The 224,744-nt window shown below is 38.6% G+C and overlaps 4 protein-coding genes across 7 annotated transcripts; 3 read left to right on the top strand and 1 right to left on the bottom strand.

The window, feature by feature from the left end:
- Positions 1-4,327: 4,327 nt before the first annotated feature.
- NOP14 (NOP14 nucleolar protein) lies at positions 4,328-29,010 on the bottom strand. Its single transcript, XM_075091985.1, has 18 exons — positions 28,500-29,010; positions 26,253-26,387; positions 25,268-25,409; positions 24,564-24,709; positions 23,996-24,133; positions 22,246-22,368; positions 20,910-21,041; positions 19,270-19,573; positions 17,826-17,956; positions 17,509-17,594; positions 15,740-15,875; positions 13,727-13,828; positions 12,780-12,933; positions 8,397-8,556; positions 7,421-7,568; positions 6,360-6,478; positions 4,990-5,145; positions 4,328-4,634 (listed from the first exon to the last, which is right to left on the bottom strand). The coding sequence occupies exons 1-18, from the start codon at positions 28,695-28,697 to the stop codon at positions 4,535-4,537; spliced, it is 2,610 nt and encodes an 869-aa protein (XP_074948086.1). The 5' UTR covers positions 28,698-29,010; the 3' UTR covers positions 4,328-4,534.
- Positions 29,011-29,264: 254 nt separating this feature from the next.
- Positions 29,265-71,876, top strand: GRK4 (G protein-coupled receptor kinase 4). Of its 2 annotated transcripts, none has more exons than XR_012660419.1 (16): positions 29,265-29,506; positions 39,655-39,741; positions 40,399-40,511; positions 45,555-45,632; positions 46,803-46,903; positions 48,261-48,353; positions 49,716-49,779; positions 50,498-50,638; positions 53,376-53,566; positions 58,997-59,034; positions 61,573-61,662; positions 62,204-62,412; positions 63,245-63,390; positions 64,014-64,151; positions 67,818-67,940; positions 69,483-70,409. XR_012660419.1 is itself a non-coding variant. In XM_075091984.1 (16 exons), the coding sequence occupies exons 1-16, from the start codon at positions 29,455-29,457 to the stop codon at positions 69,534-69,536; spliced, it is 1,710 nt and encodes a 569-aa protein (XP_074948085.1). In that variant the 5' UTR covers positions 29,265-29,454; the 3' UTR covers positions 69,537-71,876. The 2 variants fall into 2 exon arrangements, 1 of the variants encoding a protein (XP_074948085.1); XM_075091984.1 differs by having other exon boundaries at positions 63,245-63,382; positions 69,483-71,876.
- Positions 71,877-76,906: 5,030 nt separating this feature from the next.
- On the top strand, positions 76,907-161,413 carry HTT (huntingtin). Of its 2 annotated transcripts, XM_075091982.1 has the most exons (67): positions 76,907-77,102; positions 83,465-83,548; positions 83,986-84,106; positions 87,776-87,835; positions 89,894-89,973; positions 90,434-90,572; positions 90,822-90,963; positions 92,463-92,641; positions 93,083-93,287; positions 94,141-94,188; positions 97,440-97,520; positions 97,932-98,296; positions 100,119-100,242; positions 100,528-100,646; positions 101,592-101,703; positions 103,052-103,192; positions 103,878-104,036; positions 104,130-104,227; positions 105,769-105,908; positions 106,761-106,824; positions 107,237-107,337; positions 108,249-108,395; positions 109,302-109,422; positions 109,640-109,716; positions 113,514-113,665; positions 114,083-114,285; positions 115,111-115,237; positions 115,880-116,007; positions 116,719-116,829; positions 117,409-117,486; positions 118,139-118,362; positions 118,950-119,028; positions 119,163-119,324; positions 120,279-120,334; positions 121,143-121,291; positions 121,947-122,083; positions 124,161-124,277; positions 126,081-126,203; positions 126,726-126,964; positions 127,662-127,804; positions 131,196-131,403; positions 132,774-132,915; positions 134,132-134,311; positions 135,801-135,977; positions 136,235-136,311; positions 137,164-137,302; positions 138,963-139,085; positions 139,954-140,167; positions 140,364-140,509; positions 140,984-141,161; positions 141,448-141,543; positions 142,412-142,599; positions 143,828-143,954; positions 145,649-145,749; positions 148,031-148,185; positions 148,566-148,705; positions 148,874-148,956; positions 150,533-150,663; positions 150,843-150,972; positions 151,759-151,914; positions 154,563-154,753; positions 155,319-155,433; positions 155,662-155,875; positions 156,021-156,126; positions 157,497-157,659; positions 158,359-158,519; positions 159,485-161,413. In XM_075091982.1, the coding sequence occupies exons 1-67, from the start codon at positions 77,002-77,004 to the stop codon at positions 159,696-159,698; spliced, it is 9,291 nt and encodes a 3,096-aa protein (XP_074948083.1). In that variant the 5' UTR covers positions 76,907-77,001; the 3' UTR covers positions 159,699-161,413. The 2 variants fall into 2 exon arrangements, with proteins under 2 accessions (XP_074948083.1, XP_074948084.1); XM_075091983.1 differs by lacking the exon at positions 94,141-94,188.
- A 17,550-nt stretch (positions 161,414-178,963) lies between these two features.
- MSANTD1 (Myb/SANT DNA binding domain containing 1) lies at positions 178,964-223,152 on the top strand. Of its 2 annotated transcripts, XM_075092469.1 has the most exons (5): positions 178,964-178,993; positions 188,524-188,616; positions 202,624-202,888; positions 212,440-212,724; positions 222,243-223,152. In XM_075092469.1, exons 1-5 carry the CDS (start codon positions 178,978-178,980, stop codon positions 222,481-222,483), a joined length of 900 nt encoding a protein of 299 aa, XP_074948570.1. In that variant the 5' UTR covers positions 178,964-178,977; the 3' UTR covers positions 222,484-223,152. The 2 variants fall into 2 exon arrangements, with proteins under 2 accessions (XP_074948570.1, XP_074948571.1); XM_075092470.1 differs by lacking the exons at positions 178,964-178,993; positions 188,524-188,616 and adding an exon at positions 202,467-202,505.
- The last annotated feature ends 1,592 nt before the right edge of the window (positions 223,153-224,744 follow it).

Raw genomic sequence — 224,744 nt, 5'->3', positions numbered from 1 at the left:
GCGCGGCGGGAAGCCGCCGCTGCACGGGACTGAGGGAGCGGCGAGGCAGGCCCGGCCGCTCAGAGGGACTTGAAACGCGGGCTGAGGGAAGTGCCTTGTGAAGAGAGCCTTGGTCCTCCTAAATATCCAGTTAAACTGTTCATCTCTTACCTCAAACGGCAGCCGTTCCTCCTTGGCTTCTTAAAGACTTTTCATTAAAAAAAAAAAAAAACCCACCACCTCCCCAAAAAAAACCAAACACAACAAAAACCCAGACTTGTTCCAAGAAGAGAGGAACCTTCTTTAGTTGCTACATAGCCACATTACAGCAGCAGTTAGCTGTGGTTCTGATACCAGGAAATTTTCATTTATCTGATGAACAGAAAAATGTAGTTGTAAAAGATGTAACTGTTCCTAAAACAAACTGCCCCCTTAAAACAGCAAGTTTTTTAGCACAAAGACCATGAAGAAATTTTGTATTGATAGCACCGTGTACTATTGTTCTCTTGTCCACCCACATCTGATACCCAAGCTGCCTAATTAAAACCTGAGTATATGGTTACAAGTGGACTAAGCACATATATCTTCATAAATATATAAGGATTTGCTACCCAATTGTTTAAAACAAATTAATACCGGTGTTGGCAAGACTTCTTGTTCCCTTCAAGGTAATACAATCCCATCTGTGGGTGCATTTATGGTTATTAACACTTGGATGAAGGAAGACCTTCCACGCACCCATGACATCTGCCATGGATTCCCCAACCGATTAGATTTGGAGGAGCTTATCTGAGCATAGCATCAGGATTAATGTGCCAGTTAAGTCAAATAGTGAGCTATGACTCCCTGAACATTTATGTACTCACAGTTTGGTGTGAGAAAAGGAGTTTGGTAGGTATGGTACATACTCTGAAAACCAAACGGTTACGCAAGGATCTCTGCTGACTTAGAGGCAAACTTCTGCTTTCAGGTGCTCCAGAGTAAACATAAATAATCAGTCTGGAAAATACATGTAGATTTATTCTTCTGGCTCCGAATCATTGTATATAACTGACCAAGCACCATCTGAATTCAGATGCATTTAAAAACAAAACAAAACAAAACAAAATCAATCTCTTCCTGTTGTTAAACCTACCAGCCTAAAGCTTCTGCAGATCACTGAGCCCGGTTGTGGTACTGCAGTCAACCATGTTGTACAATGCTGCACGTAAACACCTCGTGCTGCTTACAGAACTAGATAGGTCATTGCCCACACCATCCCAGTGGAAGGCCAGTCCAAAAGCTTGTAGCTCTGACAGACAAAAACTTAAATTTGTGTTTTATAGTACATTTCTTAATGATGATTTTTTTCTCGTATCAGTCTTGGGTTTTTTTTTTTCAAGTAACGCCTCTTCCACTCTGGCTTTTACTTCCCTGCTCTATTGCTAAAGAGCAATAGTATTAACCCAAACATTAACATTTTAAAGGATTTAATGCCATACAGGGTCTTCAATCTAGTATTTTATACTAGCCAGTGTTCAGACTGCATGAAAAATTTTAGTTATCCACTCCAGACCTAATTTATTGAACATCACCCCTCACACACACCACCCCAAAATATCAAACTGCATACCAGCTGTCAACTGACAAAGACTGAAACTAATGAGGAAGTGTTTCATGCTGTCATAAATAATTTATGCAATTCCTATCTCAGTTTTATTCTCACCCTCTTTACAGTATTCAGGGCAGCTATTCTCTGGGATAGCTGATATTGACAGATAAATTACCTTGACGAGTCAGCTGAACTAAAGGAAAAATAGTAATTTTCCTTTTTTGTGTCTCATGACTTGATTGTAGTTACAGAATACTTTCTTTTTTGGCTAATTAGTAACAGATTTATATCTAATAACAGATGTATCAAAAGGCCTGTTATGACAGTTCCTCATTTAAAAGCAACAGAGACAAGAGAATAATTGGTGAATGTGACTGTGTTCAAAAAACTCTATGAGAAACAGTTTGCTGACTCTCAAGCTTGTCCAAGCCCTTCATAGTCCAAATGCCCAGACCTTCCTACCACCTTGCAGGGTATCAGAGCACCACCACAATGGCAGAACTATGGGACTGTATTGATTATTAAGCTGAGACAAGACTAGGTATTCCTGCTTTTCTAGTCATGTAAAATACTACATGTTAAGCATCACCATTAGTCCCAGGTTCATAATATTAAATCTGATTTTAAATATTGACAATACAATTTGTAAAAATGAACGCAGCAATTTTCATTTGGAATGATTTCAAGACACAACTACATTCAACCTGGCATTCCAAACAGTCATGCAAGTTTATCAGCTAAGGTTTCCCTGTCCTTTATGGTTTTTCATCGGCATTGCAAGATATCTCTTTCTTGGCCCAAAACCCGTCCTTTCCCACAAACGCTATCATCCCATCTTATGTGTGTGTCTCCCTTATTTCCTTCTTACCTCCCTTACTGAGGAATAACAAGCTGCAAGTGGTACCAAAACTCACTGCTCCAGAATCAAAAGTAGAGCCTCTCTGTGATTCTAATACCCTGCTGGGTAAATCCTCTGGAGCTACTTGCTGTTGGAAAAATGAAGTCACGTAAGTAAACAGTAATACTTTTTTTGACAGTTTATTTGTGCAAAGGAGAAGTATACTGGGACTAAAACCCCAAACTGAAAGTGCTGATTTACAGCATGAAATAGGAAGTTAGCCCCTTCCTCACTGCTTCAGTCTTAAGTTCTTGGCTTGAACTATATAAAAAGTTCTGGTTTTAAAGATAATTACTTTTTTAAAAAAAAAAAAGGAAGAAAGTAATCCATACTGTGCCAAATGGAAATAAAACAGGAGGTATACTCATCTTCTGAGATCCCTTTGAAGCTTCAGAAGATGTCTTTACTGATTTTGGAAAGGTTAACTGAAAACATATTTGTTTTCAGAAGCATGAATGGATTTCAAACACAGAAATCTTACTAATTTTTATGTGACGTGAGTATCACCCCCATGTGTATTTAGTATCCAGCCTATTTTAACACTTAATACAACCGGTTTTGCAAGCCAAAAAAGCTGATGATTATCACACAGTACGCATTGCTACAGTCGCACTGAGATTCAGTAAAAGTCCTTTTCTTCAAATAAAGTGCTTTTCTCTTTTAAGAAACATACATAGAAAAACCTTTAACAAGACTTACCTTACAAAGAAAGGCTTTACACTTAAACTCTAATGACAAAACTGTTTTAACTCATCCCCTCCTAGTTTTAGTCTTGCTTCCATTACAAGTCCCATTTGAAAAAAAAACCAAAAACCACCAAACCAACCAACCATCCATCCAAAAAAACATTCTAAGCCAGTCTGAAACAACCAGGCCTAACTGTTAGATCAGATTTACTGCCAGTGTTTAAGTCTCTCTCTATGAACAGGTGGTAAGCATTACCATGTCAGGGTTACCTATTGGCCAAAAACCAATAGATCAGATATAGTAACAATGACTGGAAACGGGAGAGGTTTTGTTTGTTTTTATAAAGAACCATAGCCATTACTTCATTCTTTGTAGGATCTTCTTTATAGTTTGTTCTTTAGACTGAAATTGGAACATTATCGTGAAAAGGGATTTCATTTTCCTGAGAGTTTTCCAAGAAAAAATTACAATTTTCCTCAGTGCATAACAACTGTCACTGAACCTACCAAAAAGGTAGGTCACAGTGAATACCTGAATAGGTCAGACTAGCACCTTTAAATAACTGCAATGCTTTATATCTCATTGCAATGTTTCTTCACAAATACAGCATATATATAAAAAAAAAGTGTTAGAAGAATTTATTAGTTCTATTTGAAGAGCAGATGTTTTCCAGAGTCATGGTGAGCAGTTATCAGTAATTAGACATATATGATAAAATAAGAGGAACAGAGTTAAGGATTTCACTGTCCACTTAAATCAGACAGTTATGTCAGTTATGATACTAAGGAATTCTCGTTAACCAGCCTAGATTAAGAATTTCAGAGCTGTGCTCAATTCAAACCTTACTGAAGAGATGAATGGATGTACAGCCTTAACAAAGAACTTTACCTGAAAGCCGATTCCATTACTCCCCTGAATTCATGCATTACAATGTCCCAATGCTACAGACTAATAAAAATGTTACTGCTTAAATTACAAATATACTATCACTTTAAGATCTGCCTGCAATTCTTCACTATTATAAAAAGATGAAAAATGGTCTCTGCTGTACATTTTTTTGTGTGGTTGTAGTTCAGGTTAGACTAAAACCTGGTCACACACACCTCAGAATTCCAATTATTCATCCAAATATTCTCTATTATTAAAATAAACAGAAGAATACCACATACCAGTACCATAAAAATGTTATTTTTATTTTCCTTTTATGAAAACCCGTGGATTTTTCCAATAAACAGGTTCACTTTTCCAGACAGATCTGATGATGTTGTCTCCTCAAAATTAATGCATCCAAAGAATGCAATTAAAATCTGTTCAAAAGCCATAGGATTGGGGTATTTTACATGGCAGTAAAAACAGTTTCCTGCTGTACATAGTCCCAATTAAATCTTCCCTTTTTTCCTTTTCAGTGCTTTCCATTCACCTTCCTGTGTAGCAAGGCTACCAAGAAGCTCTTTCACTTTTCTTTTTCTGGCTGAATCTCTGTAAAACAAACAATCAACATATAAAATATTTCAGAACAATATTAGGGAAAATAAGTAAGTATATTTAGACAACGATTATTAATTTATAAAAAGCCTCCCAACTCTTAAATTTCACCAACACACACTCTTTATAAACACATTCTTCATATTCTTGAAGTACAGAAATGAAACTGGAATGTTGAAAGCACTTTAAATTATCTCTGTTGAAAATGTTTGGCTTTCCTCAAGTTTTCTAATTTTATTTATTTAAGTTTAGTAGGGTTGAACACTATCATCAGTCTTGGCATGCAGCAAGGAAATGAACACATAGCAGAACAACCCCCAAACTGGTGCCAAAACAAAGGCTACATTACCTCTCCATGATTTCTGAAAGTTGCATTCTAGCCAGAAACTGGTTATCTTTCCGAATCTCACGAATGGCTCCTTTAAGTTCACGTTTATGCTTCTGAATCAATTGCTTTCTTTCTTGCTCCTTCTTGCTGCCTCCCTGCTTTCTTCCGAACTCTAAACTGAAATGAGAATGCACAGTGAGCACCAAACACCTCAACAAAAACAATTTTTTCATACTTATAAAGAGTTTATGTATGAATACTCAGTGTTTTAATTCCTGCATATTACATGATTAAATTGCAAAATAAAGACCTGCCCAACGACCATACCAGGAAAACTCTCACCAGACCTTCTAACTGCACGTCATCATCATGCAAACAACACACAGAAAGCATTTACACTTCAACCCCCGGTATGTAGCCTGTATTCTGAACAGACTGAAAAAGCTAGGGTAGAAGAGTGAAAGACATCTGGAGAAAGAAGAACTCTCCCAATGTCTTTTAAATTTTTGCAGACCTTCTCTGCAGGTGAATTCTACAGAAAGACTGATCAGTTACTTGGGCATAAATGTGTACGGCAGAGGAAAGCTGTCCTCTTCAATTACTAGAACAAATAAGGCAGATCATTTATGCCCCTGTAGATAACCAACATGGCTAAATAAGTCAGCAGCCAATATAGGGCAGAATTGTTGACTCAGCATACTGTTCTATTATCTACAAAACCAAACTAGTGTTATTAAAATCTAATTCCAAAACAGAATACAAAAACACACATGGTCATTGCAAGCTCTGTAAAAACGGGGAAAAAACCCCATGTTTTTTGTCATTGCTACTGTTGGAAGGTAAGAAGCTGCATGGTTGGGGAAAAGAGAGGAATGGGGCATGTAAGTATGCTTAAAGGTATGCTTAATCTGACTGATTATTTGTTATGGTCTGCGATGCAGAGTACAGGACTAGTCTGCCTTACCTTTTTCACTGGCGAAGCATCCCTCAGTACTTTCACAATCCATCCTTACCTTCATACAGTTCATATACATATGAACTACTCACTTGTAGTTGTTCAGAATTGAGTGCTTGACAGCGTTCAGTAAAGCCCCTGACTAGATAATAACAACCACCTCTCTTTATCTTGAAATTTATTAATTTAAAATTGATTATATGGATAAGAGTTGATTTCCAGTGCTACTTTTCCCGCAAGATAATCTTTGCTCTGTTTCTTAGAATTCTGCCCTCCTTTTTCTTTCCCTGCCTACCACCCAAGCAGCTGGTCCCTTGCAATTTTTGCACAAAAACAGTTATCTGTTTTATGCCCTGTTTTCCAGTTCCTTCTGGCTTGCTGAAAATCTTAATGTTTAAACTCACTTTTCCTTTGCATCAAGTGTTGCTTTACTTACACTTTCACAATTTTAGGTGTATACTGTTTCAATGGCACTGGCTTCTTCTTCTCACATATCAGTGGGGTATAGTGTTTTGCTTTGTTCTCTAGCTCTTTCAGAGCACTGTGATACCATTCCTGAAAATGCAAATCAAGTTAAAATTTTGAAAGCGTATCAAAGACACTATAATTCACAAACTATCGTAAATTGAATCAACAATAATGTTCTCCCCATATGTTCTTTTTCTGGGTAAAATCACTGCTATTCGTTAGGACATTGCTAACACTGAAATGCTGTAAAGCCTTCCAGGCTGGAACATTTTTAAACACCTTTGGAAGTCTATTAAGATGGCATCATAGACAATAAGACAGGTCTGCAGCAGTTTCACCTAACAGAGGAAGAAGCAAGGGTAAAGCCAGTTTAACTCAGACTCTGCTTTTCAGGGTAGTTTTAAGAATGATTTTTCATTTTGATGGCAGAAAAATATAGGCCATTCTGCACCGTTTACATTATAAAATCTTGTTCTCTAAGGATATTTCATGATGCCTCTTTGAGGAGAGGACAATTCTGCTACATTCAAAAGAGACGGATTAAAAATTTGAACCTCATTGCTAGAAAAGTAAATAACTGCCCTGTTTTAAGTAAGGTAGCTCACCAGGCATATTTATGTTAGTTTTACTTAATTTTAACTACTACCTCAGGAGTTTGGTACATGTGTTTGGTTGTACCAAGGTCTTACAGATTAATCACAAAAGTATGTGAGCAACTGGATGACTGAACTACTATTCTTGCAAATTAAGTCATGGAACATTACATTATTACAAGTTAAGTGCTGCTCTCTTCAATTAGAGGGGCAAGACAAGACAAGAAAATACCTTTTCTAAACATTCTGCATTTTGCTTTGGTTTTTCCACAGAAACATCACATGATTTTTGAAAAGCACAAAAGGCAAATGCCTGACCCTTGAAAAAAATCTCACTGATTCTTATACTTGGTTGTTTGTTTACACACAGGTGAAGATCACAGAATTTATTAATAAAACAATCATATAAGTAATTTCATTCTTGAGGAACACATACCTGCATTTGTTCAGGATATTCATTCACTGGCACATGTTGTGTAAGAAGTACTCTGACAGGATGCATTATTTCATGGAACGATGGTAAAGACTCATACAACGCTGCACATTTTTTAATAAGGTCAAAACACAGGGCTAGACAGGATAACCTGTTAATGCACAAAAGAATAACAATTTCACTTGCAAAAACTGCAGCCAATTTTCAAATAAAATGAATCAAATTAATTACATTTGGGAGCATTAGCAGTGTCTATTATTAAGTCCGCTTGACAGAACTAGTTACAAGGCTGTTTCTAGTTGTTAATTGATTAAAAATTTCACTCTCCTGCTACAAATACCCAAGGAATACATTAGCAAAAAAATCTTTATATCAGTGCACAGAGCACATGCTGGTATTGTGTCTTTGCCACTTCTGTAGAGCAAGATGTTTTTATACTGGTTTTAAAAGTGTTCTGGTACTCGTTCTGAAATTCTAGAACTTTTTTGAAACAGAACTAGTTATTTTGGTTTTGGGTTTCCTTCTGAACCTCCTAACAAAATGCTTACTCATCCCTGAAATAAGTTATACCATTAACACATGCACAAGGTGAAAAATGAGGCTGAACATGGCTGATGACTGTGTTTATTTGTGGTCTTTCCTAAGTGCAGTGGTTTATTATTTAAGTGACACCTAACATAATGTTTGTATGTAAATACCATTGTTTGCTTCTAAAGAGCTTGCCAGTTCAAAGTAGTGAGCATCTCCGTCTCTACATCACCCTCATCAGTTCACTGCTGTGCTTAAAAGGAATGGAAGGGCTGAGCACTCCAACAAGTGCTCTACATAACCCCCTGGCAAAAGATTAGAAATTTTATGTGCTCCATAGTAGCACCATAAAAATAACAAGAACAACTCATTACTCCTGAAGAGCACCATCACTGAGATTACCCAAAAGATGGCCTGTTTGGGATTTCTTCTCTTCACATTCTCTACGTACCTGATATGATTAATTTCTGTTCTGCTGGTTTCCTGTAACCTAGTCACAATACTCAATGGCAGATTTTGCTTCTGCCAACTTTCCAGATCCTTCTTATCACACACCAAAAGCAGTTCTAAATTTTTCCCCACTGGTGTAAATGGATGCACTATGGTATAGCCTAAAAAAAAAAGAACAATAATCATTAAACAAGATCAACTCTAGGCATTCTTTCTGAAGGAAGAAAAATGAAGAACTCTTTTTGTGTGTTCAAATCACGCTGCCTTAAAAAATGCTTCATCAGTTATTACTTTTTTCTAAAATAATGGAAAACACTGGAGCATGGGTACATTCATGGGTAAGTGCTCTAGCCATGCTGCCCAATTCACAGAATCCAAAGGCAGGGACTGGGAGAATGAAGTACTGTCCGCCACAGGAAAAGATCAGGTTTGAGACCATCTAAAGAACCTGAAGGTGCACAAGTCCATGGGAACTGATGGGATGCATCTGAGGGTCCTGAGGGAACTGGCAGATGAAGTTGCTAAGCTACTCTTCACATTTGAAAAGTCGTGGCAGACTGGTGAAGTTCCCAGTGACTAGAAGAGGAGAAAAAAATAACCCTGATTTTTAATAATGGGAAAAAGGAAGACCCAGGGAGCTACAGGCCAGTTAGTCTCACCTCTGTGCCTGTCAAGATCATGGAGCAGATCCTCCTGGAAACTATGCTAAGGCACATGGAAAATAAGGAGGTGATTGGTGACAGCCAACATAGCTTCATTAAGGGCAAACCAAGCTGGGTGGTGTCATTGATACTGTAGAGGGAAAGGATGCTGTCCAGAGGGACCTTGACAGGCTAGAGAAGTGGCGCTGTGCAAACCTCAGGAAATTCAACACAGCCAAGTGTAAGGTGCTGCACCTGGGTCAGGGCAATCCCAAACATGGATGCAGGCTGGGCGATGAGTGGCTTGAGAGCAGCTCTGTGGAGAAGGACTTGGGGGTATTGGTGGATGAAAAACTGAATATGAGCTAGCAGTGTGCACTCACAGCCCAGAAAGCCAACTGCATCCTGGGCTGACCTGAAGCATAGCCAGCAGGTCAAGGGAGATGATTCTGTCCCTCTGCTCTGCTCTCATGAGACCCCACCTGGAGCTATAGGGCCCCTAGCATAAGAAACACACGGACATGCTCAAGCAGGTCCAGAGGAGGGCCACGAAGCTGATCAGGAGGCTGGAACAATTGCCCTGTGAGGATAGTCTGAGAGGGCTGGGATTGTTTAGCTTGGAGAAGGCTCCAGGGGCACCTTATAGCAGCCTTCCAGTACTTAAAGGGTGCCTACAGGAAAGATGCAGAAGGGCTCTAGATCGGAGTGTAGTGATAGGATGAGCGGTAATGGGTTTAAACTGAAAGAGGGCAGATTTAGAGTAGGTATTAGGAAGAAATTATTTACTGGGAGGGTGGCAAAGCACTGGAACAGGTTGCCCAGAAAAGCTGTGGATGCCCCATCCCTGGTAATGTTCAAGGCCAGGCTGGATGGGGCTTTGAGCAACCTGGTCCAGTGGAAGGTGTCCCTGCCCATGGCAGGGGGGTTGGAACTAGATGATCTTGAAGGTCCCTTCCAGCCCAAACTATTCTAGGATTCTATGTATGGGAAGAGAGAAGACATGTAGGTATGTGTGTCTGCCCTGTGGGGAACATGATGCACAGTTAAACTGCCAATGAGGATGGAGTATTGGACATGCTTAGGAGGAAAGGACAGGCATAGGACTTTCCCATGGAGTAAAAAGTAGGCGGCTTTGGCCAGAAAATGGTCAAGCAGCACAGTGAGCTGCAGCAGGGACAGCCCACAGTCGCAGTAGAATACTGAGCCTCTCCTGTGATCTCTCAGCAGGGACCCTCAGATACATGCTGTAAAGTCCTCTCCCACGCCAGCTAAGCAGTTTTAAAACAAGAATAGCATGGAACACGGAATACAGACTGGGGCAGGGCATACAGAAAATGCTTAAGAATCACTGTGCTTCTGATCAGGAGCTGATCTGTGAAATGTTACTTATAGAGCAACATGGAAGAAGAATCTGAGGAATTTCATGGTTAAGGGAGAAAATTATTTGCAAGCCTCTGTGCTGGACTTTCCCCCCCCCCTTCTTTGTTTTCCTTAAGTCCTGCAAGCTTGCAATGGAACTTATTTCAAAACTTTTTCAAACTCTAAGTTAAGAGTATTTAGATGCTCTAGAACCTGTACATGGCTTTTTACAGACAGGCCAGATGACAGTATGTTTAAATAAAATTCAAAAGTTTGAGTTGTGAGAGATTATGACACACAGACACATGCAAGATCAGAACTAAGAGACAACTGCTTTACTTGTGAGAGGATAGCAGATCTCATTAACAATTCCATTAGCTAAGGCTATCAACAATGACAATTCCTTTCCACTCCCTCCACCTTCAGCTTTTCTCCTTTTTTAAGGTAATAAATGGCTTTCAAATCTAAAGCAGACTGTATTTCAGTCTTTTATGAAGTTGTATTCCATATAATTTCTTCATGTGAGAAATTATGGGGCAAACTCATAAAATTAAAACAAAATGAGTTCTATTTACTGATTCTATTTACTGTCAAAATTGAACCCCAAGAACTTTTTGGTGTGACAGTATACCAACATTCCAGAGAACTGGATGTGTGCTCATTGTACAACATTCTGTGTTGACAGCCTAACCATCACATTTATCAGCAATAATTCCACCATGAATATTTAAAACCATGATTGGATACTTTGGTAACTTCAAAACGTCAATACTGACTGAAAAATTCTCAAAGACAACACTGTGCCTCTAACATATCTTTGAGCTTTTCCTAACTGCTAACAGAAACCAACACCGTGCAAATTTAACTAGTGCAAAATCATTACCAGAAATAAAGGAAATTTAAAAAAAATGGTTAACACTTGATCATCAATTACCACTAAATATTTTTAAATAGTTTCTTATCTGATTTTGTAGAACCCTATATTTTAACTGTATCAAAACCCTTTGTAGATCAAACATTCCCAAGAGATTACATAAAGGAGAAAATACTTTAAGTGCTATGTAACCCACCCACCCTGTAACCTCTTCCCACCTCCTTCTAAGAGTACAGCTGTCTGTGTTCTGAGAATCCAGGGCTTAGCTCTGATGCAGCCCAGCTGTGTAACCTTGGCCCGCACTTCAGAGGAAACTGCTAAGCTGTGAGAAGCATCTGGGAGAAAGTCTGTAGGGTACAGCCATACAAGATAATAAAGGTGAAACTGCAGTGCTAAGCTTGTTGAGATCATTGGTAGCTCAAGAATTCAAAAGAACAAGAATGCCAGCACAGAAAGGCATAATAATCCTAAAGGGTGTGAGGGGAAAGAGGAACTGCTCAGTACTACTGAAGATGTACTGGAATACTGCAGCAACAGAAGCTGAACCTTCCTCACCAGACTGATGACTACCTAGAGAAGAGATTCTTCAGGTGCCTTATCGAGAGTGATGAGCATATTAATTCATAGCCTGTAGTTCGTTAAATCCCAGACATCTTTTGAGTTTGCCAACAAATAATTGAACTTTTCGCTTGAGAATATCCTGCCTGCAGAGTCTCTTCACAAATGCTAAGTGATACTCAGAGTGACCCAGACAGAGATACTAACACACGAATTAGTTACTATGCTGACAAAACTCCTTGTAAGTGCATTATTGGCACTAACCTTGTCAATCAAAAAGCCATAGATCTACTATAACTTTAAAGCTAGAAATTAATCCAAAAGAAGAAGTCAAAGAAAGAGGAAGACTGGCAAATAAAAATGATCAAATTGAAAAGATAGTTTTATTCTGTTGTCTGCGCAAGTTGCTAAGTTTACACAGTTATGTTCAGGCACAGCCTAATCCCTGCGGCTGGGCATAGCTGCTCTCCGTTACACTATAACAAATCCATGTCAAATAAACAAAAAGGAAAAATACCAACTTTGTGATAGATTTCTCTCATTTATCTCAGTGACTGGCTATCAGCTAAAGAGGGAGGTCACCTGCAGCATTAGCTGCTGCCTCACTGTAAAGATACAGGGTACTCATAGGGAATCCATTAGGGACTCTGAATTTCAGAGCGCAGTCCAATCACACAGTCTATTTAGAACAACAATATCAGAAAAATACTGCACTGTGGGCAACATGACTTCATTTCCTTTAATAACTTCAGTTCTTTCCTGCCTGCCAACAACACCAGAGGATCTAGGTCAAAAAAGATGCCCAAGAATCAAGGTTGTATATGGCTAACCTAGCAGATGACTTTGGTCTTTTGTTCAAAACAATAAATTCAGTGAGAAATGTTTTTATTGAAATTTAAAAGATAAACCCTAATACTAAAATTTATTACTCCTTTACTCTAAACAAACTCACCCTGGGCCTGTTTTTTGGGTAGAGATAGGTGGAGTACTCCAAGAAGAAAATTGATGAGTTCTGGTACAAATCTTCTGGAGAGAGATACATATTCCAGGAACAAACAGCATGTAAATAATCCTTTAATTACATCTTGCAATGTTGTGATGCGACACTAAAATTAAAAAAAAAAGGCATGAAATATTTGTAATTAGAAGTCTATACATCACAAATATAGGATCTCCCAAAAAGCAGAAAGATTCAATAAGTTGTACACATTTACATCTGTAAAATTACACCCTGTGGACTGACATGAAAGACATACTGGCTTTCCCTTGCCCTCACTAAAAGAGTATATGCAGAATTGAGTAAGATATCTGTCAGAACTGGTTTAGCCACTAGAAGGTGCTAAACCACAAACAGTAAGTTCTCCAGAAACGAACCAAGAAGTATTAAACTCAGAGCAACTTGGATATCTGACAGCAATAGACCAATTAGCTGAAGACTTTTGAAACATATAAACAGGATAGAAAAATAAGGACGTATTTTAAATGCACTGCAATGCACTGCATTAGGTACATTTTCAAGGAAAACAAATACTGCTAATTTTAAAGTAAATATCTTTCTTAAGTAGGAACAAATGCAGTATATAGAAGAGAAATCAATAATGAATTATTTCAGACTGTATTTAGTCTGTTCTATTAGTCCTACGTAATTTGCCATGTAAGGAATTCTTGTGTGACAGCTTGAAAAAATGAGTAGATATGGTTTGTGAGTTGGACTGTACTCTGCAAGGGTTTTTTCCTCTTCACTTTTTCTTCAAATTTCTATCTGTGACTATACCAAACACAAAGCTGCCTTTTCACTACATTTCCAATGTATACATTAATGCTAACACACATACTTGAAATCCTAGGAAGAAATAAAGAAATGAAGCTATATGCTGAGATACAACATCATAGACATACCTTTGTAAGTAGCTGACTCATGTATATAAAAGCAGGTGTTACAACTGTATGCCAGTAGTCCGAAGTTGGAAACAGCAGAGATGTGATTTTCAAATAAATAAGCTGATAGCACATAAAACAGGGTAAGGCAAAATATTTTAAGACATTATTCCCAGGATCTTGACTTTACACATATTTAACTGATAAATGAGTAACTGCCATTAGTAGTCTAGAAATACTACAATATACATCATTTTGAGAAATCTGATATGATACATGACCTGTTCATGGAGACAAATGTTAAAGCAACATGAGAAAATGGAATATCCATTTTAGGTCTAACATTGCATTAATTCAATGAGGCAGCTGAAAGAACCACCAAGAAGGAACTACGCCTCCCAGCCCCATTTACTCCATAAGAAACTCTGACCCCCTTCAGCCCACAACAATCACATATTCTCACACCACAAATGAGCAGGTGGCCACACAGGACCTGTGACACCTTTCAACAGGTCCTCAACACAGACCATGAGGTGACCAGGATCCTCAGGCACTAGCACACATCAAGTAATGGTTGCAGCCAAAACAACCAAACATTGATTAGGTATACTTTTACTGCAGGGGACTTAGAGAGCTACAGGTGACCCTGTCAAGACCATAAGGATGTTAAACATCAGTTGCGAGGTAATTCGGAAAATTATCTAAGTGGATATTTACATAGTAAGCTAGACACAAGTAAAGTTTTATTGTTTCAGCTCTGTTTCTCTCTATGAAGTTTCTGTTGTAAACCAATATTCTCCTGACTGTTTTGGTTACTAAATACTAAGTCCCAGTTTCAGGTTAATTTAAGTTTGGGCACATAAGGTCTACTAACACAAATGGTCTAAGGAATGTTCATTCAAACAAGTGCTTTGAGAATAGGACAGTGATATAATTCCACTCTAAAAAGATAATGATGGCTTGAAACCTGAAAAAGTCCACTGAAGGGAATGGAAGTCAGAAGTGTGATTGGTGTCATAAGGGTGACAGTGACAAGATAAAAATAGAAGTTAAAAAGCTCTCTACAGAACATTTCCTGCAAAATCCAAAACATCCTGAATAAAGACTCTTCAAAAGAACTCAATATAAATATTTTCCAAGCTCTAAGATCCAAATCTTCTAAGCAAATCCTTCAGTCTATTTTCTTTCAATAGCCTAATTATTCCATTAGGGAGCACCGCTTCATGAAGCTGGGAGACAGAAACAAGTAGTTCCCTTCGGACATCTGACTTCTGGTTTGATTTTGAATCTTTTTACTACAATAAAGAAATACTCATTTTCCATACACTCCATTCTTGACTTCCCTAACAGCCATTTACCTAGACACTGAAAAAGGAGCTGTTCACATTTGGCATGGCCACTGAAATTTTGAAATATTACTAATATAAGAAGGAAAGGTCAATTCTTTCCGAGTCATCAATTTAGCAATTATCATATATAAAGTACTAAGAAATGTTGCAATTTTATACCCATAATAATATTTCATTGTTATTTTTGTTAACCTAGGAGATAGTGCACTTCTATGGAGCACTTTTTTTAAACATTTGCACTTAAAGCAATTAGGGAAATCAGGGCATAACTGACAATATCACTTCTTCCTAGAAGTACCCATGTTAAGTTTCATCAGGAAAATGAAGAATGTTCTGCTATGAAAACTGGAGTGGCAATTCTAAGATCTTTTCCCCTTATTAATATTACAGAGTCACGCTTCTATTCTGAAGAACGTGTGTAGAAGAGGTGGTTTGTTTGTGTGGGGTTGGTTGGTTGTTTCTGAGGATTTTTTTTGTTTTTGTTGCTGTCACAGGGTTTTTTTTTGTTACGACTTATCTCCAGAGAGCCAATTTAAAATACTGAGAAACCTAAGAAGTCACAGATGCTAATAATTCATTACATACTTTGAAATATGCAATGAGATTTAATGTAATCTCACATTTACTGGCATTTCTGCACTAATGCAAAGAACAAGAGATTTTCCTAGCAGTATGCATTCATTACCATGTCTAAACCTGGAAATGTTGCACGGCCTTTGACTTCAATTACTTCTTCCATATCATGTGCAGCGTCTCGAAGGATAAACTTGATACTGTCACTGGCTGCCTCAGGAAACATCTGGCAAAGATTGTACAATGGCCTATTAACAAGAAATGTTAGTCATGATCAAGTTACACCATTGATGCTAATAAAATATTGATTTTTAAGCACCTGTAGGAAGACTTCTTGTGTTCCATCTACATTATAACAATAACAAGTACCCTGAAACAAATTGTTCTTTCTTAGAAATAACCACCCAGTATATAGATTATTATTGCAATACTTTTAATTCACAGAGATGTGTATTTTTCGTGGGGCCTTGTGAGACAATCTTTGATTTGGTGGTTTCTAAGTCTTAAATAAAAAATAATTTAAAACTTTAAAATACACTCCCAAATTGTTTGCTATGGTTAAAACATATCCTCCTGGGTCTCCTAACTCTGCATTTTACTGCAGGGGTGTGCTGGCACGTACTAGGCAGCCCACTACTTTAAATACTCCTAGGCAATGTTAAACAACATGTGAGGCAGCAATGTGGTTAGCAAAATTATTACTTAAAAAACAAGAAAAAATACCCACAAAGTTAAGTCAGCTCCTGGCCTATGGTTAGTGCCTACAGGGAGTTGCAGTCAGGAGTCTGCATCTGTTTGGTAAGAGTTTTGCCAGTATTTTCAGTTAAAAATGTCTGTAATTATACCAATAAATCCCAGTTCTAGAAAACAAGCAAAATGTGTTTACACTTTTTTACAAAGCCCCAGCATGTGCAACAGTATCAACAGGCCAGTGCTCTTGCTGGTAAATGCAAGAGCAATGAATGCTAAAGCTGCACATAACAGATTTTTTAAACACTTCTTTACTTTAGCATGAAATAGAAAGCATATGCTGAAAACTACATAAAAATAACTCACTGAAAGAAAGCTGTCTAGCCTGCAAAGTCGAGATAGGAATCACACACTCATTTTAGTTGGAAGGGACCTTTGGAGATCACCTGATGCAACCCCCTGCTCAAAGCATGCCTAACTTCAAACCTGGATCAGGTCGCTCATGGCTTTGTTGAGTTTTGTCTATCTTCAAGGGTGGAGATCCCACATCCTCTCTGGGAAACTTCTTTTAATGTTCAGCACCTTTGCTGTGAAGATTTTTCTTCCTTATATCTAACTGGAATTTCCCTGTTGCTGCCTTTGTTGTATACCTGAGACAAATTTGGCTCTCTTGCCACTATAACTGCCTGTTAAGTATTTGAAGACAACAATGCCAAACTGACAACTTCCTGCAAAGTGCTCCTTTGGAATTTATGTATCAGCTTATTACAACACTCTTTAATTTTCGTCTAGCTCCCTGAGTGAATTCATAGGATGGACACCCATGGAAAAAACAAAGATTGCAAAGGGAACTGTACGATGTCATTGCAAAACTTAAAATCCTTTATCAGCAGTCTAAATAACTGCATATACAGAAGTCTGCATGCATACATGGTATTATTTGTCCATTACCCATGAAAAGCATTTTGCAGATTCAAAATTACATTCTGAAGTTTTTAAACTGTCTTGGTACAATTAATAGTTCAAGCAATACATGAAGAAAAGTTAAAACGCTATATAGCTGGAGAGTTACCAGTTGCCTACAATGCCTACAGAACTATTTGAAACAAGCACCATGCTAAGTGCTCTACCCTAGGCAGCTTTTCTCTTTAAACCATAAAGGAGCAAAAGTCCATAAGATTTATTACTTACAGGACCAGTTTGTCAATTGTTCTGAGTGCTGGTAAATCCAGAGTTGCTAACTCCCCAATATACTCCAAAAGGAAGCCAAACAATTTCTGCAAGAAGCATAATATGTTAAAATTATTAGCTTTTTTTTATACTGTACATAGGCAGCACAAAAGAACAGTGATATGAAAGTTAAAAATGAAGAGTGCTATGTTGATTATACTGCTATTCACAAACAGAAGCATGTGTGTTTTATACTGCTTCCTGAATACTTACTAAAACTTACTCTGGAATTCAAAGTTAATTTTAAACCTGAAAACAAAACAACAAAACCCCCATACTTCCAACTTTGCTTTGTTTCCCACTGCAAGGCTTGGATGATTGCATTTCTGAATTCTCTCCAGTATAGTAAGCTGTTGTTCTATTGTTCTTCCAGCCAATAAAGACTTAAATGTCTCATAGGACTCAGGAACTAGAAAGTAAAAACAAAAATTGACCAGACAAAAATCTCAAACTTAACATATTTAATTCAAGTGAACATGTAACAAATTTCCTATTTGAAAATGTTATTATTCAGAAAAAAGATACCATGCAGCTTTTAAACAGTTACCTTTTAAACACTAACAGCCTATCAGCATATATGTAACATTATATATATGAACATAAGTCAGAAAATAATGTACATGTTTTTCAATGATTAACATTCAAATCATCATGTATCTGCTGCCTAAGCTGAGCACAACTATGTTGGCACACACAAGAAGCAGAATTAAACTTAAGCACACATTCAACCATAAATTTACCACAATGCAATTAGCTGTACGTTAATTCACACCTAACTAGCTTTTGTATGAAGGATATTCAGAAAAGTAAGAATCTTGCCACTAATGGAAAACAAAAAAACCAAAACCAACACAACCCAAACCTGGCATATATGTAGTCTTTTGCATAAGTTGACATGCTAGAAAACATCCTAACTGGTTAAGTTTTTTAGTTATTTTATTGTGATTGCTTTCTGGTTAAAGCAAAAGCTGAATGCAATTTAAAAGGCTGTGTGTAATATAAGTTATCTTCTTCTGATGGAAAAAATGCAAGCACTTAAAGAAATTGTTTGAAAGGTTGTTCAATCTTGCAACAGGTACTTTTGTTAGAGAAATCCCTCCTAGGACAATGTTAGAGGCATTATGTATTTAATATTAATGACTGTTTTGTGTACTACTTGAAATGTGCCTCCTCCTTCTTCCTAGGCACATGCCCAAAAGAAGTCAAACTCCTGAGTGCCTCTATTTAACAGTACTGCTATGCTACATTGCAGGGATTAAACCTTAGAATCCTGCCTCTCCAGGCATCTTCTCTGACAAAAATGTCAGTCCAAACAGTAGAGAAAGTAACCTTTTCTCATTTAAGTATAGATAATAGAATAGTATTCTGTCTTCCCTTATACAAAACATTAACACTTTGGATTGGACTTGTTGGTGGCCTTTGGAAAGGAATACAGATCTTTTCATTTTCCTCCCCAGTATTTATCTTTCCATTCCAAGGATGCTAAGAGGAGCAGAAACAGCTCTGGGGTGAAACAGCTCTGGTTCCCGCTGCTCATAGCATGATTAGGGCTGATCACTAAGAACATCAGTTACTGGCTACTCTTGGAATAGTAGAAGACCACTATGAAGTAAAACTTCATGGATGAACAGGAATATGCAAGATCCTACAGGGTGCAGAAAGAGACTGGTTATATAAACTCCCTGAAGACAGCAGGTATCTCTAGATCAGTCCTTTGCTTACCAGCAAATGTATAGGGAAGCTCTGATTTGGCAGCTTCCATTTTTGGATCTAGTTCCTCCACATTCTGTGATTTATTTTCATTTGTCTTGTGTTTCTTCTGTTCTTTATTCCCTGCAGCTTCTTCTTCACTCTCAAGGTCGGATTCAAGATCAGAGTCGCTATCTGCAGCAACATCATCCTCATCTTCATTAGCAGATTCTTCCTCACTTTCTTCTTCATTCTCATTATCTTCCTTCCCACCTTCCTCTTCTTCCTCGTCTTTTTCCTCCTCCTCCTCTTCATTTTCAATATTAAGTTTTCCATCCTGTAGGTAGAGGAAAATAAGCCAGTTAAAACACTGATAAAGTGACAGCACCTCACCAGAATCACCATGCAAAGCTATCATTAAATACACATAAACAGGATCTGAGCCTTACTACCCTGACCAAGTAATGAACACCAGCAGTGCCGGCCAAGAAGGGATTTTAAAGAGAAAACATGCATACAGATATAAGAACAGTAGGGAATTTCCAAGGGGCTGTAAGCAACTGGAAGAATAGGAGGTAGTATATGAGGACTAAAGAATCAACATACAACTGGCAGATAATATTAAAAAAAAAAAGTCAACATCACTTACAGAAGTATTCTTGGTTAAAAAGAAGAAATATTCTTTCTATGTACTAAAATAGTGTATCAGATAAATATTTGTTCCCATCCTGATTTTATTAATCAGCATTTTAAATTCACATTCACAATTTGTATTCTCCCATTTGAGGACAACAACAACTCCCTTGCTACTTATATGTAACAGGATGAGAGGATCAGCATGCACACGTGTACCACAGTCAGGGTGACTCACTGCATCAGCTTTAAGATTATATTGCTCTGACACCTTAAATCAAAGCTACTTCATAGGGGACGGGTTTTTTCAGAAACCCACTCATCCTCAGGCTGAAATTTGGTGGAAGCTGTATCAAATACAGCAGAAATTAAAAAAAAAAAAAAAAAAAAAGACCAGAAGGGCTAAAGCCCTCTCTTCAGCCAGTAGGCTAACAGCATCGAAGGCTACTATAATAGCAGTATAGCCAGTAGATTGAGGGAGACAACTATTCCCCTCTACTCAACACTTGTAAGACTACATAGAATACAGCGTCCAGTTTTGGGCCTTCAAATACAATAAAGACATCAACAAACTGCAGCCAATTCAGCAGAAAGCCACCAAGATTGTCGAGGGGCTGGGGCACTTGCCCTATGAGGAGAGGCAGACCTGGGCTTGTTTAGCCTGGACCACATAACCACCTGCCAGTACCTACAAGGGAGATCACCGAGAAGGCAGAGCAACACCCTTCATCACAGTCCACAGCAGGAGAATGAGAAGCAACAGGCCTAAGTTGAAACAAGAGACATTCAGACTGGATATAAAGGGACACTTTTTCACAGTAAGGACAGTCAGTAGAACAGGATGCCTAGAAAGATGTGCAGCCTCCATTCTTGGGGATTTTCCAAGAACAGCCTGGATAAAGCCCTGAGCAACTGGTGATTTCATAGCTGACCCTGCTTTGAGCAGGATGTTGGACTAGAGGTCTCCACAGAGGTCACTTCTGTGTGATTTTCCCATCTTCTTTTCAGAACTCTGAAAATTCTGAAATTTTAAACCTTACCTTGTAAGACAATAAACGTCTGTCATCTTTATCCAGGATAAAGCCATCAGCTAAATCATCAGCTGACACATGGCTGGGTTTTTTCTTATTCGCCTGTTCATCTATTCCACGCATTCGACGCAGTCGATCTGCCTGTGTTTCAGAAGAAATACCACACACAGATGTGAGCCATCTAGGTCAATCAGGTAACTACACCAGAATAGAAGATCCCTCAAATACTACATTTAAGGAAACCAAATGAAATAAAAAAGTTAACTGGGATTACTGAACAAGTTGATGAAATGAAAAAACAGCAACTGAGAAATTACGGGCAAAAGCTGATGATACCTTATTTTTTGTGGGTAGTGCAATCTGGTTAAGAGCACATATTCAATTGGATTAGCTTATTTGGAAGGCTTTAAAACTGAGTTTATCAGTATCATTATGTTCTCTCATTTTAAAACTTATCTGTTTTGCTTATGAGACAATGCATCACTACTAGAAGATGTAAGCTGCTAAAGCGTTTTATGATTCTGCAGTGTTTATCTGTGTTTCCCATAAGTGTAACAAGTTTCTAGTAAACACAATCATCTCCTATGATGTTTAAGATATACTAAATTTGTAAACAGACACAACGGGCAATATCTGAACCAATCATTTACAAAAGGATTTCCACCTGGGCAACCAGATAGACTGTGCATCAAACAAAATGACAAGAACAGAAACGAAAAAAATCCTTTCTGTCTGCTATCAGCTACTAAACTGTTCTGGGGTAACCTGAAAGTACTGAATCCCTGTGGTCCTAAATGTATCCCTAGTATACCAAAAGAAAGAAAGGAGAGAAACATTTACCAAATAATTATTCCTTCCATAAGACTCAGAGCTCCATGTAATAGAAAGAACATGCAACATTTCCCAAGAGAATCCTATTCCTCTGCAAAGCTATATGCATGCTACTTCTGGAAGACTCTTGCAACACCAGAAGAAAACAATAAATGACTTGCCAGTGTATTAATTCAACTGCTGTGCAACATGACACTCTCCCTTACTGACTTAAAAGCACCTCTCCACTCTGAATAATTTAAAAAATTTAAAGGCAAATCAAAGCGATATTACATTTTTCTTGAAGAAAGATCAACTTATTTCGTAAACCTCAGTAGTCACGTACTAAGCCTATGTTGTGTTTTTTTTGTAATATCAGAATAGAAACAAAACACAAACAGAAGATTTCCTGAATTCACCCTCTGACGAATCGCAGTTTAGTATAGCCACTTTCAATCTAAGGTCAAGCAATGAATGTAAGTGGTCACTCCCAAAAGACAGGCCACAAAACAATCTAAAACCATAAATGGTATACCTCCAGCTTCTGGAGTCGCGCCTGCTCCTCTTTTGCCAATTCTTCTTCTGTCTTCATCCTTTCTGAAGGTTTTGCTTTCATCTCGAATCCAAGTTCTCGAACAATCATATCATATTCATCAGGCTAAAGAAATATTTATATAATTGTTTATTATCTTAAGTTTTATTATTCTGCTTTGCAGCCACCCCTCTGTCAGACTAACAGCTAAGAAATAAGACTGTTAAGATATACAGAAAAGACCATTTCCAAAGAAAGCTGCAAGAACATTCAACTCAGTATTAAGGCAAGGAATGGAATGAACACTTGAATAGAAATTCTCCGGGAATTCTACCCCTGCCTTTAAGTTACTCACAACTGAAAAAACTTATAAATAGTATCTTAAATAAAACCTGGTTTACTTATTAATTGAAAAACTGTAAAATATTGTTTATTAATAAAATACTATTTTCTCAAAAAGCAGATAGAATTAATAAATTTATAGTTTACATTTCACTATACTGTCATACACAAGCAAAGTCTTTGTTATCTTAGTTACATAGATGTCTATCTTAAAGAAAACAAAAAGGGATGCTGATATTCAGTGAGTTTAAGCAGCATACTTGGGAAAACAGTCACTAGCAGAGATTAAACTGGACTTGGGAATAGTCTTCTTGATACCTGCTTAAGTCACTAAACCATACAGCTTCTCTGAAATTCAGTTCTAGGAATTTTTCTTCTTACACATAACTAGATAATTTTCTCCAATGCAACAATAATGTTATAGAGCATTACTAATTCACACTTTGCATCCTTGATAATTCTTAAATTTGATCCACACACATGAAGCAAGGGAATCTAGTCTTCCTTTTCAGCAAAACATGATGACAAAATTTTTGTTTAAGATACCACATTGACAACATACTAGAGTATTCAGCGTATTATGAAACATCCTAAAACCAAAAATCAATACATCAAAAAACAAACTTTTGATCCAGTATCTTCTCTTTGTTATTTGAGATCAGTTTTAACATAAAATCATAGAAACATAGAATAGTTTGGGTTGGAAGGGACCTTTAGAGGTCACCTAGTCCAACCCCCAACTAATGAATGATCAGTTCATTTGTTCAGCCTTTCACAAACTGAATTCTACTGCCAAGGAATAAATGGAAATTCACAATGCCATGCCATATAATACAATATCTCTACAAGAAAAAAAATAGTGTGACACATTACAATACCTATTCTTAGATTTAAAAGTTTATTTCCCTTACTATAAAATACAAACGATAGAAAAATCTTTGAGGCCATAAGACATCTATTCAGAGGGTAAATATTTTAATCCCATTTTTGTAGAGACAGTACCCAATTTACAACAAGGAAATGTTTGTTGTCAAATAAAAGTTGTTTCATCCAAGGAACACTGCAAAGCCATTCAAACTAAGTCAATGTTCTCAACCATTTTAGTTCTTCAAGAAAATATATGTTGTAAAAATAAGCTGTAGTCAGTGTTGTTCAACCCGCAACCTCTCTCAGATTTAATAACTAATGAAAAGCAATAAGTAATTAAATCGGGTAAGTCATATAAGCCCCTATATTCCTCTAGCTAACCAAACTGTACTAAAACTGTAGCATTCCTTCAATGTAAATAACAGGCAACATTTTATTTTACAAAAAAGTGATGAGTATACGTGGCCTTATACTTTATCCACTACGAGTCAAAACCACAAGTTATTAGAACAAAACAAAATAGTCAGTCTAGCCAAAACGTTACCTTGGGTTTTTCTACTTCTTTGTCCTTTTTCTCTGACTTTGGGGTTTTGTGGGCAATAAGGGTTTGGATTTCCTTCCAGTCATTGTCAAGCTTTTCTGTGAGTTCTAATGCACTTTCTCTCCAAGTTTGCCTCTCTTGCTAGAAAAAAAAAAAAGACGAAAAACAAATACAGCACTTATTTTCAGATGAACATGACACAGCATTTACAGCGTAAAACAAGAATGCTGTCTTTAGCAAACAAATAATTTTAAATATTTAACATTTTAAAAGTCTAAACATTCTTTGTGGAAGAAGCAGGATAGAGTTACACTGAAGGGCACAAGGGTTGCATACAAAAAACAAGTTGGGGGTCAACAGAAGGGGAGACTTGGGGATAAAAAAGAGTGGCAGATATCCAATACATATCCTAAAATGCCTACAAAATCAGATGGACTTTATTCAAGGAGCTTGGACTCTTTTCCTAGACAGCTATCTTTGTTTTCTATGCCACTACTATTTTATTCTGCAAATATGGAAATTGTGACAGCTTTTAATCACGCTCATTTATATTTCAAGGCTAAAAACTCACCTTTTCTTGTTTAGATTTGGCTATCATCTCTTCTATCAGTTCCTTCCTAGATTTAGGTTTTATCTCCTCTTCATCTTGCTGCCCACTCGACACTTTTTTACGAAGGAGGCCTCCACCCCCTCCGAAGTGAGCAGCAGTTAATTCAGCTAGAAAAGAACAAAAGTAGATTGTGAACCCTTTTCAAATGCATACATGAGTGCTGCTGCTGCTGGGATAGTATCTCCCTATTCTTTGAGAGTGGGAGCAATTAGAAGTATTGAATCAATGGTGTACTATTCCCATCGCTAAGGGAATGGCCATACCAGAAGAGATTGATGCTAGACACATAATTTGCACTGTCAAACATTATGTACGAGGTAGGAACATGTTTTTTTCAATATTTTAACTAGTATTTAGGTGCAGAGGTGCAAGAAAGCAACCAGAAAAGTCATACTTCAGATTCTGTCCAAAGGGCTTGAAATACAGGTACCTATGTATGCTAAAAAGCCCGCAGATTAAAGAACCACCACAGGTAGCTAGTTCCAACTTCACACCTCCTAAAATCCAGAGAGCTGTTCTGTGTGTGGTTAAGAAGTAATCAAATCTGGCTTAAAGAACACAACCAATTACATAATATTCTTTCTCATTGAAAGATAGTATGGAACAGATGATGTACAGGTACCAACAATAAAACCAGCAGTGGGATACTAGCTGACATGTCTTACCTGACAGTGTTCCTCTTTCTTCCGTGTCACTGTCACTATCAACAATATCATTTAGTTTTTCAATTTCTGCCAAAGATTGGCCATAATGAGTCAATTCCTCATCTTCATTAAGATTATAGATACTCTTCTTTCCATAATTTTGCTAAGAATAGTAAAACAAACCAATTAAATAACAAAAGATTTTTAGTTCCCAGGCAACAAATTAATAAAGCCTCTATTTTTAATGCTAGTTGGTGAGATTCTGGAACAGAACACTGGAATAAGAGTACTACCAGACCAATACTTTCATTCAAACACATTAAACCTTAAGCAAGAGGGTATGGTGCCTCGTAGAAACGGAGTAACCCAGACAACCTAAGGAAGCTTAAGTTTTATCTGTGTATCAGTAACATCAATTCTTAACTACTACATTTTGGGCCTAATGAAACAGACTATAACCTACACAAATTATCAGCAGAATATGATATTACACTACTCAATTCTGGAGACTGAGTATGATGATGCAGAAAAAACAGAACTCCACATACAGTTCACGTTACAGAATGACAGTGAGTGACAGAGTTCTAGTCAGCAAATGAAAGAGCTGCTGTTCAACAGCTGTACTGGAACCTCAAAGTGTACTTGATGGTGGCTGCCTTTTCCTAATTTAATTCCCAAATCTTAGTAGTCAAAGAAAACCAATCAATCAATGAATCTGCTTAGAAATGGCTTTCTTGCACATCAGTGCTCAAAAGTGCTCAAAGAAATTTCTGCTTCAAAAAGCTGTCTTGCGAAACCAGAGTTTTCATGAAAAATTTTGAATTCCCACCAAAAAATTGCTTTTAATCATGAAAGTTCCAAACATATAATATCAAAAAGAAAACATTACCCTGCAAAACCCTCTGCTAAGGGGGACACTTGCAACCTAAAAAGTCAAGTCTTTCTTGTGGTTTTGGTGGGGGTTTTTTGTTTGGTTTTGGTTTTGGTTTTAATTTGTATACTTTACCTGTCTTTCCAAAGTGAATCGTCTGATCATCTTTTCCTCTGGACTTATTTTGGTGTTATATTCACCAAAACGTTTATCTTTAAACACATTTGTCTTTTCCCTTTCTTTATATTCTTTCAGTAATGTCTGGGTACGCTAAAAGGAAGAAAAAAAAAGGAGATCAAATTAAAAAACAAAAAGAGTAACTACTTCCAAAGCCAAGGCAAAAAAGGCTCCCTTGTGTCCTGGCAACGTAATCTAATTTCTCACAATGCAAGGAAAGAGAAGGAAAAATAAACGTGTAAAGAGATGAGAAGCTCATACGATATACTCAGAGTCATTAAGTTCTCTTACAAGGTGCCCATATGAATATAAAATATGGGACATTGTAGCTCAAGATTATTTTATCACATATAAAAACTCTTCATTGCCACTGAAGCATTCTGATTCGTCCGAAGCTTAGTATACAAGAAAAACACATTAAAGAAAGCAAAAAAAGCCCCAGTATCAGCTGAACCTCTTTTGGTCTTGTCATCTAAGACATAAAAAAAACCCCAAGTGCGTATCTACATTTAGCTCTTTACTGCTGAGCACAGGGAGGTTATGCATCTAAGCAGTAAAAGGAAGTTTAGCAGACTGTATGAGCTAGTATGTGCTATACTTATGGTACAGGTGAAGAGGCAGGTTTACTTTTCAATGCCAGTGATCTAATTAATGACAAGCACTTGATTTTCCTTACTATTAAATAAAACCCAAAGACCTTAAAATGTGTTATTAAACATTCATAAAGTTTCCTAAAATCTGGACAAATAGTAATGGATTTATAATTTCATACTGAAGATATAGTTTCTAAAGGAAGAAAACATTGGCCATGTTTAGACTGGAAAAAAAATTTCCGTGTTTATTTAAGACACCTTAACTGACTCTTACGGAAAGGTACTGTTGCTATTCACATTAGCATGACCTCACAAACCTCGGTACTGAAGGAAAAGACTGCATTTCCCACAATAGGCCTCTGCAACCTCACTGAGCATTCACAACTTTCAGATGCTGCTTAATTGACACCAGAACTCAGGTTTCATCTACTACTGCGCCAGTTCTACCTTGTATTTATTTCTTGCATGGACTATATAAATTATCATACAGCTTAAACACTGTTTAGGAACTTCAATACCTCTTAGTACCTTGGATATGGAAAAGCACTTTTGATTATTAATTATTCGACATCCTCTCTCACCGATAAAAAATTATTTAATGCATCACCTCTCACAACGCATGCAAAATTATAAAATATACATTTCATTTTTCTGCACTATTTTTAAAAATAACTTATCTTTTCATTAAGTGCTTTAAATCTTGTTTGACAACAAATTGCATGTAACATGTCAGAGAGAATCTCAGGGGCAAACTTCCCAATTATGCTTTTTTCGGCTTTACAGAATCTACAGAGGTTTTAACTTCTTCCCTGGTTTGTTTGAGGGGAGAGATCATAAAAAATTCCAGTGCTTCATTCAAGAATAGGGTAGGTTGCTTGAATCCCAGATGCATAGTGTGACACAACGTCCTCGCTTATGCACTATGGATTTTGGTCAGGTAGCTAGCTATGTCAATAGAGAAAGAAAAACAGGCAATTTTAAAATGGCATAAGGGTCAAAGATAGAAGATTTACTATTTAAGTTGTATGGTCATTCTTACGAAAGCAATAAGGACAGATCATTATTTTGCATCCCAACATACTTCTACAACGCAGCTATTTAACCAGAGTGCAAAAAGTCATCTGTATGTTTTCCAAATCCATGGTAGATTCCTTGTAGCTACACATTTCTCACTGCATTCGGACCTTAGTGCCCTCTCAAGCTTTCACTATTACAGTAATGTCCCACTGTTATCAAGAAGCTAAGCATCCTGCAGCAACCAAAACTGACCAACGTAATGTACACTGACAACCACCTGCACTCTGGTCCAGGATTTGCTTGCCGACAACATGTGCCGCTGTATTCCAGACCTGGGTAATTTGAAAAGAGAATCATTCCCACATATGCAAAAAAAGAGACTTGCACTACCGAACCCTGTGGATTGCATTGGAGGGAGACGCTTTCAGCAGGCTCTCCATCACCATCCCAGCAATGTGAGGTGACCAGCCACTCCTCCTGCGCACAACAGAGGCAGTCTCTTCTCTCGCCCAGGGCGGCTCCAGGCTTACCACTGCTCCACCACAGCTACATCTAGAGAGGCCATCCTTCCTCCCAACTTTTGGTGTCCTCTTACCTTCTTGATGGCCTTGGACCGTGAGACACCGGGCAGCCCCACATCATTCTTGGTCTTCCTCCCCAAGATGTTAAACTTCTGCCTGTTGACCTTCACCTCAAAGGGGTTGCTCTTGACCATGGCCATAGCTGACTTCACGGGGCCCTTAGCTGCGGCGGGCGCCGAGACCTTTCGCTTCCACTTCGCTACCTTCCCCATTTTGGGTTTGGCTGCGCGGCTGGCTGCGGGGAAAGAGAGGCTCAGCACTCACTCAGGGCGCGGGGGGGCACGGCTTGAGGTGCAAATAGGCCGAACAAAATGGCTCCTGGGAGGATGGCGGGGGGTACCCCTCGGGCCTGACCGCTACCCTCCGGCGCTCCCCCAGGATTCGCGGCAGCGGCGGGGGACGCGGGAGCAGCAGGAGACAGAGCAGAGCGGTAACGGCGCTCCCTCACACCGGGGCGCTCCGGGGTTACCACGCGCGTACCGGCAACCTCCCACCTCTCGCGAGAGTGTCGCCCAACTATCGCGCGATGTACAACTCCCCTCCCGCTCTGGGACGAGGCCGGGAGGGGTTTAGCGCACTACATATCCCAGCATGCAGGGCGCGGCGGGTGCGGGGGAACGCCTTCGCGGTGGCGCGGGGTCTGCTGGGAGTTGTGGTGCCGAGGCACACGACTGGGATGGGGGCTGTGGCCCGGGAGCGCGGAGGCGGAGCTGGGCGAGGCGGGCGGAGGAGCCATGGTCGGGGCGGGCGGTTGCTGCCCGCTCCTTGCCTCCGCCCTCGGGGAGGGGGAGGCCGGTGCCGGGGCGAGCAGCGGGTGATGGGGAAGAGGCGAGCGCGGCGCTGAGGTCCTGCGGGGCCGGATGAGCGGAGGCTTGGCGCCGCGGCAGTGGCGGGGCTGGAGGAGGGGGCGCAGGAGGCAGTAGGGGCGGCCTCCACTCCGGCTGCCCTGAGGGGAAGGAGCCCCCGACCATGGAAATCGAGAACATCGTGGCCAACACGGTGCTGCTGAAAGCCCGGGAGGGTGAGAACTGCGGGGGGAGGCGAGGAGAAGCGGGAGGGCGAGGCGGGGCGGGCTGGGGACGTGCCGGGGGGGAGGAAGAGGGTCTGAGGTGAGGGGAAAAGGGGCCAGCGAGGAGCGGGGAGAGGAAGTGATGGAGGAGGAGGAGGAGGAGGAGAGGGGGGGGAGGGAGGGGGGGAGGGAGGAGAGGCGGCCGGGCAGGGGGTCCGGCGGCGGGAGCTCTGCCCGCCGCGGCGGGACCGGCGGCGGGTCCCGGGCCATGCCCGGAGGCACCTGCCCCGCTCCCCCCGCCGCCTCAGTTTGCAGTCGCTGGCTCCTGGCTCGCTTCTGAAAAAACCACCCCTCTCCTCCTTCCCCCTTCGGGCTCCTGACTCAAACGGTGTTTTTACCGGATGTTTTAAGAAGATCGTTCATCTGTAGTTCTCAGTTTATTTATAAATAAATATGCATATGGATATAAAGGACCAACTGACATAAATCTTCTCTGAAAGAACCTTGCAATCTATCTTGCTGAAATTCCTGCCTGTGAAAAACATAGCTGGTGAATGCTGCCTATACTTTGCGGTCGAATGTTTTGCATTAACCTAATGCTAAACCGTGCTCTTTTCCATTAGATTAGTACTTGCAGTTTGATTTCCCAGAACATCTTGACTTGAAGATTCCTCCTCCAGCTAACAAACATTTTGGATAGATAATGAAATTTAGTTTAGCACGTGGTTGCTGTTTAAAAAGAAGTCCTGAAATAAGGTTTTCCTACTGCTTTTTTCATGTGTATAACTGTCCATTAAGTGGCCACTTGAAAGCCTCCCCAGATTACCACTGTACTCAGTGCAGAGTATGTTTTTCAACTATGAAATGTGCATATTCTTTTTGGATTGGATCCTACTTTTCTTAATTGTTTTGAGGAGTCCCATTAGTTTAGCTGGAGCTGTTTAAAGTGAGTAAGAACAACAGAATCTGCCCCTGTATGTTTTGCAAGTTCCTCCAACTCTAAATGGGTTTGGCACTTACGCCATATGTGTATCCAGTTAAATTTGCCTTAAGCAGCAAGAGAGGAAAATCAGCTTTTTGTCTTTGAAGTGGGGTTTAAAAACCAGAAGAGTGATCACAATTTTGGGCCATTTCCCAACCTTAGCTGAAAAGACCACCTCAAACTAGAGGACATGTTTTGGCTGGTTTCACTGACGGTAACATGTCTGTGGTGGTGCTGCCTGAATTTGGAGTTTGCATTGAAGCGATCTGAGAAACGAAGGGAAAGTGGAATCTGGCTCAAAACTTTACTGTGCCCAAACCCTCACCACAGAGATTGGAGTGGTAATCTGGAAAGGCTTTTAAGTGGCTGCTTAATGTCAGGTTGCCTCTTTAGTTAAGGTTTCACTATGTTTAAAATAAATTATAGTGGTAGAACTGACCAAACAAGATATTTTAATGAACTAAATGAAAGTCTGACAGCAGCTATGTGAAGAAGATCAGTTCTACCTGGTGTGAAACTTATAACAGTAATGGTAATAAGCTGTTACTCTTTTGTACCTTCAGTTGGCCTGGATTCTTTTGTGTAAGCATGCATAAAAATATGATTTCTGGCTTTGAAACTCCAAAACTCCATTGATCAATAGGTAGAAAATCTTTTACTCTTTCAGGTGCAAGTTCCTTGCATGGGGTACTTTTTACATCACATTTTCCAAAATGCCCCTTAAAATGAAAGTACTTTCCGTCTATTGCATGGTCTGGCTGATCTAGGGATGTCTGATTTACTCCATCTGTCAGGACCATTCCATAAAATCCCATCCCAATTCTATTCTTATGTGCCTAGTAGGCTCCAATGGAATGGAATTTGCAAAGTTGTTATGTGAGGTAGATATTTTACTGCAATGCATCCTTTGCTAAAAGGCCTTCACAACTGGGACAGAAGAGCAGACTTTCAATTGACCTTTTTATTCCCACATTCCTATTATCTCACTGCATAGTGTATGGAGAGGTGGGATAGCATGGAAAAGTGCAAAATTACAGTTTCCCATGGAAGAAGGCAAAATCCTAAGCTGGTATGAAATACTTAAGCTTAACTTATTTTTATGTATATGCTTGAGCCACATCAGTAATGCTTTTTCCAATTCCTCAGCCTTTTAAAGATTGGATAAGGGAAGGTGTTCACCTGAATAAATATTTCAGTTGTAAAGGCAAAGAGGTAAACTACTGTGCTCTTATTTTATAGTTTTTGGTGGCATGGTGAAAGAAATCAGCGTAGGCTTAATTATGGCTTGCATGGGTCAGTCTCAGTCTAACTTGAGACTCCATGATGAAGGAGAGAGTAGAAAATGATTGTACTCTTGAGAGCATCTGATGAAGTCTTTTAACCCTATAGATATATCTTCATTTTGCAAATATAGAAACTGAATTAAAGATGTTGTGTACTTGTCCTCATCTGGTGAAAGGGTATGGCAGAGGCTTAATGAGAATTCAGAAATGCCTGGTAAATAACACCAAGTCTGAACATATCACACCTGAGCACATAAACCAGATCTAACAGTCAAAATTATGATTCCAGATTTGTACTCATCATTTTGGTCTAATTTTAGGTACTCTAATCTTCTGGATGTGAACATCATTGGGCTTTTACATTTGTAGGTGTGCAGAATTAGCACACCTTGAATAGCTATGTGTGTGTCTATAAGATCTGATTTAATACGTAGAAAGTAAATTTGATCTATTTAATTAGAGGGCCAGGAACTAACTAGTGTGCTTAGTCAAAATGCGTCTTTTTTTTTTTTTAGTGCTACTTTCTTCTCCTACAGAATAATACCGAAGTGGTATTGCTGTCTATTTCTAGACTCACCACCTTCTACCTTGTCACTAATAATCTTACTGTTAACTTATTTCATTAGAGGCAAGAATCTTCTAATTCAATTTGTGTGATGATAACATTGGTTTATAACAGTTTACTAGTCCTATTTTTTCAGGTCAGGTCAAACCCCAGCTTCCCCCCAGCCTTAAAACTTTAAATTTTGTGTTATGATGCTATTCTCCAAGAGGATTTTTCAAACCTTTTTATAAAACAGGTTATTTTAATAGAAGCCTCTCTCTTTCCAGTAAAGATTTGTAATATATCTGTAACAACTACAGCAGTTCTTTATGTAAAGAAGGAAAGCTATGAGGATTCCGTATCTGCTTTTAATGTGACTTTGTAAATAATCAAATGCCAGTTATTTGCACATGTGGGTGTTAGTGATGGCTCATACTGTGTGACTCTTATATGTACCTACTGCTAGAAAATATTGTGATAACATGAAGTACCCTATAATACTTTATGGATGAAGGATTAAGAAGTCAGGAGCTATACTGGGAGTTTTTTATTTCCTTGCCCACTTTTCCAGTTGACCTGCTTGTGCTGAGAGCCAACCTGACCATGGAGGGATTTGCCTCCTGGTAAAAACTGTAGTGCAAAGCACTCTGGGACTCCCTGTCCCAGTTTCCTGGGATAAGTGGCCGCCTGTGCCAATCCAGCTCTTTCCTTTTGTGCATACATTACTTTTTGAGGGAAATGTGTATGTGAGAAAGAAAAACGGAAAACTTCCTCTTAAGGTGAACGCTATGGTGGAACAAACACAAGTGACTCAGTAGAAAAACAAGAGATTATAGAGCAAACTCAAATTTGATCTTATGAGCACTGTAGTGCAGCACCTGAGATAGATAAACAGGTGACTGTTAAGTGATAGTGATGTATGAACTGGCAGACAGACGGTGCAAAAGCTTGCAATTTCATTATCTCCGTACTCAGATTTTCACATACAGGGATTTTTATATTTAAAAGAATAATGTACAACAATATGACTTCTAATTTTGTGTAAGAGCACAGGAATTAACACATTCATTTTTCCCTAGGAGAAATATCTTTGAAATTAGTATCTCTTGAAAGACATTGAAGAATTTATCCCATAAATGGGGACAAATAATAAATATAAACTGGTTGTTGTGAAAAAAAAATCTGAAAGTTCACAAAAATGCATTTCTATTTTATATTTTGTTTTTACTTATATTTGTATCTTCTGTTTTCTTAGTTATTTCAATCACTTTCAGTAAATCCTTTGAGTATATATAAGCCCCAAATTCATTTCAGCATCCCACACATAGTCTGTGATGTTTTGAAGGAAAGAAATTAATCACTGTATGTTTTAAACTGCTTAGGAGCCTTCCTTTTTTCATTGCCTAAAGTAATAGTCTCCAAAAATACTTCCAAAGGGTAGATCTGTAGTTCCTTTGAAGTCAATGGCAGTTTACTCCAATTAAGGATCCATGCCAAGAGTGCATTTTAAGCATACCTGGTCCATTTGCATCTACTTTAAAATTCATTTGTACTGCTCTGACAGGAGCAGTCTGTGAATGAGAACTGGGCCTGCTGGTAGGCATATAATATGCTCTGTGCCATGGTTGGTTTAGGCTAAATTAAGATAATGCCTCAAGCAAACTTTCTCCCAAGCTCTTGGTTGTATTGGTTCTAGCCTGTGGTTGCAGAATGGGTAAGATAGTTTCCAGTTGGATCTGTGAACCAATCTAGGGTATGTGGGTGGTTGTGGTGGTTTTTTTTCTATGTTGTTAGGTGTTTTGGGTTTGGGTTTTTTCCCCCAAAATTAGTTTTCAGATAGATCAGCAAGCTCCTGCAGATTTGATAATTGTTAGGTGCAGCCCAAGGATGGAGTTAGCAGGAACCTTTCAGTAACAGAATGTGATCATGGTTTGGCTTAAGCAAATCCTGAAACATAATTGTTTCAGAACTGAAATTGTACTAGTTTAGCACTCTTCACAAAAAAATAAGCAGTCCACTCAAATTTGTTTTATCTGCCTGGGTTTAAAAAAAACTGGAATAATTCTGCAAGCGAAATATATCCTACTTTTGCTTGCAGTATAAGGTAATAATTCAGAATGGTATTGGTGATGATACATAGGCAGATATCCTACAATGTGTGTATTTGTAAGTAGCAAGAAAATTCTCAGTGCTCAGATCACTGTGGTTTCGCTATTGAACTGAACTAAAATCTTTAATTATTTAAGGAGTATGGACAAATGAGAAACCAAGGCACACTCATACCCAGAAAGTCCATTCACCAGCAGTAAATAGGAATTTTAACGTGAGAGTGCCCTGAGTTTTTACAGTTGCTGTTATTTTTGTCTGTTCTTCCCTTATTTGCCTCCTATGTTCTATTGCACTCCCTTATTGCATTGTGCTTTAAATTGCTGTAAACTCATTGTGGCAGGAAGCATGTCTTCCTGTGTTTGTACAGAATTATGCACAATGTCTGCCTTTTTGTCCCTTATTTAATGAACTGTAAGAAGAATGCATGTGGGCATGTTGGAATCTAAATAATTACATTTACTAAATAAACACAACATGAGAGGTCTAGTTATTGATACATACTGCTGCTTTGCTTATTTCAAACTGCCAATTATAACTAGAGGTTTCACAATCTACTTAAAGGAATTTTACACCTATCTGCTGCAGTCATGATGTACCATCACGATAAAAAAATCCTTGTTTGTCAAGGAGTCGTCTATAAAATTGGAGTTTTCTTACTGTTGTCTCTTTTTCTCTAGTAAACCCTGTTCATTAAGTTGTTACAGATGTATCGAAGTGTATACACAGATGTTACATTGTTTGACTGCAAGATTAGATTAATAAACTCTGGTTCAGATTACTTAAACTGATACAAATTTTTCATACCTAATTTCTGAAGAGGCGCTGAAGCTGTTCAGCATGTATGCATTAACATTCTTTAATGTGCTCATGATTACTGGAATTGTATATAGAGACGATGTGAAGAACCAGTTGTTCAAGTGGTTATAGCTGTAGGAACAATAAATGATTGTGCATATAAACACGCTGCACAAACGTTCGCGTAGATACATCGGCTCTTTAACTGCTTACAGTGTTGCTGCTCCAACAGTCAGATGAGAAAGAGGACTCCGGCTGAAGTCCAGCTCTAGGCACTTGAATCCAGGACTGTGGAATATTATCTTAAAAATGCCATGACAACCTGTAATCTATAGGTATCTTTAATGTGTTTGTTTATTGAACTGCTTGCATTTTTGCTTCTGTTTCCATTCAGAAGTGCCTTGGCCTTTATAATGCTGAAGAGTTAGGTGCCTACCTTGTGCTGAAACCTGATTTTTCAGCTCGGTGATTCTGGTAAACTTGTTGAGAGCCAGCCAGATTATATGTATCGTACTTCTGGAAAAAATCTTTCTCCATATAAAAGAGATGCCACTCTGTTAAGTCGAGTTGTTAAACTGTGACCAGGCTTGTTTTTCAAGGAACTAAGATGTCAAGAAATACATCTCCTGTGCAATGGATAAAGTTGCAGAGACCCCACAAAGCAGTGTCTGGAACCGGAAGCATGACAGCCTTCCTCAGGCTAGGGTATGTGTGAACTTGTCTCCTAGCCTGAAGTTAGTGGTGCTTCAGCGTTACCATTCTGATCTGAAGACCTGAGGTATCAATTCCACAGTGTTTTGTGTCTTGCAGGTGGATCTTGCACTGTAGGGGCATACCATCGATACTTGTTATTTAGTGGGCAGAGTTTACAAATGTCTTTGTAGTGTAAGGCCGTAGTTAAACAGTGGTGTTTTAATTTTTCAGTGAAAAGATTTAATCCTTATTGTGAGTGGTTTGAAGAAAAGTGTGGCTGGAAGTAGGAGAGGATTTGAATTCGTGAGAGTTTAAAACCTGTTAGGAAACTCGCCTGCAACTTTCTCTGCTGTGGGAAAGATGTATTATAAGACAGTGTATGTGCCTGGATTATTCTCATGCATTCCAGGGTTGATCACGTAGAGCTTCTGCATCAACACTTTTGCATTTTTCATTGAACCAATGGTTTGATTTATACAGTTAAAGGCATGCCATAGGTCGTCGTCTTGTTGCAGTTTTATGCTTTCAGAGTTTATCTGGGTGTGGTCTAGTATGAACTTCTCAGCTGGTATCTGACAATCTGGTTTGTGGAATCAGTTTTGCAAGAATGATGTTGTAGCAATCATGCACCCCTAGTGCTTTGTAGCTGTGTGCCTCTCAGCCACAGAAGTATGTTGCTCTCCCTTTAAGCAGTTTCTTTTTTTGCAACTAGTGGTGTTTTTACTGATGAATAAGCCAACCACCTTGTCTTACATATTTTTTCAAAATTTTCTCTGAAGTTTTAAAAAAAAAGTTAAAAAATGAAAAGATCTAAACATCTTTCCCATACAGTATTTTAATGCAATGACCTAACTGAATTTAGTACGTATCCTTTTAAGAAGTGAAAACATGTAGAGAGGTAAATGCTGAAATTCTAACACTTAAGAAGTAATTTGGGGAGGAGAAGGAGGTATGGTTCTCATGTACCTGAAAATGTAATTGCAGTGTTTCCTCACTGTAATGGTGTACTGCTGCATCCACCCTTCTCTTTGTAAAAGAGGAGTCGTGTCAAGTTGGACATTGTTCTAGCCAGCAATTACATCTGAAAGAGGCAAAAGTGGTAATTCATCTGAACCACATAGGTCAACCATAAGCAGATTAACCTAATGGCTTTGTTGCTGCTGTGTTGGAAAGTAAGCTGTTGGTCTTTCTAGAAGAATTTTATCTGAAGTATCTTAGAATGAGATCCAGAATAGAAGCTCTCAAATCAATATTAAGACACTTACAAGCCACAGCTATTATAATTTGATTTGATACTTCTTTTAAACTGTCTCAGAAGTGGAAAAGGATTTTGCAATTAGGGAATAATATGAGAATCAAATTGGCCTCCTCCCGTAACTTTTACCAGAAATGGCCAATTTATCTGTAAGTGATGTAGGTCATGCATTCTCTTTACATTATTGGGACATAAAGACTTTTTCTGTGCATTTGCTGTAAATGTAAAAACAATCAGTTCAGAGAAGAGAGAGCATGTTAATTTAGTTGATACTCCTAAGCACTTGATTCTTGTGTATCATTAATAAATTAGCTGTAGACTTTATTGACTTATATAGGAGGGTGAATTCAGTTGCATTCTAGCATGTGGTCTCTTTTTGTAAAGTGAGTTTCATAATGGTCACACCATAACTAACTGGCCAAATATTTGGGGCAAAATACAGCAGATTTTTTGTGTTGGACTTGAAGTATAATGCACCAGTGATCCTCTTTTTTTTTTTTTTTGGTCTGTTTTTTTTTTTTTTTCTTTGACTGTGCTTCAGAAGATCATATACTTGGTATATATCAGAGTTCAGTTTTACTTCTTCCAAACAGTGTGACAGTGTGAATTTGGGTCAGTTTATCATTCTTGGTCAATACTGATTGTACTGTGTCATGCATAAATGAGTCTTTCTGAGCAGTTTCAACAGAAGAAGTTTGACTTCTGTGGACATTGCAGCTTAGCATATTTTTTAGTTGCATGGTTAGAAATTAGGTTGATGCTTCTGTCCATGGTTTTTCATGACCAGATAGTAATCTCTACCCAATCCTTTTCTGTTCGATATATGTGTACAGGCTATCTATGCTAGTATTCCTTGATTTTGTTTGTGTTCAGTTCTGTTAGAAATGTGTCTTTGCTCTGTGTGGTTTGATTTTCTTCAAGCATATATTCAACTTCTATTTAACATCAAAAATATTTTGTTAAAATACTGGGAGTTTGTTGTAATGATGCTGGTAATTACAGCTTCATGATTAGTTCTGGTACTACATGAAATATGAGGGGGAAGTAGATTTGATATATTTGTGTTCAAAAATATTTTGGAAGACGACTTACAAAGCAACATTAGGAAATAAAGTGCAGAGGAAGGTTTTTAGAGAGTAGGTATCAGTTCAAAGAATGTCTGCAAGGCAGCTTTTTAAGCTTTTGTGTTCCTTATTTGTTTACTTTTCTAGTGATACTAGAGTTGAGAATGTTTTGTTGCAGCAGCAGGTGAGATGTCAATGTTCCTGTTAGCAAAGGTAATGTAGATTTGATATGAGCTAAGGTACACTAAGCTGCGACTGTTCTGACTGCAGTGGTGGAACTGTACAAGAAACTCTATGTTTGAGTGAAGAGGTCTTTTTTTAAATACGTATTTTATTATTCTGAAGATGTTAGTTCCTTTCTCTCTAACGATTTATTTCTGAAAGAGTTGAGTACTGTTTGCTGCTTGGTTTCTATTCGGGTTACAGAGGGTAACTCCCTTCCTTTCTCTCCCATTGTGGTTAACGGTACATACTGCTTTGGTACTGTTAGAAGTTTCTGTACAGTTTTGCTACTGTTCTGTCATGTGGAAATGCATCTGGCCGTATCAGTTAGTAAAATCTTCCTCTAAAATACTTTGCAGCACAAAAATTACTCTTCCGCTGAAATGTTTTGCAATTAAAAATAAAGGTATGTTCCTGTATCTGTATCTTTGCTTTTTTGATGAGTATGCATATATTCTGTAAATGGAGTTGGCTTCTTCAGACCAAAGTAATGTGCTAAAATTCCAATTTAACATAGAAAATGGAGCACAGCTATATTTTTTTTTAGAAACAATTGGAAAAATACCGGAGGAAGTTTTTAAAATCAGTTTAATACTAGTGCTATGAAATCCAAAGCATTGGGAAGATCTGAGTTCTACATCAGTGAAGTTCTTCCTGATATCCTGTATCCTCCTACAGTCTAGAATAAATGGTGTGTATTTGAGCAATGCCCACTCATTTATTAGTGGGGTCTACTGCCCTTAAAAAAAGAAACAGAATATTTATGTACAACTCAATTGTCCAAAAATGTGTTTAAGAACTATTTTCTATGTATTTTGTTACTCAACTTTAACATCTTCCATTCTCCACATGGTTGAGAGATAATCCTCAAATCTTTTTAGTTTCTGTCTTTGATGTTTCAGTTTTGTTTGTAGTTTTCAGAATACCTAGATATTTGCCTTGTCTCTGTAGAAACATTCTGTATGCACAGCCAAACTGCAAAATATTTATCTTGCAAAAGGCTCTTCTGCATTTGTTAGTGTTTCATATAAAAGTTCTTCTGTATCAAGTTTGTTATTGGTTTGGATATCCTTGTAGTTGGGTTTCTTTCTGGGCATGAAAGGCAGTCTGACAGATCTGTGCAGAAGTGACCTAATTTCATGCTGTTAATGCTATGTTTAAATTTTATTCTGACATAGTATTGTGTTTTACATTTCTCATATTTTTCTTCTAGGCAAACAGAGTGGGCGTAGTAAAAAATGGAAAGAGATGCTGAAGTTGCCACCTGTTAGTCATTGTGAAGGTATTAGATGCTCAATCGGTAGGTGTCCTGTAGAATGGTCTGTCTGATTTTTTTTGAGAAGGAAGGGTAAGAGTTTGGTGGTGTTAACTGAAAGGATTCTGTCTTGCTTCTGAATGCTAATTAGCAAAAAAAGCTGTTAGGCTTTTAATGTGATGGAGAATTTATGGGAAGATAAAAGCTGTATCACAGCTCCTTGTTTTAAAGGAAATTGCCCCTAAGGATATATTTACAAAGCCATGAATTAGAAAAAGGAATCATGCTGTAATTTGAAGAATGTGGTACTATATTTAACTTTTTTTTTAATGTCCTGTAATGATTTTTTTTAACCTTTTCTGTTATTATCTTGTATTCCTTCTTTCCAAACAATCTTGTCTGCTTTGGGATTGCTATTTCACAGTATTGTTGCTTTCCAGCCCCCAGCCTAAATGAAACTTAACCATATCATTCAATGTGTTTTCAGTAAATTTGAGAGTATATTAGAGACAAATGTGGCTGGAAGCGAGTGTCTCACTGTTCTTTGGGATCATTGCGTGGTTTTGATGTCTCTGCTAAATATGTTAATGTAAAATCTTCACATTTTAGTGACATTTTTCTGGCCTAATCTCAAATGAGAGTAAGGACCATGCTATGACAAAGGTGAAAATAAATGAAGATATGTACTTATTTCTTTCTCAGAAAGAGACTATAACCAGCTTTGTGACAAACAGCCGATAGGAAGACTTCTCTTCAGACAGTTCTGTGATTCCAGACCAGATTTGAAAAGATGCATTGAATTTCTGGATGCAGTGGTAAGCAGTGAGAAATTGGAGACGGATATCAGTAGGCAATAGCTTATATATTTTTATTTGTAAAAAGTTTTATTTTTGTACTGGTTTTGGCTGGGACGGAGTTAATTTTCTTCATTGTAGCTCATGCTGTGCTATGCTTTGGATTTTTGACCAAAACAGTGTTGATAACAAGGATGTTTTAGTTATTGCTGAACAGTGATTACACTGTATCAAGGCCTTCTATGTTTTTCACGCTGCCCCACCAGCGAGTGGGCTTGGGGGTGCACAAGAAGCTGGGAGGGGACACAGCTGGGACCAGCTGAGCCCAACTGACCAAAGGGATGTCCCATACCAAGTGACGTCCCGTACCAGCAATAAAAGCTGGGGGAAAGAAGGAGCAAGGGGGGAGGTTAGAGTTATGGTGTTTGTCTTGCCAAGTAGCCATTGTCCTTGATGGAGCCCTGCTTTCCTGGAAATGGCTAAACTTCTGGCTGCCAATGGGAAGAAGTGAATTAATTCCTTGCTTTGTTTTGCTCATGTGTGTAGTTTTGCTTTATCTATTAAACTGCCTTTATCTTAACCCACAAGTTTTCTCACTTCTACCCTTCTGATTATCACTGGGGGGGAGTGAGCGATTGGCTTGGTGGGGCTCAGCTGCCTACCAGGGTAAACACACAACAACTTTATGAATTATTAATTTTCTCTAAACACATCTGTACACTAATGCTGCCTACATGAAAATGTAGTGAGATCTACTCTTTGCCAACTCTAAAGCTATAAGTTTTGACAAATGTCAAAAAGCTCTAGCTCTGTTACTTAAAGGAAGATATTAAATATTTGCTCTAAAATTTCTGCGGTCTTTGTTTGGTCAGCACTACAAAAACGGGCATGATGGGAATGAGAGAAAGAATTTTAGAAAGACATGCTGCTTGACTTCTTGAGCCTAAAAGGATATGCATACAATGAATATTACTTATGATACTCAGACTTGAAAGTGTTGTAAACATAGAGTTGAAAATGTTGCAACTTGCATGGAAGCCCTAGGCTAGACATAATGTGTTAATTAAAAAAAAATCACAATGGAGATGGAAATTTAGGGAACAATCTATGGAAGCAGAGAAACCAGATTTTAGGGACCAAGGGAAAAGGAAGTGTTTTTTTCATGATACATTTGCATCTTGGTATCTGACACTAAAGAATGGGGGGAGAAAGGAATAGTGCCCGCAGCCATGTTTTGTATAAAATCCTCAGCAAAACCCTCATGATGAGGGGGAAAGTAATGAGAAGAGTAGGCAGGCACACGACAGTCCTGAAAACGAGAAAATAATAGCTCAGAGCTTTTTATTCTTTGTCCCCCATAGTTAATTCAAGTGCAGTAAGATATAGCCTTAAACTGAGATTGCTGCCAAAAGAACAGTTTTCCTCATCCCACCCATTTTTGTTCTTATATTCAGGGAACAAATGAACAAAGATGATGATCAAATTATGCCACTTCTTACATGTGTCCCAAAATAGAGTGTCAGAATGCAGGATGGCTTTGAGAAGTGCAGGGTATAAGGGAGTACATGGGATTATTGCTGTGCCCCTCACTTCACTGTATTTTCCTTTCCCCTATGAGACTATAAACTGAGGCACTTGATCAGCTAAAAAGGAACTTTAGTGTCAAATGAGTAGAATTGTCTTATATTTGTCAATGAATCTTTGTGCAATTGGGCTCACTCCCCAGGTCCGTTTCACCATACTTTGACTCTTAGGAGCTGTTCTAGCACCAAATTCCAGAGACCAGTATGGCAGAATGGATTGAATAGGAATCCAGAACAGTGGAGCTAAATATCCTAGAGTGAATGTAAACCAGAGCCTTTAATGAGCATGGCACAATGGGGAGACCACTGACAACTGTGGATGCACCCTTAATGCTTATAACTTCTGTATGCATTTTTAATCCTTAAAAGCTTAGGTCAGGAGTAGCAGAATTCTAGGCGTCACAAAGGAGAAATAATCTTGGGCATGACTGTAAGGCAGGTGTGTCTTTGCTCTACAGATATAATTTTTCAAGTGAAATTGTCTCCAAGAAGTAACTTGTGTTTTACACTAACTGAAAATATTGAATTGTTTTGAAATATGCAACCTATAATATTATGTGGATTGCAACACTGCTGTGAATTAACAGACTGTCATAGTTGAGGTAATCTGATGTAAGAGATTATTTCACAATTTACTTTTTTATCTTTTCTTTTAATTTTTTTGATTTCCATTTGAAAATTCGTGGTGAAGTATGCTTGGGAATCACCAAAACAGAAGTCTCTTAAGACCTAACATAATCTTCTAATCGGTGACTTTCATGATGTGAAAGCTAGCGTGCTGTCTTGATCAAGGAAGTGAGATAAAATACTCATTATCTCTTCCAGATGGTTCCTGAGTTAGCCCGATTCTCTTTTCTGGACTGGACTTCAGCAAGCTTGTTCAAGCTTTTTTGGGGGCAGCGTTCAGGGCTTTTTTGATGGTTTTGTTTGTAAGGCAGTAACATGGAGGGAAAGGCTAAGGTCGTAGGGTTTTTACCTTGGGTTTTGCCAATTTTATTTTTTGTTTTTAATTTTAAATAAATTTGAGACTTAATATTTCTGAAAATAATTTCTAGCATAAAATGCCATAGCCTTAACAGCCTTGCATCTTAATTAAGAGTTTTCTGACTCTTATATGGAGCAATGTTATTTCAGTAGTATGATTATTTCAGTAGGGCAAAATGGCCAAGTCAAGGTAGTACAACGTTATGTTGTCTGCCTGTACGAAGACTGGTAAGCTTTAACTCTTAAGAAGGTGTGACCTTAAAGTCTGGAGTCAGCGTGGCTTTACAGAAAGAAGAGTTGTGAAATAATTGAATAAAAGTGACAGAAATTAAAGTGAGGAATTACAGTTATCCAATCATTTAGTGACTCATTTCACTAGCTGGGGACAAGGTTACTCAAGTATGAAGAAGAATGGGTGAGAGCTCAAACTTCCCTCTTAAGATCTGTGAGTAACAGAAATTAGTCAACAAGGGTGTCTCTTAAGCTTCCTTTTAAATTACAATATCTGCTTAAAACAGTATGCCTAACTTTGTATAATTAGTGACTACTTTGGTATAATTGAAAATGTTAAAGGTGGTAAGTACATTGCTGTGGCTGATAATTTTTCTGACCTGCTCAATTTGTTAGGGAGTTAGTTGCAGAAGAATTCCTTACCATTAGACTGATTGTTATGGAATTAAAAGTAGCAAAAACAATGGCTTGCAATTGTTTATGGATTTGAGTACGGTGCTGAAGTGGTTGATACCATAATGTCTTAGCAGAAAGAAGATGTTGCTGACTTAGTAGTGAGTCAGCGTGGGTTGGTTGCAATTGATTGCAGAGCTGGAGTTCAGGGATTCTGTTATTCCCAGTAGTGTGTGTGTGTGTGTGTATTTGGTTCTTGAACTGTCATCTCTGTGTTCTGGTTTCTTTATAAAGGTACATAACTTCCCTTCTGATTAGATCAATCACGTGGAACTTCCTATGAGGTTCTTAATGATTGTTGTCTCAGTATGCTGAACTGTTGTTTTGTATGATACAGTCCTCCATTCTGGAGGTCTGCCATATATTCTTTGTTCCTAGGTGCATGCACTTTCATATCTCAGAATGTAAAAAGCTTTGACTGAGTTGGCCCAGCTTACAAAACTAACACAGGTTGCTGTTTAGGGTTGCTCTTCTCTAATTCGTCTTTCCCCAGATTCTGTGTTATCTTTAAATGTTGTAACTTCTGATGTCTGCTTCTAGATTATTCTTTAAAATTATTAATAGTAAGTAGTCCTTGGAGTTTTTCAATACCACTATCTGTTTGATGGTTTGGGGATTTTTCCCCATAAGAGCTCCCTCTGGAGCTCTATTAAACTGCCAGTTGTTTATCTGCAAAACGGACTGTATTGCACAATGGTCTTTTTCTCCATCACAGTACCATCTATTACTAAGTCAAAAACTTCACAAGATTTTGTATCTACTCAGTTTTATTTTCTCAAAGGCTGAAGTAGGGTTTGGTTTAGATCTCACTTATTTCTAGTTAACATGACCTTGTAGAAAGTAATAGTTTTATCCTGGTTTTACCCAAGACTGTAGTAAAGAAAAATCATAGGATAGTTTGGCTTGGAAGGGACCTTTAAAGGTCACCTAGTCCAACCCCCCTGCAGTGAGCAGGGACATCTTCAGCTAGATCTGGTTGCTTAGAGCTGCGTCCAACCTGGCCTTGAATGTTATTTCCCCTCTGCTCAGTATGAGAGGGAACAGGCAGGAGAGTCAGCTTCTTCTAGGATGCGCACAGTGAGAGGAGGAGACACAATGAACCCAAACTGCACCATGGGAAATACATTATATCTTATTAAAATGTATTCTTAACCTCAGCTTTGCTTAAAGGTGTGTACATGTTGGAAAGGAATTTCCCTGGAGAGACTCATAACTAACTTCTCAGTGCTCTGTCCAAAAAGTTACCCACTCATACAAATCCAATAAGACAAAAGATTACAAATCAACTTTACAATTTCAAAGATGCAAAAGCTACTCCCTCAACTGCTACAGAATGATTTCACTAATGGCAACATTACCATGTGATACCAAAGCAGCACAGAAAAGAACCGGAAGAAGAAATACATGAAGGAAAAAAACACAGTGAAGAAAAAGCTGATTATTGTCCTCTTCGTTACTTATTTCCCATCTGGACCATTCCGTCCTACGATACTACACAAATACTATTTCATTGTAATTGATCTAACTTAACCTTTAGGATGGATCTTCTGTAATTGCATTTACACTAATTGTTACTTTTTGTACGTTTTCCAAAAGTTAAATTCCATGTGCTTTTTTCATAAGACTGTTCTTCATACATGTTTCACTATATAGCCTAAAAATATTTAAATAGATTTTAAACAATGGGAGCCTTTAGTTCCTTTTATATTAGGAGTGTTGTGTTGTTCATGATCAAATTTGCCTAGCATCGTGTAAAAGAGTGTAGTTCCAAATAGCTCTGAACATAATTTAATTTTCAATTCCATTCCCCTAGGCAGAATATGAGGTATCTTCAGATGAAAAGCGTATAGACTGTGGCCTGAAAGTTTTAGAGACATACTTCACTAATGGGGTAAATATATTATATTGCAAAATATTGTCTAAAGTGTTTTGTAAGTGTCAGATAAATAGGGATCTTAGTGGTTGCATTGTTTTTAGTAATTGACTTTCAAACTTCATTAGCCCCATTTTTGTCTTTCTGAAAGGTATACTGCCTTCTGAAATTGTGAAACTCTTATCAACTTGAGCAGAAACCTTGACTGATCTCTGCATTTAAGACTACTACCATTATGATTTATTCTCCTATGTTTTCTAATTAAAATACTGGTGTCAAGTAAAGATATATTTTTGAACTAATTTACCATCTAAAGAAAACTTATTAACAAATTTAACTCAGAGTTTTGCAGTCTAAAGACATGAGAATGAGGAATTCTTTAAATTCTCAGGCTTCTTTCAGACTCCTGTGTGGCTATGGTTGATTTGCTGTAAATTTACAGAATTGCTGCAGGTTTTCACAAAGTGAAATGCTGTTTTGTTTTGTTTTGTTTTGTTCTCGAGCATTCTGTTTCTCTGTAGTTTGCATGGAGATCATGAATAGCAGATCTTTTACATATATTAGATCTCAGTGATTGTTTTTTAAGAGTCTATTCTCTGGTATCCAATAGAAGCTTTTCTGTGGACATATAATTAGGCATTTGCTTTCTATGAATAGATGCTCCTTCTCTGTCTCTTACTTTGGTCATCTTGAGAAGGCTTTACTCTAAATGAAGGTCTTGCAGATGCCTTAAAAGCAGATAGATTCCAAGTTTGCCACATCTCTTTTGATAATTTCTCTGAGACTACCATAATTCACATGCAGTTTTTGCAAAAAACCATATTTCTTTGGGCTGGTTTGAAACAGTTTCTCAATTGTGAGTTTCTTTCCCCTTCCTTCTGTCCTGCCAAACCAAATAGATAATTGCTTTTGTGGTGGTAGACTTATGGAAAGAAATTTGACTTATTGCCAAGTTTGTTTCCCTGGGTGGTGAAATAGTAAGTTACTGTAATAGCTTTCAATGCATTTTTTCTGTAATAGGGAACAAATAAAAATTTTGCCTGAACGTGACTTTCTTGGTTTTCTCTTTAGCCAAACCGTTCCTTCCTCTTTCTTGTATTAGCAGATTTCATTTCACTTTGAATACAGAACTTTTACTTGTTACTTACAAAATTGCTTTTGTTGTTGCCTTTTTTTAATTATGTAAAGTCTGCAGCACACTTGCCCGAAATACCTCAGGAAACAGTAAATGAGTGTAAAGCAAGACTGGAAAAGAACCCTTCTAAGGATCTTTTTATGGACTGTACTAGGTAAGTTAAAAATGCATAGTGCTAAGTTTGAGTATCACACGAGAAATTAATGTGTTTCTGAGAGAAATGAAAGGTGAAGTTATTACACCTGGGAGTATTTTGTCTCTGAAATGAATGTAGGTAGGAAATTTGGAACAGATTTATTAAAGGACTTGGCTTCCTACAGACGTGATGTAGATGTTTGACTTTCGCAGAGCTTTTTCTTTAATGCTATTTTTGCATAAAATCACACTACTATCTGCTACCAGGTATTCTTTAAGGTAGTATTCCTCTTTATTATATTCTTACCTTTTGACTGACTTCTCTTCCATGATGAAGATAGTTTGAAAAATACAAAGTTATAAACTGGATCCTGAAAGATTTCTGAACAATGTTACACAATTTATGGTTCCTGAAAACAGGTTGAACTGAGGCCAACAGTTATATTCCATGAAGATGACTGATTAGAGGATTGATTGTAATAGTTAACACAATTAATACAACTTGATTCTGTTCTGAAGTCATGAAGTGATATTTAACACAGCAGCAGGAGGAAAGGCTTTTCTTGGAGGGACAGTACATGTTTACCAGTGTTGCATGTCTTTCTAAAGCTTTTATGTTTCTAATATTACTGGTTCTTCAAGGCATGCTTGATCATGTCTGAAGGATTACAACATGTTTTGTCACTGCTTGGGTCATCTCTCTAGCAACAAAAATAAGCATACTTTATAAGCACCTGAGATTATAAGATTGAAAGGGATGTGTGAGAACACCTAGTAAAACATGTCTCAAATGGAGGATCTGTCACGTAGGTCATCCCCTTTCCTCTCTCCAATAAATACCTGTATACAGTTTGAATGACTTATTTGCTGCCCCGTTCCCCCCTGCACCCCTCATGCACCTTGGTGCATTCAGTTGAAGGGGAATGATAGGTACCTATCTGGTGTTCAGGTTTGGATATGGCATTTAGTATTTGAATTTAAAATCCTAGAATAAAATTTTACTTACCAGGCTCCAAAGAATGTATGAAAACTTGTAGATACTTTCCTGTAAATTTCTTTCAGAGGTCATATTTGTGGGGTCATACATGCATTGCATAGCTACTGAGAGGCTGATGTTTAGGTGGACTTGACACTTCATGAGAATGTAGAGGTCAAACTTTGTAGTTATTACAAGTAACAGCAGTTTGGCGTTCACTAGAGTTTTGACAGCAACTCACTTTGTGACACATTAGGTTAAAACCATTGTAGAGCTCAGTGACAATGTTTTTCTGCCTTTAGCTTCATTGATATGTTGAAGTATATTTTAATAGATTGAGAGCACCTCCTGCTTCATCAGTTTTTTCAGTATATGATTTAATTTATTCTTCTGTTGCTAGAATTGTCCATGAATACCTAAGCAGAAGACCTTTTGAGGCTTACCAAGAAAGTGTGTTTTTTTCCCGTTTTTTACAGTGGAAGTGGCTGGAAAAGTAAGTTTATAATGTTTGCATTATAATTCTGCTTTGCTTTCTGGCCAATTCTGCTCGTTATGCTAGAAATGCTATAAGGCCCGAATGAATGACACTGCGTGTCTAAGAAATTATGATCTGAAAGAGAAGATGTAAAGGATGGTGTTGATGAGACAGTGACAGAGCCAATAGTCCAACGAAAGTATCTGTCCAGGAATCTTTCAGTGGTAAATTTGTATTAGGTAAATGCAAATTTATTATCATATGGATATATATGTTTGGCTGTCACGTGTGAAGTGGGAAACCAATCTTTCTTGGGAATGCTATCATTCTTTACTTTCAAACTTGGTCTAATTAGGGGTTAATAAGCAGATTAATCTAGTTTTATAACCCACTGGGTGATTGGTTTTTCAGGGTAGTACAGGCACAGATCTAATAATTACAAGACAGCAAGATATGTATCTATCAAAATCTAGTTTGGGCTTTTAAATCAATACTAAATGAGTGTCCAGACTTTTTCAGAAGGCTGAAATTGGTACAAATTGAGTCTAATTCAGCACTGCTGGTTATCATGATGACATAGTCAAACATTAAGGTGCTTGAGCATTAATTTTATGGTAAATTCCAATTATCCAGAGTCTTTGTTTGACTGAATTATTAGCAAAAGCCAGGAAGAGAACTAAGGAAGTTACTCAAACAATTAAACCAAATTCTCTACCAAATGAACCTCTCTGTTGTCCTGAGAACAAACCTGCATTCACAATGAATGATTTTTTAAAACAAAACAAAACAAACACCCAGCTCACCACTATGAAATAGCCCTGCTCTGATACATGTTCAGGAGTGTGTTAGCATAGAATGGCTGACACCTTTACTGCCTGCGGTTATCTGTTCCTCTTCCACTACATCAGTACCTTAACAATTTGCCTCTTGAACTGCTGTTGTATACCACAACTCTTTCTTTTTTGAAGAAGCCAAACAGCAAAGCAAAATTGGAAATGGTTTATCTTTTAAATGCTGTATTGTAAGCATGATCTCATTGAAATGCAGCCTACATGTCAGCTAAGGGAGACAACTGGAGGTGATAAATTGACTGTTGATGAGAACAAATAAAGCTTCAATGATAAACACCACAGGACCTAACTGATCGGCTTTTCTTCCTGCTACGTGAATGTCTGATGACCACATGAGGGAGCCAATGTTTCTAATTGGAGCATCCCTTTAATTTGAAATCAGCATATTACAATACTGTCTTCATGAGGTCAAGGCAACTCTTCAGTAAGATGTCATAGAACAGGAAGGAGAAAATGAAGACAGGGATCTGGGTGGAAATACTAACTATTGTACCTCCTGTTGCAATAATTGTTTCTTTTTGTTAATCAGGCAACCAGTAACCAAACACACGTTTAGGCATTACCGAGTACTAGGCAAAGGTGGATTTGGAGAGGTGAGTACAGAAATATCTTTCTGTGAGGCAATCCTTAAGGGAAAAAAAAGTTAATACAGAGGAAGAGCAGTTTTCTAACTCTTGACTGTAACAACTGTCATCAATCCAAACTTTTCTTTCATTGTGTTAGTTTCAGTATTGTAGGTCATGCACAAAGTTGGAGAAAACTTCCACCGACTAACAACAGTTGCTTCTTTTTAGAAATTTCATTTGGCAATGAGAATGTCGTTTCTACTTAATAATGATGTTAGGATATTCATGAACCTAATAGGAAAATCTATAGGTTTTATTCATTCTGTTTGTAATTCATTGGTTGTTTTAACCCCCTACATGCTTTAACCAGAGCCCTATACAGAATGCAAAATTATCATTCTCTTTCTCCCGCTTCATTGTGGCATGGGTATTTGCCTCTGTCCTGCTTGCCTAGATATATGGTGTTGCCACAGTCAGGTGTTTCACCAACACAAGATCCACAGTTTTACTGAACTATTCAGCCCCAACAAAAATGGTTTTGTTCCTGCATAATCACTTCTACTCTGTTCTGGCTTTTGTGACCCTTCAAAGTTGTTTCATGAGTGAAAGCTCTGTAGTGATGTTTACAGACCTTCATTTTCTACAGCATTCATGAGTGTGAAAAAAGAAAATAAAATTTTGTCATCTTTAAAAAAATTTTTAAAAAACCCCTAGCATCTCTGACACACCTTCCTTCTTTTTTTAGGTGTGTGCCTGTCAAGTACGGGCAACGGGAAAAATGTATGCTTGTAAAAAGCTAGAAAAAAAGAGAATAAAGAAGAGGAAAGGAGAGTCAATGGCTCTAAATGAAAAAAGAATTCTAGAAAAAGTGAATAGTAGGTTTGTAGTAAGTATCTACTTCTGATATTCTCACAAGTTTGTCTTGCTTTGCTTCATTTCAGTCTCTTCCAGGAGCTTGTGAGCATAAGATATCTTTAAATTGATTTAGAGAATGCATGACTGCTGAGAAAAATGATTGATATAATAAGTGTGTTTTGTGTGTGATTGTGAGTAGTTCTGTGCAGAGGACTTTTTTATACAATATTGAATTGGTTTTAGTCTGCTTTATTTCTCACAATCAAAACAGTAGGTTGTATTTCAGGATGCTGATGCCACTGAATCTTTGTCTTCTGTTTAAAGGTGAATAGATTATTCTGTAGTACTTGAATTTAAGTGATTATTCAAGTTTAATTTCTGCTACAGCCTATGATTATGCTTGCCTATGTTTAATAAAGAGGATATTCCATATACTTTATTCAATCCTATTTTTTCCTTCTGTTTCTCTTCTCCCTTATTCCAATGCTTTGCTCTCTGTTTTCTTCTTACCCCTTTCTTCCCTCCCATACACCTATTTTCTTATCATTAATGCTGATTTCTAATTTAATTTTTGAAAGTCATTCATAAATACGCTTAGAAAGGGGGTGACTTCATGACAGTCTGTCATTTAATTGCAGTTAGAAGTTGCATATCCTGCAATTCTGTGACTTCTAATAGTAGAGTTTTTATATCCTTAGCTATTTTCATAGCATTTGTTACTCTATTGCTTATACGTTTCAAGATAAACATGAAATTTGAATAGTATATTGATTTTGGGTAGTTATATTGCTTTGCTCTGTATTAAGGCTTAAAGATGTATCTTGAATGTGAAACAATTAATATAACTTTTTAATAGAAATTCCACAGAATGAAAGTCTCAATACTTTAGCCAGATACTATAACTTAAATTATGGTCTCCTAGTAGCTCTAATTACTAAGCAATAAAATAACTTACGATGATCAGAGATCATTCTAAGTAATGCGGGTAAACGTTCCTGCAGGCAATGTTTATCTTTTCATTGAATAGTTGTCATGTAAATGTTAATTTTAAATGCATTTTGCTTTTTTTAAAAACGCATTTACTGATTTTGTATTGCTGTTCAGAGAGGATTTTGAAGTACCTGTGTTAGAGGGTAGTGGATGTTATTTATAAACAAATATATATATGTATAAATTATATATGTATGTATTTTCTGATAAGGTTTATGCATTAAACCTCCCCCTGTAGAATACTGCCAGCTAAAAGAAAAATTAAGAACCTGCTGGCCAGATACGTTAATATATTTAAAATTATTATAAATAATGTTTTTGTATTAATATGCTAATGTTGTTTTCTCACAACGCTCATGGGCTTGAATTGATTGACATTGAATCCGGAAATTACCTGAATTGATCCAGAAATTTCTAGCTGTAGAGATACAAGAGATAAGAGTGACACTTCAATTTTTGAGTAATATTCTTTCAAGAGATGTACATATTATAAATCAATAACTGATCAAAATTGAATTTGAAATCACTTTATAGGACTGAGTAGAAGTTATTTTCCTCTTGCCATCCAAATTTTTTTTTATGCAACAGAGAAGATCTAGATCTAGGATCTGCGGTAATACTGGGTGGGATGCGGGTAGATAATTTGGTATGCCTGTGTCACAAGTGAAGTCATTAATAGCTGAACAGATCAGTTTAAAACCACCAAACAGGAACCCTTGCCCTGAGTTGGTGATTTATTTATTATTTCATTTTATTATTTAGTACTGGATTTGTTTATGCTTCTGAAGAAAGAGTTTGAAGTTTTTACTGAGTTATGGCCTTTATGTACTTGTACTACATTGAAAAATGTATTTATTGAGTCAAAAAAATCCTACTGATTTTTACCTAACTTATACTTAGCTTACATTAGGTAAGTATGTTTAAATCCCATTGCTTTCAGTACAAGTTAGTTAATTTCTCTAGGTAATTTTGAAGATCCTGCCAGATGATCATCAGCATAGCATAGCTTTTTCCATTCAAACTGAGTTTGTAACTTAAACAACTTATGTTAAATTCTGCAGTATGTTACTGTGTTTTAAAATTTATTTTTTTTTTAAATTCACAAGTCGGCTTTAGAACTTGGAATGTACTTGAAAAACATTTACCTAAAACCTGAAGGAAACAAAAGATATGGTGTTCTTCCTTCCTTATCAGCACCTCATTCCACATAAAGTGAGAAGAAAGACTAGAAAGAGCTATACTACCCCTTTACTGTTGGCAATTTCTAAGCCAGGGAAATATGCAGTTATTTGGGGAGGCAGGGGGAGAAATAGAAACTACACGTTTGATCTTAAATAACTTTTTCAGTTTATCTAATGTAGGGCAACTTTGAGTCTTGTAGAAGTTCAAGAAGATGATCTGACAATGCATAATTCCTAAGGTATTAATAAAACAAGGGGTATGCACATGTTATCTTTACAAAGAGTAAATAGGTAATGAGCAGTTGAGGGGCATCATCAATAAGTTTATTGTCTGGATGGAGGTCTATGGTGTCTAAAGAGATATGTCACTAAACTTTTGTATGGTGATGTAAGGTTTGTGTATATATGCAAACTAGTGTGAATTCCTTTGTGTCTTCAAGTACTGGACAGGAGTGATTCTCTACTTGGCTGTTTTGTTCTTTTTTGTCTTAAAAAAAGGATTAATATGTTTCTTGTATTGGGGAAAAAAAAAGCTGTGAATTTTATTGGGGTTTATGAATGAATAATGGTCGTCTTCTCCCCCTGCCCCATTTTTAGGTTAGTTTATCCTATACATATGAGACGAAAGATGCCCTGTGTTTAGTATTAACCATAATGAATGGAGGGGATTTGAAGTTTCACATATATAACATGGGAAATCCTGGCTTTGATGAAGAAAGGGCTATTTTCTATGCTGCAGAACTGTGCTGCGGTCTGGAGGATTTGCAGAAGGAGAGAATTGTTTACAGGTAAGTGTTATCTACGGTCACTTGTACCTTGGATTTTCCATGTCTGTTCAGCATTAAATGTATTAATTGTTTTCTACTAAGACAAGTTTGTATTTCAACTTCATAGTAAAAGAGCAAAAAAATTTGTTTGGTTGTCCTTTTCATGGCATGTCCTTCAGAGTTACTGATCTTATTTGTCGTCTTACTGTTAATTTAGGTCTAGATGCTTGCTATATTCTAAAACATTATAAAGTTGATTCAAGGTTTGTTTGTAAATTGTGATTTACAAAGCAAATTCATTAGTAATTCAAATAAATAAGTTTTCAGAGCATGGGATTGCATACCTGCCCACTTTAAAGTAGAAGTTCACAGGAGGCTATAGAAGTCCATTGCAGCATTGCTTGTTACACCCACAGGTGTAAAAAGTCAGTTATAATCCATATTGCCCTCTTTATTCTGTTTTTATTTCAGGTTCCTCCTGTTGCTTTTGAATTAATGAAACTGTCAGATGATGCATTGTAACTGAGACTGCATGATCTTACTTCTCTTTTCTGCCTGTCTACGTGCATCATTTAACCTCTGGCATGCATTAGTATTACAGAACAAGCAAAACAAACTTAGTGGTGGACCAAGAATGCTTTCTGTCTCTTTCTGGTGTGTAACACCAAGTACCACTTGTTTTCAAGGAAGATTAGTGTTAGTCTTCTATATTGGGGAAGGAAAAGACTAACATGCACACAGCAGAAAGTGGCAGAACCACAGAGTAAATCAGGCTTACGCTGGTTGTTGTATGTGGTTTCCTAAAGAATTTGGCCAATCTTGTAACGTGTGTTTTGGCATGCGTGTAGGAGGGAAACAAGGATGGATGGTTTTACTCATCATTCTCCTCATATGGATCAGCTACAAGTCCATCATTTCACACTGCCCCAGTGAAAGCAAAACTGGTTGTTTAAAATACAAAACAACAATGAAAACCTCCAAAGAAAACAAAAGCAACAAAAAACCCCACAGCCCTTGTGTTTAAGCCCAGCTTCTTAGCTATGTGCCTACAAGATGACCTTCAAACATATATGTCAAATCCTAGTGTTCTCTGTCTGTAATTCCAGGTCTTGGAGTGGTTGTGGTTTCTACTGGAGCGGCCTTGGTGTCTAGATCTCTGCCTTGTTTTGTGCCATTACATAATCAGTTTCCATTTATTAAGAATTTGCATGGCCTTAAATTTATGAGCAAGGAAAAAAGTAGTTTCACAGCCAACTCTGAGCAAAATTGCCTCTTAATTAAAAGAATGGGAGTTATTTTTCATAACAAAATGAAGGACCAAGAGACAGTTACCTATACATGTGTTAGTAACTGAATAATTTGTATGCTCGGAGGAAAAAGAAGGGCTTAAATTCATTTATAATACCTGAAGGCATTATTTAAACAATTCAGTATAGAACATACTAAGGGAGTTCCTGCCCAGTATGTAAACAGATGAAAAGAGACTCTAATTATACTGTGTCAGCTCAACTACGGCCGAGTAGTAGAACTAGAAAATGGATAATTTTCGCTCTGTGTAGAATCACTTTCAGTCCTGCACTTTTTAGCATCGAATGACCAACTTTTTATAAAACAGTTTTGTTTCTTCTCTTTTGTTAATGGTAGTTTTTTTCTTGATGGTCTTGAGTTGTTTTTTTCCCATGTTTCTTTTTGTGCCATGCATTTAGGAGCATAGCTGTAAATTTTACAGTTTTCAAGTCAAGAAGCCAAACAAGTGGTCGCAGGAGTCTTCAGAATGTCACCAATTACAGTGATATGTTACACGATCAAAATTCTCTGTCAGGCATCTTAATGGAAATGCATTTAAGCAGCAATGCAGTGATTATATTTGATTAGTGAAACAGAAAGCTTGGGAAATTTGCTATAATTATTTTATTCTTACCATAGAAGTTATGCTGGCAACCTCCAGTCTTAATGTTATGGGGGGGGAGGAGAACATAATGAAGCACATTTTCACTGATCCTTGGATTTATTTTTCTGAATTATGGTAACTAATATTTTTCATTCTCCAGGGCAAGAAAATACAGAAGGAGTGTTTTTCTTAATTTGCTGTCATTTGAAAGCATTTAATACTGGTGGGACCACTGAATTTCTGAAATTAGACCTAGGTTTTTTTTGTTGCCATATCTCAAGATCTGTTACTGCATTTGTTTTCCAGCTTTAAAAGAGGAGTTGTAAACTCTCTTAAACTCTCTTTTTAGACAAATAGCGTAAACTGTTAAACGGACTTTAATTCTGCAATGTACTGTTATACTTTCCTGAGAACGTGTTTCTGTGGCTATCCATCTGTATATTCACAGCAAAGTGTACTGTAGAGGCAGTGGAAGAAGGGAAATTCAGAACTTCTGAAAATAGAAGTCCTTGGTGCAGACGGGTGTCAGCAGATAGCAGTAAAATCAGTTCATCTTGTCAGTTTGTCCAGTTCTAGAATAGCAATTTTAATATAAGTCAGTCATGTCAAAATTTATTATGTTTGGGATGTGTCACCACATGCCTCATAAAGTGGAAAACTAGGCCTAACTTTCCTCTCTGTTAACACCTATTTCTGTGTTTTATGCGTCTTTATACCAGTTATGACTGAATTTCAAGCAGTGGCGTTAGTGCTGTCTGTAGGGTCCTGGAGTCAGTTGTGCTGTTTTGTTAGTGGGGTTCCTACTGGATTAAAAGAACAGGTGCAGAGCTGGAAGGAGGGCCCGCATTTCCCTGTGATAGCGATTGAGCCACTTTGCTTGTTCAATGGGAGCTTGTGAAACTATCTATAACTTGCCATATGTTGCTGACATCAGAAAAATAAGCAAACAGACAGGAACAGGCAGTAGCGGAGCTACCCATCCATCTGCTACATAACAAGCCTGGTAATACTTAGTAGAGCAAAGTCAGGATTTGCATAAGACAGAGTGGGGAACAAGTGCCTGCTTTCCAAAAGGGACTTAGTTGCTGGAGTTTTCCTGCAGGAGTTACCAGACTTCTCAAGGATGGTAGGGTGTTTTACCAGATAAGCTGCTTGGATACCTAGATTTTCCTCACAAACTCATGTAGGTGCCCATAGCACCACTCAGTGTGCCTAGAAGGTCAAAGACCAGGCTCAAAGACCTGTTGAAGCTGTAGTGGATAAACCAGGTAGCTCCTTGCCTGCCTCACACCTATGCTCAGAATAGACATCTTCACAGTGAAATCCCCCAAAGGATTTTTATCCAGAAATTTTCTCTGTAGAAAGGCTGGTGTAAGCGATAGCAAAAATAGACCAGTGCTTGTTTAGCCCAATTTAAAATAAATATATAATTTTTATCTGACTCTCTTTAATGAACCTCTTAGTTTTGTGAGCTTTGCAGTCCTCCAGCCTTTCTCTGCTTCATAAAGGAAAGCTGCTGCCTCTGTTGCTAGAATTGCATTCCTTGCTCTCATTTTCAGCTCAGTTTTCAGCTCAAGTAGCCTGTTATGCAGTGCAGGACTAGCATCTGTGTATTCCAACAGAAACTGTGACTTTGGCCTCTGTTGTGGTGGAGGAAGGGAAGCAGGAGAAGGCTGATACCCCAAAGCTAGCATCTTGGAGCTAGAATTTATAGCTGAATGCTTCCAAAAGCTGAATTCTTTGCAAATGGCTAGGCCTAGAAACTAATAGCATTAAAGAGCTGGAATTTTGGCTAGAGACAAGTTTTACTATTGACTGACCTAAATCATGTGGGAACAGAATTAGCTTCTAATAAGCAGTAGATGTTGCTACTAAGTATTAAATTTTAGGTTGAGCTTTATTCAGCCTTCTTGGAGGTGCAACTCTTTAAACTTGTTTACTTGAGTTAACCTGAGCATATATTACATGCTCTGAAGTAGATGTGCTTCTACCTAAATTTTGAGCTGAATTTTCTTTTTTGGTATTGGTGTGGAGGTTTCTGGTTTTTTGGGTTTTTCACTCTGATCTTTTGGTCTGGTATGGAGGTTTTGTTTGTTTGTTGTTTTTGTTTACTTGGGGTTTTTTTGTTTTTTACTATGATCTCCTCGTTTCTCTGGTATTGTAATTTCATATCTAATCTCATCTAATGTCAAATGATTAACATTATGGGGACTGTCTAGACTTAAAAGTATTAAGAGGAAGTGTCTTGCTGACTTCTTTACACAGTTAGTCTCACGAAATAATGAAACTTTAACCTGAATACATGTATTTCAGAGCATCAATTTATCAATATTTGGGGGGAAAAAAACATACAGAGTTCTTGGTGAACAAATGTGTGTGTATATTTCTCCCACTTTGAATGTAAATTCTAGAGTCTTCCTATAATTGTTTCTTTAACATTATTCAGTCTTCTGCTTGTATATGAATAACTGTTATTGTCGTAACTGTACATATGTGGGTATATGTACATATTGTTTTTAGTAATCTATTCCATTAATAACTGAATCTTTAGCCAAGTACTGATTTTTTGCTTGTCTGTTTCTGGCCTGACAATATCAATGGTGCAATAAATCTAAAGACTGTATTTTGGTCCACATACTTTCTGATACATATCACAATTCTATATATTATATATTTTATACAACATTCTATGCATATATTTATTTAAAAATGTATGTTCTCAGTAGAATCTGCTAGAGGAGAAATACTACAAGTAACCTCTGAACAGCTTCTGATTCCCCAAGTTTTTCTTGGTGGGGGTGGAAAATCCAAGTATCCCATTGAGTTTCTTCTTTTGTTCTTAAAGTAAAAATGTTCAAGAAGATGCCTATAAAATGCAGAAGTGCAACACTGAATTAATTACACTTTTTGCTATTTCCTGAGTCTTTCTAGCATTTAATAGCTAAAAAATGTTTCATGTGAAACTTCAATGTTTACAGGAAAGTAGTAGAGACTCTTAGAAAGTTGATTGCAAAGAATCCTAACTAGATACAAGTGTCTAGTAAGCTTTAGAAGCTGCACGTCCAAATTAAATGAATGGAATCTGAATGCATGATATTAAGCCTATGCTTAGTCTTGGGAATATTACTCTTTGATTATCTGATATAGCAAGGGGTCAGCATCAAACTGCAGCAAGCACTGGTGCGTTTTACCATTGTGGAGCTGTATAGCTGATACTCTCAAGAGAAATGTTTTTCACTTGTGAGCACAAATCTAGATAAGTAGCTGGTTCTTTCATATTAGGATTTTAGTGTTGTGTAGAGGAAATTTCTCATCTGTGAAATATTTATTGTTAATATAAATGGATTACAGAGATGGGAAGAAACAGATCTCGAGTTCTATGGCTAAACTATTTGTATTACAGGTCCTCAACCTCAAAACTGTTTTTTTTTATGTAGGTAGAAAGTGGAAAAATCACTTTAATCAGAACCAAGAAGTCTTATGTTGCCTCAGTTGCACTTGATGATGGCTAATAATTTTGCATTTGTATAATTCACATTTCTATTCTGTTTTATTTGTAGAGACTTGAAGCCTGAGAATATACTCCTTGATGACTGTGGTAAGTAAAATATTAAAGTTAATTTTGAAATTGGGAATAACAAATCTAATTAATACTGTGCCAGAAATCAAAGGGATTTCTTCATAATAAAAGGGACCTGACTGACAAATGCGAACTTTGGTTAGTAAAGAGAAAACTGCCCTTGCTTTTTAATATGCAGGGGAAAATACTGGGTTTTTGCAGGATGACAGGAATGATGTTTGAGGGGTCAATTTCCCACCTTAAAATGGCTACTTTTCCCCTTTTGCTCCTCCTTCTCCCCGTTACCCCTTGATTCAAGGTAGCTAAAATTTTTTTATGGATTTGTTCTCTGTCTTTTCTTTGACTATGGAAACATGATCTGTTAGATGTGGGGCCAGAATTTTACTTAGTAAACTATAATTAAGCAATAAAGAAAAAAAGAAATCTGAAGCATCTCTGTTTTAACATTTCAACTAAAACAGAGCTGATGGTCACTGATGCATATGTGGCTGGAAGGAATCAGGCAAACACAAACAATATGAAGAAGTGTTTGTAGTGTTTTGTTTTTCAAAAGCCAAATTAATTTTCTTCAATTACTTTGAAATTTATCAGAATCTTTTTAATTCACTGTAGAACATGTGCAGCGATTACTTTCTAAACTGTGTATGAATATTCTTCTTGTAACTGCTGAGTATTTTAGTTAAGGAAAAACTGCCTTTGAAGTAATTAGCAAAATATTTTTTTTAAAGTCAGCTTGTTCTGACTGAGAAATTTCTAAAAAGGTGATGCTTGTGAGAATCACCTTCCAATAGTTAAAGCTTTGCTAGACATCAAATGCATTCTTTAATTTTCTCTCCAGCAATGTCTTGCAAAAGCTGAAGGCTTCTTTGAGGAAAAATGTGGCCTTGCAGGACTGCACTAGAATGCTTTCTCTCTGCCAGGGATATTCTGATCTTGTTCCAGGGAGCAGAGGGGACTAATGAGAAAATTGCTTCAGGAGCTCAGATCCTGCACTTGAGAAGGGGCTCATCAAATGTCAGGGAATAGAAGAGCATCTGAATGTATTTAAAATAGCATTTGCTGCTCAAGAGCATTTAGTTATTTTCAACCAGTATACAGAGTGGCACTTAACTTTCCCCACTCTCTCTCCCCACCCCTTGGTAATCTATCACATGTAAATAAGAAATTAATATGCTTTTGACTAATATTGATGCTGTAGATCTCTTTGAATGACAGAGAATATATGCCAAAGGACACTTGGGCATTGGAACAGGCTACCTCCGCTCTTGGAGGCTTTCTAGACAGGAATTTAGAAAGCCTTGAACACTTTGGGCTGACGCTTGCTCAGCAGGTTGTCCTAGAGACCTTCTGAAGTCCCTTCCAGCCTGAATTATTCTGTGAATCTGTGATGTTTTTGTAAATGACAGTGTCTTGTCCTTATATCCAGTATTAGAAATAAGTGTGTTTTTTGTTTTGTTTTGTTTTTCCCCTGAATCTTTCTACTACAAATTATTGGCAATTTTCTGCTTTAAAACTGAGTTGAAAATCTAATTGTCCTTCTGTCTAGCCTTTATATTTTTATTAATAAAGTACATTACGTATTTTTAGATTGGAATCATGTCAATACAGTTCTTGCCTTGAATTGTCTTGAATCATTTGCTGTTGAGTCTGTCCAGCAAAGAACTGTATCTGTCCATGGAAGTGTAAGAGAGGGTGAGATGAACCTATTCCTAGTGCCCTTCTTGGACTGTTTCCCCATCTGAGCAGTGTTTTTCATGATAAATCACAATCTTCCACCAGACTACTACTACTTTAATAGATACTAGTGTAAATGCCACATATAATACAAAAGGTAGTCAGCTTGAGAAGTTCAGCTTATAAAATGAAATAGAAGCTAAAGTTATCTACATTAGACTGATTCATGAGAAGGGGGAAATCCTAATATTGAACCAGCATGTTACAATATAAATAATAAGTAGGTTATGTCTAGGCTACTTTTCTTTTGGGGTGGGAGTAGGGATAGCAATTCCAGTTACTTGAGCTTAGCATTATTAGGGTGCTTTGTTAGAGGAAAACCTGATGTCTCAGTAAAGGCTACAGTTTTCTCATATTTGGAATAAATGGAGTAAATTCTGATATTTTGTTAGGAAATCAGAAAGCTACGTGTTTGTGGCAGGAATACAGAATGGAAAAATACAAGTGTCTGATATGTAGATACAGAATTTGAAATGAGCATTCATCATTTCTTTTCGTCCCAGAGTAGGAGCCTATGCCAAAGCTAGGAATTAGAGTACTTAACAGCAATTTATTTTGTATGACCTTCAGGAAATCTGATCTGTGTTAGATCAGATGCCTATGTTAGATCTGTGCTTTTCTTCCTTTATGTATTTAAGGGAGGATTGAATAATGATTAATCACTGCTTTCTAGTTAAGTTAAATAACCCTAGTGCTATGAGCGTATGAAGGTCTTAATGTTTTGGGGTGACTTTTTTGATGAGGAATGCTACAGAAATTTTTTGTTTTTAAAAGCAGTGATATTATTTGCTGACTATGTATAATTTATTTTAACATAAACAGGACATATAAGAATTTCCGATCTTGGATTAGCTGTCCAGATTCCAGAAGGAGAAACAGTCCGAGGACGGGTTGGGACTGTTGGTTACATGGGTATGTAAAGAATCCTTTACTAGTTATGCTTTACCAGAAAATTTGTTTCTGCGGACAAAGGAATGACTTGTCCAAAGAACTGTATTTGGTCTGGATTAGTTACTAGACATTTCGTGGGAGGAAAGGTTATGTGGTTGTAGATGTTAGTAGTCAATTTTAAGCCTACCGATAAACTTGAAAACTTTACTCTGGAAATTCTAGCTTTAGGTAGAAATTTAAGAAAGCACCAAATTTTTTTCTGAGGTTCAAAGAGATTTAGGGTCACAGGTAAACAGACAAATTACTATGACAATTAATTTCTTTCCATGGTTTGGAAAAAAATCATTTTTGGTTTGTAAGCAATACTGATCTTAAGTGTTAAAGAATTTAAGTGCTTCTCTTGGATATAAACATGACTCCTTCCTGTAGAAATTAATGTTTGTTCAAAGTACAGAGGAGTTATGCAAAGATCTCTGCACAGAGCTAAAAAAGTGCCTGAGAGTTTTTGCAATATTTAATTAAAGTGAATTGTCATGGGGAGTTCTTTGTTTTTGTTTTGTAGCTCCAGAAGTGCTCAAAAATGAAAAGTATACATTCAGCCCGGATTGGTGGGGTCTTGGGTGCTTGATTTATGAAATGATTGAAGGACAGTCACCATTCAGGAAGCATAAGGAAAGGGTCAAGCGGGATGAGATTGACCGGAGAGTAAAGGAAGACCAGGAAACATATTCAGACAAGTTCTCAGAGGAGGCAAAATCGATCTGCAGGATGGTGGGTGAAGAGACATAGAGGTTTGAAAATTAAATTTCTAACCCTTTTTAACATATTAACTACTTTATTTTAACATCATCTACTGAAAATTTTTCAAAGCTGGAGTTCTTAAATCTTTCTTTGGTTAAGATGGAAGTTTGTGATTGGCCATGAATTGTTCAATTATCAAACTTTGAGTATTCAGAACTTTTTTCAAGATGAAGGAAGGCCGCATAAATTGATTTTTTTCATTACATAAATGAAAAGGTCCCGTACTCTTTGGACCACATGTCATCATAGACAGAGCATACAATAGCATGCTCAACTTTGATGCTCTATGGGGAGAAATGTCAGAGTAGTATACTAGTTTCCTTGCCTAAAAGAGTATGTATGAGACAACAGCTTTTTTTTTTAATTTTGCATTTCTTAAATTTCATAAGAAGCACGTCTATGCAGAAAGCTTCAAAAGTTTTCTTTACTAGTTTTTGCAAAATATGTGCATTATTTAAGCCCACTGGAAAAAAAAGTAAGTCTCTATTCCCTGAAAGTAAAGCCTACTGCAGAGTCTGTAGTGTAAAATCTATTTAGCAAGGCATCGATTAAAATATTTTCATATAACTTTGGGTATAATTTTCAAATGGTCTGCCTTCAGGGTTTCTTTTGTCTACTGAAAATCTTTTTGCTCCCTGAATGTTGTCGTTTGGATTTCAAGTTTATTTTGATACCATGATAAATTTCATCTAACAAAAGGCCAAGTAGAAAAGTAAAGCTATTGAAAGAAATTGGATATAGATTTTTTTTTTAAATTGTGGGATTATATCACTGGATCAGCATTTTTTCCATATCTTTGCAGTTACTTACTAAAAATCCAGTGGAACGACTGGGTTGCAGTGAAGATGGAGCTGCTATTGTAAAGCAACATCCTATTTTCAAGAATATTAACTTCAAGAGGCTGGAAGCTAACATGCTAGAACCTCCGTTCTTGCCAGATGTAAGTAGGTGAGACAGATTTGATTAGTATCTAAAAAGGCAAGAACTGTCTTAATTCTATGTCAGCAATCATGTGAACTCCAGAGGAACCTTTAAAGTTAGTTAAGTTGGCAGGAGAATGCCATTATAGCTATTGATGGCTAGTTGTTTTGTGACATTTCATCCGAGATCACAAAACAATTTACAACAGTGGTATTGCTCTAGGGAGCTTTGTAGCTGATTTCTTAGTCCTTAAAAGTCTGCCTCCCTAGCATGAAGATTAGTTTTCAAGAAACTGCTCTGGAGTTGAGAAGAGGGTGACAGAAGATGAGTGAATTATGACAACCATTAAGAAATCCAAAGAAGTCGCATGCTGTTTCTGGTTTTGGTGTTCGTTTTCTGTTACTTGCAGGATGGATGGATGAAATTGCTCAGGTGCCTTATGGCAAGAGTGTTTTTTTAAGTTTTGCGTTTCTGTTTTGTAGTATAGTATAATTTGGTGATCAGCAATGTGAAATATAAAATTGCAGGCATTTTGCTCACCCTTTCCTCATCTAGCGGGGGGGGTGAGGGAGGCAGGGGAAACCAACACAAAAAAAAACCCAAAATGAAAGACCAAAACTTTAATGAAGCAATCTTGTATTGTACTGCAGCCACGTGCCGTATATTGTAAAGATGTCCTGGATATAGAGCAGTTCTCAACAGTAAAAGGAGTGAACCTGGATACTACAGACGATGACTTCTATTCCAAATTTGTAACGGGTTGTGTCTCAATCCCTTGGCAAAATGAGGTATTGTATATTTCATAAAAGATTATTTTCTTTAGCACAGCATTATAGAGGATTTAGAAGGGATATAATTATAGTATCACCTCTCTCTGACATCTAAAGAAGTTTCTGCTTCAGACTTCTTTGCTGAGAGACTTCAGAAAAAAGTTTTTCCCAAAACGTAAACAACTTACTAAAAACTGACATCTATGATAAATTTGCATAAATAGAATCTGGCATCTTGTCACAGAATCATTGAATTGTTAAGGTTGGAAAAGACCCTTAAGATCATCAAGTCCAACCGCTAACCTATCACTGCCAAGTCCACCACTAAACCATATCCTCAAGCACCACATCTACCCGTCTTTTAAATACCTCCAGGGATGGAGACTCCACCACCTCCCTGGGCAGCCTGTTCCAATGTTTGACAACCCTTTCGGTGAAGAAGTTTTTCCTAATATCCAACCCCTGGTGCAGCTTGAGGCCATTTCCTCTTGTCCTATTGCTTGTTACTGGGGAGAAGAGACCGACCCCCGCCTCACTACAACCTCCTTTCACGTAGTTGTAGAGAGCGATAAGGTCTCCCCTCAGCCTCCTCTTCTCCAGGCTAAACAACCCTCAGCCGCTCCTCATAAGACTTGTTCTCTAGACCCTTCACCAACTTCGTTGTCCTTCTCTGGACATGCTCCAGCACCTCAATGTCCTTCTTGTAGTGAGGGGCCCAAAACTGAACACAGTACTTGAGGTGCGGCCTCACCAGTGCCGAGTACAGGGGCACGATCACCTCCCTGGTCCTGCTGGCCTTACTATTCCTGATACAAGCCAGGATGCTGTTGGCCTTCTTGGCCACCTGAGCACACCGCTGGCTCATGTTCAGGTGGCTGCCAACCAATACCCCCAGGTCCTTTTCCTCCAGGCAGCTCTCCAGCCACTCCTCCCCAAGCCTGTAGCGTTGCGTGGGGATGTTGTGACCCAAGGGCAGGACCCGGCACTTGGCTGTGTTGAATCTCATACCATTGGCTCCGGCCCAACGATCCAGCCTGTCCAGGTCCCTCTGTAGGGCCTTCGTGCCCTCCAGCAGATTGACACATCCACCCAGCTTGGTGTCATCTGCAAGCTTACTGAGGGTGCCCTCAATCCCCTCATCCAGATCATCAATGAAGATATTGAACAGGACTGGCCCCAACACTGAGCCCTGGGGAACACCACTCATGACCGGCCGCCAGCTGGATTTGACGCCATTCACCACCACTCTCTGGGCTCAGCCGTCCAGCCAGTTTTTAACGCAGTGCAGAGTGTACTTGTCCAAGCCGTGAGCAGCCAGCTTCTCCAGGAGAATGCTGTGGGAGACAGTGTCAAAGACCTTACTTAAGTCCAAGTAAACAACATCTACAGCCTTCCCCTCATCCACTAAGTGGGTCACCTTATCATAGAAAGAGACCAGGTTAGTGAGGCAGGACCTCCCTTTTCATAAACCCCTGTTGGCTGAGCCCAATCCCCTGGGTGTCCCACATGTGCTGTGTAATGGCATTCAAGATGATCTGCTCCATGGCCTTTCCCAGCACCGAGGTCAGGCTGACAGGCCTGTAGTTCCCCAGATCCTCCTTCAGACCCTTCTTGTAGTGGGGCATCACATTCGCTAGTTTCCAGTCATCTGGGACCTCCCCGGTTGACCAGGACTGCTGATAAATGATGGACGGTGGCTTGGCGAGCTCCTCTGCCAGCTCCTTCGGTATCCTTGGGTGGATCCCATCCGGCCCCATGGACTTGTGAACAACCAGGTGAAGGAGCAGGTCGGTGACTGCCACCTCTTCAACAACTGGGACTTCATTCTGCATACTAGCTCCATCTCCCAGCACAGGGGCCTGACAACCCCGAGGATGACCAGTCTATTAAAGACTGAGGCAAAGAAAGCATTAAGTACCTCAGCCTTCTCCTCATCTTTCCTGGCAAGGTTACCTTCCACATCCAACAAAGGAGGGAGATTCTCCCTGGCCCTCCTTTTGTCACTGATGTATTTATAAAAACACTTTTTGTTATCTTTAACGGTGGCAGCCAGTTTAAGTTCCAGCTGGGCCTTGGCCTTCCTAATCTTTTCCCTGCATACCTCACAACATCGTAGATACAGCCTACAGAACAGTATTTAGCATCACTATGACCACGTTTTCCTTGTTCTTCTCTCCCGTTATTCAACATTGCTGTTTATAGGAGAGGGATAGAATGCTATTCAAAGTATTCAAAAGCAAATAGATGCAGTGTGTGCTGTTTGTGTATTACGCCTGTATAGCAATGGAGTATTCAAGTGACATAGTAATAGAGAACTGCAGATTCACCTTTTCTGAGGTTTCAAAACAGTTCAACATCGGTTGAGTCAGACTTTCTCTTAAAGCTATTTCATCTGCCCAGTGAATAAGTATTCTAGTATTCTGCATAGAATACCAGGATTTTGCTACCTCTGCATGTAGTTCAGTCTATATTTAGGAAATTCAAATCTTTATTATTTCAGGAAGAACACTCAGTAATAATTATTTTAAATTGTAGTTCTTGTTATGAATGCCTTCCCCCTATTATAAGTTGTTCATAACTGTCTGAAATTAGCATTGTCTTGAATCCTACTAGTGTAGTTTCTTTCCCAGCATGGCTTTTTAATTTTATTTAAAGCTTGAACACAAAAGGTGAGCAATTTCTGAACAAGTTAGAGAAAAAAGTGCATTCCCTTTTGTTCCCCTCCCATACGTTACCTATTGTCATGGTTTACAACAAAAGCAGACCACATTTCTTCTTTTATGCCTTCTCTCCCTCTAAGAGGTATACTCATTTGGTTGCATGGTCATCAGGATAGATGTGTATCAGTGGCACTCACAGATAAAAGCCAACAGCATGTGAGCATCAGCCACTCTCCCCCTTCTGACCACGCCTGTTCATTACGTTTTAGCACATACTCTTTCTGCTTTTCTTTCTGCACCTGGTAATTATATTTTTAATTCTTTTGTTTTCTGTGTACAGAAACAGATTATTTCAAAATCCCTTGATTTACTCCAAAGACCTGTCTTCATTATATCTTTTTTTCATGAAGTATTGTCTTCTCTATCTCATTGCCTTATTTTTAATTATGGTATATGTTGTGTTTTGATAGACAGTTGCCCAAAACACTGGAATGATGTGTGAATTACTGTGGTCAGACATCAGCTGCTTTTTCTCTGAGTGCGTTTGTCCCCTTTGTAAAAAGTGTCCCCCATATGCTGTAGGTACTCATACTCTGCATAGGATAATAATTTCTCCTACTCAATGACATGTTTATTAAGTTCAGTCCAGGGTCTAGAGATACTACATTTGTTAGCCTAGACTACTCTGAAATGAGCAGAATAGATGAAAGGAAAAATCAATTTCTGGTTCTAAAAACTTCTGCCCATGATGCAATAAGCAGAAGAAATGCCTTACCAAAGCACAGGAGCATCTGAGTACTTAACTGCATGATAGTGCTCTCACTGCTATTCTTTTAGTTCACTGGATGTGCAGGAAAGTTAATGTAGACTTTGTGCTTTCCTTCATGGAGCTCTGCAAGTAGTGTAGTTTGGCTGATGAATATGTAATTTTTTAGGAGCACCCAGGCAAAGTAAATAAATAATACATGGAACCTGTTTGAGAGGCTTGTATGGATTTTTCATTTATATCTCCTATATTCCAAAGATGATTGAAACGGGATGCTTTGAAGATATCAATGCGTATGAAACTGATGGTACTGTGTCACCAGACAGAGAGAGGGCTCCTAAACCAAAGAGAGGCTTCTTTCACAGACTTTTTAGTGGAGAGGTAAGGGGATTTCCTTTCTTTCCTACAAAAATTACCAGTAAGATTTTAACATCCGTTTCATTTTTTTAATATTCTTTTGTGATAGTAAAACCAAGTTGTTTGCTGAATATTGAAACTAATGAGATCTGGTTTATTATGGGTTTGCCCCTGCACTGCATTTCAGAAACTGTAGCAATCCCTATAACTCCAGGAGTCTTTTCCTCCCTCAGCATTCTGTCTTCCTCTAGTGTCTGCCAGCTGTTACCTGGAGAAAAGGTAGTGTGTGCTGCTAACAGCTGTGCTATAGATCTTTCCTAAATATATTAATTGGGTCTTCCTCCTTATCTATTTTGCCAGTTTTTAAGAAAACTTCTGGGGAGATGAATTCAGAGATGATTGAGGCCCCCTCTGTATAAACTTAAATAAAATTGGCTTCTGAACTCAGAAGTGAGTGTGGTGGAACAATGCAACTCCTAGGACTTGTGCCTTTAGAAAGTTGGGCTCCCAATCAATCATTCTAGTGTATTAAGCAAATAAGTAAAAAATCCCCTAAATGAATGAGTGTGAAGAAGCATCAAAAAACAAGTGTTAAAATATCTTAGGTATTTTAATGCCTTTACCAAACAACAACATAATATACGTTCACATGGCTTCTGATAATGCATGGCCTTTTCTTTTACTAAAGAGTAGAAGTTATGTGTATATGTTTAGAAGTATATGAATTGAGTATTTACCACCTAAGAGACACGTAGCATATTGTGCTTCTTTATAGGTAGTTAGAAATAGGCTATTTGTAAAGGTTTTCACCTGAAGATGTTGTACACAATTCTGCTTGCTCCGTATGCCTGCACTTAGAGTGGAATTATCTTGAGAAGCTTAGGTATATTCCAGTAGAGAACACTTCTATAGAAATTACTTTTGCTTTCAAGCAGAAATGGAATTTAAAAATTGCTAGGAGCATATCATTAAGTAGACACAACAGGGCCATGTATTAAAATTGCATGATGATATTTTTTTGTCCTCAGCTGGTAATTCACCTCTCTAAAATGGTATGGTGCTAATGGAATGTATGAGTACTGTCATTTTTAGTTCACCTTTTCAAATTCACTTTCTCCCCACTTACAGTAATGGAATAGAAAGAATGGTTAAGTGTACTAATAGTCTTGCTTAGCTAAAGTTAAAGCTTGTGTTTTACTGTAGCCTTTTCAAGCTGAATCAGCAGGGTTCATACTGTCCCAAGATATGGTTCTATGTATTGAGAGAGAGTCCTAAAAAAATTAATATGGCCTGAGAGTCTTTAGTTGGTTTTGAAGTAATAAGACTGCAGTTAATTGTCCTGTGAAGTTAAAAGAAGGAAAGATCTTAAGGTTAAATGAAACTTTAATGACTGGAAATTTGGGTCAGGTTGTGGTTTCCTTTAATATTCCCAAAGCATTTAGTTAGTATGGAGTAAAATGTGCTGGGAAAAAAGCCGCCCCGCTCCCAGGGTTTCTGTGCCCCATAAAACACACAAACCAACAATAGTGACAGTTCTGCAGCTGAATTCTCTGTCTTCTCTTGCAGGTCTGCTTTAAATCTGATTGCAGTGACGATGAGCAGGAGTCCTCCAGACTTTAAATCATTTTACTCTCATCAGAAAGGATGAGCAAACTTTAAATATTTGATATCTCTGTAGCAAAGTGTATTATATATATTTTTTATCTGAGTTTGAGGATTTTTGTACATTTGTACTTCAGTTGTTTTAAGATGTATATTTTCACTAAAGCTTAATTGTACAAAAAGCAATGAGTGCCATTTGAATGAGTGTGTTGTATGTATTTGATTATCTTGATTTCGCGCGCCTCCCCCCCCCCCACCCCCCACCCCCCAGTGGAATGAATCTAGAAATACTAAAAGGATTTTAAAGCACAGAGATAATATCTATGGCGTCAATGTAACTTGACTTTGTATGCTCCTGGTAAAAGTTGTCTTGTTCATTAGGATCTTTTATTAGCAGTTTTCCTAACAGTAAAATTGCTGTACTGATAAATTTAATATTTCCCGTATTATCTGGCAGCATGGCAGTGCTATTACCTAATGTGTCTCTCAAGCAACTGCTAAGAAAAAAGGAATTCAGTGCACTGTGGCCAGCTGTTACGAATTACTCTTTAATATCTGGCTCTGTAGAATGTCTTGCTGTGTTTCTATGTACAGAGAATTCTGAACATTTAGCTTAATCCTGTACCAAATGGTATTACCCCACTCTTCTCCTTTCTACCCATCTTACACATCCCCTCCATACAGTTTCTTGGCATGGACCACACAAGTAGACCTATGCCAAAATTTTAGAACTATATTTTGACTACTTTCTCTTTACTAAAAGTATTTCTTTTTACCTGTGGGGACACCTTTTTATTTTTTTTTCTGTAAATGAAATTGTTTACAACTCCATGTAGGATGTTACAGTTTTATAATGGATTTAAAAAAAAAAGAAGCATGGGCTCTTCTTACTAACCTCCTCTCTGCTTATTATGTTGTAATACACGATGTCGTGGGGTTGACAGTGATCACTGCTACTGAGGCAAGGACATCAAATATCAAGTATCAAATTTAGTTATGTAAATAATCTTTCCTTATAACCTTTACAAGCTTAAACATTAAAACCTACCTTTAATGATTGCTTGATGCAGATGCAGAGCTGGTATTGAAGTTTTAGTTACGATTACCTGATGTTCATTAGTAAAACTGTTTCCAGCTGCTTGAAAGCTTGTCAAACTTCCATTCTTCTGGACTCAATGTATGCCAGCCTTCAATAGTTTTACCAGAATCTTTACCAAATAATCTGTATGAGAATGAATTCAGGGAACACATTTCATTAAAAGCCTCTTCTGTTTTCAAAATTTGAATTAGGGACTTGAAATACAGCAGAATGCTCTTGGCGTTGGAGATAGGACTTTTGTTACACATTTTGTTCTGTATTCTGAAGATTTGTCTCCACTGAGCATGCATACTTTTTCCTCTCAAATCTCTAGGGCGCCAACCAGACCACAAACATATTATACACACAGAGCAACTGAATATCCCCCCACCTCAAATAGGTTTCTGCTTGTGATCCACAGACCCGCTGGAAGAAACTTAAGCTGCTTCTGAGAAACTCACAAGACATTTGATACGCAGACCCATCGTTAGGTTTTAATTCATGGTATTTTGTCTAGTGACAAATGTTTTAATTGGTTAGAATTTGAAAAAAGTTGGAAAACCAGTGTGATACAGAATCCTGCTGGGCCCAAGCTGGTGTCTATCTGAAATTGTTCCTCTTGGCCACTGTGCCACAGGAATGAGGAATGAAACACTTTTCCTGTGTTTTCAGTGCATTTTTAAAGATGTCTAAAACAGCACAGAGGACAGCAAAATGACTGTCATACAAAGTACACAGGGAGAAATTGGCAGAGGGAGAGTTTGAATGAATTACTGGAAGATATGCTGACGCAATAGTGAAGGATGGGAGGCTTGACAGAAAGAGAAATATCTGAAGTAAGGGTGTTGGCTGGAACCATTATGTGTGAGACAATGAGCTGGCATGGTCTGACCTGACCCTTTTTATTATGTGCCACAATAATAGAAGGACTCTAAAAAGATGGGAAGGGAAGAATAGGGAAGTAACAAAAGCATTTTATAAATACCTACCTGGTTGGAGAAGTGACCATGTTTCTCTGATTAAAGGGTTTAATTTTTTAAGATCTTAGGTTTGCTGTTCTGAGGCAAAGGTGACCATATTAACACTAGACATATGGGGTGACAGTCTGGATTTAATGCCTGCTTAGAGCAACTAGAAATTTGGGCAAGAATACCATGGACACAAGCTGAGTATGAAGAAAATACAGGAACTGGCTTAAACAAATAAAAAAATTCTGAAATTCTATTTATCATGTATTTCAGATTTTCTTTCCATATTGGAGGGGGAGGGATCTTAACGTCAAAAAAAAAATCAACTCTTCTATTTTGGAGTGCTGAGACTTAATATTTCTTCTGCAGGGATCTGTGAAGAAAAAAGATTAGATGAAGAGAAAACGGAAGTTGTTTCTAAGAAGTGGCTATTTATAAATCTAGTTCTTTGGACAAGGAACTCCAGCCATGCAAAAAAGTGGAGCATTTTTTCGTTTTTATGAAGCTTTAGTTAGTTTCATTTCACAAGTTTTTTTCTTATGTTCTGAATAATAATGTTGAATTGGTTTTGAGTAACTACACGTTTGCAGGATTAGAACCTAAATTCTGTTGGTTTTGGTCTTTTGCTTGGTGTTGTTCCCCCCCTGCCCCAGTAGGCTCAAGATGGCATTTTTCTATCATAAATTTATCCCTTTTGGCTAGAAACACAATCACAAAGTAATGACTAGATATTATCTAATGTGAATACCCTAATGAATTAGAGGACAAGAAACTGTAAAGATCAGCATAACTTTCCTTATACGGTACACAGAGATTAAGATGTTATGCTGCTTAATCTAAGGTGACCAACATTGGTTAAATGTCTTTACTGGAGTATTAGTAGATTGGAGATGCATTTTGAAAGTGGGGAAGGTGTAAGGAGAGGGGAGAACACCTGAAAGCAAAATATTTTGGTGAACTTGGCTCTTGATTTTTGCAGGACACAACTGAGACAAAGAAGGGGGAAGGCAGCAGGTTGTGTATACTGATTATGTAGCCTTTTATTTCCATGAAGCTGTTCTAGGTTTTGGGCGCTTTTTTTGTTGTTGTTGTTAAAAAAAAGCCAATGTAAATTCTTGTCATTCAGTATGACTTCATTATACCTCCATGAATTCAGATTCTAGATCCATGTGTTAGAAGGCTTTAATAGCAGTGATACAGCCCATCAGTGCAACTGCTTTATTCTATGGGTGCAAGATAGGGAAAGATCTGTGGAATTCCGTGTAGTTACTTGCATGAGATCAACCCTTCTTTTCTGTGGCTTGTGTTTCCAAGCATTTGTGTATGTAAGTCTTAATGTCTCCTTGTGCATACCTCATGAATCAATATATTTAGCTTAAAATTCAGAAACTGTGAAACAATGTACCCATGTCTTATCGGTTTACTTAATGCTTTTGAATGTTGTGACCAACAGAATAGAATCTTTGTGCCTTAGGGTTGTTCTCTTTCTACAAAAAAAAAATGCTTAGCTTTTTTTTTTTTCCACAGATGTAGTGTTCATGATAGAGATGGTGTTATGTTTCTGGATTATAACAACAATAAAACAGTCTCGGTTGAAAAAATGAGCACTTAAAAATAATTACTGTATAATAATAGGAAAAAAAAACTGTGGTATTTCCGTAACGGAGAGCACTATTGGAAGGATCTTAGCCTCTAATAGAAGATGTTGTATGTCTTTTTTTCCCAAATCATTCTTAAAACAGTAAACGAGAAGGGTTTTGATTATGAAAGAGAATTATCTCTATTTCAGAATTAAATCATGTCTAATTTGAGAAATCAATGATAGAAGCTATTAAAAACAACTAAAAATAAATTTTTTAGAATGCACTTCAATAATTTTTCAAACAAAACTGATGTAAGAAATTTCTCATTGCTATCTGTATAAACAAGGAATACTTGTTTACAAGTTACTAAAATAAGTCAAACAACTAGTATTATTTTGCTTTGGTTTACAATTTAGTATTACATTAATTTAGCAGTGGAATGATAGCCTTCACTTTAGTACAGATTTTCAGAAAATAATTCTCTTCAGAAAGTACAGAAAAAATTGAATTAAAATTTAAAAATGGGAAGCATCTTTAAGCTAAATTCATGGTTACTTTGATTTGAATTACTTGCCTGGCTCATTTTGGTGATGATGATGTCTCTTCTGCTGAATGTACAATTATTTTTTTATGATTATTATTTCATAATTGTTCTTATGGTGTAACTTAAGTTTTGTACATGAGATCTAGGCAGCTTTTCTCATGTTCCACATGTGTCCAAAACACAAGAATTCTTTCCAAGTACAGCGAAGCTGACTGTTAAATGTGATGTGTTAGTTCCAGTATCTCCAAACCACTGAACTGTTCTTGTACGAGCTGTTTTCCTGGATGTTCTAGCGTTGTAATTCCTGAAATAAAAGCAAAACACTGCCACATATCTCAACCACATGTATTACTGTCTAATGTGATTTATTTACCATGTCTATCATGGTAGTGGGATAGATAAAAATTGTAATTTAAAAAAAATCAATTTGTTGAAGCAGAAAATATGTATTACATGTTGTAAGTTCTTTACGAATGTAAGATTATCAGATCCAGGAAAAAGTGCCCTAGCTCTGTTGTATTTGCTCAACCGATACCTTATCTCATCATCTGAATCTTGATTTCTACTTACATTTATGTGTGAAAAGACAGACTTATCAGCATGGGCTGTTTTTCATTAACACATTTACTGTATGATAACACTATGAACGTGAATACAGGCTTGGTCAGTAGTAGCTGTGTCTCTGCTTGTCATCAGCCTTATCACACATACTGAATTTTTTACTACTGCCAGAGAAAACTAGCCAGACTTCACTCTTGTTGAGAGAATTTATACCTTTATATTTGTTGGATTTGTGGGGCTTTTGTATCAAATACTTTATAACAGTAGGCTGCTTGTATTTTCAAAGTTTGCCCTATTTATGCAAGGGCTTTCACTGTAATTTTATGACATGAGTTGAAGTGCTAAGCACTCAATTACTATACAAAACAGCTTCAAATTGACTTCAACAAAAATATAACCGTGCTACAGCGTACTGCAGAATATGGGTGCATGTGTTGAACTACACGGGCCAGCAGTCTCACGAAGTCTCTTGGATTGCGAAGTACCAATTACCTGCTGAATTGTTTGTGGAAATGCAGAAGTGCTGGCTTAAGTGTGACTTTGGGACAGGGTGAAAAATATTCCTAATGTGTTTGTCCAACCTATCCTTAAACACATTAAATCAAGAGGTAACCTATGCTTGGGTAGCCTGTGTTCAGGGAACCTTTCCATGTTTTTGACGCTCACGTATGTCTTACAGTCAAGGTAAAAGCATGTGGGTTTTTTTTTTTCTCCTGGAGGTTGAGGTGAATTCATCGTCATCCACTAAATTACATATAATGTTTTAGGTATTCACTGTTACTCCATTGAGATTGTGACTATTTTTCTTTGTGGTAACAATGGCTTTACAAAAATGCCTGTTCTCTAACATTGCCTACTTGTTCTTGCCCCTTGCCAGTTTTAAATCACTATTTTAGCCAGTGCAGCTGTTTGAGTCTGCTGTTGAAACAGGATCAGTGACATGGATATGTGACATGCAAAACTGTGGATTGGTAAATTTTAACTGAGAGAATCTACTGATAAGGTACTTGCTAAAGATACGCCTGAGTTCTCTTCCAGTTACCCCAACTCATGGTTAATCAGTACAGTTGGGAAAGACAAGGAGAACAAAGAGGAGCATGCTTGTGGGCAGGCATTGCCTTGGCGTTCTTGCCGGTGAGTCAGCAACCCTTGGGCAACTGGCACGTGTTTTGATCCAAAGCTTCAGAACTGTTTTGCAAAGACTGACTTGGTTGGTGGCTTGTTTAATCTTTCAGAAGAGCTTATGCTCTTTAATGTACTTATATTTATTTCGAAGTGTGGAGTGGCACATGCAATTACCACATGCTGTATGCAGCATTCCAGCTACCCTGTCATCTTTTTTTTCATGTATCATTTGCTGAGTAAAAAATTCATGATCATCCATATGTTCCAGAGAAAACTCTCTGCAAGGTTTATTTTAAAATAATCAGGAAAACTATTCTTTTTACCTTAAAAGCTCACATTTTGTTACACATTTATAATGAAATGGGTTTTGCTCAAATTTGCTTTTAGTACTGTAGACAGGTTTACAAATGGTTCATCTTCTTTTATTAACGTGCTAACAAAGTTAACTGGCGGAGCACTGTTTTACTATTTGGTAAGAATGTTGCCAGTAAAGTGGTTCTGTCATGACAGGTTGGCCTGAATGCGCAAAGACATGAGTTCGCTTTGTCCATCCCTGCTAGCAATAACCAAGTTGCGTGTGAAGTCATTACTGGGAATTTCTTTTCTTAAAAGTTCCAAGAGATGTTCTCCCCTTCCCTTGCTGGAACCAATTTCATGTGTTAGAGATAAGAACTAGAAATTCAGCTTTTATCAGCTGTCTCATAAAATGCTTGTCAGCGACTCGATGTATTAAAATCAGTGGTCGTAACTGGAAACTCAGAGTAGTGGTTTTTTTAATTAAGTGCTTAGTATACAGTATTTAAGTCATTGATTCTATTACTGTCTCTCTTCTATGCTGTATAATAGGTGCTTTAACAGTACAAAAACGTATCCTCTGATAAAGCAACCCCCGGATCACGAGCGCCGAAAGGCTGGCGGGCACGCTGCCAAGTTCCCAGTGTCCTGTCCCTGTCAATGGTGCCTGTCTTCTACACACAGCCCAAAATAAAGCTGAAAAGCCAGCAGCGCCTTGGCCGAGGACCTGGGGCCTGGGGCCTGAGGGGGCCGGCCGAGAACGCGGGCGGGAGGCAGGGAGGGGGTGCCTGATGGAGCCTGCCCCGCCCGGGGAGCGCCTGCCCCAGCCACCGGTCTTCCTGATTGGACAGCGAGCTTGTCGGTCTCCCTGCTGCCCCGCCCCTTACCGAGCCCGCGTCTGTCGGTACCTCCGGTTTCGCGTGACACCGCAGGGGGCTCTGTGTGTGCTCTCTGCGCATGCGCGTCCGGCGTGGCTGAGCCCAGGCCTAGGACCCGGGGCCGGGCGGGGAGCGGCAGCGGCGCGGGGGCTGATGGGACGGGTCCAAGATGGCGGCGGGGTGCCTGGGGAGCGCCCGCGGCCCCTTGCGGCGTCTCCCTCATTCATTGCGGCAGTGACGGACGGCGCGGCCTGAGCGGGCGGCGGCGCTGCGGCTGCCTCCGGCGCCGCGGCGGGCGAGCGGGGAGCGCGAGTCCTTGGGGGGGGGGGGGCGGGTGAGGAGGAGGAGGAGGAAAGAGCCGGGCCCGCGAAGAGGAAGGCGGCCGCCGCCAGGCGCCGTAAGAGGGCGAGGAGGAGCGGCGGGTCGGTGCCGCCGGCGCGGGCGGAGCGGACATGGCCACCATGGAGAAGCTGATGAAGGCCTTCGAGTCGTTGCGCTCCTTCCAACAGCAGCAGGGTCCGGCCGCCATCCCCGAGGAGCCGCTCCAGAGACCGTGAGTGACCCGCGCCCGGGGACCGGAAGGGCCCCCGAAACGCCCCGGCCGCAGCCTCCCTCGGGGCGCCGGGCCGCTGCCGCTCCGGAGCGGCGGTCTCCGGAGGAGTAAGCGCCGGCGTGCTTCCCCGTCCCTGGCAGGAGGCTGTCCCTGCGGACGTGTCCGGGAGCGCTGCCTGCTCTCTGTTTAAGTTTAAGCTAGGACTAACTTTCTGGGCAAACACATCTGAAAATACAGCAGTACGGGTGATGAACGGGAGGTGCAGGAATGCTGCGTGGGTCTCACGGGCTGGTTCTAGGAAGTAAAACGTTATCTCTAGCTAATACGCTGCTGGAAAAAGGGCAAAATCCCCTAAGCATAACTTAAGCGCTAAGCTGAATGAAGTTGAAGTCTGAGCTCTGATGCATCTGGGGAGAGCTGATGTGGACGTTTGTTTATGACACACTTCACTTTAAAATCCTGTGCTGTGACTTGCTGTGCAGATACCTCAGAGGAATTAGTTTAAATATTTCTGATATCATTTTGCTTTCTTAAATATTAGGGGCAAATGCGTTATGTTGTATCGGTGCGATATTCAGGTTTCCCATCGGGAGGCATTACCGGAGGGCAAGGACGAGGAGCTGTTCAGCACCACAGTGCTGCCCCTAACATTTGCATCCCAAAATGACTTTTATTGAGTAGGTGAAAAGACAGTAAGATTTGTACAGGATAAACACATGAGTCACAGTATTGCTTTTTCTCCAGCTGCTGGGGAGACAGGAGAAGCAGAAGGGTTGAGGAGCAGGTAACTTCTAAATTGACAGTTGTGTAGTGTTTTGGCAGAGGATGATAAGCGCTGGAGCTGGGCTCTTGGCCACCTGCTTCCACAGTACATTCTTATACGGGTGCCAACTAAATTATCATGGTTGGTACTGTTTGGAGGGTGTTGTCTCAAACAATGTCAATACATTTTCACACTTTTGGGGCATAATAGGTGAAAAAACTCATCGTCTTCATGAACTAATTGTTTTTAGATACCTTGCTGGTCTGCAGGGACTAATTGCTCTGTTATGTGTGTGTTTTGAGCTAGTACTTTATGTGACATGGGTGATAGATGGCCATATATTTCCAGTATTTCCTATATGTAGTTGAGAAAATCCGTCTAGAAAGTTACCAATGAGATAGATTGTGGTATTTCAAGAGAAAGTCCTGAAAATTGTTTGCGATGCTTGCTGAGGGATGTTATGCTTGGTTTGGGAGTCTGAATTTAGGCACACTGAACTCAAAACATGGAAAAATTAGGGTTGTAGTTGTCCTTGTTGACTTCGGTTTGTGTCTAAAAATAGGCTGTATGTTTTCAGAAAGCTGTCGGTATTGCGTGCCTCCAGGAGCTACACAAATTCAGTAACAGCACTAAGCCTCATAAAAGCCTATGAAAGGATATTGTGGCAGTCTTTGAAGTTTCCAAAACTTCTAGTGAAATACCAGGTGGCATCTTCAATGTAATTCACAATACTGTTTGGCTTTGGCTTTTGGTTTTTTTTTTCTGTTTGTAGTGAACTGGAAAGGAAAATTGCCCTGTGTTTCCCTTTCTTTTGGGGAGAGGTGGTTGTCTGCAAATAACACTTAAATAGTTTGTGGTTCTGTATGTTAACATCCTGTTCTGTTTACTGGTGTAAAAGGATGCAAGCTTACCTGTCAGTAATGAAAGAATAAATTAACTGGTGAATGTCCTAGCATAAATGTTACTGGTTTGCTCTTTGTTCCATAGCTGTTTCACATTGTTCATTACATCAAAAGTTGTCCTGTTGCCTAAGTTAGACAAGTGAGAAGCTGTCATTCCTCCACTTATAATCTCATTATTGCAGGCAATTTTTTTATTGGACGTTTTTGCTACAGTAAAAGTAAAACTAACTACTCATCTCTACTTTTTTTTTTTTTCTCCCAAAATAAGCTACCTGAAATTACAACACTGCAATGTTACCTCTTTGTGATTAAAAATAACAACTTAAAATCTTTCCTGTTGGAGTAGGCAGAAATGGCCTTTTAAATATTTTTGGTAGAAACTGAGCATTCTACATCTCATTAGTGAATGAGTTGTGCTAAGGGCTGCCTGTCTTCTGGTATGAAATGCTTAGGGATCGCAGAGATTGAGGTAGAGAAGACTTAATTGTTTGCACAACATGTATTGAAGTTTTTCTTAACTTTAAGACAGTGACTTCTGAACTCTTGATAAAACTGATATTCTGCCTTTACTTTTTTTTATATTAAAATATTAATTCAAGCTTTTGCCGAGAAGGTCAGGGCCTTTCTGTTTTAAGATTTTTATCAGCAATAATCATCTGTTATGCTTTTATTATGCATTACAGTCAGATATCAGTTTTTCACCCCCTCTTATCTGTTGCTGGGTTTTTTGGGTTTGGTGTTTGTTTTTTTTGAGGTGGGGGGTGTCCCTTTCTGTGAAAAGTTATATTGACCTCTCTCATCGTATTGCTTCTGTACGCTTCTGCTGAGGCACCTTGTTTTCTTCCGTATCTGTTCGTGGATTTTTCAGACCCTTAAATTTTGTTTGGAGTTCCGTGTTTTGTTTTGGATTACAAAGCTCCTGCTAACTTAGTTTGATTAGTATGATGTGAAGATTCAGAGTTTACTCAGTGAAACTGAAAAGCAGATGGGCTGTCACACAGCATCCTATGTTTTACGTTTTATTCATTTTTACCTTGTATTGGTGAGTTGAGAGAATGACTTGCTAATCGTTTTTCTGGAAAAGTATTTAGCTTTGATTTATTTAATCCAAAGGTGGATTCCTCACCTTTTCTCCTGGTAGCTTGTTCTGATAGTTAATTATTGTAGTTGTTTGTAATTATGCCCTATTTATGATTTTATTTTTTTCCTTACATTTGATTCTAACCATTACTTTTACAGTGAAAAGTGCTGCAAAAGCCAAAGAGTCCTCCAGCAATATCCATTTTTCTATACTCATGACCTTTTCTGGAATTTTTTATGTTTGAGTGAGGCTGTGGTCATAGATTGGTTTCATCAGTGCTATATGTAGAGGTATCATGACTTTTTTTGCTTAACTGAAGACCACTTGAACTGTGTGGATAATGCCTGTTGCCCTCTTGTCAGTGGTTGTTCTTAGATGTTTTTTTGGAGTTACCATTTCTAGGGTGTGTTGTAGACCAGTTCTGCTTTATTTGGCTGTCCATCATGTCTGTGTTACTACACATTGTCTGGGCTTAGTTTACTTCTTGATCCATTCATATTTCTGTTTGTTATTAATAGACTCTTTTTTGAGTTTCCCATTAATTTTCTCAAGATTAACATTGAGCCATTTGGCTTGGCCCTTTTTTTTAAATGCTGGTTCAGCTTTAGAGCTTCTGTACTCTTCTTATACATCCTGAATTCCAAGGCCTAATAAAAATTAGCATCAGTGAGCTGCATCTCTTTATGGCCAGCTCATCAGGACTTGGAGTACAAAATTATCTGGGCTTGTTGGTTTCCTCCTTTTGTTTATTAATCTTCTTGGCTAGAGATTGTCTGTACAAGCACGCAGAAGATTAAGCCCTTCTGCCTGTGAGATGAAGCTTTCCTGTAGATAACTGCTACTTCCAGTATTTCGTGCCTTCTGTTATTCATCAAATTAAAATGACCTTACACTTGCGGCTTGCTACTTCAGCTCTTTTCTAGGAAATACGTGATGCTGCTGTTGTCCCACTGGGTATGCTCATCAGCAGTTTGCCCGAGGACTTCATAATACTTCTGAACAGAGCATTTTTGTTTGTTCTAAAATAAAAAAAAATCATGTGTTCTGTCTCCAGATACTGTTCTGTTATCCTTCTCTCTGTAGGCACAGAAAATAAGTGCATGCACGCAATGTACACTAAGTGTTTGACTTCACCTTTTCTTTCGTGCCTTCAAAGGCTGATTTTTTGGAAGTTTAATAGCCAAGTGGCAGATGAAAAATTCAGTACGGCAAACTAGGTTGAATGTTTCTTCTTTTTTGCCTTCATATAGTAACTGATAGTTATTCTTCACCTCTAGTTTCTGTTATTTCAGTTTAAATGGTAGCTTGATAACTATATGCATTCCTTCTAAGTTTTCACATTACATTTTCTGTATTCAGGCCTTTAAAAATTTTTAAGTTATTTATTTCAGTGAGGTGGTAGATTCAGTATTAGGTGAGCTCTGTTTACAGAAATATGCTGAAGAGATTGATCTGTTCTAGTCTGAGTAGTATTGAACACTACTGCCTGCCTTGCTTAGGGCTATATTATGTGTAGATAATAAAGGACTTCATTCTGAAAGCAGTCTTATTCAGCAGTATCTTTAATGTGTTTTGTATCTGAAATAGCAAGCTTATGGGCAAGGATAGATGTGTCCGTCCTGTTCTTGGGTTGAATGTGTACTGAAAATGGTGCTCACAAGAGATGTGGGTAGTGCTATGTAAAATTATCATAAAAGTTGAAATTACTTATTCAGTTTCTTAGATGCCCATTCACATCAATGGTTCTTAAGTTGCTAAATCAGTTGGATGTTTTAGGAAGCATTTGCTCTTTTGTTAGAAGTGATCTGAAGGTGCTGTTAAAGACTCTGGTGCTTCATCAAGCTAGAAGGATGTTGTACATCTTGATCAAATTCCGGTTGGCTACTCACGTTCTGCCAGTTGCTTAAGAACACGAGACAAAGAAGAGATCCTCTTTGAGAAGCAATGATGCTTACCTATACAAAATACTGTAAAATTTTAATGGAAAAAATGGTTTTGTTCAGAACTTTGCCTTAAACTTTTGAAAAGGGAAAACATTTCTGGATTGAGATGAGAGGATCCTTGGGAGAGAAACTGAAATCTTGGGAGCAAACTCTTTTCAACCCCCCACTTCCAACCTGATGGAAGAAAAAGGACAGGGGTACTTGCAAAGAATGACTTTTTTCAAAAACAGTATTATTATTTGAGCTAAAGCTCTTAACTACTACAGCTTAATTGTTCAAAATTTTTGTCTGACAATGTATTTTGAGTTAGCTTAAAGTACTCACTGGCTACTCGCTGTTGGTCCTTAACATTGTGTTAGCTATATTAATGTATCTCAAGGCAGTTCACACTGTTTTCCAGCTTCTAGTTCAGAGACATTGTTTTGCGATTTGATGGTTTTTCTATTTTTGCAAAGACAGAAAATTAAATGCTAAAAATACAGATGATAAATTTTCACTCGTAAAACAAAAGGGAAGAATCTCTGTGAGTGTAAGTGAAGAAGCAGGTGCCTCTTTGTGGAACACTCCCAGGAGAGGTACCTTTGGGTGTGCAGTTTGGCTACAGTATTGATGCTGCTGAATTATTTGAAAGTAATGTCTGCTTTCCTAGAAATGATTCCATGTCCGTAAAGGTAAGAGTAGGAGATGCTGTATACAATGAAATAACGTTACAGTTTTGAATCTTTCTCACTCTTTTTTTCGGTTCCTTTGTTGGGGGTGGAGCAGGGAAGAAGCTCCTGTTCTAGAAACAGCCATAAAGGGTTGTAGGAGCTTATATAATGTTGAAGTGAAGGTTAAAGAAGCTCTTTCCTTCTTTAGTAAAAGCTTCTTTAGTAGAAGCTTTTCATATTGTGCTCTTCATCGCTTGTTGATATGCATTCTTTGATTCTGTGGATTTTTATTCTCTTCAGTTTACACTTACTTGCTGCGAGATGACTAAGCTTGGCCTTTCCTGGACTATACCAAGTGTTACTATAGGGACATTCTTAGTGGCCATAGACAGTGCCTAAAGCGTTGCTATTTTTATAATTACCAAACCATTTGGAGGATGTGGCGTATGATAGGATTGCCTTGGCCTCCTTTCCAGTTGAAATACAAAATGGTCGATTTAATAGAACTCTTAAGTTTCAAGAACTTGCCAGACAAAAAAAATCTAAGGGGTTATTATGTGTGAGGAAGTTCTCTTTAAAAGTGGTATTTTCAGGTCTGCAAGACTTGTTCTCGTGGCTTATTTTCCAGAACCTTTTTCTATCAGTTTCTTTATTTCAGCTTTGTTCTAGGTCTGCTCCCCTTTTTCCTTCCTTCCCTTTATTCCTCCTCATTCTTCAGTTTTGTTTCCCAAATATTTTCTCATGAAAGTTATGGAATTAATACGATAATCCCTGTTAAATGGTTCATTCTTCTTCTAAGTTTATATTGTTCTCTTTGCGTGTGTGCCCGCGTGCTCTGAGCAGCAGGTGTATGAAGTCCTGGGACTACAGGTAGTTCACATACAGCTGTTTATATAATGACCAGCAAAGTGCATCTTTTTCTTGTATAATCATTAGACAGTTCCCTAGCAAGAGTGTTTAAATGGTCACTGCTCACCTCTGAAGTCTTATCTTAGACTTGTTATCATTGTGTTCTTCTTTTAGAAAGAAAGAGCTTTCAACTAGCAAGAAAGATCGAGTGAATCATTGCCTAACAATATGTGAAAACATAGTTGCTCAGTCTTTAAGGTAAGACAATGTCTTTAATTTATTGCATTAATATGAATAGCTACTTTGGAGTGTTAGTTATTTGGAGGCTTCCTGATAATTGCTGATTTTAAATGCTCAACTTCTGTTTAAAACTGAAATGGCACAACTTTTTTTTTTTTAACAACCCAAAGTCTAAGAAGTAATTTTGTTTAAGCATTGCTAGAGTAGGCATTATACTTCTACCTCAGGCAGAGAAACTGAGGCACAGAGGTCAAATTCCTTGCCAGATTATGTAGAAAAGAGCAGGAAGGTGATCTCCCAACACCCGATGACGTGCTTTAACCACTGAGTGTCTTCTCCTCTTGTATAACTGTGTATAATATATGCGTAGCTGGATTCTGAAATCCCCTCAAAAATAGCATTGGTGTTCACTTTTCATAGTGTGCATTGTAATTTTCTAATGTTTCTTTATTTAGAAATTCTCCAGAATTTCAGAAACTGCTGGGGATTGCTATGGAACTTTTCCTCCTCTGCAGTGAGGATGCGGAATCTGATGTCCGGATGGTTGCTGATGAATGCCTTAATAAAGTTATTAAAGTAAGAACTTGTATATACTGTACTACCAGATTTTACTACTTCTTGATGCAGTGTCCTATATGAATTCACACTGATGTTCTTTTAGTTGCTTATCTTATTGTTGATAATATGTCTTAATATAAGAGGTTAGGAAAGGTTCTTTACTAAATTCGGTATGTGCTCTTAGGAGAGCTTTTTATGCCCAGATCAAGATATTTAACTTGTCTTCTGTCATTCATCGTTCTAATGTATTCTTTCCTTCGGTTGTTCATTAACTTTGTTCTTTTCAAGTTAAACAAAACAAGAATGTGGGCTTTTCTAAAATCATCTTGTTGTGTGGGAGGAATACTCTATTGTTGTTCTGTAAACATAAAGATACTTCACACGAGGAAAGGTAAAAATATTATTAAAAAGCTGACTGAAAGATGTAGTGGCTTTTCATTCCAAACTAATAGTGTGCTGTAATTCAGGTAGTGTGGTTTGTTGAGACTAGGAGAAGAAGCTTTTAGGCAATAATTGGGATAAATACGGTGTTCTGGAGATTGATTGTTACACTACTGTGATCCAGAATGAAGGGCCTGTTGGAGCATGGTGGGCGGGCATTCAAATCAGGTCAGGCAAGGTCTAAATCTTGGTTCAAAGTGTCTGTAAATGAACGTCTTGAGTAGTTGCTGTGAGCTGCTGCTTGCATGAGAAGTTTAGCTTCACCTGCCCTTTTTTCTTTTTTTTTTTCCTGTTTTCTGAAATACTTGACCTTTGAGTCAATGTAATGTACCTGCATAATTAATCTACTAGGTACAAAGCTTAAGTGCTTTAGAAATACGCAAATAATGATTTTCTTTAGCATGAAGTGGTGTGTAGAAGCCAGCAAACAAAATGTTTCTATTTCTGTAGGGATTTCTCTCAGTAAGATCTATTTGCTTGATATCTGAATTAATGAAGTTTTGGGGGTTGAGCTTGTGGCTGAAAGTTGTATGGAGAAAGCTTACTGGTTATGTAGTGTATTCCATAATGATAGGGAATGATGAAGGGCAAGTGTCTCTTGCTTTTTTGTTTTGCCCTGTAGCATTTTGATCTATTCATGCTGATATAAATGTTTTTCCATTTGCAGGAGTTTAGCACTCTGTGAAACGCATACACCATTATGTAGCTTAATTTGCTTCAAAAGATGCTCTGAAACAGTTTTAAAGTGCAAACTTTCTTCCTTCTTTCCACCAAACTCTTCTGTAGACTTGCTATAAAATTGACATCTTTAATTCACCTGTCTATTTAATATTGTTGCTTTTTGGCATGTTTCATGGTAACTTAACTTTAACTTTTCAAATCTTTGTAAGATAGTTTGTTTTGTTTTAAAGATTAAAGTGACTTTAAATGATGGAGCCTTCTATCAGCCATTAAGCTTGCCAGTTGGTCACAGCTATGAAATGGTAATAGTTGTGATATTCCAACCACATGGATTTATCAGGCTCTTATTGAAGCTGGTGACAGTTTGCATTCTGTTTCTGTGTTTTAGGCTGCATGGAAGAAAGTCAGTTTTTAGGCAGAAGCTCTCTTGTGTATAAATGCAGAGACAAAAAGATGTGCAGTTTTATTTTCAGCAATGCAAAGTAGCAGTGATGCTTGTGATGAGTGGAACCGAGGCATTGGGCTCCTAAGCTTCCGTATTAGTCAACATTCAGCTTTTTTAGTACTTCAGGCATTTTAGAGACTAATTCTATTGCTAGAAAGATGCTTTATCTTTTCTCTCTTTAAATAGAATAATATAGATGTAAGCAGTACTTGTATAATGTAATGTACTCTGTGTCTGTCGGGAGATTATGGTCATTGGTATAATTAAAATGCTAATACTTCTGTGTAGACAAGGCTTTAAACTGAAACAGCAAATAAGTTTAGATAAACACTCTGTAGGTCATCTTTAGGTATCTCTGCACTTACCTGTCAGAACATCACAGACAGCATAAATGGCTCAAAGTTTAAATAGCTTTGGTGATACCTTTATTTAAAACAAAAAATACCAAGTTGGGAGTTACCAGGTTTCTGTGGGTAAGGTGTTATTGAAGTGATCTTGTTTCTGAAGCTGATGCATGATGTTGTAGCATTCTCTGTCCTAATGATACTGGTGGGACTGTTCACACAGATTGGAGTACAGTTGGTCTCAGTAATGGGGATTTATTATTTGTAGTAATTTAGAGTTTACTGTACTTATAATTTTTTCTGAATGGGATGACTTTTTTAGATTCTAGCCTGCTAAAAATATGGATATACACTAGTAAAAAGAGTTGCTCCAATTGAATGTGTTGTTAGGACAACTTATCCTTGAAGCCAAAACAATAGCTGGTGCCTTTTTGTGTTGTTTGATATCTTTATGTACGGGGCAGTGTACTTCCCATAAACATTGTTTTGTGACATAAGTGAGATTTATCCCCACCTACTGTCATCTGGGCACCTGCAGTTAATAGCTGGGGTGCTTATGACAATATTAAGGTACAAGCCAGGTAATATTTTTCTGGGGAAGGTAAAACCATTTTATTAAAATGACTGGTATAATTGTGGGGAATGAAGTTTTAGGGCACACAATTTAGGCTAGGGCAGTCACGCTCTGGAGGGGCCACAGGCGCTTCACTGACCATGCTTAAGCAGTTGTGGCCTCTACATCAGCATGTGCCATGTAAGAGTAATCCTGTGAAGATGTGAGCTTAATGGTTGGTGGTCAAGAAGGCAGATGGAGAATTAGAAATTATTAAATCATTACATGAGGAGCGAAGAATGAAATAGCAAACATAGCCCTGTATAAATATATAATGTAGGCACTTTCACACTGTATGAAGCTCTCATTTCATCTGACAAAGTGGTGGTGGAAATGCTCATGAATAGCAGTGTGCACTAGGGAAAAAAAAATGGAAGAGGAACGGTAATCATATGTATACAAAATATTCTGTAGGAAGGGATTATATACAGTGGAACTATTTTCATATTTTTTTCTTCTCTGCCATTTTAAAGATGGAGGGAGAATGATTGAGTTGAGCTGAACAGAAAATTAGCACATCTTGGTGCTTACTTTCATTTCATTTTCTTAGCCAGGCTGCAGGTTCAAACTACAACATGTGCTCTGTCATACAGTGCTTGGTTAGATCCTGGGATGTGATACTTCTGGTGTCCAGAACACCTTGTAATAAATGGATGCAGAAAATAGGCTGACTCATGAAAGAAGGGTTTTTCAAGAGCTGTTAAAGATAATGGTACAAATCAGCCTCGGTTTGAGAAATAGCAGGAGGCTTCTTGACACTGGGACTATATAGCATGGAATATCTCTCACTGCTTCTAAATACTATTTTCATGTTTTAATATTCTATTAATGAGTATTCCTGGTGATTGCCAAAAAGCGCGTTAGGTTGGCTCTGCTTGTAGTCTGATCCCATATGGCCTTTTTTTAGGTAGAACGGGTAAAGCAGTCGATATTAACGCCAATAACTGTTAGTTTGTGGAATTTGTCCCCATTTCTGTTTTGTTTTTATGTGAAAGATAAAGGTGTCTCTCTTCAGTATTTAGCACCTTCTTGATTATGCGTCAAATATGGGGTAGTTAGGTAGTTCTGTGCCTTTTTTGATGCTGTTTTATTGCAAGTGTAACTTTATTACTCTAAAGTGCCTCCCCTCTGATACAGTATGTTCTCAATGCATTTTATTGCAGGCTTTGATGGATTCCAATCTTCCTAGGTTACAATTAGAACTGTATAAAGAGATTAAAAAGGTGAGTTTCTTATTTTCCTGTCCTTTTGAAATATGGCATTTACTAAGTGCCTTAGTATATTGGAATGTGGCATTAGCATAAATAAATAGTGTGTGTCTTTTAAGATCAAGGACAGAGCTTCACTTTGGAAGGATCTGTGACTGCTTAATGTATTATTCTACCCAGTTCTCACTATTGGCCCCATTGTTTAGATTTAACGACTCCTGAAAGCTTATCTGGCAGAAAACGTGTGAGCATTTGGTAGGAACAGCAGTCAGAGTTAACCTTAGTGACGCTACACCCAAATGAGTAAGGCATATTCATGATGTTTGCTCCACTGACTGAGCTGGAAAGAATAACCTCAAGCCAAAGAGTGCTAAAAAGTAGGTGGAGGACAGTAAAATTCTTAATTTGACATAACTTCTTGGAGGAATCATTTCATAAAGAGCTGAAGTGACCTGATACAAATGTTAACTACTTTGTTTTGTGAACGTTTGACATGTATTTACAGCTTCTGTAAGAAGAATAGGTAAAATTACTGAAGCATCTCTCTTTGCATCAAAAGTCACAATTAAATAATGTCCATGGGAAGAATTTTAGTAATAGATATGGTAGCGTTGGGTTGATGGTTGGACTTGATCCTAGAGGTCTCTTCCAACCTTAATGGTTCTATGACTACAAAAGAAAAGTGCTGTGTTCAGGACAGTATCACTGAAATCATGTCTCTTGCATCTATAAACACATAGCAAGGTTCGTATACACAGAAAATATAGGTTTTATTTGTTGGACCGTAATGCTACTGCTTTTTGTTTCATTTCTTTGGGGATGATGGGACTCTAGAAAATAAAATAAATAACACAAACAATATGGATAGCTTTTCTTCTGTCAGATGTGGACTACTTGTAGGCCCTGTATGAATATCTTGCTGTATTGTTATACCTTAATGTCATGCAAAAGTTTCGAAGGTATAGAAATTGAAGTCCAGTTAATTGACAAAAAACAGCCAACATAAAGAAAAATTACTCTGAAGTTTCTGCACATTATGACCAGGTGCAGGAGGAAATATTTTGTTGTTCAGGTGGCATGTGCTTCTTGAACAGTTGCTCTCAGAATCACAGCAGAGGCAAGACAGAGAGGTAGCAGGCACAACAGAAGCACCCAGAAGACTGAATTTTGTTTGTGCACCAGCTGGATCACTTTAGGAGCTGTGCCAGAATCTGTTGTTTGGCTCTGAACCTGAAAAACACACATTTTATAATTCACATGCAAGTTTTTTACTTGTCATGCTAACAAGACCGTGAGCCTTTGATATACTAGCTAAAGAAAATAAGAAAGAAATGGCAGTTTCTAAACATCTCAGCTCTGTCTTCAGAAGGACTTAATTTTAGAAGCATTTTGGTTAGGTTCAAACTACATTAGGTACACAAATTCTCCTGGACATCTATTGACTTCTGTAGTTTTCTATATTTCCAAAAATACTAAGGAGCTTTGCCATATCCTTAGACACTGGGTCTAAAGGCATTCTGGCACAAGTCAGGTGCACAACTGAATATGTTGGTACAGACAAATAGATACTAAACTTCAGCATGCAAGCCATTGTGAAGTGATACAGATCAATACATGGAAATTTCTTTTGGTGTGCTCAGGAGCTAAACGTTATTTATTTGCAGATCTTCACTGCTGTAAATTTTATGCTGCATTTATATCTCTGCAAGCGTTCTAGGGATTTTTAGACTTTCATATCATCAGTGTTTCTTTGTTGTTTGATGATTTTCTCTGTGGTATTTTAAGCTGATTTCAGCAGAGTGGAGATCTCAGACGTTTCCTTCTCTTTCTTGGTGTTTCTTATTACTCATTTTGGGTCTATCGGAAAATTCCTAATACCAGCTAGAAAAATGAAGGCAGTCATGGAGCTGACTTGACTTCCTTTTGGCTAAAGGAAATTTCTGGCTTCCAGACACCTTACATTTTTCTCTGCTTAAGTAAAATGGTACAAAACTCTATACAATTGTATATTATAGGTATTTTTTAGGAAATAGTTTTGCCTGATGAAATGTTACAATTATATACTCTGTCTAGAATGGTGCTTCCCGAAGTCTACGTGCTGCACTCTGGAGATTTGCTGAGCTTGCCCATCTAGTTCGGCCTCAAAAATGCAGGTAAACACATCCTAGTAATGAACTTTCCAAAGAACATTTAATAAAATACAGATGTTAACAAAACGTTACTGTTCTCAAGTTTTAAATATATAATTGGGAGGTTGGAAGAAGTCCGATCGCATTATTCTCCCTGAAGTAGCTTTAGTTGATTAGCTGGTTTCTTTTAGCAGAGTTTCAGTTCTGTGCTGTACATGACTCTGGGGGGAAGTGATGGGAAAACTTGTAAAGACAGTGACTTATATGGGTTTTTTAAAGTGTATTCTTCTCTTTAGTTCTATCCTAATGTTGGCAAATTGTGTTAAGAAGACTTGCCTTTTTTTCTACATTCTGTGTAACTAAGAGGTACATTTTTATGATTTAGTTTGAGTATGAATTAAACAGAATTTGGGTATGAATTAAAAATGTTGATGGGTACAGCTGTTCTGATCTCAAATTAGTTTTTCTCCTTTGCCATACTTAGGCCATACTTAGTGAACCTTTTGCCCTGTCTAACACGAATAAGTAAGAGACCCGAAGAATCGGTACAAGAGACACTAGCTGCGGCAATACCAAAAATCATGGCAGCGTTTGGCAATTTTGCAAACGACAATGAGATTAAGGTATCTTTCTTTAACCTGTTAGTGCTCCCTGTTATATCTCAACACCCAGTAAGCTATCAGCATTATCAATCAGATGTTACAGCAAGCAGTGTTACAGATGCGTGTCTGAATTAAGGCAGAAATTGCCCTTTCCTGATGTAGGTTAATTAATGCTTTGAATGAGTGAAAAATACACTTGCTGACTTCTTAATTCTCTTCTCTGTCCTTTTCTTTGTCATAAAAAGTTAAGTAAGATATCTTTGTTTTTAGGTTTTATTGAAGGCTTTCATAGCTAATCTTAAATCCAGTTCCCCTACTATCCGTCGAACAGCAGCAGGATCGGCAGTAAGCATCTGTCAACATTCACGAAGAATGCAGTATTTTTATGCCTGGTTATTGAATGTACTTTTAGGTAAGATTCAGGGAGAACATTTAATTTGCTTCAGGTGTGAGTAACATCAACTTTTTTCCATATAAGATACTTTTCATATGTGAGAGGCTTTCAGACAAAGCAAGGATACTTAGACTACCAGTTACACTGCTAATGCTTCCTCTATTTTGTATTAAGTTAGATGAAAATATTATGACTAAAGCTATTTGTATCTCTGTGTGTGCTGCAATGCTAATTCAGTAATGTTGAAAACAAACAGACAAAGCTATGGAAGCAAGTAGCCTGTTGAAAATGGAGGAGGTGTAGGGATTCTGGAAGAACTTGCTCAGGAATCTGTGAAGACTTGCATTGTTCAGTAGCTTGGTTATTAGTGCAGCAGGGCTGAGGTGGAGGATGAGACTGCTCTTCTCTGGGTCATGAACACATACCCTGTAACCTTTCTTAGAAGTACCACCACGTAGATGCATTGTTGAAAACCTTACTTAGACCAGAAATGGAATTCTTTTTTATTTAAAAGCACACAACTTTGCATCAGGAAATGGTGCTATATTTCTACATCTGGGAAGTTTTCATGGTCTTTGGGGTGTTTTGCACTCATGATGAGACTCTTGCCTGGACTATAGTGGAAACTTTTGCCTCAGTTTTGCTACTGACAAAGGGTTCTTTATGTAGACTGTATTGCAAAAGAAGAGGTAAGGAACACCAACAGATACATAAAGCATTATCCTGTTAGCCTTGCTTCTTTTAAGAACGGGTGAAAAGTTAAAATGCCACATAGTGACTTTCTTCACTCTGAATTTGAAAATGGTGTACTTCTGTGCACATGTTGTTCTCTTCTGCCTCAAAGGTGATATTTATAACATCCTGGCAATGGTACGGAATTCAGACAGGAGCACTAAGAGGAACTCCATGAATTCAGATTTTTTTTTTCCCTTCCATAGAACATTGTGTTTTCTTGCGTAACTTATATTTATGTATTCCTAATATGTTCTGGGTTTGACTCTGTGATTAGCAGGTAGGTATATGGAACTAGGTTGCCAATATTTGAAGGAGAAGGCAAAAGTATAAATGTCATTCATTAGGATAGTAGCATATGTGTGTGAATTATGTTTGGCATTAATTAAACAGCCAAGTGGAGAGAGGGGGCAGGTTAGGGGAGGAAGAGGGTCTAGATAACTTACTGAAAGCATCAGGTTTTAAGAAAAAGGAACTTTTTTTTGTCTTTTTATTGAGAGAAAAGAGGTAGGGAACAGGGAAGGTGAGACAAGGTCCTCTGACCATTCTCCCACGTTGCTTAAATCATTGTCAGGAGTATTAAATAATGTGTATTTTCAAATGTTGCTACATTTAGAAAGCATTCTTAAGTTGCTGCAAGGTTTTGGGTGGGGTGTGGGCTTTTAGTTTTTGGTGTTGTTTTTTTTTTTCTTAAAGAAGTTACTATATTGACTACATGAAAAAGGATTAGTGTTGAAACTAACCACTGTCAATAAGTGATTTGGCTGCTGCTTTTCTACTCCCAGGCCTGTTGGTTCCTGTAGAAGATGATCATCCTACTCTCTTAATTCTGGGTGTTCTACTTACACTGAGGTATCTCATACCTTTATTGCAACAACAAGTAAAGGATACCAGCCTCAAAGGTAGTTTTGGTGTAACAAGAAAAGAAACAGAGATTTCACCTTCACCAGAACAACTTATACAGGTAAAACATGAATAATAACCCTAACCTGAGGAGGACTAATTGGATGGAAAGTAAATCTTGCATATAGTGTGACACAGCACTCGTCTGAGGTTGAACTTCCTGCATTTTTTTTCTCAAATTCCTGTTCATCTTGGCAAATGATACTTGGTCTATTGACTGGAATTATTGATAAATAGTGTTACTGACCAGAAATCCTAGAAGAATGCACCATCAGTACTTTTTAGGTGTTCCTGAAGGAACTAAAGAACTTCATAATCATGGTGTTCTGTGATGCTATTCCTCCTTCTATAGTAATCAACAAAACCAAAGTGTGGTGAAGATTAGATGTAGCAAATGTCAGTCATGTTTAATGTATCACTAAAATTCAATGTGGTATATGAGAAGAAATGTAGTATATTTTGTCTTCATAGAGACTTACTCCAGTACTTTGTTGGATTTTAGGTATATGAATTGACTCTGCATTACACACAGCATCAGGACCATAATGTTGTGACAGGAGCTTTAGAATTATTGCAACAACTCTTTAGAACGCCACCACCTGAACTTCTCCATGCCCTGACTGCTTCAGGGGGTATTGCACAGGTCAGTGTATCCAGAGATGAATCCGCCAGCAGGAACCGCAGTGGGAGCATAGTGGAACTTATAGGTAAGCTAAATTTATGGTAATTCAAGTAAAAGGAGATGAACGTCCATCACCAGCTGTATTTCTCAGTGTTGGCCAAAGTATGAAGGATAAAATGAAATGTATGAATTTATGCATGACTTCCCTCCCCACCCACCGCACAGTAAAAGGTTTTTTCCCTCCTTTCTTTAAGTGGGTATACATTTATTGAGTAGTGACGAACTCAGAGTATATTTTTTTACAGTTTGTGTTGATGGGTTTTTCATTACACACACCCAGTTAACTGTGGTGACAGATTCTACCACCCCCCCCCAAATTAACGTTCTTCTCACCAAGCATCTGACAACTGTGATTCATAAAAAGCTGATCTAATCAGAATATTTATTAACTGATAGCTCCTTGCTGAATACCAAAACCAGCATGAAATTAAAGCATGACTTAGTTTACCCGTAACTTTTAAAATCAGCTATCAGTGTTATGTCTGTGAAGTGCGTGTTCTTAAAATTTGTCTCTCAACTGCTGCTAACCTGTTTCAAAAGAATCAGTCTCTGATTGGATTTCCCTAAGGACTTCTGTATTGAACTAACGGATCATTCTAATATTGCTGCTATTAGAAGATAATTCATTAGCCAGAAGAAATCATAGCAGTGAAATTTAGAGCATTTTTTTTAAAAGCAAACTTTGCACAAGTGACATAGAAAAATAAAGTCATTTGATGGCAAACAATGTAAAAAAACTTGGACTTCAAAAGCAACAAGTTTGCTATTTCTTCCTGGCTTTGGGCTTTTTTATTTTTTCCATTTGTGGCTATTAGAATTCCTTCATGATTTCAGCAGCTCTGTCTTTGCCCTGATGTGTTACTTTCTGTGATTTGCAGCTGGAGGGGGGTCTTCATGCAGCCCTGTTCTTGCAAGAAAGCATAAAGGTGATTATTTTCAAAAACAAATATTTAATTGCATTCCTTTCTGGTTTTTTTTCCTTCCCCCTCCCCACTTCATTGTCTTGCTGAACTTCAGTCTTCATTCACAACTGCCTTTGTGTTATGAGCTGAGCTTAAGCACTGTAAATTTTAAAAGAATTTTGACGTGATGCTGATACTGCAGTCAGCATATTCTAAAACTAGTCAAAGCAGTATAATTCTTATTTTTGCTGTAGTTCACTGGCAAAATTATGGTGATGAATATGGATGCAATTTTTACTTTTAAAGAGCATATCTAAAAATAATCTCTTTAAACAGGGCATTCTTCCTTTCAATGGTAATACTTAACCTTTAATGTAACTCACAAAATAGTTAATCTTCCTGGTTTTGTTAGGCCTGTTTTTTTTTTTTCTTCTTTCACTAATGCACGTGTATGTTTGCATGCTTTGATATGATGCTTTTTTGTTTCTTTTTTTGTTCTTGATGATTAATGCTATTCATTTTGTGTCTTACTGTGTCTATATTAATTTGTTTCCTCAATAGGTAATTAATTTAGTATGATTTTAAATAATAGAATTTGTTCTGAAGTGTTCTTTGCCCAGTTTGTACTTAATATCCAGTTAGACACTTACACTTGGCTTACAACCAGTCATATCAGTACTAGAATCACTCTACATACAGCTGTTTCATCACCTGTTTTAGGTGAGCAAAATGTTGCTAGTGCAGTTGAAATACATGTGAATGTAGTGCAGTCAGCGCAAGCATGGTAAGCAGAGAAATGTGCAGTACTGAAAAGAAAAACTTTGAAGCAAAATAGTTTAAGATAAATAAGATTGTACAAACTTTAAGGACCATTATAGCCGCTAGCTGACGGTTTTTCCAAATATGTCCTCCCATTTTTGTGTGCAAGGAATCTCATAATGCTTAAGGAATATACCTGTATGCTTTAAGGATATACCTAAGGTGAAATAGTGGGTAGAGCTGAACAGAAATGATCACTGCATCCATAAGCACTATTTCAGTTTAGAAATGATGGAGTGAAAGAAAGGATGTTCTGAAAGTAGATGTTGCTGCAGCATCCAAAGGTGAGACAGAATGCAATAAATCAGAATAACAGCGCATAACACTTCTAAATGAAAATTGGTAAATCATAATTTTGATACTTTGAATTGTTAGTAGTCTTCAGTGTAACTTTGAAGTATTAATAATAGTGTAAATTCAATCAAAGTACTTGTTAAAAACCTAACCTTTCACTCAGTGGGAAAACGTATGAGTCATCAGCTTCTATCCTCTTTCAAGATCATGATATGAAGATTTTGTGGTCTAAAAAGATGGCACAAACAAATTTGAAGAAATCTGTTCATGATTTTGTTTTGTACTGGTTTGAGTTCAAATTGTGAATTGTTCATTTCCTGCTGCTCTCCATTGTGGAAAGGAGGGAAAAATCAAGCCTATTCCCTGTTCCTACTTGAAGTTATTTTGCATTCTACTACCATATAGAGTAGTAGACTTCTGCTGTTGGCCAAACTTATCTGGCTGTAATACTGCTTTCTGTGTAGGGGGGTAAAGTGAGGCTGATCTACAGAAATCTGTGACCCTAATGTCAGAACTCGGATATTGTGTCTTTTCAGTCTTACTGCTTTACTCTAACTTTAGTTTTGAGCAGCTGGCCTGTGTTGGTTTGTTTGTTTCAGCTTCAGAAAATTATTTGCAAAAAAGGCTGAAAACTCATTTTGAAATGAAAGCTTATGTTCTACATCTTAACTAATTTTTTTTCCAAATAGTAGAAAATCCTGTGGCTTGTTTTATATACTCGTTTAAATGTGCAAAGCCTAATATGCCTAATAAGTGTTTTTCAGTGTCCTTCTTCTTTCATTTACTTTTAAAGGTGATCAGCTGTGGAAAGCAGAAGAATATCATGGTTTGTTTCAGTGAAATGGATGTAAATGTGAGAAAGACTAGAGAAGAATATACTCTCTTTCATGCTTTTTGTTGGGAACTTTTAGCAGGATTTTACTCATTCTTTTGTAGGAGCATGTAGCTCTCAATTACTGTTATTTTACACAGAACATACATGGAAATGTCATGGTTACTTTTCTGCCTTACAGGTTTGAATAGTGTAAAACATACTTTTCGGAGGAGGACAATTCTACAGTGTTACTGCTATGTATGAAAGCAGTTGTGATAGAGAAATTAATATAAAAGTCTGCTAATGCTGCTTTACCCCCTGATAACTTAAACGAAATGCAAAAGAATTCACCTACAGTTACCAAAACACTGGTGTCTTGCATAGTGAATCTTAAACTACCAGCGAAGCTTATTCTAAATGGCAAAACAGGCTTATCTCAAAGCATTTATCATGAATCCCTCTCTCTCAGTAAGTGATTTGCAAGATCCAGAAAGGTGTGCTAGTTGCTCCTTCTGCACTCTGTATCCTGTCCCATTTACAGACTTTCCAGTGCCATTATGTCCTTGGTTTGCTCTCAGGCAATGTGCATCTGCAGGTGTCTTTTTCTTTCCACTGCCTCCATTTAAAATAGATATTACTCTATGAGTAAGAGAGCTCTGTGATGATTGTGTTAGGTTATAGGTGGTTCTCATTTTCCCTATGGCAAAAGCCTCTCTGAAGATTTTTGCCTTAGTAGTCCCTTGATGTTAATGGCTGTTGTCCATGGTTTATCACCCTGTTCCACTTATGTTGTCTTGTGCTTCTAATCTGTGCTCTTACCCCCTAGGCGTTTTCCGTTCTGTTATCATTGGAGTTCCAAGCCCCAAACTGCAAATAACCTTTGATAATTTTCATAGCCTTAAGGAGGGAGAGATTATTTATTCTATCACATGTAGTGCTTTAATGTCCTTTTTTGTTGAGGGCAGACATCCAGATGCCAGGTATACAGTCCTTAGTAATAGGACATAGTTGATGAAATTAGTCAGGTCTTAAACATAGTCCACAAAAATAAGCTGGAATGAATAAGGTCATAGGTAGTTTCCTGAATGGTTACACTGTTAAATAAAATTACTTAACTGTGTGTTTCCTTGTCACTACTCTGAGTTGCTCTCCTGATCAGATAGCAAGGGACTGGATATTCACTTTCTTCATTCCTCTCTTTTCCATCTGTTGCCTGTCACAGCTTTGAAAAATTATTTGGGTAAACTTTTAAAAAAGAGATTTCACATTTAACTGACTTCAGCTGTTCAGCATTTCAAGTTGACTGTAATTTTGGAAAATTAAACCTTTTTCTTATATCACTTCTCAGGTAAAATACTCCTTGGTGAAGAAGAAGGTTTGGAGGATGATCCTGAAACCCGATCAGATGTCAGCACTGCATCCTTTGCAGGTAGCTGGCTTTCTCTTTAGCAGTGCAATCAACTTGTGTTATTATACATTACAAATCCATTCTTTTATTGCTCTATGTAAAATATAAAAGCAGTGTGTTATGGTGACTAGGAAGTGGATAGGCACTCAAAAGACATGCCAACAAAACTGAAACCATAAATACTGCTGGGTATAAAACTTACCTAGTGAAGTTGACTGCATTTTTTTTTTTTTTTTTGGATGGGTAGGCTGTCATACTGAGCTACTGGTATAGATGGAATGGCATCTTACAGATGCTTAATTCTCTACCTGTAATTTAACTGTTTAGTTATACGCTTCCCTTAGCCTAGTTGACTATGTCTGTGGTGTCCATATCAAGAGTAAAACACAAGTTTAAACACTGAATTGACTAAAAAACGTCTGTGTTTTGCAGCTTCTATGAAGGGCGAGATAAGCAGTGAACTAGCTTCTTCATCAGGTGTATCGACAGCTGGGTCAGTAGGGAGTTCGGCTGCTGATTCTACCGGACATGATATCATTACTGAGCAGCCACGGTCTCAACATACGTTGCAGTCAGATTCTGTAGACCTGACAAGCTGTGATTTGACAAGTACAGCTACTGAAGGAGAAGATGATGATGTGCTTAGTCGAAGCTCCAGCCAGATCAGTGCTGTCCAGTCAGATCCCACTGTGGACTTGAATGATGGTACACAGGCTTCCTCACCAATTAGTGATAGCTCTCAGACTACTACAGAAGGTCCAGACTCTGCTGTAACTCCTTCGGACAGTTCTGAAATTGTAAGTGTGCAACGGGCAGAGGTGGGATCCCCTTCTACCGAGGGGCCCGACATATCTCAGAGCTCTTCCATGGAGGGCCCAGACTTGGATTCATCTACTTACTCGTCTTCTACTTTTCCATCCTCAGCTAGTAACAATGGAAAGGTCAGCAGCTCACACCTCTATTGGAGAGCTTGACCTCCTTTTAACACTTTCACTTCAGCAATAATTAAAAACTACAGAGCTGTAATAGGTCATATGAAGGCGTTAACAGATTGTCGGTCACTGGAAGAATATCAGTATCAAAGGCTTGGCATAAATATATCCTCTTAGTGGCATATCATTCCTTTTGTATAGATATTTTAATCGGTTTGATGCAGGAGGACTAATGGAAGTGTTAAAGGGTGAACTGTCTATTTGGAATGATAGTGGAATACTTTTGAAACCAGATGCTTCACATTGTTTTCTGCCTGTGCTTTTTCACTTAGCAACACAACTAATTTTTTTTCCTTTTTATTCAATTTTAAGGATTTCTCCTATAATGATCAAATACTGCATGACTTACTGATGTAGCAGTTGCATATCTAATAAATACCTGAAATGTGCATACAATATAGCTATTCTAAGAATTTGTCTCACTTAGGCAAGTGTATTGTGGGTTTGTAAGAAAAACAGCAAAAATATAATTACTGGGAACAAGAGCAGAAAATGCAAAAAGGAGAAAACTTAAAATTTCTTAAGTTCTTGTTTTCAGACATTATCAAACTTTTGACTTATGTCTGCAGATAGTACCTTTGGAAGAGTTAATAATTTCTTACTGGTACAACACATGGTAAATTTACAAGTATCATAAGCAAATGCTCCTGCAAGCGTGAGGATTCAAGAACCAAAGGAGTGATGATAATTTCACTGTCTCTGACTTAAATGTAAGCAATGCAGGGCCAGAAGTGAGCAGGTGTTTATTGACAAGTTGTGTTTATTGACAAGATGCATTTCTTGCAAATTCTTGTCAGACTGTTGCATATGTCAGTTTGCATACTGTTCATGAGCAGCAATTACAAGTAAAAATTATTTCTTCCTAATTGCCAGGCTAAGTGATTGTCCCACTTACCCACACGTGGGCTTTTTAATGAACAATTTCCAGCTGCTTATAAAGTCACTGAGTAACTGAAGAAGTATCTTGTGTCTTCCGGTTAACTTACAATGAAATTTTTTTTTACTTTTACTGTCTTTTATTAACGTTTTAAATTTTTTTGTCTTTTATGGTTATGTTTCTGTGTACCTACTGCCTGTATGTTGCATTGGTACGAAGGGTCAAACTGTCTTCTAGAAGTGCTCATTTTAGTAGTTTAGAGTGAAGGAATTAAAATACATTCAAACCTATTGTCCTTTTTTGTCCTACACAGTGTGTTCTCAGTTTGACTTTACGTATCCGGGACAAGTGAGGTTATGGGAGAGTTTGACAGCAAGGGACAAGGTCAATTTTTGACAGTGAAGGTGTTGGCTGTGATTTGTAACTGCTGAGAGAGGGGGACAGTTGTGTTTGGAAGAAGGGAGCAAGGAGAGCTGCAGGGGAGGCAGCGCACCAAGCATTTTACTTTCTTGCTGTTAATGTCCAAGTTCGTGGCTCAAGTGGGAGACTGTCCCACGTAACTATGGCCTCTAATAGCCCAAATGCTGGAGGAAGAGGGGAACTGCTTTCAGGCCTGCACGCAGCTGTACACTAATATTTGTCAGGCTCATATTTGCTTTCAAATTGTTTCTAGATTACTAACACTGCATGTTTGAGATTTAATATTGTGTTAAGCTAAGTTATTTTAAGTCCTGTCCTTGCACTGTGTAGGTTTTGGAGGGTGCTGAAGGACAGTATTCTGGAATGCAAATCGGGCAGCTGCAGGATGAGGAAGACGAGGCTGCAAATATTCTCCAAGATGATTCATCAGAGTCTTTCAGAAATTCTTCTATTGGTATGTTGATAAATGGGGAGTGGGGTGAGGGGGGGGAGAGAATTGGTGACACCTTTAAGGTGCGTCCGCTGTTTAACTTCCAAGGGACTGAAGACTCACATAATGGATATGAAAAACAAATAACTAGATTGAAATGTAAAATAAGGAATATATTTCAACACTTATAATGAATCATTTGTTTTGATCACTCCTAATTTTTTTTTTCATGTTTGTATAATTATGTTCAATTAAAGTACTTCTAATTTGCATCTGAAACAGTATTTAATGAATTGCCTTTTTCTAAAGCTCTTCAACAGCCTCACCTGTTGAAAACCATGAGCCATAGCAGGCAGCCTTCTGATAGCAGTGTAGATAGATTTACATCAAAAGAAGATGTAGCAGATCCTGGCGATCAGGAAAATAAGGTGAGAATTAGTCACAATGGTCTGGTTTAAAGTTTAAAACAACTAAGTATAAAATAAATTTACAGTTACGATCATGTAAATTAGTGGTAAATGTGGGTAGCCTGTATGTGTGGTGTGCTTCATTATAGGTCAAAATTACTCAGGTTTAATAGTAAATCTGAGTTATAGCCTGAATTTCATTTAACATAAAGTGAATATGCATATGTTGATACCTTGAATGCAATCACCAGCAAAACCATAACAGAACACAATCTGCTGAGAACACAACCCCCTTTTGTCTGTGTGTTAGTAGGGTACACTGATACTTTGTTACCCGAAATACCTTTGTGCTGATTGCTAGCTGTGTAGGTAACTTTATTGTCTCCTCAGAAGTTACTGTCTTACTCTCTGAGCCTCTCTGACTGCGGAGAGACTCATGCCATTCGAACTGCAGGTTACTGATTTCCTCTTACAGTTTTTGACTTGAGCTTTGGACCTTGTTCTAAGCTGGGGCAAAAGGAGTTGGGTTTGTGGCAGGCAGGGTTAGATTGGCTTGGGCTACTGGGGAACTCTAAATGTGAAACTAGAGAAGGTTGTTAGCCTTCTTTGGAAACAACTTAAGAATTAAGTTGCTTCTCATACAGACTTTCCAAAGATCATTGTTTGACAAGAAGTGTTTCATCAGACTCCTTCAGATGCAAACAGCAAGTCTGGGTAATTCAGAAAATTGACAGAATGGCTCTTGTTTCTGTGATAAAATTATACTAATTCTGATACTGGATACAAACTTCCCAGAAGAATTACACTTTAAAACTTTTTTTTTAATATATATTAAACACATTTTGTATTACACTCTTTATACATTTGGTATGCATGCAGTATTTCTAAATCTTGTTGTGCTTAATATTTTATTTAAGTTGAAGATTGATTTTTATCTATATAAAATTTGTGACTTGCTTTCAATAGCCCTCCAGGGTAAAGGGAGACATAGGTCACTATACCGACGGAAATTCTGCTCCTTTAGTGCACTGCGTTAGACTTCTGTCAGCCTCTTTTCTACTTACTGGGGAGAAAGGAGGTAAGTTTCTGTTCAAGACTCATTGGTTCATTGTGTCAATGTACAAAGTTGGAAATACGATCAGTTTACTCTGTCCGGTTTTTATTCTCACTTCGTTGGAGATTTCATGGGTGGGGTCTTTCTATGACAGTCCTGAGTTAGATGATCACACGAGAGTACAGAAAAACCTAAAAAACACTTACAAATTTATGCCATTGTACAATTAATCCTGTTTTGAACCATTGGGCATCCAAAGAAGTGTTATGGTAACTTACAGTGTAAGTCAAATACTTAATTACATTTACGATTTTTAAATTCTTATGAGACTTAACCTGTGGGACCGTGACAGTTTATAGATTGTATGAAGCTGCGAAGACAGTCTAATATCAGTATTTTTTTAATCACTGTTGGGTGCCCAGTTTGTCCACCATAAAAGTATCAATACCTCAGTAAGGAAACCATTTTCTGAGTTGCAGTCCATTCTGTGGAAATGCCTAAAGTTCAGAAGAATATAGTTCTTTCAAGTACTAAATATTTTTACAACTTCTTTTGTTTTTAATGCCTAATTTGTTTTAATTAAAACAAAATTAAAGTTATCTCTTCTAGCTTTATCACTCAGTTGTGTTTGAATTCCATGTTAATTTTTTTGAATTGAGTTCAGGTAGAAGTGCTGTTATGTACCCATTTGTGTTTGGGAAATGTAACTTCAGGTTTTAAATGATTCAGCTGTAGTAAAGAGAACTGACCTAAGGTTTTCAAAGACCTCGCTGAAATATCAAGTTGAATTTTTTTCTCCCCTTTTAACATCTTATAGCATTTGCATAAGTTATTGTGGTAATTTTTCATGTGTATTTTCTGTGTGACTGTCACAAAAAGAAGCTTTTTGACAGTAAGTGATTGTTAGAGAAGAATGTTGGGGCTCAAAGGAGGAATTATTTACCTTTTTTAGCACAGTAATAAAATGTCAGTAGGGATTTTCCAGAAAGCATTTATGGCATACGCTGCTGCTTCTGCTTTTTTCACTGGAAAGTCTGTGTCACAGGCATGTGTGCATATGTCATTACATATGTGACTGAAGTGAGCATTGAAGATGTTTGTCCTTTTTCCCTTTTCTAAAATGTTTTTTGTTCATGAGTTGGGAGTGCATGGGGTTATTAGGGTTTTTTTTTTCTATTTAGAAAAAAACCCGCCATATATAACTGCTGCTGCCTCTGATAAACTGGAACTACTTGCTCTGCCTTCATATTTTTTGTCCAGACTTAAGCTATTTATATCATACAGAGTTATTAATTAACTTAAAACCATTTCAGGAAGATTTTAAATACAACTAAACCCTCCCCACCCTCTTTTTTTTTTTTCTTCTCCCCAGCTTTAGTTCCTGATAGAGATGTGAGAGTCAGTGTAAAAGCCCTGGCAGTAAGTTGTGTTGGAGCAGCTGTTGCGCTTCACCCTGAGTCTTTCTTCAGCAAACTGTATAAAACGCCCCTTGAAGCAATGGGAGAAGAGTATGGTATGCTGCAGTTCACATATTCCATTCTAATAGTGTGTTTGGGTTCTCAAGTAAGGCAGCACCTATACTGAAAACTCTAAATCCAGTTCAGTGTTTGCAAACAAATATTGGACCAATTGGAATGAACGTGGTGTCTGCGCTAGTAGCACATATGGTGAGGGTTTTTTTTGTAGTAAGAGTTAAGTTTTGGTGGATGAGCTTGTACAGCTTCTGACAAGTTGAAGCTGTTTTAGTACAACTGCTATATAGAAGTTGTTTGTTTATCTTACAAATGGTTTCTTCTAATTTACGTCAAGCCATCTTATAGATGGTTTTTAAGTCATTAGGTTTGTTTTTGAGTGCTACAAAATGATCAGCAGGGACCTGGAATATTCAGCTGGCTTGATACTGATGGTGGCAAAGGTGGGGTGTTGACCAAAACTCTTCTTAGATATCCCCAGAGAATTTTGTGTACAACTGAAATAAACCACTAGCGTGTTTATATGTGATCGTTGGTCTGGATGGTGTGAATGATCTGTAGATTACATGCAAGAGATCTCTGAAAGGTAGGACAAACGCAGGCGTATTGTGAATATGCTGTCATTGATTGTACAATAATTGGTACCTCCACTGAAAAACTTTTAGGGATCAGTTAAGTCTAAGACTAGTATTTTTAAAATAAAGTAGTTGTAACTTATTTTCTTAGAGGAGCAGTATGTGTCAGATATTCTGAACTACATTGACCATGGAGATCCCCAGATTAGAGGAGCTACTGCCATTCTGTGTGGAACAATTGTCAACTCCATTCTAATTAAATCCCGCTTTGATGTGGAAAAATGGCTAATAAATGTCAGAAGCTCAACAGGTAACAATTCATTTTGAGGGTGTATTTATTTTTTTTTAATGTAACCAAAGTTTTCTTTTGTCTCATTGCTCTGAATTATTTTTTTTCTGTTAGGAAATCTCTTTTCCTTGGTAGACTGCATACCTCTGTTACAGAAAACACTGAAAGATGAGTCCTCTGTTACATGCAAACTGGCCTGTACAGCTGTGAGGGTAAGCAGAAGTAGCGATTTATTTGCATCACTACAGATCACAGGGGCATTATTTGTTGACTAGGATCCTGCTATGCTCAGGTATATAAACATGGAGTAAAAAATGACTTCTTCCCCAAGAACGTTATTGTAGAAAACATGGATTCAGGCACAGAAATGAAGGAACAAACAGCTGGAAAATAATTATGTTGGTTAGATTACGTAGCAGCATAATCTAATCACGATATTTCTAGTCATAAATGTACTAGTATGATCTGTAATGTTACATTAACCAACAATAGGATGAGAGCATTAGATAGAAAGGATATCTAGCCTAAACAGGGAAGTGTGAACATATAACACCTGATTGTAGCCTGTATTTGGAGAGCAAATTTAAATGTGAGAAATGACAAGTGAAAAAGTGATTATTTTCTGATATTTTTAAAAGTGAAAAAAGTCTCAGGAAAGTAAGTGTTTCAAATTGGGTGAAAGATCCATCAGGCAGTTGTTAAAATAGAGATGTCAGCTGAATTTGTGAGTGGAACTTAGAGCATGTGAGTTTTGTTTCTGTAATAAAAATCTGTGGAAGGTGTTCTGTGAAAAACAGAGGGGTGAAGGAGTGAGCTTTTCCTTGAGGGCAAATTGGAGGCCATGGGAAATTAATGCATTGGGGAGAGGCACGGGGTGGCTGACTCTGCTGCAGCTTATAGGTCAGTGAGGCAAAGCATAGCTTTTAGTAAAATGCAGATAGTTAATGTATGGGAAGTGTGATTTCATGTGCTAAGTCTGTGATGCAGCTGAGGGAAGGAAATCCAATTAGTTAAATGATGCTGTCTTTTTATCCTTCTGTTCCATGATCTTATTGCTTTGTGTATAATCGTTTCATGTATGATTACACTTATGATTATGGTTTTTTAGAAGACTTCACTAGAATTGTTCAGTTCAGGCAACTTATACTAGTCAATTTTGACTTTCTCTTTCTCTCAGTATATAATGTACCTTGACTTCAAACCTTTCAGCAGGAATGTTCAAAAGCATTTTGTGTTGTTAATCCCCAAACAAGAAAGTACATTTTCATGTAGTTAAATAAGACATAGAAGTGTAGAGTACTGTTACTCTTTCCAAAGATCTTACAGACTGCATATAGTTGAACGGTTATTAAAATGAGGAGGTATGACTTATTCAGGAACCTCTGGAAACCAGAACCATGTGTCTAAAAATACTCAGTGGAAATTAGGAGAGACTGTTTTTTGAACAGATAAGAATATAGTGCTTGTGGTGTTTAAGCCCTGTGAGTTTTAGACCTTACTCTTTGGAGGATTGTCATCTGATCTGAGGCTTGTGTTCTTCTTCAGAGTTTAAATTCAGCAACAGGTTTTAGCAGCTCACATGGAGCTAGTGTCCTAGCCTTGCAGAATACCCAGCTCTGGTACTGTTTCCGAGCCCTTAAGCAATAATTGGTTTTTTTAGTATTCTAAGTTAAACAGATACCTACATAATTTGATTCAGAGAACCTCTTCTGTAATATAACCGAAGATTATTGTTTGGGTTTTTTTTTCTCAGCATTGCATTATGAGCTTATGTAGTAGCAGTTACAGTGAACTTGGTTTACAATTAATCGTTGACCTCCTTACGCTGAAGAATAGCTCATACTGGCTAGTAAGGACAGAACTTCTGGAAACACTCGCAGAGGTAGATTTTCGGTAAGTGTTTATATTTTCCCATATGTGTTGTAGCTGCAGTGCAAAGATGGTGTGTATAGGAAACTTGAACCAAAATGGAGCAATTTCTTCTACAACATTACCAACTTTCATAGAACTAATTCAGAGCAATCATTTGTATAAGGAATGTATGAATTCCTTTGTTTGGCTACCATTGTCTTCACTACCAAGCCCAGTCCTAGTAACACTGAATAGGAGTTTCTAGTTCGGTGGTCCGTTTTACCCAGTCTTCTGTAAATCTGTGATCAGAGAGAGGCCATGTATCTGGAAACAAACCTGTATTTCATGTCCGTGTGTCCGTCTGTCTGTCCGTGTGTCCGTCTGTCTGTCCGTGTGTCCGTCTGTCCGTGTGTCCGTGTATTATTTTCAGCTCTCTTGCTCAGTTTGTTATACTGAAATGAATATGACTTTACTTCCTTTTCTTGCATTCCCTTATTCTCTACAGATTCTTCCAAGCTGAAAGACAAGAGGTGTTTATAGGACAATTCTTCAAGTTATTAAAGTCCGATTTTGTATGACTTTCTGAGTAGTGATATTTGGAACGTGTTATCTTTTCAAAACAATATGATTTTTACATGTATAGGAAAAAAATACAATTGCAATCACAATGTGTAATTTTTTCAGCTAAAGTAATTCTTCTGTTACACTAGCCAGATAGTTGTTTAGCAAATAGTTTGCCTCTTCTAAAGGTAGCCAAAAGTGTGTTCAATTCTTGCATCTTCCCTGCAGTGGTTGCTTTAAAACAAACAAACAAACAAAAGAATCCTCAGAGCACAGAAAGGAGAAATAACCTTTAATGTTAACTAATGTACTTTAATTTCTATTTTACTATAGGCTAGTCAGCTTCTTGGAAGGAAAAACTGAGAGCTTGCACAGAGGTGTTCATCATTATACTGGTGTAAGTAAATTATTCAATCAGTATATTGTGTTTCTGGATTAAGATTCCAGTGCAATTTCAGCACTTCATGTTTTAATTCTGTCAACACTCATCGTTGTAAGTTTGTTTTGTATAAGTAGGCTCATGTTCTGAGACTTTTTACAATTGTAAAGATACTTTACTACTGAGATTCAAATATCTTAGTGTTCTCTGGTGGGTGTGGGTGTGTGTGTGTGGTTTCTGTTGTGATTTTTTTTTAAACTGCAAAACATTTTTGACATTTATATATTTAAATAGTGTATCTGGCAATGTTACAGTAAAGGTCTTGCAGACTTACATGAAGGATGAAATCTTATTTGATAACTATCTTACAACAATCTGGTCAAATGATGAAAATGTTCAATTCACTTTACTGTGCTGACTTATTTTCTAGCTACTAAAACTTCAGGAGAGAGTGCTTAATGATGTTGTGATATGTCTGCTGGGAGATGAAGATCCAAGAGTAAGACATGTAGCTGCAGCTTCTTTAATGAGGTATATATGTTTGGTTTGTTTTTTAAAAAAGAAAAGGAGTTTAAAAAGATATTGACATGTTACTGTGTACCTGTGATTAAAATAATCGCTTAATGAGGTTTTTATATTTTAGTTTAAATGAGGGATGGGAGACAAATGCAGCTTTATGGTGCCTGGAACATGCATCATTCTGAATCATCAGGCAGTTGTGCCTTTTTATTAGCGTTACAATTACATTTAACTGTATTCCATTCTGAGGGTCACTTTCAGATTCAATTTCCTCAAGTTAGTTTTGTGCTTTCTGAAGTGATTTGTTCAGTATTGTGAACAACCTTGGCTGCCTAAGAAATCTACAAGCTTACAGAAGCCCCTTGAAACATCCAGTGTGGGCATTCATTGGAAGTTTTGTCAGTGAACTTATCAGAATGTGTACTGTAGTTTTTCGCTGTTGTCTAAGTTGAAAATGTCGTTCGAGAAGACTGGATCTTACTGTATGTTTAAGTTTTGCTGCATTAGAAATCAGATGGTGGAAAAATTGTCCTTTTCAGGTAGAAATTAGTTTTCAGTTGGCACAGATATCCATGGGGAAAACATCTGGGGAGACAGGGGAACACAGAGAGGAATACTGTCTAGCGCAGGGGTTGTTGTAGTGTGTATAGGTAGGTATCTTTTATAAAAAGATTTTGTTTTTAAACTACCATGCATTTAGAGCAGTTCCTTTCTCCTGATTTGAGCTCCTTGATTATAATGAAGAGCAGTTGTAGAAAGGTGAATTCAGCTTAACAGTATGAGTTTTAGTAACAGTTTTTACTTAAAATTTGGTATCTATAATTAGTGTATGCAGCTTTCTGAATTGTATTTTAAATGTACTTTAAAATGTATATTAAATAATTTCTGAATAATACTTTTCCCTTTTGACAATTGTCATTAAGGCTTGTCCCAAAGCTATTTTATAACTGTGATCAAGGACAGGCTGATCCAGTTGTGGCAGTAGCAAGGGACCAAAGCGGTGTCTACCTGAAACTACTAATGCATGAAACACAGCCTCCATCTCACTTTGCGGTGAGCACTGTCACCAGGTACGTCACGTGACTTGTTTTGCTTTAACAGGAACATGGACCCAAATTTCAATTCATAATGCCTAGAATCATATTTAAATCCTGCAAATCCGTGTGCTTATGAATTCTTTTTCCAATCTATAGGAGCATCTGTGATAGTTTTAGGCTCCACAGAAACAGACTCGTGTTTAAAGGATAAACTGGTTGTGTGAGTTACTAGTGACATGCTCACACGTTGATTGTAGGGAGTCATTGTTCTGTGATAAACTTTATCTTCTACTCATCGTGAGATCACCCTATTTGTCCATTAAATTGCACAAGTAAGTGCAGCTTTGCAAGCTAATCGTATGTATACATTATTGTTCTTCCTGTATGTTGATTGGGATTTATAACTCTTCGCATCCTGTTTAATGTTTGTGGTTGCAGAAGTCTACTGCCTTCTAATTCTGAGAGCGATCTTGTTGCTGTATTTTTTGCTGCCAACTATACTTTCTTAAACTCTTCTGTTTAGAAATCTTGTCTTATAGACAGTATGAGTTGTATGTATTTATGGGAGCTCTTTGCTTTTATCAGTTTGTCATACAAGTTTTTAATTACCCTTTGCATACATGATCTTGGTCACGTTCAGTCAGGATTTGTATACTGTAGTATATGGTGATTTCTAGAGCAGCTTGTTAGGTATTGAGAGTTAATCTACTGTTTCTGTTTGCTAACAAAGTGATTTGATTCATAAACTGAATTGCTTTTGCTAGTACAGAGGCAAAAATATGAAAATATAAAAAGGTGGTATTTAGAGTGCTCTCCAATTTTGTGTTTTGTAAGGGGCTTAGAAAATATGTAATAGGAATTTAAGCCATAATCATTTTTGATTGAGGTGTTTCTTTTTTTTAAGTACATGTTTTAGTGGTATAACTATTTTTATTTCAGAACGTATAGAGGTTACAGTATGCTGCAAAGTCCAACAGATGTCACTATGGAAAACAATCTCTCAAGGGTTATTGCAGCAATTTCCCATGCATTGACAATATCCACTACAAGAGCACTTACGGTGAGTTTTCTTAGGTGCTATAGTGGCTGACTTTCTCTTTTCTCTTTTTTGCTTGCTTGCGTTATTTTTAATTTTTTCCTGGCTATATGGGTGTCTGCAGCTTTGGTACTCTGGCAACAGCAATAGTAGTATATTTAATTCTCACTCTTAAGATACCCTGTTATTGCTAACTCTTTGGTGATGAAACTGATTCAGTTCTTGGTGTTAACTTTTTCAGTTTGGCTGCTGTGAAGCTCTGTGTCTTCTCTCCACAACTTTTCCAGTCTGCACCTGGAGTGTGGGATGGCACTGTGGGTATGTTCCTTACCTGTTATTCAAGCTTCTAAAAGTCATGTTTGCAAAATGGAAGTATGCTTCCTTGGGCATCAGAAGTCCTGGTTTAGATGTATTCTGTTAAGCTTATCTTAGCAGTTATTTAAGAACTTTATACAGAAGAGTGTAATATCAGGTTGTCATGATATTAAGTGTCAGCACTTTGTCACCTCTGGAACCACAGGGATTGGCAGCAGCTGCTATAATAGAAAGATACATATGGTCAGCATCTAACAAAATAAGCAATAGGAGAAAATTTTCCATGCTTTTGAAATAATGTTTCTCTTCAGGATATTGTGTCTTGTAGTATCTCTTTAAAATCAGAACATCATAATTTTTACCTGGATCTCATGTTTATTTAGAAAAACAGTGGGTAAAGAAAGCTGGTTCATAATTGCTTTTATAACTATAAAAGTGTCAGATGCATTTAAATTGTTCTCATTTGGCACACTGCCTGGGAACAGGAAATGAGTTATCTATAGTATCTAAGTGTTATGCAGGTTGTATATGATAGCCCCAAAATACTTAAATTCTGAAGAGTTTCTGTGTAGTAAGAGTAACAGAGTACCTGTGCAGTTGGCAACTCTAAAGCTTTGATCTTGCCTCTGATTATCAATGTGCTGTGCCACGTGAGCCTTAAAGCTAGCTACTGAAGATGTGCTCACAAAGAGCTGTTTGGTTTATAAATAGATTTAACATAATTTGTGTTGATTTTCTTCATTGCTGTTGTCGCGTGTCTACTCTTGTTTTATACTTCTGGTATCCTGAAACTCTACTGCAAATTTTTATCTTAAAAACAAAACAAAAACCTAAAACCCAACAACAAAAAAACCAACCTTCCCCCAGCTGCTTGTCAACGTGCCCTTTCTTCCCTTGCCAGCCTTCAGTGGGGTGTGCTCTGCATATGTGTTCTGAAAGATGTCTTTTAAGCTATAGGTCCAGTTTCAACAAGTAGGTTAGGATGTGAGCAGTACTTAGCTAGAAAATAAAATGACTGCAGAATTGCAACATGGTTTTGCAGTTTTGCAAAGAAAAGCCCCTGGGATGTATCCTAGCACACTGGAAAGATCTAAGGGGATTGCCAGGTGAGAGTGTGAATAAGAAAACACTGTATTGCAGCTGATCTTTTTTTAAGGAAAGAAGGAAAGTGGGATGAGGTTATATATGCAGATATGTTTTCCACTTTGTGGAATCATCCGGAGTGGCGGAGAGATGGTGGTATTAATATTCCACCAGAAGATCCCCTGGTTTTATCTTTAGAAAAAAGAGAAGTGAAAAGAAGGAGTGGGAGAAAATAAGGAGATGCTGCTGTTCAGCACGTAGTATTGGCCAGGAATGTTTGAAAATAGCAAACCCAGAAAGAAAAGGGAGGAGATAGAGGATCAACCCGAGGATTTGGGATTGCCCCCTCAACCCCTTAATCTGTCTTCCCCTCATCCATCATTGTTATCTGAAATGGATGATAACAGCGAGGAGGAAGGAGCAATAAGTGCTTTTACTCCTGTTAAAGCACGGACCAGGAATAGAACAGAGAAAGCTCCACAACTCCTGACTCAATTATGAGGGGCAGGAGGACTGGCTAGAGTAAAAGTACCCTTCTCTACTACTGATTTAGATGCCTGGAAAGAGGTAGCTAGGGGATACAGGGACGACACCTCTTGAGTGGCAAAACAACTTGAATAATAATAAAAATAAAAAAAACCAAAAACAAAACCAAAACCCAGGACCCTGATTGGACAGATGTAGATTTGATATTGGAGGAAATGATGGAAACAGAAAAAACAATTAGTATTAAAAACTGCACGAACTCATGTGCAGGCCCAAATTACTGGGGGAACTTTACAAGGGTGTGTGGATGATTACATTAACCTGACTGACCCACATTGGGACCCCAATGACAGGCGTGATTATAGCTGATTAAAAAGATACCAAGATTGGATAAAACTGGGATTAGAAAATGCAAGAGCTGTAAATTGGTCAGCATTATATCCTATCTAACAGGCAGAAAGAGACCCCTGCTGAATTTTTTGATCAACTGAGAAATGCCGTGTGAAAATACACTACCCTAGATGCCTCCTCGGATGTGGGACAACAACAACTTGTTTCTCTATTTTTGGGGCAATCATCTACAGATATAAGAAAGAAGCTACAGAAACTAAATAAACTGGAAATAAGAAACTTAGAAAAATTACTTGAGGAGGCGTGGAGAGTTTTTAGGAATCGGGAGAATGTGGATAGAGGAAAACTGACAAAAGTGACGGTGACAGCAACAGTGGCAGCCTTGGAACAGAGAGGAATGGTAAACAGAGGAGGATTTAGAGGACAAGGAAGGGGAAGGCCCTTTGGAAATAGAGGGGGACTGGGAAAGAATCAGTGTGTCTTGTTGGAAGGAAGGACATTAGAAAAATGAAGTTAGAAGGCTGAAAGTGCCCTTTGTCAACATGCCCTTTCTTCCCTTGCCAGCCTTAAGTGGGGTGTGCTCTGCATATGTGTTCTGAAAGATGTCTTTTAAGCAATAGGTCCAATTTTAACAAGTAGGTTAGGATGTGAGCAGTACTTAGCTAGAAAATAAAATGACTGCAGAATTGCAACATGGCTATCTTCTGTCTACCCAGCTTAAAAAGTGCTGTTTTCAAGATGCATCTAATATTCATCAGCGATGCAATGACATAGCCTTTGCCCTTTCCTCTAATTTCTTTTTCACAAATTTTTGGCCCATGTTCATACTATTATGGATTGTAATTTTATTTCTGCGGAATGATATGGACATTTATTATTTTGGGTAATAAGAATATAACAACATGAGAATTTTGCCAAAATTCTTTTCTGTCTTAAGTATTGTTGTTCTTGTGATAAAAAGCTATTGGAACTGCTGCATTCCAACTCCGTACAACTCAACATGGATTAATTTGTGGGTTTCTAACTGTGTGTAAAATAAACAACACTTGCATGTGAAAATACCTTTTTTAAAAAAAGGAAGGCACAGTAATTACATGTGTAGCTTTGTCAAAATAATGGCTATACTTACTGTAAATTTCATTTCCTGAAATTGCTTTAGTTGTATTAGACCAGAGTGACTGCATGAGAAGGTTGTGGTTTTTTTTTAAATTAAAAAAACCCAAAACTGAAAGAATCCCTTTATTTAGAGGTTGCAGGTCTTACAGCTTTGAAATGATGTGTGTAATTTGCATAGTATTCTGACAAATATCTTTTGGTGATCTCTGCCTGCTCTTTTTGAAACTCGAGTTGTGTGGGAAAATCTGATTTTAAAGTTATTGTAAAGGAAAATATGGAGCACAGCAGCAAATCACAATCTTGGATAGAGTCCATAAATCTAGATGGTTTGATGGATTACAATTGTTTAATTAAATCCTTGTCACTTTGAAACAATATCTGGTTACATTGCAATACTACAGCTTATCTCTCCCATCTCTGCCTTGCATATGTGGAAGACTTAACTGGAGATAATTCAGGACCATACTGGTTAGCAATTAAATACAGAATTCTTCAGTTTATCAGTAGATGTCACTAGCAGCTTTGATATTTGCTATTTTAAAAAAAAAAAAGTATAGTCTCTTCAAGAATACAAAGTATTGTCAGGTCTCTGATGCAGATTTTTTTTTAAGTCCTACTTGAACGTTAAATGGGTGTTTCTGTAGTACTGATTTTTTTATTATTATTTTTAGATTAGCAGTCTACTTGACTGTTAGTTTTCTTAAGACTTTAAACTTACCAGACGGGGGAAAAAATGTCATGACATTCCAAAATTAAACTTCCAGTGTTTCCCAGCCAAGTCCTTCAGACGAAGCTCAGAAGGGCTGCACCATCGGAATGGCCGGCATGGTCCTGTCTCTCCTTTCATCAGCATGGTTCCCGCTGGACCTCTCTGCACATCAGGATGCTTTGATTTTGACTGGAAACTTGCTTGCGGGTAAGGCAGAACAAGAAAAGTAGGATTGTCCTGATATTTTTACCATTAGCATGAGAAGGCCTGTATCTCACCCTATTCCGATTGCATGCAACAAAATACTTGCAAGGTTGAGCAGAAGAAATGAAGGAGGACCTTCTGGCACGCAGGAGGTATGAGAAGATACTGCCTCCAACTTCTAGTTTTCCTCTAGTTGCCAAAGGGAGTGTGCAGTACGCTTAGTACAGGTTGGGTACAAAGAGTTATCAGTTTTTCTTGTTGTTTAAAACTATGCACCTACTGCTGGTTTTGAAAATATAGACTCACTTTTCCCTATTTGAATTCCTGTTCATACAGAGATTATATGCTTCTAAAATTTTCTGATACTTAATTCCAAGTTTTTATGATCTTTTTCTTTAAATAATATGATTTCTGTTGCAGCAAGTGCTCCCAAGTGCTTAAAGAATCCCTGGAGTGCTGAAGAAGATTCAAACCAAGGTGCTGCAAAGCAGGAGGAACCCTGGCCAGCTCTGGCGGATCGGACTCTTGTTACTCTAGTAGAACAGTTCTTTTCTCATCTGCTGAAGGTCATTAATATTTGTGCACATGTAATGGATGATGTTGCTCCTGGCCCAGCAGTAAAGGTAGGTATTAAAAAGAAATAAATTGTTGTGATTATACAGTTGTGATACAGACCTCTTCAAGGCTCTGCATTTTAGAGTTGGTACAGGTGACTAGCTAATACTTTGACAATGTAACCCCACTGTGTTGGGAAAGCAAGTAACATGAAAAGAACATGTGTATTGTTCTTCCATGTAACAAGTTTTTGTTTAGTTCTGCAGTATTTGTAATATTACCTTAAATTTTGAACCTTTTATTCCTGGTGACTTGAAACATTAATTCAGTGAGGAGTGTATATAGTAAATGGAGTTTTGGATTGCATTCTCTGGCAAATATCTGTTGACTTTTGGGTTGGTTGGCTGGCTGTAATGCACTGAGCTCCTTTTGGGGCTTAAAATAACTCTTCTATCTTTTGAATATCCTGCAAAATATTTTAACTTCTGAAACGGCTCATATGAGGTACTTTTGGGTTTGAGGTTTTGTTTTGAGGCATCTACATTTCGAGACTGATTTAGTGACTGTAAGGCAATGTTACTAGGATTAGTGATTTCTTAATATTTTAAAAATATGAAAATATTTTTGATGCTCCTTTGTCTGGAATCAAAAAGAAAGTTTAGTTATTGAGCTCGAATTACATCTCACTGGCTTATGCTGAAGTTCAGAAGGAAAGTAGGGAATATATTGAACTTCTGACATTTCACATACTGGACCTGAGAGTTGAGACGCTTTAATTTATGTGACAGTCAAATAAAGGGAGTTTTAAAAAAAAGATGAACATGCTTCTGTTTGCATAGAAGAATAAAAGCTACTTGTCCACACAAAATTAATACAGCTTCTTTTAATTCTAGGCAGCATTACCTTCTCTCACAAACCCACCTTCTCTTAGTCCAATTCGGAGGAAGGGGAAAGAGAGAGAGTCTGTTGAACAGGCATCTGTGCCAATGAGCCCTAAAAAGGGTGGTGAAACGAGTCCGGGTAAGCACACTTACTGCTGTTAGCCCTCCCACCTACTATCCCCACCTAAGTATGATTTCTGCATAGAGAGAAGAAATAAAATTGAGAAACTTGCTTTCTGAAGTTTTAGTTCAAAAGGCTGGCAGACCTACTGTCAGAAGTTCTTTTCAGTACTGCCTTGCAGGAAGGGCATCTGTGGGTGGGGGTTTCTTTGCTGTTTTGGTTTTTATGAAAATTAACTGTACTTCTCAAAAGCAAGGTACTTCTGAATCCTCTTCCTCTCTGTTTTTCTGAATCTACTCAGCTGTTTACTAAAGAAGTAACTTCTGCATTTATTTTACTTAAAGAAGCTTGAAAGCTTACACTGCTCCTAGAAACAAGATTCTGAATCTTGAAAACGTTTTTTTTTTCATATTAATGAATGAAATGAGTGTTAATTCTGTTTTGTAAATTGTACTTGCACATCAATAGTAAGCCCTCTGGGTTAATTTCTCTTATCTCAGAGGGCTAGTTTCTTGGAATGCTAGTTCATTTTCTAGTTGTACAGCATGTATTTTTGAAGTTTAAAATATGCACACGGATCCAAAAATTAATGCTGTCTAATAATTCAGATATGGCAAATTATGTCGAGTATACATGTCATGAGCACCCTATATTTTTAAGCCACTAGGCAAACTGATGCTACTGGGCCTGTTCCAACAAGTAAATCATCTTCAGTAGGAAGCTTTTATCATCTTCCATCATATCTGAAGTTATACGATGTCTTGAAAGCAACTCATGCTAATTATAAGGTACTGCATGATATTGTTTGGTTGCATTAGAATGTGGTTGGGCAGTCACTTTGTGTTTCTTTTAAACATGTCTCTGCTTGTATTGAGACTCACTTGGTTGCCTGTGTGAACAGTTCATCCACCATAAAAAAAACCCACAACCTAACCCAAACCCAAGCAAATCATAACCATTACCAATAAAAACAAAAAACAACCAATCAAAACCCCCTGATAGGTATTGTCACCCTATTGCTTGTTTCTGTGCTGTCACTAATGCTGGTACCAAATGACCCTTCTCTGGATCCCAGTATATGTTCTCTCTGCATTTTATTCTGGGATGGGTAAGATTTTTCCTCATTAGTTCAGGTAATAGAAGATTCATTTCCTAGGGCTTGATGATACAATCTGTACACTTTAGGGGGTATATTCTTATTAAACCTACTGTGTTTCTTAGAAATATATTATGCCTTCTTTGTTAGTTGTTAACATCCTAGGCCTTCCCAGATGCTGTAACTTTCTCAAGCTAAAGATCCCTTTCTTTTGCTTAGTCAAAATGAAGTCCTACCTTCCCAGCAATTCATAAGGGAGTCTAAGCTGTCAGTGGTGGTGATTAAACTGCTGAAATTTCAGGCAAAAGATCATTTTGTGTCAATACCTGCTTCTTTCTGTAATTTTTATCTCCTTGTCAAGTAATTGTTAAGAAAAAGTGTGTTTTTTACTTTTTGGGACCAGGTTACTTTGGATCTCCAAAACGGTAATGAAAAGTTTGGATGTTTCTTAAGATCTGCATTAGATGTTCTGTCTCAAATCTTGGAACTTGCTACTCTTCAAGACATTGGAAAGGTATCAGATTTGCGTGTTTTTTCTTCTGTAGTAAAGTTTTCCAATAACTGTGGTCCTTACTGGGAAAAAGCACATATCATTGATTTAAAAAATGGTACTGTTGAGAGAGACAGTAGCCCTAGAAGCACTGGGCTGCCACAATGTTGGGTAAAGGGCTAAAGCAGATCTTTCTAGCTTAAATTGCTGCTGTGGAAAACTGGAGTAATTTTTTTACTGTTTAAATTTCATGTGGAGATTTATCTTTCCAGCAAAATGGTTTGCCTTCAGTTACTCTTACTATATTAATATGTTTAAATATACTCATGTTAAATATACAAAATGTCAGAAGTCATATTGCTCTCCTTCCTCTCCTGTGTCTTGATATTTTTTCTCCTTAACTGTGGTGTTAGGCGTTGTGGTATTTTAAGACTAGGAGGCAGATCTTGCATTTTGATTTCTCTACATAATTCCACAATTTCCCTTAAATTAGTGCAGTTTTACTACATAATAAAAAACTATGCTGTTGTCCAGTGTTTATTATATAAAGCATTACTATGAAGAAAAATGCAGTTAATTGAACTTGATTTTCTGCTTTTCTAGTGTGTAGAAGAAATTTTGGGATACCTAAAATCATGTTTCAACAGAGAACCAACAATGGCAACAGTTTGTGTACAGCAGGTAAGGAGGTAATTGTTGTAATGTGTTACTGGAAGGTTAATCCTGATGTCCTGTGGTTATCAATTTGATACTGACTGGCCATTCTTTTAAGGGAATTGGTGTGAGAAAACTGTAGCCCAGGTAGAGCAAACAGAGCGTGTCTTCTTTAATTTTCATGACTTGTTCTGAAACTTGATACCATCTGAATAATAGTTTCTTCTTGAACTGCTTCCGGTTCAAAAAACTATTTTGGCTAATGCTCAGAAAACAAGTTTGTTTCCTACCTCCCCAAATGTGTTCTGTAGCCAGTTAACTACATCAAAAACCTGGAAAGCAAAGAAGTGCCTTACTGATGGATTTCTTGCAGGCTTCCAGTTAAATGTTTGGGTTCAAGTCATCAATGCTTAATTTCAATGGGAGGCGAGCTTTAATAGATAATTTTGAGTTGTCTGAAATAGCTTCAGTTGCAAAACCAATTGTATCTTTTTGGTTGTGGTGTGGATTGTTTCTTTTTTCCAGCTTTTTTTCTGTTGTCTTGTATTTGACTACATGATCCACAGTTTGCACTTTGACCTTTCTTCTTAAGTCCTTTAGGAGAATGAAGAGTCAAGGTTTGGTTTTTTTTTTCCCCCTGAAATGTTAACTTTTTTTTTCCTTCAATTTTCTTCTCTAGTTATTGAAAACATTGTTTGGGACAAATCTGGCTTCTCAGTACGATGGCTTGTCTTCAAACCCCAACAAAACTCAAGGCAAAGTTCAACGCTTAGGTTCTTCCAATCTGAGACCTGGTCTCTATCATTATTGCTTCATGGCACCATACACACATTTTACACAGGCCCTTGCTGATGCTAGTCTAAGGAACATGGTTCAGGCTGAGCAGGAACACGATGCTTCAGGGTAACTTTCTTCCCTTATGATATAATGTTAACTTGAACCAGAATCTCTTTTTATTGTTTTTTATAAGTGCAAGTATCATAGGGGAGCTAAGTAACTTGAAATTACAGTATTGTGTGTCATTTATTTCTTGTAGACTTAAGCAGAGTAATTCGTCTTTGTAGTGAGATCCTGAATGCAACGCTGTATTGATTATCACTTATGTCTTTTCCAAATCAAAGCTAAATCGTTAAAATGGATATCACTTAAGTTTTTTAAAAGCGTGATAGTTTTAAATGTTTGTGTTCAAAACGATTTCATTAATTTGCTAATTATAGCAAATAGTCAGTAGGCTTAAAGGAAAGGCAGAAGGATGACTAAGCAAAGACCAGAAGTTCTTTCTCTACTAGATGTTTGTTGATCACATCACAGAGATTTGTGGACAAAGTGTACTATAGGCTGTCTCTTGCTCTTCTGTTTTACTAAGATTCACGAAGAAGTCAAGTAGATAAAGAAAAGTTGGCATTGGTAAAACTATGCATCTAGGGAGAGTGTGTTTGTCCCTCCATTTTTTTAATGTGTATGGATTTTTTTGGTTTTTTTTATGACAGATGGTTTGATGTACTGCAAAAAGTTTCTACACAGCTGAAAACTAGCATTACCAGTGCAGCAAAACACCGTGCTGATAAGGTACTTGTATCTCTGTACTCCAGAAAGAGCTGAACCTTAGATTTAAACCACTTTTACTCTTTTGAAAACGTAATTTGGTTTTGAATCAGAGACCTGTTCAGATATTAGATTACTTTAAAATCTCTCTGTTACAGAATGCTATTCACAATCACATTCGTTTATTTGAACCCCTTGTCATAAAAGCATTGAAACAATATACTACAACAACATCAGTACAGCTGCAGAGACAAGTTCTAGACTTGCTTGCTCAACTGGTTCAGCTACGAGTTAACTACTGTCTTCTGGATTCAGATCAGGTTGGTACCTTACCGTTTTTGCAAACTTTTAATACAGGGATCTCACCAGCAGGCTTAATATTTACAGCAAAAATACCTGAAACAATCCATTCATTGTACTGTATGTGAAAACAAAGTCTTGAAGCTGAGACTCAATTACCCCCAAAACCACAGAGAACTTCAGATTTCTGGTTTTCTATTGCATATAAATTACTTTCTAAGCTCTGCAACAATTACTTTAAGAACTGTTCATCAGATTGACTGTAGGAATAAGGTGATATGGACAATACAATCAGTGTTGTTAAATAAAACTTCATATACGGATAGAATTCATTTACCTTCTTTCTATGTTGAGAGTATGACTCCAATATGACTGATAGTGGTGAGCATCATGGTTGACAACCATTACTTAATTTTAATGATGGGGGAAGCTAGTGGCAAATACAGTAGTCCGTGTAGTTGTCCATATAAGCAATAAATTTCTAACATATAAAATTTAAGTGTTTTATTTACTTACAGCATTTTTGGGTTTATAAACCAGTATGAGTTGCAATACATAACTTTTCTCTAAGTTTGTACATGGATAAATCTTTTCAATGCATGAATACTTCGGCTTTTATCTTGGTTTAGAGCTAGATTTTTGGTTGATTCTTAATTTCTTGACTTAATGCCTCAAATAGTGTGTGCTAGACAAGTGAAAGAGATATACTTAAAATTATATAGACTATAGGTAAAATGTAGCATAAGTTCATGCAAACCATAAAAAGCTCTAACATCAGCAAGATTCTCAAGATCTTCTGTAACTGTAGAAGGAATGCTTCATAACATATTAGAATGAAATATAATTGTCACTGATCTTCAGTGCCTGTCTTGTCTTTCTCTCCTTCCAAAATAAGCCTTTTATAACTCTGTCGAAATGATTTAAAATGCTAATTAATGTCTCTGTTTCTGTTGTACACTTTATTCTCTCTTTAGGTGTTTATTGGATTTGTGCTAAAGCAGTTTGAATACATTGAAGTAGGACAGTTCAGGTATGAAATTAGCAAAGATCCTTTGAACAGTGCGGGTTTACAACTGTCTTATTCTGAAGCATATAGTGATTAGTTTTGCTGGTTATTTCTACCTAATGAGAAAGGGAGAGTTACATTCTGGGCAATGGGCTTGTTTATTCTCTGACTCCCTTTCAGATTATTTAGGTTCCATGTGGCTGAAGAAGTTGGGAAGTAGCATGGAAAAAAGAAAATCTTAAGCTATGTTGTGCTGTTTTTCCATTTGGTGTTGCAAAACCATTCTTTTGGGATCCTCCCCTCCCCTGCCAAAGCTGTGCTCTCAGGAGTCAGCACTTCATTGCTAGGGTTCAGTTGCTGAAGGGAGAGCAACTTCTTCCCTATTGTGGACTCAGCGGGAATCTGTACTCTGATCACCTGGTACATTTTATATAATACCTAATACCTGGTACATTTTGTGTAGTACCTAATAGCAGTGCAGTGGAATTTTTATTGTGAGCTATTTCTGTTTTATTTTTTTCTCACATCTGAGTTTGTACAAAGGAATAAGTGGGTTTTTTGCTCTTTGGGTCTCCTACAGAAATACTCCAATGTGTGTCGTGTGCATTAGATAATATGTTACAATATTAGTAACTGTGTAATGGTCAAAGCTTGAAAAAAGTCCCTTGGAAAAACACCCATAGTAAAGAACAGGGCACAAAAATTATAGAAATACTGTGTGAAAGCAGAACAGCACAGTCTTAAAAAAAAAAAATCTTCCTGTAAAAAGGTTAATTTTTACTGGACAGAGTTTTGCAATTCAAACTTGACGTTTTTAATTTTTTGTTTTCAGGGAGTCTGAAGCAATTATTCCTAATATCTTTTTTTTCCTGGTGTTGCTGTCTTATGAGCGATATCATTCCAAACAGATAATCGGAATTCCTAAGATCATTCAGCTCTGTGATGGTATCATGGCCAGTGGGAGGAAAGCTGTTACACATGGTAACTTAAAAAACGAAGCGGGGCCGGGGGGGAAGGCACCCACACTAATATTAGTAATAGTTCAGCAATAAAAGCAATATTGAATACTAAGCTATAGAAAACTTTAATCATACTGACTGTTCCGGAGGACACTAGCTTTTAAATTTTTAGTACATGAAATAAGCTTCCTGAAGGAATTAAATGAGACTTATAGTACCTATACTAATGCTGCTACTCCATATTTTGCATTATACATAATAGCAACAGAGTTTTTATGTGAAACTTCATTAGGTAATAAGTTCACAATGTAGCAGTACTTTAAAGGCTTTGATTTAAATTTTTAGTCCCTTTCCCTCCACTTTCAGCCTTTAAGTAGAAGCATCTCTCATACTTCCCAGCGATTCTGCTGAGAAATACTTTGTAAAAATACCTGGTTTAGCTCTATGAGAATGGGCAAATTTGTCCATAATATAGATTTTCTGCTAGAAGTAAAATACACATAAATATGTGTGATAATTTTGGGGTTTATTTTTGGTTGGGGTTTTTTGGGGGATGAGTAAAACCTTTAATAAACTAAAGCACCGTTTACTTTTAGTAGCTGAACTGTTAGTACGAGAAAACACTATTCAAGTGTGACTTGTCTCTTGCTAAAACAGACAAACAAATCTTATTTCAGCAATACCAGCTCTGCAACCCATCGTTCATGATCTCTTTGTGTTAAGAGGAACAAATAAAGCTGATGCTGGAAAAGAGTTGGAAACACAAAAGGAGGTGGTAGTGTCAATGCTGCTGAGACTTATTCAGTACCATCAGGTAAGAGAGCAGGACAAAGTGTCTGTGTTTATGGCATATAAAAGGCTAACGTTGCTTTGACTGCTAAAAATGCTTCAGGCAATTTTAATGATTTTCTATACGAAACTTGAATAGCTGGACTCTGTGTGTGATCTTTCCTTATAGCAAGAATAGCAAAGAAGTTTGGGTGTAGGGGTAGGGTTCTGCACTACAAATCAGTATTTCAAGTCCAGTAACATCTCTGTGGGATTTTATAGTCAAGCCTAGGTAACAAAGCACTGAGAAGCTCCAGTTAGGCTCACGATCTTGGTTTTGTTGCAGATTGAATAAACAGAAGGTTTATAAAAGTGTTGTAATAAATTAGGATTCAAGAAGCTTAAAAGAACGGGGATAAAAGTGGAAGAGAGGACAGGATTAAAAGTAGGAGACATGCTGCATAGCAATGTACAGCAATACCTAAATCAATAGCAATATCTTCAATAACATTTTAAAATATGAATTATTTGAATAAGATAATGAGACTGGTAGTTAGTCAGTTGTTAGCACTTACTACTATGCCCCAGGCCTCATGGGTCTGGAAGACATGTTTCTGCCTTGTAGGAGTATAAGAATGACTCTTCTTTTAAACGAAGTATATTGAAAAACATAAAAGTAATTTTAAGAGAAGTGACTAGTTAACATGGGATCTTATTGCTTATTCAGGTGCCTAACAAATTTAATGTGCTTTTCCTTTCATTATGTGAAAATGCATTTCTAGTGTATGCTAATGTAAGCAGTGTATTTTCTGAGAATAGTTGGAAAAAAAGTCAGTACATCATGTCAAAATAATTTGTTAGAACTGCATGTTCAGATTGGGGTAATTTTGTGTATCCACATTTTCTTTTGAATTTGTAGTTTTATAATCATAAAATGACTAATATAACTATATGAAATGACACTCTGTAGACACATGATGTGAAATAGTGAATAACTTTGTGTTACATAAGGTGCTGCAATTGCTAGCAGATCCACTTCTGACACACGTAACCTATTAAAGACCACCCATGCACTGCTCTTCCCACACCATCCCATTTGTAGTTCTTATTCTGTCCTTTTTTTCTGGTGTGCAGTACATATAAACTAACCCCATGGCAGCTCTGTTGTTCCCTGGTTGTGGCTGGAATATTCTGCAGTGGTGTCCCTGTAATTTGAGAGGGTCCAAGAGCTGCAACCTTTAACTTTTTTCTGTTACAACTGTAGCTACCAACCATGGAGCTCCAGAGTTTAAGTCATACAGCCTAGAATCTCTCCTGTCTCCCCTCTCTCGTGAGAAAGCTTTTAGGGAAGAAAGTCATCTGGTGATGTCTGTCTCTTTTTTTTTTTTTTTTAAATTGGCTGCATTTCTGCATCTGAACTACTTGAATTTCTTTTACAAGTGCTCTGTATAGCTGATTTTCTGAACCAGATTCTTCTGTCCCACTTCCCAGTCCATATATTAACATTCCTGTTTGCTGTGTCTTTGGCCTGTCTGTCCTTGAAAGTGTGGTGTCTATAACCCTCAAACCGATAACACATTCAACTACTAGAAGTGATCCTTGCTGTTGGTGTGCTCCATTATATGCTGTCCTATAAACTTTCATATGAAAGTGACATATCTCAGGTGAATGACCTCCATTAAAATGTCTGTTATGTTTCCTTGATCAAATGTAAACATTATTTAAGCTAGAGTAAAGAAAGAGTATACATGTGGGAAATTGCTCTCTTCCTCCCCTTTTTGTTAAGCATGTGATATGGCATTTAGATTTAGTATCCTTTTTCCAGTTCCTTGAGTAGTTTTTTGACAAATGCCATTTTAAAAGGACCAAGAAAGCATTTTTTTCTAGTTTATAAAAGCAAGTGGAAAATTTGGTGGGGGGGAGGAAGTCCTAACTAAGAACAAGCACAGGTTAAAAAACCTGAAAATGGGGTTTAAAAATGTTGTGTGATTTCTTATGTGGGTTGTTCTTTTTTGTATTTTGACAGATGGATGAAACAGTAAATATTTTTCCCACTGCAGTATTAATTAAATGTTTCCTGTTAGTGTGGGTGTTTACTTGAATTTTTTTGGACTTTTCCTCAGGTGCTAGAAATGTTCATCTTAGTATTGCAACAGTGTCATAAAGAAAATGAAGACAAATGGAAAAGATTGTCCCGGCAAATAGCTGACATTATTCTCCCAATGCTTGCAAAACAACAGGTTATTACATGATATTTTTTAATCTATAAGCATCTAAAATAATTGTTATAATATATGCATCAATAATGGCTTTGGGTATTTGAATTTTTTTTTTTTAATACGAAGACAGATTTTCTTGAAAGTGTGGTTGCCATATCTGAAAAAAATTACTGCAAGGTAAACTAGGTTTTTCAAGTTATGAAGGTCATACTGAAATGCATGAAGTATGTGCAGTATCTTCGAGGCTGTTTCCAGAGGAAGCTCATTCTGCTTCTCTTACATGAATATATCAGAGCACTTATAAAATGGTGCACTCCCATGTTAATGTCAAAAATATTTTTCATAACTTCAGTGGGTCTACCTGCCTTTTTTCTTAGTGAGGAGAATGAAAAGACATAGTCTGAAACTGCATTAATAAATCACAGAATCGTGGAATAGCTGAGATTGAAATGGACCTCTAGATCTTGTCTTCCCCTCAAAGCAGGGTCTACTGAAGCGGGTTGCTTAGGGCCATGTCTGGTCAAGTTTTAAGTCTCCAAGGATGGAGCTTCCATAACCTCTCTGGGTAACCCCTTTCAGTGTCTGAGCATCCTCACAGGTGGAAAAGAAATCAATAAATAAAACCCATATTTAAATGGATGTTCTTGTATTTGAACTTGTGCCTATTGCCTTTCATCCTGATACTGGATACAACTGAAAAGATTCTGGCTCTTTCTTCTGTACTTGTCGTCCCCCTCCTCCCACTTGCCCTGGTCAGATACTTTTACACATTGATAAAGATCCCTCTGAGCCTTCTCCAGCTGAGCAATCTCAGCTGCTCCTTCTATGACAGATGCTCCAAGCCTGTAACCATCTGTGTTGCTTTCTGCTGGACTCCCTCCAGTGTGTGCATGTGTCTCTTACTGGACTGCACACTGGGGAAGGAGAGTAGGCCCTTTGTATCTGGGAAGAAAAGAAGATTCCTTTTAAGAGGAATATTTTCAGTGTTGCTCCCTAAGCAACAGGGGACTTGTCTTTGATACAGCTTTCCTGGAACTAGAAACATTTCAAGGATAAAAAGTAAAACTAGTGAAAATGTGCCCTTAATGCTCTTTACTCCATGATGGCAGATCCCCAGTCCCATGAGGAGATCTCATGGCTGGGGAGAGTGGGTAGTTACTGTGGATCAGACGACAGTTTTTGAGCGAAGCTTGCATGCTGGCAAATTGAAGTTACCTTTGTTTTGGATGAATCTGTGCATGTGCTCAGCTGTCAAATTATTTAGGCAAGAAGGGGTTGTCCAGATTTTGAGTCCAGTCCTTTGCTTTTGCAGTTGTTTTACAATTTATCTAAAAAACCTGATCAAGTAAGTTGTCCTGCTTCTGTTGCTGCAGTGTAATACCATTGTAGCTGTTCACTTTTCTGATTATTAGGATTTGCTTCCTCTAATTACCTGCTTAAGTTTATTCATGACCAGCTTTGTTTTCTATAAATATGCCTGGAAGGATGTGCAGGGAGGAGAAAAGTTTTTACATTTCATGGTGAGTCAGTCTTTTGGTCTCATTCTGAATATGGTGTATTTCTCCTAATAAATATATGGTATGTATATTGAATTTCATACAACAGATTTTTGTCTCTGTTCTCAGAACTCCTGTGTAGGAAGGCCTGCAATGAAACTTTAACTTACCTTTCACAGCTTTTGGTTGCTCTAAATTTTATACCATAAAGGAGAGCTTTGTTACACACAGGTTGTCATAGAAATGTTTAAAACATGAAATGGTAATTTTGTGTTGCAGTTACCTTTAGTGGATAGTTACAACTTAGTTTTGTGTTTTTCTTTTACAGATGCATATAGACTCTCATGATGCTCTGGGAGTATTGAACACACTGTTTGAAATTTTGGCTCCTTCATCTCTTCGTCCTGTGGACATGCTTTTAAGGAGTATGTTTGTTACTCCTAAAACAATGGTAAGCAGTTGTTTCCAGAGAAGAGAGAATCTGGTGTCTTTCATGCAGAACAAAAGAGCATATGTTTCTCTTTCTTAATTTGCAATGTGGTGTTAAAGTACCTGCAGCAGATTTTAGGAAAGAATTGGTTAGAACTAATATGATTTACCAACTGGGAGCACTTCATGCAGGAACATTTAGCTTATGGATTACTTGCCTCCATTTTGTATTTTGAGGATGAGGAATGTACAGAAACATACTGTTATAATAGATTCTAGAATGCAATTTAATAGGTAGATCACATTTTTCTTATGCAAGTATTGGTACTGTTTTTATAGTTGAGAGAGATGAACTTGGCAGTTACCACAAGAATAGCATTTTGGAAGACCTGAATGTAGAAGTATTTCTTGCTTGCTCCATTCTCAAAAGGGCCTGGTTTTATACCACAGTTAATTAAAATGTTTAACTTCAAAGGTATTCGACACAACATTGTTAATTTTTCTTAATACATTCCTATCTTCTGCATTTTTATGTTTGTGTTAGGCATCAGTGAACACTGTCCAGCTATGGATTTCTGGAATTTTAGCTATCCTTAGAGTTCTGATTTCACAGTCAACAGAAGACATTGTTCTATCCCGTATACAAGAGCTTTCCTTCTCACCGTATTTGATTTCGTGTCAAGCAATTAACAGACTGAGACATGGAGAAAATAACTTATCCACACCAGAGGATCGCACTGAGGTTAAACAGGCTAAATATCTGCCTGAAGAGACATTTTCTAGGTATGTTGTCTTTTGAATAACTATGGAGAAAGATTAAGATATCAGAGAAACCACATATGTATTGTGCATTATATACACATGTATGGAATTTTTATCTGATAGAAATAAAGTCTGTTAATAAGTTGATATGGGAGGAGTGTGTGCAGAGGAAGGAATAATGAGATGGACGTTAGAGGGAGGAGATGAGCAGTTTGTAGTAGGGACTTTGGTCTGTTCTGATACCTCTTCTCGAGCCAAGTGAACCTGTGTGGTAGCATGTGGATAGATGAGGCTGTGAACAGATGAATTACTGTGACATGCTGTGTTACCCCTCCTCAGCTGAGCTGCGATAACTCATGGTGTGTTTTTAGCTCATTGTAAATCGCTATAAAGATACTATAGCATTTTGAATGTTTGCTCTTTAAGTGAGGTGGCTGGTGTATGCATGCTATCACGACTTTTGCTGATGAGTAGATAACCCTGATTCAATATGTAATTATTGAAGTGCTTATGATCATCTCTCCATACCTATAGCATCATATTTGGTTTAGGTCAACCTGTCCTGTAGCCTTTGGTTTAGCATCCTATTCAGGATGAATGGTCAAGGACTTTGTATTTTAGTTATCAAACTTACTGATTTTCATAGGTAGACATCATCTTACTCTGGTAGATGTTGCATTGATAGTTTTTCTGTTGATTGTACACATGGTTTTTCAAGGTTCTTATTACAACTGGTTGGCATTCTACTGGAAGATATCGTTACCAAACAATTGAAAGTGGACATGAATGAGCAGCAACATACTTTCTACTGCCAGGAGCTGGGCACGCTGCTTATGTGCTTAATACATATCTTCAAATCAGGTAATACTTTAAACAACGCCTTGTGTTGTAGCATGTGATGGCAGGATGGTTTTTCAGTTCTGAGGCAATTATTGAATGTGTTGAACTACTGAGAAGTAATACATAGGTGCTGAAGACATTCTGCCCTACTCAGTATGAAGAACCTCCCAGATTTTGTGCTTGTGCATGCAGGGCACATTTTCCACATTTCTCCTGTTTGTGTGGAACAAAATGTAACTAGTGACTTTTTGTCTCTCCTTTTAATTGTCTAAGAATTTCCAGTCCCCAAATAAAAAGCATTCCTAATTTGTGGCTGTGTTTCTCATGCCTTTTTCTCAATTTGGAGGCTGGTAGGTATGTCCAGGTTTAAAATACTAGGTTACAGACCACTGGTTCAGATTCATGACAAGGTAGGTTACTGTTCTTTGTCATAATTTATACAAACATGAAAAAAAACCCCAAACCCCCCGGACGAAACCAGGAGAATAGGAAAGATAGTACTGTTCCTGCTAGCTAGTCTTGAGCTGCTTTCTTCAGGTTTGGGAATTCTGCCTTAGGTGTCTTCTGCTAGATATCCAGTCATAGAACTTTAATAATTCCTTAGTCCTTAGGCTGATTCCGTAGTCTTATTTTCCTAATAGCAGCACTATCTTCCCTTCCTTTTATTCTTTTATTCTTTCTTTATTAAGATTATCCTTTTTGCCTTCTGATTTTCACCTTGCAGCTGAAATCCAACCTTGGATTACAGTAATTTGCTGCAATTTAAAAGGTCTTGGCACAAGTTCATGGTTCTTCATAGGCTTCCTTACAGGTATGCGACAAAGAGCTCTGCATTCCGTGGCCTCATCTGTAAAATGGGAGTTACAGTACTTCACTACTTGGCAGATGCAAATAACAAAAAAAGTGCATACAGAATACTATTAAACATTTAATGTGATTCTGCGCTCTATTGTGTCCCAACAACCTCTAATCTCTTTTCTTTTCAAGCTCTTTGTACAGAGTTCAGTTATAAAGTCCTTTCTTGAGCAGAACAGAGGTTTTTTTTTTTCCCTTCTGACTTTGCTACCAGCTGCCATTTGCAAACATAAGTATTGTAGGTTTAGACTTAAAATAAGTAAAGAAAGTGCTGATGGAAGCATTCTGGGTCTTCAGCTGGTTTCTTTATCAGAGCTCAAATCTTCTGCATTGACTTGATTTAACTTTCAGTAGCTTTACTGCTTTTAGTCTTCAGTGACAGTAATGGGAAGGAACGTGAATGGGGAACCAGTTGGTTTGTGTTGTGAGAATTTGTGCAGCTGTGGTGGATGATGTTTTGTCTTTTGAGTTGTCAGAAGAGAGCTTTGGTTTAAGAAATTGAGTCTTGCAAATCAAGGTTCTTGCCACAAAAACTCCAGGATTGTGAGTGAAGAGGCACAAAATTTGGTGGTAGTTACCAGAGCACTCCTTGATCTTTGTTTTAAGCCTACTTTAGGGCACAGGACTCTGGATGTAGTGAGTGATAGTTCTTTTTTCCTATGTGTCTGTTACCATAATAACTAAAGTGGGTGTACTATTAACTGCTGTTATGGAGAAACATTTGAAACAAATAACTTATGCCAAGGTGATTTGGAGTAAGTGATTAAATGGTGTCAAGCCAAGACCAATGAAATCAGAATATCAAGCTGGTGATTGAAATCAGGGAAGTGGGTTATTCCATAGTGGGAGCTGGGGATAATGGAAAGGGAAGGCTCAGCTAGTTCTGCTACAATGACTGGCTTCCAAGCTGCACTGTGAGTCTGGCCAGAAGCTATGTAAAGATTTCCATGCAAAATTAAATATTAAAATACTTAGGAGTGCTAGAATATGTGTATTGCATGATCTCTAGAAATTAATTTAATCTAAGACTACAAATCAACTTTAAGTACTAGTAGCAATGTGGTTAGCCGATACGGTATAACAGGACAGGAGGAAAGTTGTTCAGACACTTTGGCTGTGGTTTCATGTCGTAGCATTTTCATGAGCATTTAGGCTTGGGGTTAAGTAGGTGCCTGGTTTCGTAATATTTCCAGTTTGTTCAGTTAAAATCTCTATAATTTTTTTGCTCTTTAAATTATATTCTCCTAACTACAGGTGCAGCTTATAGCGATTTGGGTCTGGGAACATAGACTAAATAAAGTCTTCTGTCGTTTTTACCAGTATTCTACTTAGATGTTTTGTCTTCTTGTCCATTATAGTTTTTTCAAAATGTGAGCATTGCTGACTCCTATGTATTCGACTATAGGAAGCTACCAGACTAGAAATGAACATTTTCAGTGTGCTACTTTGAAGTTAGTAGAAATAAAAAAGTGTAGATGAAGCGAAAAGCTTAGCATGCAGTGGCTTTTATGACTGTAGAAAGTCACTAGGTGGTGCAGTTACTGCAAATGCAGAAAGCTGGAATGGACTAGACTGGTTTGCTAGTAAGTGAAACACGAGTTTTAAGACTCAGTTATTTTTCCCATTTTTTGCTGTTTACATTGTGTATTTATCAGTCCTGGGGGCAGCTTAAACTGGCCCACATGGCTGTGGAATTTACAGCTTCATTCTTCTGTATATCTGGCAATGCAAGCAAGCAGTGCTAGAGATCTCCTTCATTATTCTCATTGGCTTTTGGTGTCTAACAGGTTCTGAAGTAACCCTTTTTTCCCTAATTTTGTCTTCTCATAGAAACTCAAAAAGTCCTGTACCTTTAGACCATTTTAAGTTTGTCTATTTTCCTTGTTTTCCCTCCCTTCATTTTGGCGTATGAATACAGAATCAGCAAATCAGAAAGCAAAATTCAGTTTTTGTGCCGTGTTCCATATGCAGGCTAATGACTTTTCTCCACTTAAAAACATTTACTCTTTGTACTTTTTAGAAATTGGATGGAAGGGTATCAGTTTAGTGTCAACTAAATGTGTTTGGGAAGCCCTCACATGAAGTAGGAGGCTTGTAAGTGACCTTCCTTACCATGTAGAATAGTAGTTACAGCATGGTTCTTAATTAGAACTTGTGTTTACTTTATAAATGAAATTAAAAAAAAAAAACCAACCCAAACAAAAAATCCTGGTCTGTAATTAACAGTTTTACATTTGGTAAGGCTTTTCATGTATCAGATAAACTTTTTGATGCGTGACAGAGAAAAAAATTGAGAAGATAGGTTTCATTACAATTCTAGTCTGATCTAAAGCATTTATTTGCCTGGGAGGTTGTCATTACTGGTTTTACACACTGCCCTTAAGCAAACTCCATGACTTGCCTTACATTTGTAAAATCACTTAGGATATATCTTTCTTCCAGGAACGGTAGTGGCTTACAGAACAAGATTTATATTCTCAGGGTAACCTGAATAATTTTAAAACTTCAGAATTCAGACTGGAGCATAGTTACTGTAACATGCTTTTATTGTTTCCAGGGATGTTTAGAAGAATCACAGCTGCAGCCACCAGACTTTTTACAGGAGATGGATCTGATGGTAGTTTCTATACACTTGAAAGTTTGAGTGACCTTGTTCAGTCCATGATTCCTACACATCCTTCTTTAGTTCTCCTCTGGTGTCAAATCCTGCTTCTTGTCAATTATACCAACTACAACTGGTGGTCAGAAGTGCATCAAACCCCAAAGTAAGATTTGTTTTGGATCCCTAGTAGTAGTAGCGTCTCATAATTATATTTGCTAAAATTGTATTTTTTAAAAAATCTAGCCTATTGAATAGTACTATTTGGATTCTGAAATGAGAGAGATAGTTCTGCATTTATTTCAGGTGTATACATATTGTCTGTTCTGATATCAGTATGTCTTTCAAACTAAGGAAACTTGTCCTACACTCAGCTGTTCCTCAAAAGAACTGCCAGGTAATCTTTCCACTTTTAAGGCAAGAAAGGTTCATCTGTTTACTACTTTAATTAAAATTATGGAAATAACTATAACAAAACATTCAGTATTTCATGTTCCTACAGAAACTTCATATTCTACCTTCTAGCAAATAACCAGCCAGTGCAGATGGTATACACTGTTGTGTTTATGAAAATACAATCTGATCAGTATAACTATAGCTATAGTTATATCTGTACTCTGTCCTCAGTGGGTCTATTACTAAATGCTATCAAAACAGTACCATGCTGGTTGATTAGTGTCAAGCACCGTAGTAAGCTCACTTAAGGTTAGTTGTCTGAAGTTTGGAGATGTGGTCTAAAATGGGTGTTCTCTTGGTCTGAAGTTAGTTCATCTCACCTGTCAGACATTGGAATAATTCATCCTTTAGGGGTAAGGAAGATACCACCGATGTGGGTGGGTATCCCTCTGTGTTAACTGTAGAGGGAGATTAACAACTGACTTGAGACATTTCTGATGCTTGTGCGGTGAATGTTGGGGAAGACTCATCTTGCTCTACAACATGAGTGGATCAATACTTGCTTAAGTGTGAGATTCTTGCCTCAGTTCAACCTCATGATTTGAAAAAATATTATTCTAATTTGAGGAAACTTGACATTTCCGGGCTTAGCAAAGTAGGGCAACTAAAATAGCTAAGGTAACACCTGCTATTTGTTGCGGTTATCTTCTTTGATTTACCAGTATCACCCCTATTTTTTCTGGCTTGGGCATCACTTTCAGTCTGACACTTCTTGAGCATTTAGTGTAAACTGGTTTGGCTTGAGAACAAAATACAGTGTTGGGCTCTATTATCGTACCAGAGCTGTGATAGCCCATGTTCCTTTTAAATAACCTGTTCAGGTGATCTTCAGACTGTCCAAGGAAGTAATAAGCAAGGAACAAAAAAGTGATACTAAAATTACTAGAAAGTAAAGAGCTGATGGAAAGCCAAGTGTCTACTTCAAAGCGGTATAATGTTTGACTGAAGTTTCTAGGAAAATAAATATTATGTAAGGACATTAGTAGGATATTCAGAGCAATTTCACTGTTAATGTTTCAGTAGCCATAGTAATAAAATACAGTAATAAAATAGTAACAAAATATAATGTGCTTCTTGCAGGAGACACAGTCTTTCTACTACTAAATTGCTTAGCCCTCAGATATCTGGAGACAGTGATGAATCGGATTCAGAATCTAAACGTGGCGTGTGCAATCGAGAGATAGTGAGAAGAGGAGCACTCATTCTTTTTTGTGACTATGTTGTAAGTTTTGAATTATGAATTTTCTAACTGTAGTTTGAGTTATTTTATTATGCTGACAGTCTTTTATTACCGATCTGCATTAACTGAATCTGTCTGGTTCATAAGTGAAAAATGAAGACTTGTAAAACTAGTCATTTTATTTCCAGGGGGTGCTTCTGTAAGCTCCCCTGTATAACCTCATTTGGCTTTTTTTGTCTATTCTGAACTGAGAATTCTCTTGACTTGTAAAGGATACCTGGTAGCTAATAGAATTGTCTGCTGGGTATCATATCCCTTACTTGTGAGCTGCTAGGAGAACACTAAATAGTGTCAGCCTTCCCAATGTCAGTAGCAGTGCACAGCATCTAGGAGATGACAAATTTCTGTCTCTGTACCTCAAGAGGAGAGGTTTTACACTAAGATTTAACTTCCATTTTGGCTGTCTAATGAGAGCAGTTCCTGTGGCTTTGGCCTCTTGCTGCCTCAATATCTAATATCTAGTATTGCACTTTGGTTTGCATTGCAGAGCAGTTTTGGGGCAAGCAAACTGCATTCCTTTCAGATTCAACTAAACCAAAAGCTATGTTTAAGAAGCACTTCAGGGTCAAATGGATGTTCAGTCACCAGAGTCAGATTAGAGGTAATCCATGGTAAAACCTTCCAAAACATCTTTACTGGGGAGTGTCAGCCTTTCAGCATCACCTACAGGTCTTTTCATGCTGCATTGCACTGCTTGTTGGTATACACATAACCTCCGCAGGTTTAAAATTAATTATTGACAGATCTCTTTGGATTTGCTTTCCAGAAATTATCCATCTTCTGTTTGAGGCCAGTAGTAATAAGAAATCTTCAAAAAGAAGCCTAAATGAAAATCACATTTTACAAGAATACTGTGTGTTGGCATATTTATTTCAAATATCATTTCATCACAAGTGGCATCTTTTGAATCAGTCTTCTCGATTTACTTGTTTCTAAACTGGATTTTTAGTGTTTTAAAAAAATAATTTACAAATTAATTATAAATATCTTAATTTGCAACAAGACTAAAAGCATCTGTAAAATTTTTTCATGTAAAAATAATGGTGGTGATATTAAAATATAGACTCTTATGCCATTTTTAAAAAATAGCTATCAGAATTATATATGTAAAACTTCATGTTGTCAGATAAAGTTTTTAGTAATTAAACACTTAACTTGAGTGTTACTGAAACCAGACTTTAATTTTTTCCCCTTTTAGTGTCAAAACCTACATGATTCAGAACACTTGACCTGGCTTATTGTGAATCATGTTCAGGACCTGATTAACCTGTCCCATGAGCCTCCAGTACAAGACTTCATTAGTGCTGTTCACAGGAATTCTGCAGCCAGTGGTCTCTTCATCCAGGCCATTCAATCACGATGTGAGAATCTTGCAGCTGTAAGTTTAACTTTTTGACTTTATTCTTTAAAAAAAGTCACTTGTATTTCAGCAAAAGTGTAACTGATAAATATGCAAATTCTGACATTTCTGGGTCATTTATCAACTTCTGATTTTATTTTTAAAAATGCAAGCAGTGAACCTTATATTATATTAGCAACTTCAGGATCAGATGTATTCTAATCCATCAAATCTATGAATTCAAGTAGAGTTGGTTAAGCCGCTTTTCTTCCTTCCTGGGTATTATCCCCACATAATAAATATCTGCAGGGTGAATTAAAGCTGTAACTTTCATCTTTGATTTCGGTACCTTGGTAGCATAAATATCAGAACTACTAACTACAGAGGCAGGACTAGGAATTAGTCCATCTCCATAGAGCCTAAAAACATGAAAGTGATTTGCAAGCTCGTGCCTTCCCCATTGATCTGCTCCACAAGTTGTAGACTCTTGGTGAGGGAAATACTGCTTCAGAAATTCAGTGTATGATTATTATTTTAGTTTTCAAATTAAGTGGAGTGGATGAAGTTTTATAGCAATGTAAGGCTGTATGCATCCCTTCTAGTCTTGGGAACTCACTAGGTGGGAAATGCCATTTGCTGGGCTTTCTCTAGAACTAACGGTGGGAGATGCTACCGCCTCATAATGTTTCTTGTCTCTTACCATTGTCTCTGTGCAAATCTAGTGCAACTGCATTAGTGCTTTAGGCGTGTGAATAAAATACTTTCAAGTTAGGTGAGATGAATCTGGGCTTTAGTGTCTGAGAATCAGTAGAATGAATGAACTAAACATGTTTGAATGGAAGATGTAGTCATTCTGTGAAATGTTTGGTGATTATCAGAAAAATCAGTAAAACAGCTGGTATTTACAGTCTGCTCTAAAACAAGATTGGTTCCGCAAGTCAAACTAGTTTGTGTTTCTCCCTTTAGATTATGGGTACTGAAGTGGTGCTCATATTTAAAAAAAAACAAGAACAAAAACAAAAACAACAAACAAACAAAAAAAACCCAAAAAACCTTTGCACCCCCTTTAATCCTGTGTAGCTGTCACTGTTTCTATGATGAAACATGTGCTCAAAAAAATCTCTAATGTTTATCTGGATTTCTGTACTGTCTCATCTTGATTATGCTCATGTTCCTAACCTTCTTCCAGCAAGAGCTGGAATCAAGCTGGAAACAGATCCTCACTGTTTTAAAAGTTTTCTACAGTTCCACTTAAGTGTCTCTAGCTTTTTTCCCTAAAAGTCTTGCTCCCTACTTTTTGCTTATTCTTTGTAAGAGTAAGCTTTTACAGTTAAACGTTGAACAACTTACTGTTCATATTAAATAACCCTGTAACTCAAACCTAATCATATATAGATTATAATATTGAACAGCTAGTTGTCTGCTATAGTTTTTCCTAAATGCCTTTCCCTTTAGCTTTAAGATCTTTGTATTCCAATTGACTGGGGTTTTTTTTTGTCCTTCTGTTTTGTTTTGTTTCAACATCTAGCCCACAACTCTGAAGAAGACTTTACAGTGCTTAGAGGGAATACATCTTAGCCAGTCTGGGGCTGTCTTAACATTATACGTTGATAAGCTTTTGTGTACTCCATTCCGTGTGCTTGCTCGCATGGTTGACACACTGGCTTGCCGTCGGGTAGAAATGCTTTTGGCTGCAACTTTACAGGTAAAGATAAATATATTCATTTGTAAATAAGATTGGGTAATGCCAGCAATATAATCAAGTGTAATGATTTAAAGAGCACCAAAATATGATGATGATGTTTAAGTGATTACGTTGGAAAGGAAATTTTATTTAATACATAGATATGCAAATGTTTACATTTTACCTTATCTGCCTATAATTTTCCTAATCTCTTCAAAGTACCTGTGAGTATTTTACTTATATCTGTCCTATAAAATTCTTGTGACTCTTTCCTATAGAACAGCATTACTCAGTTACCAGTTGAAGAACTGGATAGAATTCAGGAATATCTTCAAAACAGTGGATTAGCGACAAGGTAAATTATTCACCAATACATGTTAAAATGCCAGAGTAAGTAAAGTTCTAGTACTAATTGTGTTAACTCTTTTTTCCTACGTTTGGGTTTTTCCTTAAAGGTAAGATAGTGGGTCCTTTACAGAGGTAAAGCAGGATTAAAGCCTCTCTTATGAGATGCAGGCATATTCTGGCATGAGGACAGACATGTTGGCTGAGTTGAATTTGCAACATATTCAAGAATTAAAGCAAGCTAAAGGCTTGAAGACATCAAATTCTCTACCACATCCCACTCAGTATTCAACTTTTGAGAGTCAGTAACCACAGATTAATTCTGTGACAAAAACTACATTACTACATCACTGAAAACAGCTTTATTTTGTTAAAAATTTAGCAAATCTTGTGAGTCCAAGCTAAGTGGGTTTGTTTCTTGGTGGCTTGATTTTTTGTTTGTTTGTTTTCTTTCCCCCAGACAACTTTGTTAAGCTTTAACTGTTTAGTCTCCTAGCTGTTTAAACGGCTGTTCTAAAAAGGAGCAAATTATTCAGTTTTTGATAAAGCTCTATTTAATGTTGGAAAGAGCCTAATTTACTACCCTTGAGGTTATTGTTTGCATTTCATGCTTAAGCACATACAGATTTTAAATCTAAATTTTTGTCTTTATTGCTGATGGTGCTGAGTTCACTTGTTTGGTGATAGCTGGTGAAATTTGCAGTTTTGCATCATATGACTGCATATACCCAATAAAGAACTTAAGACCCTACTGCTTTTCTCTCCCAGGATTAGAATTGGCTTACTGGATGTCCTTCTATTTTTAAATGACACTCAGTTTTGTGTAAATTAGCTCTCTGCTGATGTGTTCTTCTATTTTCAGACACCAAAGACTTTACTCACTCTTGGATAGGTTTCGTCTTATGGTAGCACCAGACACAACTAGTCCTTCACCTCTGGTTACCTCACACCCACTAGATGGAGAAGACCAACCAGCTTTAGAGAATGTAATTCTAGACAAAGTAAGATTATGTTTAGAAAGAGTCACTAAAAGTGCCTTGGCTGTAAATAAGCTTTTGCTCATTACAAAATATTTAAATACAGCTTATTTTTGCTATGCAGTTAAAGTTCTCAGAATTTTCAGTCAATCTCAAATATGGTTCAGTGAACGATTTTCATATGTGTTGGCTGACTGTTGAACTTAGGATGAATAATTAGCACATGCATAGATATTTGTTATGGTGTCAGTGCTGTGAAGAACTACCAAGTTTTGTTTATTTGCGTAACTTTAATGGAAAGGTTTATATAAGGTCCAGTAGAAACAGATAGATACTCTTGTTTTCTTGATGTGTTTACTGCAGTGATCAGCTTTGTTCATTTGCTGAAAGCTGTTGGTTCTCTCTTGGAAATTAAGTGTTACTTCTCAGTTTCCACTTCTCAGCTTTAAATTACTTTCAGAGGCAATCATGACTGCTTAACTGTTTCTGTCTTTCATGTACTTAGATGCATTTATTTCAAAGTAGGGTGGGAAGCTAAGAGCAAGCGTTTTGGGGCTTTTGTTTTCCTTTCTTTCTTGTTTGTCCCATGGCACAGATAATTTTTCCTTCTCATTCCTTTGTCTTCTGCAGTGATACACGATAATAGGGAACATATGTAACTGAGTTGGCAGAAATCATTTGATTAGCTGACAGTTTGGAGGAGACTGAGTAGTCAAGGAACCCATTGACTTAGAGAGATTGAGAGCTACTTAGACAGCAGGAGGAAACACTGTTTGTACCCGGAAACTATCTACCCATAGCTTTCTGCCTTCAAATTAAGCAAAACGTCTCCTTCCTCTGTAACTGTAAATCCTGCACAAAGTAGTTTTTGTATGCTTCCTCCACAACCCCTACATAGTTCATAGAACCATAGAATGTCTCAAGTTGGAAGGGACCCTTAAGGTTCAAGTCTAAATCCCTGCTCCTCGCAGGACTACCTAAAACTAAACCGTATGACTAAGAACATTGTCCAGATGCTCCTTGAACTGATGGGCTTAGTTGCATTCTAACTAATATCAGCAAATTCAGGTTGTCCCCTTCTGAGAAAGAAAACACAGAAAAGGGATAATTGAGGCTCTTTACGTTCCTTAGTCAAATTAGTTATATTATTAACTAATTCCTGTAGGCTCACTGCTAATAATTTAAGGAGTAAATTTGCAGTAATATGTGATGTTCTTCATTTATTTCAGTGAGTGATAAAAGATAGATGTTATCTTCATCTGTTGATTTATTTGAATCTGAAGACTTTTCTTCCTTGAATATAGTATTGGGTTTTTTGCTAACGTTATGTTTGTGTAACAACTGAGTATTGCAGGTTTTTTTCTAGATAGTCCACTCAGCTTTGGGATCCTAATAGATCCCAAAGCTATATGTTAAGCTTCTTTTTTCCTTGTTTCCTGTCTGGACTCTAGAAATAAACAACTTGCCAGTGAATATACACCGGTCTAGTTTAAGGTGGTCCATTCACCAGTTGTCTGGTTTGCCTTGCTTTTTTCTTTGAGTTTTTTTTGATGTTAATGTGGCCTAGTGATCTCTTAAATGGACCACAATTCAATGCCAAGGAGCAATTTCTCCCCTGCCCCCATGAACTGTATTGCCTTCTGAAAACAAATATGTAATAAATTTCTTTTTTTAATTATTAAAGGACTGGTATGTGTCACTAGTGAGGTCACAGTGTTGCATCAAGTCTGACTCAGCACTTCTAGAAGGCGCAGAGCTGGTAAATAGGATTCCTCAGCCTGACCTGAACTCCTTCATGACGAGCAAGGTAACTTTGTCAGATGAAACACAGTCAGCTGAAGAGGATGTGATTATTTCTATTGTTTTTATTGGCAGTATTGATAGATTAGATTCTTAAACATAAACACCTCAAATTCATGTAATATTGGTAATTCACTTCTTGAATTTCAGTTCATTTTGGAAACTAGAATAGTAGATATGTTTCATTTCTGTGTGTAGCAATGCTGCTAATAGTAGCTTTCTAGTAGTACAGGTTGGGTGTATAGAGTGGAAGTGAAGGTTTGTTCTTGTATTGCAATCACAATAATCCAGTTTTACCATTTTACATAATCTTCTCATTTTGCCATACAGTTTCATACAAGGCCATGTTTCTGTAACCTTTTAAATATCTGTGCTGTGCTAGGTGGCTTGCAATATGCCCCTAACAGACCACAGATAATAAATCCGGCGTAAAGGACAACTTCTATCTATGACTTTGTTTTCTAAGAGTGTTTTTTGTTCACATTATCTATGTCGCATTTGCTGCAGGTATGCAGAAATAATAATGGGAAACTTTTTTAAAAATACTTTTGTTTACATAATTTGTTTGAAAACTTATTACTTGATTCCTTGTACATAGATAATCCTTAAGCTTTATTCACATATTGTTCTGAAAATTGGAAATGTGTATTGATTTTTCTTTCAAGTACAGTAGTGTTTGGAATTCAAATGTGGAACAAATATGGGCTTAATTGTGGTATTGTTACACCACAATAGAGCAAAGGTCATAATAACAAGTTAGTTAATTAGTAAACTGTTAATTTACCACCATAATATTATGCCAGAGTAGTGCTGTCAGATACTTAACTTCTCTTTAAAAGCAATTTCTTTGCTTTTTATTTACTGTTTGATTTCAGGAATTCAACCTAAGTTTATTAGCACCTTGTTTAAGCCTTGGCATGAATGAAATCTCAAGAGACCAGAAGAGCAGCTTCTTTGAAACAGCTCGGAGGGTAACGCTGGATCATGTGTCTACCACTGTACAAAACCTTCCTGCCAACCACCAGGTTTTTCAACCACTATTGCCAAGTGAACCGTCAGCCTACTGGAAAAAATTAAGCGATATCTTTGGTAATAGAAATAATGGGTTTTTCTAAGTTTATTCTCTCCTCTGCAAAGGTACTGTCAGGTGTCTTGTGAATACATGAACTTACTATTTAAAAGAATCAAGATACCTGGCATAAAAGTGCTTGTGAAGTAATTCTGAAAAACATTTGTTGAGGGGAAAAATTTAGACTGCTAGATTTCATCCAGTCTTATTTTATAGGAGATGAGGCGATGTATCAGTCTATGATGACACTTTGTCGTGCACTGGCGCAGTATTTGTTGTTACTCTCAAAACTGCCAGCTGGGCTCCGTGTTCCTCCTGACAAAGAGGATGATATCCTGAAATTCGTTGTTATGTCAGTAGAGGTAAGAAACTACAGCATAATTAAAGACGTGATGAAACATTGGGAGAAGGAACAACTTTTGACTTAAACTGATCACCACCAAGTAACTTCTGATCTGGGCAATTTTCTTGTCTTAACTGTAGAAATTTCTTAAGTGGTTATTTTATTTGACCTGTGCTAGTAAATTAGCTGGCTTATAGGACAAGGGCAGCTTTTTACAAGGAGAGGTTGACGGAATGGTGGAATGATCTTGGCATTTGGGAGAATGGTCCTGCACTGATTTTTGGGACCCTGAATAAACAGTATATAATGCTTATAAGTTTCTTGTTCGTAAAATGTTATCTCAGGAAAAAAAATGAATACAACTTGCTAATAAAACTTTACATATTGCTGAGTTAAAAAAAAACAAACCACCTTTGGTTATAAGTTGTTCTGTTGTGAGAATTTGCTATTAATGGGAATGTCTGGGATTTATTATTTTTTTTTTTTTGCACAGGCACTATCGTGGCATTTAGTGCATGACCAGATTCCATTAAGTGTAGATCTTCAAGCTGCTCTGGATTGTTGCTGTCTGACATTACAGCAGCCTAGTCTCTGGAATTTGCTGGCTTCTGCAGCTAATGTGACATATGCTTGCTCCTTAATTAATTGCATTAGATTTATCATAGAAGCAGGTGAGTCCAATTTGAACAGCTATGAGAAAATTTTCTTAATAAATTTTCAGTCATCACTGATCAAATGCTAGGTGTCTGGAATATTTCCTCTGAGTCCCTTCTAATTATTTCTTTGGCAAACTTATTTTTACTGCTTCAATTTCTCATTTAAAATTTTGTGTTTGCTTTTCAACTTGGCAGATGCCTTGGAGATGTTAAGTATTTGACTACTATGTGGTTTTGAGGAGAAAAATGGAACAGGAGATATGTAATGGCTGTATCTTTTAAATATTTTTGTTTAATCCAGTTGCTGTTGAACCTGGTAATCAACTACTTAGTCCTGAAAGAAGGAAGAATACTTCAAAAGGCTTAAGTGAAGGTGAAGTTGATTCAAATGCACAGAGTAAGTAAACGGTGGATTCCACTTCTGTCTTAAACTTTCACTGAATAAATATTTATAGGTACCCTTCCCATTACTATTTTTTTAACAATGGCAGTTCAAGACCTTATTTGTGTTTGGTAAATGTTTATTAAATATGGGTTGACATTTTTAACAGGTATAGTTGTTTTTTCTTGAAAGTTAAGTGTTAATGCAGATTTTTCTTTTGGGGGTTTGTGTTAGCTCACCGCAAACTGCGGTGCACACTGCAGACTGAGCTTTTTGAAGTGTTGTGGGATTTTTAAATTTCATGTAGGAGAGGTAGAATTTTTAATATTTCTTCTGAAGAATGGCAGATTCGTTACATGCCCTTCTACAGTATGTGGGAGCATTATGTTGAGGTGAAGGTCAAGTGTAGTCCTTGAGTGTGGATAGCATTGTCTTCCATATCCAGTTGTGCTGGTACAGTAAGATACCGCTTCCATCTACAGAAATCAGCTGCTTGTCAGATTTAGCATAGATCCAGCTATGAGACTGTTTTCTCATAAAACAGATTAATTCGGTCACTCTAAATTCTCACAAATGGGCTGTTCAATGTGGCCTTTTCTTGCTGGGGTTAGCATGTGAGCTGCTCTGCTGACAGATCTCAGGTACTGGTAATCCTCCAGCATTGAGACTGGCAAGCAATGCAAGCCATTGTGGGGAGGGCGGTAGTAGTACTCTTCAACCAGCTGAAATACTGCAGAATATTTCTTCATATGCATCCTTACTGTGGTTTTGTCCTTCTTAGTCGACATACTCTTTCGTTAAGCATTTTTTTGTTTTCCTGTATCTTTTTAAATTGTCTTTTGAATAGATTCATAAAACTAAATTTCTTTTTCTCCCAACAAAGAAACTAAACACATCACTGCAGCTTGTGAAATGGTAGCTGAGATGGTAGAATGCTTACAGACTGTCTTGGCACTGGGGCACAAAAGAAACAGCAGTATCCCGGCGTTTCTTACTCCTGTCCTCAAGAACATCATCATCAGTTTAGCAAGGCTGCCTCTAGTGAACAGTTACACAAGAGTACCTCCCTTGGTATGTTCATTATGCTTTTTTTTCAGGACTTTAAGAGCTATTCAACAACTTTTTGACAACCAAACGTGGTGCTGCATCTTAAGTTTACATCAGTAGAACTTCAACCTTTAGCTAGTTTGATCAGCCAGATTGTCTTTTTAAACACTGAGTAGCAAACTACTGTAAAAATATCAAATAAGAGCTCACTTGGGAATCGGAGATTTGATTACAAAGGAGTGTAGTCAATCCTTACATTCCTATGTGAAAGAATGTCCAGTTGGTAGTTTAAGAAAGGAAGAGCAAGTGGTGACTTGGGTGCTTTGTTAGGGAAATATTTCCTGGAAAGGGAGCGAAATCTACACCACTATTTTCTTTATGACAGCTGAACAGACAAATTCATTTTTTTGTCATGCTAAGCACCACAATGATACTACGGTGCTGAGAAGTCTGAATTAGTGTCTGGACTAACGTAGGTACCATACCGTGTGTGGGGTACCGTACCATGGTATGCCATGCAGATACTTTTGGATTACATATTATCGTTCTTTCCTAATGCATCTTAGATCTTTTGGACAAGGTATTTCAACCTTTTCTTTTTGGCTGATGTAACATGGATTTAAGAGCACCTTCTGATTACCTCCAGGTATTGTTAGTACTGTGAAATGACTTTGTTTTGTTGAACTTCAAAACCATTATCAGAAACATTTGTAGGTGCTTATCAGGTAGAGCAAAAGGGGGTTTCCCTGATATGTGCAAGGCCATTTCTCCAGCCTTTCTCTGTTTCTCAGCAGTCTTGTTTTAGAGAGGATGTCAAAAGATACGAATTTTTTTTTTGAGATGTTTTTGCCCACTCTTAGTTGTATCTTTGTGCTTTTTCAGGCATCAATAGTATATGATCTATTTTCCCTGAATTGCCTTTCAGGGTAATTTCTGCACAATCTAGGAGTCACTTGGCACTTAAATTCTAAACTGAAATATATGACAGCAACTTACTTGCTTTCATATCCAAACTTGGACAGTAGGATTTCTCATAGTAACAAATATGCAAAAACCACCCAAAAATTAGAAATACAATATAAAATGTTTTAGCTGTGTTAGATATTTAATCTTTCACTAAGTTTTTTTGTGTTTGGAGAATTATTTTATCTACTGATGTCTCATTGCTTTTGAGTGATGCATGTATATTTATAGCTGTCATGTTAATAATATTCCTCTTTTGGGTAAGTAGGCTTTCTTTATATTCCTTCAGGTCTGGAAATTAGGCTGGTCCCCAAAGCCTTCAGGTGACTTTGGCACAGTTTTTCCTGAAATACCCGTGGAATTTCTTCAAGAAAAAGAAATCTTTAAGGAGTTCATCTATCGCATTAATACACTTGGTATGTACAAAATTAAAAACTAATACAGTTGGCTCTTACTGGGCATTTACCTATTTTGTGGAGTTACTGAATAACTGAATCTGGTACCATTTGTGTACTTCTGTTGCTTTTGTGGAAGGGAAATAATATTTCAGAGCAGGTTAGTAGTTGTGCTGCAATAATTCTTACATTTTGCTCAATGCAGAGAAAAGTTATAAGTTAGAAATAAAGCTAAAAACTATTCCAATTCAGGGAGGTGATTTCAGTGCGCTCGTACAGAATGGCCACTTGTTTTCTGGAGCGTACATTTGACAGTATTTTTGAGAATATTTTGCTTCCCCTCTTTTTTTTATTCATGCATAGTATAGAAATAGAATTTAGTGCCACACTCTCAGTATTTTAAATGAGATGCTGTCACTTTAAAGCTTCTGGATATGTCAAGGTTTACTGAATGAGAGCAGCGCAGCTTAAGAGTTCAAGTATTTGTTAACAGATGAGTTTGTCAAGTGTAATGCATCAAATTTTCTGTATCCTTCTTTGGTGGTTTTTGTGGGTTTTTGGAGTTTTTTTGGTAGGTGTTCGTCCCCTCCCCTGCCCACAATCTTACAGGTTAATATTTGACTGACTTGTGGTGTGGCACTAATTTCTGTTTGATCACTATGCCTGAGATGACACTCTCACTTTCATTCTTTAGATATCATTAATATAAAAACTGCAAGGTATTAGTCAGGAATCCTCTGCAGTCTTTTCTAGGTAAAAATCTGTTTGGAAAAACTTTTTGAGAAATGCGTGAATTATAATGGCCTGTTCTAGGCAATTCAGTAATTTTGCTTTTAGGGCATGAAGATTTCTTGGATCATTATGGGATTTTCCATTATTTTTGTTCCTGTGAGAATTGGCCAATTTTCTGGATGATTTTCTGTGTTGTGAAAACCTGATATATCTCAATGCTTTGAAAGTTGGCCAATCAAAACATTTAAATGTATATAAGAAACAACCCAAGCAGGACTGTTTAAATAATAATGTACGGAACCCTTCTAAAGGGTTCATCATTTCCTAAAAAAGGATAGTTTATATTTAAGTGGTTACAAAAAATGCCAAATTGAATAGGAAATGGTATGAAACTAAATATATGGAAACAATGTACCATTGGGCCACTCACTACAAGAAGGACATTGAGGTGCTGGAGCATGTCCAGAGAAGGACAACAAAGTTGGTGAAGGGTCTAGAGAACAAGTCTTATGAGGAGCGGCTGAGGGAATTGGGGGCGTTTAGCCTGGAGAAGAGGAGGCTGAGGGGAGACCTTATCGCTCTCTACAACTACATGAAAGGACGTTGTAGTGAGGCGGGGGTTGGTCTCTTCTCCCTAGTAAAAAGCAATAGGACAAGAGGAAATGGCCTCAAGCTGCACCAGGGGAAGTTTAGCTTGGATATTAGGAAGAACTTCTTCACCGAAAGGGTTGTCAAACATTGGAACAGGCTGCCCAGGGAGGTGGTGGAGTCTCCATCCCTGGAGGTATTTAAAAGATGGGTAGATGTGGTGCTTGAGGATATGGTTTAGTGGTGGACTTGGCAGTGATAGGTTAGCGGTTGGACTTGATGATCTTAAGGGTCTTTTCCAACCTTAACGATTCTATGATTCTATGATTTTTTTAATGCCATTCCTTGTTTAAATTTGTGTTAAGACATAAACGGCTATCTGACTGGTTCTGTAGGATGGATCAGCCGTACTCAGTTTGAAGAGACTTGGGCTACTTTGCTTGGTGTGCTTGTAACTCAGCCTATTGTAATGGACCAAGAGGAAAACCAACAAGAGGTAATATTATTCACTGAATTTTTAAAATTCAGTTTTACTTAAATTGAGAAAAATGTTTCTATTAATAAACCTGTAAAGCAGAGAAGTAGTGACTGAAATTATTTCTGTTTTATATTTCCTTGTCTTCATACCCCTGTGAGTTCAGACACATCCATCTTCTGTCTTAAAGCTTCTGCAAGCATGTAAATAGCATGGGAAAATTTTAGTGAAGCCTTTTCAACTATATATTAGTTCATCACTCAACATGCACGCAGTTCAAAGTTTGTTTGATTAGACATTTGGCTTTAGGCACAACAGGAACTCCAAAATCTTTGAGAGAAACAATGTGTGAGAGAACTGTGCCTTTAGGAAGTATACTAGTTAACTGTAACTAGTATGTATTACTGCAATTATCTGTGCTATCTAATAATCAAACTTCAAGGGGAGTTTCTTTGGTAAGATTTTTTGTAAGATTCTTGACTAGAAATCAATTGGCCTGGAGATGTATGCCCATGTCTCTCACTCCCAGTTGTAGACTACGTATTGGATATCTGGGCTTCTAACTTGGATGCCTCACATAAGTGTTCAAAATTAATTGGAGGGCATTTGGGGATCAGAGCTGAAGAAATTTATCTATGCGAAAAGCAAAGACGGGAGTGAACATAGCTGTCATGAAAGGGACTTTCCCTATGCAGATGTATTAACCTGCTAGTGAACTGATTTTACTAGGTTCTAGCTCTTTGAGCTAAAAGGTTTGGTGGGTTTTTTTTGCTGGACTCATCTAGTGTTCACTCCCAAATTGTGAACGGTCCATCAGGTAGGTGCAGAGGCTAAAGCATTTCGAAGAACTCGGATGGTAGATGCCTATGAATAGTGGGTCCTGGGTAGGATTCAAAGGGTTTTGTTTTGGTTTCTTTTTCTCCTTTGCTAGGAAGCAAGGGTGTCAGACTCTGAAAAGGAGTACGGCATCCTCATCTCTCTTACCTGGGTTAGCATTGTTTGTTAGTTAGGCTGACTTGGACATTTGTTGTGCCCCTGCAGAATTTTTGACTTAACTCTTTTCTACATAATGGCCATGTTGGATCAGACTTAAGACAACCTAGTTATTGGTAGTTCCTTATTTGTCAGATAGAGTGTGTTTTTGTAGAACAGGAGTAATACTGCTCCTTTACTTTCCAAGGAAAACTAATCTGTTCAAAATTGCAAACATTTTAAGCACTATTGTACATTTCAATATGTTAATATTTTCTGAAATAAAAATGCAAGTTTTTTTTTTAAAGTTGAAAATTCGTTACCATTTTACGTTTTCTAAAAATGATCAGGCTCTCTTGTGGTCTGGTACTTTCAAGAAGCAATCAGAATCAATACAACAAAAGCAAAAACTGAGAAGCATCCTTCCACTTCAGAATCTGCAAGTGTTTGTGCTGCTGTTCTAATTTTAGCTTTTAAAAAAGCTGATTTAGTCAAAGTACTGATGATAAAACAGTTCTGAGCAAAAAAAGTTAAATGTACTGCAAAGATTACTGCTACTATCAACATAGGGAGGAGGAATTACAACCCACAGTGACAGGAGTTTATTTTAAGATAATATTTTTTTAAAGGGAAAGAAACGGACCACTCCAGTGGTGATGATTTACAGTGGCAAAGCACTTGATGCAATGTGTGTAGTTCCAAATATTTCTATTGGGGAAAAATAGCAGTGTCTCAAGTATGAATAATAAATAGAATTTAACCAAATCTTTTAAGAAAATGTGTTATGGTTTTCTCACACTTTTACAGAAGCCTTAAATACTGAATGTGTAGTATCTTGGTTTAGGAGATACATTGGATGCGTCTGGATAATGATGCCCAGAAAAATGCTGCTGAAAATTCATTATGAGGTTGAGTTTTGTTCCTAAACAGGCAGTCACTAAAAACAGTTAAGATGGATCCTTCTCTGAAGTGTTTCCAACTCAGATTTGGTCTTATTTGATGCTTTGTTTCAACAGGTAACTAATGGGTAGATGCAAACCAAGAAACTAAACACATCAAAAGTTCCGAAATGGACATCTTGAGGTTTTAATGCTGTTGGAATAAGAGAGGATTCATGCAGAATGGCTGATGAGGTGGAGCGATGTGTTGCTGCCACAGTCACAGTGCTTTGTGTGCATTGCTTATGTCAGCTAGATTTCTGGATAGGAAGAAGTCTAGATGTCAGGCTTATTAATGATAATTTAGTGGAAGGTGACAAACTGATATTTGGGGCTTTCAGGATTCTTTTTTTTTTTTTAACAATTCAAATTACAGTAAGTTCATTTTACAGGAGGATACAGAGAGGACCCAAATCAATGTTCTTGCAGTACAAGCCATAACATCCTTGGTGCTGAGTGCAATGACAATACCTGTTGCAGGCAATCCAGCAGTTAGCTGCTTAGAACAGCAGCCCCGCAACAAAGCTTTAAAAGCTCTGGACACAAGGTAATTTTTTATTTGCTCTAAAATGCAAAAAAGTTATACTTGTGATTAATACATGAGTACAGTTGCTTAATCTAGCTGTAGCAAAAATCTATATAGACTGTGTTTTCTAAGTAAGAGTATATACAGATCACAGAATGGTTCTGTTTACATAGAATTTACATCATGAACCTGCTGAGTTAAAAGACGGTATCTGAAAAAGACAGTATCTTATTAAAATCTAGTAGACAGTGTGCAGAATGTATTTCTCAACTTGTCTCAGTTTTAGCATCCCTGTTTACAATGTTATGTGTTTTTGCTTATTTTGTTGAGTGAGCTAGTCAGATTTGCACAAAAATGTTGAAGGGGAAATCTGCTTAACTTGATTTCTGTTGGGCTTCCAGGTTTGGGAGGAAGCTAAGTGTTATCAGGGGAATTGTTGAACAGGAAATCCAAGCGATGGTATCTAAGAGAGATAATATTGCTACTCATCACTTATACCAAGCTTGGGACCCTGTTCCATCACTTTCTCCTGCTACTACAGGTAAGTGCCTTTGTGCAGGGGAAGGGGAAAGTTAATTTCTCTTACATTTAAAAAGTAGAGAAGGTACTCTTAGGAATGTACTTGAAATCCAGTTTTCAGGAAATTAAGCCATTTTCAGATCTAGTTTGTTATACACGTTGTAAAAACTTGTCTTCTGTTTTGTTGTAGGTGCTCTTATCAGCCATGAAAAACTCTTACTGCAGATCAATACTGAACGAGAGATAGGAGATATGGATTATAAACTGGGACAGGTTTGTTAAAACCTTAACTTTGAACTTTTATTACATTTCTTCCAGTTAGTGAAAATTCAATTAAGAGGCGTTGCTTAACATTAAATGTGAACTAAAAGCCCTGAGTGATGCAGGGTAGATCATAACTGAGTGATTGCTCTCAGCCAGGGAGGAATTTTTGCTTTTGTGTGTGAGGTCTACCTGTGACCCAGCTATTGAGTTGTACTTTTCAGCCTTGTGTGTTAAATAGTCCTTGTAGTGTTTTTAATTTGCTATTGCATGCTTGCAGTAGTCCTTAGGAAATGAAAAATCACTGGACATAAAATAAGCAATGTTGTTTTAATTTTAAATAAACCCAGTGTAGGGACATAAATTTCACTGGATTATGTTAGTTGGAAAATCAGCACTACACAAGTGAATAGAAAAATAGTCTTCATCCAGTTATTCCTCTCTTTGAGAAATTAGTCTTCACATAAAGTTACATATAAGTTTTAAATGTAGTATTGGTTTCACTATTTGAATAGTATGTATTAGTGAAAAAACCCTTATATACTAAACTCAGATGACATTGTTTTTCTTGAGGAATCTTTTGCATAGGGAGGACTAAATGACCACTTGTCTGTGTCTAGATGTCTGTTCTCTTGAGATTCTAAGTGGCTTGAACGTTCAGTATTTGCAGGTTTACAGACCCTATGTGTTATTTACAAAAACTGTTAACTCTATAGCAATACTAGGCGTTAGACATCTGTCTTGAAAAAATAAATAAATGTGTGCATATTTTTGCTTAACATGAAAAAGAGTTGTATGTAAGGGTGAAATTTTATTGAAGAAAGAAGTCTTGAGCTATGCAAGATAAGTAACTTTAGAGGAAAAAGGTAACACCTGTACTGAAACACAGGAAGTGCTGATTTTGTTTTGGAATCTTCAGGCAGATCATTTATGAAATGCCATCAGCAGCTCTTATTGTTCTGAAACTTTAATTTTATATGTAAAACTTAAAGAACTAAGAAATTTTCCTGGTAGATAATTGTTAAACTAGCCTGAGTCAAAAGACTTGAAATCTTAGTCTTGTCTGGTTTCTGAAGAAAGGCTATATTGCAATCAGGTATGTTAAGTTACGGTTTGAGAAGAGTTAGGAATGTGTTTTCTATTGAACTGCAGTTGTTACAGTTCTTTCTGAAGTATTTTCTTCCTTCATATGAACTTATACTTTATACTTTTTATACTTATACTTTGCTTTGGATTTTAGATCTGGCAGGTTGACTTTGGGATGATGTATGCACACTGTTAGTGCATGCTTCCAGGTTAGCCAGATGCTGCTTTCAGCATCACCTGTATTGCTGTACTAAGCACATGGTGCTACTGTTTTTGCTGTGCCATACAGTTTGAAGTGAGTTAAACTAAAAGGTTGAAAATTTTTTTAACCTGTAAGTGATGTGCAGTTCATGTAAAAGTTATTTGAGGCTGTGTTGTCTGTCATTTAAATGAAAAATGTATAGGGCTTCTAAGATTTTTCTAATATGATGATGAGGGTGTTAAATGCTGTGCTTTTCTCTCTCTTTTTTTTTTTTTTTTTTATTGGTGTGTGTGTTGGAAGGTCTCTATACACTCCATATGGTTAGGAAATAATATCACTCCATTGAGAGAAGAGGAGTGGGGTGAGGATGAAGAAGATGAGAATGACATACCTGCTCCTTCCTCACCACCAATCTCTCCTATTAACACCAGGTGTCTTATTTTCTCTTGTCTCCCATTTGACTTACCAGTAAGCTTTTATCTCTTCATGTTGAGTTAACTAAGCTGGGTTTATAAATTGGACACTGGTAAATAACTGTATTATTTCAAATCAAGTATTTTAGCAGGGCTTAAGAATAGCCATTTTAACACTTGCTTATTGTGCCTTGCAGGAAACACCGGGCTGGTGTAGATATACATTCTTGTTCTCAGTTCTTGCTTGAACTGTATAGTCAGTGGATATTGCCATCAAACCCTAGCAAGAGAACACCAGTCATTTTGATCAGCGAAGTGGTGCGATCAGTAAGTCTAAACTATTATTCAGAGTCATAACTGAGTATGTGTTACCAAATATTCAGAGCTAAGAAGCATTTGCGAAGCATCTTTTAAGATATGGGAAACACTGATTTTTTTTTTTTCTTGGTAGTGCTATTATATGTGAAGAACAGAAAATATAACTTGAACAACCATAACATTATACTGGTTTACACTGTATAAGTATCTGGATTGCGTATTCTGCTACTACATTACAAACACTTTATTGTTACTTAATGATGGTTGGTATTCTACTTCTAGCAAGTAGTCAAGTAAATTTCAGGATTTTGCTTACTATCTCTGTAAGAAAATGAAGATGGAACAACAATGTATGAGAGGATTAAATTAACTATTGAAGTATAGAAGAAAAACTGAAGAACACAGGTGTGCAGTGTGTCTTGATAGCCATTATTCGCTATCCTAATAGACTTCAAATGAAACTACCCTTGCAAGAGAGTATGTATTGTGTGGTTTGGAGTGTTTTAGTACATTGTAAATGGCAGTGTTCATTCATTTTCCACGATTACTTACTATAGTGGGTTTGGTTTTGTAAACCTTTTGGGAAAAAAGGACCGTTTGGAGGTAATTTTTGTCTGAGATGGACAGTAGAATTAATTCTGGACAACAATAGTTATTCCAGACACTTGAGTTAATGTTTACACATTTAATAGATCAATCAGGGAGCCTTGTGCTGACAGTTATAACAGAAGGGAGACCCAATTTTTGGCTGTCTGCTAATGGGCTTTTTTATATTCAATTTTAATTTGTGTACAGCTTCTGGCAGTATCAGACTTATTTACAGAAAGGAATCAGTTTGAGATGATGTATACGACATTGACAGAATTGCGAAAGGTGCATCCATCAGAAGATGAGATTCTTGTACAGTATTTGATACCAGCCACTTGTAAAGCTGCTGCTGTTCTGGGAATGGTAAGAAATTCTCATGAAAATTTATTGAAAATTCGTGAGTGTCTAGGTTAACCCACCCTTAGCTTCTGCTGCAAAATCTGGTGTACTTGGTAAGAGTGGTTTGTCTCTAAGCAAATCCCTTAGCTGATCTGCATGGCTATAAGAAGTAATAGGATATGTATTCTGGGCTTCCAGAGGTTGCAAACATCACCTCCAGTTGCCCCATATTCAAACTGAAAGGTTTTTTGGTTTGGGGTATTTTCGAGGTTTGAGCTTAATTTAATGTGCTTTTTGGCTTATCATATTCAGTTAAGTGTTACCTTTGCCCTGGACTCATTTGTTACATTTCAGGTCAGAAATGAGGACTGTGAAACAGCTATTGCTAGATTTGTGTTACAGGTGAATGGCTGTAATCTCATGAGAGGCTGGGACAGTGCACGTGATGAATATGTAGCTTGACAGTCAGGTATCCCTTTTCTTTCCCTCACTCTTCCCTCCATTGCATCATTCTGCACTTAGGGAAATGACATTATTAATGCAAGTTATTTAATGAAATGTGTTGCTGTCTTTAAATCTGTAGACCAGAGAGCAGCAGCATTTTCCAGTGGACATTTTAGAGTGGCATTGTTTAGGAAAAAAATTTACAAATTCATTTAGAAGAAGTTAGCATTTCTAGAAACTCTCTCTAGAGAGACTGATATAAAACTATATGGGTAATAGTGATAAGAAAAATTCTGAAAGACTTTTGGGGTAGGCCTTCCAGTAGCTATTGTAGCAACAACTGTGCAAGGGAAGGCTGTGAAAGTGATGCCGAACATGCAGAAGCAGTTTTAGAGGTCACCTTGTTCTGTCTAGGCTGTAATTTCCCATTCAGTGAACTGGTGACACCCTCTCACAAGCAAACAGCTGAATATAACAGGTTAGCGGGAGGGGGAAAAAAAGTTGATTCCATCAAGAGTTGCTTGTTGTCCTATGCTCGGTTATGTAGAAAATCTGCTTAAAAGAGCAGCTAGAGAGCACACACTGTAAAATTGGCCTGTATCTTAGATACTTCACAAATACAGGGACAAGGTAAAACAAATGATTTCTACTAAATAATTAAATAAGATTGTAAGAAAAAGACTTTTTAAATCTCACTGTTTAGAATAGATTTTGCATATTCTGGTAAGTTGTTATACTTCTGATAAGAGGGAGTGAAGTATCTGATACCAGCTTGATATTTGAAGACTAAACATAGAATCATAGAACCATTTAGGTTGGGAAAGACTTTTAAGATCATCAGGTCCAACTGTTAACATAACACTGCCAAGTCCACCACTAAACCATGTCCCCAGGCACTATGTCTACACGTCTTTTAAATACCTCCAGGGATGGTGACTCAGCCCCTTCCCTGGACAGCCTGTTCCAGTGCTTGGCAACCCTTTAAGTGATGAAATTTTTCCTAATATCTGTTCTAGGCCGAGAAGAAATGGCCTCAAGTTGTGCCAGGGGAGGCTTATCACTTGCGACCTGAGAAAAGAGACTGACACCCACCTTGCTACGACCTCGTTTGAGGTGGTTGTACAGAGCAATAAAGTCTCCCCTGAGCCTCCTTTTCTCCAGGCTAAACAACCCCAGCTCTCTCAGCCCCTCTTCATAAGGCTTGCTCTCCAGACCCTGCACCTTTGTTGCCCTTCTCTGGACACACTCCAGCATCTCAATGCCTGCCTTGTACTGAGGGGCCCAAAACTGCACACAGTACTCGAGGTGCGGCATCACCAGTGCCAAGTACAGGGGCACGATCACCTCCCTGCTCCTGCTGGCCACACTGTTCCTGATACAAGCCAGGATGCCATTGGCCTTCTTGGCCACCTGAGCACACCGCTGGCTCATGTTCAGGCAGCTGCCAACCAACACCCCCAGGTCCTTTTCCTCCAGGCAGCTCTCCAGCCACTCCTCCCCAAGCCTGTAGCGTTGCATGGGGATGTTGTGACCCAAGGGCAGGACCCGGCACTTGGCCTTGTTGAATCTCATACTGTTGGCTCCGGCCCATCGATCCAGCCTGTCCAGGTCCCTCTGCAGAGCCTTCCTACCCTCAAGCACATAAAGGCTCCTGCCCAACTTGGTGTCATCTGCAAGCTTACTCAGGGTGCACTCAATCCCCTCATCCAGATCATGGGAGTGGTGCGGAGAAAGATGTGTAGGTCTGAGTGACAGTGGTCTCAGAGAACAAGTAAATGGAATGCTGTACTGTGAGTTGAGTGGATGGCAGAATATTATTTTTGGATGCAGACTATGGGCATCTACGAGTCAGTTTCAGACAGAAGCATCCTTTGTGCTTACCTGGAAGGCCAGAAAATTCCAACCATCCAAGTCCTATATGTAGAGGATTCTTAGTAGCACGTATTATTTACTGAACTAATGCTTATTTTGGGTTTTTTGGGTTTAAACCATAAGATAACTTTTTACAGGTAAAACCAAAGTAGCATCAGTTTACTAGTTAATCTGCAAGTCATCTCTTATCTGTTATATTAATCTTGTGACATGTGATTCAAAATAGTTTTAAGCTAGGCTTTGGTTCATGCCATATTTTCTGCTCTTTAATTTGTTACAAGTATTGCTAAATGACAGGAGTCCCCAGTATTGAACCAGCGTTGACTTCTAATGAATACTCTCGTTGAATGTATTAGGATAAAGCTGTGGCTGAACCAGTAAGTCGGCTGCTGGAATCAACCCTAAGAAGCACCCATATGCCAAGTCGGATCGGTGCTCTGCATGGAATTCTTTATATCCTTGAGTGTGACTTGCTTGATGAGACCGCGAAGCAACTCATTCCAGTTATCAGCGAGTATCTGCTCTCCAACTTGAGAGGAGTAGCACAGTAAGACTATTCCTCCCTTCCCCACACTGCCCCGAACTGTTGCCCATGCTTATGTGTGAATAAAAGGGCTCTTTATGGTTTGCTGTTGTCAGTGTATTTTAGAGCAGGCTGTTGTGTCAAGCAGGTTTTGGCATTTTCATTGAAAATATCAGTCAATTTTAGGCTTCATTTACAGAAGCAAAAGGATATTTGAGGGTGAGAAAACTGTTTGATAGCTCAGACTTTTGTCTCTTTGGTAAATTGTGTTCCCTAAACCTTATTTCTCTGTCAAAAGGCATACTCCTTGAATAAGACTGGCAGGATCAGCAATGAAGTTTTTCTCCTAAACAAGTTGGGCAATGATGGCTTGTAATTATATTGCTGAAAATTTCTTGTGTTGCACTGGATTTCCATGATAACCAGTGCTCTCTGTTAGCATCTTGGTGATACTTCATGTGATTTCAAAAATTTCATAAATTTCATGTGAAAAAATACTTAGAAATTCTAAGGTTTGTTTATACTGTCTCTATTTGTGACATAGACAACTTTGATGTAAGTGAGCACTAGTGTGTTTTCTTATTTACAGTTGTGTGAATATCCATAACCAACAGCACATCTTGGTAATGTGTGCAGCTGCTTTCTATTTGATCGAGAATTACCCACTTGATGTAGGGCCTGAATTCTCTGCAGGAATTATACAGGTATGTTGTGATGCCTGCAAACACAGGTGGTCATGTAACCTGGGACCACCTCATAGCTATCTTTAACACTTAACTTGCTTACTGTGGTGTAGGTATGCTTTTGGGTTTAGTTTCATCAGGTTTTCTTAATACCTGATGCAGTTCCATAGTAGCTGCAGTGGTATGGTGCTAGAAAGATGACCTAAATACACCTCAAAAACAGGTGGTTGGCTTTTTTCTGTATTTCAGATGTGTGGTGTCATGGTGTCCGGAAGTGATGAGTCAACACCATCCATTATTTATCATTGTGTCCTGAGAGGATTAGAACGACTCCTTCTTTCAGAGCAACTTTCCAGGCTGGATAGCGAATCGCTAGTTAAACTGAGTGTTGACAGAGTGAATGTACAGAGCCCCCACAGAGCAATGGCAGCACTTGGATTAATGCTGACTTGCATGTACACAGGTAATTAGGTTTTTTCATACCTTGGATGTACTGAGAGACTAGGTTACTAACAGTGCTAACTTTCTTCGCTTATTTTTGTTAGCAAGGGTAAAGAGGTCTTATTTTAGCCTTCACAGTAAACTTGTAACAAACTGTTTTGGTTTAGGAAAGGAAAAAATCAGCCCCAGTCGTACCACAGATGCAAATTCTGCTGCTCCTGACAGTGAATCTGTGATCGTAGCTATGGAACGAGTTTCTGTCCTTTTTGATAGGTAAGAGGGTAAAATGTGCAATGGGGCACTGGGAGGGAAAATTGTTGTTTGTTGCTGTGTGGTCACTTCTCTGTCTGACAGTTCTAATATTTAATGAATAATGTTTCTCTGCTTACCATTGCTTAAAACTGATGCTTCTAGTATATGCAGTAACACTGATGGAATGCTGAAGGCATCACAAATGTATAGGAATGTAAATGGAAAACAGACATGTCCTAACTGATACTGTATGTTGCACAAACCATAATACTTTATAAATGTATTTCCAGCTCCCTTCAGGTCAAACTCTTAAGTGCTTTTCAGGATGTCTCCTGCCTAGTCAAGGATATAAATCCAGTTTACAGGAAATAATCTTTCAAACCACTGTAAGAGTTTAAAACCCTTTTACCCCTTCCCCCACCCAAGCGTTGCTCTTTCCAAGGCTGTTAAGTAATTGCAGTGGAAGGGTACAGTGAAACTTCTGTATTCACATGGAACTTGTTTAATGGAAATATTTCAAACCCCCTGTTTTGATCTGACAATCTCAAGCTGTCTTAAGCGAGCATAGCATGTTAGATTTTCGCATAGTAGTTTGTGGAATAATGCTTTACATTTTTTAAAGTGTTCAGTGGTTTTTCCATAAAACTGAATGAGGGTTTACTTCTGCACTCAGTGAGAACAGACCTAGAGCAGTGCTTGAGTGCTTTTGAAAATATCACTCCTAAGAGTTAGCAAAACAAACGTGAATACTACAGGCAGAAAATAACTTCTGCAGGGAATAATCACGCAATGGTAACTTGATCTTGATACATCAACAGATGCAGCCTTTATTAGGAATATTTTCCAATAAGTGTTTTTTAAGTAAAATTGTCTTTGAGTTGGAGTATCTTTTCTCCTTTTTACAGTGCAGCACAACTTGCTTTTCCTGTTCAATAGATTGGTTATCCTGGTCTTGAATAAAAAAATGCTAAGATCTTATGAATGGAAATTCGTGTTCTGCTTATAAATGGTCTTTTCTCTGATACCTAGCAGTAGTGATCTCCCTGTCCTTTTTTTGTTCTTGTTTGGGTTTTTTGGGCTTTTTTTCAGCATTCCTAATATTAAATCTTGGCTCTGATACAATTCCAGAGCTTCAAAAAATATCGACTATTTAAAAAAAAAAAATAAGTCGGGGGGAGGACATGACACCTGTAACAACTTCTAATAGCTTTGGTAGGCCTCTGCGTAGACTGTTAGAGTAAGATTACATGTAGACTTGAATTCTTCAGTGTTGAAGACTTTGCCTATCTAGAGCTGAAAATAAAATGTTCTTTCTATTGCCAATTAAATTGGAAAAGAATGAGAGATTTACTGGAATTCAATCATAAAAATATATTTTCTTATTATTTCAGGATCAGGAAGGGATTTCCTTTTGAAGCCAGAGTAGTGGCTCGGATCCTTCCACAGTTCCTTGATGATTTTTTCCCCCCACAAGATGTAATGAATAAAGTTATTGGGGAATTTTTATCCAATCAGCAGCCTTACCCGCAATTCATGGCAACGGTAGTTTATAAGGTAGTGTTTATATTTTTTTCTTAATGTTTCAGAAGATTTCTAAATAACTGACAGCTCAATCAGAGGGGCAAATATCAATTTTGTTAGAGCTAACAAACCGGTTGCAGTGGTTGAGCTGTACTGTGGTGAGCTTTGTCTTCTGGGCAATATGGAGGGCTAGAATCGCTATGTCACCCCGAAGACAAAGGTTACAGCACTACAGTTCAACCACTGATAATGGGAAAAATAAAGAGCAAATTGATATTTGTGATCCTGGTGCTCAGATCAGAGCACCTCTGGTGGTCTGGAGCCAGCCCAGATCATCTGGTCTTGTGAACTCTACAGTCAAGTCCCAGTGTACTCAGTTGGGCTTCTGGGTATTTTACTTTTCAGCACCTACTTACCAGACTCATGCGTCAGTTGAGTGCATGTGTGCACCACGTTTGATTTATAAAAATAGAGACACCACGCAAGTCTTGCATTTCTGTATGCTTGCTTCAGTTTTACACAGATGTCATGAGTCCAGTGGGATCCTGGCTGACTCTTGCAGGAGCTCTTTGTCTAGGCATGGTGTTCATCATTTAGACTCAGAGTTCTCTCCAGGAATCCGTTTTGTAAACCTCAGAGCTTTGTAGCTGGAGAGAACCTTTACAAGAGAAACTAAATTCTTTCCCATGTCTATCTACTATGTCTTCATTCCTGTGTAAAATATTTTTGCAGGTATTCCAGACGCTACATAGCACTGGACAGTCCTCGATGGTCCGTGACTGGGTGATGCTCTCTCTCTCTAATTTCACACAAAGAACACCTGTGGCAATGGCAATGTGGAGTCTTTCCTGTTTTTTTGTCAGTGCTTCCACTAGTCAATGGATTTCAGCAATGTATCCTAAAAAAAATTAATGTGCGTCATTTCTGGGTAAATATACTGAGTTTGTAAAGTACGCTGATAGACTTGGAGGATAAGATACAAGTTCACACAGAAAAAGGCAGATTAACTGCAGTTAGTAGCAGTGTATATCACTTTGTGCTATTGGTGCCTCAGGTTTGAGGGGAACAAAGAGAACTTCCAAACAGATTATGAGAACAAAGTTATCTAAAACTACTATTTCAAGATCTGTTCTTGTGACTATGCAAGATGATTGGGAAAGTCCTTATTTTGAAGGACTTCTTAAAAGCTTCAGCAGATAGCTTTGCAATGACCTTTAAAAGCTTTGTTCTGTATTCCTTCTGCAAGAGAAAATATATTGAAAAAAAAGCCAAAACCAAACCAATCTCGAATTAAACAAAATTGTCCTCTACATACAAGCTGTATTTTGCAGGTGTCCCCCTGGAGGTGCCCTGCAACAATAGTGAGCTCTGGCAATGGAGTGACATTGGCCAAATATGTCGGAACAGCAAAAAGGCATGAGTGGTGCCAGTGCTGGGCTTATCTGAAAACAAACAAACCAAAACAAAACCCCAAACAAACAGAAAAATAACTGCATTTCATGACTGGTCAAAAAAGTGGCCATATGTCTTGTTGGAAACTTCCTAATGACTGTTAATCTCAGCAAGGCTCTTTGGTTACCAGCAGCTGCGACTGTGGTGCTGATTGCACTGTTTGCTCTAGTGAATAAAGAAAACTACTGCTAGATTAAAATTAATTTCTGGGGATGAGAAATTGTGTGAAGTTAATGAAGAAATAGGGTTTCTGTAGTAGCAGTTTAATTGGTACATGACAGCATTTTGCACTTCAACATTGTTGGTGAACTTAAAAAGACACCGTTTTATTGGAGAACAGTATTTAAACGGCTATACCAAAAGATGAGCAACTTCTATCATATTATGACCTTAACTTATATTTCAGTCTTCCACATATTATCAGCAGAATGGGAAAATCAGAGCAGGTGGATGTTAACATCTTCTGCTTGGTGGCCATAGACTTCTACCGACATCAGATAGATGAAGAACTGGATCGGAGGGCCTTTCAGTCAGTGTTTGAGGTGGTAGCATCTCCAGGAACTCCATATCATCGCTTACTAACTTGTTTGCAAAATGTCCACAAGGTCACAGCATGTTAAACATCCTGATGTGTAATGGAAATGCATGACTAGTGTTGGAATCTGATACGAATTACGGGGAATGCAAGATCAAGAAAGTATCTGGGGTTGCATTTGTGATAAATATGGACTGCCAGTTTTACTTCCAGAATGCATGGACAAGTGCTCTGCAGCACTGGAAATCACCTGAAAAGTCTAGTGTAGTTCTTGTTGTTGTTGTTGTTGACACCAGGCATCTGTGAGTGGAAGGAAATACGTCAGTGTTTTGCAAGTGGTGTTTGGGACTAACCTGAGACATGCGTATTAGCTGTAAAATACGAGTGAGTGCTACATGCAAGGTACTGGTATTACTCTTTTTCCCAGTGTTCAGCTGAAGCCACTGTGGTGCAGCTGGTAAGAAACTGACAGAAAGACTGTTACGGCAAGCTGCAGTCAATAGAAAACTTCATAGTTTTATGTGCCTGTATATACTGTTGTGTGGTACAGAATAGAAATTGTTTCCTAACATCTCTCCCAAACAAAGAAAAGAGAAAATGGCTTTCATGATTTACTCTTCCAGCATGTAATTCCTCTCTCTGGACTTTCTGATATCCTGTGGTGTATGTGTTGGTGATATCGGAGATATAGTGCACATACGTAACCACACGTTTTTCTTTTTTCTTCTCAGGATTTAAAATTTGAGTACAGTATATCAGTAAAATAAATTTTAACTTAAATATTTCTATATCATTGTACAGTATATAAAATTTTAAGATGTGTGGTGCATGAGCTGTGCTGTAATTTGAGATGAACAGAAGCCACGCTACTGAATGTCTTGACATCTGTATTGTCATCTTCCCCCCCCCCCCCCCCCCCCCTTGTGCTTGAGTTCATGTTCCTTTTGGAAATCCATCTAAATGTACAGATTACATCTTGTTTTGCATCTCACTTTTTCGTAAAGTGCTTTAAAACTGGAATATGTTGATTAATTTGTCTTGAGAGACTATACTAAGGAGGGATTCTTGTGATCCACTTTACTGTAGCTTCTTTTGAATTCCTTTATTTTGAGACATAATGGTAAAAGAGAAGACTAGTTACTCTGGATGAGCCTTTTGTATACTTAGGAAACTGTTCTTATTTGCTGCACAGCATTTTAAGAGTCAAAATGGTGCAAGCTCCCCAGTAGTCAATAACTGTTTGACCTTTCCTAACTGAGACCATGGAGTCATCTGGATTCAGACCACTCTCATGTAAACAAATTTATGCTGGCAGTTGAGAATCAGAAGGCTGCTGTGGTCTACTTTGGGACTGGCTAAGGTGTTAGATTACACAACCTCTTTTATTACCTGTTGTATACATAACGCTTTAGACACAAACACAGTACAAGTATCTGAATTTCAGGACACTGCACAGGGCCAGATTTAGCTTTTACTCACCACCCAGGGAACCCCATTGATTCCCAAGCATTACATGGGGAATTCTAGCACAGCATTTATCTTTAGTTGTATTTGTTACAATTCTTTAATTATAGAGAAATGATACCTTGGTTCTCAGTCATGTCCTATATTTAACCTCTCTTCATTTTCTTACCACACCTTTTGGTGACACTTGGAAAAATGAGATAGTGTTGTCAGGAGGAGCATGTACTATATGTATTTCTGTATATAATGTATATGTTGAAATTATACACATGTGACAACATTTAATGTATACAGACATGTATATTTGTATTTATTAAACCCATGTATTTAAACTAATTCCAATCTAGACCAAAAATTGTTGCTTCTGCCCATAAATTGATTACAAAGGAATTGTCCGCTGGTGTCACTTCCTTTTAGAGACTGGTAGAGGAAACTGATAGTATGGGCAGCAGAAACAACTGTAGATGTTGCTGATTTAGCTCTCTACAGATCTTACTTATCTAGAGCAATTATTTCTGCCCTTAGTTGAGTTACTTTTCTTTCCTGGGCCACAGCACTGTGGTGATTTTTTTAAAAGAAACTGAACAGGAGTTCAGAAAAAGGTTTATTAAAATAGATACTGTTTGAAAGTTTTTGAGTTATATTGGAAAGTATCTTAATTCTGATAAGAGACTAATTCAAGGCAGTGAGATATAATGCCCTGTGTTTTCATTAAGGGTAGTGTAGATCACTCTTCCCTTTTGTAACCACCAATAATCGTTTTGTACTGTAAACCCACACACCAGTCAGTTTTTGTATGATATATAGTTTAAGTGAAGATATTTTTGTAAGCTATTTTCCAAATTTAAAATAGATTGTAATATATTTTTTAAGCATCAGGTTAGTCATATTCTCACCATATAACAGTATACGTTGTGTTACAAACTGTTAAATTCTTCATCATTTTAAGCTCCTCATGATTAACACAGAATAGCTGGTTACTTTACCTTGGGGTAACGGGAGCTAGACCCTTTATGAAACTTTCCAAACCAATTTGGGACTTGCCATAGAATCTTTCCAACCAGTGAAGGAATACACCGAATTAAGCAGTCAGCATGGCTGGATGAAAAACATCAGATGTGACAGACCCCCTTTCCTCAAATGCCTGTTGCTGGCCTTCAAGCAAATATTTGCATTACCCATTTCAAGTCAAGCTTTAGAGCTGATGCAGTCAGTTCTAACCTCATACAGATTCAATCATAGTAATAACTCTATCTGTTTTAACCTCTCTTGGAGATTTGTCGTAGTATACCTCCTGAAACGTGTCTAAGTGTCTAAAGATGGGCACCCCCTCTTAGGAAATTCTCGGTGACCTGAAGGGAATGTAACTTAAGGGTCTTCCTAGTGTGGAAACACACACTGGCAGTGCTTCAAACCAAACATTTCACATGCAGCATACTTTTCTCTCTACTTCCTAGACATGCTTTCCCCACCCTCACTTCTTTTGAAGTGAAATCATATTTAAAATCACTCCTGCCTGCTTCTAGTGACAAGAGCCAAGAGGTATGTGAAGGGGACAGTAACAGGAAAAACAATGGCCACTAAGAACTATCAATGTTGGATTGAAAGCAAAAAAAATAAATCACTTGTCCCTTGAGATTGACTTAAGGCAAAATTCCTTTTCACAGAATGTTTTTCTGTAGACAGAAAGCTAATTCTGAAGATCAGGCTGTTCAGTATTTCATTGAGAACAGGGTAGAAATGTGTTTGGGCTCAAGACCGAGTTGGTGTCCTGGCTAACCAAAGCAAACAGTTTCTTTAAAGTGCTCTGTGGTGGAGCTGGCTTCTCTACAGCCTTATAGATTAGAGGCATGGCATGGTTGGGAGCATACTTAAGACAGATTAAAACTTAATTTACAATTCAGTTGTCAAAAGAACCTACTTAACTAAATCTATAACGTGGCCCTCCTTTAAGAACACTGTATGCTAGCCAACTTCTTATAAATCGTTTTTGGGCCAGCTACCCACTGGCCCATCAAATAAAGTTTGATTGCAATTCATTTCAGCGTGCCCCCTCCCTTGCACTGAGTGCAAGAGTGAGGAGTTGGAAACTAGAACCCATTGTAAACCAGTTCTTATTTGCAGGATTCGAAGTATTTTCTTTACTATTTGTGCTCTTTGCTAGTTGAAATTGAATGTGAGTTTGTTTAAATCTTCTCTAAAGTGTATGTACTCAGATGCCATTTCTTGCCTAAAGCATCTAGTAAATGGTTGTGTATTACTTTTGCTTTGGTAGGAATGCCTCCTCAGCACCGAGGCATTGCTTGTTTCTTAACCACCACCAGCATTCCTAAAGCACTGAGTAATGAATTTAGATCAAACGAGTGGGGAACAAATGGAACATTTTGGGTTAAAAGTAATTTGTTGATATTTAGTAGATTTGCCTTAAGAGCATTCTGTCTTGCCATTCTCCTTTTTAAATGGCTGTTAACTTTATATAGCAGATAAGGAGGTTGTGTCAGAAACACTGCAAAGACAGTTCTCCAAGAGCAGCAGACCTGGCTTGTCTTTAAGATTTTTGTCGAGCTGTCACAGCTAAGCATTTATGCTTCCTAAATGAAATAAATTTTAGGGTATAAAGAGCAATAAACATAGCAATAAGCAGTTTAATTAAATTTAGTCGTTCAGATCTTACCCAGTGGTTGAGAGGGATGGAGTGGGAGAAAAGGGGGAACTGATTCAAGTACATTCATTGCATAAAGCAGACTTTCTCCATGTACAATCCCAACTGAACTTCCTACTAAAGGTAGAAATCAACTAAGTGACAATGGTGGGTACTTTGCTCTTCTAAATCAATTTTGGTTATAAGGATATAGTTGATGAAAGTCATAAGTGAGCAAAGTACTTTGGTAGTTTTTAGGCAATTTAATTATTTTGAAGTGAAAGCAAGCTGCTGTAAGAACTGGAGTAAGCAATGTAGCAAGATTTTGGGGAAGTCCAATATGCTAATTTTACCTAATATTGAGATTTCAGGTGAACTCTTTGTGCATGCTACCTTAAAGTACCAATTGAAAATCTTGAGAATCCCACAGTCATACCCAGGAGAGCTTCTATCATATGTCAAGTTTTATCTGTATTCAAGTTAACTGGGTATAAATGCTGCAGAGCATTTGTGAAGCATGCGCTGGTTTTTGTCACGTGCATTTTGTGTGAGCTTATCATTCCCATCCGTCTGTGTATGCATACCATCGAGTTGGGTCAGCCTGGCAAAGGACAAGGTAACGCACCCTGTGGTGTTGTCATGTACAGTTTGGAGGCAATGATGAGCAAAAGCTTGGAGCCCCAACCCTAAAAGCAATTGTACTCAAAGGAAAAGGAAAGAATATAATTTTAGATGTATGTTTAAGTTTAAAAAAAAAAAATTGCTGAAAACACTGCACATTGAAACTAAAAGAGAAAATAAAATATAACTATTACTGTAAGTGATTTTTCTCTGGTTATTTAAAAAAAGTCCTGATACATTCTTACTACAGCTTTTTCCCCAGTATCTCCTCTGTTCAGCACCTATCAAATATGGAGTATTTTGAAAATATGTAAGAATACTTGAACTGTCTGCAAATGTAGGTATGCTTCACAATCACAGGGCTGTTTGCAATTAGCAAAGAAGTATCACAGTTGAGCTTTTAGTTGTCTCTAATAGTCATGCTTGCCAAAACTTCTCTGGGATTCGAGATGAGATCAGAAAACACAACATGTAAGTGTACAGCTGTATTTGTGAATGAGGGTGTATTTATTTGCGGCAGTCCTTGGGGGGGGGGATAATGTTACACAGGAGAAGAAATGGTTTAACTTGCCTAAGGTTGGTTTCCCAGCTGTTAGGCCTGCATCTTAAAAGAAATTTCTGGGTGGTCCTGATGCTGAACACTGGAGGATCTCTTGCAGTACTCAACTGCTCAGAGACATCTTGTTTTGATTAACTTTGCAGCGCTTGGCTGTTCTCTGGAAATTCTGAAATAAGCTTTAAAGTAGTAGCTTAATGTAGAAAACATGCGCTGGTTTCATTCTCAGTCAAAATAGGTTTTTTTACATCTTGTTTTTGCTTGTCAGCATTAGTAGTGAATGATCAGCCTCTCTTGTCACATTTTAGTTTAGCCGTGGAGCCAAGAAACAGAACTGTACTGTGCTAAGTTTCTTCGTCTTCGGAGTTGAAGACATATTCGATAATAAAGCCTTCATCTTTTTGTCACTCAGAGAATACCCATTTAACTTTTTGAAAGATTACCCCTAGAGATGAATTACCAGGCACAGGGAGATGAAGCATTGGACTTAGAAGACTAGAACTTTTTAACTTACTGTAACTTTTCTACTTTGCCAACTGCCTCTGCTGTCCCATAGAGGTATTGTTTTGTTTCTTCTTTTTAGTGAGTGCAGCTGTAAGAGTATTGCAGCGATCGTTTCGGAATTGGCTTGGCTCCGCCCAGTTACAAGACAAAAAGCTTTGATTGCTTATAGAATTATACCATAATGATACCATAAGTTTTGCATAACTTTTTGAAGAGATGAAAAGATTTGTAACTTGTAGGTTTGTTAAAAAGTTGGAAGTAGGAACATGAAAAAGTTTATACAGTATATAGAATCATACCTTCTGAGCCAAACCTCCTGCTCTTCTATTGCAGCCATAATTCTGCCTTAATTTTGCTTCTGTTCTTTCCCATGGCACATACATCCAAGTATGGCAGAGTAATCCTCACCCCAGGTGCTGTTTTCATATCCTTCAAACTGCAAATGTCATGGGTAGATTTTGATCGAGTGCAACCTGATTGTTTTACCTCATTATTTACATTTTAGAGTTCTTTCAGCCAGGCTGCAATGTTTGGGCTCCAAGCAAAATGCATCCCTGAGGGTTGGGTTTGACCGTGCCCCAGATGCCTGCGGAGTTGTGAGCCAGGTTAAGTCAGACCATTTAAATAGTGCGTTTTTGCTAATCTAGCTCATCTTGCTTTACATGCACTGTAAAGCTTCAAGTCAGTGTTCCCCAAACTTGAAATAATGTCCTCAAATGCAAATCTTAAATACGTCTTTTCTAGCCCTTTCTCCCCTGGAGGAAGAGGCCCTAAGTGTGTTTTCATCCCTGTCTTGCTGTTAAATGGCTCTAGGATTGAAGTGTCTGTCTTGTCATCCAGTGGAAATGCAAGTGTACAGCTTGCTAACTTAACTTCTTCCTGATACGGCTTGGTAATGTTGACACATCAAATACCACCTTTGGCATCTGATTTAACATCTAGGAAAATAACACAATTCATCTTTTAACTTTTGTTTCAGGCAAGTTTGGGCAGATATTCTTTTAATTTATACTTTGTTCATACTCACTTTTCTTTGCCTTCATAACTGCTTCATAACTAACACCGTTTTGAACAAACGCTGGATACTGAAGACCTGGGAGGTATTTTTAAGTGCTTTTGAGGCATCTGATCCTTACATCTCTTAGGAATGAGCTTAAGCCATATTGCCTCTTCTCTTCCTTCTTTTCTCTGTCCCGATCCCTAGAATAAATATTTTACATGGCTAATGCTTGACAATAAAAGTTGTGTGTCATCAATAGATTAGTATGTGCCTAAATAACAGAGGACAAGACTGGGTGATCCAAAGTACCTGGAGTTTATGAATTAATTGTGGGCGCTGAAGGCATGAATCTGAGGAAGGGGAGTGAATAAGTCTGCAACTCTTTAATGCTTAATGTAATAATCTAAAAAGATTGTTCAGATGTTTATCTTCATCAGTACCAAAATCAAATGCTTTCACAAATGATATTTCTATCTGTACTTCTGCTTTACTGCTTTTGTGGTTCTGCCTATGCTCACTTAAGCAATGTACTTATATACTGCTGAGTTACTTAAATGTGAGCATGCGGATAATACCTGTTTCCATTGCAGTGTGATCTGATGGTATTTAAAAACGTGAGAAGCATGATCTGGCAGCTGGGAAACCTGCAGGCAGTGCTAACGGTAAAAGTGAAAGGAACCTGCTGCTTCAGAAAACATTATCTGGGACGGAGTTACATTATCAATGGTAAAACAGAGGCTTATAGTGTATGCTGACAGGTTAATTTTCCAATTCTACCCCTGGCCTACTGTGGGGTTTGAGAGAATGCCTGCATGGGAAAAATACAGCAAACTTGGTCTGATTTGAATTGTCTCAGATGACTGGATTAAGGAATCTATGTTTCTTAGACCCATAAAAATCCAAAGTGCGTATTATACCTTTGAAATCAATGATGAATCTAGTGGTGATGACGGAGTGTTGTAAGAAGTCATGTTGAGTTATCATGTTGCACTTGAAAAGATTGCTAGACCATATGTACTGCTGAGAGTGTGAGGAACTCAATTTGTTGCAGTGACATTTATAGTGCTTAAAGTTCTTTTACATTTTTGCTGATGGGTTAAATATCACCAAAGTGGTTATTAATTATTAACTTCTTAGTGAGGTCTGGCTCTCCTTTGTATACGCTGCTTTTGTTCTCAGTTTGACTGCATTAACTCTGGATGAAACATAAATGCCAATCCCAAATTAATGATGATTAAACTGCATTGTTCTCTGTAGCTTGATTACATGAAAAAAATCTCAGAACAGGAGAGCAAATTAGATTATTATTTCACGTGTAATCAGTCATGCTTTTCTCTACTATAAAATCTCATGTAGATAGAATAACTCTGGAAGCTGAGTACTGTGAACAAGAATTTACCCCTAAACGGTGTATTTTTAAGAGAGTTTCAAAGCCTGTCATGAATGCTGAGCATTCATTCAAAAGCAAACGATGAAGAGTTGTCATTTTAGCAGGATGCAGAAATAAGGGTTGTCTGACATGCTTTTTTATTCTTGTGCTTTTCTGCTCTAAAGCTCCAGGGCATGATGCAGGAAGCAACCACAGGGTTCTGGGCACCAGCCCAGTGTGTGCCCTATAGAAGTAAAGGTCCTTTTTGTCTGCTGATGGCCAATTATGGACAGGGAAAAGTATCAATGGTTATTAAGAAAAAAAAAATCCCAACCTCAAGCAACTGGATGGTGCACTGCTGTCTGTTGCATGTCACTACTTTTTCTTTGTGCAGCCTTCACACGGATATACTTGGTCAAGGCAGTTTGTGGACCTTAAAGATGATTTCTTCTTCCTTGAGGCCCAAGAGCTATGGTGCACCCAAGGACAGAGCAGCACCCATGACACTTTCAAGGACATTGTAGGACAAAGCCAGGCTGACAGCTTCTGAGAAAGGGGCTGAGAGCCTTTGAGCTGAAAAGAGGGCAGGAAATGGCTTCATATAACGTGGCTGCAAGGTACAACCCAGGGACAAAGGAATGATAGGAAGCATCATCATCTTATTCTCAATCTTCAGCGGCTGTGTCCCCTTAACGACATTATGCCTGAAAATGTTTCCTGCCTGTTGTTAGACATTTGAGAGCATTTTTCCAGTTTGCTTCCAGTTTTTGCATTTAGTTTTCTCTGGCTCCGTGGGTGTTTACAGAGCAGCAAAGAAAGGAAACGCATTTTTAGTGAGCTGTGATGGCAAGATGAAGGAAGGTTGCAGAACTTGAAACTGCTTCTTAGTAGTGTTTTACCCTTATAATTAGACTTTAACTTGAGTGTTCCCTTATATTCGATTATAAAAAGAATAAATACTTTATTTATTCTTTGAACTACGATTTTCCTTGTAAATTACTACTCCAGAGTCAGCCAGAACCATCTTTCTTCTTTATATACTGGTGCCTTTCATCTAGCTGAGGAAAGCAAGTGGGTTTTTTTTTCTCTTGACAGTCAAAAAAGGTAAAAATTTTTCTGCTTTTTCTACTTACAGTTGCACCTCCTTGTATCACTGCATTTTTGTCTAGTGACAACCTGATGTCTTGAGTTTTCACAGGTAATATTGCATTATTTTGGGTTTTGATCACATTCCAGAAAGTTACTTCTCTGAAAATATGTTATTTTTAAGGTGTACCATTGTGATGTACCAGAGTTCAACATATGCAACATGAAGATTTATCAGATACTGGTTGTTTCTGGTTTTGTAAACTGATGTCTTGATATAATGATTAAAAAAAAAAAAAGAGCTTCACTGGAGATCAGTTGTAAAAACTTGGTATTGCACAGCTTATTCCTAAATATTTAAATGTTGGGTAGTGCTCAGCAGTCCTGCTGTCAGGGAAATCATTAGGGAAGAGGTTTTGCTAGGATGAGGATGGCTCCTGCCCAAAATGCTTTTTGGGGAAGGGTTCGTTTTAGTGCTGTGATATGATTTGGTCTTGTCCAATCCTTGAGCTTTTATACCTCAGCCTGATACGTATACGGTCATACTGGATGTCGTGGTTTAGCCCCAGTCAGCAACCAAGCACCACGCAGCCGCTCGCTCACTCCCCCGTGGTGGGACGGGGGAGAGAATTGGAAGAGTAAAAGTGAGGCAACTCATGGTTTGAGATAAAGACAGTTTAATAGGTAAAGCAAACGCCGCGCATGGAAGCAAAGCAAAACAAGGAATTCATTCACCACTTCCCATGGGCAGGCAGGTGCTCAGCCATCCCCAGGAAAGCAGGGCTCCATCACACGTAACGGTTACTTGGGAAGACAAATACCATCACTCCAAACATCCTCCCTTCCTTCTTCTTCCCCCAGCTTTATATACTGAGCATGAGACATCATATAGTGTGGGATATCCCTTTGGTCAGTTGGGGTCAGCTGTCCTGGCTGTGCCCCCTCCCAGCTCCTTGTGCCCCCGGCAGAGCATGGGAAGCTGAACAAGTCCTTGACCAGTGTAAGCACGGCTTAGCAACAACTAAAACACCTCCACATTGTCACCACTGTTTCCAGCAAAAATCCAAAACATAGCCCCATACTAGCTACTACAAAGAAATTTAACTCTACCCCAGCTGAAACCAGGACACTGGGGCTGAATACAGCCCGGAGAATTGTTTTATCCACTCAGCACTGTCTCTTTGCTCTTCCCTTGCAGCGTGCAGCCCAATTAGAGCAGGTTGCTGGCTCATGTTTCATTTGTCTACCAGATCCCCCAGGTCTTTGGCTGGAAAGCAGTTTTACAGAAAGTCAGCCCCAGCATATACCGGTGCATGGGATTATTCTTCCTCAGGTGCACAACTTTCCACTTCCATTTGTTGAACTTCAGGAGGTACCTGTTTACCCATTTCTCCAGCCTGTTGAGGTCCTGCTGGATGGCAGCATGCCCACCTGGTGCATCAGCCACCCTTCCTAGTTTTGCATCCACTGCGAACTTGCTGGGGTGCACTCTGCACCATCATCCAGGTCATTAATGAAGATGTAAAACAGTACTGGGCACAGTATTAACTCCTGAGTTATTCCTTGAGTCACTGGAATCAGCTTCATGCCACTGATCACAACCCTTTGTGCGTAACAGTTCTGCCATTTTCCAGTGCACATCACCACTGTCTGCTTACCCAGCCCATACCTGGTCAGTTTCTCTGTCAGGCTGTTATGGGGGACAGCATCTCAAGTCATCCTAAAGTCAAGATAAACAAGATGCGCTTCTCTCCCTTCATCCATTGATGTAATCGTTTCATCAAAGAAAGCTCTTAGCTTGGTCAGGCATGATTCACAGAATCATAGAATAGTTTGGGTTGGAACAGGCCTTTAAAGGTCATCTAGTCCAACTCCCCTACAATGAGCAGGGACATCTTCCCCCTTCCTAAGACCATGCTGTTTACTGCCAATCTTCTCGTCCTTCCTACGTTTGGAAATGGTTTCCAGGATTATTTGCTCCATCACCTTTCCAGGGATTGAGGTAAGGCTAAGCCTGTAGTTCCCCACATCCTCCTCTTTCAAGATAGAAGTGATGCTTGCTTCCAGTCCTTGGGAACCTCCCCTGATCGCCGCAGCCTCTCAGTGACATGGCCAGTTCCCTCTGCACCTGTGAATCAGCACTGAGACCACACTTCCCCTTGCCTGCTTTCTGCTGCTCATATACTTCCACAAGCCCTTCTTGACCTTTGTGTCCCTCACCAGTTTGAACACCAGGTGGGATTTTGCTTTCCTAAGCCCACCCCTTCACGCAGACAGGACGTCTGCAACTGGGCATCTAAATCAGTGTTTGTAAATCTGAAGGGAGTACCATATGAAGTATGGGGGAACCATGCTGAAATCAAGCAAAAGATGTTTTTTCACTTAGCAGGTAGTTAAGCTGTAGAAGTCCTTTCCAAAACTATGGGTGTTTGGATGCTAGGTGTTTAGATGGCTTCAGAAGCAGACTAGACAAGATCAAAGCATGCAGTATTGAGAATTATTAAATACAGAGAAAGCACTTCTCTCTTGGAAAGTCCCTGATCTGTGAACAGTTGAAGGCTGAGAGGATGCTCTGGGAAGTTCTCTGACATGCTTGTTCCGCTCACGTCCCCAGATGACCACTCTCAGCCTTTGTTAGAGATAAGGCACCGGGCCTGGACTTTTCTTCTGACGCAGTAACATCTGGTTCCTTTGCGCTTGCCGGAGAATGAAAGTTTGGGAATCTAGGAAGCCCCTTCCAATACTTTGTTCCTTTTTGTTTCAAAATTGAAGTAATCTCATTTCCCTAGAGTTCTGCTTTTTGACTTGTGTATTTCCACCTCTGCAGCGAGTGTATCTTGGCCAGTGATACAGGCAGTCGTACAGTGGTGGCATGAAGAACGCCCAGGCCCCTTCGTGCTAAGTGTTGTCCCTAGACATCACTCAAATATGCAGAGCTGCACTTAAATTTGGTCAGTTCAGCTTTGTCAGCTGGAAGAGGAGGTGGTGGGAGAATCATGCATCTAATCAATGTATAGCTGTGCCTACTAGAACACTTCTCGGTAGATATAGAGCGCTTTTTTTTTTTTTTCTTCTTCTTTCCTGATCCAGCTTATCTTTTTGAGAAACATAAATGCTAAACTGCTGTGAGGGGTTTGTTCTAGGAGGGAATGTTTGCTGGCACATCTAGATCTGTGAGCTCTTTTTGTTACGGACAAAGAACAACACAAGGCAACAGCATTAGTGAAAGAGAATTTAAAGAATTATTTTTTCAGGGGAATGTTCTGATGCAAGAGGTTTTCTGGAACTTGCATAAAGTAAAATATATGACAGTTTTATGACTACACCTAAATTCATGCCTAAGCTGAAAGTTTTGCTATGTGTCCCATGACCAAAAGCTATCAAGCATCCAGGAGGCAGCGTAAGCGTTCATGTGTGTGCTGACCTAGTGCTGCTGGACAGTGCGATGAGACGTCTTTTTCCTCTGGTCACAATCATCTTTTCTTCTGGTCTTCCATCGTGTGAGGATTTTTGTTCTGTAAAAAGATTCTGGAGACTAACTGCAGTGCAAATCAGGGGATGTCAAAATAAATAAAAAAGGAGAAAAAAAAAAAAGTAAGGCTGTTATGAGCCTTCAAATACGTTTTTATGTCAACTCTGAACAAACTGATATTTGAATAATTTTGCAGAGTCATCCCTTTTCCACCCAATTTGGCGCTATATTGGACATGAGCTTTGGCTCTCATTTTCCTTTCAAAAACGTGCTTTTATTATGCTCTTAGTACCTAAAAAGGATGCTGAAACCAGGCTTTTTTAAATACTAACTTGAAATGAAACCCAGCGCCCCAGCACAGTCCAAGCACGGCCCCCTCGGTAAAGCTGAGCTGTATGTCCTGCTGCTACCCACGGCACCTACCAGCCACGCAGACTTCTCATCCGAGGTCTGCTCCGCGCTGGCGCTCCTTCGAGCCGCTGCAGCCGCTGCCTTTCAGGCGTGGGGAGGGAGAGGCTGTCAGGGGGCTATTGGCAGATAAAAACCTGAATTCACAGCCAGGTTCTGAAGTGATCTCTTCCCAAGGTAAAGGCTTTTGTAGCTTTTTCACTTAACTTTGAGCACTCCTGCCTTTCCTCTCACACTGTTTAGCTTTGACTTTCTTCTCCTTTTCTGTCACTAGAGAGTAATTGTCCCTTTCATAGGGACCTTGCTTTAACCTTGAACAGCAGTTCCTGTGGCACCTGATGTGCATCATGAACTATATATACTGATGAAAGAACGAGGTACAGTCCTAATGTCTTCCTTGACGTTTTCTTTTTTAACCTGTTTCACGGAGCCCTTTCAGATGCGGCATGAAAGCTTTCCCAATTATAAAACTCCTTGTGAAATGTTTTTATTTGAAATATAGACTTATAATTAGAATAGTAGGGGAAAAAAACACAGTCTTAGCGGGCTGAAGCAGCAATATCTGAGCTGTTACCAGTTGCTGTTATCTGTCCTTTCGTCTGGTTCTAAGCATGAAATGGGTGTTTCATTATGAAATGCACACAGAGCCTTTCATTCTGGGGGATATCCACGTACATACTTCACTGTGGTTTTTTGCAATATGTGGTATCTTGCTGGTGAAAGGTAGATGTTTTATGACAGTACTCTGACAGGGAGTGCTGCAACAGGATTATGTGCTGGAGACAGAGTAGTCGCCTTTCAGGATGTGGTTGAGGAGAGTCAAAGGAATAAAACTGAGGAGCTGTTCTCCAGCAGGTACCTTCTTATGCTTGCAGCTGGTGGCAGATGTGAGGTGGTTGTGGCAAGTGGGTGCAACCAGAAATTAAGAATTGCTTTGTGAATGGAGGGCACGGTGAGGGCTCCGAGGCTTCTGCCTCAGCTGGACTTGTAGGAAAAGAAACCGGTACAGAAACTGAGGTTTATTCAGCTCACAGGAGGAAAGCTACAAAACTGCCAGACGTGCAGAAAAAGGAAAAGCAAGAAAAGAGTAGCTGCATTATTAAGGGTAATGAGCAATGCACATTCTCTAGCAGGATTAGGATGGGAGCAGGAACAGACTTGCCAAGCTAAGTTAAAATCCTATTTCTGAAAAATGAAGGAAAAAAAATTCTCTAATGAGGTTTGATAGGCAAAGTATTGATAAGTATTACCAAAAATCAGGAAAAATAAGTTACATGGCCAAGCTGTGCAAGATGGCTGATGTTCACAAATCTTCAAAGATTAACTCAGCAGCCATTAATAGGAGTGAAAAATTGAGTGAAAATGCTGGAGGGTATTTGAACTTCTTGTTAGCTCACTAGCATCTGTGATCTGTGCTGGTGGTGTTTGTACAAGCACAACCTGGGCAGATGTGAGCCCAGTCATCACTGCAAGTACTGCCCTTCTTGTAGGATCAAGCCGAGGATAAAAAGTCCCAGCGCAGGGCAGGGCGTGTTAGCTCTGTCCCAGCATTGTACTAACGCAGTTGTTTGCTGTTTTGGTGGGGTATGGGCACAGCAAACTTTCTTCTGCCCGTAATATAATGCATAGATGTTCCTGTCCATCTCCCACAGCCTGCAGGACATATGTAAAACTTCTGGAAAGGGAGTAGGCAAGCAAAGAAAATTTATGAACTAGGTCAGAGACATAAGGAAAAGCACTTTGACATGTTCACCTGTGTTTGTGCAGATAAGACGCAAAGAAGCAGAGGGGAGGAGATAAAATGCAATGAGAAGAGCCAGCAGAGAAGAGGGAATGCAGGGAGATGGAAAGCACTGTGCTGAGACACAAGTGATGACTTAGAGAATGAGATTTTACATGTATGACTAGTGCAAAGCAGCAAAAATGATTTGTGAAGCGCAGAGCAGCACTGTGTGCTCAGGGAGACCAGCACTCCTCCCACAAACAGCAGCTGGCAGGGATGCAGTGGTGAGCATGTGGGCCTACCTGATGTGAGAGAAGAAAAACTTGCAGCAAGCCAAGCCAAATGAAAATTGAATGACAACGTGACTGTAGTATGGTAAGGATAAAGTAAATGGCATACAAGGTGTTTTGGAAATCAAGCATGCTGGGCTTACAGGTCATGCAGAAAACACAGGATTACTTAATGCAGGTGAAAGTAGAAACCTACCCATATTAAACTGTGGACAAATAGTTTTAATAATACATGTCTAAACAAAACAAATCAAAATAATCAGTATAACAGGGAAAATAGCATCATGGATTCACTAGTTCCTTTAGGTTGAAAGTTCCTTTGGTCATCTCCCATGGGATGCAATAACTGTACTTGGTCACCAAAAAATAAATGCAGAGGGAAGGAAGCAGCAAAGAAAAACTGTAATAGAGCCGCTACCTTTGGAGGGCACAGAGGTGAAGGTAGCAGCAGAGAGTGGGGTTTTATGCAAGTTCTCCAGGGAACTGCAGGGCTTTCCCATCAAAAGCCGCCTTGACCCGAGGCCAAAGGCTTCAACAAAGAAGAGACTACTTCTCCTGATATTACCTTTTTTTTTCTCTTTTCTTCCCTGAAGAAAAAGAGGACGGGTGAGTGATCCAAGATTAAAGGTGCAGTGTTGCAATTTTGGGGCATTATCTCAGTTATGAGAGATCAGACTGCGAATTAGAAAAAAATCAGTAAATTCAGAGACATTACTAGAAACCCCATTATTGGAAAACCCAGAAATAATCCTTGGTAATCCCACAAATATTTGCCAAGCAAAGGAAATTCCCCAGTGCATATGAAAACTTAAGAGACAGCAGGCAGTGCTCTGAGCATGATAAAACATTAAAAACCATTACAAGATGGAGACCTGGGGTAGTATGTCCTGCAGAGCTAAAATGCTGATCCCTGGGGAGCTGTAATGCAAGCTAAGCAGCAGCTTAGTTCTGGGGGGAGAAAAAGAGGTAAAATCTGTGACAGATTGTGTCATTTTGCTGCAGCTGTGCAGTGTGGGCTGGGAGAGGAGGGCCGGCATGGAGGACTCCTTCTCAGGGGGAGCCGATGCTGCTGCAGTGGGAGGTCATCAGCCTGAAAGGAAAATTGGGTTCTTGTAGAGTTGGATGCTGTGTGCAAGCCAGTGTGAAGGTAGCAGTACTGAGAGAGACTCACAGGCAGGAGAAGGTAAATAGATTAAATTCAGGGTTAGAGTCGTACGTTTATCCCTGCAGAGGAAAGATGGGAACCACGTACATATTATAAACTGGGAAAGTTACAGTTGGAGCATGCGCTTGCTGGGATGTTCAAAAGACTATGTCACCCTACCAAATCAATGGAAGAAAAATGATTGCTGTGTTTGGAGATGTCTGAGGAGAAAGATTGCTCAGCAAGGCAGCAAAAAGTGTTCAGAGAACCCAGTTTTGCTATAGTTTCCCCAGAGGCTGAAAGACATGGGCAGAAGACTCCCTGCTCTGGGAAGCAGAGTGCTCAGAGCTGGGGGGGTATGTCCTGAGCGCTGCGGGGCAAATATCGCACTTCCGTCTGTGGTTCCCACCAGGAGAGTTTCTGATGATATGGTGGGGACTGATTTATGTTTTTTTAAAAAACAAACAAACAAACAAACAAACCCAAACCACTACCATTGGATTTTCACTATAGGCATCCCAATAGTATCATATTATGGCATAGTATAACATACTACCATTGGCTTATATATGCATATGGCTCATATATATGGCTATATATGCATTGGCATGAGCCAATGATAGTTTTAGTCCCACATCTTTGATTTATTTTTTTTTCCCCAAAAAATAAATACAGTACCGTGAGGTGTCAGCACAGCATGTTAAACGTGCTCACCATGGCGCCTCACCAAAACGCCTGCCTGGGAGATGGGAGGGACGGAGGAAGTGGAATGCTGAGCTATGCTGGGAATGGCTTGTCTAACTTAACTTGTGCCATGGCCAAATGCAGAGCTCTGCTGTCCAGCTGTGTCTACTGGGCATGAGGTATTAGTCCTGATAAAAGGGTTTGAGAAGCTGAAGAAGTGTTTGAGAAAGTACAGAAGCCAAAGGCTGAAGGTAATCTGGTGAAAGCAAAGTTTAGTGAGCATTTTCAGGTGCCTTTTGTTTCACAGAAATGGGTGACCCTTGTATTCCCTTCTAGACCTGACTGCACATGATGAGCCAATATGCAGTGGCAGGCAGAAAGGCTTGAGGGGCACTCGAGAAGGATGAACGCAGCCCCTGGCAGCACGGGTGGGTGCCTTCCAATCCTAGCTTTAAAGCTGACCGTGCCCAGGCTGATAAGGCTTCTGGTGGACAGGGTACATTTGCTCAGTTGCAGCACTGAAGGGGCAGGTGCTGCTGTGGTCCTCTGCTGTCAGTAAGGGCTCTATCACTGGTCCGAAGCAAGGTAAGCATCAATATGCTCAAGCAGAGAAAAAACATGGCCTGCCAACTGTAAGAACGGCTCAGTCCTAGTTAAACTGACCTTTTAAGTACCGGTACATACTTTTCAGCTTGGGCACTGGAACTACTGTGCAGCAGTCCTTGCAGTTATCATATTCTCCAGATGATGCTTCGTCTGATACCAGTGTCCCAGCGCCTGGAATGGATAGAGGACAGACACAAATGTGTCTGTGGCCAAATCTGAGCTCTGCCCACCTGGGCCTATGGCTGTACCTGCTTGCTGTCAGCAATACAAACCCTGGAAACACCTAGAGCCTTGCCCCGGATTGCTTCTAGCTGGGGCTGCAGCTCTGGGAAGGTTGCTTCCATGAAAGCCTGTGATAGGGGGAAATTCTATGAGAAGTACTAAGCGCTGGGAGCATGGAGGCAATAAGCCCTGAGAAGAAGAGGAAGGCAGCTGCCTTTCATCTCTGTGCTGTGCTGGCAAGATTGTGTCTAGGACCTGCACCAGCTTGAGAGTAGTTTGCTAGGACTGTCTGAGAGGTATCACTATCTATACCCTTAGTTCTCCACTAGTAAATCTTCCCTGCGGCATTGATACAAGTTACTTGCATTTAAATGTTTTCTGTTCCTTTTATTTAGCCTTGTTTCTGTTGCCAATTGGCTTATTACACTTTGCGCTGAGCACAGAGCGGCTGTGCAAGCTGCTGAGCGAGGGGACCCCCAGCTGGTGCTCCCAGCCAGCTTGGGATTCGCAGCTACCAGCCACAGGTGAGTTTAGATTTGTGAAATGGCTTTGTCAAACCCACAATCCTGTCCTGGCCACCAGTGAGTGGACTGCCATCTGCTGAGCCGAGCCATGTGGCTGGGAGGATTCTCCAGTGAGCTGCTGCGTGGTCAAGCCCAGAGCTACATCACTTTGGTGTTCGGGGAATTTTGCCTCTAGCTCCAGTCAGCATTTGAGTCCTGTTAAACCTGAATAACCACAATCCAGGGCTCTTGCTTCAAAACATCAGGTGAAAACGATGGTTCCCAAAGCTTTAGTGAAGTAAATTTGTCTCTTCAGAATATTGCTTACGAACTGGGAATCTTTTTTGCTTTAGGAAATGGATGGGTCTATGGATTATAGTTGCCAGTGTTAGCATCTACTCTTAATTCTTTGTCCTTTCAAACACTTTACACTGCAGATGCTGAAAAGCTTGTGTGAAGGGTGTATTTACACATATTCACTACCAGGACTCTTGTAGGGAAGTTCCACTATGCAGCAGTCCCAGTCCTCTTGCATGCCATCAACCAGTGACTGCTAGGTCACATCTGCATTAAAAGTCACATATGTTTAGCTAAAGTTAAACTTTGATATCTATTTAGTTACACTGGTGTAAAACTGTGGGTGCTCTTCTGTATGCTTTAATTGAAATCTGCATTGCATTGGGTTTTTCTTCTGGCAAGCTGAATCTGTTTAAGAGTATCCACATGGGTTTTCGATTGGTTTCAATAAATAGAATTAAAACCAGGTTTTGCTTAAAACGCTGCAAGTTTTAATGCAAACAGGGCCTTGGCAAAACTGAAAATCCCCTTGATTCGTTGGGAGTGTTTCTATCCCCTGTGACACATTTTTTGTGTGTTCAAATGTGCTGTGAACCAGTCTGCAGGTTCTCCAGTATCCAATCTTTTCCTGAAACAAGCAACCTACTTTGAGTTTAGCAGCCTCTTCCCTGCCCCTGACTGGCTCTTGCGCTTCCAATCAGGCAGAGAGGAAACATTTAAACACACAGCCCCTCTGCTTTGCCTCTCTGGCTCTGCTCAGAGCAGGAATCAGCCATGCAACTCAGCCCAGGTAAGGCCACACTTCACGATCCCCATTGCAGCTATGTTACGTTTAACAGATTTTCCCCTCGAAGCGCCTCGATTTATTCTTTGGCTCCTCACTGCACAAAGAGAGGGAGAGAGTAGAACCTTCCCATGCCCCGGGAAGGCAGAGGCATGGTGAGAGCAACTTGCACACAGCTGCTGCTTCGCCCTGGTACAGCTGACACCAGCAGCGTTCCCTGGCTGAGGGCTGGGATGGGAGAGGCTGGGGGGTGGGATAGGAAGGCTGTCAGGGGCTGTTGAACCACGCAGGTCCTCGTCCTGCTTCTGCACAAGACTGATGTCGATGCTTGGGGCATGCGGCAGCCCTCCAGATGACCCTTTTGTGCAACTGGACGCTGTTCTCGCCGCGCAGTGTAAATGGCAGCGTATAATGCAGTACCAGGTTTGTCACCAGTGGAAAGAAGTGTTGCAGAAAATCCAGGAGGGCATGCACCCCCTGAAAACCTCCTCTCTACCTTTTCCACATGCTGTTAAACTACTCTTATGCCTGAGTGTAATTTTCCCGCTGTTCCCTGTGCCCATGAATTACCCAACATGGCATGCTGGATCCTTAGCTGCAGGACAGTTTTTCCAGTTGTTTGTTTTGAAAGCTCTTAAGAGCAATATACTATCAGCTGAGGTTTCTAATTAACTCTGAATAGCTAGTCTGCTGCCACTCAAGTATAATTCTCATTAGCATCTCAGCTAACAAGCTTCAGTGTTTGCCCTCCTAATTAGCTTCTAGTTAGAAACCTTTCCCTATCCTAAGATGTGCTGTTGTTAATTGCAGTTCCAATTGCTTTTACGGCAAACTCCTGAGAGACTGCTAAAACTGCTGGTTTATATAGCCTGATAGAGATCAATATCTGGGATACTTACAACTGTGGGTTCTTTATTCCCCTGTAAGTGTGTGCCTAAACAGCATGCTTATGCAAAGAGGGGAGGGGGGGGGAAGAGCCGCAGCTTTTAAAAGAAATGAGGAAATATTTTGCCTTTCAGACAGGTGGTACAATCGCAAAACGAGTTTGCTTAAAGCAAAGTACAACTTTCACAGCTGATGCTGCATAAACTGCTTTCCAGGTTTTTTTCTTCTTTTTTTTTTTTTTTTATGCAGCTGTCCATACAATGGCTGATTTTCTATGCCCATGGGTTTCCAAGCATTTGGGAGTGCCCCGCAAAGTGCCCTATTGATGCCGAGTTTAAAAAGCAAGTGTATTCGTCTGTTGCCCGGACAGAGCGTGTGTCAGGTTAGCTATTCCTTCTAGGCTGTGAGCTCAGGATGGTATTTCTGTGGAATGCTCTTAGCACAGTTTAATGTATGCCTGTGAGTTGGATTAACCCCTTAGTCCCTACAGCTTGGGAGTACTTACAGCACATGTAGTATTAGTGGGCTCAAACAGCTGTGCCTGTGTAGAACAGGCTAATTGATTCAGTGGAGCAGGGTGTGTGGTGGTGCAAGTTTCCACTAGAGCAGAATGAAGCGTGCCGATGGAGAAAGGTAAGTCTTTCAAGTTTCACAAAATACCTTAAGTTGTCAAGTGCTTGTCCCACAGAAGTAAATCCGTTCTGTGCAGACTTTCAACTCACACATTTATCTCTCAAAGAGGGGAAAAAATATTGCTCAGCTTGTGAAGCTTTACTAGTGGATTTTTCACTCCAGACACACCCAGAGTCCTGTTACCACTTTCTGAACTGAAACCCACTTTTTGATGAGTGTTCTGAAATTGGTTTAACTAATCAGACCTCATGCATCCCACTGCTCTGGGTAGGATAAGAAGAGGGCAGCACTGAAACAGAATACTGAACTTTATCATAGGATGCCTGCATCCCTCTACCTTGATAACTGCTTCTTGCTTCTCTTTTTCTAAATTGAGGGGTAAGGTGTTCATGTTACCAATACAAAAGAACTTAGGAGATAAAGATGACTCTTTCTGATTTGTCTTAGGGAAACTACCATAATCCTGCAGTGTTTTATCATGCTGTGACTGAAGGCTCTGGTTTGAGAGGACCCAGGCACCTTGAGCAGAACCCACTTAAGGCAACATATAGATGTAGGAAGGTGCTCAGTCAGATCCAATTCTAGTATCAGGCTTTTAGAAAGGGAGAAAAATCTAGTAATGAATATGCTTTGGTTCATAACACACTGAAAAATGGAATTTAAATATGTCCTGCTCACACTAATAGCAATAGATGTAATTAGTCATAGATCTTTCAGATCTGATTGCTTTAAAACTATGTGTAAGCACTTAGATGGACCTGAGGTAACTGTGCAAGGTGAAAGGGTAGGAGTATGTTTACACAATGTTGCATATATGTCTGGTTTTGTTCATATAAGATTTAATCTTTTAGCCATAAACTATTCACTAGCATTTTTTAGCTGTAAAAAAAAAAATCAGAATTTAGAACACAGCCCTTGATAAGAAGCTGATTTTCTTGATTTAACTACCTATATCCAATTAATGTGTTGGAAAAAGGGAGTAATGATGGTGAGCAAATTGCAGTGTTTGAAACTATTTCTGTTACATATCAAAGAGGCATATTTAAATGAACTGTTTAACCTTTTATCTGCAAAACTGGATTCCAGGTCACAAATATGCCATTTACTGTGCTCTACCTTAGTCACAGATGGCAGCGTAAAGTGAAGCACACTCAACTGATAAAACTTCTTTAGAAGCTTTAATGTAAAACTTGAGTTTGGGTTTGGGAAAGGATTTCAAGTGAGGGGTCTGTAGTCTAAGTATTAGATACAGATTAAGGCAGGGAATTAATCAAAGGTAGCAGCAAGAAGAATTCAGAACAAAGGGTTCTGATGGTAAAATGGAGAAAGACACAAAGCACTTAAGTGAAAGTCCAGCTGTGGAGGTACTTTGCCCTCGGGGGGGGGGGGGGGAAACCTCCAACCCAAACCCCAAAATAACCCTTTCAGATCAAAATTCTGCAGATGCTACCAACATGTTAGTGTGAGCCATCAGACATGGATTTGCATGTCCTCAGTGCAAGGGAGGTGTTGATTATTTTATCCATTTGCCATAATAACATATTTCTTTCTTCTTAGAAGGTCCAATTTGTGAGAACTTCAGTGCTCTTAGTGTCTGGGGGGAAAACCTCCAAAGACCAAACTTGGGCTGTAATAATTATACTGCCCTTGCAAATTGTTGAATAGATAAACTAAGTATGGAGGGCTTCCCATGATCTCTGTTCTTTTTAACATGGCTTGCCCAAGGTATTTTTGTCATCAGACCAGTTTCTATAGAGCTGGTTTATTGCCAAATTTGTCACAAAGTATTTTTCTTGATGTGATTGTAATCGAAATTGGTGTCATGGTATTTTTGTTAAGGCAAGCAGTAAATTACATTCTGGGATAGAAAAATGGTGATAAAGTACTATCTATGCTGACAGTGTAGACAGAATAATGTTGAAATAACTCATAAACATACTGATTGAGTAGGTTCCTCTATAGATCAGGTAGAGCCTTGGCTCCATGTGGCTCAGTAAATGTTCATGAGGTTTTTCTGAATCTGAAAATGGAGAGGATCTCATAACCCTAATTCTTTCTTCTAATAAGACTATGATCTAGGCCATTTCTTACAGCAGAACAGCCTGTCTGCATATATCATTAGAGAGGGCATCCCCTTAATAATTTATACTACACATACCAGGTGTGCTGATTATGAAATTTCCCTTGAGGCTCCAGAAGGAAATGAAATCCTAATAAATGCATGAGATAGTGGAACAATGCTAGAATCTCCTGGATGGAAATCAGTCATCTGTGTCAGTGATCCTCCTTACAGCAGTTTTTAGAAAACATTACAGAAGAAAATCTTCTTAGACTTGTCAACCAAACTATGCTGGAGGTGTGAAGAAACTGCCTTTCCAGGGAACTTCTGTGCTCTTGTGGGAAACGAAGAGTAAGGCTAGGGGAGGGAATCAATTTCTTATCTCAGAGGGATGTGGAGGTGGCAGTGTTGATTGTGATCATAATTAGTATTATTGCACAGTGACGACTGAAGCATGGTCCGGAAACTGGAAAATTCCCCTTATCAAAAAGCTGGCTGAGAAAATAAGAGGACTCTGTTTTGGAAATATAGGCTCCTCTTGTCTTGGCAAATGGAGCAATTTCATTTGGAAGAGACTTGCATTCGAGATACTTGTTATCAAGAGAGTATTCAGTGAAGAACAAGGGCAGAAAGGGCCTTTCTCTGCAGAACTAAATGGAGAAATATCAATGACACTACACATAGGATCAGAAAAGAAAGAGAGAGACCTTGATTTGAGAGGCAACAGGGAAAGCAATGTATGGATGTGAAACAACCGAATGTAATAGGAAAAAGACAACACTGGTTTTTAACCCAGAGCAATGTGCAATGATCAGGACAAACTAAATTTTCTTGTCGCTGTGCAAACAAAAAAAAAAAAATATCTCTGAGAGGTGGAATACATAAATATAAGAATGATTCTTACAATCCTGTGGTTCAAAGGTACAGCTAAAAGAGTAAGATACTTGCAGAGAACATGCGGCCCATGAGAAGACATTGTACTACGAGCTCAAGGAAGTGTGTGTTCACTCTTCTATCAAGAGGCTTGAGCAGAACTCTCTGAAAAGCTGGTATTGTTCAATGGAAAAGCAGAGATGTGTTAGAAGTAAAAAGACATCTTTCAGGAAGTGGAGGTCATGTTTGAACAGAGAAAATAGAAAAGAGCGTACATTCAAGTTAAATAAGGCAAGTTAAACACGGCAGGTAAAATCAATTTTGAGGAAAAAACTTCCTAAACTCACAGAAACAATGAGAAAACCCGTTCAAACATACGAAGAGTAGGAAGCCTGTACATCAGCAGGCTTGATAGGTGATTGCAGTGTAATAAGAACACTCAAAACACATAGGGCTGTCACAAAAAGACTAAATAAATCTTTGCTTTGCTGTTCATTATAAAAGGTCTCGGGGAACCTTCTCTTCTGAAGCAGTTTGGTACCTGAAAGAGTGTGAAGAGCTGTTTTAAATTGAAGTGTCAGCAGAACAGGTTTAGAACAATGAGACAAAACGCATAATACTATTGATAAAAATAGGTGGTAGCTATGATAGCCACCCAAGAGTCCCAAATGTGGAGCTGTTGGGTTAATGGTTTTGTTTGATATGAATTAAATAATTGTTGTGGCAAGTGAAGGTGGCAAATGTAACTGATGCTTAAAGGGATCTATGTACACCGGTAAATCTAACTTTCCTTGGGCAAATTTATGGAAACTAAAATGAAGACTTGAATTCGCAGAGTAAATATGATATATTGGGTAAATGTCAGCATGGATTTTGTAGAAGGAAGCTGTCACAAATCTGTGTGCTTTGAAGCCCAGCAGCCCGTGGGTAGAGGTGATTCAGTTGATAAGGTATAACTGGGCTTCCAAGGTCCCTCACTAATGGTCATCAAACCCCCCCAAGATCTCAAGAAATAAAAGGGAGAGGAGTCCTGTAGTTTTGAACTAGTCATGGCTCTAATTAGTTAAAGGTAATAACACAGAGGATAGGAACTGAATCATCAGTTTTCCTATTGCAGGAATGTCACCAGGCTACAGGAGTCTCTGTTGATATTCTCTCCTGTTAAATTATCTACTAAAGTTTTAGGAAAAAGGAGAGATGACAAACTTTACATATAAAAAGTTTTCAAGGTAGTAAAAATTAAAACTGCCTGTGAATATTCTTCTCTGCTTTCTTACCCAGTTTAGATAACTACAAAGTAACACATAAGGGAAAAGAACCATACCTATGCATCCACAGAGATGTAACCATTCAGGAAAACTTCTTGGTAGCATTTTGAATAGTTCTTGGAAAACATCAGCTCAATCCTCAGTAGAGCTCAAGAGATAAATAGGATGTTAAAGTCTTTACAGAGAACTTAAAATTAAAAAAAAAAGAAAACCAAACATTCGTGTGTAAATCCAGAACATGCCCAAATGTTGCACAGTGTGATAACTGTCTTGAATACAGTAGAAGTGGAAATGGTACACAGAAAAGTTGTTGTAATGATAATACATACAGAATTGTTTCTGTGCTGAGAGAACTCAGACATAGGCTTGGGAAGGACCCCTGGCGTCACCATGTTCAGTCCTCTACTACTGCCTCCACCATGGCATACAGCTTTTCTGTGTATTTCTCAAATACTGCCAGAGGATTGCCTGGTCTCAGATTCAAAGGCATTAAGCTTGTTCAGCTCTGCTTACGCTGCAGTAGATAGCTGTCCTACTCTTGCTCACTCCACCTTTTTCCTCCTGTTCAGCAGTGTCATTCATGCAGAAAACTGAGCTAGATTCTAAAACTAAAGCTGGTAGGACTGCACTGTGTATTGGCATGGGATATAATTCATTTTTTTGGTATTTAATTAAAATAATGTGACAGTGCAAGCAGGATTGGCCAGCATAATTCTCCAAATGAAGAAAGCAACGTTAAACTTCGTCATGCTCCCGCACCATTGCAAATACTGAAAAAATGACCATAGCAAGTCAGCGAAGACACAGCTCTCTGGTATTCCACAGCCAACAGGTGCTTGGCTGGAAGGATATAAGCCATGTTTGTGTCTTATGCTCATACTTATAAAAACACAGGATCCGCTTTTTTTTCTTAAAACAAAAAACAACCTCTAAGAAACTTCATCTCTGTACAACTCTGTACTTTTTCTGAACACAAGCCTGCCAAACACTTTCTGATGCTCTGGGTGCAGGATATCAAATTCCACCAGCAGGTGTCTTCAGAGCTGTGGGAGTCCAGGGAGGAGGTTGTGTTCCTTGGCAGAGATTTTTAAATTATCACCTTGTTAAGGTGAGTGGGAAATTCTGTCTAAAAATCACCAGCACGGAATGATGCAGAATTTTAGCTGTAACTTTCTATTTTGTGGGAGGAGGTTAAGGGGTGCTTGCCATTCACTTTTAATGCTGTTGGATAAACTAATGAATATGTTGCTGAGTTGAGCCTGCAATCTAAATCAAGAATTTGTGTCAGACTTTATTTCTGAATGGGCCTGAAACAAATTCTGTAGCTCTTGCACACATCTACCTGCAAGATTATCTTGACAAATGTCTAAAATGGATTGCAAATATTTCCATTTACTCAGCCTCCACATCTATCCCTATTCAGAGGGATACATCCTCTAAATACCTCCTGTTTTGTCAGTGTCCCTTTTATACTGCATAGCTCTGATTTTTATTGTTAGTATATTTCAGTGAGACTAAAATGTACTTATTTTTTCAAAAGATGTATTTGCAACTTCCAAATTGTGCTACTTGTGCTTCCACTTCTTTCAAATACATATTTGAAGAATTGGAAGAAACAACAAAATCGAAGAAAATCAGGCTCACAGGGTTTAAAAACACATGTACAGACTTGTTCTTTAATTAAAAACATACTCTTTCCTAACAATTAAACATAGAGCTAGCTGTTACTTTATTGTGCACACATTGGCTAACAGGTACTTTAAAAATTCCTTTAAGAAACCCCTCTAGTTAAATTTTTGCAGGAAGGTGCAGGAAGCCAGATGAGAGATACATAGTTAGTAAAACTACAGAAACTTTCTATAGCCTATTGGACTACAGAGAATTTTATGATCTGCTCTACAGTCAAGGAGCCCAGATTATTTTTAACCTCAGCTTAAACAAACACTTAAAAATTCAAGGTAAAAGCACTTTGGTAGTGATAAAAGAGATTTGTAGTTTGACATTTTAACCCTAAAGTAATAGGTCAGGACTTCGAATGGTGGGAATTGATCTATCTCTGGGTGATTTCAAGAGAGCTTGTTTGCAGGATCTTGTTCCCTCCCCACTACATGTCCCTTGAGCTCTCTGCACTGGTATCTGCTTAGGCTCCTGGGTACCCTTTTCCCATCCCCGTGCCAGCTCTCAGGCCGCATCCTGCGAGCAGCTCCCACACCCTGCAAGCTCCAAACCTGGCCAGGGGAGTCAAACCTGCCCCTGTTGCCAAAGCCTCGGCTCACAGCCTTGTGCTTGCTGTTTAAGATACAAATGATTGGTGTGGTGGTTTTCATATAACAACTTAATGGTTATAATACTTGTCTCAGAAGTGGTCAAACTTGGGTTTGGGTCCTCCTTCTCTCAAGGGATATTCAAATCCACCTGTCCCTTCCCAGGCTGTAGGCAACCTCTCAGCCCTTCCTATTGAAGTTGTGCCATGGTGCGGAGCAGGATTCGCAGAGCTGGAGAGAAGCAAGTGGGAGCCTGACTGTGGCCTACCGGTTGGGACCTCCCCTGAAGGGAGGTGGGGAGCAGGTATCTGGCAGCATTCCCAAGGCTGCTTACTGCCTGCTTTGCATGAAAACATCACTGGATAAAAATCAAAACCAGCCCTGAAGGCAGAGTCCAAACCCAGCACCTCTCTCCACAGGGAGAGGTTGCAACCACCTTGCCCTGGCAGCGGGTGCTATTTCTGCGCCACCCCAACCACACCCTCTTCCTCCAGCTACATCTTTAAATGAAAGCCAGAGCAGCTGCTCCCTCGTACCGACGAGCAGCTACGTACAGCCAGAGCCCTGCTGAGGAGCATTAGCTCTGTTCACATCTCCCCAAACGCAAGTGGGCTTTCACGGGTGTAAGTGCTAAGAGGTTCAGCTCAGCCAAGATGGTGGATTTGCAGCATGGAGGAAGAAAAACTTGAGGTACCCAAATACCTTCTTTTGATGAAAAAAATGGGTTCCTGTTGACTGTTAGGTGCCTAATCAGTTATTTTCTTGGAGGAGCAAAGAAGTCATGGCTCATTTAGGTCTGAGTCTTAGGCTTGGAAATCGCTTCCTGTTGCGATACTCTTTAGGTACTTCCATGGTTTGAGGATCTTGCCTTAAGTGAATTGAAAGCATGTTTCATTTTGAGATGTGACTGAAGGACGTGCAAGGTTGATTTCAGCTCTGGAGCATCCAATTCTCTTTTGAAAATTACTTCAGTTTCACAGTCATTTAGAAGCTTTTGAAATTTTTTCTCTTGCTATCTCTGGCTTCTCCTTGTGTAAAATAGAGATAACAATACCTTCAGGACCCACCATATTTTAAAAAAGATTTGTGATCCTCTGAAGGACAGCACACTGTGCATTGAGCACTAACTGACTAATGGAAGGGTTTGGCAGATGAGAGAAAAGTAGGGGAAAAACTGCATCTGCTGGTGGCCTGGGTGAGGCTGGGATGTTTCTTTAAAGAGACACCTTTTGCTGGCAGTGGTTAAGATGTGAGGATGAGGATGTTTGTCATGTTCTTTTGGCTTAAAGTGAGTAGCTTTGAGCATGCAGGAATGAGGCTGTTGAAGGTTTATGGGCCAATTCAAGTAATTTATGATGGAACTACATAGCATGGGGAATATATTTGTCCACAGTATTTGAAAAGCTAGAGTTCACAAACTAAACTAAACCCACCTCATCTAGACCTTTACAAGACAACCTTAGCTAAGCACAGCTGACCTTCCTCCTCAATTGCTCTGAAATGTTTCCTTGCTCCCCTTCTCACACAGTTTCTGCCAAACCCTTTCTCCCCCAGACACAAAGTTCTGCTCCGGGTCGGTGATCTGCTGCGAGGACTCCTGTGTTGACTTCAAGGCTCATGGAGGATCTTCTGTTCCTAGGACAGCAGGTACCGAAAGTTTTCTTCCACACCATAAAACCTCCAAAGCTGTAAAAATGCAGGTTTGTGCATTAAGCCTGTGCCTCCCTTCTGCTCCTCTTCTGAAAAGCAGGGCAAGGGAACGGGGCTGAGGGTTTCAGGGCCGCAGTTTCTGAGTGTGGAGAAGTTGCTGTGTCGTCTTCTCTTCAGCCAGAGGTTGTCAAGTTGGTCACTGTTTCAGTCCCCTGTAAGGAGCTGTTTCACAGGTTTATACCTTGTGGATAGAGGAGTCCACATTATAACAGCTGCTTGGTGTGGTGATTGCTCATTTGGGTTTTTATAGGGTGTAACTGATCAGTACTTTGTCCTTGAACCCATTTGCTTTTTCCTGATACTGTGTGACTGGACCATTTCAGAGATGTTTGCTAGTAGACTGGGAGGGGTGTATTTTAAAATTTGTTGGCTTTTAACATTTCCTCATGATTTTGAGTCTAACAACTTTTTGTGTCTCATGGTGGACATGCTTTCTTACAACCCTGTATTAGACTGGCAGTCAGCCTCATTGTCTCCCCAAGCTTTTACATGCGGAATTTTTGGATGAGACTATTGCTTAAAGAAAGACAAAATAATTTCTCTTTTTGGTAATCTTTGTATAAAACGACAGCACACAGAAAAACAGCTTGTGGCATCCAAGCGTGTTTTTGATTTTTAGCAGTCTCAGATTTGTCCTGAGACCGTGCAGGGTCTGTAGGGACATACAATGCATTTTCAAATTTTTGGAGGGAACATACAATGCTTTTTCGCTTCCTGAGGATTATTCTGCACGTAAGTGAGATTTCCCTGGGCTCTCCTGTGAGGTGATAGTCTGGTCTTCCTTCAGCTGCCCCTTCCTCTCCTCTTCCAAGACTTATGATGGAATAATTGCTATTAGAAATCAGCTAGATAAAATAATGCGTGCGTGTGTATATGTGCAAATATATTTATGTACACACACATATATAAAAAGATATAAAATCATGTGCGTACATATATATATGTGTGTGTATAAATAAAATAGGCAGCAACACCAGTGTTGGCTCTCTGACAATAAATAACACAGTCATATGAAAACAAAAACCTTATTCACAGTATTTACTTACTGTTTTACTGTGGTTTCACACAGAATTGAGCATCTGGGAATGAGAGTGAGTTAATTTTTGACAATTTCTGAGTGCACTGCAATCATATAATGTTAATAATTTTAAACAAAGCTGATCTTACTTACAATTTCCCATACTGTAGCATGTCAAAAGTAGTGGGAAGCATCTAAATTATCTTAAAAGTGAGAGTCATTCCAGAAAGTTTGACTGATAACTCACACCACCTGTAATAATTTAAATGCTTAGACAGGAACTTGCATGTGATGCCTGCCTGAAGGAGTTCTCGTTTGTAAGATGAAAACAACATAGGGAGGCAGAGTAGAATAGAGCACAATAATGTTTCTAAAACATTTACAATAATGAGTCGTATAAAATACTCCCAAAATATTCCCAATAGTTATGGCGACCAGTGTTCAGGATTCCCTTTCACCTTTACAGCAGGAGAACCTGATAATATGTATTTCTGTCTAAGTAAACACTAGTAAAGATATATCTGATCCTGCTTTTGGGACCATGAATTTTATTACTGAGTGAAGTGTCTGGTTCTGACATTCCCGGGGATATTTTCTGTTGCTTCAAAAACTTTTTAGACCTTTCTTTCAACTTTCATCTCTGGTTAAATGACTCCTTAACCCTGCAAGGCACTGCAGAAAAAGCATGTTAATTTTTTTTTGTCTGGGGGTCTGCCATGACCCAGCATCACAGTTTTTACCCAGCGGCTGGTGGAAGTCTGGACGTCAGTTGTCGTTATCTGATAGCCACGTACAATACCCAGAGAGGCACTGTGTGGATCAGAGGTCAGGAATGGAGCTGCAGATTGGTTGATGAAAGGATTTGGTTATTGTGGAAACAGGTTAAAGTAGGGATCAACAAGAGTTACGGTAGCTGAGTTTTCACTGGGTGTTGTGGTATTCGGCAGATTTCAGGAGGCTGAGAAGATCAGAGAGTTTGTCAGGAATATTTCATGTAACGTCCATCAGCTCTTGTCAGACTTGCCCCTTTTTTTCAGAAAGGCGGGATGATATTTTGGAAAAATGTTTACTATCGTGATTTTGCTAGACTGGTTTTCACAGCCCAGAGAAATGGATGAGGGTCTGTCTTATCCCATTTATTAGGGATATCCCAAGTCATCACTTCCCAGATGTGTTTTGAGTTGTCCAGCCACTCCAGTTCGTGTGTTCAGTGGTCCTACCAGATCAGCACTTCACTGAAGTTCTCCATAATGTATTCACAAAAAGTGATAAAACACCCCATAAGAGGCCTCAAGGAATTATTAAGTTTAATCTTCAATTAGTTCCCGCTGAGGCTTGATGAGAAATAATTTGAAAAGGTATGCATGAGCTTTAATATAATCTGCCTGTCCAGTTGTCATGAAGCATAGCGTGCAGAGAGGAAAGATGTTGCAAATGAAGAAAATCACAGCATTAGGAATGACTATTTTAGACTGCTGCCCGTGATGCATTTTTGGTCTGCTTGAGTGGCTTCAGCCACCGGGATATTGCTACGGGGCATTAAAGACAGTATGGGGGAAGAGTCAGTGCAAACAGTATGTTCAAGCATGCAAGCCATCACTGTTAGGCTAAAGTTGCAGTATATTAGCAGAGAAGAATATTTTCATTTATATGGCTAGTGAGATGCTGACAAGAAGCAGTCATACTTGTTCTGCCCTTGGCAGGGAAGGTTTGTGGATCAGGCTGTTGAGCTCTTTTTAAATCTACGGTTAAATAGGAGCTAAAGCCAGTCCAGGTAGTTTTTACAAGACCCTTTTACAGTAAGGTAAGTGAGGTGGGGGAGAAGAGAACTGACTTCCCACATCCTTTGGAGTTGGCCGATTGCCTCTAGGAAATGGTTGCACAAGAGTGCCCACCTTGGGAAATGCACCATTGCTTTCTGTTTGCATAGCAAATGAAAAACACTGGCCACTTTTATTAAAGAGAACGAGATACTGTGTTGTGAACTGGCTTGGTTTTTTGTAAATTGTTTAGTCTTGTTTCTCTGCAATCAGATGGTTGTTCCTTGTTGCTTTGTTTAGAAAGTCTCTGGTCCTACGTTCATTAAAGCTGTTTTATATAACCAAAAAATTCCAACCTTCTAAGCAATTGAAGATTTGCTTAGAACACGGGGACCCAAAAGTGCTCTTTCTGGCTATGCAGAAATCTGTCAATTAAATGTTTAGGGATGAAACAAAGTAAGTATTCCCTAGTGCCATTCACATCTGCCACGGACTCCCTTGAGACAGCTTGTCTGCAACTTGAATCTTCACGCTGGATGTCTCCTGCATCTGTTTGGTTTTAGGTTCCATACATTTTAGGTCTGCACTCCCCCTCTCAAACATCTGGGTTAAGTTTTTTATTTATGCTGGGTATGCCCAGACCCCTGTGGAGTTTGGTGGGAAATAGGTAGGATCTGCACTACTGAAAATCTGGTCTGTAGCTCTTCAGTTTTGTTACTATTCAGAATAATCTTTGCTCACCTACTGGAGGCAGCTTTGCTTCCAAAGAAAGAGTCACTTGAGTGCTTGCTAATCTTCTACAGGTGAACTGAGTCCAGTTAACCCATAATTTAAATGAATCCTGTTGACGGTATGCGCATGATCTACTCAGCAGAGAAATGGGTGGTGGCACTCCTTTTATTAGTATTAGTATTAGCTTTGCTTGCCTCCAAGTCTGCGTCAGGGGAAGTTTGGATGGGACATCTCATTCACTGAGAGGGTGGTTGATCACTGGAACAGGGTCCCTGGGGAAGTGGTAACGGCAGCAAGCCTATCCGAGCTCAAGGAGCATCTGGGCAACACTCTTAGTCATATAGCTTAGTTTTAGTTAGTCCTGCAAGGAGCAGGGAGCTGGACCTGATGATCTTTATGGGTCCCTTCCAACTTGACACATTCTATGATCCTACGAGTACCCACATTACAGTGGGTATTCACAGGCAAGAAAATCATGCTGCTTTTTCCTGCAGAGACCTACGCTTTTTCAGGGTGCGTCCTCTGTTTTATAACACTGAATGCCATGTTGAATGAAGAGCACTGGGGAGGATTTTAAAAACACTTGTGGTATTGGCCAGCTGGTGTAGGACATGGAAAAGTTTGCATCCAGGAGTTGTCTCTGGGTGTGCATTAGTTCAGAACAACTTATGAAAAGGGGGAAGATGGACTTCCTCAGGCTGGCCAGAACATTCCTGTATGTGATGGCTAGATGTTGTTTTGATCTGTAGGCTGATGGGTTTGCTGGCAGCATTTCGCTGAGGTCAGGAGAGGAAGCAAATACACACCCTTTGGTTTAGTGATAGCTGAAACAATAGAAGCTATAGCCCAGATTGGAGGAGCACGCTCAGACTGGAATATAAACTGAACTCTGGTGGCTGGAGAGTGATTGGACCAGAGCTGTGTCTGATAAACAGCAGAGAGTCACAGTGAGGAGAAAAAACAGCTGGAAAAAGCCAGGAGTCAATGAGGAACATAGAAGCGATTGCAGTACAGGTTTACAGTGTAGGCACCCAGAGGAGACGTGACTTCCCTGGGCAGGAGGCCAGGTGGAGGGGGATGCTTGGATGGGGGAGGGGAAGATGTCCCCTCCTGGCTGTCCCTGGGATGTCCAGGGAATAAGACTGTGCCCAAATACTGGCAAGTCACTTTGTCTTAAAAGGGGCAATGTTATATGCATATCACAATGAAGCTTCCTACGCTGAGATGGGTTATCCTCCTGCCTGTCGCAAGATGTGAGAACTAACATTTAAGTTCCTAATACTGTGTCTTGGAGCTGCAACTCAGTATCCTGGTGGCTTGCTACTTGCATAGATCATCTGTGCAAAGGCAAAAGTCATCCTTTCACAGAATCACAGACTGGGTTGGAAGGGGCCTCTGGAGATCATCTTGTCCAACCCCCCTGCTTGAGCAGGCACACCCAGAGCAGGGGCACAGGAATACGTCCAGGAAGGGTTTGAATGTCTCCAGGGAAGGGACTCCACAGCCTCCCTGGGCAGCCTGTGCCACTGCTCTGGCACCCGCACAGGGAAGAAGTTTTTTCTCATATTTAAGTGGAACTTGCTGTGTTCCAACTTGTGCCCATTGCCCCTTGGCCTGTCATTTGGCACTATTGAAAAGAGTCCAGTCCCATCCTTTGACACCCACCCTTTAGATATTTATAAGCATTTGGGGTCCAAAACTGGACACAGTACTCCAGATGTGGCCTCACTAGGGCAGAGTAGAGGGGGAGGATAACCTCCCTCGATCTGCTGGCCACACTCCTTTCAGGGGAAGCATTTGGAAACACAGACCGTGTAGGACTTCACAGGCCATATGGCTACACAATCTCTGTGGGACGACATGGAAACATGTGCTTCTACTGGAAACCCCATATGTTTTCAGTGGGGATAGCAGTTTTTTCATGTAGCTTTCTGATGGGGTACTAAATGCCCTTGAAACACTTTGAGCACAGCATTGGGAATAAAGTCAGAACCAACCGCAACCTGATGCGTGATGCTTCCAGTTCAGTCCCTTGAAAGCCGTGTGCATTTCCCATGCAAGGACGGGGAGATGCTGTGGGATGGCTGGCACTGCTGGCAGCCTGTCCCAGAAGTGGCAGCTACCACTTGTATGGTCTCAGCTTCTGCTAGCCACCACTTAAGCAGATAAGTTTTTTGGTTATTGCAGCAGTGCTACTGAATTTGGTTTCACTTATCTTTTTGGCAGCTCTCAGATCAGACAGTCTTTTATGAGTATCATCTGAACTTAATAGGTTGAAACGCTTTTCTTGAATTTTCATTCCTGAGGCTGCCTTGCAATAATACCCAAAACACCATTTACATTTTAGTATTCAAATCTTTTATGAACTGATATGAAAATCTCCTGTGCCCTAAATATTTTATCTGAAATATGTATTTTTTTAAATCTTGTAAATTTTACTCTGTGGGGCTGGAGACCTGAGCCAACCCTTGTGAGGGGAAAGGCCTGCAGTTGGGGGTAGTCTGGGGTCTCCAAGCAGAAGCATAGAAGAAGAGTCAGAGAAGCTCCTACCTTTTTCGACTTGGCAGACATCTTTGATCTTTAATGCTTTTTATTTTCAAAACCTGTGTCTGATTAAACTGTAGAACAGCAGGACCTAATCCCACAGCTGTCCCCCACTGAGATGAGCAGGTGGGAGGCATTCCTCCAGCCACCTTTGGGTAATTGCTGGGCTCACCTGAAGCGCGGCTGCAGGAGGAGGAGGGCACGGTACGGCAAGGGACCGGAGCCTCCCCACGTCCATCGCAGGCCTTGGCAGTGAGTCAGGGAGAGGCAGTGTGGGGGTGCGAACAGATGCTAGGTGGATGCAGCAGGCTGCCAAGCTAGTAGCAAGCTCTGAGCGGCGAGGCTGGGCTTCTGGCAGGGAATTGCTGGAGACTTGCACTGCAGTTTCTATGAGGTTGCTGGAAAAGGGCCCAAACCGCTCTCCCTTCTGGAAGAAGAGCAAGCTAGAACCCATTTATTCAACACAGCTCTAATGCTTGCTACCACAATGGTGCATAAACTTGCTTAGCTGGAGTCCTGCACCAGTGCCAAGCTCCATGTGCTTGGCTCGCTCTCGTCTGTTTGAAGCCGGGGGATGGCTTCTCACTAATGGATCAATGAATCGATAACATCCTTCAAGCATTTATTTAAATATCACTACCTTTTACGCTGCTGTTAGCAAAGGCTGACACCAGCAGCATTAATTCCCAGCAGCATTAATTCTTGCTGGGGCAGAAACGATGCTGCATGCAGCTGCAGCACCACCATGGTCAAACCAGCTGCCGTCATCTGGTTTTTCGTGACATGGCATCTTTCTCCTGCCCTGCTGAGTCATGGGAATGTTGCTCAGGCACAGGGCAGACTTCTGTGCAACAGGGATTATTTTTCTTCTTTTGTGATACATCTGAAATCCAAACTGGATTAAATCATGGTCTACGTATAAAGTGAACTGTTTAGAACAGGTTCTTAGAGGAATTTATTTCTGAAAGAAAAATATTTGCATAATATTTTAGGAGCAGTTTTTAATGAACTAGATACTTTCCAGCATGTAGATTGCTAAAATGCACTAAAACCCAAATATGGGCAGGACTAACCCCTGTTAGTCCAGAAAAGGACTGATACTACATACTGCAGGATTGTTCTATATGCTAAGGACCTGCAAATGATTTCTTAAGAGTAAGCAAATCTCAGAAATGCTCTGTTTGCTATAAATTGAACAGGGAATATGACACATGTAGAGCTGATGCCTTTGCTCTCTATACTATATAACTAAATTTTTAAGAATATTGCCTCTCTCCCCCTGTATGCCTGAAAATATAGGAACATTGTGTGGCTGAAAGTCCATCTAGTCTGACATCCTGCCTCCATATACTGTAAGTGCCAGATGTTTTGGGAGTGGTTATTTGTAACTTCTGGACATAAGGGATTCCCCCTCCCCAATAAACTAGGGTCTGTAGCATGAGTGTTTGTGTTTCTGCTAAACTTAAAAAAACCACAAAGTTATTACAAAAAATTCTTAGTACTGTCATTTTTAATCCAGTTAACTACCGGCATACCAGTCTATACCTGGTTTCTCCAAGCAGTGAATTCCTTGGGTTCCCTGCAGTCCATGAGCTCCTTCTTCTAAAGTCCCACATAATTCCAGGTCTCCTCCTTGTCTGCGCTAATGCTTCCTGGTCTGACCATGAAGACTGCTGAAGCCCCACTTCCCATCTTGTCTGCGTTCACCTCGCTGTCTCTCGCCATTCTCTCCAATTGAATGTCTGTGCAAAGCTAGCTTCCATGGTTACTACTAAAATAGGCAAAGGAGATATTTTTGGTCAGAATATGCCAGTTCAGCAAGATCAAAATGCTTTTGGGAAATGTTCTGATTACAGTGAAATTCAAGCAGGATGTGGTCTAGCGAAATGAAATAAAAAACCTCTCCAGCTTCTTCCAGCTCATCTGCATCTTCTGAGGCCACCGTCCTCCCGGGCTGCCCACTGCCCTGCTGTGCCATCAGGGAAACCTGCCACACAGATAGCCCTGCAGCAGGGCACTGGTGTGGAAAAATTAGTTTTTCTTGTTCTTTTTGTTGCAAGTGTTGACATATAAAAATCTTCTCTACCCCCTGTCAGCCAGGATGTCTTCCCCTCAGCCAGCTTCCTCCAGAGCACCCACTTCTGTTGTCAGACTTCTTTGCAGGTATTATTTATTTTAGATGTACATAAAAGCTATTCAACCATGCGATGGCCTTTGCTCAGTAATGTATTATTGTCACTTTTCCCTCCTGGTCTATCCTGTTTGTTTCCCTTGTGGCATGTCCCAGTTAGGTTGTAGATCTTGTGATGAAAGGGACTGTTTTATGTACTGTGAGACACCTGCTATACTTCCTCAGCCTGAATAACTTTTTCTTTTTGTCTTCTAATAGGACTTCCTGCAATTAGATAGCTTTTTGCTTCCCTTACAAATGGTGTTCTACTCTTTCTCATTAAACCTCCCTCACAGGTATTAGGACAGCATGAGCTGTGGTTCGTGTGCAGTTTTACAGCACTGATCTGATGGCTCTGTGTTGACAACCTTATGGTTTTCTAAAGCTACTGAGCCTTTACAGACACACAAGACTCCATCACCCAAGGAGACCTTATCAGAATTCCCAAGTCCAGCTCTGCTGTCTGCAAGGGCCTTCCCTACATTAGGGTGAACTCCTGGTTTCCAGCACTCTCCTGAGCACAAGCTGCTCATGGACCTGTTGGATCAACGGAGGTGAAAAGAAGGCAGCTTCTCCTCCGTGATCACCCGTCCCTGCCTGTGTCCTCTGACCAAGCTTTTCAGAAGCAGTGGAAGAGCATTTCTTCTCTCATTATATTTATCCGTCTTTGTAAATTGCAGTGTGCAGCAATCAGAGACATTAAAACATTATTTTTAATAAGACTTTAGAAAGTGGGCATTTTAGCCCAGTGGATGGCAAGATGTGGGGCAGGAAACAGCCTCCCAATATGTGCAGACAGCTTTTTTTGAACTTCAGATATAGTATCCCACTGCAATGCAAAGCCCAAACGCTTTGTCATTAAACACACACGTACGTACTTTTGCATCCTTCTAAACAGAGTTATCAAGGTGTGCCTGCACTGAAATAACCAGAGGATGAACACATGCTCTGCAGCCACTATCCAATTTCAAGATTTGTTATTGCCCACATATGTCACGCCCCTGATGGGCCAGAGTGGAGGGCTGCAAGGAGCAGTGACAAGCCTGTGCTTTGGACAACCTTGCTTTCAACAGCTTGCCCTAAACACAAAAGGGTGCAAGCAGCTTTGTTTTTTGAGCTCTATGTAATCAAGACATTACAGGATGCTCTACTGAAATATCCCTGTGTTTTAGAGCATTGGACCTGTTTCTTTGAGGGGTGATGCATGCTTCTGATGGCCCTCCAATGGGGACCTCCTCCTCCTAGTGTCACTGCTCAGAGTCGCTGCCTGAAGTGGTGTTTGTTGGCAGTGGTGCTAAAACTGGGACCAGACCAATTGGTCTGAAGACTTACGAACCAAAACTAATGTACTTCCATTTCTGAAATCCAAATGGGCAGCAACCTGTGTGTCAGCACCTCTCTATAGGCAGCTGCTCATTTGGGTTTTCTGAAACAGATATACATTCAGGAGAAGTTGCAGAAATTTCTTGTGTCCTGGTGGAATAAATTCTGATTTGCTAAGGAGGTGCTGCCTGACTTCTACCACAATCCCCATCAGCAGGATCAGGCATGCCCTTCTGTAATCAGAGTTTAATGGCTTACAGTTTGTGAGTTGAGCTCTGGTGATTGACTGACTAGAGCCGTTATCTCCTTGCAAATGCAAGGGAAAACCCCTTTCCCTAAAACTTGGTTAAAGGAAGTTTTATTTGGCATGTGTTAGCCCACACTTGCAAAGCTGAAGGCTGTATACGCAGTCAGTTAGCACAGGTCATTTGAAGTATAGTCAACAACTATGTTAGGATTAATGGAATTGACTGAATTCAGTGATAGAAACACCTATAGGTGAACTTCATTAGATCCACACCTGCAAATTAGAAACCCTTCTACCCCGGTTGGGGTTTGTTATCTTTAGTGCTCACCATGAAAGGTGGAACAGCTGTAAGAGCTATTATTCAAGCTGATGTATAATCATTGCAAAAAAACCAGGTAGGGTACTTAGATGATATAAAGAACAGATTTGTGAGAGGATCATTAAATTCATGTTCCTCTGAGCTCTAGGAGCAGGCATGCATTGAAAGGAAGGGTGTGAGTGAGATCCTCAAGCCCACTGATGTTGATGTTCATAGGAATATCTTGTAGGTTGTCATTGCAGTGCCCGTCAGAGGAGGGACTGGGGTGAGCAGGAGAGTGGAGAACAGCTTTCCCCTACAAAGGGAAGTAATCTACAAAGGTGTCCTCAGAAGCGCCATTATGTATTTCAGTGGTTTCCAAGAGAAGTAACATCCTTACTGAGGAGAACAGTAACGGCTTCAGTTGTTTGGGAGGCACTTGGTGCCAGGTTGGTCCTCAGTCTGGAGGAGGCTGATGCTGGGGGACTCTGCTGTCAGCAGAGACGTCAGAGCACAGCGTGAGGGATGTCAGTGCCAGGTGCATCAGTGCCTTGGGTCTGGCAGAGGCGCAGCTCATCATGCCAGCAGTTATTCTGGGTTTGGTGACCAGCCAGTCTTGAGATAAATGACAATTTTTGCCTGGCCTCTAGCTTGAGAGGGGCAAGAAGCAGCCGAGTGCTAATGGAGCATCTCTTCTGAAAGCCCCAGTCCTGGGGAGGGACAGCTGTCCTGCCATCACAGGGCTGCTCTTCACCCAAAGGTTTGCTGGTCCTGTCTTAGCTGAGCTGTTCCTCCTGACTCAGGGGCCAGGACAAGGGGTTGGTGACTCCCAGGGACTGCGCAGCTCTGCAGAACATCAGCAGAGAGAGGCACAGCACAGAGAGGTGATTTTTTCCTCCCCTAGCTCTGGTGAGGACTGTAGGGATTGTTTGGGGGTAAAAAAGTTTTCCTTGCTTTCAGCTCCATGTAGGAAAACAGTCACTTTATCAACCATTTGGCACATGTGCTTCAGCGAGGCAGAGGAGGCATGCGGAGCCTCTGTAATTAACACCAACGACTTTCTCAGAGGAGGGGATAAAACCTGAGCCCTGGAAACTTAGATTCCCTTCTGGTGCGGAGGGGAGGGAAATAAGGGAGGTATTATTAGAAAGCATTTCTTTTATTTAACAGATGTTAAATAGCACTATACCACTATATCAATCTGTCAATTACACTAATAGGAAACAGTGTATAGAAAAGTTGAGCGATGCGAATCGTACAGGGAAATAATCGCTCCCCTTCTGTAGGATCCCTGGTTTGGGGCTGGGCACGGCCCCAGCCAACGGCGCGGAGCGCAAGGAGCAGCCACACATATGCTGGGCACATGTGGATGAAAAGGGGAAGGAATAGCTGTGGACCGTCAGAGAAAGAACTTGTTGCAGCTGGACAGGTTCTCTCCCACCCTGTCCTGGTTGTTGTGCTCAAGAGGACTAAAAAAACCCTTTAAAGCAGAGACCATCTTTGGTGTTTTTTTACACTATGTATATATATCATGCTATAGCTTTCAGTGGTGTTAATCAGCATTTTCAGAACCTAGGTGGACTAAAGTCTTGGAGGGGAGAAAGAAACCTCTAATAGATGACGAAAGAATGAAAAGCAAGTTTGGCTTTGCAGTAGTGTGCATTGGTCCCAAGTCAGACCCAGTGCTGTAAAAAGAGACACCGGTGGTGTTTTCCTCTTGGGCACAGTGTTGCTTCCTTAAAATTGTCCTGGTGATCCCCAGCCCCTGCAGCCAGCCAAGTTTGGTACGGCTTTATTAACATAGCTGCATGGAGCCCAAGGTTAAGTGATGGGAATTTCAAAACAAAACAAAACAATAAATTAATAAAATGAACATGTCACCAGCTGATCCTCTTCTGACCACCATCTGTCCCCGGATCATGTGATGTCTCCCAGCTGGCCACCCAAGAGACAAACCATGCAAGATCATCATCACAACATATGCTGCTATTTACACATTTTTAAAGGTAATAGTTGCTAGGCTGTCATATTAGTAGTTAAAAGTAGTTATTTGGAAGCTAAGGGCTTCTTTCTTTCTTTCTTTTTTTTTTTTTTTGAGGAAGCCAGTGACTCAGCAGGTATGTTGGTGACAGAGACACGCTCAGGTTGGAGCCATGGAAGTTCCTATGTACAGTTTGCGTGATCCCCCCCCACCCCCCTTCTTCTATGGTATGCCGTTGTGCCTTTTGTAATAAACAATAGAATAAATAAAACAGAAAAAAGGCAACGATACTACAAATTTTACTAGTGCACCTTTTAGGAACATTATGTGCTCTCTTTGCCATCCCCAGGATGCAAATCAAGCTGTGCATTTTTAAACTATTGTTAAGATCAAGGATGTGGTTATGAGAAGACTTACAATTTATAGGATACTTAAGCATTAAGGATTGAGGCACAGAACATTTCCTGGGGATTAACGACTGACTGGGTGAGCCTCAGGCCGTTAACCCCTGCCTGCCATTAATCTTCAGGAAATGCCCTGCAGTGAGGTCGTTATTGCTGTTATATGCTGAAACAGAAAATAATAATAATAAAGGTCCGTGGTTTGTTTATTTATATTTTACATAACACGGTTGTATTGGGACTGTAGGAAATTAACATCTTTCTCTTTAGCTGCTCATACTGCTTGAATTAATGCAGTTCCTGCATCTTGCTGTTTTGTGAAAGATTATTGTCAGATTGCACGAGTGTAAGTGGGGGCAGAATTTGGCCCACTGCTTGTGATGCACAGTACGTAATACAATTAATAAGCAGTGCTCCTCTGGTATAACTGCTGGCAGAATTTAGCCCTATATAGAAGCCAGCTCAAAATGCTTGTTTTACAGCAAAGCAATTTATTCACAGTTCTAAGCATCTCGCAGCCTTTTTTTAACTCATTGAATAATCCTTTTAGGTTCCCCATAAAGCAGGTGAAATGCTTCTGCTGCAGTCCTAAGGCAGAACACAGGCTGCATAAATAGCATCTAAATTACAAGGAATACAAAATACACATACAGTAATACATACCTACAAAGGCAAATTCATACTGGCAGGACTGCAGTGTGTGCTTATCAGCAGCAAAACATCTCGGGGAAAAAAAAGTGGCTTTATATTGAAATTGTATATGCATCTCTATATTTAAACACTTAAATACTATTTTGTGCATGTTCTTAAACCCAGATGCGGGCTCCTTTTTAATGAGCCTGCCTGCTTAAACATTTATTAGGTTAGAGATGTATAGTTTTCCTAAAGCTGGCTGAAGCTTTTTGCAGAATATCTTTGCAAAAAAAGGCTTTTTTTTTTTTTGTGTACATGGCCTCAGTCCTTGCAACCTCCTAGAGAGTCTGTCAAGGCGCAACTTAAAAGCTCGTTCAGGCGACCATGACCCCCTGCTAGCAGATTGTCTGCCTAGAAGGTAAGGGAAAGCTAAAAAAGAAGTAGAAACTTAAAAGTAGCTTCTCAAAGGCTGCATAGATCTTTTTTTTGTTAAACCTAAAGTGTTTAAAAGCTTTAATATTGATGGCCTGTCAACTTTGTCCTGATTCTTTGGCTTTCAGTTAAAAGGTTTTTGTTGTTGTAGCTTATGCAGTTGCTCTGTTGCTATGGAAACGTGACATCAAAATGACGTTTCTCTGTTTAAAAGCTTTTAACTAAATTCCTGCCTGTCAGATGTAGGCCCCATTTTGTGCACTCAAGCTTCAAGCTGTTGCAAAAAGGTTTCATATGTTCTGTTGTCATTCAAATTCTTTATCCACATATGCATGTCTTGCACTACAAAAAACCTAAACTAAAAACTCAATCTATATTAAGTGTCCTCTTTTAAAACCCTTTTAGGTCAGTCAGCAATGGCTGCAGCAGAAATTCCCAGTTACATTGTCTCTTCTCAGACTGAGAAACACAGAAGGGCCAGAAACTGGACTGATGCAGAAATGAGAGGTTTAATGCTGGTTTGGGAAGAATTTTTTGATGAGCTGAAACAAACTAAAAGGAATGCCAAAGTTTATGAGAAAATGGCTAACAAACTCTTTGAAATGACTGGAGAAATTCGCCACGGAGAGGAAATAAAGATAAAAATTACAAATATGACATTCCAGTACAGGTAAGCTTCAGTTAATTCTTTTTATTTTAAGAGATTTTAGCAGAGACAACGCAGTGATTTTTGCCTTTCAGAAAGAAGTCTCCTAGAGGAAATCTGTCGATAAAAGATTAAAGATTGTTCATATCGCTTTTAAAATTCTCTCTTGCCAGTGCTGTTACGTCATTGTTAATTTTTTCCCCCATTTCATGTCAAACTCTGGGACAACTTTGTTTCTTTATAATTAGCTAGCATTGTTATGATGCAGAGGGATGGAAACGTATTTAGTGGGAAAAGAGATTTATTTTTTTTTTTCTCTCTTTGCTGAGGGGACTGATTGTGTTAGCTTGGCAGCAGTTCCTTGCAGTGAAACTCCTGCAGTTTGAAGTGGCCAGTGAGAATCGGTATTGCAAGGCAAAGTTTTTAAAAAAAAATACAGAATAATGTTTGGGGGGGCTGAAGCTCCTAGATTCTGTTCTTGTGAGTTGAAGGGTTACACTTCACGGGGCCAAAAATAATTGAACGTCTTATTACTGAGTGTCACACATTGCTATAATTATAAGCAGCAGCAGCAGCGAAAGAACTATTGTATCTGCAGAGAGAGAATCAATGTGCACCGTCAATACTGCTCCAAAGGAGTCGGGGGGAGGGCGGAGGTGTCTACAAGGGGATGATAAAGAACAGGCAGCGTCAGTCAGGAGGGGAAGTTGGCTTTAGAAAATGTGAGGCATTTGTGTATTTGTTGTTTGCAGGGGGAAAAATAATTAGAACTTAACAGAAATATTTGCATAATTTCCCCCCCCCCCCCTCTTTTTTTAAAATTCTTATCTCTGTGAGGCACAAACTGCCTCATACTGGAAATCCTGAGTGGTGATTTTAGCTATGTGCTTGTAATGCAAGAAAATCAAATATGTGACTCTCTTATTTAATCTCTCCTCAAAGCTCATATTAATAATAAAAAAGGTTATTACAGCAGGCAACCATGTTAAAACTGCTCGGTTTTCTGTAAGGCGCCTTTACTGTATTTAATGCAGGTACTACTCATCAAACAGAAAACTAGGCAAAATCCTGTAAACCCCTTAACTTTGAATGTCCTTCTACCTTTGTATGATCCACAAGCATAATCTTTAACATCATATCCCATAATATTAAACTTGATGTTTTGTAGCAAATGATAATGTCTCCAAAACATTGTACTAACCCTGCTGTAATCCTTACAATTTTCTTCATCCAGACTGTAAATGATAGAGCTGGAAGTAAGATAAATTTTTGCCTAGCATCACCCAGCAATTCACACTCGGATGCAGATTTAGAAGTCGGGAGTTGTTGGCTACCAGGCCTTTGCTTAGTCTGCTAAATCTGCAGCCCTCCCTGCTGAGAAATACATCTCGTGGCACCGAGATTTTACAGGTGTCTAGCAACACTGCATGATATTTAAGTGCCGTAATTGCCAAGTGGAATAGGTTGTTTCTGTCAGCCTTTGTTCTAAATTTTCAGTGTTCTCATCAATCAGACTGTCTCAGTTTTTCTGATTAATGTTTTTACTTTAAAGTTGCATTGGGGGAAGGGAAGAAATAAAATAACTCGTGTATATGCACTGGGGTGAGGGGTGGGTGGGAAATGCAGCACCTTTTTTTCTAAAAAAATTTCTTCCTTATTTTCCCGTGAACTTCTAAGATTGCTTCTGATGCACACTGTCATGCTGCTTTTCTAATTTGCAGTGCATTGCAGCTCCCTGCTTATTGATTAAGATGCTAATTTAGGAGAGTTAGAAAGCTGCCTTGCACTGTCACAGTGCTGCTTCATTTTGTACTCTTGAATATGAAATGCATCTTTCTTATTGTTTGTTCTTTTCCAAAGCATGCCCGTGTGCTTTTGCTTTCAAGGCGAGGTGATAGAGAGAACAGGGTAAACAAAAGCCACGACTTACAATTTCTAGTTTTCTGGGTACTTTTTGTTGGTGTGTGAGGATGGGAAATGCTGTGATGAAACTCCAAATGATGTGAGTTGCCACCGACTGCTGGCTTTGCTGTGAGGCAGCTGAGTTTTCATCCACATTTTGGTGCCTGGAGGACACTTTAGGAAGATGCTTTCCCTCGGTGTATTTCTGCACATCATTGCTGCACTGTGGCATAAACTGAAAAAGAAGATCCTGAGAGTGGGAAAATGCTCTCTCTGAGATAATATTTTGCAATGATTACGTAGGGGTATTAAGCATGACATGGGAGAACGTAGCACCAGCAGCAGGAATGAGGGGGCTGTTCTGAGCACCCAAGTGGTTGTTTCTTCACACTACTTCAGGACCCTTTACTTTTTTATGCAACTGTTTCTAGTGTTGCAAAGATGCTATGGTCTGTAGCCTTACTTTGATAGTCAGAAATTAACTGGATTGGAAGATTTAATCAGATAATTGTATTATTTAGCGATGCGCCACAATTTCATAAAGGAAAATAAAATTTCTGTCCCACAAATTGCTATACATACGTATATGCATATATACATATATTTTTTCTATAAAAGAAAAAGCAGTACTTGAATATTTCTACTAGTCCTTTTAACCAAGTTCAGTGTTAAAAGTGGCATGTCTTATCTTGGGACAACTCTTGAAAGAGCTATTAAAGATCTGATGCATTAAAGGATCTAAAACAGAAAACGGTGAACACATTTATAATGGTGCTTTCCAGTCTGAGGATTCCATAGCATTTTAAGACATAGTTCTGTAAATACTGTTTTGCTTATTTTGCTCAGTGAAAGCCATTATTTGTTGTGCAGAAGGAGTCAAAGTCAGCCAAACGTATACATAGGTAGGGGAGGGCTATTTCTTAGCCAGTAATTATTGCAGTTGCTGCAGCGAATACAACTGCGTGCGTGCTTAGGGTGGCACGGAGCTCAGTACAGGCTAACAGCCCAAGTATTCACCCTGCTTATGGGTACGTTTGGAGCCTATGTGGAATTTTTTGCTGCCAGATAAAGTTAGTTCAGGTGTAATTCAGTGCACATGAGCATCTGTCACAAAAGCAATTTTAGGGTGATTGTATCCCATTCCTTCACATCTGAGGTAAAAACGTTATTGAAATGTTAAAGTGCCATTATATAAATCTATTTTATGTCATTATTTCCTCCTTGAATTCTTCTGTTTATTTCTGTCTGCCCTGTATTTCAAGGAGGTGACAAGAGAATTAGAAGATGTTTAGAAAACACAATTAGGGTGAGATGTGGAAAGCTTCCTTTATTAAGAGAAATGGAAAAGTTTGTGACTCGCTTGGAACGAAGGCAAAGAAATATAAAGGACTTATAAAGGTGCATAAAATATACAGTACTGTTTTTCAGAATATAAAGCAGATATTTCTTTTGCTGTAATACAAGAAGTTATTTATTGGAATTGCAAGGCAAGAAACGTAAGACTGGTTAAAGTCATATAAATTTGTATTACACTGCATAATAAGCATGTGGAACTCATTACCACTGAAAATCATTGACACCAAGAGACCGGTAGGTTGTTTTATTATTATTATTTTTACTAAAGATTAGATTTATTAAATAAAAATCCAGACATTGTTTGTCTTCAAATTAGATAGAGTTACAAAAGACAACAGGTTTCAGGATATTACTAGCTGTTGATAGAAAAGCAAACAAGTGTCTTTATGGGTGAATGGCCCCCCCCGACAATAATTCTGGAAGTATTTAGCACTGACCTTTGTCAGAAGTGAGGCAGCGGGACCATGGGCTGATCTGGGAGCCATTCCTGTATTCCTCTGCATTACCATAGTCCAAGTACATTTGGAGGAAACTATTCAGGGAAAAATATACCATGACCTTAGGTAATTCTTACTGGAGTCTCACTATGTTAAAGGACCATTTAATCCACTGTGGAAATTGCCTGGGAAGTTCTGCATGGCACCATAGGTGGAAGGAAAATTTTTTGCAGGTGCATTTGAGTAAAATTCTGCTTTTAAGAATTGCAGTAGAACCTGAAATGTCTGCTGTGTATAGATCAGCCAGCAGGCTTTTAATATGCAGTTTTAGAGACAACTGTGCGGTGAGCTCCTTGAACCTCCTTATTTATCTGTCTTGGAAGGAGGAAGGGCTGAGTCAAACCTGCTGGAATTAAAGTTAAGCTTTCTGATGTGTTGATCATCAGAAGTTTTGCTGAGATTAGCATGCCGGCTCTTGCAGTTTAGCATCACTTGGACTATGTGCTGAATTCTTTCTACTATGTAGGCTACTTGGGGCATTCAGCACATATAAACCTATAACCAGTCCTTCTAAAAGAAAGCACTGTCCTGCCAACGCTAATATGCTGATCTTGATGTGTAACAGTGCACAGTACCTGTTGCTATATTTCCACTGACATAATATGCATGGGCTTATAAAAAGGAAGCGGGGTTTGTAAAGCTTGCACAGTGGTCCACAATTTTGACTGATTCCTTCTGATGTTTAAAAATAAGAACTCTGTGAAAGCAAATTTATTATTTTCAAAAACACCACCTTCCCCAAAGCCTAGGAAACAGGATGCAGCTGTTGCTTTTTGATTTGAATTGCAGTCAATTAATGTTAATGATTGGTAAATTTGAATTTGTCTCATGATTTGAATAAAATATTAGTCTAATTTTTTATTTTCGTGTGTATATGATAGCAATTAAACATTGTTGCTTATGTAATCCGTTGCTATACTCCATGACATTAAGCAACTGGAATATTTGACCTCTGCTACAGCAAATGATAAAATGTAAGTGTAGCCAAATTACTGCAGAAAGTTAAGTTTGAATATTTTACCAGCTTTCTCTTTAATTTCAATAATTTATAGCAGATGCACAACTTAGTACTGGACTTTCATACACCTTTCTTTTCCTCACCATTCATTGGTTCATGAACAGTTGCTATTTATTATTTATTTTGAAAGCTTTTCTCAGAAACCCCAGGAGACGGATCTTTTATCCATTCCTTAAGGCAAGTAGTAATATAAAATACTGTAATAATAATAAAAAAGCAATAGTGTTTTGAACAAAAAGTAAAAAAAAGCAAGTTATATATTGCTTGCTTTTTACTGACTAAATAATGATTAAAAAAATTCTCTAGAACATAATACTGTAATAATTTTATTTTAGAAGGTGGATTAATAGGCACACAGAATGATGTCTGAAGAAAGGTCAATGGCAGCACAAATTACTCAACTGGTGTCTCAGTCCATTCAGTGGAGCGTTTTGGCAGTAGGATCTCAAAGCCCATTAATTTATTCACTTCTCTGCAATAAGACAAGAAACCACCTTTCAGATTAACTGACTTGACAGTGTTTTTCATACTTCAGATATTTGTCCACTGGAACTTCGAATTTGATCCCGAGTTTTTGGAAAGAGTTCTCAGTTGCCTCTGCTCTCAGCTGGATTTTAATAGAGCCTCATGAAACAACAACAGGTCTAGATAAACTCAGCACGAATTTATTTTGCAAGATCTGCTGACTTTCTCATTTACCCATGTTTCTTACCTATTTTTTCTTCCTGGCTTGCTCACTCAGGCAGGGATTTGCCCAAGTTCAAAGTGTTGAATGTTTGGCTCATCTTCCTCCCTCATTCTTGGCCTATGGCATCCCAGCCTTGCTATTGTCCTGTTTCTTTTCATTTTTCATTAAAACAAGCAAACAAACCAACCAAAAGCGCAGAGAAACAAAATAAACCAACCCCCCTAACTTTACATTTTGGATGCAACTAAGACCTGCTGTGGTGAGTTACAGCAATGACTGACTTAGAGCAGTAAATTCATCTTTGCTTTAGACTTCAGTTCTGCCAGGGTTGTGCTTACCTTGATGCAGGCAAAAACTCTCGGCTGTCTCACTAGGTTTTCTGGACTTCTGGCAGTTGGAGAAAAACAAATATTTAAAAATTAGTGAATCCTGAAACTTGATGTTAATATTACCAAATTAGCTACTTGTTTTTACCAGAAAGCTAAACCATCACCACTCTTCCAGTGACTGTTCTCCCTGTTTGCCTCCACCTGCAGCGTTCCTACTTCTTTTCCGAACGACTGACACTCCCTTCCCCCTTATCTTCTCATCTCTCCATCTATTTCATCTTTTTTTCTTTATGTATGAGCCAGACTCCATACAGGTAGATGATTGCTGCTGGTGCTGCTTTTAAGCTAACGAATTTCTCTTGCCTGCCTCCTGGTAGTGATCACTTTTTTTAGCCAAGAGCTATGGTAAGCAGTCAGAATTGGAAGATTTAGTATCCATTCAGTGCCTTCAGAGAGAGAGAAATGCCTGGTTTTATATAGCTGCAACCCTAGAGCTGTGTAGGCAGATAGTAAACTACAGGTCTTCCTTCAAAATCATGACAGTTTTGTCAAAAATGGGGTCTGGATACGGAGCTGAGCTCAAATGTAAAAAACAAGGTAGTGACCTACTCAGGCAAAACACCTACTCCTGAAAAATTTGCTAAGGAGTAAAAGACTAAGCATGGAAGACGTGGGCCTGCTGGTGAATGGGGTGGGTGATTTAGTGACAGCAGATGCAAGGATTAAGTCTGAGGATACTTGGTGCCTTCTTTACCTTAGTCTTCACTTCCCAGGTCTCTCAGGCTGGTGTGCCTGGAGCAGGCTTAGAGGAAACATCAGTAGTGGAAAAGGGTTGAGTCAAGGATCATCTCTGAAAGTCTGAATAGTGAGGGAGGTCCCTGCTGACTGAAGAAAGGCCGCTCTTGGACCCATCTTCAGAAAGGGCAAGAAGAGGAATTAAAAGCTTCCCTTCAATCCCTAGGAAGATCACAGAGCAAGCCATCTTGGAAGCAACTTCCAGTCACATGAAGGAGAAGGTAGTGACTGGAAATAGCTAGGATGGATTTACTAAGACTGACCTGCTTGCTTTCTGTGATTAGATGACTAGATCTGCTGATGGGTGAAAAGCAATGGATGTTTTCTAGCTTGGCAGTAGAAAGTCGTTTGACATGGTCTCTAAGAACATCCTTTTATCCAAGTTGGGATGTTATATTCCAAATAGATGGACTGCCAGCTGGGTGAAAAACTGGCTGGATCACTGGGCTCAAAGAGTAGTGGTTAATGGCTTGTACTCTACCTAGAGGCTCATTACAAGTGGAGGATTGCAGGGTTTTGTACTGGGACAGGCCCTGTTTAATATCAACAACCCAAAGGAGGAGACGGTGGAGTGCAGGATTGCTATTTTGCAGATGATGCCAAACTGGGGGGCTGCAGCCTGCACGTGCGAGGGCTGCCACGCAGAGTGACCTAGACAGGCTGGAGGAATGGGCTGACAGGGTCCCCATGAAATCCAACAAGGACAAAATTTTTTACTATGAAGGTTGTGAAACACAGGCACAGGCTGCCCAGAGAGGTGGTAGATGCTCCATCCCTGGAAACATTCAAGGTCAGGTTGGACAGGGCTCTGAGCAACCTCATCAGGTTGAAGATGTCCCTGCTCACTGCAGGGGGGTTGGAGTAGATGACCTCTAAAGGTCCCTTCCAACCCAAACCATTCTATGATTCTATGACAAATGCAAAGTCCTGCAGATGGTCAAATCCCCTGCACTCATACAGACTGGGGATGGACTGGCTGGGCATTAGCTCTGTTGGTGAGGACTTGGGGGTCCTGGCTAATGCTAGGCTAAACACAGGTCTGCCCCCAGAGCAGAGTCAGCAGAACACCAGCTCTCAGCTTTTCCTGTCCTTTTTGGCACAATGTTTTGTAACCCTCAAGGCTCAAACTGTGTATGGTGAAGTCTTAATGCAGCTGCTGGACTTTGCAGTGGCATGGCTGGGACGTGCTCACGCATGGCTTTTTGCTGTCTCACCCGAGGGGATGACCAACTGTGGAGAATGCATTGCTATGAGCAGATGGTAATATATTAAACCCCATTGCTTGAATATATTGGGGGTTTCAACATGGGCAAACAAATGTGGAATGTAGACTTGGCTAGTAGCTTACACTGGTTTAATTGATATGTTTTTCATGCAAATAGCCTAAACAATTGAACTAAAAATAATCAATATCAAGTGATGGTTGTTGTCAGCCCTGTATTTAGCTATATTGTATCTGTGCTTGATGGATATGCATGTATTTGTAGGTTGTGCTAGACATTCTGACTATGAAATTGCAGCAGCAGGTTGTGAAACATGTATGAAATTAAAATTTTGAATGCATAGAGGGCATAAAAATATGGATGGTTGTGGAGGCTTTGCTGTGCAGGACTATGATACGCATTTCTAAATAGCTGGAAAAGCTCATCAGACCTTGCAAGGATGAAAAAAAAAGTAGAATCCTTAAATGGCTTTAAAATCTAAGCAAATCTTTCTGCCTTCTTTCCTCACTGGTGGATTTCCCCTTACCCTAGGCTGAGAGCTATTTAAAAGGAAGAACTTCAAGTTCCCACTTTTAAGTTTGGCACCATTTTTATCATGTTTACATGTTATTAAATTCTATCCTTCGCAGGACCGGTGTGGGCAGGATGGATTTTGAGGAGGAAAAACCTGAAAAGCTTCAAGAAAAGGGGATGGGCCAGGTGTCCAGGAATAGTTTTTATCCTTTTTTCTGCAAATGGAAGCCTCTTGCTAGCTGAGAGAATCAGATTTGTTTCCGCTATTTGTTCATTTGAATGAAATCTGGTTTATGAAAATGGAGCATTTGTCAGTGGTCTTGCCTTTCCTGTTGTGTTCCCTTGCTGCGTTTTGATTTAGAGTTTAGAGTAACAAGATCCCAACTGGGAAAGGCAAATGGAAAGGAAAAGTTTGGGACCCTAGCTGGGCACTGGAGTTTCTGAGGTGTATAATTCATCTATACACCTCAGTTTTATATTTTTCAGTAAAAGCAAATAAAATGACAGTAGGTGCTGAATGGGATAACAGTGAACTTTTTGTTAGGACTGAATAATAAATCTTGTGATAAGATGCATGTGAAAGACAAAGTCATGGTTGATAGTCCTTACAATGTAATGCTTTTGTGCATGCTGTTTATAATGCATTATTAACTTTTTTTTTTTTAAATAATGGCATTCTATACTTCTTCCTACACTGATCTTTGTTCTGTAACAAATGAACAGATGTCTACATCTCATGGTTGTTACTAGGATGTTTATGTGGGCAATTGAGAGGTTTTAGGCAATATTAGGAAGAGGATATGAATGATAGCTATAGCCACTTGTATTCATCATGGAAAATAAATATTCTTCCTTCAAAGCATGGGAGGACAGGGCTGGCTGTAGTTTGGTAAAGGCTGCAGTGTGTTGCCTACTCTAGTTGTCAGATTGGCTAGTCTGGCACTCTGTAATGGGAAGAAAATTTATTCTACAACCATCATAGTACTGTTTCCATTAGAAGTTGCAATGTTTTTTTTTTGTATTGAATTTCATTTGGGGTTTACATGCAACTTTTAATCACAAGTCAAAACTAGGAAAAGAAACTGAATGGCTTCATTGGAGATTAAAAGAAAAAAGTGTCTAATTTTATTCTTATTAAAAGCATTCAGTTCGACTCCTAAATGTGGCCAGAAGAAATGCTTTGAGATAGAAGATCTGTATGAGAAGTATTTTTACAGGAAAACAAGCTTTAACGTTGTATGCCTTTTCTTACAGGAAATTAAAATGCATGACTGACAGTGAAACTGTTGCACCTGACTGGCCTTACTACAAAACCATTGATAGGATCTTATCCAAAGTGACAGACCACAGTGATGTGAAAATGCATGAAAATCAGCAACCAGGTCCTTCTACGTCTCAGACGGAGGCTTCGCAGTCTCCATCAGCTAAGTCTACACCTCTGTATTTGCCATATAACCAGTTTACATATGAAGGAAGGGAAGAGTGCTTTGAAGATGAACATTCAGAGAGCTCATCAAGCTTACTTTCTTACAAGCTGAGGTAGCATCTGTTTCTCCCCCTTTCTTGTATTTCACAGAATGAACCAGTTCTGCTACGTAAAGGGGACACCCTAGCACAATTTTCTGTAACAGCTGTTGCATCTTGTCTGTAAATCACAAATGAGATCTGTTCCCCAGCCTCAGCCACTTTGCTGAATTAGGGCATTTTCTTTATTCCTTTTATGAGAGACTGGAAGAGAGTGAGAGGACTGGGAAAAAAGTAGTAGGATGTTGCCAAAACTCAGCATGCATGTCACTGCTCACATGAGGTAGAGTGTTTGTAATAGGAGTATAGGCATGTTCAAGAGAGTCCTGCCGTGCAACCACAGATATAACATACTGCTTAGATGATTCTTGGCTTGCTCTAGTTTTGCTTTTGGTACGAGTGTTAAATTTCTCTGGCTTCATCTATTATTAAAATGATGAAAAGATGCAAACTAAGTATTTCTATGGACACTGAAATGCTACCCATGCAGTTTGAAAGTACATTGCAACATTTTAAATACAATTCAGAATGTCACTTTTTCAAAGTAGATGCTAGTTTGAGAATGCAAACATGTGTTTCCTTTTTTGATAAGATTGGAGTTCTCTGGAAAGCAGCATTTTAACAAAAGGCAGGGTTGTACACTTGATACGAATTTTAGGCTTTACTGGCCTCATTTTTCATCCAGAGTGGTGTGAAATAACAGTTGATTACAGTTTTCTGGCAGCAAAAAGATTTGATCCTAGAGATCCTTATCATGAGTCTGTGAGGCTTTAACTATAACAGTAAAATTATCTGTCAGTCATGCAACTGAGAAGGTGTTGAGCTGGAAGCGGAACCAAGCTAACAAGTCTGGATTATTGTTTCTTGGGCTGCTCTTGGATGGATAAAACTAGGGTAGATTCACTCAATAATTCAAGAAAATAGCCCTTGAATAGCTGATTGTTTTTAAAAAACTTTATTTTTTGCAGTTAAATATAGATTATGGTGTATAATTCTGGAACCGTAGCAACATTTTTGTTCACAAGCAGCAAGTTTTTTCATCATAGTTCATTGTAGGTAGTTGACAAATCTGGTACACAGTCTCTGCAGACTCCAAGGTCATGTTTCTGATGCAGTAACTTTTTTCCCAATTCATAATTTGATTTCCAACAATATAATTTAGTATCTAATTAGAAGGTCACTTTTCCACAAACATGAGTCTGGTTTATTCACTAGACTATTTGATAGTCAGCCTTTGTAAAAATGCCAGATGTTAAGTTTCTTCGGCTTAGGGGCAACTCCAGGACAGCACAGATTTTGTACTCTGGGTGACTGGTAGGGGAGGACAGAGGTCTTCACACCAGGTTTCATTACAGAGTGTAGACAAGTCGTCACAGAAGTCAAGCTAATCAACCACAACTGTGCATCTGTCGTGCTCACCGTTCACATGTGGACTCCCACTCTCATGTAGACAGTTTCATTCACAGCTAAAGTGGACTTAAGCCACTCTATTCTATCTGAATTATTTCCATAGTGATATGTTCTGGAAAATTTAGGCTACAATGCTTCATGTTCAGTGGTTTTTTTTAACTTTATCCAAGGTAATTACCTAACCAGTTTTAGTTAAAAATATTTTAACTTTACTTGGCCAATTTAGAAACTGCAGATCATTTAAATCTAGCCTTCAATGGCACAGGCTGTCTTTCAACTGGCTGCAAGTCTGTATGGCAGGTAAGGATGCTTTGTCCTTGCAGTAGCTCAAGTTGCAGTGCTGCTGTTGCCTGCTAAACATGGCTGTGCATCAGGGTTTGGGAGCTGGAGGGGACAGCAGGTCAGCTGTCAGTGTGGTAGCACCTCCATAATACACAACTTCCAAACTTACGAATGTAGCCACATTCTCATAGTCTCTACCATAAAAAAAAAAATTGTGCAATATAATATTGTGCATATCATTTAACAGCAAGATACATACATTTTCACAAGTTAAAATTTGCTATGTTTAAAAAAAGAAACAGTTAAGCGGTAGATACCATCTAAGAGATTAGTATAATGTTTCAGGTGAGCATTGTGAGTGGATTGAAAATTAGAAGGCACTTGTGATATTAATGAGGCATGTATCGGGAAGGAGGAAAAGTGGTATTACAATAGACATAGGGGGATTTGAAAAGTTCGTACAGCTTTGACCTCTTTAGTTTAGCCTGATGAATGAGAGAAGAGTAGGAAACCCTTTTTCAGCCAGAAGGAAATACAGTGCTTGCTAATGATATCAGATGGGTTAAAATCCCTTACAGCTGCCATGGTAAGACAAGGAAGATAATTCTTTTGGAGTTACTAATGGAAAATTATGAACTGAGAAGCCATTTTCAGCTTAAGCAATTAGTGTGTCATTTTATATTTGAAAAACACTTCAAAATAGCCAGCAAGAGAGAAAGGAATTAGCGTACAAAATCTGGGTCCATCTTGGCTTTTTTGTAAATGCCCTTGCCTCTAAATGGTACACAGTTGATCTAACAAATTCAAATAAAGGAACTAAAGACAACACTGGGATTTGAAATTAAAAGAATAGTTCAGGTCCTCAATTTCCCTCTCAATTTTTGTACTTCACAGCTATGCAAAACAATTACTTTGAAACATGTTTTGAAAGATATATACACACCTACCTATATGTAAAATATAGATGCATTTTAGAGCTGTATATTTTACAACTGTATATTCTTTATTTTTCTGTGAAGCAAGCTATACGCAGTCAAGTATGCAAAGTAAGCTTATGCTGTTGGATTTTTGTCTTCCGTAATAAAAGTCATGATGTTATGGCAACAACAGAGAGTCAAAAACCCCTCAAACAGTAACTTTTAAGACCACTTTTAAACTTCTGAAAACTTTACTATTATTCCCTTAAATCCTCAATCAGCTTTTGAGTGACAGCTTTGTATTTTCCACAGTATCCTTGAACATAGCAGGAGGCTACTCGGCTATATAAACTACAACTTTAAATTACAGAACTTAATTTTAGCTTTCATGATAGAGAAAAATGTCAAGATTTATGCTTCAGTCAATACATATACAGTCTCAGGCTAAAAATACTTTAAACTGTTTTTGTTTTTCTTTCATTTTATTTGAAATTCCTTGAGTTTGGGACCTTCTTACAAAAACAAATATTGCTAGTTAGAGATATACAATTAACATGCAATGAAATGAATTTTTATTTTTGTTGCAATTTGCAGAGGAGAAAAACAGTTGGCATCCCAATTTCCCTTTAATTGGATGCCTGCTATTTGTTTAGTATTGTTCTAACACTGCTCTTGGGCTGCAACAAACCTTGTATTATACTGCAATGACCATAAAACATCTGATAATAACAGAATTATTCTAGTATGGTGGAGTCACCATCCACCTCTAAAAAAACGTGTAGATGTGGCTCTTCGGGACATGGTTTAGGAGGCAAGGTGGTGTCGGGTTTATGGTTGGACTTGATGATCTTAGAGGTCTTTTCCAACCTTAATGACTTTATGATTCTATGGTCAGATAATATAATGCAATGTGGTGGAGTCTTGTACTGCAGCTTAAACTTTTAAAATCAAAATTCCTAACACCCCTATACATGACTTTTTATCTAATTGAAAACAGTGGGTTTTTTCACCCTGTGGATTAATTTATAGTCTTTGTCATTACTTTAACAATGAAAATAGACTGTGAATGTGGTTCAGACTTCATCTGTTCTGCCATTTCTATTGTAGTAAAAATGGGGATGAAAGAGGTACTTTAATAGACCATAAAATCCCCACCACGTTATCTAGTCTGGCTTCCTGTTAAATCCCATCCATGTATTTAAATTCAGTTATTCTGGTGTGGAGCCCAGAAATGTTACGGAGGGAGTTCTGTGACATGCTTCCCCTCAACAGAGGACTACTGCACTCAGGAGCCCCATGTCTCTGTTGTCCTCCACTTCTTTGTTCATATGATTCATTTGACTCTTGGAAATTTTTTACTAGATATCCAGTCTAGATCTGATACATTCAGAAGACGGAGAATTCAGTCTTCCCTACAGGGATCTGTTCCAGTGATTAATCCCCTGCTTAAACCTGTGTCTTTTTTCTGATGTGAATATAGTGAACTAAACTTCCAGACGTTAGTTCTGTTTATCTTTCTTTTCACTATACTGGAGACTCTTCCAGTATTTTTCACTTTTTGCCTCAGGGCAGTTGAGGCAAACTATACCACCTTCGATCATACTGTCTTTGGTATTCTTTGGTTTTAAAATGTAGATTAAATAATTTGGTACAGAAGGTTTACACACCGAGTAAGAGTAAGAATTGGTAACGTGAATTAACCAAGATATGAATTCTTTAAAAGAAGTGCATTAAAACCTGGTGAGGATGCTAATTCAGGAAATAACAGTTTTGGCAAAGCCTTTAATCTTTCTAAAATTATGCCATGGCTGTTTAAAATCTGAATCAGCAGCATCTACAAAGAAGTTTGAGCTTTAGGCTATGCGCATTATGTAGTGCATCTTAACTCATTATGCAGACTTGTTATCATAGCAAGATGCTTTGCCCAGCCTCCAAGCCGTTTCTGTGGGTTTTTTCTACACTTCAAGGATAAGCCTCATTAATTCCTGAATGCATTTGGCTGTATTTGAATGAGCCTAGTTTACCAGAAGATTCAGGTTGCCTGATCCTCAGTCCTCAAACTCTGAAGATCTTTGTGCCATCTCTAACATTACTATTACTTATTTCTAGATCATTGTTGATTATTTTCCATAACGATATGAGTTATGGAGGTCTACTCAGATTTGTACTTTGCTAAAATAGCACAACCAAGTCAGAAACAGCTGTTAGTTGTTGACAGCCATAAATTCCAGAAACTGATGGTACTGGAGACCCATTTTCCATGAAGCAGTCAGAAAGAAAGAACAGTTTTTATGATTTTGTGGAGGTAACACATTCTGGTAGACAGATTACTCTTTGTACTTAACCCCTGCTTCATTAATTATTCACACACATCCCTGAAATGAGCCTTATTGGGTGAGTGTAGGCAATCAATCAAGGAACTTTTAATTGAACAGTGAATTAAATTGATCTCAGATAGGTGGACAGCAAATGCATTTGAGATTTGCCTAATACCTTGCCTCATTATATCAGGAGCTTTTGCTTTGTTCCCTCTGTCCCCAACGCATACTGTCATTTCTGCTCAGCCTCCTAGATGACAGGGAATATTTTCTTTCTTTTGGTTTGCTTCATTTGAACCCTGCCTGTCTGTTTTGGAGCATAGTGTAGAAAAAGCTTTGCAAGATTCTGCTTGGAACATGGTGCCAGTGCCAGAGATCTTCCACTCTTCCATTGTGTTGTCCGGGGAAAACCAGTGCCAATTCTCTTGGAGGATCCCTGCTGTTGATGCTGGAGGCCCAAGAATATCAGCAGATTATATTTGAGGTCCTAGATTTCCTAGACCCCTCTTTCATTCAGATTTCAAAATTTACCTTCAGAGACTAGTCTTGGCAAAGAGTGGAGATGCTTCTTTGGTGCAGAGGCTGTGGACGCTGTCAGGATCTGTTACACCCCTGTTGTTACAGAGGTGGTGGCTGCACAGGAGTGCAACGTGGAGAATCAGCAGCAGGAACCGATTGGTGTTTGCTACCAGAAACACAAATTATTTCTTATGCTCATGCCTATAGACTGCCAAACTAGACATACTTCTAGCTGAAACTGACCCACCAGCAACAGTATCCTCAGCCCATACTCCTATCACTGCTTCCCTCTTGACTTTCTGTTATAAAAAAGTTTTTGACACATTGTCCCTGGCATGCTACCTAGAAGACCTAGAACTTCTCAAGAAAGATGCCTCAGTATCTGAAGAAACACTTCAGTATTCAAATAACTCCTTCAGGCATCACTGGACATTTTACATTGTTTCATGCTGCTGAGGGTTCTTTATTCGTAAATTAGATTCTTTAGATCCTCCTTTTGTAGATGCCTTCTCAAGAGCTCACCTTCAGGGGCTATTCTGCAAGAAGAGAGACTTGTAAATTCCAAGTCCTTACTATGGACTTGTGAGTGATCATAAAACCCTCTCATTGATAGTCCCTGTGGCTGGAAAGGAGATTGAGAACACCACCAAAGCTAGGGGTGTCCGAAATAAGTATTTCTTTTCAGTTAAGGCTTTCTAATTACCAAGTCTTGTTTGTTAATTGTAAACAAACATAGAGAGTACTTAGCAGACCTTGAAGAATCCTTGTGTCCTGGCTTTTGGGGGAACTTCTCTGCCTGATTTTGAGCAAGCGCTTGTCAGTGGATACCTTCACAGTTATTAGCAGACTGCAGATACTGCTGATACAGTTCCCCAGGTAGCTCCCAACAGACCTTTTGCCTTTCTTCCTCTCTGGAGCTGCACAAGACAGTTATTGTCTTGGATGTATGGTCATATGTCATACAGGTTTTTGATGGGACCACATTTGTTTAACTGAAAAATAAATAAAATCCTGTACAGGCTCTAGGACAACACTTCAAACACTTTTTTTTTTTCTCTTAAAAATAAGGCTAATTTTAGATCTTTCAATCCAAATCACACCATCTCCTTTTTTCATTTTTTTTTCTGTCCCGATTGAAATTAAAATCCAAATGGCAGCTACAACTGCCAAGTCATGCAATACTCGATGCAGCCCAGTACCGTTGACATGCTTCAGATTTTCTCTCTCATTCCTTATTAAGGACCATTCTCACCTGTGCTTACTTCGACAAGACTCAAGCCCTCTTGTGGCTCTAGGAGCCAATTCTTACTTGTTTCAGACGAGACCTTACCATAGGTACTTTCTGATACTGCATAGGGAAGAGGGTAGAGATCCATCGCTTTTTCAATAATTAAATCCTCTGTGAAGACAAGTTTAAGTTTAAAAGGTGACTTTGGCTTAGATAATAACATCATTTCAGAAAGCTTCTTGCTCTGCCTACGGGGAAGAATGCATTCTTTGTGAATGTGAGTGCAGTGATGGGAACCTTGGAATAACAGCTTAAGTGTTGTCCTTAGACTGTTGTAGACCTTTTCCACTTGCTTGGCCTCTTTGAGAACAGCATTTCAAATCATTTTGGCCCTTAGAATTAATGGGGGCAAACAGAATTTACTGTCAGCCAATACCCATTCTTGCAGGATTGTCTGGCTGTGGTAATGTCATGGTGATCAGCTGCAAGCTTGACCCACAGTTTGAGCAGAGCAGCATGTATTTATTTTATGAACATTTATTTGATGCCCAGAATCTAATATGATACATAGAATCTGCAAAGGTGAGTTTATTTTGTATACCTTCCGAAGTTTTGTTTAGCGTAAAGATGATAATGTCTCCTTCCACTTAGCATCATCTCAGCAGTGTAATGGTGATAAAGCCCTATGAATTGTACAGGTAACTTTAAATTCTTAGGCAATCTGAAAACCGATGGTCTTTGTTCACCATGTTAGTGTACATTTATAGTGGAAGATTGTTGTTCTTTCTTACCCGTGCAGGGGGGACAGCACATGTAAATGACAGTACTCAAACAGTTTCCCTCAAGATCAATTTGATTTTTTTTTGGTCTAAGAATTTTAATGGCTTTTAATTTAATCCACTTGTTTATTTTCATAGACCTCACCCTTTTTGGATGATTGCACTCTTAAATGTCAAGGGGACTGTGTCTTTTTGTTATATTTGCATTAAGTCTTTCAGGTGCTTAGGATTGTTTATTTCTCTTGCTGAGAGATCTGAATGTCACAGTCACTGTTGCACAAAGCCTGTCAAGTAGGATAAGAACGTGAATGGAATTATACAAATCTGCCACAGCTGAGTGACCTTCCTCCCCAACTCCTCTTCTCCACATTAATAAAACCACATTCCTCAGGATTTCAAGTTATCCTTATTCAAGGATATCTTGAGATCTGCAAGGTGTTGACATACCATACTACTCACAACTGTGCTATCTCATTACTGCATTTCACCTAGAAAGCATACTGCGTTTGGCAGAACACGATGGAGATCGCTGTTTGTGTGAAGGGACTTCAAGACCCATCATCAGATAAATTTGATGTTGGGCACTCCAGTCCGGAGTTACAAAAAGTGTAAATGACCACATGGACCATCACATTAAGTTAGAAAAGAAGTTATCCAGCTGTAACTGGGTTCTTAAGATATATAGTTGACTTGCATATTTGCCTTCTACTTGCCTTTCTTCCTCCTTCACAGTCCAGCACACTTCTTCCTTAGATTACAGGTTAAGAGAAACAGATCTCTGTTTGTTCCGACTTGTATGTCGAGTAGACTGGTTATGAATTCATGTGTTGCACTGTCACCCCAAGTTAGGACGGCCATGTGAACTACACATCCTGAGACTGCTATCTTTATTGCTAGGTTTATGTCTCTTCCAAAACAGAAACTCAGCATGATCCAGCGTAGAGGAAATTCTTAATATTACCCAAACTGCACGTGGCAGTTCCACAGATTTCAGCTGAAGGTGTGCAATTTGCTACATGCTTGTCTAAATTTTATACCGTGAGATTTTAGAGATGTTCTGCTAGAGGAACATGACTGGATACACAGACAGCCTTGGATTTGGCTATCTGGTGTTCTCCAAGGGATACAAATACTCTTTGAATTGCAGATTTTTTAAAAATCCAAATAGCAGTTAATTGCTATATCCAATACAGAGTCTTGCCTTTATATTATGATGAAAACAAAACTATAGGCAGAGGGTTATAGCGTGCTTGAAATTTTTGTTAAAATATTAGGAGTTTGAAGGGAAGTATGGTTTGTTTTGTTAGCTATCCTACTCGATAAAACTTGTCATTAACCTAAAGATGAGAAGAAGGTAGGCATAGTATCCTGTGTTTGTGACAAATACATTTAATTAAAAAAAATCTTAAAGTGCAGCTGGCAAATGCCTCTAAAAGCAAACATGAAATGTGATCAATCTGTGCCCTGTAAGAAAAGAGGGAATCTTGTAAGCTGTATCCTGCTTAATTTTAATACTGTTTATAATGTTTTTGTGGTGGAATATATAAGTAAGTGGTCAGTGCAACTGCTGTGTCTCAGTGCAAGGGCAAGTTCTGAGACTAGTATGCTGTAGTGGGATCAGCCTTACTAATGTGATGCTTTAAAAAATTAGCTGTAAATTACCACCACACATAACAGTGCAGCACTTTCTCCAGCTGGGATGAGTGTTGCAGCTTTAGAATTAGCGTTTTAAAGGCCAGATGAGCAAAATGTCTCTCCCAATACAGTTTATAAATTCAATGTGTAAGAAGTGTCATGATTAAAAAAAACCCCAAAACAAGCCTGTATTCTGCACAGAAAATTCTCATTAAAAACAATGAGATTTAAAATCTTTTTTTACAGTCTGTAACACCATGACATAATACAGTAAATACTTATGTTTTGGCATGAACTTGAGAGGGAATTTATTGGAGAACACAGCAGGATTTAAAAATAGGACTAGGTTGTATCTTGGCCAAGAATGTAGTATAGAATTTTAGATTCTAGCATGTTTTTTTTTTATAAATATGAGTTTAACTGTTAACAAATATTCACATTTCAGAGCTGAAGAAAGACCAGTTAAGAAAAGAAAAATGCAAAGCTGCAGCTTCCAAAAGAAAAAGCTAAAATTAATGGAAGCCATGTTGGAAGAACAAAAGAAGTTGAGTAGAGCTATGGAAGAAACCTGTAGAGAAGTGCGCAGGATTCTGGACCAGCAGAACATCATTCAAGTTCAAAGCCTGCAGCTACAGGAGCGGATGATGAATCTACTGGAGAAAATGATCTCCAAATCTAATGTGTAGTTTCCTTTGTGAATGCCTCTGAGATCACTATTGATATTATAGACATCCCTTTATTGCACACCTTATGTGTGTCTGTCGCCCTATTCCCAGGTTTTCCATGGAAATTAAAACCCTAGTGTAATCTTAGTTAAGCAAAGAGAACAGAAAATGCAGGTTGAGAGCTATCCAGTATGATAAAATTAGTGCAATATATGCCTAAGTTGAATTATTTTTATACCGAAAAGTTAAGGGATGAACAGCTCTGGGAACTTCAGTACTATTTATGCCTAGGTCAGGTATTGTTTTACAAACAGTGGTGTTGTATATTGTTTCACATCAAGGACTGCAGCTTGACCTGTTGTAGGAGAACGAAATAGTGCATTTCTAAACATGGTAATTGCATCTTGACTTTGCTGATGATTAAACCCTGTTTTGAAACATATGCCGTGATTGTACAAGTGACCTATGGTTCTCGTGAAGAGCTAGTTGGGACCATGAGATACATAATTTTAAACTCCATGCCTGATCTGAATAGTACTCTAAAGTATTAGGGTAAAAATATTCTATTCAAATACATTTTTGATATACAAAGAAAACCCGAAACCCACCTTACTATATACTGAATACTAAAATGTATAGAAGATACTTGAAGTTGCTTTTGATATTAAATGTTTAATTTTTTTCCATTAAGGGGAATCTGTTGACTTAATGAACAACCAGCAATGAAAACTCTCATTTATTCTCTATCACAAAAGAAAAATATTGTACTGTGTGTATATACATATATATATATAATCTATCAAATGAAATAAAGAAAAGGAAGAAACTTATTTATTATTGCTGGGCAGATAGTATGCTTTGGGACAGTGAAAAATACTGGGAGAGATAATAATGGTCAAAGCTTTTTAATTCTTAATTGCAGTGTAAAGATCTCCTATACTGATGCCCAAAATACAGAGATGGAGGTCATGAAGAACACTGAACACCTCTACAGGAGTATTCACCCATGGCACAGCTTCGGTGTGCAATGTTTTAAGGTCCACACCTTAAAACTGTGAGGCACATCGGCCTTGATACACCACAAGAGGGAGCCGGAGGCATAAAGGACTGTGTTTAAGTCGTTAAGGTGAAGTACCAGCGTTTGGCTCTTTAATGAAATATGACATTGAAATAACCTTTAACATAAATTCAAAAATTCGTCAGCTGAATTTCCTATATACCGCTTCTTTTTGCGTTGTCCTTGGAAAAACATATTTCTGCTGCTTTCACTGCACTTGCAAGACTGAAGGTTAGATTCAGATATAGAAGTATAGAAAGTGAAGAATTAACGTTAGTGCTAGGAACTCAGGCCACTTTCCATTCCCACTATTAAACAATGTCCCCTCTTGAAACTTTGTTTTTGAAGTTGCTTGCATTTTCCTATATAATTTAACGTATTGTTGCCTAAGCTAATGTTAGATAAACTATTTTAAAACCCAGACCCAACCAATTGATCTGTAATTATGCTTGGTGAATGGGATGAAGGTTATACTCACCAAGCAAATTAATAAGATGTGGAAATACTTCTTAGAAGATTCTGCAGGTTTGAAGATTAAGAGTGATTAAGTATGTAAATGTGACCCATTCCTACAGAGTTTAATTCATGGTAACAGGATAATGCAAATGTAGTAGAAGACTGAACCTGCAGAAAATGGTGGCAGCTGAAGTGAAATCTTTCCTTTGCTCCACCTTTACTGCAGTGTTTGGGTGACTGGAGAAAGGGAGAGCGTCTGGTGTGATTCTGCAAAGACAGGGTGATAGCTGACACTTAGCAAAAGTGAAATTCCAAATACTCTTGTGTATGTAAATTGAATTAGTCATATCAGAAAGAGAACCGTGAAACCTTATTACATCTCTGCCTGCAGGACTACTGGTAAAAGCAGGACCGTTCCTAACATCATGTAGGTCATCAGAATATTTGCAAGAGCGTTGCCATACAGGCATATGAGAGAGAGGTAGTGTATGTTCTGTGCTTTGTCATAGTTTTGCACATTCCAGATATAGATCTGTCACAGATTCAGGTGGGCTGATGTATATCTACATTGTAGTGCTTCCTGACATTCTAACTTGTTTACAGTAAGATATAAAGAAACTCTCCCCGACTCTATGGGAATTAATAATATTTACTGACACTATATACTTGAAATATATAGCAATTAAATCCAATTAATGAGCAATAACAATGGCAGCATATCTGAACCTTGTATTGTAGAGTAGGTAGCCCACCTCCTTACGTGCTATGA

Source organism: Phalacrocorax aristotelis, chromosome 4, assembly GCF_949628215.1.
Source record: "Phalacrocorax aristotelis chromosome 4, bGulAri2.1, whole genome shotgun sequence".
NCBI lineage: Eukaryota > Metazoa > Chordata > Aves > Suliformes > Phalacrocoracidae > Phalacrocorax > Phalacrocorax aristotelis.
Note: the sequence above shows the minus strand (reverse complement) of the source record. Positions and strands in the feature narration are given on the sequence as shown.

What these genes read in the sequence shown, in the direction of transcription:
- NOP14 (XM_075091985.1), bottom strand. Translation starts at nt 28,697, where the DNA reads ATGGGGAAGGTAGCGAAGTGGAAGCGAAAGGTCTCGGCGCCCGCCGCA. An exon ending in GAAACAAAGCAAAGTTGGAA is followed by an intron (nt 17,595 to 17,825) that starts GTATGGGGGTTT and finishes TGCTTCTTGCAG; the next exon opens with AAATTGTTTGGCTTCCTTTT. An exon ending in ACAATTGACAAACTGGTCCT is followed by an intron (nt 15,876 to 17,508) that starts GTAAGTAATAAA and finishes TCTTGTTAATAG; the next exon opens with GCCATTGTACAATCTTTGCC.
- GRK4 (XM_075091984.1), top strand. Translation starts at nt 29,455, where the DNA reads ATGGAAATCGAGAACATCGTGGCCAACACGGTGCTGCTGAAAGCCCGG. An exon ending in TGGGACTGTTGGTTACATGG is followed by an intron (nt 61,663 to 62,203) that starts GTATGTAAAGAA and finishes TTTGTTTTGTAG; the next exon opens with CTCCAGAAGTGCTCAAAAAT. An exon ending in AACCTCCGTTCTTGCCAGAT is followed by an intron (nt 63,383 to 64,013) that starts GTAAGTAGGTGA and finishes ATTGTACTGCAG; the next exon opens with CCACGTGCCGTATATTGTAA.
- HTT (XM_075091982.1), top strand. Translation starts at nt 77,002, where the DNA reads ATGGCCACCATGGAGAAGCTGATGAAGGCCTTCGAGTCGTTGCGCTCC. An exon ending in ACACAAGAGTACCTCCCTTG is followed by an intron (nt 142,600 to 143,827) that starts GTATGTTCATTA and finishes ATATTCCTTCAG; the next exon opens with GTCTGGAAATTAGGCTGGTC. An exon ending in TTAAAAGCTCTGGACACAAG is followed by an intron (nt 148,186 to 148,565) that starts GTAATTTTTTAT and finishes TTGGGCTTCCAG; the next exon opens with GTTTGGGAGGAAGCTAAGTG.
- MSANTD1 (XM_075092469.1), top strand. An exon ending in AATATGACATTCCAGTACAG is followed by an intron (nt 202,889 to 212,439) that starts GTAAGCTTCAGT and finishes CTTTTCTTACAG; the next exon opens with GAAATTAAAATGCATGACTG. An exon ending in TTACTTTCTTACAAGCTGAG is followed by an intron (nt 212,725 to 222,242) that starts GTAGCATCTGTT and finishes TTCACATTTCAG; the next exon opens with AGCTGAAGAAAGACCAGTTA.